Source organism: Talpa occidentalis, unplaced genomic scaffold (assembly GCF_014898055.3).
Source record: "Talpa occidentalis isolate TD23 unplaced genomic scaffold, MPIMG_talOcc4v2.1 talOcc4.2, whole genome shotgun sequence".
Taxonomy (NCBI): Eukaryota; Metazoa; Chordata; class Mammalia; order Eulipotyphla; family Talpidae; genus Talpa; species Talpa occidentalis.
Genome location: NW_023602073.1, coordinates 109692613 through 109951602, shown reverse-complemented (window position 1 = coordinate 109951602; position 258990 = coordinate 109692613). Strand labels below are relative to the sequence as shown.

Below are 258990 nucleotides of genomic sequence, written 5' to 3'. Positions count from 1 at the left end.
GGATTCCAAAAGGCGCCATTCCGCGCCACTGATCTGGCTACAGCCCGCGTCCTGGAATGAGGCTTTGCTGAGGACCCCGGGCGGAGGCCCCCTGAGTGAGCAGGACCAAGCGCCCAGGCAGGGGAGCGGGATTCAAAAGGCGCCATTCCCGCGCCACTGATCTGGGCTACAGCCCGCGTCCTGGAACTGAGGGCTTTGGAACTGAGACCCGGGGCACGAAATTGGGCGTGGGTTCCCCACGACGGTGGGGCACAAGGCAGACACAGCACCCCAAAGCCGTTGAGGTGTACCCTACCATCCCGCTCTGCTCCTGTCCCACGGGGTGGAAAATCAGCTCCCCAAGGGCTCTAGGAGAGATCTCTGGTGCCACCTAGCGACTTGACCCCAGCACAGGCTACTGAAGGAGCTAGTGGCCAGCTGGGGAGTTAGCCACACGGGCCCCTTCCGAACAAGTAGTCTGAGCCCACAGGGAGAGCGAGCACCCACAGCCGGGGCAGACCAGGCGCGCAGAATAGTGTGCCTGAGACCAGACGCGCAGGGAGTGTGTCCCACATCACCATTTTAGAACAGGGACATTTCTTCAGTAAAGACTACCTGCAGAAGGCTTCCTCAGGAGCCAGAGGTGAGCGGGGGAAGTTCGCCCACGCCAGACCCCTCTGGCCTGCAGTCCAAGCCCAGGGGGAGCAGGAACCCACCGCCGGGGCAGACCAGGCGCACAGGGGAGTGTGTCCCCACATCGGCATTTTAGAACAGGGACCTTTCTCCAGTAAAGGCTGCTTGAAACTGACAGATGACTCCTGGAAGAACCAGAGGGGAACAGAGAAGCCCACCCAAGATGCCGGCCAGTCCCAACAACACAGTGTCCAACGCATACGGCAAATTAGAAAACAGACAGTAGGGAGGAGAAGAACCACACGCAACCTAGCAACTCTCCAGAGAAAAAGCACACCACAAAAAGAAAGCCAGCCCCCAGATTGCAACGACAATAACTTGGAAGAATTCTGAGCCTTCCAGAAAGAGAATTTAAAATTGCCGTGATAAAAAACTGACAGAAGTCATAAAGGAAAACAATGATAAGGGAAAAATAATCAACGATCAGAAGAATGCAATTGAGTCCCTAGAGAGGGAAAACATGGTCAGAAGAAAGAAATTGAGTCCCTAAAGAGGGAAGTAAAAGAAATGCAGGAGATCAAAAATTAATGGAAGAACTAAAGAATTCTGGGAAAAGCAATGAAAGCAGAATAGATGAAATGGAAGAACGAATAAGTATCTTGAAGACACAGAAATAAAAAGAACCAAAACAGAAAGGAAAGAGAAGTACGAAGGAAAAAAGAATAAGAAAGACTTCGGGAAACTATCTGACTCCATGAGGAAAGGAAATATAAGAGTTATAGGAATACCAGAAGGAGAGGAGAGAGATGTAGGAACAGAGAAAATATTCAAAGAGATAATGAAGAGAACTTCCCAAATGTGAAGAAGGAGCTGAAAATTGATATACAAGAAGCAAGAAGAACACCAAACTTCCACGACGAAAGAAAAATACAGCAAGACACATAATAGTAAAGCTCCCAAGAATCCAGGACAAGGAAAAAATAATGAAGCTGGCAAGAGGGAAGAAACAGATAACATTCAAAGGAAAACCAATCAGGCTGACATCAGACTTCTCCGAAGAAACACTACGGGCAAGGAGAGAGTGGAGGGACATAGTCAACAGACTCCAAGAAAAACAGATGCCAACCAAGAATACTCTATCCCGCAAAGCTCTCCTTCCTCTTTGAAGAAAGAATATGGACCTTCCCAGACAAACAGAAACTCCGGAATTTCATTGCAACTAAACCCCCACTCCAAAAAATACTACAAGGAGTCCTAAAGCCAGAACCTCAGAGGGACGAATAACAATGAAAGAAGCCAAAAAAAAAAAAAAAGTTATTAAAAGAATAAATAAATAAAATCAAAGGAAAGACAAACACAATGGCAAATACAGATGTTAACATATCAATATTAACTCTAAAATGTAAATGGACTAAACTCTTCAATAAAAAGACACAGAGTTGCAGCCTGGATTAAGAAACAAAACCCAACCTTTTGCTGTCTCCAGGAAACACATTTAGCTACAAAAGATAAAAATAGGCTCAAAGTTAAAGGATGGAAAACAATCCTACAAGCAAATGGACCAAAAAAGAAAGCAGGAACAGCTATACTTATATCAGATAAAACAGATTTCAAACTCAAAAGATAAAAAGAGACCCCAATGGTCACTACATTATGATCAAGGGACAATACTTCAAGAAGAAATAACACTCATTAACATATACTCACCAAACGAAGGAGCACCAAAATATATCAGACAACTGTTGTCCTCTCTGAAACAGACATCAGAGAAAACACATACGTAGTGGGAGACTTCACACACCACTATCAACAATGGATAGATCAACAAGACAAAAAATAAGTAAAGAAACCAAAGCTCTAAATAAGACCTAGAGCAATTGGGCTTAACAGACATCTATAGAACACTAAACCCCAAAAAACGGAGTACACATTTTTCTCAAGCGCACACGGATCATTCTCCAGGATCGATCACATACTGGGGCACAAGACAAACATCAACAGATACACCAAGATTGAAATCATATCAACCATCTTTTCTGACCATGAAGGCATCAAACTAGAAATAAACCATAAAAAGAAGGCAAGGAACTTTCCTACCTCATGGAGATTAAAAACCACACTACTGGAAGACCATTGGACTAATGAGGAGATCAAAGAAGAAATTAAAAATTTTTTGAATTGAACGACAAGGAGGACACCAATATCCTAAATGTATGGGATGCAGCAAAAGCAGTAATAAGAGGAAAATATATAGCAATAGAAGCTCACATCAAGAAACAAGAAAGACGCAAAGAAACAACCTAATCTCGAAGCTCAAAGATCTAGAAAAAGAACAACAAAAAAACCCAAAACCAGTAGAAGAAAAGAAATAATAAAAACCAAAGCAGAAATAAATGAAATTGAAACTAAAAAACAATCCAAAAGATCAATGAAACCAAGAGCTGGTTCTTTGAAAAAATCAATAAAATAGACAAACCCCTAGCCAGGCTCACAAAGGAAAAAAGGAGAAAGCACAATAAACAGGATCATCAATGAAAGAGGAGAAATCACAACGGACACAGCAGAAATCAAAAGAATAATCAGTAACTACTATGAACAGTTATATGGAAACAAGTTAACAATCTAGAGGAGATGGACAAATTCCTACAACTCTACAATCACCCAAAGCTAGAAAGAAGAAATAGAACACCTAAACAGACCAATTACAATAGCGAAATTGAAATGGTAATCAAAACCTCCCCAAAAACAAAAGCCCAGGACCTGATGGATTTACAAATGAATTCTACCAAACATTCAGAGACGAATTAGTGCCTATCCTTCACAAACTCTTCCAAAAATTGAGAAGGAAGGGACAATACCAAACACGTTCTATGAAGCCAACATTACACTAATACCAAAACCGAACAAGGACAACACAAAAAAGGAAAACTACAGGCCAATCTCCCTAATGAACACTGATGCAAAAATCCTCAATAAAATTTTAGCTATCAGAATCCAACAATGTATCCATAAGATAATTCACCACGACCAAGTTGGATTCATTCCAGGGGCACAAGGATGGTTTAACATCCGAAAATCAATCAACGTTATCCAACACATCAACAAAAAAGAATAAAAACCATATGATAATATCAATAGATGCTGAGAAAGCTTTCGACAAAGTGCAACACCCATTCATGATAAAAGCCCTTGAAATTCTTGGGATACAAGGAACATACCTCAACATCATAAAGGCCATCTATGACAAGCCAACAGCCAGTATCATTCTCAATGGTGAAAAGCTGAAAGCAATTCCATTAAGATCTGGAACAAGACAAGGATGTCCACTCTCACCATTGCTTTTCAATATAATACTGGAAGTCCTAGCCAGGGCAATAAGACAAGAGAAAGACATCCAAGGAATCCAAATAGGAAAAGAAGAAGTCAAACTATCACTATTTGCAGACGATATGATAATACATAGAGAACCCAAAAAACTCCACAGAAAAGCTAATTCAACTCATCAATCAGTTCAGTAAAGTGGCAGGATACAAAATCAACACGCAAAAGTCAGTAGCCTTCCTATACACAAACAATAAATCTGAAGAAGAAGAAATCAAAAAGACCATCCCTTTTGTTATTGAAACAAAAAAAATCAAATATTTGGGAATAAATCTAACAAAAGAGGTAAAGGACCTATACAAAGAAAACTATAAAACACTGTTAAAAGAAATAGAAGAAGACACAAAGAAATGGAGAGACATCCCCTGCTCATGGATTGGAAGAATAAACATTATTAAAATGGCCATCCTTCCAAAAGCAATATACAGATTCAATGCTATTCCAATCAAAATTCAATGTCATTCTTCAAAGAAATAGAACAATTATTGATGAAATTCATATGGAATCACAAAAAACCCGAATAGCCAAAGCTCTCCTGAAAAAAAAAGAAGGGAATGGAGGCATCAGACTCCCAGACTTCAAACTATACTACAAAGCCATAATCATCAAAACTGCATGGTATTGGAACAAGAACAGACATACAGACCAATGGAATCGAATAGAAAATCCAGAAATAAACCCACAGATTTATGGTCAACTAATCTTTGACAAAGGAGCAAAGACTATGCATTGGAGCAAAGAAAGTTTGTTCAATAAATGGTGCTGGGAAAACTGGGTCGCTACATGCAAAAGAATGAAGCTTGACCACCACCTCACACCATACACAAAATCAACTCAAAATGGATTAAAGAACTAGACATAAACCTGAAACCATAAAATATATAGAAGGAAATATAGGCGAAACACTACGTGATTTGCACATCAAAGACATCTTTACAGACACATCACCCAAAGCAGTGATAGTGAAGGCAAAGAAAACAGCTGGGACTATATCAAATTAAGAGCTTTGCACAGCAAAAGAGACAATAACAAAAACAAAGAGAAACCCCACAACGGGAGAACATTTTTGCACCCAACACTAATGATAAAGGACTGATCACAAAATCTGCAAAGAGCTGATGAGACTCAACAACAACAAAGAAAATAATCCAGTCAAAAAATGGGCAGAAGAGCTTAAAGAAACTTCTCTGAAGAGGAAATGCAAATGGCCACAGGCATATGAAAAAATGTTCAACATCACTTGTCATCAGGGAAATGCAAATCAAAACTACCATGAGATACCATCTTACACCAGTGAGAATGGCACATATTAAAAAAACTAGCAACAACAAATGTTGGCGAGGGTGTGGAGAAAAAGGAACTCTTCTGCACTGTTGGTGGGAGTGCAAACTGGTCCAACCACTGTGGAAGCTGTGTGGAGATTTCTGGACCTACTAAACATAGAGCTTCCATATGACCCAGCAATTCCACTCCTAGGTATTTACCCAAAGGACACAGAAACATCAATTCCAAAGAACACCTGCACCCCTATGTTTATAGCAGCACTGTTTACAATAGCTAAGCTTGGAAACAACCCAATGCCCAAAAATAGATGACTGGATCAAGAAGATGTGGTAGACATAATATACCATGGCATATTACTCAGATCAAAAAAAACATGCAATTTGCTGCAACATGGATGGCGCTGAAGGGATCATGCTCAGCGAAATAAGCCAAAAAGAAAAAAGAAAATACCGGATGGTCTCACTCATAGCAGGAATCTAGAAAACTAAATAAGGGACCAGGAAAATGAATAACTATAAGAAAGTGAAAATCAAAATCAACAAAAAACTATGAACCAGAGACACTTTAGGGGGCGGGCGGGGAGGGATTGGTCAGAATGGGGGCTGCAATTGTATGGGAATATAACAATAAAATTTTAAAAAAAAAAATAAATAAAAAAAATTACAGATCTATACTGTGTATCAATATACATAGGTATTCAAATACAAAAATATATTTTGAAGATTACAATAAAAGTAAAATTATAGGTGTTTTATTATTTTTTTCATTAGCAGGGTTCAAACCTTTTTGCTATCAAGATTATGATTAGAAAGGCCTCATTCTCTTCTTAAAATTTAGTTTAATACTTTTTAACTCAGGGTTCTAGTTTTCAGTATATTTCCATACTTTGTTTTAATGACTGCTATACAGAATAAGATACTGATATGGAGATTCAAATTAAGAAAATTGAATAAATGGGAACTCATGGTACTAGTTTTCAGTTTTTAGCCATCACTTATACAAAGTTTTTTCTTCCATTCTCTTGACACCAAGAGGTATTTTGTCTTGTGTGTGTATTTTTTTTTTTTTTTTTAAGAAATGAGCCCTTAAGTTAGAAGACTTAAAAACTCTAAGTGTACAGATGTGGGAGTTTTTATAAATGACACAACATCATTTTTGGCCACAAATCACATCATGGTGTAATATTCCCAGACATGTTCAAAGTGTTCTCTTTATAGCAACAATTACAGCTGTCATATGGCTGCTTCTTTCTCATTCTTGTTAAAAACCTCACCCATCTCTTGAAGATACTGATTTTCAAAACTACCCATTACTGTTTTAGTAACATATAACTGGACCATTTATCACAGGAAAAATCAACAAATTTAGAACAATTAAGGTTTTTTCTTTTAGGTGCTTATCAAAAATAAGCACATAATTTACTTTGAAGTCCCATAATTCCTTAAAGCACTTTACCCAAGCAATCCAAACACGTCTATGGGGTAACAAACATTTTCATGGCCACCTCTGTCCTCCACTGTATCATTTCTAAAACATCATAAAGAGCCTATTATTAAAAATCTTGTCTTTATAAAAGTAGCCGTGTTGGTGACCTCCTCTAACACCTAAACTGTATTGTGAGGTGACTCATTGCTGGCTAATGGGCAAACGAGGGTGATTTCCTCCGATCCCAGCTCTGTGGTTGCCATTATTCCCCAGGTGGTGTCACCTGACCGTGGCTATCTGATCAGGGCCCTAGAGAGGGGCCAAGGGCAAGTCAGATAGTGAAAATGAGTAATACAGTTTTTATTTCTAAAATTTTAAAAAGCAATACAAAAAAACCCAGAATTTCTTGGATTTCCTTTCTGCATCCCAGTGCTCACCAAGTGCACCTGCAGTGAACAAACCCTCCACACCATTTTAGAGACTACCACCATATTCTGGTACTTTCCGTATGCTGGTCCCACCCTGTTGCATTTTAAGTTTCTTAGGAACAAGAGCTGTGCCTTGTCCTTCCAGTCTCTCCCAAGAGCCTACTACAGGGAGAACAAAGCTTAGCTGCTCCAACACTGGGACTGACTGAGTTCTGCCAACAATGACGCTTGTGACGTGCAAGTGCCCATGCAGACCTGGCTGTGGTGGGACTCAGAGATAAATAAAACTCAGTCCCTATTTGTAAGTCTTCCTAAGGTACTGGAGTGAGGATGTATAAATGAGGAACAGCATACAATCCGGGGCAGAAGGAAGTAGGAGCAACTGGAGAAATGCAAGGAAAAGCCACGGAAGAATGTCACAAAAGACACTTCATTCTCTGAAGCTTGACTACTACCTAACACCATGCTCAAAAACCAACTCAAAATGGATTAAAGAACTAGACATAAGACCTGAAACCATAAAATATATAGAAGGAAATATAGGCGAAACACTACATGACATGCACCTCAAAGACATCTTTATAGACGCATCACCCAAAGCAGTGATAGTGAAGGCAAAGATAAACATCTGGGACTACATCAAATTTAAGAGCTTCTGCACAGCAAAAGAGACAATAACCAAAACAAAGAGAAACCCCACCGACTGGGAGAACATTTTTGCACCCAACACTAACGATAAAGGATTAATCACAAAAATCTACAAAGAGCTGATGAGACTCAACAAAAACAAGAAAATAATCCAGTCAAAAAATGGGCAGAAGAACTAAAAAGAAACTTCTCTGAAGAGGAAATGCAAATGGCCAACAAGCATATGAAAGAATGTTCAACATCACTTGCAATCAGGGAAACGCAAATCAAAATTACAATGAAATACCATCTTATACCAGTGAGAATGGCACATATTAAAAAAACAAGCAACAACAAATGTTGGCGAGGATGTGGAGAGAAAGGAACTCTCCTGCACTGCTGGTGGGAGTGCAAACTGGTCCAACCACTATGGAGAGCTGTGCGGAGATTTCTTGACCTACTAAACATATAGCTTCCATATGATCCAGCAATTCCACTCCTAGGTATTTGCCCAAAGGACACAGAAACATCAATTCCAAAGAGCACCTGCACCCCTATGTTTATAGCAGCACTGTTTACAATAGCTAAGCTTTGGAAACAGCCCAAATGCCCAAAAATAGATGACTGGATCAAGAAGATGTGGTACATATACACCATGGAATATTACTCAGCATTCAAAAAAGATAAACACATGCAATTTGCAGCAACATGGATGGCGCTGGAAGGGATCATGCTCAGTGAAATAAGCCAGAAAGAAAAAGAAAAATACCGGATGGTCTCACTCATAGCAGAAATCTAGAAAACCTAAATAAGGGACCAGGAAAAAGAATAACTATAAGAAAGAAAAAAATCAAAATCAACAGAAAACTATGAACCAGAGACACACTTTGGGGGGGGGGCGGGGAAAGGAGGGATTGGGGTCAAAATCAGGGGGTTGCAATTGTATGGGGAATATAAAAATAAAAAGAAATTAAAAAAAAAGAGAGACACTTCATTCTCATTCATTCTCCCTAGAAGGATTGAGAAAGGCTTCCTGGAAGAGGAGGCATTCTATTTAGTGGCACAAGTTATTGTATCATTCCAACAAACAGAAAGGATATGAAAAGATGAGGAAGTGGCCTCTAAGAGATGGTATCAAGGAGACGGACCCATTAGGGTAAAGGCACCAGGCTCATCAGGCTTCCATTTGATGGCAATTTCATGTATGGTTTACTTTTTGACAGTCTAGCTGGGTCACAATGGTACCCATTCTTCCTCATTTTTCAGGCTGACATTTCAGTTCCATCTGAAGGATGAGGAGAGAAGAATCCCAGCCACCTGCTCCAGGTGATGGCTGGCTGTGGCTCTGTACTCCTGCTCCCACACTCTGACCTGGGCAGCTTCTGTCTTCCTGCCCTTTGGGTTTGCATGTGGGCTTTTAGCTCCAGCAGCACAAATGGCGCCTCCTAGAGGGCAGACTTTAAGTCCTCCCCTTTGGGGCAGGGCTGCCAAGGAGCAAGGCCGAGGGGCTCTATGGTGCTGTGCAAGATAGCCTCATCCCCACACAGAAGCTGAAACTTTTCAGTTGTGGGCTTCATCAAGAAACTGAGGCTGAATGATCAGAAACCTCTTCTGAAAGTAATGGGAACATGGCCAAGTTTGCACCCAGATCCTCTGAGGCCTTCTCATGAATTCTGGATTTCCTGAGTTATGCTCACTCCACTTGTGCACACAGCAGCCGCTCCCATTAAAGGAGCAGGCTCAGCATGCTTGCCTCCTTTCTGCACAGTAACAAATTCAGGGTGTTGTTGGCCCAGGCTGAAAGCTTGGGTTTTTTTTATTTTACTTTATTTATTTAATATATTTTTTTACATTATTCTTTGTTTTTGTACAATGCATGCTTTCTCCTCTTAGGTGTTCCTGATGAGCCTGGTGCTAGTCCCCAAAACAGCCCATAAGGTAGGTATGCTCCTCCCATTTTACAAATGGAGAAATGCTGACCAAGGAGCTTAGGTAACATACCATTTAGCCCCAGTTGCCTGTCTCTAAAGAGCAAGTGAGAAAACCAAGTTCTGTGGGAACTGGGCTGTGCTGGGTCATAACCTGCATCTCTCAGTTCTGGTCCGGCCTGCTCTATCACCCGAGGAGCTTAGAAAACGGACAGGTGAATGATAAGAGAAAATGGAAGCTATGCGCACCATGGGATTTAATACAGATGGTGAGGAATGGGACATATATGAGGCAGCCCCACCCCCACCCCCCAACCCTGAAGCCAATTTCTGGCTTTGAGGCAGAGCTGGAGGAGGCTGAAACTTGGTGGAGCACTCTGGGTCAGCCCAGAGCCTTCCTGAGTGAAGGGTGAAGCAGGCTCAGAGGCAGGCACGTGTGCAAATCCTGTTCAGCCCGAATAAGGCCTGACCTGGGCCTCTCCAGAAGCTGGTCATGCTGGTTCCAGCAGGATGAAGGACTTGCTTTCAGGCTGGCATCAGACACCAGCCAGGATATGCTAACTGGTGCTGTGACAACAGTTTTGGGTGTCAACATCTGCCCCTCTCCTGCATGCCCTGAAGAGTCCTCTCCAAACCAAGACAAAATATGGGCTGCATCTTGGGGGTCCTAACACAGGGGCCAAAATGCAGAGTTCTATTTTGTCCCAAACTTAATGTTACCTTGTCATGGCTGAGGATTATTTTTGTGCTATAAAATCTCATTCTGTCAGTTCCACAAATATACAAGCAATTATTTTTAATTCTACAGACTATGTTACTCTAATCAACAGAAATCAGCTGACATCTTTTTAGCTATTGCATTTAATATTCTGCATGTTACAGTATTTGGTTAAAAATATCGGTAGGTTATTAGTGCAAAATAAGGGACACATTTTGATGAAGGCAGCAATTTTTACTTGGGACACCCTAACTTTGGGGTTTCAAAGATGAATTAAGTCTGGGATGATTAAATTGTCTCCCACCTCTCTCTAAATATTGGGAAGAAAAATATCCAAGTCATTACATACTCTTTTTCTGAATTTTCAGACCACTAAGTCATTTCTTGTTGTATTTATTTTGGTTGTTTCTTCTTTTTAGCTAGTATGAAATATACTGTCTATGAATATTCATTTACAGATTTGGGGGGACATATATTTTCAGTTCTCTTGGATATATACCTACGAGTAGAACTTTATGCTTAATATTTTGTGGTACTGCTCAAATGTTTTCCAAAGCTGCACATTTTACCTTTTCAACATCAGTGTATGAGGGTTCTGATTTCTCCACATTCTCGTCTCAGTCTCTGATTTCAGCCATTCTAGTAGTGGGAAGTGACAGCTCATTGTGACTTTGATTTGCATTTCCTTAATGAGCTATGATATTGAGACGTTTTCTTCTTATTGGCTACTTAAATCCACTTTTTCTTCTTACTGGCTACTAATCAAATTGGGTGATGTCAGAGTTTCACAGAAAATCTTCATAAATGAATCCCAAAGTTTAATGTTAAGCAACTTGCCCAAGATTTTATAAACTAACGTTCTGTGTGATTAGGTTATAAGTGCTTAGTACAGGGTTGTAAATCCTCTCCTGACTCTGAACCAGGACTCTGTTCTTGCCTACCTGGCTTCTCTGCACTTTGTTCTGGATCCCTACCCCACTGGGTGAGTGAAATGACAGCAGTCCTTCTGAGTTAGGATAAGCATGTGCTCTAATGCTGCTTGATTTTATGCCCTATCTTTGCCTGTTTGGTTGGAATGGACACATCTCTGAAAATGGTTTCCTCTGGCCACAGACTTTATACTTAAGCAGATGGTTTTTAAAACTTATATCTACTTAAAGTTTTAAAAGCTGGTGGCTGAACTCTATGCACTAAATGACTTGAAGTAGCTTACTTGGCCACCTGAGTGTTAGCAAGGATGGATTTAAAGTCACAGAATAAATTTAAACCTGCTCACCTAATATTTTCACTGTGACCAAGGACACAAAAAGGAAGTAAGAAAGTATTTGAAGCTAAGGAGTGCATTGGGGCTGGTGGGGACTGTTATAGCAGATTTTGTAAGATTGCTGGGCTCTGAAAGGATGTAGAGATAATTTGATATTGCTTACTCTTCCTGTGGACACACAGCATGAATCTGGAGATAAAGCTAAAGAAAGGAACCAGTTTTTACAGTCAATTCTCAGGAAAGGGTCAGGTGCTCAGACAAGAAACACAAAGGAGAAGGGCTGGCGTGGTGATTGAGTAAGTACACAATCAAGATAGACTAGAATTTACTACAGTAATAAACACCACCAACATCCATGACTTACCAGAATGTGATTTTACTTTTTCTTCATGTAACATTCCCTGTGAGGTACCATGTGGCAGCTTACCATTGTGGTGTAGATCTGTCTTGACATGTTTTTTCCAGGTTTTCCATGGCAAGAGAAGAAATATGTAGAAGATCTCAAACCAGCTACTAAGAGCTTTACTTGGAAATGACTCATGTGACATCTCTTCTACTAATAATCAATTGTTCATAACTACTAAGGGGCTAGAAACTGATCCTCCTGTATGCTTAAAAGGAGCACAGTGAATACAGTCAAGCTCTGATAATGTCTATAGCAGATGGAGGTGTGGGGGTCTTTTTTTGGTCCTTGCTTTTCCCAGGGAAGCTCTTGAAACTATTGTTGAGTCTATGAGAATATCCCCTTTGTAGCAGGGAATAGAGAAGGTGTCTGGGATCTGGGAATGGAGCTGAAACAAAGAGGAGATACATGCTGAAGTTGATCAAATTCAATGTTCTTAGCCAGATCATCTTGATTCCAAGTGTTTTGCAAGTTTATTGTCTGTATCCTCCAAATGTTAATGAAGTCTGTCTTAGCTAACATAGGAGATGGGGAGGAACACAACAACTATGGCTTTTTCTTGCCTGAGCCAGTCAGTGAAGAAGATAAAATTAGGGGCAGGGAAGGGCCAAAATTCCAGAGAAGGTAGTTGCTTTCAGTCAGGAGAATCTCATTCTTATACCAGTCTTAGAAATTCTAGTTTTTATGTTGATTTAAATTGGTTAACTTTCCCTAAGGAACTATATAATCAACATATAGATTTTCCTATCAAAACAACAACTATCTTTTAAATATTTCATCACTATATCCCACGTAGCATCTTGTAGAGTTCATTACCATAAGAAACACATTAACAATGTTTACTCAATAAATTAGAGTGAACACAATGAATGAGACCTATCAACTATCTACACTCTCGCCAAGGCAAACCTCATCTTGGAAGGCTCCGGAGTCTCTCCTCAGCCACCCAGCATGTTCTGTCCTGCACTAATACTTACTGGAGCCATTCCTCAACCATGCATCAACAGATTCTAATGTCTGCCTAATGTCACTTTTCTCACTAAATTGTTTTTGTTTTGGAAAAAAATCATTATATAATGCTACATATATAGTATGGAATGGCTTATTATTATTTTTAAATGAATTAAATATTTTATTTCTCAATTTCAATTTCTAATATGATTAAATGCATACATACATCACTTTTTAGAATCTGAATAAGCTTAAGAGTGGAAAGTGGTCCTGAAACATTTGATAACATCTGTCAAGTTCCTTACCTTCTTCAATCCCTAACTCCCCTTCTCTGCCCATATGGTGGGCTTGGGTTAATTCCCCCTTCCTATCCCCGTTCACCACCCCAGCTCTTCTGCAGTGCTCTGACATCCCAACCTTTTACCAAGATCCTGGTTTCCCACCCCTGCATAGACTTTCTATAAAACCCATTGCCAACCCCCCAAATGTCTTATCTTTACACCTCCCTGGGGCCCCAGCATGCTGGGCTTTAGTTTAGGGCTGCTTCAACCATTCATTGTGGAACCACTTCAAGCACATCAATTTCCTTCAAAAGTTTTTCTGAAATATTTTCCAATCTTCTATATATTTAGGGACTTTTGGTGCACCAAATTGTGTTCATGATACTCCTTAGTATATGACACATTGATGCCATTTGTCCATGAAGGCCACCCTTTAAGTTTTCCTCTCTTGTTCACCATACCCAATCTCATGTATCCCCTCCCAGAAGTATCCACTCTAGAGTATATTGTTTTCCTCCAATATTTGGCATAAATATATTTAGACTTTGTGTGCCCTAGAAAAAGTGTTATTTTACATGTTTCCAAACCTATATAATGACATTGAATCCAACTTTCCCTCAACATGGTGCTTAATCTTGCCATGATGCCATCTACAAATCTAGTTCATTGCTTCTGACTACTGCAGAGAATTCCCTCGCAGTCAGAGTCCACCTTCCTTAGCCATTTCCCTAATGGTAGATTCTCAGGTGGCTTCCAGTTAGTCCAGGCCTTTGGTACTTGGTTTTCTCACTAAATAAAATTCTCTCTCTCTCTCTCTTTTACAGAATTATTTGATGACTGGTTCTTCAAAGTTTTGCCAACTACCATGATTCCAGTTTTGGGCCATCGCATATGGTCCTGTGAGGAACAACTCCTTGTACATGCTCCTACACCCACCCAGCCTTCAAGGTCCACAATGGCTTAATAAATGGGAGCTATTATTACAAATACTAATACTACCACTGCAGCAGGGGAGGCTACAGAGCACACGATCAGGGTCTCGAAGACACATTTCCCAGCTACGTTACCTTGGGGCTCTGCTTATAGGGCATAGGGATAACCACACATCTCCCAGAGAATTGCTGTGGGTGCAAATGATAGGGTAGGAGCAAGTGCTTTGGTAAAGTAAGACGTGTTGCTGGGTTACCTAATCTGTGGAGGTGGAGAAGAAAGGCAGGGGGAGAAAGAAGGAGGAAAGGCAGAGAAACAGGCACTAGGATGCACGAGGGAGACACTTGAGATACCCTGGGCTCCCAGACTCTTGAATAACAGCATTTATTCCCTAAAAGTGCTGGGAAATTTTGAGCCCAATTCTGTATGTTTACTGGCTGAGTGGTCATGGACAACAACTCTACCTGATTAGTGGTTATTAACCTGGCTACACATTAGAATTCCACAGGGAGTGTTAACAGGTATGGATCTGGGGCCCCACATCTAACCAATTATACCAGACTCTCAGGGGGCTGTGGCCTAGCCCTGAAACAAGCAGCTTTGAGAACCACTGTTCTTCGACCCTATGTGAATCTAGTTTTTTCCTGCCAGTTCATTCCACTGGCCACAAGATGGTGCCCTCTTTCTAGGAAATCTTTGATGTTCACCAAACAGGCAACAATTCATTTTTTTTTCCTATTAATCCTGAAAGAATGGGTTTTAATTTAACAATCTTCACAGTGTCTCATTAAGCATGAATTCTTAATGAATTGGTGTCTAGCTACTTAATGTGTATCCGCTCCCCTCTGCTAGAAACTGTATTGGGCTGGGATGTGTTGTCTACTATTTTGCATCCTTCAAGGGGTTATAAACAAAGTAGGAATTTATTGCTTTATGATCATAATTACTAGTGTCAATAACAACTAATACTCATTCAATCCTTTATCATTTGCAAAATGTTTTTTACCAACTATCCTCAGAATAACTATGAAGTGGGTATGATTATTCTCACCTATAGATGAGGAAACTGAAGCTCAAGCACTGGATCAAGGTCACAAAGCAAAAGTTGGCAGAAGCAGATTCTGCCCCTTCCCATTATGCTCTGATGAGAAGATCAGACACATCATACAGAGCAGCAGTCAATAGCTGGGGACTGGAAAAACAGTCCCAGGTGAGGATGCTTCTCAGAACAACATTTGGAAGATTTCCAAAGCAAGCAAGAGACACAAATATTTTTGAGTTTCATGCCATCAGAGTCAATAGGTCAGTAGACACTGGGCTGAGTGGCCAGCCAAGGTAGCAGGTGTGAGGTTCCTAGAGTCAAGTTGGACAGTCAGCACTTACAAGAAGATAGATTTCAATATTTTTCAATATCTGTTCCAGAAAAATAAATTGTTATAACAATGGGGAAAACTTATCTTCATTCTGCCTTTAGAAAAAGTTGTAAACTCATCTTCAAAGAAAATCTTTTTCTACTAGGAAGTGATGTCTTGTGAAGTTAATGGATATGATGATCATTTAGGAGAACACAAAACACAAGATAGATTTGCAGCCAGAGAGATCACTGCCAAAATTGGTCAGGAATGAAAATTTCAGGGCCTCAGGACCCCAACCACTCTCTGGGTGCTTTTATCACAGATGAAGAGGCGTTAAATGTAGACTCAAGTTACTTAGAGTAGAAAACTATTTTAAGGGCAGTTAAATGGAATTTAACAAACTAGTATTTTGATAATTTCACTGACCCTAATATACATCTTAGCAATTCAGTAAATTGTTTCAGTTATTTTCTATGCCTCAACTTCCCTGCCTGCAAAATGGAGGAACAGTACCAAACTTATGGGATTGTTATAAAGGTCAAACAACTTATTTATAAAGCACTTAGAATCATGCCCAACACACAGTAAGGCACAATGTTAAAAAAACAAATGAATATGAACATATTCTTTTATGTATTTTACAAGCAAAGTTTTTTTTTTTTTTTTCAAAATTCCAAGTAATTTTAAAATGAGGTTATTTGCCCACTTACAGGTAGAAAAATACATTTCAGGAGGACTAAAGTTTTGCCCTTCAGTTGAAATCCGACTGAAAATGCATATAGTTGGTTAAATGCTACTATAGTCGTTTTGGCCTTATGGACATCAGAAGTAGGTTAAACATTCTTTAAGTCTACCAAGTTTGTCTTTTCATTAAGTAAGCCTATCCACTGTCAAAAGAAATACCAGAACAATGCAGTGATTGGATTTTCTCTCTCCTTTTTCAAGAAAAGTTTCCTTTTCTCTCCACTGATTGCTCTTCTATCGACCAAGCTGTCCATCTGTCTGTCTATCCATCCATTCACATTAATATTTATTAAGGGATAGCATAATTGCCCAAAATATATGAAAAGCAAAAAGCTAAGGTTAAAAAAATAAACACTTTATATTTATTGAATTCACCGCAGTGATTCTGTTGTAAGTTCATTTTCACTGAGTTAAAAAAAAAAGAATCAATATTAAAATGATCTTTTTATGAAAGTGTATAAGACACACATGAGTCTTGTATTTGTAAACTGAAATTCAGGTCAAGCTACTTAATTTTTCTAAGCCTCAGTTTTCTTATGTATAAATAAGGATGATTGTATTAACTCTCTGGGATTAACCTTTTATCTGAGATCATGTAAATAACTAGTACTCTAACACAAAATGTTATTTCCTATCCTTTTCTCCCTGACACATAACCTCTTTTTGAATTCACTGTTTCACTGCAATAAAAATATTTTTAAACTACATTTAATTTCCAGAAACCTTGATTTAAACTTTTCTCTATATTCAGGTACCTTATCTGTTAGCTACTTGACTTAAATAGGTTAATATTTTAAATAGACCATGAATAAATTATTAATAAATTAAGCAGATTCAAAGAGTCTACTTATGCTGAAAACTGTACTCATTTATTTGAGCTAACTCACCTGTGCCCACCCTCCAAAAATGCTTGATTTTTCACAAAACTGTGTATTTCATTTTTTCCCTTATTATTACTTTTTTTTGAAAGATGATTTAGGCTCTTGTCACAGCCTCAACCAAGTTCCCATCTGTGATAAAAGTTAGCAAAGTCAGGTTGTACTTGAATGAATCAGGGGATGACCTCAACGCAAAACAAATTGGATTTTATTTAAGTAGGCTGGTCAAGTATTCTTTCCATTGTACTCTTAGGTTCACCTCAGCACAGAGGCAGTGGCAAGGGTGTGGAGTGGCATTATACACCCAGAGCAAATGCGTCTGGCAGAGCCTCTTTACCCTGGCCTCAGATGACAGGAGTCTACTCTGCTGCTTGGTGTGTCCAGGACTTGACTCCCTCCCTATACACTCTCACCAGGGCATTCCTTTTATCTGTCTTCCTACTGGCATCACACTTGGGGATCTGCATGTCAGTTGGAAGTTAACACCCTTGCTCCATATTCTATGATGTCATGATCCTTGATTTTTTTTTTTTTTTCAGGCAACATTGTGTCACTGGAGATCAGGTCCGCCTGCCAAACTTGATCTCAGGGTAAAAAATATATTCAGTGTCAGGGGAAAACCTGAAGGCCTGGGAGATTTATTATAATTTATCACCAAAAAAATTACATGTAAAAGTTGATCTTCTCATTATTCCTTTTAAGTTCATAATAAAATCAGAAAGCAATCTTTGCTTTGAATTGAAATGGAGGGCTTTTTCTCCTTCTCATAGAAGATGTGTTTCTCTCATGCAACTATTCTGTAGCTGAAGCTCAGAGATTTCCAGACACTCTGTGTGTGGGGAATGAGGGGGTATGGAGGAAGTGGTCAAGGTTCATTTGCGTTGCTTATATGAAGCTAAAATGTCTGATTCCATATTAATCTTTGGGAGTGCTGATTTTAATTTTGTGATGCACAAATAAGGCCAAATAAATAGGGAAAAGTAGACCTATAAAAAATGGCTTTAACTTACTAATCCACTACATCTCTGACAGCAATTTTAGATAAAAATGGTCCAGAGGACAAAGTGCATAATTAATGATGAGAAAATGATTCCTTCAAGTTCCATAATAAAGAGTTCTCCCGGCACTAGTCATTTATCCAGAGTTATATTCATGCCAAAGTGATGGTTACTTCTTGCTTCTGTCCCCTTCATCCCAGTACTGTTCAGTCTGCATTTCTGTGAGACGGGAAATGGTACGCTGAAATGCAAAGATTTCCTCTTCTCCAGTAAACATGGAGAGTCCTTCTGCTGAGCTCTGTTACCAAAAACACAAAGAAACAAACAGAAAGCCCAGCATCAGTGAAAACCACCACAAATGAAAATTTATAGAAATAAGTACAGATTTAAAACAATTTTTTAGGCATTCCTGTTTACATGAGAAAATTTCTATACTTTTCTTCATATATAATCTCTTAAGTTAGACTAGAAATCAATTTGTAGTATATACAAAAAACAAACAAGTGTGTCACCTAAATAAAACAAAAAAAATGACAAAAAAAAAATCAAGATAAAGAAAGCATATAATGCCAAATTGGTAAAATGAACAATGAAAAAATTAAATACATGTGTGTTTCTGTGAGTGTATGACTAGGTGAAAGAGGATGTGAAAGAAGGGAATAAATGCCAGAATCCCATAAACCCATGTATATTCATATGGAAAGAATTATTAAGTGAAAAGAATAAGTTGCATAACAAGAGGTATCATTTGCTTACATTTGCATTTAAAAACATATGTCTATATGTACATATCTAAAAATACATAGAATATGTCATAAAAGACACCAAAATCTTATTTTGGTAAGACCTTTTTTCCTTAAGAAAAAGATAAAATGGGGCCTCCCCGGTAGTGCAAGAGGTTAAGTCTCAGCACTATGAAGCTATTGACAGCCACTGCAGCAAGAGTTTGATCCCTGGCCAGGGAGCAACCCACATGGTGCAGCAGACCTCTTCTGCCTTGCCCGCTGCTCCCCTCAGCAGTGTATTTCAGTCAGTCTGCCTGTTTCTGCTCCCCACTCCATCGCTAGTGAATCTGCTCATCCACACCCCACACCTCTGGGCTGTGCCCCAGGCTCTCGTATGCATAAATAAATAAAATAAATCATCAAAAAAAAAGCAAAAGATAAAATGGAACTACAAGCAGATAAAATTGAGGTATTACAATTTAAACCAACTATCAACTATGCAACAGTGTGTTTTGTTTTGTACAATGAAAATCTATAAGCAAATTTATGTTACTTACAGTAGGTGTTTAATATATAATTTTTAAAGAAGTTTTAAATGTAGTGCTTTTTTCTTACTTTGTTATTATTTTTTGGACAATATTTGATTTCTCCACTTGAGGTGGTCATGTAGTTCTCCCACCACCAAAGACCCCATAGTCCATCACCATAGTTCCTCAAAGACACCAAAATATTAATGACAGGTAACTTCTAGGGAGAAGAGTCTATGGAGGAGGGGGGAAAGGGTGATGAATTAAGTTTACTCTTCATTTCATATAGTTTCAAAATGTTTCTTTTTTTCCTTTCAAAATGATGGTAGGTTGCATTTACAATAAATTTTAAAATAAAAATTAAAAAATAATAAGCAGAACAAATCTGAAACAACATTCAAAATCCAAATACTAAATGTTTCCTTAGATGAAAGTTCTCTGCAAAATCTGAATTCTAGATAAAAAAAGGTATTCTTTCTCCAAAAGTTCACACCTGAAGTAACAGCAAAAATTCAGCAGTTCTGGAAAATTAGGAAGAGACTTGGCCCTCCTCCGAAGCTTCAGAAACAGGACCACTCTATCCCAGGACCAGCCTCTCAAGAGCCTTTTCCAAAGTGGATGACTGAGAGGTACCCTGTGGGGCCTAGACATTGTGATTGTGACCTTACTTTGGTCTTAAATTGCTGGGACACTTGATCCTCCCATTCAGGGTTAAGTTGGGGAGACCTCTGTGGGGCCCTGAACAGCTTGGGACTGGTGATTATAACATGAGTTTGCAGCTACTAAGTGGGCGCTGAGTTTTTGCCTCTTTCCTTAGGGGGTTGCTATTATACTCTTTCAGAAAAGAGTTCTGGACTCCTAAGTCCCTGCTCCCCACTGACCCACTGTAAGACTGCATGGCCCTACAGGCCCATGTCCTGATTGCTTCGTGTATTATTAGTGCCACGTGCTAAACTTTTCCCCTATATCTGAACCATGATCCTGGGGGGAGGGGAGAGCTGAAGAGCAATGATTTAAAGGACTTTAGAAACTGACATAATGTAGCTCCTCAAGTATATTCTTTCAAATTGTCAAAGAAAGTATATAAATGTATGTATTGCTTTCAGAGAACCATCATTTCAAAAGATGCCACCATGTGGGTTTATTTCTACACATAGGCTTAAGTAATCATATTTTGAAAGTTCACTTTTTGAAGAATTTTTTTGTTTCATTCTCCCAAACTCCTGAGAATACAAAATTTCTACTCAAAAAGGAATTGTTTATTCATTCCAAATGGCCTTACCTCTGGGGTTGGAAGAAAGGAGCACCCCTCATTTAAGGGATGAGTGTTTAGATAGTTCTAAAATTTTGACGATTTCAATTGTCTGTAGTTGAGAAATATACTCTGCAATGTTCAAACAGAAGAAGGAAATGCACAGTCACTTCTGCTTGTCCTGGGGTGAATGATCACACCCCAATATCAGAAAAATTGGGTCAGGGTTCACTGTGTTCCCTACAGTGTTCCCAGAGCAGCCCCATAAATATATGCTAAGTAGAGGTTGGGAGATAAATCGTGGATTTCTTTTTAAGTCAAAGGACTTGCTAGGCATACCATGGTAATGGAGTAGCCAGCCCACATGCTTAGCCATACCCTTGACAGATCCAGCAGACATGAAGAGCAATTTCCAGCTAGGGCAGAATGAACCTGGAAACAGATACAGGGGCTCTTGCCTCCAGTTCTGACCTGCCTTGTGTCAGTAGTGGGATTAAGGGGCCCATTAGTCCATTTTTTCTGGATTTTATTTATATCATAATACAAAAATGATCATTAAGGTCCCTTCCAGTCTAAGACTGTAATTTCCTATATTTAGTGATATTGAGACTACATCTGCTATACTGGCTTTAAGAGAAAGCAGCAAATCAACAGTTAAATATATACTGCATTCCTTCTTCAAAATGTTGCCATGTATCAAACCAAAAACAATTAAGCTGTTTTATAATAAAAAGAGATTATGTTAATATCGCCTACCTGGCTCAGCCCCAAATCATCCATCAGTATTCTGCTTTGCTCCAACTCACTGTCATGATGTTGAATCAAAAATAAGCTTGATATAGGAGTCGATGCAGAGCAAATTATGCGCACCTGAAATAGAGGAAAATGAGTAAATGGTGTTATTCTTTCTATTTCACAAGTTGACGGTAAGAACAAAACTCTCAAAAAATAGAAATCTGTCATAACAAGGAGCTTGGATTTTTGCTTTTACAATGTTCATGTTTTGTTTTTGGTTTTTTTTTTTTTTCCTAATAATGTGTCTCTTGAGAGTGGTATTTTAAAACTACATAGTACTTTTCAAAATATTTCCACACCGCTTACAACATTCTGCAGAGTAGGAAGAGAAACTTCAGGCCTGGAGAGGTCTCTACTCGTGATGCCAACCCAGATCTTCCAGGTCTGAGCCATCCCATCCTGAAGTTGATGTTCATACCTGGCTGTTGGGAGTCAGCCCTGAGTGCATCCAAGAGGCCCCCCGGATGCACCATGAAGAGGCCTCCACTTTGCTCCATAGGTGACTGCTAAGTTGAGTGATCATTACTCCATTTACTCCTGAGTTTCCAGAATCTACATTTATACCAGCATTCTGCCAAGACATTGTTCAAAAAGACTCTCTCTGTTAACATTTCTTGATTACATAAGTGTGCTTATGTGATCCTATTGATATATTGGGCTAAGTTCTTTTATCTTTATAAACTTTATGTCCACTAGTTTAAGTACAAAATCTATCCTTCTTGATTTTCGGGATTCATAGCAATCCTTTAAAAATCATTATTTAAACAAATATGGCAGTACTTTAAAATAAAGTACTGCCATTTGGGACTAGATTTTCCATATTCAAATGGATGCCTGCCTCCTCATAAACTCTAATTACAAATGACACTTTTTTTTAAAAAAGATTTATTTATTTATACAAGCACTGGGATACAGGCCAGAGGCACAGGAGGGTAAGAGAATTCACCAGAGACAGAGCAGGGAGCAGAACAGGCAGAAGGACTGAAGTATACTGCTGAGGGGAGCAGTGGGTGAGACAGGAGAGGTCTGCCTCGCCATGTGGGACTCTCCCTGGCCGGCCGGGAATCGAACCAGCACTGCAGAGGCTGAGGAAAGTTTCACAGCGCTGCGCTCAACCTGCTGCGCCACTGGGGAGGTCCACAAATGACACTTTTTAAAAATTATTATTTCAATGGGAATGTCTCTATTTCAGTAATTCCCATGAATACATTCTAGAAGAACGTCTGCTTAATGTTCCCAATTTCTGAAATAAAATAGTTTTGACTGCTTAATTTAAATTTTTTAAAAAAGAATATGAGCTCTAAATATGTGATTTAGTGAAAGTAAATGTGAGGAGAATTGTTCTGGTATACCACCATATTGCCAGATAAATAAATCTTTTTTTCTTTAATTACAAAGGGAAAAAGTGCAGGCAAGGTAGAATTAAGAGCTGGGACTGAGAGATAGGAGCCATAAGCTTTCTTTAAGGTATTCTTAGCTGAAAAATCAGCCAGTAAGTTTCAATCCACCACTGTAAGAACCACTGACTAACCCTCTACCACTTTCTTCCTGAAGCATTAGCCATCCATAAGCAGAGTGCCACCTCCAGGCTCACTCCCTTCACTCCAGTGCCCACATGGTTATTTCAGAGCAGAGTCTGATGACCCAGAAGCAGACCACTGATGAGTGATGGGACTTGAGCTCTGGAGTTCTCAGTTCCCAGCCTCTCTTCACTCCCTGACCACATGCATGTCAGCCCCATGAGAATCTGCGGTAGGTTTGATGTCACCCACTAAGGCAGTGATATTTGTAGATGCACCATGACCATGGGGGCTGACCTGTCTGTTCATCACAGAGTCTGGGCCACAAATTCCCCTTTCAACCTGCACTGGAGTTCAGCCATCACTTCTCAGTGTTTATAAGAAGCACTTGAGGAGCTTAGGAATAGACAGGTTCCAGGCCCCATCCCTGATGCTCATTTGCAGAGGTGGAGGTTTGTGGGTTCTAGAATCCAGATCTTAAGCAGATGGTTCTAGAGCAGGTGGTCTTTGGCAGGACATCTCCATGTCCATCCCGACCCCCTCCCTGAAAAGGTCAGTCTACTCTCCCTCTGGACTCCCATTGCAGCAAACTCCCGTTTCCAAGAGATCATCCATCCCATAGTGGTGACTTTGTACTTGTTTCTGTGGACATTAGATGAATGAGTCTCTAATACTAGACTTTAAGCTCCGTGAAATCAGGCACCACATCTTGCTTCATCATTGTGTTTGGTGTGATAATGGTTGTTGAATGACAGATTGAATAAATGAAACATTAAAATCTTACCTCTCCCTCTCAGCAAATACTGGTACTTTCCTACTCCCCTCAAAGTCCCTTCAATTTTTTTAGAACCACTGCTCTATTTCTATACAAGGAATAGGGAGAAGAAATATATCTAACAGTAAAATGAACTAATTTGAAGTTTTACTTATTACTTTTGCTACAAATACATGTTTACAGATATATATTATTCATAGTGACTAGCCTGCACTGAAAATTTCCTATATACCATGTTATGTTCTAAGTACTATTTAATCTACACAAGTGCATGAGATAAGTACTGTTATTACTCCCTTCCCTACAGAAGATAACAGAATCTCAAGAGTCTGTTCCCAGAGTCTACTCCTTAACCACTTGGCCTACTGCCTCCAGTGGATGGACAATGGCTGTGTAATTCATGCCACAACACATGAATAAAAGGACAAACAAGGGCCTCCCCTGGTGGTGCAGGCGGTTGAGCGCAGTGCTGTGAAGCTGTCCGCAGCCTCTGCAATGCCAGTTTGATCCTGGCCGGCCAGCAAGGGTCCCACACGGCCAGGCAGACCTCTCCTGTCGTGCCCACTGCTCCCCTCAGCAGTGTATTTCATCGGTCTGCCTGTTCTGTTCCCCACTCTCTCTCTGGTGAATCCTCTCACCCTCCTGCACATCTGGCCTGTACCCTGGTTCTTGTATAAATAAATAAATCTTTAAAAAAAAAAAACAGGACAAACAAGATGGTAGCATGCTAGTTATTGGGGTTTCTGGGCCCTAAGAAAAGAAAGTTCCATACTGAGAAGGGTCCTTGGTCAATTGTTCTTTTGTTTATGCCCTATTTTTATCAGTCCAATAATTTATTTATGAAACCAAATTCATTGAACACTCAATCTAGGTAAGGCACTGTGTTGTACAACATCACAGACAGAGCACATGATGTGTCTGGCTGAATGATGGCGTCACATAGCAGTGTCCCATTGTGGGCATCTCACGCTGCCATGACGGCTACTGCTGCTCCTTACCAGCACTCAGCTTGTGCCATGTGTTTTAAATGCTCTACATGGATTAGCTTATTCCTCACAAGAATTCTCTGATGTAAATACTATTATTATTCCTGACTTGCAAATGAGGAAAATGAGTCACAGAGAAGTCAAGTAAGCAGTAGATGAGGATTCCAGGCCAGGGAATCTGGCTCCACAGCCCCAAAGGTAGAGCTTTGAGAAAATGGACAGCATCCTTACCTTGAAATCATAGAAGTTATCAATGAGAGTAATGAATCTTCGAGCTTGAGTCCTTTTTGCCAATGAAAATTGTGGAATGTTTCGTAAAATCACTGTATCGAAATTCTTTGATAGTTCCAAGTAATCACTGGCTCCAAGTGGCTGTAATTAAAATGAAATAAAAATAGAAAATGAAAAAGCAGCCAATCCTGCTCGCCCTTGGACTAGTTTAATTTGAAAACACCCCTTTTTCCTGTCTGGTATAATCTAGCTGGTAACTTTGGGGTCACTGGACCAAATCACGCTGTGTTCAGAGTAGGCTATGGTTGGAGTAGACTTAATTGTATTAATGATGTAAAAAGGGAGCCGAGACAGAAGATATATGGGAGTGAGACTCTCGTCACCTCAACTGGTACCTTAGAAGTCCCATCCTAAATCCAGTCTTCAGGGCCTCCCCGGTGGCGCAGCGGTTGAGCGCTGGGTTGCAAAGCTGCCCGCAGCCTCTGCAGCACCGGTTCGATCCCCGGCTGCTCCCCGGCCACCGGAGGAGGGTCTCACATGGCGCGCAGACCTCTCCTGCCGCCCACTGCTCCCCTCAGCAGTGTACTTCGGTCCTTCTGCCTGCTCTGCTCCCCGCTCTGGCTCTGGTGAATTCTCTCACCCTCCCACGCTTCTGACTGTACCCAGTGCTTGTATAAATAAATAAATAAATAAATCTTAAAAAAAAAAAAATCCAGTCTTCAATCTTTTTTATTTAAATCACATAATTTTAACTACATCCTAACACATTCTTTCCATAAGTCTGCAAAGTCTCACAAATGTTACATGGAGCTCTCTTATCATGGCATTTGAGCATTATGTCAGCATCTTGAAATAAAGGCGATGCTTCAGTATGAATTTTTCATTGGATGTGAGGTACCCTCACTCAGGTGCAGTATTGCTACCTCTACAGGAAACACTAGAGGGCTTCTGTGTCCAGAAGGAAGCTGAGGTCTCCATTTGGTGCAGCATGCAGCCTCTGATATGAGGTGTGCATAGCCTTGAGGGTCATGATATCGTTCCCAAAGATGCCACGTGCAGAGCTAAACACCTGCTCCTAAAACACGAATTTAACTTATGAAAATTATGAAAGCTATCTGCAAACACATTCCCTGTGTTTTGCAGGAGGAATTACTTCTCAGTTTAAGTGTGGGTGACTATATCATGGGTGCAGGGGTCAGGAAAATGTTTCTGGTCCTGCTAGACTGTGGAGACCAGAAATAGTGGGCCAGGTGCCTCTGCCAGCCCCTGCATCTTTATAATCAACCCTGGGAGTGGAGCCGCCTCAATTTCTGACATCATCCATCAACACTACTCTTTGACCAGAAATGTCTTGCTCACTTGGGGGGTTGTTTGCATTAAAACTTCTTTCAGAAATGGAGACATGGCTTTGTTCCTGGGAGAATCAGGAATAGTGAGGAGAGCATGCTCATCTTCAGATCCATTCACTTAAGTCTACCTTTTCCTTAACTAGCTGAAATTCAACTCAGGAAGGAAAGACCACCTCTCGTGGAGTTACGAGAGAGAAGAGTTACTTAGAGAAGTCATTCCCTCAAGAGAGAGCAGTACTAAGAAGGATGCAACAATTATAAGACGTAAGATGGGGGGCAAAAGCCAGAGAACACAGGAATGACCTGAAGCCTTTGGGAAACTGCTTAGAGATGTCTCCTCCCACTGAGATGCCCAGGGTGACTGAAATTCATCTCCCAGCTTCTCTCACCAATAAGGCTGATGATAAATGGGGCCAGAAGGAGATACTTTGTCTTTCCCTATCCCTTCCCCTGCTGCAGTACCTTGACCTCTGCACCCAGGGCCTAACTCCAACTCCTCTGCTCACCTCACCCATGTACAGGCTTGAGTAGGTGCACACAGACATATAGAGATATACATATAGCTGTTTTATTTTGTGTCTAGCCTTGACTCTCTTACAAGGAAACCCTGTTGTCAAGTTTGATACAGGCCAGGAGCATGTGTTAAAATAGAGTAGCCACAACAAGGCCATAAATGTCTGGGTTTGAATCCTCACTGTTACTTATTAACTGTGAGCCTTTGGCAAGGTATTTAGTATTTCTGTTCCTTAGTTCTGCCATCTCTAAAATGGGAACTTGATTCTATCTCACAGGATTGTGAGAATTAAATGAAATAGGTTAAGCATTCAGCACGGTGACTACAGCATACATTAGCACGCCAACCATTTTGAATGCTTTTTATTTTTGTTTATTTTGAGCTCAAATGATTGGGCTCAGTATAATGAGGGGGTAAAGAAATGTGATTCTCAATAGGATCAGTTAGTTTTGCTCCATGACTAACCATATCCCAAACCCTAAATCTGCCTTTGTGTGTATCCTCAGTGTCACAGAGGGACCAGATGAGACAGTAGAAATCTCATGTAGTGAAAACAAGTCCATAAGGGGGAGAGGGAAGGCAAGATAGTGTGTCTTCATGTAAAAAGAATAATTCAGACAATAACACGTTTGTGCTCTGAAAGTGACACACACTACTTTTTTGAGCTCAGTTAGTACTTAGTGTCTCATCTTTTGCAAATCAGAAAGTATGGTGTAAAAAAATGTATAATCGCATCTTTGGTATGTAGTTATGTGTAATTAAGCTCACTGTTTATGCATGGATGTGATTCCTATCAGTATAACCACATGCCCAAGGAAAATCATTATTAGAAGTGCACTGAAGTGTCTAGGGCAACTGAAAATCAGAATTTTGCCCACTCAGCTATTTTTACAAATTATATACCTTTGTCAGTAGGTTCTAAACTTGCCATTATATTAGCAAATATCCCTTTCCTTTGTATCCCTAAAACAATTATGTGCTCACTCACATAAAGATAACTAAGCTTAATAGCTCTCTCTCGAAAAACAATAGGCATGGAGGGTGGTGAGGAGTTACTGTATAATGGATACAGTTTTGGTTTAGAATGATAAAAAAGTTCTATAAATGGAGGATAGGGATGGTTACACAACAATGTGAAAACAGGCTACTAAACCATACACTTAAAAAATTATTAAAATGGTAAGTTTTGTGTTATATATTATTTTGCCACAATAAACAGTTAAAATAAGGAAAGGTTATTATTTGCCAAAGAAATCCCAATTTAGGCCATGGAGAGAGAGTAATATACCTATAGTCACTTTTTTTTTTAAAAACTTAAGAAAGTAGAAGGGGGGACTAAAAATAAATAAATAAATAAATAATAAAAAATAAAATCTTGAGAAAGTAGAATGAAATGAATTAGCTGAAGAAGAAAGTCTTTTCCCAATAGAAATCAGTTCCAATAAGATTAAGATTAATTTAAAATATGAAGGCTTTTTTTCCAGTAGATACTTGAAGAGCGTGTTTCTCATACTGGCTTCAAAGTTGAAGTGACACTCAAACACACTTTCAAGATTAAATTTGGTGAGAGATGGGGGGGTTCTTATTCATCAGAAAAGCTATTTTTCATAATTAAATGAGTTCAACAGTTTTGAACAAAAATACTGCAGAAGCTTTGGAACCACTGGTCTGTCACTTCCTGTTCTGTGACCTTGAGCAAGACTCTCTGAACTACCTTTACCTCATCCACCAAAGCAGGGTCAGAACAGAACCTGTCTTATAGGTCTGTCTGGAGGATTCCAGTTGTTGACTATATGTAAAATCAAATAAAATATTTAAAATATCTATAGATAACCTGTAAAATTTTATCACAGTGGCCATCACACAGTAAGTGCTGAATAAATGTTAATTTATGGAGAGCATGTGAGATATGTCATTTGGTAATACTAATAGCACCACATGTGGGGGGTGTGGGGAAAGACCCAGGTCCACATAAGAAAAGCCCTTAACCCAGTACATGGCACACATGAAGTGCTTAAAATTTCTTGAATTAGTGAGTGATTGCATGGATAAAACACAACATAACCTGGGGACAATTCTATTCCTTTTTCAAATGCTTTTTTCTCTCTTTTTCCTAGTTGGCCTAAATTCCCTACCTTCACACTCACTTTACTGTATAGTCTAGTATATATGTAGGAAAGAGTCTAGAAAAATGAGAACACAATGTTAGCAGTGATTATTGGGTAGTGGAAAACAAGGTGAATTTTGCATCTTTGTTTTACTTTTTAAATTCCCCCTCCCCCGTCTCCAGTGAATTTGTATTACTTTTTTTTTTTTTAAAGATTTATTTATTTATGCATACAAGAGCTGGGTACAGGCCAGAGGTGTGGGGGGTGAGAGGATTCACCAGAGACAGAGTGGGGAACAGAACAGGCAGACTGACTGAAATACACTGCTGAGGGGAGCAGTGGGCGAGACAGGAGAGGTCTGCTGTGCCATGTGGGTTGCTCCCCGCCCCCCACACTGCGGGCTGGGGATTGAACTAGTGAGGCAGTGGCTTCGGACAGCTTCATAGTGCGGTGCTTAACCCCTTGCACCACCAGGGAGGCCCCTGTATTACTTTCATGCAACAAAACAATAATGCTTTCTTTGGAAGCCATTTTTATAATGCACATATTAATATTTACGTCTCACCAGTGTGAGATCATAACATCAGTTTTGACATGGATATTTCTTTTTTTCCTGTTTTCTTAAATCTGTATTAGTAGAATCTTTTTTTGTGTGTGTGGGACCCTCGCCAGTGGCCGGGGATCCAACTGGCGCTGCAGAGGCTGCGGGCAGCCTCGCAACCCAGCGCTCAACCGCTGCGCCACCAGGGGAGGCCCTTGTAGAATCTTTTTCAGGAAAATTTCAAAAGAAAAGAAAATATGAGCTACACATTTATTTTCTCTTTAAAAGTTTGACAAAAGGATAAAAAATTTGATATTTGGGATGAAATCTGACTTTAGTTATATGTTCACATTCAATTAATGATTTTTCACAGGTGGGCAGCAGGAAAGAGGGAGGGATGTGGTAGAAAGATGGGATTCCTAAAAATCCCACAGTTAGCCCTCACAGCTTAGCACCATAGTACCTCAGACCAAAGAGGTAGTATAGGTGTCCCCTGCTATCTGAAAGCAGAACATTCCTATTTGGTATGACTTAGTAAGTTGTTTTTATCGGGCCTGGAAATGCTGATACCATTAATTTACATGAAGAAATTTTTGAGCATTCTCAGACCCAAAAAATAACACCATATTTTACCAAATGAGAGTGGGAGAAACGAGTAATATCAAAATCCACACACAGCTAGGTTGATATGCTTCCATTTATATGATGTTTTAATTTCACCAATTTTTCTCCATGTAAGTTTGATGATCAGCATGTTGTTAATGCTCATTTTCTCCTAAAATGCCACACAGTATCCAGTCTCAATTCCTCAACTTCCACTCTAAATGGCGGTTTAATTTCATATTCTCCACTTCTTTTATTCTTTCATTTGTATCTTCTTTTTTTACATCTTCACAATTCATTCTGGAAGTTTCCTCTGACCGACATACTAGTCACTATGCTTCACCTTAGCTGTGTTTTATCTGCTCGAAATCTCATGCAGAGTTCTTAATTTTGATCAATGTATTTCACAGTTCTAGAATTTTTATTTGTTCTTTTTCAAAACTGATATATGTCTCTTTAATACTCTCTAGATCCCTATGTTATAATTTCCAGGTCTAGTTTCTTTTTAAAAATCTCTTTGAATATATAAGCCTAGTTATTTAAAATATGGCCCCATAACCCTAATATCTGGAGTTCCTACTTTATTTATTGTTTTGTCTTCTTCTCACTCACAATGTTGTGTCTCTGAATTTGTTTGATTATCTTTGTGTACTGAATTTTATCTTTGGAAAAAAGAACTTGTGGGAAAAAGTCCAAGTTCAAAGGGTGAAGTATGCTGAACTACAAGGCTCACACAAAATTTGGCTGAAGTGCATGAGATAGCTTTTCTACTTCTGGTTCACACATTCCTAGAGAGCAGTCCCTCAGGTCTCTATCCAAAGTGGGTGACAATTTTCTAGTTGCCCATCCTTCATTAGCCCTAGTCTCTGATTTTTGTTCACTAATCTGGTTATGGTATCAAAGGGAGCTCAGTTCAGCTCAGCTCATTTTTCAAAGAAGAATGCTAATGTTCCCCAACATTCCATGTTTTTCTCTTATTCCTGAGCACCCAGACATTTCAGCCTAGTCTGGTCTTCTGGAAGAAGAGAGAATATAAGGAGAACTAACTATCTAAGTTGAGAAAGTATCCTAGGCCATCCTAAAGCTGGCTGGTCCCCCAAAAGGATGAGAGAAACGAATCTAGATCAACAAAGCTGTTACAAAATGTGTAGTGAGCCCAAAAGAGAACAGAACTTCCCAACTGACCTGTAGATGAGAGAGCAATAATGAATTTTTTCCCATTGATTTGTGAATCATTTATGTAAGCATATAACATTGGGAGTACAACTTTACATGCTTCACTCCAGTGTCAAGACCCCATCACCTTCCTTTCCTCACCCCCTTGCTCCCCGCACCCACCTGGTCTCTCTGAAAACCAATACATTTTCACAGAGTCTAAGAATTATTTTTATTGTGTTTTGCCAGTTCATTTTCTTTGGTTATTTATATTACGTAAATGAGTGAAACAACTCTCTTCCTTTTCTGACTTATTTCATTCACTTAACATAATCACCTCAAGATCCATCCATTTTGTCCCCCAGAAGCACTATTTTATCTTTTTATTTTTTTTAAACGTATTTATGTGATTTTTTTTTTAAGATTTATTTATTTATTTATACAAGCACTGGGTACAGTCAGAAGCACGGGAGGGTGAGAGAATTCACCAGAGCCAGAGTGGGGAACAGAACAGGCAGAGTGATGAACTACACTGCTGAGGGGAGCAGCGGGCACGGCAGGAGAGGTCTGTCATGCCATGTGGGACCCTCGCGGGTGGCCGGGGATCGAACTGGCGCTGCAGAGGCTGTGGGCAGCTTCGCAGCCCAGCGCTCAACTGCTGCGCCACCAGGGGAGGCCCACTATTTTATCTTTTTAAACAGCTGAATGAATAGTATTTCATTGGGTATATACACCACAATTTCTTTATCCAGTTTCCTTTTGATGGGCATTAAGGTTGGTTGCATTAAATACTTATTTTGCAAGTCACTGTATTTGGGGTGATCTATTACGCAGCAATAGCTAATTGAAATATTTGCTACAGAGATTTGCTAAGAAAAATCCATTCTTGAGAAGGCATGAGCAAATCCAGCAATGTAGAAAAATATTATTTAACTTTTATAGCAAAAGATAGCTTTAGATAGTTGATAAATACATATAAGCACATATACTGTCACTAATTTTATGTTAACTTATAAAAAATTAATTTTGAAATTTTTATGATATAGTATAAAATGTATTTCTAAAAATAAAACTTATGATTTACTGTATAAAAGAACTAGAAGGAAAAAAGGCAGAAAAATACGTGACAGCCTTATAGCATGTTAGAAAATACAGACCAAATGGAATAAAACGGAAAGCTATAGAGAAATTGCTGGTTAACATGTAAAAGGAATTGGGTGGAGACAAGGATTGACTGCAATAAAACTAGAACTTTAAAACACTTCAACAGAAAAATGGATAAAGAATTTTCGAATAAAAACCAGAATATATAAGTGAAAAATACAGTGAAGCTCAGTACTAGCCAAGAAAAGATAAAATAAGAATGACATACCATTCTCCATGTAGCAATTTTGCAAAATTGCTACAAATAAATTGAAAAATAAATCATACTACTCAACATTGGCATGCAGGAGATGAGACAACCATAGAAACTGGAAGAGTAAATTAGTTTGGATGTTACAGAAAAAAAAAGTTTTTGGATTAAGAGCCCTAAAAGAAGCCATAAACTTGACCCTGTCATTCTGCTTCTAGAAATCAATCTCTAGAAAAAGACCAGAACATCAACCAAAGGTCATGCATAAGGATTACTTATAACTATGTGAAACAAAAATAACTTTAAGGTACAACAAAGGAACAGCTCAACAAACTACCCTACGGTGATCTAATGGAATAATATTGCCAACAAATACTAGTGTTTATGAAAAGGAAACGTGCTTACGATAAAGAGCTAAGTGAAAAAAGCATTACTTAAAATCACAATTGTATTAAGATACTGTTTTCCTTAAAATATATAAGTAGGGAAAAGGTAAAGTAAATATATTTAAATACTAACAACTGTTATCTCTAAGTGGTCTGAGTAATAGACTTAGGAGTACTTTTATGATCATCCTTATTTTTTAGATTTTTCTGCACTTCCCAAAGGGTAGAGAAACAAAATATATTATGACAAGAAAGAGTTAAAATGAAATGATGATTTAGTGAAGCAATTTGAAGATCTTCACCGATTCCAAACAAAGTGCCCTCTTTGTTTTTGTTTTAGTACTACAGTCCCCCCCTTTTCCCCTATTAATAATGAGGAATGAATTTGTAACAGGTTCAACATAAATGCATATCATATAATAAAGGAGTGAGGAGTCACAAAGCTATTTAATTTGCAGTTGCCATCCTCATTTACTCCATGTACAAGGAGTAGGAGTCCCAGAAGTCAATACCTCAGTGTCCCTAGCACCTAGCACAGACCAGAGGAGAACACTGCATAATTCAAAATTGGTGAATAAATGAATACACTAGCACCAAGTCTTCTTTAAAAGCAATTACAAGCACTGAATGCTTATTAAATACAAGCCATTGTACTAAATCCTGTCAGAACTTTGCAAAACAGAGAGGACACATTTTCACTCTCTGACCTCACGAACATACAACTAAATTGCATCCACATAAAATCTATGGCAGTTGCAAATATTTATACTTTTGCTTTGTATTAGTTGATCCTCCTATGTAAGTAAACCATAGCATAAGACACTTTCTGAAACCATAATTAGTATTGTAAATTCATGCATTGTGTCCTATGAATAATTAAAGCGTATGATTATTTTTGAGTACTAAATGGCACTTCAGTTCGTAGCCTCCTTGAGTATGTTATTCTAGCTCAAAATTCAAGTAGCATTATCTAATGCAGATTCTTCTTATGATAGATAATGATGACATTCTCCATCTTTCTACCTGAGCAATTAAAAAGTGTAATAGTCTTTGATGTGGCTGGTTATCTGAATAATTTTCTAAACAGGAACAATTAAAATCCACTTATTCGATGGTTTGTGCATTCTCGATTATTGTTTCAAACTCTTTGTTTCTGTGGAAACCTGATGAAAACTTAAAGAACTTTAAATCTATAATGAGTTTGCAAAGAGCATTTGTTTTCCTTAATTACCAAGAGTATACAGCTGGATTATATGTAACACAGTTTCTCTAACAAACTTTCAGGAATAAAGAGCTTGCCTACTGTCTTCTTTCTCCTGTATGAGACATGGCACAGCTGTCTGGAGCCAGGAGTGGGGATATTCTCAAAGCCATACCAATGTGAAATGCACACACATTAGCACCAGGCTGCCTTCTGGCCTGCAATGAGTGGGTGATCCACTTCAGCATACAGGAATGAGCTGTCAGCTTGAGTTTCTTTTTTTCTCTGCCTGGTTAATGCTTGTTCTGCCATTATTTCAGCTCAAGTAGGACGATTATTATTTCAAGCACTGTCTAGATTATACTATCCTAAGGGCTACTCTTTATCTATATAGACTGCTTTTTACATATTCCTTATAGTGATAACCTGATAGCTTCTCATTAAACAAGAATGCGTGGCATCTTCCTTTGTTTACAAAGAAATGACAATACAAACTATCATAAAGAGAAGTAGTTTTTAACAGAAAAAAATGCTTGAATGAAATTAGGTTGAATATGTCCTTTTCAAAACAAACTAAAAATATCACATGAATTGATGTTAAAACAACTTAGTTGCACCAACTAGTAAAGAAAATAATTAGAAAAACAGAGCACTGAAATGTATTTGTATAGTGAATAATTTCCCAAGATTGATCACATGGCACCTTAATACAATAAATCTCATTAATATGAAATCCATAGTATCTAGCTGCGAAGTATATTGCCATTCCAGAAAACACTACTAACTCATAAACATTCTAATTCAGAAGATGTTCTTTGGATTACTGAGTTTTACAACTTGACTTATATAGTCTCAGTGGCAGGTGACTATGCATAAGTCTCATAAACTCTCTCTGCCCTCTATGGCCAAATAATAATGGCTAATATAAGTATTCTTTTGGCGGGTATTTATTTTAACAGTTTGCAGAAACAATGATTCAACAACAACAAAAAAATCAACGTGGCAAACCGGAGGTAATTGTAACCTTTCCTACCTTGGCTCGACTAGCTTTATGTACATAATCAATCTACAAATTCTGGAGATATTTAATTCTGGAGGTTCTGGACAACTTTAAAACATAAACCATAACATAAAACATAAACATAACATAAAACATAAACATAAACTTTAAAACATAAACCACATGAAATCAGCTCTAATGAGTGCCTACCATGTAAAAATCAATGTACCGGGTTTATTCTTAGGAATATTCACAATTCCTTTGGGAAGCAGAAAAGCCCAACTATGGGCATAAAAATGATACTGGAATTACAGGTTTTCAGGCCTAGTTTCCCAGCCAGGAACGGATCCCAGGCTGCAGGGGCAGCGCTTAGTCCCAGCCACTAGACCACCATGGGTTGGTGTCTAACGAAGCCCCAGCAGAACTTCATAGATGCTTGGGCAAGCAAACGAGAAGAGGCAGATTTGTTTAGAGAAAGAAAAAGCTTACTGAGGAGAAAAGGAACAGAATTAAAGTGGGATTCCCAGGCCATGGAACCAGGCCAGGGAGGGGCAAGGAAGCCGAAGTAGAGTCGTGTCTCAGGAAACATGTACCTTTTCCCCTAATTATTCTAAAGCTCCACCAGTCTCTCTGTGATTGGTCAGTTCTTGGTGGTCTCACTCATTGCCTAAATGTCTCTGTGCCCAGAACTAAGTCTCTGTGTCCCAGCCCTTATCTTTTTTCTTCATTGTCCTCTATTTGGACTGTCTTGTTGACCCTAAGGTCACAAAGTAAGTCCCTAATGTCATAAGTCCTGGGGTGTTTGATTAGTCCCCTTTGGAATTTGTTGCCCTTATCACCTACTTATCCTTAACTTGCCCTAGGATTCAAAAACATTCGACTTTGTAGCATGTAGCATAGAAAACCAATGTTTTTGGTACAATATTTTGGTACATTTAATACAAATTAAAAATGTATAGACAGGTTAAAAACACAAAATCAGAAGAATAGGAAGTGGGAAGTCATTATCATTATCATCACCATTATTAATAAGTGTCTCTGAGTATAAGTAGCAATACAACTCTAAGGCAGTACAAAAAACTGCAAAGTAATTTCCATGAGATGGTATAAATTAGTGGGACAGATTACTAAGCATGTGGGATGAGTAAACCAGACTAATTTGTTAAGCAATTACCTAGCATCTGACTAGGATGGAGTGTCGAATTGCGTAACAGACATCTAAAATTTTAGGGGTGTCAAGAGTTGCCCCTTTTAGAAATGGGATAATCAGGGTTCAACCACATCAGTGAAATGAACAACAGTGAATGAGTTAAGAGTAGCTCAGAGCCCACCAATCAGAAAGACCCCAAATACTTCTAAAATCAGAAAGTTCTGCTTAGGGACTTCATTCAGTTGAAGTTCACAATTTAACTACCGTGTGAGGCATAGTCAGACAGCAATCTAGAGTAGATGAAACATGACTGCTTCTTTGGGTTGGAAGGCTGAGGGAAATGGATATTCACAACCTTACTCATAGACCTTGGTTAACCATGTCCTAGAATTTACCCTCACCACAAGATTATCCAACCTGGCTAGACTCTCTTACTAGTTCGCACAATATCTAACATTTTTGAATTGTGGTAATGGAAGGTTTAAGCTTTATATTTTAAAAAGTGTGGCCACTTGGATTACTAGTCTTCTTGCTAGAAGTTATTTATTTTCAAGATAATTCTACGCAAAACAGGTTCTAGAAAAAGAGGAACAAGGGACTGAAGTGTGCATTGTCAAGCATTCAACCAATAAGAGAATCCATATTCATCAAATCCATATTTCAAAAACACTCCATCTACTGTGTGTGTTTCATTGGTTAGTTACTCAGGAGTTTCTGGTTGAAAGGTATTTAATTTAACATGATTCTCTACTGTCAATTAATTATGTATAATTAACTCTTTAAAATTATAAAGAATATGGGCCTCCCCGGTGGTGCAGCGGGTTGAGCGCAGTGCTGTGAAGCTATCCACAGCCTCTGCGGTGCTGGTTCGATTCCAGCCAGGGAGATTCCCAGATGGCACGGCAGACCGCTCTGTCTCGCCCGCTATTCCCCTCAGCAGTGCTTTCAGTCCTTCTCCCTATTCTGCTCCCTGTTCTGTCTCTGGTGGACTCTCCCACCCTCCCATGCCTCTGGTCTGTGCCCCAGTACTTGTATAAATAAATAAATCTTTAAAAAAATAAAATCATAAAGAATAACTAATGACTAATCTAGATATTAGCAATCAAGCAGACACTGAAAAAAATATTGGCCGGGGTGAGAAAAAAAACCCCAACTGTTGCTAGAATAATTTCACAAACTCTTTTGATATTAAAATAGTGCTATAACTATCACCCTTCTAATTTATCACTGGAAAAGGGATTTTTATTAGCTAGTTAAACACAAATGAAAATTTAAACATAATTATTAATGCCTTAGGCATTAGGGTATCTGATTGTACAGACTACAGAATAAATGTATGTGGCTGAGGCTGAAATATATTTTCAATTTTTGAATATAATGACTTTAATGAGAATGTATAAGACAGTGATGGATTAACACCATCATTCTACCAAAATCACTGAAATCAGTACCTACTATTTGATTATTAACATCATTGAGTAATCTTGAGCATCCCCTCAGTAGAGGGCAGTATTTGCTACATCTCCATGGGAGGAAAGACAGTTCTAAATTTGTCTGACTCTCAGATCCATCCAGAAGAAATTTGAAAGATTAACCACATGGCGCAAGATCAGGTATTCCATCCTTTGATACTGGTTCTACGTGTGCATTTAAAATGAATGATCAGTCATGCTATTTTCTTTAGAAATTAAAATTTCTTTAAAAACAAATCTTTCATTTGTTTTTAACTAGCTAAGAGGCATGAAAAGTGGTAGGACATTTAAAAAGGCAAGCGAGAAAAGACTTTAGAATAGCCAATAACTTACTTTTAAATTGGGAGTAGAGAAATGCACAAAGGACTATGGTGATGGGTCATGGGTGTTAATGGTGGTGGGAGAACTGCGGAGACTATGCCTGACAGGAGAATTCAAGTAATGTAAAAAAATGAACAGTATAAGAAAATAAATGAATGAATTTAAAAACTGAAGAAAAAATAGAGAATAACTTCTGAACATGCTAATTCTTTTTTTTTTTTTTAAGATATATTTATTTATTTATACAAGCACTGGGTAGTCAGAAGCAGGAGGGTGAGAGAATTCACCAGGGCCAGAGCAGGGAGCAGAACAGGCAGACTGACGAAATACACTGCTGAGGGGAGCAGCGGGCAGCAGGAAAGGTCTGCGAGCCATGTGGGGCCCTCGCTGGTGACCGGGGATCAAACCAGCGCTGCAGAGGCTGCGGGCAGCTTCTCAGCCCAGGGCTCAACCTCTGCGCCACCAGTGGAGACCCTGAACATGCTAATTCTTACACATATAGAGATTTTTTTTGCATGTGTTACATTTCCTTGTGACAATTTATTGGGAAGACACTGTATCCCTTAGACTTGGATATTTGAAAAACCTAATTAGAACTGGAAAAGAAGTGGCTATCAAAGAGTTGTTATTCTTCCATCCATTCTTCTGCTTTTCAAATTATGGAAATACTCGGTGAAAAAAATACAAATTCATGTTCTAAAGATATTAAAAAATGAACCAGAGCAAGGTTGAATGTCTCTCGGTGATGCTAGATAAGCAAAGAGCCAAACTCTTCAAACTGAGTAAGACCAACAGAATTCTTCACTTCATCTTCTTGCCAAAAAGGCAACCTTCACTTATTTGTTGTCACCATTTTATTAAAAGATAACAACATTCATGTAAGGCTTGAATATAAGTTTACCCAGTCTTTAATCAGTCTCTGGATCAAGCTACATAAGTACTTGTAAAGAACTTTTTTAATCTCTAAAGCACTAGTTTCATCAAACTGTATTTTGTCATTGCCCCCAGCTTGTATATAAGAATCTTTACAATACAAACTTGTACTGGTACCAGGGATAGTGCTGAGGAAACTGCCCACTAGCATCTTTCAGAAATCTTCATTACTTCTGAGCAACTGATTTGCTTCTACTTTCTAATTAATGGAGTATCTTTTCCCCTTTGGCTGAGAGGATGCTGTGAATTGATTTAATCCTTTAATTTTCAGAACTTTATGGAAGTTTATGACATGGCTTTATGTATATTAATTAACCTGTTCTGTCTTTCAATTTAACTATTGTATATTTTCCCTGATTTAAAAAATATATATTTCATTCTATTTGTGTGAACATACCTATGTGTATAAACAAATACATGCTAAATGTATTTGATTCAACTGGACTGGGTCCATGGCTCTGGTTCTGTGACTCCACAATAAGCTTATTGTTAGTTTTTAGTTAAATAGAAAGCAAAAGAGAATCAGGGAAATAAAATGTCAGTAAGAATTTCAGATAATAAACAGCAGTGCCTTTTTAAATTTTGTAAAATAACAAATGTGTACTAAGCATCCATCAGTTGCATAGTATTAAATGTATTCTGAGAGATGGTGGGTTTTCAACAGAGAGAATTTGCTCAATGTAGGGAAGCAGAAATCTATTTCATTAACATGGGATAGGATTTGGTGTGAATGGAATTTGATTTTTAAGCAAAGCACCATCGACTTAAATCAGTGAAAGGGGAAATTAGGAAATGTGTTGCAAAGGCTGCAGCAGTCCAGAATAATGTAAATATTTAATAACTTGGGTTTGTATTAAGACATGACAGGGAAATGCAGAATGTTCAGGAAAGAAGTTGACATGCTCAGAAGTTCTACAAGGTAATTTGTATATCTCCATGTAAATACACATAATAAATTACAGTTTCTAGAGTTTTCCCATGTTAAGACTAAAAAAGCAGTAAGAGTAGGTTATTAAGATCAGTAGCTTGTTCTACAAAGTAACATCCAAATCACAAGATACTAGAAATATAGTAAATTATTTTCATCTTAAAACTCCTTTAATAAAATGATGGGAATCATTTCTGTTGTGCCTTTGATTCAACTGGACTGGGTCTGTGGCTCTGGGTTCGTGACTCCCATGATAAACTTTCTAACCCCAGTCATGGCCTCCTTTCTTCTTTATACTATGTCAGATCAGGTGATTTCATTGAGTCCTTTAGACTCCAAACTAACACACTGCTATAAATGACTTCCGGATCTATATCTTCACTTCTAGATATCCAATTGTTTGTAAGCCCCTCTTTTCTCCTGCCTCTGGTATTTCTATTAAAGGTTCTGAATTCCTTTGGTCATTCATACTGAAAATGGCAGAGCCCTCAGAGGCTTGAACTTGGCCTTGAGACCTTTGCATATCCAATCAAATAGACTTCTCTCACATTCAGCTTGTCCTCTGCAATCTATCACATGTATCTGGTTTATATCCTTGGTTGGAGAAGGCGACTAGGAACTGAAATCCAACCCATACTCTATTTGCCAAGCCACATACCCAGAAGAGTGAGAACATCAATCTAGAGGAAGGGGCATTCTTTTTTCCGGCTAAAGGCATGATTTTTCCCTCCCTAACTTCATGCCCATCTTGAGGGGCAGCTTTATCTAATGCACACAGAGGGTCTACATGTGGGGGCAGCAGTACCAATTGCATACATCTTTCCTAGATTGCCAATATAGATCTGTTAAAAAATGCCTAGTTTTCTGCTGAGGAAGGTTCTAATTCAAACCAAACTCTACTATGTGATATGCAAGTCCCTTTACTCTGACTTATACCCATCTATCCTGCCTGAGTGTGCACCACTCTTCTACATATGATCAAAGTTCCATCTATGACTCTTTTTTTTTTTTTAATTTTTTTTTTTTATTTATACACGCACTGGGTACAGTCAGAAGCGCGGGAGAGTGAGAGAATTCACCAGAGCCAGAGCGGAGAGCAGAGCAGGCAGGGGGACCGAAGTACACTGCTGAGGGGAGCAGCGGGCGGCAGGAGAGGTCTGTGCGCCATGTGGGACCCTCACCTGGCGGCCGGCCGGGGATCGAACTGACGCTGCGGAGGCTGCAGGCAGCTTCGCAGCCCAGCGCTCAACCGCTGCACCACCAGGGAGGCCCCCATCTATGACTCTTAAATTCTCTGGACAGAGAATTCTAGATCATGAGGTTTTTCCTTCCAGCACTTCAAATGTGTGACACTATTTCCAGGTCTCCATTGCTTCGGATGAGAAGTCAGTCCTTATACTGACTGTTTCCTGGCTGCTGTGAAATATTTTTTATCTTTGGTTTACAGCAATTTGAATATCTTGTGCATATGAGTGATTTTCTTTGTATCTTCTAGGAATTTGTTGAGTTTCTGGAATCTGTAACATAAATTTCTATCTAAATTTAGAAAAACTTTGGTCATTATTTCTTCAAAATAATTTTTCTGCCCCACTCATTCTCCCCTTTCTTCTGGGACTCCAGTGACAAATGAGTTAAACCTTTTGATATAGTTTCCTATGTCAAGAGGATTTGTTCATTTTTTTCCACAATCTTCTCTGTTTTTCAGATTGCGTAATTCACATTGAACTCTCAAGGTCACTGACTCTCCTGTATCTGCAATCTGGCATTATGTATATATATATATATACAGTTAAGTTTAAATATTATAGGTCTAGAATTTCTGAATTTCAGTTCTAAAATTTTCATTGGTTCTTTTTTATAGTTTCTCTACTGAGATTTACTATTGTTAATTCATTATCATATATTTCCCTTTATATCCTTGAGGAGAGAAGTAAAATCTACTTGAAAATTCTTACCTCTAATTCCACTATTAGGATTATCGCAGGGTCAATTTCTGTTGATTATCTTTTCTCTTTTAAAATGGGTCAGATTTTCTGTGTCTATACATAACAAGCAATTTGGGACTGTATTCTGGGTATTGTGAATGATGTGTTATGGGTACTAGGGATTCTTTTATATTCCACCAAAATATATTAATTTTGTTGCTGTTGTTATTGTAGCAGGTAATTAACTCAGCCAGTCTTAAACTTCAAACGCAATCTCCCGGATGGAGATTGCAAGTGCAATTTCCATCAGTAGTAAAGCTTCCAGGATTCTTTTTTTCTTTTTTTCTCCCTCTCTTTCATTGTCTCTCCTCTCCACTCATTTTATTGAAGTAACATCGGTTTATAACACCGTGTATGATTGAGAGGTATAGGATCACACCTGCTCAGTTGTTTGTTACCAAACCATACCCACTACCACCAAGGCACCCAAAGTCCTCTGCCATATTAAACAAGTAATTTGAAGTATTTTATAGTCATATTAATGGCTTGATTTAGATTTTTCTGAACACTTTACCAATCATTTTGTCACACGGGTCTTCTAATATGAGAACTGTTCCCAATAATTATTTAGGGTTGTGATATATTTATTATTAAAAACCAAATGAGATTATTTACTTTCAAATTAATAACAGGGCCTGTTTGTGTGTGGTGGCATAAGCAGTTAAGTCTCACTACTATCAAGCTATTGCCAGCCTCTGAAGCACAAGTCTGATCCCTGGCCAGGGAGCTAACCCACACGGCCCAGCAGACCTCTCCTGTCTCTCCCGCTGCTCCCCTCAGCAGTGTACTTCAGTAGATTTGCCTGTTCTGCCACCCACTCTGTCTCTGGTGAATCCTCTCACACAGCCTACATTTCTGGCTTACACCCAGTTCTTTTATGCATAAATAAATAAAAATCTTTTAAAAATTTAAAAACAAATTCCAATTATTTTTTAAAGATTTATTTATTTATACAAGCACTGAGGTACAGGCCAGAGGCACGGGAGGGTGAGAGAATTCACCAGAGACAGAGCAGGGAGCAGAACAGGCAGACAACCGAAATACACTGCTGAGGGGAGCAGTGGGTGAGACAGGAGAGGTCTGCCTCGCTATATGGGAATCTCCCTGGCCGGCTGGGAATCAAACTGGCGCCCAGAGGCTGTGGACAGCTTCACAGTACTGTGCTCAACCCACTGCGCCACCAGGGAGGCCCCAAATTCCAATTTTAAAAGTTAATGACCACTTCAATTTTTAACATTGTAATTCACATTTCTTAATCATATCCTTGTTTATATCCTTGTTTCTATTTATTATAGACATGTAGGTTCCCCTGGCCCTTCAGGCATTGTTGCTAGTGCACCTACCACCAAAGAGCCCATAGTCCACAACCACAGGCCCTTAGGCCCCTCCCTTCTTTGTTTTTGTCCCTTCTCATCTTCCTCCCCTACCCCAACAGAGAACATATTGAAGTTATCCCGTTATTAGCACACTCACTCTTGCCTGAGACCCTCTGGGAATTCCTAGGCATGTTCTCTAAATTACAGGGGCCAAACACGTTTTCCAACCATTTCAGTGAGCAGCACAACCTCAATATATTCATAGAAAATAAAAGCAAGTTTTCTCCCTCAGAGAAGCTTCAGGCAGCTGAGTCTGAGAAGTCCATCATTTGTGGAATTTAAAAATCTGTATACAACATCTGACACACAGCATCGGCCAAGGAGCTGCCCTTGCCCTACCTGGGAAACAGAAGCTGAGCAAGACTGTCTGGGCTTACAATGCGCACTGTAACAGAAAACTGCCCTTGTGAAGAAGGCCAGAGGGTGCTCTCTTCCCCCAAGGTTTTCTTCCTTTCTTCTGATTCTTCTTCACAGCCCCCTTCCTTTTCATCATGGAAATGACCACAACTATCCTAAGTGGCTACAGTTATTAAATTTCTAATCCAGCTCCTCTTTATTTCTTTAAATATTTATTTATTTATGCATACAAGAGCTGGGGTACAGGCCAGAGGAGTGGGGGGTGAGGGGATTCACCAGAGATAGAGCAGGGAACAGAACAGGCAGATTGACCAAAATACACTGCTGCGGGAAGCAGCAGGTGAGACAGGAGAGGGCTGCTGCGCCATGTGGCTCCCAGGTAGTCAGGGGAGCGAACCCACACTGCAGAGGCTGTGGACAGCTTCATGGGTTGTGTCTTAACCCCTTGTGCCACCAGGGAGGCCCCCTTCAACCCCTCTTTAAGGGCATTTCTCCAAATGTCTTTTTTCATTTTTTTCCTTAAAATAATAAAACACAAAACTTATAACTACTACTATTAACTCAATATATGGTTATTTCCTGAGAAGATACAAATCATCATTAACAATTACAAAAACTGATCTTTCAGTCAATCCTCCAATCTTTACTTACAAAATTTCAGAATAATTAAATAAATTCAGGTTATGAGTTACCTGTTTAAATTTTACATTTAAAATTAAACTACAGTATAGACTAATTGTGAAGATTTTATTTCAAAATTATAGTTCCGAGGGTTCATATGAAACAGGCCATGTCCAGGTATGTGTGCTGAAATTTTACATCTTACTGCATATATTCCACATTCCTCCTCACGCATTTAACTGTACCCTCATATTGGCATTGCAAGGTAAGTGGAGGACCAGGACACTGTAGGAAGGAGTCAGGATTGGTTGAATGGTTAGATGACTTTCAAGGTGCCTTTAGACATCAGTACTATGATTCTTTAGCTTAAGGGTTTACTAGAGATATGGACAGGAAAAGACAGAAAAAAAGATTTGGAGCTCATTTTTTGACATTGGATTCACTTTATTTCCTACTAGAATCAGATCCATTTTCTACTTCTTTGCCATCTCACTTCTGCCCTGACTGTCCCCTATGCTTTAGTTAGACTGGCCTCTTGCTTTATTTGGACATGTATTGCCAAAGGTCAGTATAGTTGGGAAGTGAACACCATACCTCAGCAGAGCTACAAGAATGATTTTGTTGCTGGGCAGGGAAAGAGTCAAGGAGATTCCTGGGCTGCCTCAGCTCTGGTGATTAATGCCCTTATTCCCTGATGCTAATCACCACTGTTGGCATCCAAACGCGAGCAGCTTTGACTCTTGGCCAAACAGTATAGATAAAAGCCATCCATCCTTTAGTATTTACCAAGAGTGTGCCAAACACAGGACACAAACCAGAAGGAGCTCCCAGACAGTGGCTTCATTTGCAACAGACCAGATGACAAAAAGCATAAAACAGAAGGAAAAGAGAAATGTCTCAACATTTGCCCAAGAGATAACGCTCAGTATAGCTGTAAGTCTAATGATACATAAACTGATATAATCAAGATTAATAGATAAATGAAGGCCAAAACGCATATCTGATGGCCTCCGTTCCTTGAATGTACTAAGACCAAAGAAGAAAGCTAGGGAACAATGTGTACCCCCATGCATATGCATCAACTGATATATTTTCTGCTTAGACTTTTTACAAACACACCTGGCCACCTGTCATTATTTTTAAGACACAAATAACAAACTACTCTTGCAAATAGTTACTTGTAAGCACAGTTATCAGTTGAGGAAACAATTTTCTGCAGGTGTAAAAATTATATTTCTCAATAAGGAAAATTTAGGTATAGTCAGTTTACTCATTAAGGCTTTAGAATTCAGTTTTGGCTTGCTTTTTTTGAATAGGATTCTTTCAGTATTGGTCCATAGAATTTTAACCCTAAAGCAAGTGGTTCCCTAACATTTTGGTTTTTGGACTCCTTTACACTCTTAAAAATAACTGAGAAGTCCAAAGACCTTTCACTTGTGTAGGTTATCACTTCCAATATTTACTATTTAGAAATAATTAAAATATAAAAGTTTAACACATTTATAAATTTCTTTAAAATAACAATGGCGAACGATTCAACCCATCAAATTAACATAGACAACATTTTGAAAAAAATTATGTATAATGAAAATAATTTAGTTAAGAAGTATGGCGTGTTTATTTATTTATTTATTTATGCAAATCTATTTAATGTCTGACTTAATAGAAGACAATAGAAGTCTCACATCTGCCTCTACATTCAATCTATTGTGATATGTTATTTGGGTTGAAGTAGAGCCTAAGAATTTCTGGTTTCACATAGATATATGTTGTGGAAAGGGGGAAAGTATTCTAATAGTCTCATCTGATAACTGCAGATAGTCTCCTTTGATGCTTCAAGAAAATTCAACCACAACTTCCTTCCAAGAAGCACATGAAGGGTCTCCCTGGTGGCCTAGGGTGTAAGTCTCAGCACTTAGCTGTTACCGCTAAGGCCAAAGTTAGATCCCAGCTAAAGAACTAGCCCACATATAGCACAGCAGACCTCTCCTATGTTGCCCATGGCTCCCCTCAGCAGTGTATTTCAATGGGCCCACCTATTCAGCTCCCCACTCTCTGGTGAATTCTGTCACGGTTTGCACCTTTGGCCCAGTTCTTCTATGCAAAAAAAATTTTTTTAGAAAGAATAAAAAAGCACATGAAAAAGGGTTACAGTTTATCTTGGAGAAAGCTGACAAACACTACTTTAGACAAGTGTGATCAAGGTCAATATCAACAGTGGTAAGTCATGTTGATAGTATGTACCTTTGCTATGACAGGATGATAATGGTACTTGACCTCTGTGGTCTTCCCAATGCTATAATTTCATGTAATCATGAGAAAAAAATCAGACAAATCCCAATTGATGGGCATTCTATAAAATGCCAGACAGTACTCCTCAATACTGTCAAGGTGATAAAAAGGAAATAAAAAAGGAGAGTAAGAAACTGTTATAGCCAGGAGGGGCCTACGGAGATTTAACAACTAGAGATAATCTTGGATGACATCTTGGATGGGACCCTAGAACAGAAAAAGGACATTGGATAAAAACAAAGAAAAATCTGAACAAAATATGGACTTTGGTTAATAATAATATATCAATATTAGTTCAATCTATCAATATGTTAACAATAGAGGAAACTGGATTTGGAAGCACATGGAAATTCTCTGAACTATTTTCTCAATTTTCCTGAAAACATCAAACTCATGTGAAAAATACAGTCTATTTAAAAATTTTTTAAACTTAACTAGAAGTAGTTTTTAAAATGTGGGTGGCAATGTAGAATCTAAAACAGTATTTATTTTTTGTATTTGGTTACACTTTGTACTCTGAACATTTTTAAAATTCTGATAATTTAAAATACATTAATTTTTCTTGTGCTTTTCAAATGGCTCTTTTGCCATTTGTGGTTTTGCAAAATACATTGGCTATTGAAAAATACTGGTTCAATGAGTTACAGTAGGTCTTTCAAGTGTTGACACATTTAAGTATACAATATCAAAACACTGTATTTGTGAATATTACCAGCTATTCTATCAGAAAAAAATGTTTAAGAATTATGAAACTGTCAAGGCCATGATAACAGGAACAAATTTCCAAAGCTCTAATTTTTATTTGTTTGCTCAAATTTTGTCACTAGCAACAAGTACTGTTAGTTGTTTTCCTAGAAGTGACAGTTGTACTCATTCATTTTCAAGAAAATGTCAAACATTATAAGAAAATGTCTGTCCTGCCTGAATAACCATAGTTACATGAGTCTGTCACTCATTTTTTCAAGAAAAAATAGTGTTACATGAAAAAATGTCTGGCTCAGCAAGCAGCTCAAACAAATATACAAGTGCTTTCCTCCAGAAAACCATCATATTTGACACCTAGCATAATGCTTTATGTGTACTTCAGCCATCACAAAGAATAATAAAAGCTGTGTTACCAAGGGTTGAGATTTAACAAAGTTAATCATGTTTATTGCTTCTTGAGGGATATTCTTACGTGGAACTGGGGTTTTACATTTTTATTTGCACATGAAATGTAAAGAATGTGCTATGGTTTGGTGCTGCTGCTTTGATCCATGCTAAAGGTCCCAGCATTTTACCCATATTACTTTTGTGCCATTACTGCAAATGTCACCACAGTGAAAAAGGAAATAGTGTCCTGGTATTAGTACAAAGAATTTTGACATGAAAGACTTCTGACAGGGTCTTGGGGATCCCTACAGTCTGAGACCTGCACATTAAGAAACACTGACTTATGTAAACATATTTCTGACTTCACTACCCTTCCATTAAGTCAAGTGACTGTGTCAAGGTAAGATAAGAAACCTGAAAAGTTCATGCCATGTCCACAAAGAAGACTTTGTTTTACTTTCCCTTACCACAGCTCTGATAGGCAGTTAGTGACAAGAAACAAAGACCACCAAATATATTCTCTTTTACCCTCCTACAGTGCTCTCGAACAGGCCTTCCCAACATTTTTCACATCATGGCAAGCAGAGAAAATGATATTTTTATTTAGTAGAGAAGGAATAGGCTGCCTGAGGCTGGAGGTCCCTAGCCTGGAGGGAGAGGTCCCATACACCCTTCAGTAGGTGGAAGGGTCAGTACATGTGCCCCTGGGAGTGGGCATGCCAAGGCACATGAACTGGACAATTCAGAAGTGAGTTTTTCCACATGGAGGAGGCCCTCAGACTGGAGACTATCTGTTCCCCAGCTAACATCATGCTCCATACAAGGCTCAAAACTGAGCTCAGATGTAGAGATTTACAAAGTATCTGAGTGTATTTCAAGACAAACTAGAATTATATTAAGGATTTGATGTAATGGGTACAATTTGATGTAACTTGTCTAGGACATTATCAGATATAGAGTAGTGATATAAAAGCACAGAATATTCCCACACCACTAAGGAGTTTAAGCCCTGGTGCTGCCACTTACTAGTTTTATGATCTTGGAAAAGTAACTTTAACTATTGGTTGCCTCAGTTTCTCAATTTATCCACCTATAACAGGGATACTAATGGTGCCCACCACTGTAAAGATTAAATGAGTTAATACATATAAAGTGACTATAATGATGCCTACCACATGGTAATGTTGGTAATTATTTCTATGCAGGTGTTATAAGCTCTCCCAGTTGAGACTGCTTCTCTGTGTATGAAGTTATTAAATTAGAGATTTGCAAAGAAAGAAAATTCCAGAGACAGCAAGAGGCTAGATGTTAACCTGTATGATTTCAGACCTGACAAAATGTGCTTAGAGCATGGGCGGGGAGAGGTGACTAGGGAGGGAAGAAAAGAGGGAAATGCCCCAGCCATTTTAGCTTTACACTATGACATAAGTCAAAGGGCTACAGCCAAGTTTCTACCATATATATGGTATATAATTTTTCCTTGGAAGGGACCACAGCTCAAAAACAATCATTATAGACTGTCAACCCTTCCACTCCTTTGCAAAAGTCTTTTTCAAGATGGTGTCAGAAATGATAGTTGGGTCAATCTCAAGCTTCAAGGGTCTCAGAAAACTAGAAAAGGTGATCCACACCTGATGTCTGCTTCTCCACCTTGGGTGGGGAATTTTGTTTTTTCTTTAGTGAATGGTTTTAGGCAACTATTGAGCCTACCTCATAAGTTTGCTGTAGCTAACTAAGAGTTTTAGGCTATATCTGAAGCTAAATAATTTCAAGAATCCTCTTCATGGAAAGTATTCAATACCTAAATTGTCACATTTATAAGATTGGAAAAAAAAGTAAAATCATCATACTAAGAAAATAGTCATAAATGAACTGACCACTTGAAAATATAGCCCTTCCTCAAACTCCCTCACAGCTTAATAGCGGTACTTCACCTAACCAATCACGTGAGCGTATTTTGTCATTCAGTGATTCTCTGATATTGTAAACATTGTAGTTATAATTCAGATACAATACAGATATTAAAACTATAACATAAATTAAAAAAAAACCTATCCATCAAAAACCACTTAGTGTGAAGATAAAGCCAACTTCAAGAAGAAAAAAAAATCAACAAGGATAAAGGATAATAACATAAAAACTTTAAAATAAATTGGAATATTCATGAATTGGGAAAAAACTGATAATATTCTTAAATATTGTTATAAAAACTATTTTCTGTGCAACTGAGCAACCAAATCATAAAGTGCTGGATGTACTATTTTACCATCCTAAGATTTCTGTCAAGAAAGTTATGGCAAAATTAAAATGTAATTGGTCCACTGCTTATTCTAAGAATTGGGTTCATAGTTGCTATTATCCATAGTTTTGTTAGTTAAGATAAAAAATTACTTATTTATTAGTTATTGTCATTTTTTAAAACAAAGATCCAGTTCATCTCTTCCCCACTAACCCCATACAGTAGACTATGAAGATTCTGGCCCCTGATTAGCAGTCTTTTCCAGGTGTTACATCTCCTGAAATAATGAACACATACAAAATATAAATATACAGTATGTGCTCCAAGAGGCCACCTTTGTCTTACTATCCTGAGATATAACAAGGCTGTCTTTTCCCTTTCCTTACAAAGCCCCCCTCTGTGGATGGAGGAGGAACTTCATCTCCTAGATATGTAAGACTTTTCTGAAGGTTATTTCTCTGGCAAAGTAAGTAAAACTTAAATGGAGCTTTATCAGAACTTCGCGTGGAGATACTAGTTTATTAGGACTTGGATGAATTGACCTAGTAAGGGTGTGGAGACTTTCACTGATAGAGACAAATATTCTCATCCTGTCAGAGGATCAGAATTCACTCTAAACCTTACTGGTTTTGAAATATTTTATTTGTGTAATAATAATTGTAGATTAGATTCATCTCTCTGGTCTAAAAAGTTACAAATTTATATTGGTTAGAAGTAATTAAGTTATTAGCTTGTAAGAAAAGTACTCATAAAATGGCTAGGAGGTATAAAGAAAGACCTTCTCGTGCCCTTTACTGAAAAATTCTGTCATTACCTAAAAGTCAAGATAAATCAGAGGCCAGCTAGAAATATGAATGACTGAAAACTGCATGGCAATTGAGGAATTATGCTTAAAGTTTTGTGTAATTTGGATTTTTTCTCAAGATTTGCAGTTAGTAAATACACTGACTATTCACTGAGAATTCCATAGCTTTTAAAAGATAGAATTCATATCCAAAATGAGCCTGTAATCAAGATCTTCCTCATCTATACGAATATGTATGTATACATATCTTTTCTCGGTTTGATATCATCTATAATATAAAATGATATTATGAAATATATTTATTGTAAAAATTCACTTTCTTTGACCATGGCCCAAGCTAGCCAGATATTAGGGCAATGACACAGGGGCAATAGGAATGGAAATTTCTCTTACATCCTACTTCCTTGTATCGTGGTATATTATTTTAACTTCCTTTCCTCGCATACTAAAACCTCAACCCAATTTTTTAATTCTCTTTATATCTGAGTTTTATAAAATATCCCTAAAATTGATTTTAGTTTTGCTTCTAGAAACAGTTGACAGTTCTCTCTGTATTTCTAATTTTGCTTTAGAGTCCTCCTAAGTGCAAATTTTGTGCCAACATCTATAAAAAAGCACATGGCACATACAGATGAGTATTTCTCTTAATGAGACTTTTAAATCAGTTCTGACTCTGTGAATAGTATTTTAAAATCTGAAACCGGCAGACGGAAAATATGAAGTATTTTAACATGTGAAAAGGCCAATGAGTCTGGACGTGTCTGGATACTTACTCTCTCACACAGCTCTTCAAATGTGCAGTCGGCAACGGTTCCACAGGCTTTATTCAACCGCAGCTCTCTGCCTTGCACTTTTAGAATCCTTGGTCTAGTTACTATGGGAACATGAACAAAGACTCAATCTTGTCTGGATAATTACTATAAAATTCATCTCTTACAGATAGGAAATGCATAGCTTGATGAATAATAGCACATGATTCAACACATAAATTAGACAAAATGCTGATACAATGACTGCCACTTGAGCGTGGCATCAACCCATATACAGCAATGGAACTTATTAATTGGTCAGTGGAGATTGGGCATTGTGTTCTAAATGTATTCTCTTTCAAGAGAAATTAACTTACGTACAATCATTTTGTTTCTGAGCCAGCTCATCAAACAACTTATCCATGACAGCCTCCACATCAGCTTCACTTGTGCTACAGTGAAAAGAATAATAGAATATGAAATTAATAACACTTGAAGCCAACATCAAACAGCTGCCTGAGCCTGCTTAGCTTTTTGCCCATAAAAAAAAAGAGAACAGGATGTTATGCTCTAAATACAAACATTAGATTTAGAATACACTTAAAAGCAGAGAATATTAACTCTCAGGTAGATGATTCTGCCTTATTTGCATACACTGAAAGACTTCTGTGCTTCTGGCTGTTTCCAGTAATGAGACGATACAGGCAGAGTAAATCCATTAATACTATGTGTACACAATGAGAAGAAAGGCTTCTGGCTCTCTCTTGCATGCAAAACAAGAGCAAATAGACAAGGCAGTCAAGCATCCAGAAAAGTATCCTTTGAAATCTCTACTGAGAGGGTACATGTGAAATTAAATATTGAAGCTGCATTTTAAAAAAAATCAAGTCAAGCCACTGACTGAGAAGATCAAACATCCAGAATTAAATTACTAACTTCAAAATACCAACTTGATCTGCACATCAATAACTTTATCAGACTTTTACTATAAGGACAATTACAGACCACACTTCTCTCAAAAATATCCTTGTTGGAAATTCAAGAAAACTCTCCTTTTTTGATGCCCACCATTGCAGCTATTATGAAGTTAGTTTCATCAAGGAATCCTTTGTATTCTAATTAGAAATCACCATATGGTTTGGGGAACCCACATAAATAAATGTGATAATACTATGACCTTTTTCCTCTCACTTTTTTTAAAGGGGGTGGTTGATAAATTAACAGTCAATAAAATAAAAGAACTGGCAGAAGAAATAAATGCTATTAAAAAAAAAAACTTCAAGTGAAAATGTAAGTTTACTTCCACTCTACATACAAACTTATCCAGGATGACCTGCCAATATGCTTAATTCTGACACACAAATCACTCTTATCTAGGTGTGGAAGCAATTAAACTCAATTCTGGACATCCATCTTAATAAAGACTTATTGAAAACTAATATGGCAAATTCCTCTTTCTTTAGATTAAGCTTAAACTAAACCAAACTAATTTTTCCCTTGAGATCATTATCAGGTGGCAGGCATTTAATACACAAGCATCTAATTCTTCAACTGTTATACAGAAAATGCCTTTAAAACACAACAAAGCACGGAGTCATTATGAAGGGCTTAGAATTCCAAGTAATCACTTTAACTCAAAGAATCTTAAAAACATCATTTGCAATGGTTAACTTTGCAGAGGAAATGTCATTTGACTTACATAATAAAGCCTCTTATGATATTTGAATAGAGCCATATTAAAATAATAAAATGACACTACAGAAGAGAAATTATACAGGAAAACATTTTTTAAGGTATAATTATCACACAAGCTAATGTAAATCTCGATGCCCAAACAAGCACATGTATGTTTAGATAGCTTTGCTCCCATCTTTGTTGGCGATTCACCTAGATAATCCCCGCCTTGCAGTGGTGGTGTGCCAACGTAACTGTTGGAGAAGGGAGCTACTTTCTAAAGACTGCAGGAAGGACAGAGGAATACCAGCCACCCCGGAGGTCTGTTGACGTTCAGAAACTTAATCTCTCCCTAGGTATAGACATGTTACCCAATAAAGGTGGGGAGAACTGAATTCTGAAATATAACCAAGACAGTAGACCGTTATGTTTCTAAAAACATATTTGGTAAATAAACAATTGCACCCAAACTTCCTCAGTGGTGATTCCTTTTTTACTGTGTGCTCTAATATACTATATTCTTAAAATGTGGTTCACTAGACTTTAGACGGACCACCTCTTCCACATCATCCATGAAATTACTATGTGTGATTTCACTTACAGTGAGATTATATGTAAAATTTTAAAATTATTTTTATTACAATAGTTCCTTATAAGAATCTGTTATAAAAATGATTCAAAAGTTACAATGTGCAAAGTAAAAGATTTTATTGGTGTTAAGTGACCTAAAAATAACTATTCATAAGAGCAATTTGTGTAACCTAACAATTTAGCAGACTTATCCACCTAAAATCACCATGTACTTGACTGTAGAGAGCAAGTACTACTGAGCTGAGGACAGGAACTTCATCCTCATGTGGTCTTAAAAGCAGCAGAGGCTAGTGTGTGTTTTAATCTTAATAGATATATCTATATTGACATAAAATAAATAACAATGTTATTAATGAATGTAGTCATAATTCCTTAACAAAGATCTTACCAGACAAAAGTCTTCTCACTAAGACTTTATATTTCCTACTTAAGAGGATACATCAATCAATCCTTAAATATCTTTAAGGATGAAAACTAGAAAAGCATAAAGAGCAATTAAAATCTTTCTGCCTATATTAGACTAAAAGACTAAAAGAGTCCATGTTCTATTTATTATCTAGGTTCATGTATAGTCTAAACATCTTTGAGTATGTTTTTCAATTCTAGTAAAATTTTAGATGATTCTGAAATATTTCAATGTGTCACAAAGGGAATAGCAAAACTAAAGTTGAGTAACTACTGTGTAGCAGTTACTTTATCTATAATATTTCCAGCTTACCCTGTATTATGTGTTATTACCCCATTTTCATAAGAGAAAACTAAGAGTCCAATTGCTGAATACATAAAAATTGAAATTTTCTGTATAACAGGAAGTATTAACAAATAGATATATCAAACCAGGAAAAAGAGTGGCAACATGAATTGCACATGATTAATATTATCAATGTATAAAAAACTCCCAACAGATAAAAATTTAAAGCCCCAATGGAAAAAAAAAACAAAACCTGTCCGAGGACCTGAACAGGCAAAATGACTGAAGGATTAGCTTACCGGGCAACAAGTATATGTAAAATTGTTCTTTCTAAGTAGTAATAACAAATACATAATAAAATGATGATATGTCATTCTTTTATTCAAAAAGAAGAGATATGGAAAAAGAAAATATCTAGAGCAAGCCTAGGTGTGGGGAGAAAGGCCCCTCTTGTGTACTGCTGAGATGAGTTTAAAAGTGGTTCCAGATTTCAGGGCCACTGGATATATACAAAGGAAGCATTAAAAACATGTATATCACCCAACTATTCCACTCATAGAAATTTCATCTATGAAAATCATAATAGTTAATGACTACAACGATGGTCATTGTGATACTGCTCTAACTTCAAAAAAGTGAAAAAGAGCCTAAATGTCCAAGGATGAGAAATTTAGTTAAGTACTTTTAGACACCCATACAAAGGAACATTATGCAGTTTTTGAGTACAACTTTTCCCTCTTGTCCTGGAATTGCAATTAAAGCAATTAAGGCAAAGTTGGTGGCTAGAAATGCTAAGTACCCCCAAGTTTTGAAAGAGGACTGCCAAAAATGAGCCACCAATAAGTGCTTCCAGACTCTTGCCCTCATGTTTAAATAAGGAGGAAAACTAAGCCTATTCCAAGTGCCAGTCCTCCTCTTCCCCACACCACAGTGTCTTGAAGGATGGGAAAGGAGATCAGCAGTCACTGACCTTTGTGTCTAGTCTTTATCCTCCTTTCACCCTTTACCCTGCGTCTTCACCCTCCCATCCTCTTAGTAATGAAGAGAGTGATTTGCCCTCCTCAAAGAGAGTGGTAGTTGATGGGGGAGGTTCCCTAAAAAAATCACTTGGAAAGATTAGGGAAGCCAAAAGAAGAAAAGAGTGGCATTGTTTTCCTTCCATGAGCAAAACCTTTATAGAAGGTGGGAGGTAGGTTGCTGAGCTTAAAAGAAGTCAGTCAGTTCTCACCCAAAACCTTCCAAAGGTTTAACACCACTAGATATACTAGAAGGTACAGGCGAGAGTTGGGCTGGAAATAAGGGCAAATGTTTGAAAATTAGATAAAGGCAGTTCCTTGGATTCCCTCCCTTTTACCTGGACAGCTGGATTCCTGTACCACCTACTCTCCAGCTGAAAGGGGTAAGGTTATCATCTGGGACATTTGAACGATGAAGAGAGGGAAACACCATTCTGAAATCCTACATATAAATAGTGAAACCAGCCATCCCTCCCTCTTCAGCATTGAAAACCTTGCCAGCCCAACAAGTTTACATCCCAGGAAGTAGACAGAAAGATTGGAAGAAACTGAATAATGAAAAGACTTGTAGATAAAGACATATGGGGGTTTTCTTTTTTTTTTTTTTTTATTTATTTGCTTGTTTGTTTTGTTTATACATGCACTGGGTACAGTCAGAAGCGCGGGAGGGTGAGAGAATTCACCAGAGCCAGAGCGGGGAGCAGAGCAGGCAGAAGGACCGAAGTACACTGCTGAGGGGAGCAGCGGGCGGCAGGAGAGGTCTGCGCGCCGTGTGGGACCCTCCTCTGGTGGCCGGGGAGCAGCCGGGGATCGAACCGGCGCCGCAGAGGCCGCGGGCAGCTTCGCAACCCAGCGCTCAACCGCTGCGCCACCGGGGAGGTCCCATATGGGGGTTTTCAATGGAAAACTTGACCTGAAACCTTACCACCCTCACCAATCAATAAAACACTATCTATGTACACATAACTTCTAATCACTTTCTTTTTTAAAAAAAGATTTATTTTATTTATTTATACAAGCACCGGGTACAGTCAGAAGAGTATGAGGATGAGAGAATTCACCAGAGCCAGAGTGGGAAACAGAACAGGCAGACTGACGATACACTGCTGAGGGGAGCAGCGAGTGAGGCAGGCGAGATCTGCGCACCATGTGGGACCCTCTCCCGGTGGCTGGGGATCGAACTGGTGCTGCAGAGGCTGCAGGCAGCTTCACAGCCCAGCGCTCAACCGCTGAGCCACCGGGAGGCCCATCTAATCACTTTCTTAGTCTCTCATTCTATAAACTCTAGACAAAATACAAGAACAGGTAACCTAAAGGCATTGGAAAGTGAGCAAAAATAAAGATTCTGGAGAGAGCTGACACTTGGAAGAAGGGAAAATTGGGTGAGTTGCCCATTTTGATAGCAGATTGAAGACAGAAGAGTCAGTACTGATCAGGGAAACTAAAACGTCAAAGAAAACCTTCCAGTCCTTCTGGCATGAAGGGCCAGAGGGCAAGGGTAGAGGGGGTTGTTTAACCACGCACCTAGAAAATCAGGGAAATCCCAGGAAAAATGTCTCCAATACATATCAATCTTGAAAAATCCTGAAATGCTGTCTTTATCACAATTATTTTATTTATGTGTTTTCAAATAATGAGTGCCCATAATAATAAACAGTGAACACTTTTCTATCACAGAGGGCTGTACTAAAAGTTAAAGCAATTTTCTGTAAAAGAATGACCTAACAACAAAATCATGGCCTATCGTACTATAAACCAATCTACTATGACAGGAAACATAAGCTCCTACAGTTGAGTTGGGATAAAGAATGTAAGTGATTTTCTTTAATTCTGGATAATTGCCCCATTGGTGAGGCAATTGTATGGCAGGTAAGATGCAAAATGGAAAATCTGCCCGCAGATAATGAAAGGTTGACCACAGTAAGAGAATTAAAGTCATTTCTGAAGAAGCAGAGACTATTTTCAAATGCTTTTTGTTGGGGGACGGGATGTGTGGGGCTCCAGCAGAGCACAGATTCTTTTTCCTTTGTGCTATAACACCATGGTAAAATCCACCCATTTCATTGCTTTTGTCACCTTTTGTTAAGCTCAGAAACTGCAGTGAAGGGGCAGGTTTCTATTTTCTGTTTAGTACCACTGTGTCTTTAAGTCAGATGAGCTCCGGAAAAGCTATGCTTCATTGCCAGGAAATTTGGCACCGACTCCTACAGTACCCTGGATTAAAAGCCTGATTGCTACGAAGTATAAGAATCATGATTTATTTTTCTATATTAAATTAGTAAACAGAGAAGAAAGTAATCAGTCATTTCAAATTTTGAGAAAATTTCTATAGCTGAAATCAGGCATTCAACATAAAACTTAGACTCAAGAAATAGAACCTGTCAAAAGCGACCTTATTATTGCTGGATCATTTGAAATTCTCAACAAAAATTCCAAAACAAGTGGAGGTTTCTAGAAGAGGGTCACACATGAATTTAAATGGAAATTAATGTCTTCAAGAACCTCCTACTTCATTAGGATTGACTCAGAGGAACAGAATGCTAACCACACTTTGCCCCTTTATCCCCTTTTTAAAATCAACAGCTTGTTAAGGTATCAACAAGTAGAATAGGGTTGGCTTTCCTTGGTCTCTCTCTTTCCATGTTCTCTATTCCAAAGAGCCAAAGTTGATTCAACCAGGGAGAAATTTCCCCTTCCTTTTAAGCTTCTTGTGCCAAACTTCTCTGGCAGCGAGCCTTCTCATTCTACTGATTCCTTGTGCATTCATGCTGTACAGCTCTTTGTGCTCATACCAAACACAATCTGGGGCTGGAGGCAGGTCTAAGATTAAGTTGGTTTATACTTGCTTTAATATAAATCAGACTTGGTTGCATTTCAAATCCTGTAGGTTTGTTTTACATAACGGAATCAGTTGTTAGAACGAATTTTGTCCTCGTATTTATCTTCTTCTCAATCATTCAAAGGCTTAATTGACTGTTCAGAGATCCATTTCAGTCTCCAAATTTCCCACCCGTCTCAATTACCTGCAGAGTAACTTACCTAATTCCATTAATCTTAACCTGAGTCTAATGCAGAAAGTGGGATCTAGCACCATTAGCTCTCAAATTCCAGACCTTCACTCCCTCTGTTCAGACCCAAATTCCATATAAAATTTCTACCAAACTTATAGACTGCATTCACCCACTCCCCAAATAAACCAGTGGTATAATATATAAAACTGTATAACTCAGTGATCAAAGAATATTTCTTTTTCATAAAATTTAAGAAAGGCTAAGATGATTAAACATTTTTTAAATCAATCAATTAATTAATTAAAAAATGAAGAAGTTGGAAAATAAGAACCTCAAATTCCTCTATAGGAGAAGACATCCATGTGAAAAAAAAGAGGCCCATGAGTATTCATTGCTAAAAAAGGTACTTGATAACAACTAAAGATGTAGGTCTTCTGAAAAATCAGATTTTCTTTTGTTGAAGACTGACCTTTAGTTAACAATGTGAACTATTTGAAGATGAAACAACAAGAAGATAAGAATTCTAATGAAGTCTAAAGTTTTTCTTTTGCACATATTATCTACTCATGTACATACTGTGTACACAACTTATTTATATTTCATTAGATGAATACAATCACAAGACTGAATATTTTGTCAATATGTTTAGATAAAAATAGTGGGTCAGTTCTATTCTGTCCTGTCTGGCCTGCTGGAAAACAAACACTGTGATATGCTATTGTCAAATTACAGCTCAATAAGGGACAAAAAGACAAAAAGTATGCTCAGCTGACTAATAAATCTAATATTGAAATCTATACAAAATGAACTTCTTTTGCTGCTGTATTACTTTGTAGGTAGTATTTCAATAGTTTTAAATCCTTGAAATTTATTTTTAATACTTGAGTTAATAAAAAATTATTTAATAAATATTTTGATAATTAAATGGTTAAGAATGGTAATGAACTTGTACCCTGTAGTCATCTGTGTAAAAGGGCTTGATGGTGGGAAAATATAGTTGGTTTTCAAAAGTAGATAACAGTACCTTTTGCAGAAGAATTCCCATTGATATGTTTTTTGAATAAGTGAGGCTCTACGATATTACACATTTATAGCTGTACATTAGTCAAAAAACAACTTTCTGCTTTATATCCTGTGAACTATAGCCAACTAGACTGTTAATTATGTCTGTTAAAATCACAAAATTATCCTATTTGGCATAATTTGGAGGCACATTCAAATATTTATTGGTTAACAACAAAACCAAAAGTTGGTTCCTTGAAAAGGTGAAAAAAAATTAACAAGCCGTTACTGAGATGAACCAAGGAAAGAAAAAAAAGGAAAATTACCAAAAGAGGAGTGGAAGAAAGGACACTCTCTACTAAAAACCTTGTAGAACTAAAAAGGATTATAAGGAATACTATTAACAACTGTATAACAACAAATTGGAAAACATAAATGAAATGGACAAATTCCTAGAAAGATACAAACTACTTAAGTTTCACCCAAGAACAAAGAGACAATCTAGAAATAGATAAATACCAATTTGATAGTGGTGAAGGGTATTAGAGCTTTGGTGGTGGGTATATTCCTGAAACTTATATAATATTGTAAACCAAAGTGAAAACCTAAGTAAAATAGGAGGTAATACTTCCCAACTCATTCTATCAGACCCTCATAGCAAAACCAAACAAAGATATCACAAGAAAACTACTGGCCAATATCTCTTAAGAAAATAATCATTAACATTCTCACAAAGTGCTAGCAAACTGTATCTGCAACATACTGCCATACTTGGTCATGCCATGACCAAGTGGGATGTATCTGAAAAATACAAGATTAATTTAAAATTCAAAAGTCCTCTAGTGAATTACAGAATACCAACAGAGTAATGGACAAAGCCACATAATCATCTAAATAGACACAGAAAGTGCATTAAACCAAATCCAACATACTCTATAATAAAAATACTCAACAATTAAGAATAGAAAGGAATATCCTCATGCTAATAAAGAGCATTTATGAAAAATCCAAAACTAGCATCATAGTTAATGGTGAGAGACTGGAGATTTCTCCTTAAGGTCAGATACAAGAAAGGGCTGTCTGCTCGCTATTAGAATATTCTACTTCTATTCAGCATTGCACAGGACGTTTGAAGCAGGAAAATAAGACAAGAATAATAAATAAAGGCATCCTGACTGAAAAGAACTAAACTATCTCTGCAGATGACATGACTTTGAATTTAGAAAATCTTAAGGAGTCTATTAAGAAACTATTAGAACAAATAGTTAGACTTGCATTTCCCTAATAATGAGTGATGCTGAGCATTTATTTATGTGCCTGTAGTCCATCTAAGTATCTTTATAGAATTGTCTAAGTGTTTTACCCATTTTTTGACTGGGTTGTTTGTTTTGTTGTTAAGTTGTATGAGTTCTTTGTGTATTCAGGAATTTAATCCCTGGTAAGACGGAGGATGTGCAAATATCTTATCCCAGCTATATGTTGACTTTTTGTTTTTGTGGTGGCTTTTTTTTTTTTTTTTTTTGAGGCACAAAATTTTTTTAGTTTGATGTAATCCAATTTGTTAATATTTGCTTTTGTTTCCCTGGCTATTGGAGTTGAGTTCCCAAACACATCTCTCAAATTTATGTCCAGGAGTATATCACCTATGTTTTCTTTTATGTGTCTTATGGTTTCAGGTCTTCCATCCAAGTCTTCAGTCCATTTTGAATTAATTTTTGTGTATGGAGTTAAAATTACTATCTACTTTCATATTTTTGCATTGTTGTTTCCCACCACCATTTGCTGAAGAAACTTCTTTCTCTGATGAGTGGACATGGCTCCTCTGTCAAAGATTAACTGACCATATTTGTATGGGTTTATTGCTGTGCTCTCTATTCTATTCCACTGGTGTGTGTTCCTGCTTTTGTTCCATTATCACACTGTTTTGAGTACCATGGCTTTGTGGTGAGGGAGTATAATTAGGTCCAATTCTCCTCTTTTCTTTCAGGATTGCTTTGGTTATTCAGGACCTTTGGTGTCTCTAGCAACTCTTATAACTGTTTATTTTCTTGAAATATATTGCTGGGTTACTTTAGATTATTTTAGATTACAATTAGTTTAGGTAATTGACCATTTTAACAATGTCTATTCTTCTAATCCATGAACATAAAATATCTTTCCACTTCTCTGTGTTTTATTACTTTTGACCATGTCTTACAGTTTTTCAGTGTAACAGTCCTTTACCTTCTTTGCTAAATTTATTCCCAGGCATTTCATCCTTTTTGATGTGAACATATATGTGATTTTTTTCTTAATTTTTCTTTCCACTAATTCATTATTTTCATATACAAATACAATAAATTTTTATGTATTGACTTTGTGTTCTACCACTTCACTAGATTAATTTATTACTTCCAGTAATTTTTGGTAGGCTCGTGGATTTCCTATATATATTATATCACCTATGAATAGTGGTAGGTTTCAGTTCTTTTCCAATTTGGATTATTTTTATGAACTTTTCTTGCCTGATTGCTCTGGCCAGGACTTCTAATACTGTGTTGAACAGTAATGATGAGAGTGGACATTCTTGTCTTCTTCCTGATCTTAGGGGAAATGTTTTTAGGTTTTTACCACTGAGTATGATGTTAGCTGTGGGTATGTCATACATGACCTTTATTATGTAGAGATATGTTCCTTTTGTTCAAAATTTATTGAGTTTTTTGAATCATAAATGGGTGCTGAGTAGAGGCTTTTTCAGCATCTACTGAAATGAGCATATGATCTTTTCATTGATGTGCCGACTGACATTGACTGATTTGCTTATGTTGAACCAACATTACATACCTGGAGTAAATCCCAATGATCATGATGAATGTTTCTATCAATATATCATTGGATTTGATTTATCAAGATTTTGTTGAGAATCTTTGCATCTATATTCACTGGAGATATCAGTCTATAGATTTTTTTTTGTGTTAGTTTGTTTGGTTTGGAATCAAGGTATTCTTGACTTCATAAAATACGTCTGAGAAGTCTCAATACATTTAAAAGATTCAAACTACACAGCATAGATTCTGTAATGAATTAAATTTGGGATCAGTAACTGAAAGATGTATAGAGAAATCACCAAATGTTCAGAAGATGAGCAACACACTTCAAAAAAACTTGGTTGTAGATGATGAGATATTGTTCCAATGAGGTGTGCACAATGAATAAATCACAAGGGAAAACAGGACATATTAAAATGTATGAGATGCAGTTTAGTTAGAAGAAAAACTTAAAAGTATTTAAATGCTTATATAAGAAGCCTAGAAAGGTTTAAAGTGAAGGATATAAGTTTCTTTAAAAGCTGGCAAAATAAAAACAAATTAAATCTAAACTAAGTAGAACATAAGTAATAAAGAGAAGTACAGACATCAGTGAAATACAAAACATAAAGCATAGAGAAAATCGTAAGAGCTGTTTCTTCAAAAAGATCAATAAAATTAATAAAATTTTCAGTAGCATGATTAGAAGGAAAAATAGAGATTTTTAATATACATGCACATATAGAAAGAATATACATGCACATATAGAAAGAATAATATAATAAAGCTCACAGGAATAGTCACTCCAGTCAATTCACGGCCAGTCTTTTTTCACCTCTACCTAACCTTATTCTCTGCTTTTCTCCCTGCCCCATGTTATCTTGAAGTAAATCCCATACTTTATATTAGTTCTTCAGTAAATGTTTCTATTTATGAACGTATTTTAAGTAGGAAAACATGTATGTTCTGCAACATGATGCTTATAATAAGAATAAAATTTAAAGTGTAAACGTGAAAAATACCACCAACCAACTTCCTCCCTTTCTCAGACTGAAGGATTGGTCAGACCAAGAATTTGATCCACAAAAGTTATCAGTTTTACTAATTGGCAGAGACAGAAATTCTGTCTCTTGCTCTCTGAGGAACAGGCTCCAGAAAGGTCTAGTGTCTAGTTTGATGGAGCATAGAAATCTGACCTGTGACTCACACTGGTTAACAGTGAGCAGTCAGGAATGTCCTAGGATTTGCACTTGGTAATTGTACCTGCAGGCACACAGACAGTGTCCCCTCAATAGTTAGGAATTACTTGGAGCATGTAAATCTCCCCTCTCACCTATCCACCCACTCAAGAACGACAAAAGTCACCTAATGGGATCCTCATCCTGATCAAATGCTACCTTTAACAGCTAATGGACCTTCTCAAGTGCCAGTAAATTTCACAACTTAAAATGAGAATATGCTGTTTTCTGTTTTGTGCAACTAGATCTCCATATGGGTATTTCTGTATCTTTTGCTGCTAATAGATTTTATGTTCTTTAATTGTGTTTTTTTTCCCCCTTTAATACTACCATCATTGTTCCATTGTGACATCATGCAAACTAGTAGTAGAAGCAGGAATGATAGGAAAGTAAAGACTCTAAAACTTATGTGAAGGAATTCAGGGAACTAAAGGGAAAGGAGTACAGCTGACCCACATCTGGCATAAGCTCATAAAAACCTTGTTGCAGATGATGAGATATGATGTGGCAATGAGGTATGTGCATGGCCTGCTGTGGGGCCTCTAAATGGTCTAGTACATAGTTCTGAAACAAATTGCAGGCTAAAAGGAAAGGAGTCAAACTTCACAATTTTCAAGTTGCTTCTATTGGCTGACTTTTCAAAGGTTCTTCAGTGGGAACTGAAAAAGGAAGTGACTGAGCTGACAGTATAATTGGTAAGAAAAACTAAAACTGAAACTGTAGATTCCTGTGTCTGGACAGAAACACCCGGAATGGTAATGATGGGGAGTGGGGAAAAGGTCCCAAGATATCTTAGAGACTGCTGAATCAGAAGGTGGCAAATTTCCAGGCAGAAGACAGGTAACCTTCTGCCAAAGTTTTTGGTGTGAGACCATGGGACAATTAAGCTAAGAAATGTAAATGTTCATTGAAGGTAGTCTCAGTTGGGAGCATGGGAGTGTGAGTAGGCAGTATTACAAGAAACAAGGTTTTGATTGTGGGGGGAATATGTTTTAACCAACATGTATGAGTTCCAGTCATTGTTTTCAGACCTTTCTTCTAAAACAGAGCAATAACCCTGATTTGCTAGCAAATTCCCTTTTTAATGGTGTTCAGAGATATATTCTCAGAAATGATTTTCTATTTGGAATAAAATGTTTCCTAAGTGGAAAATTAAAGAGTATTGAAGATATGAAACTTTAATTAGGAAAGGTATTTTAAAAGAAACTTCTTTTTGAAATCTGTTAAAAGACAGATGAGCACATATACCATATTAAACAGGTAAAATATGTGAATATTTGAACTGTGTCTGAAAAGCTGTAACTTATATTTTTTCATCATGTTCAGTAAGCTCCATAGTCCCTGTGTATATGGACTTGAAGTGCTTTTACTTCAATTTAATTGAAATAATAAAATGTGTTCAGATGTAATTTTATATCTGAAGTGGTAGGTGACTTCAGGGGATAGCAGCCCAATAAAATAAAGGGAGAAAGCTTAGCTTCTTTGGAGGTAAAAATACAGTAAAAGTCCCCTGTTAGGAGAGATAGCTTTCCATGGCTCTCTCCTTCTCCTATACATCTTGTTGCTTATGCCAAGAATGCAAGGTCCTAACCATTATCAAGTTTGTGTTTGCAGTTGAGGGATGAAGCAATATTTCCCTGGAAACAAACAGGTTTGCCTACCTCTGGCTATAAAAATGGTAGATTTTCCAAATTCAGAGTTCCTCTCTTAGACTCAATTCACTGCCTCTGCAGACATTCATCTGGGCTCTGCAAAATTCCCCCTCCCATGAGATGAGGAGACAAAGAAGGAACTGATACAACATGCCCTCTGTGCCAAGAGAAATAAAATCCTTATCTCCACCCCAGGGCTCATGTGTCTTCTGCCAGTATCCATGAAACAGTAACAGGTAAACTTATTAGCTCATAAGCAGGGTAAATCAAATCCCAGGCCCAACACCTCTCCTCAAACCTTTTGTTTCAGTTTAAAATTTTCCATTGAGGTCAGTTTCTGTGCTGAGTGTGGGGTGTAGGTATGTGAGTATGAAGGAAATATGGCTTTGAATAGGAACCTTCTCCTCGCCCTCTGCACTCAGTTCCTTCAACAGATTTATTAGAAAAAAAGAACCTGTACTACTCAGTTCCTGAATAAAAAAGGAAAAGAGATAGAGAACTAAGGTGAATCCAAAATAACTTGACCGCTTCCCATGAAATCATACCCTTCATTGATGTGACAATAAAATGACCTAGGGCAGAATCACAAGGACCCCTGGCAGTACCACTTCCTGTCTGAAAAGAGATCCTCATTGCATACCAAAAAAATGCTGACTTTTATTGTCACCAGCCCCCTAGCAGAAAGTGATCTACAGCAATTGAATTCTCTGGAAGACAAGAGAGGAAGTTACTCTTGGCAAACATTGACCAGTCAAAATAAATGACTGGTCCCCCTGTCTGGATGTTGGCAAAACAGATTCCACATGCAGGATCCTGCTGAGCCCAGATTACCAAACAATGAGGAAGAAAATAACTTTGAGCACATATCTGGGGAGATCATGCAGTTAGAACAAACTTGGGGTATTTTAATCAATGCAGAAGATTGGCTATTTACACTCAAGCTCTCAGTGGCTTATACAACTTGCTAAATCTAAGTTCTCTGAGTTAATTTTACATGAGATTAAAAACTTTTTGGGATGGGTCTCAACTACCAGAAACCCATTTATAAAGCCACTCTATGATATCCAAATTTAATGTGATATAAAACTATAAACTGACATAGACTACATATAAAATATTTTATATTGATTAATTCTTATGTAACCCAGACAATACTATGAACCACAGAAACTGTTTCATGTCAACTTTTTGACTACCTTTTAAAATCTATAGTAATACAGTTTATTTTTTATTATTGTGTTTCAGGACATTTTAAGGAAATGTTTAGACTAGTTAGGAAAGTTAGAGGAATAAAATACCTAGCTAATGAATATTTCTATTTAGTTTAAAGATTATATAGGGGATTCCATTTGTATGAAATTATGAAACCGTGCTTGGTGTTCCTCTGAACAGACTCTAGAATGATGTTTTTTCTGGAAGAAGAGGTACCAGTGAAACTTATGAGGAGGTATGTCTACACTTGCATACTCAGGAAACAATATCAGATGTTTAGGGAAGGGGTAATAAAGAGAAACACAAGCTTGAGGAGGGCAAAATAAAGCACGGCTAATTAAAATTTGTTACGGGAGAAAATGAATAAATTTTCCTAGAAGAAGAAGAAGATAAAAAGAAACTTAAGTAAATCAGAAACATTTATATGACCCAGGAAATTTTCTTTTACCCTATAATAAAGAAGTTCTACCCAAGAGCTCATATGAAGCAACACAAATTATATCATTGGTACCCTAATATTATTCTCTTGCTTTTGAGATGATTTTAATTCTCAATTCTCAGGAATATTCACCTACCTTCCCTTGAGGTATATTGTAGGTTCTCTCCTCTTGGCTATCAGGCCATGGTAAAACACTTTTGATGTTAAATTCATTAACAAACCTACCTTTCTGTGAAGATTAAATGAATTTATGTATTTTTAGGAAAGCTGTTCCAGAGTATCCTTGTTCAAGGTATCCTTGGTAGATTCTAGTTTCTTGCTCTCAGGAACCTTGTTAGATTCTGTTCCTCCTCCAGTGAATGTTTTAAGTACAACCCTGAATGTTATTGTGTGATAACTGTATTACTTTCATCAGAAAGAGGAAGAGCCAATACCAGGTAGGTCAGAGAGAAAATGGCCAAGCTCCAAGCAAAAGCAGCCCTCCTGCTTCCTAAATTCCACAGAGCCCTCTCTAGCACTATGAAACAATTGCGTGACATAGTCTCAGAGTGCCCTTTAAGATACATCCAGTTAGAAAGATGTTTCCTTTCTTCCACATAAGGATATATTTGTGAGGAAACAGAAAACAAGGAGTATCTTCTTTAAAAAAGGATAAAGAGAATAATAAATTAACTTCTAAGTACCATACATCTGGAACATCCAGAAGTAGAAAAGAATCAAGGAAAGGTAGACAATATCAGAAAAATAAAAAGACCAGAATACACAAACATAAAAGGAACTAGGGGAGAAAATCCTAGTGAAAGCATAAAAAAGTGCTCTAAGAATTTTTTAAAATTATAAAGTACTTTAAAGACAAAGCACTTAAGGGCAGATGAAGAACCTCCTATAATAATCATCAGAATCTGAATAATAAACTTAAATAGTCCCCTTGGTACACTGTAAAGTATGCAATTTTAATTATGTGATTTTTCAGCTAATTTCTGCTTCAAAAACAGCAAAGTACTTCTGCTTACAAGGTGGCAGAGACAAGAACTTTTCTGAACCTCTCATATGCACGTTGTCATCAAAATTTAAATTAGCAGAAACATGCCTTTGAGTTAAATCACAATTAGCCCTTAGATCTATTTACTGAGAACCCACTATGTGCCAAACACTGGTGGCATACACTAAACAACAGTGCATTTGTAAAGCACTTTTCCCTTTGCAGGTTCTCACAACTGACATTTTAAAACAAACTGTATTTGTTTTTCAGTGTTAACTGCATGTGCTGCAATACATCTATTATTATAAATTGCTCCTACTCAGGAGAGTCTTAGCTTTTCAGCGACAAAACACATCCAGTTTTGCTTGTGTATATATACATTTTGCATAGTTATGAATGAAAGTCAATCAACAATGGTAAATACAAACAGGTTGTCTGACAAAATAAAACAACAGTTTGGAGGAGCAGAAATTGCACATTTGTCAGAAGATGTCCACAAATAATTAATTACTTTAACACAATAATGATATTTTCTTAATACTAGATTCTCTTATAAGAGGATACTCATTACTTTCTAACCATCTGTCATCACTCCTCCCCAAAAAACTAATTAGGGTTTCATCCAATCACACATTATAAATCATGCAAATGTAGATGGCCAAAAACACAATTTAAAGAAATTAACATTATAACATTTTGTATTTTAAAAATCACAGGCTTCAGAACTAGTCTTTCAAATTCCAGTAATTACCCTGCTTATTTTTCTCATCTTTTTCTGGTTAATTATTAGACATTAAACTTAGAAAATTGAAATTAAAAATAACTTACAGGTAGTAGAGTTTTCCTGCAGCAGGAAGTTCCCTTTTCCGGTAATCTATCCCAGAATCTAGTTGGATCGTATTACAGTATTTCTATAATCCAAACACATAAAATATTTTTTTAAAATAAGTGGGGGCCTAGAATTATATTTTTTTTGCTATAGTTTATTTAATTTTTGAATTTTTTCTCAGTGAAATAATGTAATGAGCTTAGAATAAAACAAAGAACTCACAGAAGAATCATATAAGTGGCAAAATTAAACATATATCAAACCAGATCAGTTTTAAAAAACTAAAATTGGTAGCATACCTTCCTGAAATTTTGCTAAAATAATCCTGTCAGCAAATTCCCCAAATTACTGCATTGGAGTTTTTTTTAAATCCCAATTTCCATAACTCTGAAGTCAGAAGCAGGAGTTCTCAGAAAGGATAATTCATAGGTCTTTAAGCATCATGTTGGGAGAGAGACAGCAGAAGCGAGCTGGACCAGAACATTATTATCCACTTTTGAAGTCAAGTGATCATACTAAAGTGATGCTATATGTTTATCTGTTCTTCGCTTCTAAATGACTGACATGGCCCTTGTTCTTACTTTCCTTTGTAGCCATCAGAGTTTAGAGTTCTTCCCTCCTGTAGACAAGTCCCTTCAACTTGAGTTGTCCGGTGCCTGTGATGTCCTTCCAATTTCTTTCTTTTTCATCCTCCCAAGGTGCATATGTGCATGGAAACAGCACTCACACCTCTTGAGAAGCAACTGAACTTTGTCTATACCAACTTGGTCAACTTCAGAGGGTTGTTTTGAGAGAGGAGGAAATACATACTTATTTTTTTCATTCCAGCAGAACAATGGCAAACAAGGGTTTTCAGTACAATTCAAGAGACATTTACAAAATGACTTTTTTGTTTTCATTCAAATGAAAACTGCTTTATGAAAATTCATGAGGAAAAATTATATTTTAACAACTTCACTAGTTTAATTAATGAAAAACTGCATTTTGGGGCTAAGGTAACTGTGGTAGATTGTATTTTCAAAAGATGGTTACAATCATCACCAACACCCACAACACCAACACCAACATTCCAACCACCAAGAAGGGCCTCTCATTACGCCACCTCCCCCTTGAATCCTGTGGCTGTGGGGAAAATCACACTATACATCAACATCCAATATGACATGCAAGTCAGTAACTTCCTTGTTGGCCAGAACATTCACTCTGGAACCCCGAACTACCAAGTTAGCATAGAACATGGCAACCACGCCATGAGAGAGATTGAAGCAATACACACAGAAATGACCAGGAGAGTTCCTACGATGACATGAAGACAAAGGTGTCTGATCAACCCATTGTTCCAGTTGTAGCTGCTGTCTTATTAAGGGAGTCAGAATTGCTAAGCAAGCCTTTCTCAAATTCCTGAACTACAAAATCTAGGGAAAATAATAATGTTTTAAGTCTCAAAATAGTCAGCTATGCAGCAACAGATTATCAGGATAGTAATATTTGGGCACACCTGAGATGTAGCAAGATTCTTCCTCCCTGAAATTGCATCCTGGGTTCTCCTGCTATGCAAGGGCTGAGGGACCGTTTACCTGTGCTGTAAGGACTAGGCTGTACACAGCAGCAGTGATAACACATTTTCCCTTCTGTGCTGCAGCTATTTAGAGCTCAGGCAAATAAAACAGTCCCCTGGGACTGAGAGGTTTTCCCTAAGACTGAGGGGTTTTTCTGGATACAGAACTTTCAGTGCTAAGACCAGGACAGCCCTGGGCAAACTGGGCCTATAGGTCACCCTAGGAGTAAAGACCCAGAATCCTAGGCAGCAAGGCTGGAATACATATAGCCTTTTGAGTGATACATTAGCAAACATGAATTTAATACTTTCCAAATAAGAAGCTGGTCCTCTGAGGAAAGCTGAATTTTTGAGCTACACATTTAAAAAAAAAAAAACAATCCCTGAACCTAAGAATCATGCCACTCAAGAAGGCTTCACCTGAGCTGCCAGTTGGCCTCCTCATACACCCCTAGCTCATCATTCTAAGTTGCTCAAACTCAGTGCACAGACCTCACTCTTACTCCTAGGTCCTGGAATCCATCTCAACAGAAAGGAAAACAGCATTGCCCAAATATATGCTCTCCGCTCCCCTCTTGATTGAGATGACCTGTCTTTAAAAAGCATAGCAGCATTGCTTTCTTCTTCTCAACTTTGAGGAATGAAGTAAACTTGAGAAAGGAGATACTTCCTCCCCCTTGCTCCTGATAGCCTTCCAGCACAAAAATGGAGATGCATTTGTCTAAGTAGCATTTCTTACTCTCTTTTCAGAGGAAGTCTATCCTGGTAAGGTAAAAACCAGGTATTCATAAGCTACCTGTACTATAGACAATATACTAAATAGTAGAGCAATATGTTCATATAAGTGCATTGCTCCAGGTTCTCTATTTCTCTTAAACTACAGTTTATTTTATATGACTCATATTCCTAATTTAGTCAAAAAATTTTTTTTTTTTTTTTTTTGCTATTACAAAAATAAGGCTAATGGAAGTTATACAAGCTTCAATTTCTCTTTCTGGGTAACTAACTTCTCTCTTATGAGTGATTAAGCCCTACTAAAATGATTGCATTTGTACATTCACTAATCACCACAGAGGAATACCTAATCAGCAGCAAACGAACTATAACCAAAGCCCTTAGATGTTAGCTCCTAATTGTCTGAAAAATACTAACACTCAGTTTATATTTTTAAAGAAAAATAAAGCTCATATTTTCAAATTTTATTCACTTAAGCCAGATCCTTCAAAACATTTTGCAGATGGCAAAAGCTAAGATATTTCCAAGTTGACAGTGAGTCCAGTCAAAAGGGTATGACCTCTAAGTAACTTCCTAATTTCCAGGGATAATTTCCATGACTTCTTACCGCCACCTGATTCAGATGCATAAAACCTATTAGCTGCCAAATAAAATTATTTTAAAATAGTTTGTGCATTTATGTATACAGAGAACAAATACAATTATACAATCTAAAATGCAATCTGGAAATTTGGGGAGGAAGGATAACACATCCTTGAGAGCATACTCATGAGTCAACAGTCTTTGAGTTTGGAAAGAAAAATTTACTGCTCAAAGAATTAAATTTCATTGGTTTGCATTTTCCTCAAAAGCTATTGTGTACATTTTTAGCAATTCTGAATAATACCATTAGGAAAATAGCCTTCTTACAGAATACCTATATACAGTTTCTATTTTGTTTTTTCTCTTCCCAATTGGAACAAAAAAAAAAACAAAAAACCCAAAATATTCTTTAAGACCATAACAGAGGAGTCCAGCAAAATGGTAGCACAGTGCATATGCTGGGTTCACCCTCTCCATATATTCACAACTAAATTTCAACAAAACAAAGTCAATAATCCTTGAAAGATAAGCAGATGACTAGAGCAAGCATCAAGGGCAATGGTTAGCAGAAAGGGGTAGGAAAATCTTTAATTGAACTGTTTGCAGTGATACTGGAAGTACCAGTTTATATTCTCAATCAATTTACATTACCAACAGTACACAAGAGTTTACTCTTCTCCATATCCTTGCAAACACTTGTTAACTCTTCTTCTTGATAATAGCCATTCTAACAGCTATGAAGTAATATGTTGTTATGTTTTTTAAAATTTTTTATTTTTTTAAAAAAAGATTTATTTATTTATGCATATAAAAACTGGGGTGTAAACTGGAGGTGCAGCGGGTGAAAGGATTCATCAGAGAAAGTAGGGAGCAGAACAGGCAGATGTACTCAAATACACTGCTGAGGGAAGCAGCGGGCAAGACAGGAGAGGTCTGCTGTGCCATGTGGGTTAGCTCCCTGGCCGGCCGGCAGCAGCTTGATTGCACTGTCTTTAACCCCTGTGCCACCAGGGAGGCCACTCTAAGGGTTTTGATTTACAGTTCCCTGGTGATTACTGATGTTCCACATCTTTTCACAGATCTATTGACCATCTGTATATCTTCTCTAGAAAAACGTCTATTCAGTCTTTCTATTTTTAATTGAATTGTTTGGCTTTTCTTCTTCTGAGTTATATATAAGTTTCTTATATGTTTTGGATATTAATCCTTATTAGATATGTAATTTGCAAATATTTTCTTCCATTTGGTATACTGTCTTTTCATTTTGTTGGCTTTCTTTTGCTGTGCAGAAGCTTTTCAGTTTGACGTAGTCTGCTTATTTTTGCTTTTATTTTTTGTGCCTTTGCTCTCTTATCCAAGCAATTTTTGCAAAGACCCAAGTCAAGGGAGTTTTGTCCCTATATTTGCCTCTATGAGTATTGCGGCTTCAGGTCTTACGCAAAATCTTTAATACATTTTGAGTTAATTTCTGTGAGTGGTGTAAGATAGGAGTCCAATTTCATTCTTCTGCATGTGATCATCCAGTTTTTCTAAGACTATTTATTAATGAGACCATCTTTTCCACATTGATGTTCCAAATATTAGTTGACAGTATATTTCTGGGTTCTCTATTTTGCTCCATTGGCCTGTTTTATTTTTATGCCATTACCACACTGTTTTGATTGGTATAGCTTGGTAATATAGTTTGAAATCAGCAAGTGTAATACCTCCAGCTTTGTTCTTTCTCAGGATTGCTTTGGCTGTGGTTCAATACTAGTTTTAGGATTGTTCTTTCAATTTCTGTGAACAATGCCTTCAGAATTTTGATAGAGCTTGCACTGACTCACTTCAGGTAGTATGGACATTTTAACAATATTAATTTGTCTGATCCATGAACACAATATATCTTCCCATGTATGTCTTCAATTTCTTTCATTAGTCTTATAGTTTTCAGTATATAGATACTTACATTTGTTTCCAATTATCTTATTGACCTTAATGCTATTGTAAACATTATTTCTTTCTTGGATATTTCATTGGGTCAAAGAAGGATTCAAAAGGGAAATTAAAAAAAAATCTTCAACAAAAATGGATATCAACATACTTAAACCTATGGGATGCAGCAAAAATAGTTCTAAGTGGAAAGTTGATAGTGATAGATTCCTGCATGAATCAACATGACCTCAAATAATGACACACATTACACCTCAAGAAACTAGAAAGAGAACAAACTAAGCTAAAGTTATCAGTAGATGGAAATAACAAAGATAAGAACACAAAGAAACAAGGTATCAGAAAAAATATAGAAAATATGAATGAAACTAAGAACTGTTTGTTTAGATAAAAATTGGCAAACATCGAAATAGACGAGGCAAAAAAAGTAAAAGACTCAGATAAATAAAATGAGAAATGAAAGAGACACTACAGGGGCCTCCCCTGGTGGCGCAGTGGTTGAGTGCTGGGCTGTGAAGCTGCCTGCAGCCTTTGCAACACCGGTTTGATCCCCGGCCTCTGGCGAGGGTCCCACATGGCGTGCAGACCTCTCCTGCCGTGCCCACTGCTCCCCTCAGCAGTGTATTTCATCAGTCTGCCTGTCCTGTTCCCTGCTCTGGATCTGGTGGATTCTCTCACCCTCCTGTGCTTCTGACTGTACCCAGTGCTTATATAAATAAATAAACAAATAAATAAATAAATAAATAAAATCTTTAAAAAAAAAAAAAAAAAAAAGAGACACTACAACTGATACCAGAGAAATACAAAGGATCATAAGAGATAACTACGAATGAGTTTTTGCCAAGAAATTTAATAACCCAGAAGAAATGAATATATTCTTAGAAACATGTCACCAACCAAGACTGAATCATGAGTAAATAGAAAATCTGAACAGTCCTATAGTGAGTGAGGAGACTGAATCTGGAATGAAAAATCTGTCAATGAAAAGTCCAAAACTAGATGGTTTTCCTGGTGAAGTCTACCAAACATTTAAAGAAGAATTAAGGCCAGTCCTTCTCAAACCCTTCTGAAAAAAAATTTTTTTAAAGGTTTATTTATTTATTACAAGCACTGGGTACAGTCAGAAGTGCGGGAGGGTGAGAGAATTCACCAGAGCCAGAGCCAGGAGCAGAACAGGCAGACTGACGAAGTACCCTGATGAGGGAAGCAGCAGGCACAGCAGGAGAGGTCTTTGCGCCATGTGGGACCCTCACCCGGAGCCTGGGGATCGAACCGGTGCTTCAGAGGCTACGAGAAGCTTCGCAGCCCAGCGCCCAACTGCTGTGCCACTGGGGAGGCCTCCTTCTGAAAAATTTAAGAGGGATCATTCTCAACTTTGTTTTACAAGGCCAGTATCTACTACTGTCAGGTAAGTAAGATAAGAACAATATTGAAAAAGAAAACTACAGGCCAATATCACTAGTGAATATTAGTGCAAAAATTTTCAACCAGATATTAGCAAACCAAATATTAGCAAACCAAATATTAGCAAACCACGGTAAAAGGAGCATGTGCACGATTAAGTAGGATTTACCCAAGGGATGCAAAGATGGCTCAACATACACAAATCAGTAAACATGATAGACCATATTAGTAGAATGAAAGAGAAAAATCATGCTTATATCAACAGATGCATAAATAGCACTTGACAAAATACAGCATTCTTTCATAATAAAAACTCAACAAATTTGGTATAGAAAGAACATACCTAAATATAATAAAGACTATGTATGATAAGCACACAATCTAATATCAGACACAATAATGAAAGGTTGAAAACGTTTCCTTGTTTCTCAGAAACAACACAAAGTTGCCCACTCTCACTACTCCTATGTAACCTAGTACTGGAAGTCCTAGCCAGAGCAATTAGGAAAGAAAAAAATTAAAGTTAGCCAAGTTGGAAAGGAAGAAGTAAAACTCTATTTCCAGATGATATAGTATATCAATATATGGAAACCAAGAAAAGACTCCATCAAAAACCTCTTAGACCTAATAATTAAATTCAGGATTCAGGATACAAAGTAGCACATAGAAATTAGTTGTGTTTCTATATATGCCACGTGAGACCCTCGCCCGGCAGCTTCGCAGCCCAGCGCTCAATCGCTGCCCCACCAGGGGAGGCCCATGGTAATGACTTATTAATGCCAATCTTATTCATTGTTTTCTTGCTGTTTTATAGTTCCCTTGTTTCTATTCTCCTCTCTCCGTTACTGCCTTCTTTGTGAATAGATGATTTCACATAGATTTTCCTAAAATTTTGTGAATCTACTGTAGATCCTTGCTTATGGATACTGTGAGGCTTAGATAAAATATCTTATAGATATAACCACCAATTTTACCTGAGTAGGACAGTCAGCAAGTATTCAGACTGGACCCTACAAGACAGCTCACACCATTCCCCACTGGGTTCAATTCATCTTTAAGGCTAATTAACAAGCCCGAGACACCTACAAGGACATCTTCTCCTGGCTCTGCCTCACACATCCCACTTAGCCAGGATCTAGCATCCATTGTAGACAACCTGCTACAGCACTTTGCACAGCAGAAAGCAGTGGACTCCTAGGAACAGCCTGGACTGAGACTTTGGGAAGTTGCATGGAGGTACCCACACAGAAAAGGACTCTGGTGTTCTAGGAAACCAGTCCCAGATCAAAAGTGGCTTACCATTCCAGAAACCATGGAAGAAAGGTATAGTGCCATGGCCAGGTTGGCACAAAACATACCCCCACTGCCCTTAGGAGAATGCCAGAGATTTGCTGATACTGTTTTCTATTGAGCCTCTGCTTATTTCAATTTAACTAATATCATCAGAAAAAAATCTGGTATAAAAAACTACCTGGACCTCATTGAAGCGGTCACTGCAGATCATGCTAAGATTATAGCAGAATGTATGGCAGCATTCTTTCCATAATAGCAACATAGTCTGAATGGGAATTTTATTAGCCAGAGAAGCATAGACTTCACAAATGAAAATAATTCAGCCACCTACACAGCCCTCTTTTTATAGTAAAGAGTAACACTTCTCATAAATTTGAGCAAAAATACAACAGTCATTTTCTTCACAAAATACACAAAGGGGACCATTCAGTTTCTTTTAAACAAAGACACGTGAAACTGATTCATTCCTTGAACAGGGTTTTTTTTTTTAAGTACAGAATTTGCCGTAAGTTCAATAACAACTTAAATTCTGACTTTTTAACTACCTCCCTTTTGGTCACAATTTATCTATTTTTATATTGTGAATTCATTAACAAGCAATTGTAGCTGTTACTTTTAATATACTTGTCCTTTTACCTTTACATTATAGTTTCATGGTTAAGATACCACCATATTACAGTATTATAGTACTCTGAAGTTGACTATATACTTACTGTTACTGGCATGTAATACACTTTCATGTTCTTATAAATTACTGTTCTTTCATTTCACCTTGAAGAACTCCTTTCATCATGTAAGGCAGGGCTAGTGGTGATGAACTCAGTTTTTGGTTGTCTGAGAAAGTCTTTATCATGCCTTCATTTCTGGAGGACAACTTTGCTGGATAGAGTATTCTTGTTTGGCAGGTTTTGTTTCTTTTTCTATCAGCAAGTTGTATATTTCATCTCACTCTCCTGGTCAATAAGGTTTCTGGTGAGAAATATGCTGATAGCCTTGTGGGGCTAAACTTATAAGTTGTGAAATTTCTTTTCTCTTGCTGCTTTTAATATTCTTTCCTGGTCTTTGATTTTTGATAGTTTAATGCAACTTGGAGAGGATCTCTCTAAGTGGAATTTTTTTAATAAACTATTAGCTTCATGAACTTGGATTTTCAAATCTGTCCCCAGATTTGGAAAATTCTTTAAAATTATTTCTTTAATATTTTTGCCTCATTTCTCTCTTTTCCTTCTGGAAATTCATTAATTCAGGGTATTACTTTTAATGGTATTCCACAGATCATGTAGGCCTTTTTCACTCTCCATTTTATTCTTTTTTCTTTCTTCTTCTTTGATTAGATAAAGTTTAAGCTCCTGTCTTTTAACTCAGAAATTCTTCCTTCTGCTTATCTTTTCTGATATTGATATCTCAACTGCACTTTTCATTTCATTCACTGTATTATTCAGCTTCAGAATTTTTTGGTTTGATTCTAGTTTATTATTTCTAACTCTCTGTTAAACTTTGGATTTTGTTCATGTATTTTATTGAATTATGTTTTCTTGTTGTCACTGAGTTTCCTTAAGACAACTATTTTGAATTCTTTAGGGATAAACCCAGAGCTCCAGACCTTTTGGGATCAGTTATTGGGAGATTATTTTGATCCTTTATCACTATCATGTCTTCTTGAATTTTCATGCTCTTTAAGTTTTGCAATGCTGCCTTTACATGCAAAGTAGCAGTCACCTCCTCCAGTCTTTACTAACTTGTTTCAAGGGAGATCTATCTTCCATCAGCTCTCCTAGAACTTCCATAGACAAGACCTGCTTTATGACACACCTTCTTGCTCCCTCTTGTGGGAGAATTCTGAAGCTCGTGTGCCTTCTCCAGATCCTACAACACATGAAGCTAAGCACTGACAGCCTCCCTTTTGTGTTCCCAAAGGTAGCCTTAAGCTCAAGTTTATAATCTATCCCTTGTCTGCAGATTTGGTCTGACTTTCTGAAGACGTATACTGGCCATCTGCCAAGGCTCTATCTCATCATCACCATCAGGAGCATGTACAGCAGTCCAGTCACAGGGTGGGTTTATATGCAAATGAGGTGTCCAGAGCACCGGCAATGTCCTTGGACTAGATAAGAAATTCTTGTGTGAGATGTTCTCTGCAGCCCTTGGATGGGCTTCCTGATGATGTCTGTGAAGCAGGTAGTAGAATTTGTGTACTTTTAATAACCTGCAAGAGTCCTATCTGTTGCTTTCCCAGCCTCTAACTGCCCTCCAGTTATACATTCTCATGATTCAGTACTCTGGATGAGGAAGAGAGAAAGGAGACATGGCAGCATCTGCATACTTGGGGGGAACTGGATTCTCACTCATATGCTTTCTTTTTTCCCTGGAGGAGAATTCACAGGCCAACAAGATCTCCCTTGGTCCTAAGCCATGCTACCATGGGGAAGGGGTGATATGGGTAAAAACTATTTTTCTTTCTCATTGCATCCAAACATACATTTTTTCCCTCCAATGGTATTCTGGAACTTAACAGGGAACCTGGACATAAATAAAGGCTCTCTCATCCTTGGATCATTATTTAGAAAATGTTTTCAAGGATTCCCATACTGTGGCCAAAAGGACCAGAGCTATTTCATGAGATGCTGCAGGGTCCACAGCTGGGACTAAAGTGTAGATGCCTATTACCTGATGTACAGGTGGCAAGACTCCTCCCAGGACCTTTAGCTGGATCCAATAACTCCCACAAAGGCACTTTTGTCTGTGGATGGACAAATTGTTGCTGTTGAAGGAGGCACATAAATGAGAAATGTTTTATTCAGCCATCATGTTGATATTACTCCTTCACATTAAATTTTTAACAGTGGCTACTTGAAGAGAAAAGTAGGAATGAGATTGAAGTAGAGGATAGAAGAAAATAGGGGTAGAGAGAAATGAAAGGAGAGTTTTAATGTTTAGTATATATACACGTATGTGACAGTTGGACTTGTTAGCACAGCATATATTCATTTATCTCTCATGAAATTTTACAAAAGGAAAGATCTTAGAGAGTTCCATGCATTGTCCCCAAATAGTAGTGCTCAGAAAAAGTTGATAGCTGTCTTATTGAAATCATAGCCATTACACATTTCTAACTCTGTTATAACAAGCAGAATTTTAATTAATACTCCATTCTTCTCCCACTGTTTACTTTATCCAAGAAAATCAGAGTATTTATTCCTGAGGTTAAAAAAAAAAATAATAATGACATATAACAGACTGGAAAGAAGTTAATGCAAGTACCTTTTGAGAATCCTTATTAAAAACCATGCTACCAAGCTTAACTGAAGCTCCCATAAGCTTTCATTTTTTTCCTCATAGAAAGGAGTTGCGCAATACTTTTCTAAGCTAATAGGAATTCCCACTATATGTGTAGTTTTAAAAGTATTTTTTCAAAATCCAGCAAATTTGGGCCTCCCTGATGGCTCAAGAGGTTAAGACTAATCACTATAAAGCTATCTGCAGCCACTGCAGCAAGAGTTTGAGCCCCAGCCTGGGAGCTACTCCACAAGGTGCAGCAGGCCTCTTTTGTCTCACCCAAAGCTCCCCTCAGCAGTGTATTTCAGTTAATTCACCTGTTTTACTCCCCACTGTGTCTGGTGAAGCCTCTTACTCCCCACATCTCTGGCCTACACCCCAGCTCTTGTATGTATAAATAAATCTTTTTTTTTTAAATCCAGCAAATTTACACATAAGATTTTTCCTTGTTCTATACAAATAATCAAAAGTAAATGATAAATTATGTTTTTAAAAAATATAGCCATACTATAAATACTCTAAGTCCATGATGCAAATGATTCATTTACAGTACAACCACAACTTCGGCAATAATAAGGAAAATTTAAATTCAATAAAATATCGAGCTTAAAATACAACCCCGTCCATTTTCAGAGGCTTCATTATGAAGAGTTTTAGTATCTAGGATAAAATAAATATTCTAAATTCTGGTTCTGCTCTTTCCTCATTAGCACTTTTGAGGATGAAAAGAGGAAGAGAAAGAATATGAATTCAGTCAATTGCAACTTATTCCTATCGCTGATAAAAAATTTGAAGAGTAAACTCAGGTATTAGCTAAAACAAGATATGGATTCACTATGTTTAACTTATCATTATGTATGACTAGAGGTAGACTATATTTTAAAAAAGAAAGAATTCCTTACTGATAAAAGCAACTGAGAATATAATTACTTTTACCTAAAAATAACAAAGTCATAATACACAAATATGCTAATCCATATTCATTCACACACATATACTTTTATTTACAGGCAAAAATGATACTCACTAGCACACACCAGTGTGGTATGACTGACAATTCACAGTCCCATTATCTGTTCTGATTGGTCTGTCAGTGCTGTACCACTAAAGAGTGTGATTGATCGGGCCTCCCCTGGTGGCGCAGGTGGTTGAGCACAGTGGTGTAGGCTGTCCGCAGCCTCTGCAGCACTGGTTCGATCCCAGCCAGCCAGCAAGGGTCCCACAAGGCACGGCAGACCTTTCCTATCTCACCCGCTGAATCCCTCAGCAGTGTATTTCAGTCAGTCTGCCTGTTCTGCTCCCCACTCTGTCTCTGGTGAATCCTGTCACCCTCCCATGAATCTGGCCTGTACCCCGGTTCTTGTATAAATAAATAAATATTTTTTTTTAAAGTATGATTGATCACCCTTATTTACAGGCACTACAAAATTATAAAATGCTTAACATGGATAATCCTCTGTTTTCATTCTGTCTTCCACATACACAAAGACTCTTCCAAATTGGCTCTCTTAACCTCTGGCTACACCTTAGAGTGTAGTCCCTTTCTTACTACCTTGATATTTTTCTCCTCAAAAAGACTTTCTAGGGCCTCCTGGTGGTGCAGGCAGTTGAATGCAGCGCTGTGAAGCTGTCCACAGCCTCTGAAGTGCCGGTTCTATCCCTGCTGGCAGTGGAGATACTCACACGGTGAGCAGACCTCTTCTGTCTCACCTGCTGCTCTCCTTAGCAATGTATTTCTGTCAGTCTGCCTGTTCTATTCCCTACTCTGTCTCTGGTGGATCCTCTCACCCTCCCACACATCTGGCCTACACCTTAGTTCTTGTATAAATAAATAAATTTTTTAAAAAAAGGACTTTCTATACATTCCTTGCCTTTATATTTCAGCTTTCACTATTCATTTGTTTAATTCCATGTGAGGTGCTTCTCTCACATATATTGAAACTATTTTTAGCTTTCTTCCTCTCCCCTCCTATCCTCCCTTCTAAGCCTTGTCAGATCTTCTCAGGGAAATCTCCACTCTATTCCAATTGGAACAAAAACAAAATCAATAAGCATGACTATTAAACCAAAAGTGATGGGAGTGACACATCCAAATAAGGTGACAGCATACAAAAGTTCTAGTCATCAACTCCTGAACATCAACTTTTGAATTGACAAAGAAGTCAATTCAGAATTCACATAAATTTCCATTTCATTCAGTGATCCTTCATAACAGCTAGCATTACAGAAGGTAGAAAATTTATTAAAAATTTATGGGTTTTATTTCACTTAATACATTGCTCTTTTATACAGTTTTTAGCCTTGTAATCCCCAACATACAGTCATTCCTTAGTCTATATTGTAGTATATTTTTTTCCTATAATTATTTGTTGGTATCTCTATTTCCTCTACTAGAACACACTGATTTCCTTGATGGCTACATTCATTTCAGGACAATATTCATCATTGTAACCCCAGTGGCTAAGCACTTAATAAATGAATGTTGAAATATGAATATTGCTTTCTTCTATGCTATCTTACAAAGATATAATATTTGAGCTACCGGGGCAAATGAGCTTTCATAGACTAGCTAGTCTAGGACCTTAACACCATATTTAGAACACTGTCAGCGGTGGGGGCAGAAATCTATCATAATTCACAAGAAATAATTTATTTTAAACTTCTAAAACTGAATTTATAGCAAAATAAAGGCCCCGTAAATTTTTTAGTCCAATCCCATCATTTATAGATTTTTATTTATTTTTTATTTAATATTTTTAAAGATTTATTTTATTTATTTATACAAGCACTGGGTACAGTCAGAAGTGTGGGAGGGTGAGAGAATTCACCAGAGTCAAAGGGGAGAGCAGAGCAGGTAGACTGATGAAGTACACTGCTGAGGGGAGCAGTGGGCAGCAGGGGAGGTCTGTGAGCCATGTGGGACCCTCGCCCAGTGGCCGGGGATCGAACCGGCGCTGCAGAGGCTGCAGGCAGCTTCGCAACCCAGTGCTCAACCGCTGCACCACTGGGGAGACCCCATTTATAGATTTTTAAAAAGTATACTAAAGCAAAATCAAGAGACTTGCCCAAAGTCAGCAAAAGAGCCAGGCTCACAAATAGTTGCCTTCTTAATTCATTGATTTTTCTGCTATATCATGGAAACCACATAAATATCTATGATATGACTATGTGGTTTCTTCTACTTTAAGAATTTTAAAGATTTAAGTTAATTTCAACATTATATCAGGGTTTATTTAATTAATCAACTCTATCTTTATAATATTTGAATTCTAGCCGTCATTATTCATTATTGCCTGGACAATATATGAAAAAGACTTCCATGTCTTTAGAGATAACTTACAAATTCACATTTTATAAAAACCAAAACAAGTTGGACACTGACTACTGATAGTAAGGGTAACTTCTGATTAAATATTAAGAACTTCCTATAGATTCTACATTACATTCTTATTAAATTTATATGTTTGTGTATATGTATTCAGAGCACAATGTATTCAGACAATGTCTCAGTGATCTATGCATACTTTTTAACATCAACTTAAAATGGGAAGTGTAGATACGGTCAGTAGTAAATGAGTACACAAAGTATTTCGTAGCACATAACCCTAATATACTATAGCTTCCAGAAAGAGAAGAACTAAATTCATTATAGCAGAAAAAGATTTTTGGATACCTGGAAGCCTCAAAAACTTGGCCAAACTATTGTTCACTGTGCACACAGTTTGTGTCTTCATGCTCAGATGTTGTTGAAACAGCAGACTTAAAAGAAATAATGTCAATGAATCCTACCAAGCACTATACATGACCTCTGGGGTAATTAGCAATCATTCAAAAGCAACAAGACTAAAATGTTCTATTCTTTATTACTGTCAGCTCTTATCTTGATCAGCATTTTAATAAAGATGGTTCGTTTCTAAGACAGTTTCATGAATCAGTCATAATTACATTCTGACATGCAGTGAATAGTAAAGCAAAACTAAATATCACTTCATCAACCTTTCTAACCTTTATGCAAGTATTAACTGTAAATAATTTTTACACAATCCTACAACAGAAAATCTGCATATTTCTTAGCTTTGTACATACTTTACCCCAAATGAATTTCCTGTGACCTATACCTGAAAAACACAATCAGCCATAATTATCCAGTTTTGTGAGATGTTCAGGTGTTGCCTTTCAGAGTTCAAATCAACTTCAAGTATAAAAGGCTACTTTATTCTACAAATGGCACAATATGCAAAATGGGTTAAGTAGCCAAAAGCATCTTAGAGCATTGTGGCTTGAAAGAAGTCTATCCAGAATCAAAACGTCAGAACAAAAATACACTAAAGTAAAGTGACACTTACAAAAATAGATTCATAGATTACACATTAAGGAATGGATCACTGATGACTACTGCAGTAAGTCTTATAATTAAAATATTTTAAAAGAAGAATATTAATTAGAAGAAAATCTGCACACATACGTATCTAAAGGAAAGGTTTTTTTTTTTTATGTAATTCCAAAATAGCTGATGGAAGAGGTTGAACATTTATCAGAATATAAAACTTACCTAGAGATACTATTCTGATGTTGAGGATAATGTGTAAACTGTTTCAACTTCCCCTCAAAATACATGATTTATTTATAGTTCTGAAATAAATAATTTCTTTTTGCCAAGAGTTAATTAAAAAAAACTTTGATAGTCAAAATGAACATAATTCAACTACCAGAATAAAGTGACTCTGCATTTAGATGATTTATTATTTCAGGTCTCAGAATATGTCAAAATAAATGCAATGCTTTGTCAAGAATAATTTGTCTTCCCAGTGATGGATATAGAATATCCAGATAGCTAGGTTCCCAAACCTATAGTTCCACCAGGTTTCTCAAATGAGGAAGTTTGCAGTAAATCTACTGAATAATACATTTTTACCCAATTTTTAAAGTAAACTTATTCCATTCTTTAAATGAAACAGGAATATACTTATTTTACTTAGTGTAATTTCAATTTGAAAAATAAATTCTTTCAAAAAACAATCTAAAATCTTCCCCTATATGTTTATACATTTTATTATAAAACAAACTTCCTAGAATCATACTTACCTAAGGCAAAAAGGAATATAGCAAGCATCTTTTTGGGGGTTAAAAACACAAAAATATATGTTTTTCATGTGATCATTTTTGTTTAATTCTTCTACTTAGTTTTCTGGATCATTATTCCCCTTTCTTTTTGAGGTGCAAGCAATGAAGGGAAAAGAAATATTAATTTAAGAAAACAGATTTCCCAAAAAGAAAAAAAAATGTGATTAAGATTTAAACAAAAGCTAAAGATGGCTTCCTCTGAGCCCTGATGAGGTCCACTACCTCATTACTAACAACTGAAAACTTGTGATGCATTTTGTTTCAAGAGAATCCAAAAGTCCTTGCTATGAAGCAGACAGGGGGTGCAGAGTCCATTCACTCTTTCTGTATCACGACTATTATGTAAGAAGTATAAAACACTGCCTTTATGCTGCCAAGCCACAATGACTCTTCCTACATCAAAGGATTTTCACCACTAGGGTTTTTTCTTCAAAATTTATTCAAGCTAAGGGCAGAGAGACAACAATTCATACACGCTAATTACGTCTAATTATCTATTCCCTTTTCTGACCAGCTTCGGCCAGTGTTATTTGCTATCTGGGTTTCTCACAACCTCCCTTTGCCCTGTCCACCCAGCCCAACAGTGAAGGCTTTGAAGAAAACAGTTGTGGCTTTTAGAGTTTTTTCAAAATAGAGTTCAAGCAAATTAAATAATTATTCTGTTAGTTTTGACACATTTATGCGTTAAATATGAGGACCTCTTGGTTAATTTGGCAAATTCCTCACATCTCTTCATGGTTGGAATCATAGTAACACCCTCTCTTACAGGAGCTTCTCCTCATGTTTTCTTTTCATGATCTAAATGAAATGTTTATTGGATTAAAGTTCTTCTCTGCAGACCTCCATGGTGGCCTATGACAAAGAGCTTAAAAGTTCTATTAATTGGCTTGAGTTTGCAGGGAGGGGAAAGAGAGAATTTTATTTCACATTACATCACTAGCCAAGAAAATTGCCACATGTAATTAAACTAATTTATCTCATGAGTCAAAGAAGCAACTAATTCATATTTAAGACACACTTCCTTTAAACCATTTTTGTCAAAGAATTGATTTCCTATAATTTAATAAAAAATAACTATTATTCTAAAAGGAGAGAATTCAAGACCTAAAAGTACATACTTCACATATAAGCAGTAGTTTGCTGTGTGATATTAGATACAAATATATAATTTACATATTTCATGGGAAATCTTTATTTTCATTTTATATAAGACAATTACAGAAAATATTATTTTAAAAGGCTTACACCCCAAATTATTTTTCTATTTGTAGGCCTCAATGAATGCAAGGTATATATGCTGGTGTAAGAATGAACAAAAATTACATTTTCAATTCATATCGCAACAATTTTTATTCTAGATATTTATTAATTTCAAGGACACAGCACAAATAAAGTTTAATACCTGTTACTATAACAGATTTTCTTAAATGTATTTTCTCAAACATATGTGTAATAGGTTAGTTTATAAAAATATCTGAGATAGATTTCCTTAATTTATTTAACCTAAAACTTGATAATTACAGAAATATTTTATAAGTCAAATAACAATTTTCGTATCTTAAAATATAAAATACTAAAATTCAAATGAATCCTTTTTGTGTGGTTTGTGGAGGAAAGCCACAACTCTTTTCAATTCAGGAGTCCAGTTTACTACTTTTGTTCTATCTTTTGTTTTTTTTCACTCTTAAGCATTAAAAAGCCAACTCATAAGTAAAGACATTATCACACTAACAAAGGGTTAATCCCTGCTAGGCTGACTCAGGTGACAACACAGTGGCGATCAGGGGGGTTGACACTATCCTCAAAGGCTGATTTTGATTATTTAGTCCTGTGAAAGCTCTAGTATTGAAAGTTTCAATGAACAAACTGACAAATCAATTTCACCAGTGAATTGAAAATTGTGGCAGGAAAAAATGTTAAATATACATTTAGCAAGTTTATAAATCCTAATACAGCTGGCTGGACAAAGTCAGAATGTTGAATCATTTTATCTAAGAGTTATAAACAATTTTTCTGAAGTTAATGATAGAGATCACATCATCAGAAGAGTTCTCAAAGAGTTCATTATAGGTATGAAATTCCTTGGAAAAATTCATCAGAAAACAAAAACACAAAGGCTAATACATAGCTTTATTTTTTTTTAAGTTTTAGGTAAAGGATGTAGACCAATTGAGAACCACTAACCACCAAGGAGAAGACCATGTCATTACCTGAACATCAAAAAAATACTATAAAAATAGTAATAATAATAACAGCAAAACTATTAGCACCTTAGATTATAAAGTATTTTTATGGGCTGCATATTTAAGCCCAACAAATGTTTAACCAAATCAGGTTAGGATATTTCCAAATGGACAACTCTTTCTCAAGAAAAGAAAATTCATATTTATAAGCATTAATGCTAGTAACTTATTTTTCTCTAATTTTATCAGAGGACATTCATCAAAGAGAAAATTATATTGTAGAATGCCTTAGTTATTTTTAACCAGACTTCAGTAATTTACTAATGACCTAACACATTTAATCTTAAACAGATATTTTTAAAACTGAAAAAGATAATTTGGTAAAATGTCATTGTGAATGAGTGTTAAAGTGTTATAATACTGATAACAGAATCTATCACTCTGTAGCCAAACACTACCTACAATATTTCACAGGAACATTTCCCATGAGGGGGGTGGGGGAAGTATTTTAGATTTGTCCACACTGTTAAACTGATTAAGAAATATCATAAAAGGAAAGTTAACATAATTCACACAAATTTTTTATATCTCTAAAAGTTATTAAGAGCACTTATTTATTTCAGGACTCATTATGTAACGAATCAAAGAAGTTTATGAAAGTGTAAGTGAAGAAGTATATATTTTATGCAAATATAAAACACCTCATCTCTGCCCCAGCCTCGACTTTACAATCATGCATTGTTGGAACTTGATCAGATGAGAAAGCAATTTATCAAGAAGCAAATAATAGTAGTTCAGTTGAAAGAAATAAGTCAGACAGAAAAACCAATACTGCATGATCTCAAATACATGTGGGCTCTAAAGAATCCAAACTCATAGATATAGAGACTAAATTGGTGGTTGCCAAAGGCAGAGAAGATATGGGGTGGGTGAAATGGGTCAAGGTGGTCAAAAGGTACAAACCTGAAGTTAAAAAATAAATAATGACATGCATAACCAACGCTCATATTTGTCATTATTGAATTATTTGAAAATGATACTGGTCCACACTTGAGTCTATTGATTCATCAAGCTTTCTCCCTTTTATCAATCATTTATGCAGCAAGTTCTTAAAATGCTACTTTCTCCAATATCTACAAGTGAATCTGTGCTGACACATGATTGCCAACACAGAAAACAAGTAATAGTTTATAGGGAAAAAGCGCTATTTACACATATTCTTAAACAGTTGTCTGTCTCTCTGTCCTTTGTAAGTCAAATAAATCAGGGGTCAGGAAACGTTCTGTAAAGAACCAGATTGTAAATAAAGTCTCTGCTGCAGTTACTCAATTCTGCCACTGTGGTATGAAAATAGCTGTGGACAATAAAGAAACAAATGAACATGAAGTTTTTCACTATAATTTTATTTACAAAAACAGAAGGCAGGCCTGATTTGGCTATGGCTATGGTTTATAAACACTTGGTATAGATATCACAGTCTATTTTAAAATACTGCAGAAAAGAGATGAAGAAATATATTTAATTTTATAGAATGGTGCTATGTAGGTACCAATAAATACTTTCACAATTATGTGTATTCATATACATTAGAAGAATTACCTAAGTTTTATTAAAATCCCAAAAAGAGTCTTCAAGAATAAATCAGTAAAATCATAACATTGTCATATGGTTAGCAAGAAGTTTCAAATTTGAAGCAGGCACAATAATCAGAATGAATCATCTTTTTTTATATAAATAAGGGAATGTTGATTATCAAAATGATTTTTTAATGATATACAATACAAAACATATGCTACTTTTATTTGGAATAGGGTCAGGAAGAAGATCTGAGTTTCAAACAAACCCCAACTAAACTGAAGAATAGCAGCAGTTAATATTTTGTGAAATCTCAATGACGATTAATAATGAAATTTTCAATCTAAAATTCTGATGTTGGGCCTCCCTGGTGGCGCAAGGGTTAAGACGCAACCTATGAAGCAATCCACAGCCATTACAGCATGAGTTCGATTTCCGGCCAGCCAGGGAGCAAGCCACATGGAGAAGCAGACTTCTCCTGACTCACCCACTGCTCCCCTCAACAACATATTTCAGTCAGCCTGCCTGTTCTGCTCCCCACTCTGTCTCTGGTGAATCCTCTCACTCCCCGCATCTCTGAGCTGTATCCTAGCTCTTGTATGCATAAATAAATAAATCTTTAAAAAAAATAAAATTCTGATGTTTCCATGTCTTTCCCCTGAGTTTTTCCCCTCCATGATAAATGTCCTTTCCCACTTTGTCCACTAAGTCTTAATTTCAGCATCATCTTTGGAAACACTCCTGACACAGGCCATCTCACTTTCAAGTTGTTATGTGTACTGGGGCCACTTCTCACAGGCTAGTATTCTTCAGTCACTGAATTATAGACATTCTCACATGATTTGAAAAAAAGGTGCATTCCTTAACTGATAGGCCAGGATAAGACAATATTTAATCAGATACAAAGACTACCATCAATGGTGTCATACTGTCATATCGCCAATGTAAACAATAAAAACTGGTGGAGGGAATATCTCTGGGTTATCAACTTACCAAAAGAAAATCCCATTTTCTTCTTTCTAATTTTGACTGATGGTATAAAATCTTACAATTTTTTCAGGAAGCTTCATGAGGGCTTGAATTCCTATAACATCCAAAAATGTTTATCTGCGGACTTAGATGTTCATAACAGCTAGCTGATTAAAGGGCATTACCCTTTTTTAAGAAACTATACTAGGGCTTCAGCGCCGGTTTCATCCCCGGCCGCAGGCGAGGATCTCACATGGCGCTCAGACCTCTCCTGCCGTGTCCACTGCTCCCCTCAGCAGTGTACTTCGTCGCTCTGCCTGTTCTGTTCCCTGCTCTGGCTCTGGTGAATTCTCTCACCCTCCCGAGCTTCTGACTGTACCCAGTGCTTGTATAAATAAATAAATAAATAAATAAATAAATAAATAAATAAATAAATAAATAAATCTTTTTTAAAAAAAGAAAGAAACTATACTATACCTCTCATGTGACTGTATCATCATTTAACTAAATGTGGGAGGAAAAGATATGCCTATCAGTGGTTTTTTACAGTTATCCTATTTATATTTCTGCATCTAATGAAAAATACATCTCTGAGTTACCAAATCACACACACAAAAAAATTCCTATTTTCTCTTCTTCTTTCTAATTTTGACTGATGGTGTAAAATCTTATAATTTGTTCAGAAACTTTCATGAGGTCTTTTAATTCCTACAATATTCAAAAATACTTATCTGTGGACTTAAATGTTCATAACAGCTAGCTGATAAAAGGGCATTATCTTTTTTTAAAAAAATTTTAATACAGTAAAATCTAGTCTTTTCTAATATCTACCTAATACAAACAAGTCTCAGTCCAGATTGATATTTTTCCCATTGAATTTTCTTCTATGTAAACTGTAGGATTCTTTTTGTCCTTGAATTTCAGTTATGTACCATGATATTCTTCTATTTTATCTTTATGGTCTCTTTTTTTAGAAAGAGGAATGACTTGAATATTCAATCTCTGCTGTCTGATTTCCATACCTAGCACCTTTTCTGTAACAGTTTTTCTCTCTCACTATTCTAGCTTCATTTTGTGTGATATTTTTCATAGTCTAGTCCCTTTACCATTGATGTTATATTCAGAAGTGTTGATTCTTTAACTTGTTTTTTTCTAAGATGCTCTTCACATTTTTAATGGGTCTACTGGAGGTCTGTTTTCTTAGCTCTATCTGCTCACTTTTTATCTAACCTTCTGGCTATTTCTTCTCTGATCTCTTATTTCATCTGTACAATAACTTCTTTTATTTCTCTTAAGATATAGAAAAGCTTTATCAAAAAAATCTCCAGTAATTCTTCTTCCCAAATATATCCTTCATGTGCTTTTATTTGTTAGTTCAGGTCTCTCTCTCGCTCTCTCATCTAATCCTGCTGCTTCCTGCCTATCATTCCATTTCTTTTAATAAACGCTTCTAAGTAGAATCCATGTTCAATCCATTTTGCTTTTTGTAAACATTTCAGTTTTTAATACAGGCAATGCTATTCAGGTCTGCTGTTTTCCTAAGAAGAGGCAAAGAAATGGCTTTTACTATAAGAATAATTGTCCCAGAAATTTTATAACAGCCTAAAACAGGAGGTTTTAATCATCAATAATCTTACTATTCAAAAATAAGTTCTATTTACATTCTGGGATACTTACTTCCAGTTTTTTTCTAAGCGTGTGTATTATTTCTGCAATTGAGAGAATAATATACTCTTACATTACAGTTTTTTCACTCACATTGTCAGTGAGCATAACTTTTCCTATCACTTTTTGAAAGTATGTACCAAATAGCTATACTGTACCCCTCATGTGACTGTACTATCGTCTGTTTAACTAAATGTGTGAGGAAAAGATATGCCCATCAGTGGTTTTTAACAGTTATCCTATTTATATTTCTGCATCTAAAGAAAAATTTATATCTGAGTTAACAAATTACAAAAAAATAAAAACAATAACTTATTTCCTTCTTCTTTATAATTAAAATGATGTGCTTGGCCAAGGCAAAGTAGCTAGAACTCAATTTTGCTTTCCTACCATAAATCACTATAAAACACTGGATTAAATATATGAAGCATCTGATATCTGACATAACACAATGAATAGCAAAGGATAACAATCCCTGAGATGCAGGAAATAAATCAGGCAAGCAAACACTACAATTTTCCCTGACTTTCGATCTAGAGGCAATTTCTAGATTGCATCATTGAAGAGAGTCTTGAAGAGAATGACCAGAGTTTTAGAAAACTGAGGAAATTGGAACTTGCATGGCAGAGTTCAGCATATGAGGCAGGCAGTAATGCAAAGAAACGGTCCCAGATATCTGTAAGAGAATGTCTTTAATCTTTGGATGAGAATTAAATTGCTCAAGCATAGAGTGAAACTCCATAAGACTGGGCCAAAAATAATTCACACAAAGCTGGGAGATATAAGTATTCTAAACAGCCAGAATAGAAAGACTTCAATGAACATAAAGGGAATTCAGTAGCAAGTGTAGAAGGGTCACACCAAGCAGGGCCAAAAAAGTAAAGGCTATTCCAGAAACCCTCACAAAACATGAAAATGCCTCAAAAGAATCAAGATGACCTGCAAGAAATGTAATCACTTGCCAAATAAAATTCAACAACCTTAAAAGAAGTCAGAGATTAACTTAAGGTAATAAGTACAATGTCTAGTTTCCAATCACAATCCAATCACAAATTACTAGCTTGCAAAGAAGCAGGAAAACAGGAAGCACAAAGGGTGGGGAAGAAGGTGAGGGGAAGGAATCTGACTATAGAATTAAAACCATAAGTAACAAAGATGATGGAATTAGCAGACAAAGACTTATAATAAACTTGATTTATAATAAACTGGGAAGAGAGCATAGACCTAACTGTTCCCTATCTTTTCCCTATTCTTCCTGCTACATACAATTGAGAATCCTGGAAATTATATGTAAAACAAATCTAAGAAGACACTGAAGAGTGGGGAAAAGAAGAACAGCTAGGGATTTGAGGGACAACAGAATGGTAAATTCTCTGCTTTTCTTTTTGACTCACATTTTCCAGACTTGGAGCTGGAAAAATCAGCAAGCCAGAAATACCGATGTACATAGACGAATGGAGGCCTCCCTACTTTAAAAATAGTGGAAAATATATGTAAGGAAATGGGGGTTGGGAGGCTTTGTTTAGTTTTACTTTGCTTTGTCTCAAGGGATATACTCTAGGAAGGCTTTCTAGAGGAAATGTACCTGAATATTTTTATTTCCTTTCTAGTCCTGTGACTTTTCTTCTTTCATATTTTAAAAATTATAGTAATCATAAAATTTTATCATTTAAACCATTTTAAGTGTACAATTCAATGACATTAATTACATCATGATGTTATGCAACCCATTACCACTATTTCCAAAACTTTTTTTGTCATCCGAAACAGAGACTCTAAAACCATATAACTGGCCACTTCATCCAGCCCCAGGTAACCTCTATTTTACTGTTTCTATGAATTTGCCTTTTCTAGGTACCTCATATAAGTGAAATAATATAATTTTTGTCCTTTTGTGTCTGTTTATCTCACTGAGCTTATTTTCAAGGTCCATTCGAAATGGAGCATATGCAAGAATTTCATTCCATTTTATAGCAGAACAATATTTCATTGTATGAACATGCCACATTTTTGTTTTTTAACAGCTTAATAGTCCTCATCATTCCTACTACCTTGTAAAATTATTTACAAAGAACTTAGGTACCTAAGTTTTTGCTATCTTGCAATATTCCAAGCAACGAATCATAAGTTATTGTAGTGAATTACAAACTTATTATCAGTTGGCTTATAGAAAAGAACACAAAGGAAAAAATGGATTTTAAACTGTACTTCACCCCTAAATAAATTTCTCTGTTTATTAAACTAAGATTCTCCATTTGTTTTAAGATTGACTTGTGCTTAGTTGGACCAAAGTGAAATAGTAATTCTCACTAGTATACATGGATAAGCAAGTGTTGTTTTTTTGTTGTTATTTTACTGTATTAATTTTTCTTATTGAGGGCCTCCTTGCTGGCACAGGCAGTTGAGCACCGCACTGTGAAGCTGTCCACAGCCTCTGTAGTGTGGGTTCGATCCCGGCGGATGGATGAGATTCCCACATGGCGCTGCAGGCCTCTCCTGTCTGGCCCACTGCTCCCCTCAACAGTGCATTTCGTCAGTCTGCCTGTTTTGTTCTCCACTCTGTCTCTGGTGAATCCTCTCACCCTCCCGCACATCTGGCCTGTGCCCCGGTTCTTGTATAAATAAATCTTTTAAAAAAAATTTTTTTTCTTATTGAGATAACATTGTTTTACATCACTGTGTATGTTCAGAGGTGTAGGATCACACCCCCTCAGAGTGTGTTACCACAACACACCCACCATCTAGGGACTCACAGTCCTCCACCATGGTCCACTGGGCCCTTTTAAGTTAATATGAAACATTTCCTTACAAGAGAAACTCATGGCCCCCAACAAAGCTCCTCAGAAACCAGCTCTATTGATTATTTCATTGTCTGATGCTTTGTTATATACGAAAAGTCATTTTGAATAAATGAGACATTTTAGATCTTTTCTCATCCAATCTGGCATTTAGTTGCCCTGGCACTTTAGAGGTCATATTCAATTTTAAATTATGCTATTATTTATCTCAGTTCTTGTTCGATTTCAAACAGATTATTCATCTTTTCTGGGTGTCCTTCCTCTTCAAATACATTAAGGATGGGGAAGGGAACTAAAATCAGTCTGGCCAATTTAGTTCTTCATTAATAATGCTATTATGTATTAAAATATGAAAAATTAGTGGCCAAGAAATAAGGTTTGGGTTTTTAAGTACAACTACAAAGTTCCCCACAAACCTTTTAGTTAGTTTCATTTTGTGAGCCTTCTCTCTTTATATTTTGTATATATTATACTATATGAAGATACTATTTTTAGTACCTATTTTTCTTAGCTTCCCTGTTTATATTTGGGGGTCTATATACACCATATTACTTTAGAGTGGAGAAAACACTGCAAATTTACTTTCTTCCTAATGCAAAACATGAATATAAAGGGGAAAAAAGTACTAACAGCATAAGTCTTGAAGAAGTACTTTTCCCTACATCTATAAATATCTCAGAGAAATTAAAATCCTCTGGGAACCTAAAATTGGTCAAGAAAACAGATGTTTGAATTATCCTAAGTATAGCACAGGAAATAAAGTTTGGCACCAACAACAATTCCAACTAAACTATATTTCAAAATGATTGTCTGACTATGTCTTTAGATATTTGAAGATAAAACGTTTTTACTTCTAGATAAGAATTAAGGTTTAAGGTTTGTTTTATTTAAATTCAGCTATGTTGTTAAGGACTGGGAAAAATTATGTACTGATGAATAATGGAAATTATGTTTGGGCACATAATTATACTTCTTTTTGATAATTATTAGATTTTGCTTTATGTTATAGGTATTAGTTCACATATTGTATGACTGATAAATGATTTACAAGCAAGAAACTTGGCCTATTTCATGATTATTTTATTTAATATGCCTAATGTAGCACTTCTCACATCGTAGGTTCTCAATAAATATTAGTACAATGTAAAATTACTGAATAATTATGTAAAAATTACTTAAAATTAACATGGAAAAAGGAGACAATTTTATTCTTTTTTTTTTTAAGTGTTTTATTTATTTATTTTTTAAGATTTATTTATTTATTTATTTATACAAGCACTGGATACAGTCAGAAGCGCAGGAGGGTGAGAGAATTCACCAGAGCCACAGCGGAGAGCAGAACAGGCAGACAGACGAAGTACACTGCTGAGGGGAGCAGCGGGTGACAGGAGAGGTCTGCCACGCCATGCAGGACCCTTGCCCGGCGGCCGGGGATCCAACCGGCGCTGCAAAGGCTGTGGGCAGCTTCGCAATCCAGCACTCAACCGCTGAGCCACCGGGGAGGCCTGACAATTTTATTCTTAATCATATTGTAATGAAGACTATTTTAAACTCTATGCAGTGATAATACACACAAATATTTAAACTATTTATGTGCCTCAACTTGACATAATTTCATGATAACTTGATGGCAATCACATTTAAATATATTAGAATATTTTTGTAATAATGCTACTCTAGAATAGCAACTTTAATAGCTGGGAAAACATATTAATGGCCATTAACCTGAAGGAAACAGGGAACATTAAACATTTTTTCAGAAATCAATGTATAAGTTTAAACATCTCTATAATATTTATGAGCAAATCTCAAATTAAAATTTATAAAATGCAAACTACCAAATGTTTGTTAGATAATAATTTAGACTATATTTTGTATTTTTTTCTGTGTACACATTAATGATACCATATAAAAAATTCTATTCTCCATTAGTGTTTTTGACTATCAAAACAAATTCTGCTTGAATGTAAGACATGGCAATCTCTAAGTCTCTGATTATCAATCAATATATTAGTCATTGAATATAAGTAAGTGATTTTCTTTACCTTCAGAACAGCTATGAATGGTACAAAGTTTGCTCTTTGGAGTCCATTTTTATAGAGATCTGAAAAAAAAATGGTATTTGTTTTTTATTTAGTTTATATCATAATGCTAGCTTATATTTTGCCCTGGAAAATAATGCTTCCTCTAATAAAAGAGCTAAAGGATCAAAAGAGAAGAAAAGTAACCAAAATTGAATTCTATTCAAGTTACACAAAAGTCACTATATTCTTATTAAGAAAAAACATATTAATAATCACAGAAAGAAAATCAAAAGCCATTAAATCTAATTAACTTTAACCCATAATAAAAATAATAAAAAGTGGAGATAACATAAATGATCAATAACCCTGCATAATAAGATACATTTTTAAAGTATATAATATTTAGATATGTAGTATTCTACTGGGAAAAAACCCCTATTCTCCCTTTCTCAATCTATAATAAAAGTTGTCAGAAAAGAATAAAGAGTATATAATAAAATAAGGCTCTTAAAACACATCAGTAGACAGAACTGTGCATGTATTTCTATCCCAGTTAAATATTTGACATTACGGCCACTTTACTTTAAAAGAAATTACCTAAAAATTAAAACTCCACTTTTAATAGACTATAAGTTTCAAGCAATTACATACCATAAATAGGTAATATTTATTATCTTAGAGTGGTGACATAAATACTTATAGATAGATGTATGTCTCACACTACACATCTATGCACGCACACTCACACACACACACACACACTGTCAAGAGCAAAAGTGGAAAGGGGCAAGACATTTTAAGCTTTGTATATTTTTCTTTAAAAGTAGAAACTTAGGGTCTCCCTGGTGGTGCAAGGGGTTAAGCACCACATTATGAAACAATCCACAGCCTCTGCAGCACGAGTTCGATCCCTGCCCGGCCAGGGAGCTACACACATGGCGTAGCAGACCTCTCCTGCCTCATGCGCTGCTCCCCTCAGCAGTGTATTTCAGTCAGTCTGTCTGTTCTGGTCCCTGCTCTGTCTCTGGTGAATCCTCTCAACACCCCCCCCCCGCATCTCTGGCCTGCACCCCAGCTCTTGTATGAATAAATAAATCTTAAAAAAAAAAAAAGTGGAAACTTAGAAAGGAATATTTTTTCAAGAAACTTTGTTGAACATAAAACATTCTTTTTAAAAGTCAACTATATAAGAAATGAGATTTTAAAAGTAAAAAGTTATAAAAATAGAGCACTAAAAATTTTTCATAGCAATAATAATTATAAATCAGATTCTGTATCTCAATTTTGTAAAGTATTGTATGAAGGGATCCTATCTCTAATTCCTTCTTTACAGAAAATTTGACAACTTCAACTGCCATATTTACTTATAGAAATAAAATATCATTAAGAAACATATTCTCTTTAGAAAAATATTCATCATAACATTATTATAGTGAAGAAAGATATGTAGATATGTTAATTAAGGTGTAGAGACTTCAATTACATTTAAAATTTTTACCTGGGGATATTATAAAGGTAACAATGCTGGTCAGGCTGTTAGGATTTCAAAATTCATAATGAAATCTTTTCTTCTCTACCGTCAAAACTTCAAATGAATAAAATGGGTAAAATGAAGATAATGACTATAAGGTGAGATAGTTTAATAGTCTTCCCTAATTACCAAGTTGCTGGGAAAGGTGGAAAAATTTTAAGAGTTAATAATTTCCAGTTAGTGGTAAAAATCAGAAATCAAATAACTTTTAAAACAATGTTTATAGTAGTTTACAGTAGTAATGTTTATAGTGGTTTTATTCATAACAGCTAAAAATTGAAGCTTTGGTTGTAATAGTCAAAAACTGAAAGCAATATAAATGTCCATTATTAGGTGAAAGATAAACTGTGGCTTATCTCTAGAAAGAAATATTACTCAGCAATAAAAGGGATAAACTGCTATACAAATAACAAAGTATGTGAATCTTAAAATAATTACACAGAGAAAAAAGATAAGACCAAAAAATAATAAGTAAAGGTACATATGGTAATGATTTAATTTATATAAAACTAGAAAAAGACAACTAATACAAAATAACAGGGTATAAAACAGTGGTTGCCTAGGGAAGGGGAAAAGGAAGGTAGCAAGAAATGTAAAAGGAAGAGTCATGGAAAAGTTTTGGATGTGATGGAAATGTTCATTGTATTAATTGTGGTGATGATGAGATATATATATATATATATATATGATGTCAATTTTTGAAATTGTACCCTTTAAATATGTACCACTTATGTATATCAATTATGCCTCAATATATTTTTAAAATTTATTGGGGAAAAAACATGCATTAATGAATATCAAAGAACATAATTATAGAATTGTAGGTTAATAGCAATGAGAAATGTAAAGATCCACTTGTAATAGTCTTGATTAAAAGATTTCCACTCATCAGCAAAGTTAAAGTATAGTAACAATGCCTTTAAGTCTTCAATATATAATTTTTAAAGGATTAACTTTTAAAAAAATAAGGCTTTACAAGGCTCTATAATTCAAACTTCATACTCTGGGAAGTATTTTCTAAACAAAATTCTAAACAGAATTTGTTTGGCTTGAAAACCTTTAAGGTTTTTATAAGACACTTAAGTGAAAAAGGACTGTACTCATTATATTGAGGAGTTTTTTTGCAATTCAAATATTATGCTAATTATCAAAGCAATAGATCCATTTCCTGAAATGTTATTCAGCTACCAAAATTCTTAATCTTAGTTAATATTATTTTTTTAGACATACAGATTTTATAGTACATTTATGTCAACATTTGTCACTATTTACTAAATACTATTTAAAAATTCATCAGAAGTTCTTGCCTACAATTTTTTAATGATTTCTAAACAGAGCTAAATGAGCACTTGGTCAGATAAGATAGAGTACTGGAATTATGGGACATTCATTTTTTGAGCATGGTATTAAGGACCTCTACATTCTCCACAGTGAATAACTATAATAATACTTACAAATGAAATACATGCAAAGAGGATTTTTAAAGTAATTACAAAGATCTACATAAATACTTTGGAACTTCTCGTGGCTATGCAGATCTTTTCCTTAAAAATCCAAGTGTCAAAACTAACAGAATGAATAATGCTTATTTATATTAGTATGCATCAGTTTAGAAAAAGAAAAACTTTTAAGACAGGTCATTAAAAGTAGTTTTCCTATAAACTAACACAAAATAATTATATGAATTATATGGCTTTATGGAAGTAACCTGATTTACCATTCCAGGAGAGTCTTACTTTAGTATTTTTTTAAAAAGAAAATGGTACCCTTAGACCATTTAAGCAGCAACAGCTACTTAGCTTCTTTTTAAAAACCTAATTGGAGTTCAAAGAGTATTTTACTAAATGTATGGATAATTCACCTAGTTAAATGTTCCCATTTGATATACTGTAGTTTATATTCAATTTAATATACATTCACAAATTCCTACTACATGGCTACACTGAAGTAAGTGCTGAAGACAAATGACAAACAAAAGGAACTGAAAGATATGTAATACTGACTAGAAATCAGGCAACTTCTTAAATACTATACATAGTCATTACAATACTACAAAGCAGATATTTCCACCTTCATTTAAAAGATAAAGAAACTTGATATTCAGTGTTTTTTAAAGAATTTTCTGCATTCCCAGTTAGTAATTGACATACACCTAGGATTAGAGTCAAAGTCTTTAAGACTGCTAAACACTTAGGGGACTTTAACACCCCTTTTTCACCAATGGACAGATCAACTGGACTGAAAACAAATAAGGACACAACAGCTTTAAACAAAGAATCAAACCACATGGGCTTCATAGGCATTCTTGGCACATTGCACAGCTAAAAAGCTGAATACACATCATTCTTAAGTGCACATGGAACATTCTCCAGGATAGACCAAATACTGGGTCACAAAACAGTTATCAATAAATTCATGAAGACTGAAACCATATCAAGTATCTTTTCTGATCACAATGCTATCAAACTAGAAATCAAAAAGAAAGCAGGAAAAATTTCTAGTATATGGAGATTGAATGACCCACAACTAGAATGACTTGGATTAATGAGGAAATCAAAAAAGAACTGATAGGGCACAGCAAAAATGGTACTAAGAGGGAAGTATATAGCAATACAGTTCCATATCAATAAAGAATGAAGAGGGCCTCCCCGGTGGTGCAGCGGTTGAGCGCTGGGTTGCGAAGCTGCCCGCGGCCTCTGTGGTGCCGGTTCGATCCCCGGCTGCTCCCCGGCCACCGGAGGAGGGTCCCACATGGCACGCAGACCTCTCCTGCCGCCCGCTGCTCCCCTCAGCAGTGTACTTCGGTCCTTCTGCTTGCTCTGCTCCCTGCTCTGGATCTGGTGAATTCTCTCACCCTCCCGTGCTTCTGACTGTACCCAGTGCATGTATAAACAAAACAAACAAATAAATAAATAAAAACATGCCTCTAGAAAAATTTAAAAAAAAAAGAAGAAAGAACTTAAATAATCTTATGTCTCACTTTTATGAACTAGAAAAAGATGAAGAAACGAAACCAAAAGCAAGTAGAAGGAATAAAGCAATAAAAATTGGAGCAGAATTAAATGAAATAGAAATCTAAAAGGCTGTCCAAAAGATTAATGAAACCAAAAGCTGGATCACTGAAAAAAAATTAACAAAATAGATAAACCTCTAACTAGGTTCACAAGGGAAAACTGGGAGAAACAGAGGTGAATGAGAACATCTCAGAAATTCAGAGGATCATAAGAGATTACTATGAACATTTGAATACTGGTAAGTTGAATAACCTAGAAGAAATGGACAAGTATTTAGAAATATAAAACAATCCAAGGTTGAATTAGGAAGAAACAGTAAACCTGAACATATCAATTAGAAGCAAGGAAACTGAAACTAATCAAAAGTGTCTCAACAAAAATCCAGGAACCAGATGGTTTCACTAGCAAGTTCGACCAAACTTTTAGAGATGAACTAATACCTATCCTTCTTAAACTCTTCCAAAAAACTCTGAGAGGGAATACTTTCAAACACATTGTATGTGGCCAATATTAACTGATATAAAACCCAGACAAAGACAACAGAAAAAAAGAAAACTACGATCAATTCCCTGATGCAAAAATCCTCAACAAAATCTTATCAAAATGAATTCAACAGTGCATTAAAAAGATTATACACCATAACCAGGTAGTCAATCAACATAATGCCCCACATAAACAAAAGGTAATATAAAAATCATATGATCATATTAATAGATGCTGAGAAAGCATTTGATAAGATTCAACACCCACTTATGACCGAAACCCTCAAAAAATGGGGACAGATGGAACATACTTCGATATAATTAAGGCTATATAAGACAAACCTGCAGCTGACATCATTCTCAATGGTGAAAAACTGAAAGGTTTTCTGCTAAGATCTGATACAAGACTAGACTACACACTTTTACCACCACTATTTAACATAATTTTGGAAGTCCTAACGAGAGCAATTAGGCAAGAGAAAGATATAAAATGAACCCAAATTGGGAAAGATTAAGTAAAACTATCACTCTTTGCAAATGACGGGAAGCTACATATAGAAAACCCTAAAGACCCACTAAAAATTTAATTGAAACAATAAATCTGTATAGCAAAACGACAGATTACAAAATCAATTTACAAAACATCAGTTGCCTTCCTCTATGAAAGCATCAAGCTAGAAGAGGAAGAAAAAGAAAGCAACCCGTTTACCATCACCTCAAAAAGAATTAAATATCTAGGAGTAAACTTAGCAAAAGGGGTGAAGACATTGTTAAAAGAAATAGAAGAAAACACAAAGAAATGGAGATACTGTCTGCTCATGGACTGGAAGAATTTATGTTGTTAAAAGGACTATCTTACTCAAAGCAATATACAAGTCAATGCAAAGTTTCAATGGCATTTTCAAAAAAAACAGAAGAAACATTACTGAAATTCATATGCAACCACAAAAAAAACCCAAAACCAAAGCAATTCTGACAAAAATGAGGAAGAACGGTGGTATCACACTTCCAGACTTCAAATTACACTACAAAGTTCTATTAGTTAAAACTCTGGTATTGGAACAAAAATATACACACAGACCAATGCAACAGAATTGAGAGTCCTGAAATAAATCCACACTTTATGGACAGTTAATCTAAGACATCGGAGCTAAAAGAATACATTGGGGCCTCCCCGGTGGCACAGCGGTTGAGCGCTGGGTTGCAAAGCTGCCCGCGGCCTCTGCAGCGCCGGTTCGATCCCTGGCTGCTCCCCGGCCACCAGAGGAGGGTCCCGCATGGCGCGCAGACCTCTCCTGCCGCCCACTGCTCCCCTCAGCAGTGTACTTCGGTCCTTCTGCCTGCTCTGGATCTGGTGAATTCGCTCACCCTCCCGCGCTTCTGACTGTACCCAGTGCTTGTATGTATGTATGTATGTATGAAGAAAAAAAGAAAGAAAAGAAAGAAAAAAAAGAAAGAAAGAATACATTGGAGAAAACAAAGTCTCTTCAATAAATGGTGCCGGGAAAATGGAACACCTATATGCAAAAGAATGAAACTAGACCACTATCTCACATCATATACAAAAATTAACCATAAAATTCATAAAAGAAAACATAAGCAAAACACTCTAAGACATAGGCTTCAATAATACCTTTGTGCATTTGTCTTTAACTGCAAGAGAAACAAAAGAGAATATAAACAATTTTGAGGCTTACTTTACTCTGATGCCAAACCATCACAAAAAAGAAAGTTACGTATCTCTGATGAACATAAAATTACAAATATCTCAGCAAAATATTACCAAATAGTTCACTCCTATAAAGCAATGAGTTCCAAAATGTTCCATCACATCTCCCTGTTTGCCATACTGTAGTACCCAGAGCAGCCAACTGCAATTATTTTCTCAGCATTCTTTGCTAGAAGGGGATTCTAAACTTGTTCTGATATCTTGCTAAACAAACATAGGCTTATTGCTGAATAGCTAAAGGTAATCTTGATGACGCTGTTAAGTCAACAAGTTAACTAGCTAGAGTCAAACCTCACTTCCACCTAGATAGATAATCTAATATAAAAAGTTCATGCCTTGGCTCACAGGGTTGCTACACTAGAAAAATCACAAGAATGCTATATATAACATTATATGGGCTTTAGTAAGCACATTTAAAAAATAATTCATAATTATTTCCTAATGTAGCAGATTAGACATAACTATTGTTTGAATTACTGGACCCAAAAGCATTGACTAATTAACTGATGGTTCCTTAAAATAAGTAGTCTAAACTCAGTTCTATCCTATTTATGCATTTTAATTAATGAATAGCTGAAGATAACAGAAAAGCATGATTACCAAGCTTATAAATGTTAAAGCAGTCATAGCTAAATATAATTTACATTAGAATCATATTTCAAAAGATAACAATAAAAATCAGTAAAATAAAACAAATTAGTAAATTAAAATGTAACAGGAAGAAAAGAAACCAAATATACATGTACATAATGAAAGAGCCCTAGTTTGACAGCAGCTCATATAGTAAGATCTGGGTATATTCCCAGATTACAAATTCAATTATATCATCAATGTGACATCGTTTATTTTAAACATAAATTCACATTATTATGATGCTCTTGTCAGGTTTACTAGTGAACTCCATGTTACCAATTCCAATGGTCAATTCTCAACCTCATTTTCATCTCGTAGTAGCATTAAAAAGGCAACCATTCTCTCCTCACTTGATATTCTCTTGGTTTTCTTTCTACCTCACTAACTGCTTCTTTCAGCTTCCTTTAAGAATGATGACTCTGAAATTTATATATCCAGTACAAATTTTTCTATTGAAACCCAAATTCTTACATGCATCTACCTTATATATCATAGATTATTTATATATATACTTTTATATATTTATTTATATACTATATGTGTGTGCATGTGTGTGTGTATATATATACTTATATATATACATATATATATGCATATATATACACACACACATGCACACACATATATCCATATATATACTTCCATCTCCCTACCCAATGTGTTTCTCTCGTAGTCCTCCATGTAGTGGGGAGAAACATCGGGGTGAGGTCAAAGGTATGGGCATGAAAGAGACAGAGTGGAGAACAGAAAAGGCAGATTTGCTAAGAGAAGCAGAGAGTGAGGGGGAAAAAGTCTGTGCCCAAAGGAGGATTTGAGGCTCTCTTTTATATTCTGTTTTCAAGGGCTTTCTAACTTGGGGCACCAGTATGCACCAGTTATCTGCTGGGGTATCTAGTCTCTGGCTCTGGCCTTTGACACAAAAATATGTCCTGGCCTCTGTTTCTGCATTCCTGGAGCTGGGCTGGTTTTTCTGGTCATGGTGGTCAGTTTTATGGCCTCCTCCCTAAGATAGCCTTATTAATTCCCTTATCTATTCAGGTCTTCCAAATCTACCTGCAAGGAGTAGGGGCTTACTTTTTACGTTATTAAGACACTTCACATCTTGGTAACTACATTCTTCCAAATGCTCAGGCCAAAACCTTTGAGTCATTCTTGAGCCCATTCTCTGTTTTCATACCCTACACATTCGCTCCATCAGTAAATCTTTTTGGCTCTATCTGTAAAATACAGCCAGAATAAATCCAGGCCACTCTCACCAGCTCAGGATTGTTGGAATGGCCTCCTAAATTATCTCCTTACTTCCAACTTCAAAACCTCACTCCCACAGTCTATTCTCAGTATTGTAGCCAGAAAGATTCTTTTAAAATATGCACTCAGGGCCTCCCTGGTGGCGCAGCGGGTTAAGAGCTGCACTGTGAAGCTGTCCACAGCCTCTGCAGAGCGGGTTTGATTCCCAGCCGGCCAGGGAGATACCCACATGGCATGGCAGACCTCTCCTGCCTCGCCCGCTGCTCCCCTCAGAAGTGTCTTCAGTCCATCTGCCTGTTCTACTCCATGCTCTCTCTGGTGAATTCTCTCACCCTCCCGCGCCTCTGACCTGACCCCAGTTCTTGTATAAATAAATAAATCTTTAAAAATAAAATATGCACTCATTCAACATTTATTCTAAAACTAATTTTCTAAGACTAACATTATTCCATGACTAAGATACATCTATGTGCAAAGCATTGTTCTAGGTGCTTAGAAAGCATTCATGAACAGAAAAGTCTCTGGTCTCATGAAACTATACAGACAATACAGACAGACAATAATACATAAATATAATAAATTAGTAAATTACATAATGGGTCCACAAGTGCTACAAGAAAAAAACAGAGCTGGTAGAGAGAAGAAGCAGGTTGATGTAAAGGGACGGGTTGTAGATTCAAGTAGGGAAATAAATCTAGGTTTCACCTTTGAAGGCAAAGTACCTTTGAAGGAAAGACTGGAAGGAGTTAAACACTGAGTCAGATATCTGGGGGAAGGAAAATGCCAACATTAAGCATGCATAAGGTATTATTTTTGGTTATTAAATCCTTCAATTGACCACATTAAGGACTGAAAAATACATGATTTTAAACTTCTTGTTTTTATCTAAACATTACTTGTATTTTAACTCTTAAACCATTTCCTAATAAGCTACAAATATTATTGTAGAAATGATCAATTAAATAGAAACTGCTTATGGAAGCAAGCTTTAAGACTTTTTCTAAAATATAATTAGAAGTTTTGCCTTTCATTTTATTGAGTTTCTTTTATGGACTCCAAAAAACAGCTAGAAAGACTTGCATTTTTTTGATATGCACATATGACTAATAGCAAGTGCATCAGGCACAGGTCAGCTGGATTTAGCTATCTAAGAATGTAACTTTTTGAAATACAAACATTAACTGATTTTTCAGATTGTTATAAAACTAATAATAAGAAAAGTTTTCAGGTTTATTAACACAATAAAAAGAATACAAAATTATGAATTTCTAAAAGCTTGTTAGTTTCCACCTAATTGGGTAAGACTAGTGCAGTGTTTGTTTTTACCTTCCGGCGGCCTGTTGGATGTTGCCACAACGACGACCCCGTTTTTGAACAGATTTTCAAAAAGCTGTTTCAGAATCATGGCATCAGCAATGTCAGTGACCTATGGACAACAACACATTTGTTTTATTTTAATTTCATTTCTGTTCTAACAAATTTGCTAATGGCTCATCTTTTTTTTTTTTAAGATGTAAGTGCATTCCAAGAGAAAAATTCTAATTATCATGAAGAAAAGAGCATAGATAATTAAAAGCATGAAAGACTGTATAATAGTCTTTTAAACTTGACTCTTCTTTTTGCAAGCTTATCATTTCTATGCAAATTATCAAATGGTTCTGTGTTAACTTCTTTTATAGAACTACAGGTGGAAAGCACACATAATTGTTCTAAACATTTAGGAAGTCCAATTAATTAGGACTAACATGACAAATTCCCTCCTCCAATTCCTATCATAGCCACCCTACCTCCACCCCAACCCCCACCAAAAGAGAGAGAGAGAGAAGAAAAATACATAGACTATTTGAGATTTCTAATACCTTTCTGGCAAAGGTCTCTAAAAAGGTGACTTTAAATGGTCATGGGACTTTAGAAATAAGGACAAGTAGCCAGTGAGACATAATCAGCTGCTGTTGAAAATAGAATGATATGACATAGATACTATTGTGCAATTGTTGCACAAAACAATTCAACAGATGGCCCATCACAAAAATAAGCAATTTCATTGTTCTTTTTAAGTGCCTTCTATTACTGTCCATGAATAATCAAAAGGCACTGCAGTCACTTCCAGCACAGCCAGCCTCTGCTAACCTTCGCAAACACAAATATTCCTTCTACCAAAAAAATTTCAAAAATAAAAACTTACAAGAATAATTAACACTGTGCTTTAAAAAAATAACTTCTCACAAACCAGAAATGCATGATGCAGATAAACCTATGTCATCTAAGTTGTCATAACTATTGATCTTCTCTAAAATTATTTTTCTAATCCACAATTAATAAGCTTAATTATAACATTTTAAAAGGTTTTAAAAAATCACAAAGAAATACAGAAATGAAGGAAGGAAGCTGACTTCAAAAATAAATATAGTGAAGACTGATATTAACATTGCAATTTCTATGTATTTATACAAATATAATGAACATAATAACATGGGTTTTAGATATTTCCAATGTAAAACCACCTTGACCTTTATTTAATAGTACATTTCAGATTATCATAATAAAACTTGCTTTATATTCACAATATATATTTTTAAGCTATGTTACAATATATAGAAACTAGCAGAAGTCTTTCAAATTAGATCAAAATATAAACTAGATGATTATAACAATTCACAACAACCTGGGTTGCACATGTCTAAATCAGTTTTCTCTCTACAGCTGAAACTGTACTCAAAAGTTTATTTCCTTCCCTCCACCTGTACAAAATAAAATGTAACCAGAAAGTAGGGATATGAAGGTCTTTTTTTGTATTTTTGCTGTTTGAGGTTATAACTTTAAACCATCAGCTAAAAACGACTAATGATTCCTTACATTAAAAAGACTTCAGAAACATGCAAAATGGTGATTAAAATGTAAAGGAAAGTGGTACTGATATTATTCTAATTCAGAGTTTAGAATCACTGTCAAATTTTGCTTCTGCAAAAACACAGAGAATGTCCTTTTCAAATGTTTACGCACCAGTGGCATTTCTGATGAGAGGACAAAATAAGCTTGTAAATTTTAGAAGCAACTGCACTTTTAAACTGGATTCTCAATACACTGACTTGTACCCAATTTTAGAGACTAAGAAATAGTCATTTGACTATATCATTGATGTTTTTGAAAAAAATTAAAAATAGCTTTTGTGCCCTACAGTACAGGAAAGTAAAAGGACATAGCTTAGAATGACGTGCAAAGGTTTAAAACCGAAAATTGAGGATAGCAAACAACAAAGACTTGTGGTTGAATTATAATTTGCTGTTTTTGTGTTACGGAATGTTTTTGCTCTATCAGAGTAAATTAACTTGAAGAAGCTATGGCTAATTAATAAAGCAGGAGTCACCTGGTATAGCTGAGTGCCAGTGTACACTCTTTTGATCTTGTCCCGGCACTTGTTCAGCTTCACTGGGGAACAGTAATTTTACAGTATAAGTGAACAGAAGACAATTGGCCACACATTCTTGGAGAGCGGGCTTTTTCAGCACCCAGCCTTTCATTACCACCAGGAACAAAAGAGGAGGCCACAGATTACCAATAAGGGTAGTGTGCTAATACAGAGAGTGGAGACATTTCATTAGCATTAAAGAGAAAAGATTTTTTATGACCTAGAGTTGCTTTCCATTATGACTCAAGTAAAAAAGAAAAAAATCTAATGGCTAATTTACATGTGTAAGTGCTTGAGTCTCAGTCATCCACTGATTGGTACAGTGCCATGTAATGAGTGACAAACATAAGCATGCATTATCAGTAATTAGTATTAGCACAAAAATAAGCACCTATTTTTTATTAGCAGTTTTTAATAGCTTTGCTGTTTTATAAAAACGGTCAAAACTATTTTTTAAATGATATTGATAGCATATAGAGGAGAATTTTGCATGATATTCTGCTAATGAGAATTCTTTTCTTGGGGGGAGGAGGGGGTTTGACCATATTAGTAAACATCTGTCCAGTGTCCCTGAAAAGAGAGAGAAGAAATAACCTTTTTTAAAAATCGGTTTCCTTCAGCATTGTGATATCTTTAGAATTACAAACCATTTAACAGAAACACAATTATTCAAGGAGGACATAATGAAAACCCAAAAGAAAACTTTGAGGAAAAGCTATTCTTTTATTTCAGTAACTAAAACTTATAAAAACAATCTTCCTAGACACATTTCTCAAATAGTAATTGTGTATCTGATACCACAAGTGAAACTGCAATGCTCGCTTAAAAATGACCAAGCTAATGAAAAATACACTCCACAAGTGCAAAAGCTGAATGCTACCAAAACAGAATCTTAAAAATCCCCTCAATTCAAGAGTATACGCTTGTTCTTAAGCAGCAATAATTCCCATTTATCTCCCTAGTAAAATAATACATTAACACCACCAAAAGGCCAATAACTACTTAAAAATTAAGACAACTAATAAGACTCAATTTTAAAAGTAGTGACTGTAGACATGTTGTCATTAAAATAAAGTGCCTAAACAATTATTTTCTAGTAAATCTGTAATGTATTATATAGTAGGTTTAATAGACTTAAGGATAATTTTTTGGTTCTATCATTAAAACATCCACTAAAATCCCATCCAACTCTGGATCTGTATATTTAAACACATAATAGGATTCATCATATGCCAAGGAGAACATCTGACAAAGCTGTTAATACTAGTGACTAAAAGCACTGATAATGGATTTAAACTGAGTACCAGCTGTGTGACCTTGGAGAAGTTACTTAACCTCTCTGACACTGAATTTCTTCGTCAATATAATGATGTCAGTAATAACATCTACCTTGTAAATTTGTTGTGATGCCTATAGTAAGTCCTCAAAAATATTAACTATGGGGCCTCCCTGGTGGCAAGGGGTTAAGTCTCAGCACTATGAAGTTATCTGCAGCCACTGCACATGAGTTTGATCCCCTGCCAGGGAGCTAACCCACATGGTGCAGCAAACCTCTCCTGTCTTGCCCACTGCTCCCCTCAGCAGTGTATTTCAGTCAATGTGCCTGTTCTGCTCCCCACTCTGTCTCTAGCGAATCCTCTCATGCCTCCCCACAACTGTGGCCTATACCCCAGTTCTTATATGCATAAATAAATAAATCTTTTAAAAAAATGTTAACTGATCATTACCTAAATATGTTAGGATAATTCCATATTATTTATATTACTGTATAGAATTTTGTCTGTAGATGGAATGATACACAGCAAAACACAGTAGCTAAGAACACAGGCACACAGAAAGGACTCAAACAGTAGGTAATATTATTATAGAATATATATAATAGATGGAATGTAAGCATTCCAATAAACAAATGGATACTGCCTCAAAGAGAGTTAAAAAAAAATAGACTTTTACTAGTAAATAAGCAAACATGGGAAAAATTCAACCATAGTATTAATTAAAAGAATACTAATTAAAACAATGAGATACCATTTTTCATCTATTAATTAGACACAAATGTTAAGATAATTCAGTATGTTGACAGGAAAAAAATGTGTGTTACTATGTATAAGGGAAGTAGGACTTAGGGGACTACTTCAGTAGTTATCATATTTTGTAATAGGAGTTAATCATTTCTTATCTTTACCCATTACTGAGTCTTAGGCACTATTCTAGATATTCCAGACACATCAATTAGTAAAACAAAGAGTTGTGCCTTTTAAGTTTACCTCCCTGAGGAGAACTATCTATAAAAAACAGCAAACATAATAAGTAAGAAAATTTACTTTTAAGGTAATATATGTTATGAAAGAAAAGGCAGGCAAGGGGTATTAGAAATGCTAGGGTCAATGATAAATCGCAATTTTATTTTATTTATTTATTTTTAATTTTTTTTAAAGATTTATTTATTTATTTATTTAATTTATTTATACAAGCACTGGGTACAGTCAGAAGCGCAGGAGGGTGAGAGAATTCATCAGAGTCAGAGCAGGGAGCAGAGCAGGCAGAAGGACCGACCGAGGTACACTGCTGAGGGGAGCAGCGGGCGGCAGGAGAGGTCTGTGCGCCATGTGGGACCCTCCTCCGGTGGCTGGGGAGCAGCCGGGGATCGAACCAGCACTGCAGAGGCTGCAGGCAGCTTCGCAACCCAGTGCTCAACCGCTGCGCCATCAGGGAGGCCCCAAATCGCAATTTTAAATAGGGTGTAGGGATAGGCCTGGTCAAGGAGATAACTGAACAAAAGATCTGAAGAAGTGAGAGACTCATGAGTATCTACAAGAGACTGGTTCCATGCAGAAAGAATACCAGTGCAGAGGGTCTGCTTATTTATTCTAAAGTGTGTGTATGTGAGGAATCAGAGTGCTGGATAGTGCTATTTTGGGACATTCTTTTGCCCTCTTGGACTTTAGGAATGGGGAGCAAGCAGAGATTTGGACTTGCAATACCCCAGTCTTGGTGTGCTAGAGAAGTTCCTTGAAGACTAGCAGAGACAGTTCATAGACTGAAACTAGGAAATCCATGCTCTGCCCAGTGACCACGTCTGCCCTCAGGGGACACATGCTTGACCTACTCTCACTTTCTCTAGCTCTTCTCAGGATTGGGTATATGCAGACATTCACCTTCTCTTGTATCCAGTGGTAAACTCCAAGATTCAAGTTTAGAATCATAGAGGAAATAAACGAGCAAGACTACTAACATTTTTCTTTTCTTTTTTTTTAAGATTTATTTTATTTATGTAAGAACCAGGGTACAGGCCAGATGCGCGGAAGGCTGAGAGGATTCACCAGAGACAGAGCAGGGAAAAGAACAGGCAGACTGACGAAATACACTGCTGAGGGGAGCAGTAGGCAAGACAGGAGAGGTCTGCTTGCCATGTGGGTTGCTCTAAGGCTGGCGGGAATGGAACTGGCACTGCAGAGGCTGCGGACAGCTTCCGCAGCCTCAGCCGCCTGCACCACCAGGGAGGCCCCAACTAACATTTTTCATTCTAGGACATTCATGCCAACTTTGCTCATAGGAGGAAGGTCTCCCACATTGCCAACTTTGACATAATAGAATGCTACCCTGAAATTTGGGCTCAACTAAGAGCAATCAGTGTGGTATTCAGTCAGATTTTGTCATCTCTGCACTTGTTTTCCTCAGAGCCCTGGTGGGAAAGAAGCATCAGTATAACATCTAACTATTAATTAGGGTTCCCCAATCTAGGAAGCAAAAAGGATAGGAAATAGTAGGGAGCAATGATGAAGGCTGAAAGTATAGGAGACACGGTCAGAAAGGAAGCAAGAAGTTTTGAGCAGGGTAATGACACTACTTAATATAACAATACCTCACTCCCCTGAGAGTTTAAGTCCTTTTAAATTGGGTTTTCCATTACTTGCAGCCAGAAGCATTCTAGGGAACAACTAATCTCCTTATTCTTGGGTTTTAATTTATTGGGTAATTCTCCTTCCATTGGAGTAACAGATTTTCTATTAAGAATGGTGATATTTGCTTGGGCCTCCCCGGTGGTGCAGCGGTTGAGCGCTGGGTTGCGAAGCTGCCCGCAGCCTCTTTAGCACTGGTTTGATCCCCGGCTGTTCCCCGCCCACCGGAGGAGGGTCCCACATGGCGCGCAGACCTCTCCTGCCGCCCGCTGCTCCCCTCAGCAGTGTACTTCGGTCCTTCTGCCTGCTCTGTTCCCCGCTCTGGTTCTGGTGAATTCTCACCCTCCCGTGCTTCTGACTGTACCCAGTGCTTGTATAAATAAATAAATCAATCTTTAAAAAAAAAAAAAAAAGAATGGTGATATTTCCTCACAGTACTTCTATTTATGCTATCTTTCACAAGCATAGGAAAATGACAGGAGCAAATCATGAGTAGAATAACTGCATTCTCAGTAAGATCGAGGGAAAACAGGCACAGGAGATTCAACTAAAGAAGAGAGGTTTATTTGAGACTCCAGGATGGGAGTAACACTGATAGTACCTCCAGGGAACTAAGGTGAAGACTGACCTGGGATTAGAAGTAGCTCTATAGAGTTTAGCAGCTGTCTAGGCAACAGCCTAGTACAGCAGCTCCTCGTTTTTCATTCAATGTTACAACGTTCACAAGGATAAAAGTTTTCTTTCTCAGCTTGGGCCACTGTGTGGTGTTAGCACATTTTCCTCATGTCTGCATGGATTTACTCCAGTTTCCCCCCACACCCCAAAGATGCGCGTGTTAGGTTCAATCATCCAGTGTCTGTGTGAGAGGGAGTGGGGGTTGGGGGGATGGGGTGCCTGAGATGGAAGGGCATCCTCTCCAGAGTTTACTCTCATCTTGCTTCCATGGCTGCCAGCATAAGCTATGGCCACCCATGACCCTGAACTGGAATAAGCGGATTTGGAAAATTAACAAATGAATTCAAAATGCCTAATATTAGAGTGTTTTGGATCTTTATTTAGAAGTTCAGGGTTGTGTTTGTGACCAGAAATATGCTCCAGGTATTTAACATTTGTTTTTATCACTTAGCCCATGGCAAAACTGGCTAAAGTAGCAGTTTCCAGCAACCTAACCATGATGTTAAGTGAGGACTTACTGTACTCCTTCCCCTAATATAATTCAGTCACATCCTATGACTCATGTTCCTGTCCCACTACAAAGAGAAAACTTCCCTTGGTGCCTCTTCATTCAAATACATGAAATAAAGGATATGACTTGCCCAACCCCTAGGTCACACAATACAAGTCGAAGGTGTTGACAAGCTTATGAACTAGCTCCTTATAGACTGGACATCCAGGTAAGGTCCATTTAACACGGGACAGCAAGGGTCTCATGGTATAGGAAGAAGCCTCTCTTAAGGCTATGGGGATGGGTGAGTAAACAAACATGAAGGCAACTATGAATGGGACAGATGACAGAAGAAACTTTAAAATCCAACTAGGACATTTCCTTCACTTCATCACAAATAGGTTGCAAGGCTGAAATGAGATGTGCATAGCCAAGCCATCCAGAGAGGAGGCACACAGCCAATGCCAGTTTTCTGTTAAAGTTCCCTGAAATTGATCTCAGGTAATCGGACACAGAAGTTTCTGAACTTAGCTCCAGAGATATTTTTCAAAGCTTTGGGCATGAAGTCCTATTTTTATTTATTTTTTGTTCTGAAAATAGCTTTAATTTTTTTAAAGATGTTTATTTTTTCACAATACAGTGAAGTCTTATTTTTAAGTTTATGTTTAATACTTGTAGATTTTTCTAGTTTCATTCCAATAATCAATTGGTCTTATAATAAGCATTATAGAAATTGCAACTATTATATTTCAGAACTACTAAAGAAAGCAGTCAAATGAAGAGGAAGTAATTGTTAATCTAGAGTACTATTGGTGGTGGTAGTAGTGGTACACTGGCCACAAGCCAGGATACAGAAAAGCCAAAAGACATGGTGTTGGTCTACATGACATATTTACTCTCATAAGAAATAAAAATTGGGAAATAACTTACTACCAATTCAAATATACAGTTTCAAAGAATCCCAAAGCTAGAAGAAACTTTAAAAGTTCAAACAGGGCCACTCCACCTGTTGTTCAGGTTTAAATGAGATAGGTGAAATCACTTGTTTTTCACAGAACAATTAAAAATAATCTAAAATACATAATTTTGTAATCATTCATTACCTCTGTGGTGTAGAGAAAATATAAATACATTGACTAGATTTTTGATGTGGGCAAACACACCTTTTTAAAACACCGACACTGCAATAAATATTTTAGGCTTTGCAAACTACATATGGTCTCTGTCGGTTTGTTTTTTTGTTTTTCATTTTTTAAGACCCTTTAGAAATGTGAAAATCATTCCTTTCTCACTGGCCATACAAAAAATAGATGCACCAGGGCCTCCCCTGGTGGCGCAGCGATTGAGCGCTGGGCTGCGAAGCTGCCTGCAGCCTCTGCAGTGCCGGTTCGATCCTCAGCTGCCGGCGAGGGTCCCACATGGTGTGCAGAACTCTCCTGCCACGCCCGCTGCTCCCCTCAGCAATGTATTTTGTCAGTCTACCTGTTCTGTTCCCCGCTCTGGCTCTGGTGAATTCTCTCACCCTCCTGTGCTTCTGACTATACCCAGTGCTTGTATAAATAATTAATCTTAAAAAAAAAAAACAAAAAAAAACAGATGCACCAGTCCTGACCTATGAAAACCATCAATTGTTGATCCCTGAGCAAGATAATGAAATTAAAGTCATAAGACACAATATGCTAAATCAATTAATAAAACAATGATAAAATCAGGAACAAAATTGCAATCTTCATACTTCATTCCACATATCATTCTACATCTATGGAAAAATCTCTATCTTACCTGAAATTCATCAAAACATAAGAGACTTGCTTCATCGCTGATTTCTTCAGCTACAGGAGCTATTGGATCATATGATTTAGCCATGAATCCTGCTTTCCTTTTTGGCAAACTCTGTTTAAGGCGGTGTATTCCTTAAATAGATTAAATCATATCAAATATTGCATTACTAGTAGACTGCTGATAACTATACCACTTTTAAATCTAATGAAACTTTAATGTGAGCAGAAATATCAAGTTTAAATTCCACATACAATCAAGTTTGATTACTGAAATTGGTTGTATTTTCTCTACCTCAAAATAAGTTGTTCTCATATGATTATATCCCATGATTGTAAGGTCACTTAGAGGTCATCCCACCTCAACTCTTCAATCACTTCAAAGATGATGGAGTGATAGAAGCTGACTCGGTGGAGACCAGAAGGATGCATAGATGGATCTTAGTCCTGAGGATTTCAGGGATCAGGTAGCATATATGACCTGTTCTATATGGAACCTAATCAAGAACCTTGTCGTGAGGCTAATACACAAAAGCTAGTTCCACTTCATTCATTACAAATGTTCTAAATGCTAGACCTAGTAGAAGAAAAATACAGTAGTCCTAGGGGGGAGGTTACAGTAGAGCTAGTAGACAAATAATGCAAAAATGAAATACATAAGAACACTATCAGAGCCATAAATGAACATATACATGCACATATAAATCAAATGCCTATATGCTATGGTGACTCAGAGGAAAGAACCTGATCAAGGATAACTTCCTGAAACAGCTGATGTTTTAACCCTTCTTATTAATCCTTGGTAGAAATACAAAGTGCCTGACCTTTATTTAGTAACCTTAGTTTTTTTAATTGGAAGTACTACATTTCTCTTTAGGACAAACTTGGGACACATTATTGTTTCAATGAGCATAGAACATATGAAACCAAATAAAATTTTACTTTAAGCAAAAATCTAATATTTTTATTTTTTTTTTTAAATATTAAATTTTATTTTTATATTCCCCCATACAATTGCAAATGCCCCATTCTGACCCCAATCCTTCCCCTCCCGCCCCCCACCCCCCAAAAAGTGTCTCTGGTTCATAGTTTTTTGTTGATTTTGATTTTCACTTTCTTATATTCATTTTCCTGGTCCCTTATTTAAGTTTTCTAGATTCCTGCTATGAGTGAGACCATCCGGTATTTTTCTTTTTCTTTTTGGCTTATTTCGCTGAGCATGATCCCTTCCAGCGCCATCCATGTTGCTGCAAATTGCATGTGTTTATCTTTTTTGAATGCTGAGTAATATTCCATGGTATATATGTACCACATCTTCTTGATCCAGTCATCTATTTTTGGGCATTTGGGTTGTTTCCAAAGCTTAGCTATTGTAAACAGTGCTGCTATAAACATAGGAGTGCAGGTGCTCTTTGGAATTGATGTTTCTGTGTCCTTTGGGTAAATACCTAGGAGTGGAATTGCTGGATCATATGGAAGCTCTATGTTTAGTAGGTCCAGAAATCTCCACACAGCTCTCCATAGTGGTTGGACCACTTTGCACTCCCACCAACAGTGCACAAGAGTTCCTTTTTCTCCACATCCTCGCCAACATTTGTTGTTGCTAGTTTTTTTAATATGTGCCATTCTCACTGGTGTGAGATGGTATCTCATGGTAGTTTTGATTTGCATTTCCCTGATTTATGGTCAACTAATCTTTGACAAAGGAGCAAAGACTATGCATTGGAGCAAAGAAAGTTTGTTCAATAAATGGTGCTGGGAAAACTGGGTCGCTACATGCAAAAGAATGAAGCTTGACCACTACCTCACACCATACACAAAAATCAACTCAAAATGGATTAAAGAACTAGACATAAGACCTGAAACCATAAAATACATAGAAGGAAATATAGGCGAAACACTACGGGATTTGCACATCAAAGACATCTTTACAGACACATCACCCAAAGCAGTGATAGTGAAGACAAAGATAAACAGCTGGGACTACATCAAATTAAAGAGCTTCTGCACAGCAAAAGAGACAATAACAAAAACAAAGAGAAACCCCACCAACTGGAAAAATCTAATATTTTTAAAGATTAAGAATTTTAAAAGAGAGGAAAACTATTTTTTAGGGTTTGCCTGCTTAGAAATCACATTTTTTCAGATTATTAACTTACTTTTGTGCACATCTAGCATGAAACCATGAAAATGAACCCGTTTTTTCTTCTTCATTTCCACATAAGAATAAAACATGTCCATCACCATTGTTTTCCCCGTACCTTAAAAAAAAAAAAAAGAATACTACTAAACAGTATGTACTGATTACTCTAATGATTGTTCATTAGCTTTGGGATAATGAAACTACTTTCTTCTACTGGAAAGCTTAAGACTATATTACTTTTTTAGAAAGGAGTGTTTATTTTTTATGTTAAACCAGCTAAAAATAAAATGTTATTATTACTCTTTTCTGGAAATACAACATTTAGTTAACATCACAGGGGCTGTTTCCCTCAGAGAACTATGTTCATAAACTGGTAAGAATAACAGAGTATTTATTCTTCAATTTCCATATGAAAAGACAACAGTATAAATAACAATTAAGTATTTATTGGGACATTACTAAGCTTGAGGAACTGACTTAGGCACAATGGGAAAATTCAAAAATGAAAAATAATAAAGATGAAGGTCTAACACAAATACTGAAAAAATAACAAATACTGAAAATAAATAATAGATATAGAGCTCAAGTACTGTCACTTTTCTTTTAAAGCTGAGAATATAGGCCTTTCAAATGAGCCCTATTGATGAGATTCTGATAGAGTCAAACTTTAAAATTAAAATATTTAATTTTTATCGCTGAAACATTTAATCACTACAATTGTATTAGTAATCGAAGAATCAACAGTCTGAGCATTTAACAGGACATGCACAAATAGCTTTCCCTTACAGCACGCCCAGCTTTAGGGCATTCCTCAGTAGGCCAGGCCAGGGCTTGCTGGTCCTATCTCTTAGAGATATCCCTCCTGCTTCCTCCTCTACCACCACATCACAGTCACCATGCTGTCCTCACAGGAGCTCAGCTAAATTCAAAGGCTGCTCAAGGCAGTAAGGTCAAATCTAATTTGGGGGTCTTCCTCCATTCTGTAAGGTGACTTTACATGCCATCTGAATGACCTGAAAACTTTTTGTATATGAAATACAATTCACCAAACAGGCCTTTAATGAAGAGCCCATTTGAGATTGAAAAGTTATTTTTTGCAAGAATATTCATACTCTTGATAGAGTAATAGCAAAGTGTAATCATTAAATTTACCCAAAATATTAATAGTTTAAAATTCTGCTGCATGAAGCATAGTGTACTTGCAGATTCAGAAAGAAGTCATGAGTTATCTAATTAAAAATATGAATAATGTATATTTCAATAATGTATATTTCAATGTAATCTCTGTACTAACTCTAAAAAAACTAGCTTGACATACAATAAGAACATCATTACTAAAAGTCTCTGGAGATAAAAACAAAAGGAAGAAATCATAAAGGAAAAGATTGATAGATTATGCTAAAAAATTCAACTTTCTGGTATCAAAATTACCATACATAAAATTACTATCTTCATTCATTTAGTCAATATATTTTTACTGAATGCCTACCATATGCAAGACACTATGCTAGGTGCTTAGAATGTGGTAGTGAACTTGAAAGTTTACTTTATATATCTTAAACATTAAAAAAATTTCTAGACACAAATGTTCAGACATATGCAAAAAAGAAAACCGATTCCCTACCTCACATATCCCACCAAAACTAATTCCAAATGAAGTTAAGGTGCTAAGAAATATTAAAGACCCTGGGCCTCCCCGGTGGCGCAGCGGTTGAACGCTGGGTTGCGAAGCTGCCCGCTGCCTCTGCAGCGCCGGTTCGATCCCCGGCTGCTCCCCGGCCACCGGAGGAGGGTCCCACATGGCGCGCAGACCTCTCCTGCCGCCCGCTGCTCCCCTCAGCAGTGTACTTCGGTCCTTCTGCCTGCTCTGCTCCCGGCTCTGGCTCTGGTGAATTCTCTCACCCTCCCGTGCTTCTGACTGTACCCAGTGCTTGTATGAATAAATAAAATAAATCTTAAAAAAAAAAAAGAAATATTAAAGACCCAGATGATAACACATATGAATATTTGTAAAACGCTGGAGTAAGAAAGACTTAGAAATACATATGGGGAAATGAAATTTATTGAGAAACCATGTGAGAGTAAATTTTCAGAGACTGGACTTGCCATCCAAACAGACAACTAGACAACTTGGTGAAATACATGAAACTAATGTTTTTAGACACTGGAAAAGAAGAAACACAAAATCCTTTTAAAACATAAAATTCTTTTAATTTGGCTATAAGAGGCACCTTTAGATTTAGTATTTTGGGCAAGAGCTTCTGTTTAACTAGTAGAGAAGAAAGCTGCATCCCAGGAAAGGCCTAGCATGAAAATCTCTGATACCCAAAGGCATAAAACAGCAGGAACAAACCATAGCACATAAAAATGTGGTCATGGATACTAGAAATATTAGATCAGTGTTTTTCAAAGTACCACTACAACCAAAACTATTTTTTCATAGAATAGAACAGAGCAGACTAAATCAAAATGCACCTTTTTCGCACAAATGTCTCATTTAAATATTTTTCAGGTGTGTGATGTATCACGCATGCACACATATACTGAGTCAGGGAGTAAAATATCAATATATTTCTTACTATGGGTCATATTCAGAAATGTTTCAAAGCTACTGCACCAGTTTATAAGCTTTTGGTGAACAAAGATTGTGTTTGCTTATATTCACCATTACATTTCCAGAAACAACACACTTTCTGGCACAAAGCAGATGCTCAATAAATACTGTCAAGGGAATGGAAGAATAAAAACAAGAGCTGTTGGGGAAAGGTAGAGAAGAAATCAATACTAAATTTTACTGACTTTCACAACTTCGCTTTGGTCTCTATAGAATTCTAAATAAAACCTTATATTTTTCTCAAGAGACGATTCTTACTAAGGAGTAACTTGTAAAACCTAAAACTCTTTTTATGTTCTAATGTTCAAGTCTACATTAATTAGGAAGCCAAAAATAACCACTTGAAAGTGCCTCCCACCTCCACCATTGGTGTCCTTTTCACAGTAGACCCCCTGCAGAAGAAACTGGAAACACTGTCCTCCACCACTGCCTCCAAGGCCAGGAGAATAATGTTCCCCCGCTCCTAACCTTAACACTAGCATGCTTGTCAACTGGTAGAACTAGAGCCCATTATCAATGTGAAATAGGTGGGGGTAAAGCAGGAGGCAGCAGAAAAGGGGCTTATAAAAAACATACTTTGTCTTCTACTGTATGGGAGAAATCACTCTGCCATCACCACTGCAGTCTGATGGCCAAGAGCTGAAATGCTAGAAGAAAGCCAGCAGTAAGGTAAGGATGAAGCCACAAAACACTATCACCATGGCTTTTGGCTTCTGCATGAAATGTGCTAAACATTTTATTAATGAAAATATTTTAAAATTGAACCATGGCGATGATCCTTACAACTTAATATTCACTCTGTTGGGGTTCTTTGGGCTAAGTGTCCATGTGAGTCAATCATTTTAACATGTTTATACGAAGAAAGAGCAGAGTGAAGTGGGCATGACAGAACCCATCCAAGCACAGGTCAACTGAGTGGAAGGGGGAGCTCTATTTCCTCTTTCCCATTGAATCTCCTTAAAGCTAAAAACCAACAGGTTCTCAAGTCTGAAAAAGAAAAATAGTAAAGAATAGGAAAATATGGAGGCATTCTGAGACTGTTCTCCTAACCAGAGACTCCCCAAAATAAGTTTCTAAATTGATGACAGCCACCAAAATGTTCATCTCATTTCCTGTTTCAAATACTTTCGCTCGTGCCCTCACTACGCTCCTAACTGAGGCTTGCCTCTCACCCAGCCTATGTGAAATCCCATGTTATCACATCTTTTCTACTCTTACAAGCATTCAGATGTTTATTGTACTTGCCTAAAATTTTTGGGAAATATGGCTGTATTTTCAAACTAAAATTCACCATCTTTCATAAGTTTAGGTGGTTTTTTTTAAGTCCTTTTGCAGAAGTGGAAGCAACTGCACATTACAACTTTCTCCATTTATGGATAAGTGGTTAAGGTAACAAGAGAAACAAAGATGTTGATTTTAGCAATGACTAAACATGAAAGTGGAGGTATAGGAAGTATGTGTTCTCTGAAGAGGCAAATAATGAAATGATGACAACAGGATGAGACCTTAGTAGTATCCTCAGGTTCAGACACATAAAATTGATAGAGTACCTGGAATAAATTGCTTTCTAAATAAGAAGTTAAGTATACATTGGTCTCAAAAATATTAATTAGCAAATGAACTAAGGAAAAGTATTGTTTTGAGCTTCTTTCACATTTTTTTTTAAATCTGTAAGTTTCAAGAACCTGAAGAATCTTACGAGACAATCTATCATTCATTTTTGTGAACTAAACAATTCTCTTTATCAGATTCACTAAATCTGCACATGTAAAACAGGTTATTCAGAGGCATCAGCAAACAAATCAGAAAAAGAGGGAGGGTCCAGAAAAGAAGTTTGATCTCTAAGGCACTGTAACTACTTATTCAACTTTCATCTTTTTTATTGTCCTAAAAATCATACTAATAAACTCTGACACCACTCCCTCATAACACAAATTTGTTATAGCTGCTATAGGGGAGCTTGGAGCTTGTTTATTAGTATAGGACCAAAAGTGAGCTCTTACATGTAAATGTGAGTTTTGAGGATGCTAAAATAAGAAATGGTTGACAAGCAATAAGGTCAGGAAAAGCAAAAACCACCTTCATGCCATCAGGGAATGTACATTACCAGAGGGAAGTTTAGGCCTAGGATAAAAGAATTTGTTTGAAGGAAGTAGAAACCAAAATACAAACAATTTCACCAAGAATGAAGTTAGAGAAGAAGCAAGACATGAAATAACTAGGAAAATATAGAAAGAAAGTCACAACTCAAAAAGTTTCCAAGAAAATGTCTTTGGGTCTAATGTATACAAATGAGAGACCAAGGAAATGTAACCACACATGCATTGAGAATATCCTCTAGTAACTAAATTAAAGATAATCACAAGTAAGTTGAAGACAAGGGTTTAGACCATGAGTAGAAATATTAGTGGAAATTAAAAATGAAAAGAATGGCCTTCCTTTTTAAAAATATTACTCTGAGCCAGATAGCACTGTGCAAAAAAGATTCTGATTTATCTTATAACCTATCTGTAGATGATTTCCTTGCCTGAAAACTATTCATATTATACATTAAGTAATGTTTGCACCCTGACATACTAACTAATCCCGTCTCAGATATACTAAGTAAAAGTAAAAGTGAAAACTAAGATAAATGCCTACTTCTCTCACTCCCCCTTTTTTACTTCGCCCCATTCTATTCCCTTGTTGACAGTAGATTGAGGGATGGAAATACAATTTATTTCTGAGTGAAAATTGGAAAACTTTTTGTTTCAATCACCCAAAATTTATTTTAACCAACTTACCAACATCTCCATAAACATACAGGCCCTTTGGAGGTTTGCTCCTTGAAAAAAGCTGCAAATTAAGAACAAATTATAAATCTCCAACATGGAAATAATTATTAAATAGCATCATATACATGGTGTTCCTAACTGTTATATACAGGACTAAGAGGGGTTATTGAACACAATAAGCATGAAAAACTTGATGTAAAAGCCTGTGAATCCCCACTTAGGTTTTAGAAGTAAAGACAAAAAGCAGGGTGGTACAGAGCAAGGGCTCTGAAGTTTTATGACTTGAGTTTACATCCATCCCTTTTACGATACAATCTCCTCACTCCCTATCTACCCCCTACAACTACAATTTCCAAATGGATTCCCCTAACAATAGCAGCCTACTCATTCCCAGCAAGCAAGATATCAGAAGGATTTTTCTGGAGAAATGTAAAGTTCTTTAGGAAAAAAAAGACACTAAGTGTGGGGTCTTCCCAAAGAAAAAGCTGGGTCTCTATCTCTATCTAATCATCTTAGAGTAAAGCACACTAGTCAACACACTTCTTAAGATGGAGCTGTCAATCAGCTTGTTAGTATCTGAAAAGACACTAAAATGAATTGAAAATCAAGAATCAGTAGAAATTAGAAGGAAAAAAAACACTTGCAAGATAAAAGTTAGAGAACAGAACAAACGTCAGGGAAGGAGAGGGAGTCAAGAAGAAACTGGTTCCATAAACAGCAAAAGGTACCATTAAAACCACAAGAACAAAATGCAATTTTTGAAAAAGGAACATTAAAAGGAAAATAAAGCACTTTGAAACTTAAAATATGGTGACAGAGATACAATTTCAAAAAGAAGGATTAGAAGGAAATGTTAAGGAAATGTTCCAGAAAATACAACAAATAAACAGCAACAATAAACAATAAAAAAATAGAAAATTTCAAAAAGAAGGATTAGAAGATAAGCCAATGTTAAGGAAATATTCCAGAAAGTATAACAAATAAACAGCAACAAGAAACAATAAAAAAAAATAAGAAAATTATAGGATTAATTCAGGAGGTTCAATGTCTGAAAAAAAAATAGAGGAAAAGGAGAGGACATCCACTAAGAAATAATGCAATGGTTTTTCTCAAAGCTAAAGGACAAGATTTCTAGATTGGGAGGCTAGAATAAATGCCCAACACAGTGAGGAAGATAAGACCCATACCAAATCACAATCCTGAAATTTCAGGCCACTAAAGACATAAAGATGATCCTGCAAACACCGGCAGTGCCTAAGGGAGGTGGAGGAGGCCAAGAAAACAGTTTACAAACAGTGGTAAAGGCATTTCAAATTTGAGGGACAATACTATCTAGTTTAATCCTTTCAATCTGTCCATCAAATGCAAAAATGGAAAATTGACATTCTATACACACAGGGCCACAAAAAATCTTCCAAAAATAGAAAGAAGAAAATCTAGACTCCACAAAATACGAAGATTCCTGGCCAGGTAGCCCTGGGATGATAGAGGGTCCACATGTTAAGAAATCAATCAATCCAGGCCCAAACAGGAGGGAAGGCTTTAGCAAAGAAACAAAAGCAAATAACCATGCTAAGTTGTGTTACACTTAGATGAGTAACCTTCAAACTGCAACTGTTCCTAAACACCAGTGTAAAAACCAAGGTATACCTGAGCAGAGAATCACAGAGGGTAAAAGCAGAAATAAGCAAAGGTTAAGCCACTGAGCACCAACCGCAGCAGTCAAAATTTTGGCAGGGAACATTCTTAAATGCTAGATTTTAGGATCTAGTCCTAATACTTTTATTTTTAAATCTATGGATTACCTCCAGCCCGTCTCAGAAAGCTCTCTCACTAACCTGTCCCTCTTAGCTTTCACTACCAAAGCTCACTCCCCGCATCCAGAATGCCCTTTCTAGACATCACCGTGATTTAGGCAAAAGGAACTTCTTGGGCTCAATTCTGCCAGCTAATGCTTTCAACACAATGTTCCACACATCAACTCTCCATCTATGCTTAAATTTCAACTGAAGAAGGTCCCGCTCCTGCCAAAACCTTTCATTTGTCTTACTTTAAAGACTTATGGAACCATTCTTGTATACTGGTTATCCTATTTCCAACTTGCCAGAAAGAAGCATTATGCTTTTAATTTTAGAACAGATTCAAACTGGTAAATTTACATACAACCTAATAATCTCTGTGTTGGAAACCTTTTGAAAGCCACATTCTGTATGAGGTAACTGAGAGTGTCATGGCAATTCACTTTGCAGGAATATTGGGGGCCTACTCTAGTGCTGTTCACATGATACATAAGCTGAACAGTGAAGATCAAGGCAAAAAAATAATAATAATACAGGTGGAGAAAAGAAGATGGCAGCATGGAGGAAACTCAGTGCTGACTAAAAGGAAAAATTATCCCTCGGTCCTATCTTCTGTCTCATCCACTCAAACTCAACATATTTTTGAAAGACCACTTTTGCAGGTAAAAAACTATACCTATAATTTATATTATATTGTACTGTATCTTACAGTAATACTAGAAGATGAAGACAGTTGTAAAGTGCCAAAGAATTCCCCAAACAGCTGAACTCACAGCTAGCATAACATACAGTTTAAGATGCAGATCTTATTCTATATAAATTGATAAAACAAATACTCCTATAACCATAAATGTTACATATCATCTGTCGAATGATACTATATTCTCCAAGTATTTTTCACTTAAAAAGGCAAGTTAATTTTCCCCTAATAAAAATATCTTTCAAAAATACTGAAATTATTTCAAAAGATTTAAAAATCTGTATTTTCAGGGGAAAACAGAGAATAAATGGAGAACAGTAATACTATTTAGAAGGCCGTAAAATGGATCTTAATGAAGTTTTAAAATTCTTTATTCACAGCAGTGAGTTCAAGGAGAATTAGGTTCACACAATTTTCCCTTAAAATGACTAACTTACACAGGAACCCACATCATTTACATGATCCCCATTTACAATTTCTCACAATTTACCCTATTTTTCAGTTATATTAAATTTCCTTCTTAATGTTTTGATTTCTTATAATATGTTCTCAAGTCTCAAAGGATCTCACCCTAGAGTAGTTTCTCAGTGCCAATATTCTCCAGTGCTTCCCTCCCCCAGAGGTTTCCTCAGTCCTGTTCTGCGCTGCAAGGTTTAACTTTGCAGGCTGGCTGTTGCTGGTTGGGTCCCTAGGAGACACTACTTGCAGGCGTGGGAGGGAGAAGGTGGACAGAAGTTGGGGTCATTCTCTGCTATTCCCTCCCTGCTTGGGTGCAGTGTCTGGCCAGGCTGCATCCCTCTGGAAAACGAGATCCTCCCTGCAGCTCCAGCTTACTCCCAGCTCTTCTTTTTTTTTTTTTAAAGAAAAAGATTTATTTATAAAAGAACCGGGGTACAGGCCAAAGGTGCAGGGGGTGAGAGGACTCATCAGAGACAGAGCAGGAAACAGAACAGGCAGACCGACCGAAATACACTGCTGAGGGGAGCAGTGGGCAAGACAGGAGAGGTCTGCCACACCATGTGAGTATCTCCATCGCTGGTGGGAATCGAACCCACATTGCAGAGGCTGCATACAGCTTCACAGCACTGCACTCAACCTGCTGCACCATATGGGAGGCCCTCGCAGCTCCTCTTCACTTCTCCCAACCTGGTGTGTTGCCTTAGGCCTGCCTGGCCCAGGCCTCTATAAGTCTGTCTCTTGGTTCTGTCTTTATTGGAAACATCTGCTGTGAACTATTTCCTGCCAGGATGATTATATGTATCCAATCCCCACTTAACACTAGACAAAGACGTGAAAATCTGAACATGAATAAAGTTCCTTTCACAACCACTTGAAAGATTTATCATGTTACTTGTATCTTAGGGAATTTATAAAGTAGGATGATGATACCTTCTCTAATGAGTTTTTGATGATGATCCAGGGACGCTGTATTGTGTAGATGGTAAGCTTAAGGATAAGGGAAGGTGGGGTAACTTACCACCTACTTCCACTAAACATAGAAGATATGGCAGGAGAGTACAGGTGTTAAACCCAAAAGGTCTGGATATAAACTATGGTTCTGCTACTTAGAGCCCTGTGGCTCCTGGTAAGTCACATCACTACACACCCCATTTCCTTATCTGCTGTGTACCAGGCAGAACACCAGGGGAGTTCCTGCTAACTGCACCTAATCAGGCCCACTCACTCCCGCTGAAGACTGCAAACTTCATGTGCTGACTGATATTGCGTCTGACCAAAGCTGTGGACTATGAAAAAAGAAACATCACACCCTTTGACATACCTCTCTCAAAGATCTGAACAACACTAATGTACACTCAAGCTAATTCACATCTATGTGAACACTATACCAAATAAATCAAGAACACATTCAAAAAGATGGAGTACAATTTCAAATATGGTACCTCCACTAAGCCATAAAGGAAACCTCAGTAAATTTATTAAGAATCAACATACTCTGACCATAAGGTGATACAATTAGAAACAAATATAAGGATAGCTAAAAATTGAGAAACTTCCTATTAAGATATCTACCTTCCCAACACATTCCCTCAGACTTCTGAAGAGTCCTGGGAAAAGCTGGAGAGGCCTGCAGAGTGGACCCTCTCACCAGTCCCTCCAGACAGTCAATAATTCTGTGTTCCAGGTCAGTTCCCTCTGTCTCTGCAATGATTGGAAACTTCTCATCTGCCTTCGAGCTCAACCATACTTCCCCCATCACTTTTTGCAGCTGTGACTCCTACTTCTTCATACACAGAAAACAGAAGGCATTAGCTTGGAACCCCTTAAACTTCCTCTATGAAACTGCAATCCCACCTTGTCTGCACCTAGCCTTTCCACTCTCCCTCCTGTGACAAAGAACGATGGTCCTTTTCCTATACAGCCTAACAATTTCTGGATCTCAGCCACCCCCACCTTCTCAGGAAACATGGCCCACAAATTAAATGCTTCACCTCTCTCATAATCCTTCTCATCAACATCTTTATAAATGACTTCTTGTGAATTTTTTTTTTCTTTTTTTTAAAGATCCATTTATTTATCCATACCAGCACTGGGCACAGTCAGAAGCGCGGGAGGGCGAGAGAATTCACCAGGGCCAGAGCAGGGAACAGAACAGGCAGACTGAGGAAACACACTGCTGAGGGGAGCAGCGGGCAAGACAGGAGAGGTCCGCTGCGCCACGCGGGACCCTCACCCGGCGGCGGGGGATCGAACCGGTGCTGCAGAGGCCGCGGGCAGCCCCTCAGCCCAGCACCCAACCGCCATGCCACCGGGGAAGGCCCTCTTGTGAATTTATTTTTACAATCTTGAAGTATAATATCTCACAAGCCAGAAAGCAAAAACCATAAGGGAATATACAGATACATTAAAATCAGTGTTATTAAATATTTCGGCGTGGGGGGAGCTAAGAAGGGTAAAAAGGGCAAATAATAAAGTGCAAAATAAAAACTTGCAATGCTTATTACAAATAAGGATGTCTTCTTTAACAAAGAGCCCTGTATTCCCTTCTCCCACCCCTCCCCTCTGGCAGCCTCAGTTCTGCAGTCTGATTTCTAGGGTTTGTTTTGGTTTAGTTCACAAAACTTAAAATCTCATGGACTAATATCTCCACTCTTAGGAATGGGGTATCATGCCCATGTATTAGGTAGCAAAACTAAGACTATATTTTCAGAGTCAAAATGAACATACATTTCAAACCTAACTTTAAAGTCCAAAGTGTTTTCATTACACCATCTCCCTGAGGATCTATCACTTTAGTGAAAGCCCTGAGTTTTATGTAACACACTCAGGCACAAACCCTGAAAAGAACATAATATTTAGCCTTAGAATTTTTAAAAATTAATTTCAATATACTCTATTACTATACAAAACATATATGTTCATGCATGCCCAGTATAGATTTTTACTTAAATGAAAAACAGAGCTTCAACTCAGAATTATTATTTGTGAACTAATTCCTATAGTACTTTAACTTTTTAACTAAATTTAAAATCATTCAAAAGTATCTGCATATTTGCATGTTAGACAATTCTATTCAACACTGTTACCAAACTTAGTCCTTTAACTCTTTTCTCATTGTTACTACAAAGAAAACATTCATCATCTACCATTCCAAACATTTTGATTTAATCATTCTAAATTTAGTCTTTGTTCCTTATGATATTAACATTCTAGCATTAAAAAATAAGTTGGGGTGATTCTCATCAAAGTTTTAAATTAAAATAGCATGTCCACTATCTTTGTGAGTTACTACCAACCTGCTACTCCAACCTATTTCCATTAGGACAATTAGATAATAAGGGTGGTGCATTTAAAATTAAAAGTACTGTTTTCAATTTGTTTAAAATGCAGGAATATTACTTTTTCTGTTTCTCCCTATTCCCCTCACCATTCCATTATTATCTTCCAAAATGATAGAAACAGAGACAATGATACAGCTGGAATTCTGAGCGTAATTACATCTTTTTAAAACTAGCATTATATCATTCTCAGCATAAACCAGCTTTTGGTAAAAGTAGATCACTTCAGGTTTCTAAGAAGATCTTTTAAAACTGAAAAACTGTACATGTTAACACCCATAAATTCTTTCTAAATGAAAATCTTTTTTAAATGCCTTCAGCTGATTTGCAAAAAAAACCTTTGTAACCTAAAGTACACCAATTTGTTCAGTTTACTAGTATAATTAAGCCTATTTAAGTAACTAAATAACTGGCAAATGCGGGGAGTAGGATAATCTTAAAATTCTGAAAAACTAGCATAAGAAATGGCTCAATTTCTTTTGGGGTAATATATTTTATCCGTTTTTTCTATTCAGGTACAATTGACATATAATATTAGTTTCAAGCGCATAACATAATGAGTCAATATTTGTATACAGTGAATAATGATAACCACAATAAATCTAGTTAACGTCCATCACCATACATAGTTACAAAGAGTATTTTTTCTTTTGATGAAAATTTTTAAGGTCTACTCACATAGCAACTTTCTAATATGCAATACAGTATTATTAAACATAGACCATTCTGTATATTACAGCCTAACAATTTATTTATTTTATATATAAATGGAAGTTGTACATTTGACTCCTTTCACCCAATCCCACACCCGCCTCTGGAAACCACCACTCTGTTCTCTGTATCTATGAGCTTGATTTGTAAATTTTATTATTTAGATTTCACATGTAAGTAGGATTATATGTTATTTGTCTTTCTCTGACTTATTTAGCATAATACCCTGGAGTCTATGTTGTTGTTGCCATCATTTTTTATGGCTCAATAATATTTCATTACAGTCATGCATCACTTAACAATGGGATATAGTCTGAAAAATGCATCATTAGGTGATTTTGTCCATGCATGAACCCCATAGATGATAATTACACAGAACTAATAGGCTACCACTACGCACCTAGATTACATAGTACATCCTATTAGGAATACTGTTACATGTGCAGTCCATTATTCATCAAAATGTCATTAAGTGACATGACTACAACTGTATACATACCACACTTTCTTTATCCATAGACAAGTTAGATAGTTTCCATGTCTTGGTTATTGTAAATAATGCTACAATGAACATGGAGTGCAGACAACTTTTCGATTTACTGTTTTTGTATTCTTCAGATAAACCCCCAGAAGTGGAAATGCTAGATTGTATGATGCTCTATTTTTAACAATTTGAGGAACTTCCACACTGTTTTCCTAGAGGCTGTATCAAGTTATATTCCCACCAAGAGTGCACAAGTGTTTCCTTTTCTCCACATCCTTGCCAACACTTGTTATTTCTTGTCTTTTTGATACTAGCCATTCTAACAGGTGAGATAATAACTCATCATGGTTTTGATTTACCTTTTCCTGATGACTACTGATGTTGGGCACCTTTTTATGTATTTACTGACATTTGTGTTTCCTTTTTGAAAGAAATATGTATTCAGATCTGCTGTCTATTTTTTAATTGGATTGAGTGTTTTTTTGCTATTGAGTTGTATGTATTCTTTATATATTTTGAATATTAACCCTTTATCAGACATATGATTTGCAAATATGTTCTCCCATTCCATAGGTTATGTTGTTATGAATGTGCAGCCTTTTAGTAAATTATGTATAACTTTTTAGTAATGATGTAATCCCATTCATCTATTTTTACTTTCTTACCTTCACTTTTGGTATCAAATTCAAAAAGTCATTATCATTGTTAAAAAAAAAAGTCATTGCCAAGACCAATGTCAAAAAGCCTGCTACTTAAGTTTAGTACACTTAAAGATATTTTTATTGTGAAATATTATAAAAAGACTAAAGTGGAGAAAATATTGAATACCTGGGTTCCTACCACCCAGTTTCACCAAATCTTTCTCCTTTTACATATTTAGCCCAAAATTTAAGTAATGAAAACACTGGTCCCCCTTTGTCCTTCCTGATGTTAACAACCCTGATGTTAGTTTATGCAACATTTTATTTTAGAAATATACTCTGAATTATTTATCTGGATATTTTTGTGATACCTGCTAGTTATTCCCTCAAAACTGAATCTTCTTAGTTTTTCTTTTTCTTTTTTTTTAAAGATTTATTTATTTATGCATATATACAGGCCAGAGATGTGGGGGGTGAGAGGATTCACCAAAGACAGAGTGGGGAACAGAACAGGCAGATTGACTGAAATATGCTACTGAGGGGAGTAGTGGGGGAGTCAGGAGAGGTCTGCTACGCCATGTGGGTAGCTCCCTAGCCAGGGATTGAACTCATGCTGCATAATCGCTGCGAATCGCTTCATAGGTTGCGTCTTAACCCCTTGTGTCACCAGAGAGGCCCCTCTTTATTTTTTTAATGAACTGCTAGGAGCTTTTTTGTTTTTGGTAGTTCTTGTTCCAGATAACAATCCATAGTCAATTATCGTTGATGCAAATATGTTCTACTAGTCTGTGGTACGCTTTTCACATTTTTTTTAAAAGATTTATTTATTCATGCATACGAGAACTGGGGCACAGGCCAGAGGTGTGGGGGGAGCGGTGAGAGGATTCATCAGAGACAGAAAGGGGAACAGAACAGGCGGGCTGACTGAAATATACTCACTGCTAAGGCGAACAGCAGACAAGACAGGAGAGGTCTGATGTGCCATGTGGATTAGCTCCCTGGCCCGGGATCAAACTTGTGCTTCAGTGGCTGCAGATAACTTCATAGTTCTGAGGCTTAACACCTTGTGCCACCAGGGAGGCACACTTTTCACTTTTTCTTTTTTTTTTTTTTTTTTAGAGGCATGTTTTTTATTTTATTATTTATTTGTTTGTTTGTTCGTTCGTTTTGTTTATACATGCACTGGGTACAGTCAGAAGCGCGGGAGGGTGAGAGAATTCACCAGAGCCAGAGCGGGGAGCAGAGCAGGCAGAAAGACCGAAGTACACTGCTGAGGGGAGCAGCGGGCGGCAGGAGAGGTCTGCGCGCCATGTGGGACCCTCCTTCGGTGGCCGAGGAGCAGCCGGGGATCGAACCGGCGCCGCAGAGGTCGCCGGCAGCTTTGCAACCCAGCGCTCAACCGCTGCGCCACCGGGGAGGCCCACTTTTCACTTTTTCTATGGTGCTTTTTGTTGACTACTAGTTTCAAATTTTATTAAAATCAGATCTATACATTTTTACCTTTATAATTTAGACTTACATGACTTATATAAGAAATTCTTCCTTTTCCCAAGTTCATAAAGATATTCCAAGTTTCACTTTAAATTCAGGACATTAATTCTATGGAATTAGTTTTTTTATGTTTAGAGAAGTAGGTACCTAATCTCATTTTACTTTTCATATAATCAATTATCTCACTTCAGTATATTGAATAAACTTTAAAAATCTTTTTCCCACTGATTTTCAGTACCAACTCGATAGTATATCAAGTTTCCATAAATGTTCTGGACTTTCTCCTTTTGTTCCTTTGTCCGTCTACCTAATGGAATAGTGAGTAAAAGCAGGTATAAGTAAGGAAGTAAGTAATGGGAAATTAGATTGGAAAGATTCTAGTCAACTTAAAATACAATTAATGGTCTCCTACCAGCCCTCAAATCTAGCCAGGTAGCAGTTAACTAGAGGTTTATGCCTGTAGGCCAAGTCCTGCCAAATGCCTGTCTTTATAAATATTTATTTGAATACAGTTACTGACGTATTGTTAGTCGTTGTTTTGCTACGATGGCAGAACTTAACAGAGATCATACAGCCCCTATAGCCTAAAAGATTTCATGTGAAAATATTTGCTGACTACTGGTCTAGAGACATGACTCTAATTGCAGCACAGATTCCATGGTACTGATGCCTCTTTATAGTCTACATAATTCTGTTGTACAGGTTTGTTTGATAATGATAGATAAAATTCCAACCCTAAACATAGTAAAAAAAAATGGGCTACACCCCCTTTCTTTAAATTCATTTTAGAAGTTTCTTAAGGACATTGTCATGTATGATGACAGTATAATTTCACCTGTTGAACCATGACAAAACTTTAAGTTTTAACTAAATATATTAAGTACTTTGGAGTATAAAGCAGGCCCACTACATTCTGTTTCCCAAATTTCAGATTTTAAATGAGTCTTTGGCATGTCCTCAAAGAGCAATGTTTGCCCCACAATCTTACTTCCTTCTAGATAACCATGTTAGGATGTAATGCTTTTGCTTCAGCTTCCATAAAATTTTGATAAAAGAAACATTCATTTTTTTAAAAATTCTGTTCTTTAATACAATTATAGCTGTATAGTTATTGTTTATTTTGTATTCAATGTTGGTTATGATTCTCTAAAAGATAAAGTTCCAGGGAGCAGAGAAGCTTTCCCTAAATCACACCACTCAACCTACTTTATAGGATATGCCAGAACTAAGAGGAATGAAGAGAATTAATGTTTACCCTTAGCTGGAAGAAAAAGGGAAGAACTGAGAAAAAACTGACAAACTGCTAGAAATATCTCTGAAGATTCTATGATAAACTAACTGAAGGTCCCAGACAAGGGGCTTCCCATATCTCCCAAGAGAAAAATCCATAGCCAAAAATCCCAGGTATCCTGGTCTCAGGGCTGAGACACCAGAAGCCAGAACACAGGAAGTATCAAGACCTCAGAATAAGACCTTAGATTAAGGCGGGATAGTTCTTTTCTAAAACCTACTAAATGCATTGTTCATGGGAGAGAAGAAGGTATCCAAATAAGACAGTAGGATGGTAGAGGAAGATGGAAATAATCATTTCTCACTAGGGAAAACTTGAAAATTATTTGATGGAGAGCAGAAGAAAAAGAAAAGTAATGTTAAGTGCTTCCTGACACCCCTCCCCACCCCAATTCCCAGGTCTCTTGGGCTATGATCTCCTGCTATGAGATGAAAAACCTAGTTGCCTGTATACCTCTGATTAATGGAAACAGCGATTTTCAGAGTAGCTCCACACTCTATTTAATTCTCTCCCTCCCTGACTCTAGAAATGCTTGATTTGGCTGTGTAAAAGTAATTCTAATTATAGTGATTTACATGAACTACTTACCATTTATGCCTAATTACCTCACAGCACAATAACAATTATGCATATATTAAATGTGTCAGATTAACCTGGTTGTAAGTTTTATTTGATAACAAAAGTGAAGTGTTCATAAATGCTCATTTTTTTATAGTTTGTTGCTCATATAGCATGGTCATTTGTTCTTAACTGTTACACATTTTTATTACGGAAACATTGTTATAGGGGTAGGTGAAAGAGCCTAATAGTCTAATCAATTTTTTTCTCATTAATTAATAATCCTGGCATCTTATGAAGGTATATTTTATTTTAATATTATAGCTTAGCCTTTCAGAAAATTTCCTAGGAGTACAATGAAAAAAAGAAGTAGACGATAATGAATATTTAAACATCTCCATTAAAAACAAAATCAAACACTCATATAGCATAAGTGAAATAACTCAGAGAAAGACAAATACCGTGGGTTCTCACTTATATGCAGAATTCTAAAAAAGTCCAATTTCACAATGGATTATGGTGGACGGCCGAGGGTGCCTCGGTGATGGGTGTGGTGTGGTGACATGCATCTGAGGAGGTGTGATCCTATGCTTCTGAATCACAGAGAGTGTTGTAAACCAGTGTTACCATATTGTAAACCAATGTTACAATATGTAAATAAATAAGGAAGCAAGCTGAACTCATAAAAAAAGAGAGGATGGTGGTTGTCAGGGGCTGGGGGGAAAAGGCAAGATGTTGGTCAAAGGGTACAAACTCCCAGCTATGAGATAAATAAGTTCTGGAGCTCTCATGTACAGGATGGTGACTATAATTAACAATACTGAGTTATATACTTAATGCTATCACCACAAAAAAAGAAAAATGGTAATTATGTGAGAAGCTGTAGGTGTTGACTAATCTCATTGTGGCAATCATTTTGCAATATGAGAATCAAGTCATTATATTTTACACCTTAAACTTATTTATGTTATTTATCAATAATATCTCAATGAAGCTGGGAGGTAGAAATCAAAAGCCCATAAGATCATAAATCCTATTTTCCAAAGCTAAGAACTCTGTAAGTTGTTCTATCAGTGGAAAATCTAATAGCCCAAATTTTCCTTCTCTGATAATCAGCATATCAGTATTGTTTTTAAAAAGAGGTTTCTGGTTTCTTCATAATCTTCAAAACTAAAGCTTTTATATATGCTTTACTCAAATTACATTAGATGTTTGGGTATTTTTCAATGTTAAAGATTTGGCAGGCATAAGAAACTAAAAGACAAATACTACAACAAAGAGATGTTGATCAAGCTTCTTAACACTTATTCATATATACTTTAGAATATGACAAATATAAGCTTTCATTAGACACATTTGAAACTACCTGAATGTCAGATCTCCTGCTTACATAAGATTACAATTACATAATAAAACCAGGGTTATTCACTAGGCAGACCCATCATAAGCAATTAAGAAATAAAGTGTGGGAGAATACTCCAAAGATAAGCCAAACAATAATTTTCAGAAAAGAAACCATTGTAGTCGAATTGACAGTCAGATAAGTTAATGATTAAAAGATACTTTTAATTGGATGTTAGTTCACCAACCATTATAAGATGAGCCTTAAGGAACATACATACTGGAGAAGTAGAAAAAAAAGGACTGTATTTCCAAAATGGAGAGGACTAGAAAGGGAACAAGATGCCAAATTCATGAAAGCAATTTAACTCTCAGATAACAAAAAATCCACTTAAGTAAAACACTTGTTTCCTGGCTCTGACACATAACCAGTTTATTTTATTTGGAAGACCATCTGTCCTGCAAACTATAATTAAGTATACAGTACACAAGCAGTCTCTATTTTCCAAACTTTTTATTTCTTTACTCATCCATAAATTTGGGGAACTATGGAAAAAAGAGGGACATTTGGTGATCAATAGGGATAACTCATCAGGCTTTCCTGGAACCACTGTGCTAAGAGAACAGCCATGCTCACAGGAGCCCAACTGGCACCTTATGCAGAGACCCAATCGTCTGAGGGCAAAACCTGTTGTGAAAGCTTTGCCCCTATAGGGAGGAAATGACTGGTTATCCTATTAGAGTCTTACTGAGGAATTTAACCCACCGATGACATAGGGGGAACGTTTAGAAATTGGTAAAACAAACAGAAACGGAAACAGATGTGGGGGAAAAGCAACAACATAGTAAGAGGATTACATGATTGGCAGAGCACTGGAGTGAGAATCAAGGAGAGCCTGTGCTGCCACCTGCCAAGCTGTCAAAGTTTTCAGAGCCACTGGCGCTGTGGAAAACTGGCTCAGCCTCTATGAGGCTGGGCTGTGTAATGGAGACACACTTCACTGCTATTTGCTCATGCAGCCTTAGTCTAAAGCTCCATTTCATTCTGTATTCTAAATAACACTATTCCCTTTAACCAAAAATTGTTAGCGCAGTCTTGTTCTTTATATAAAAATGAAACTACCTAATTATATTCTCAATTGCCTTTTAAAAAGCAAAATTACTTCCATTAGAGTTTTTAAATAAAGTACTACTAACATGTTATAAAGAACCTTTCCTCTAAAGAACTTATAAAAATAATACTTGTTGGGGAGGAGACAAAGGAGAGGTGATTTGGTCAGTCAATTAAAAGAAAACTAGTTTCTCAGATTGAACCATATTCTAAATTTTATTACTATTTATGTCTGAAGATGACACCACAATGACACTGGCTTCTACAATAAGATAAGGAACTGGAGTTTTTCTGCTGTTTCAGAATGTCAGCAAAACTCAAAAGCTAAGGACAAGGAAAGACAAGTTCCCTACACTCTAAGAGGAGTCATTAGTCACATCCATGCAGGAATTACTTAAAAGGGAAAAAAAAGAAAGACAAAATCCTAAAACCATAAAGGACTGAAGAAAGTGATCAAGGTAGAAAGTTGTTAGCTGGGTAAGGAATTCTGTGGCTATTCTCCCAGATAAACCTCACGCCAAGTGCAGTAGTTCCTAAAAGAAGCACCCAAAGACATGAGGATTGAGTGGAAGACAATGCATGCATTTCCCTCCCCAGCTGGATGCTTGCTCAGCTTAGGAAGTCTATGGTGGGTACCAAAGCAGGGTGCAGAAGAGTTCATGGAAGAACTTGATGTGTGTCCCCTGGAGCAAGGGGGTGTAGAGGACAAAGACAGAGACTGGTGCCTGCCTCTTATCTGGAGAAAGCTGAAAGCAAGAGGCTAAGCAAAGTTACCCTTGCAGTAGTGGTGGGAGAAAGATGTTGTGCTACCTGGACACCATAAAAGGTGACCTGGCCAGAGCTGTCCCAAAAGGACTCCACTTGTAACGGCAAGGGCAAGGGAGCCCCAACAGAATGCAGTGGTGTGAGGTATACCCCTGAATCCTAAGAGGACAAAGAGTGGAGCAGCGGGGAGTCTTGAAGAAGTCTTGCACCCCTCAACCATGAGCTAGCATGTCAGCACCTATCACACAAAAGGCCCTTAATGTACTTCAAACAGCTGTTCTACTATAATCATTCATCCTTCTCATTCTGACCTGAGATGCCAAACAAGCAGAGAAAAGAGGGAAAGAGGAAGAATAAATCACTCCCCTTTCTATACTGCTGATCTTGGACAGGTCTGAGATAGACGGAGGGGAAAACTGAATTGTGCAGTTTTCATTTAGACTGGACTGCATCAATGATTACCTAAATAGGAAGCAACCTGAATGCCCCAGAGGGTGGAAGACAATATGAAGGTCGGGAATGGGGATGCAACAGATTATGTTTAAAAAATTTTGTAGGAATTTTCCAAGCTGTTTTATGATCAGGTCCTACTGTATTTGATCAATTTTATAATATGTTTGTACCTTTAACTGTTCAGTCTTTAATATCACATAAAACTCACCTTTGAAAGAAGACCTTCTGCCTCTATACTATATCCTTTAAGGTCCTCATGTAATTTCTGCAAACACTGAATGACTCTTCTTTGATGTTCATCATCTTTTAGCTCATGAGTTTTGATCAGAAAGTCATAGTGGTCCAGCGGTCCATGGCAAACAGCCAAAGCTTTTGAATAAGCCTCTGTAGCTGCAGTTGGGGAAACATTCTCGGGTGTCTGGACTGTATAGGCTATAAACAAAAATATATGATGCAATGTTAGCCTCTCTTAAATGAACATATTTCAAAGAACTCTCTTTTCATGCTTTTTTTTTAAAGATTTTTTTTTTAAGATTTGTTTATTTATACAAGCACTGGGTACAGTCAGAAGCGCGGGAGGGTGAGAGAATTCACCAGAGCCAGAGCAGGGAACAAAACAGGCAGACTGACAAAATACACTGTTGAGGGGAGCAGTGGGCGTGGCAGGAGAGGTTTGCGGGCCATGTGGGACCCTTGCTGGTGGCCGGGGATCGAACCGGCACTGCAGAGGCTGTGGGCAGCTTCACAGCCCAGTGCTCAACCGCTACGCCACCAGGGAAGGCCCTTTTTTAAAAAATTTTTTATGCATACAAGAACTGGGATACAGGCCAGAGGCGTGGGGCGGGTGAGAGGATTCACCAGAGACAGAGTGGGGAGCAGAACAGGCAGATCTACTGAAAAACACTGCTGAGGGGAGCAGCGGGCGAGCCAGGAGAGGTCTGCTGTGCCATGTGGGTCAGTTTCCTGGCCAGGAACAAACTGTGGCTGCAGTGGCTGGCATTAGCTTGCTAGCCCTGAGACTTAACCCCTGCACCACCAGGGAGGACCCCTGATGGCAGGGATTTTTTGTCTGTTTTGTTCAATGCCATATTCGCCAGTAAACAGTACCTGCTACATACTCTGTATGATATTATAATAGTAATTACATGTCATTATGCACCTGTCCACTCCCATAGAATGTGCTACCACAAGAGTGAACCTTAATGTAAACTATGGACTTCGAGTGATTGTGATATGTCTACAGAGGTTCATCAATTATAATAAAGTACATCTCTTATGAGAGATGCTGATAATGGGGGAACCTCCATGGGGGTGGCAGGGGCATATGGGAAAGTCCTATACATTCCACTCAATTTTGCTGTGAACCTAAAGCTGCTCTAGGAAAAAAAAAAAAAAAGATTCTTTTTTAAAACAAGAGAGAATCAGTCAAGCAAGACACTCAAGACTGAGAGATTGGCCAGCTTAGGCCTGAATAGCAGCTGTATAAATTGAAACACAAAAGACTTCTCAAAAGCTGCACTAAATTAAATCTGTTACTACATCAGTGTACACAAATTATGTGATGCTGCTGCCATATTATTTTGATTTATATTAATTTATCTTATTGTACTCCAAATGGACAGTAAGAAAATGCCATTCTAAAGATCCACACACTAATCTACAAATAAAAATGGAATATTTTACAGTCCTGAAAGTCTGCACTGTTCTCTCAAATACCTTAATTTTGTATGTTATTTGACAACATTCTCCTAAAGTAAATTTTGGAAAAATCCCACTATGTTCCACATCCTACTGGCTGTGGTGTCCTAGCATCTGAATAATCTATTATAATTTCCTAGGTAGTATTTTAATAATTACTTCTATTTTTCCCCAAGAAAAAAAAATGAGCCCCTCACCCCAGACTTTGAGCATATTTGTGATTACTTAGACTTCCCCCTCCAACCCCACCATTTTTTTTTTTTTTTAGGTCAACACAGATAGCATTGTCTTCATAATAAAACAAAAGATGAAGCGTAGAATTAAGTCATTTGCCCTTTTCAAAATGCCTGTTATGTCTTGACCAGCATTCTCTACGTGTGCAACTGGGCTCAGTACATTTGAGCCTCAGCACGATCTCCTTTGTAGTTTTAGCCTTTTTCTGGAAATTGGTGTAGTCTGTCCACCACAGGCTCTCTGCTCCCTGTCGTGAGGCCACGTTCCCTGGGTATACAGAGAATTCTTGCCCTTCTTATGTTGTGGCACTTTGTAGGTTTAGTGCCTTCATACTTCTTACAGAAGGTGTAGTAGAGTTCAGGAATGTTCAACAGGTTTGCAGGAGCCCTTTCAACAGGGAAAGAGGCAATCTTCCCCAATTCTTAAGTTTTCTTCATAAGACAGAAGTTTAAAACAACAAAATTCTTCTGTAGTTTTGCTGTCTTGCAGTCTATGCTAATATGCTGCACTTAACTGACTTCACTAATAAATATAATAAAACCACAATTACGCTCTTATTAAGGGCACATGGTAGCTTGTAATACAGAAAAAAAGAGGTAACTCATACCACAATTTCAAAAGAAATTAGAAAAAAGCAAATTGTCAGTAATAGTCCTAATAAGAAGTGTTATATAAACACAGGTTTCTTGAACAAAGCCTTAACATGAGAAGCTTGTTTTGAGTGGAGTATGGGGAACTAGGGATATCCGGAAGATTTCTAAAATTAAAAGGAAATTATATGTGAATTTGTGGGGGGTTTTCTGAAGCAAGATCACTAAAAATACAATCTTCCTCAAATTTTCAAACAAGTTTGAGGACAAAAGCTGATTATGAACCATTTTTTAAAAAAGATTATTAAAACTAAGGAGTTTTAGAACAAAAGTCTATTAACAGCAGTGCACATTTACTGAGTACCAGGGACAGTAATTTCACAGAATTATTTTTATTAATCCTCACAATACTACTATCATACAAATAACTGAAATGCCATAGGTAAATTTGCTTAGTCATTCATTCATTCATGGCTGCTGAAAACCAAATAGATCTTGATACCAGTGATAAAACACTAGAAAAACAATTTCCTTTGCTTGTGGCAACTTCATTCCAGTGCAAAGAGTGATAGTAGGAAAAAATTAAATAAAGAAGCAAGAAAGGATCAGAAAGTACATGATGAAATTAATTGAGCATGATATTCAAGGGCCTCCGGTCAACAACATGGGCATCCCAAAGAGCTTAATAGAAATTATAAGGACTAGCCTTTCAGTGGATGTACTATTTATGTTGAAGGTCTCAAGGAGTCATCTCTGAGGAAGATTTGGGAGAGGAAAAACCTGAGCAGAGAAAGAGATGGGGCAAAAATCCTAAAGTGAAAATGGAAATAAGTTTCACAGTTCAAGGACGAGAAAGTTAGGTTATATGATTGATTTAAATGAAGGAGGTAGAATGTACTACAAGATGAAGTTGGAGAGGAGAGTAAGAAACAAATCACAAAGGGTCTTACAAGGTGGATTTTATAAATAGGATTAAGAACAAATAGAAGGTTTTGACCAGGAGTGTGACATGATTTATTTTTTAAAAGATTACTCTATGAAAAATAAGATGGTAGTAATGCATAGTGCAAGCAGAAATAGGTCAATTGTGTGGAAGTGAATTATATGTCAATAAAGATGTATAGTGTAAGCAGGGAGACCAGTTATAAAACTTTGACAATTCAGAAATGTCTGTGATTTGGACCAGTTGCATTGCAAGTTAAGTAAATTGACCAAGATCACCTAACTAATAACAGCAGCAACAATTGCTAAGAGTTACTGAGCACTTACTAAGTGCCAGGTACTTTTCCAAGTATGTTACATACATTGACTCATGCAATCTTTACAACCACCTTAAATGAGGTAACTATCATACCTACTTTAAAGATAAAGAAACTGAGGCACAGAGAGGCTAAATAAGGAATCTGTCCATGTTACCACTGCCAGAGTGGCAGAGTACCTATACCCACAGATACAACAGGGAAGTAATTTGTTATAGTGGAAGCAGTATGGGCTCTGGAGACGCACCCTCTGGATTGTCTCCTGACTCCACCATTTCCACTCTCAACCAAGGTAATGTCTCTCCTCATGGGAGATTGGCATGTGATCACCATCCTGCCAATGATGCCTGAGGGAAAGTCAACTTCTCTCCAAGTTTCCCCTAATTGTCTTCACAAGGCGTCTAGGACAAAAACTCATTCATTCCTGCCCTAGCACTTTTACCTGTAAAATGGGGATACCTGGAATGCTGCAACATCTTAACATATATGAGGAAATGTTGACATATGAGCACAGGGAAAGGTATGGAGAAAAAGTTTGCAGCCCCCACACCCTCTCCAGGTATGCCATTGTCCGCCAAATCTCCACATATTCACCAACCTGGAAGCTTTCTAAAGCCTCCTCCATTTGGGTTTTGTTTTTGTTTTTTTTTTAATTTAATTTTATTTTACATATTTTTTACATCATTTTTCACTTTTGTGCAATGTATGCATTTTCATCTTGGTTATAATCCCCATATACTTCCCACCCTCCTTGTTTTGATCCTACTCCCTTCTTCCCCCACCCCAGTAGTGTGTATCTGGTTTACAGTTGCTTGTTGATTTTGATTTTTACTTTATTATAATTAGTCTTTGCAATTTGCAGCAACATGGATGGAGCTGGAAGTGATCATGCTCAGTGAAATAAGCCAGAAAGAAAAAGAAAAATACCGGATGGTCTCACTCATAGCAGGAATTTTAAAAAGCTAAATAAAGGACCAGGAAAAAGACTAATTATAATAAAATAAAAATCCATTTGGGTTTTAATGGAGGCTTCCTTACTTAGGCATTCCTTACTTATGTCCTTGCTGATCGATCACTTATTGGTCTTTGGCAACTGAATTCCACTTCTAGGTCCCTTTCCCCTCCCAGAAAACCAGGGGTCTCCATCTTCAGACGCATTCCAAAAAGTTACTTCATTAACCTAACAAGAGACAGCTTTATCATTCTTAAGGGTGCTGTGAGCAGAAACTGTGAATGAAGACTAACTATGTATGAGAAATATACTTTGGTCACCTGAATGACCAATATATGTATTTCTTATAAATCACAGTATCACACTAACACTAATAAGTGCCTACTATTCATTCAACATACCAACAGCACTCTCTCTCTCTCTCTCTCTCTCTCTCTATATATATATATATATATACACACACACACACATATATACACATATATATATATATACACACACACACACAATCTTACTTTTTCAAGAAGGTCTGAGGTAGATAAATGAAGAAACTAAAATACCTTAAAAGTTAGTAAATAAGAGCCTACCTGGTGGCGCAAGGAGTTAAGAGGCAACCCAAGAAGTTGTCCGCAGCCTCTGCAGCAGCCTCTACAGCACGAGTTCGATCCCTGGCCGGCCAGGAAGCAACCCACATGGCACAGCAGAACTCTCCTGACTAGCTGCTCCCCTCAGCAGTGTATTTCATTCAGTCTGCCTGTTCTGTTCCCCACTCAGTCTCTGGTGAATCCTCTCAACTACCTCCCCACCCCGTATCCCGCACCTCTGGCCTGTACCCCAGCTCTTGTATGCATAAATAAATAATTCTTAAAAAAAAAAGTTAGTAAATAGAATGAAAGAACAAACTAGATTCCAAAACCACCAGGATGTCACTCGCCTTCATTAAAACTACCATAATGGGAGCAAGTGAAAGCTTGCTCCCATTTATGAATGCCAGGCAACAGAATATTAAAACGTAAACCTTTCTCAGGCCCTCTCCTTTGAAGTACTGGAGCCTCCTGGAGCTCCTCCTGTGGGTTCTTCCTCCTTAGACCCTGCTAGGGCCCTGCCCTGCCTGCGCTGTAGGGTCAACCAGCCTCTGCTAATAAGCACACTCTCCAAACTCCACCTACAGCAGTAGCTTTTTCTATGAAAAGTCCAAAGTTCAAATGTTAGACGGAGAAAATCCCTTTCCACATAAATTTAAAAGCCCTGGGGCCTCCCTGGTGGTGCAGGTAGTTGAGCGCCACACTGTGAAGCTGTCCACAGTCTCTGCAGCGTGGGTTCAATCCCAGCCGGCAAGAATTCCACATGGCGAAGCAGACCTCTCCTGTCTCGCCCACTGTTCCCCTCAGCAGTGTATTTTTTTAGTCTGCCTGTTCTGTTCCCCGCTCTGTCTCTGGTGAATCCTCTCACCCTCTCATGCATTTGGCCTGTACCCCCATTCTTGTATAAAAATAAATAAATCTTTTAAATAAATAAATTTAAAAGCCCTTGTATCTCACATAGTTTACTTAAGAATGTCGACAAACTAGATTCATGTATATCTTTCTGAACTTTTAAAATGAAACATTAATACATTTGGCACTAAATGAAGATATAATGACCATAATGTGCTCAAATATGAAGATACAAAATTGGGAGACAATGTTGAATGATGATTCAAGATGATACTGATGTGCTACAAAAACTGGCTGATACTACCAACATTCAAAAACTTACTCATACTGAAAAGAATCAATTGAAAATCTGTCAAATAAAAGAATTCAGTCAGAAACAAATAATTCAACAGTTATAAAACCTTATAGAGTGCACAAAGCTCTGTGCTGAAAACTTTGAAAACAATCAGTAGTGAGCTCAACAGATAGTGTAACTGTAACTGCACCCAAAATACTGGCAGTACCCTGGGAAAGATGCTGTCAGAGCACAGAACATTTCCCCATGTCAGGTTGGATAAACAAACAAATTAACATCAGACAGAGCAGTGGGAGACTTAATTATATATGTATGGTGAATTTACATGGCTGTAAGTTCTAAAAAATGGGACAGACTAAGGGTTTATATTCTGAGGTGAGAAATGGGCTAAGGGCCTGGGGATTCTAGACAAGAAGTGATGACTTCAGAAGACAAAAACTAATTTCTAGATGTTTACCCTGCTTTAAGACAGGTTTCTCTGATTTAAAAAAAAAAAAAAGTTATTTCTACAGATATCACAAAATCTAGGCAATCTATATTTTCTACATTGTGATGATAGTTTTTTCCAAGCCCCCAAGGGCCTCAATTCACCTTAGATCACATACCAAGGTGACACATATTGGAAAAAACCTACTCTGGACACCTTGGAGGAAAAGCCTGTCTAAACATTTGGGGGGTAAGGATGCAATCCCATAATACAAACAAGTGGTTAAAAACAGGCAAAATAAATGAATAGTATAAATCAGGATTTGATTACCTTTGTTAGTAATGCAAGAGGGTGCACAACAGGAGCCTCTGGACACCATAAATGTCTTCATTTAGGTGTACTTACACATATCTACTCTCTTCATGATTATTGAGTGGGCTTTACACTTAAATGTGTGCTTTTCTAAATGAATACAACCCTTCAACAGATAAACTTTAAAAATTGAACAGTTAACAATTGTCATTTCTATATTTTCTATTATGTGCACATAGTATTTTATAATTAAAAGTGATTTATTTTTAAAATAGAAAAAGTAACGACTCGAATACAAACTGGAGAGATCTGTCTTAACAACCCTAAAGAATATCAAAGTGAGACATGAAAGCAACAGTACATAGAAAATGTAACCTATTACACTGTTCCAGACATATCTGAAGGGCTATATTGAGATATGGGAGCCACATTTTTAGAGTGAGTAGCTAAAGGAATGTAGTTCTAAGGATCTAGAAAACATGCCATAAGACTAACAGGATAAGGGACAGTTGATATTAAGAATCATAGTAACCACCTCCCACCCAGCACCCTATATCTAGCATATAATGGCACCAAGAAAATTGGGAAATGAATAGAAAAACAAAGTCAGTCTTTAATATTTTAAAGATTGTCAAGTGAAATTGGGACAAGGAGGCACCCAATAATTTGATAAATGAATCAGTAAACAAATAAACAAGATATTATGGGTCTTGATATACTTGGAGAACTGTCATATGTGCAATCAGGACTAGAATTATGTCATGTTGTTCCTGAGGAAAGAGTCAGATGAATGCGGAAAAGTTACAGCAAGGCTCAAATTTCAGCCTCCTTAAAGAATTTAAAAAAAAAAAAAAATCAGAATTGTCCAAAGAGGAATAGGATACCTAAAAAAGAAAGTTAAGGCAAAAATTATGTATTTGTACATTCGTGTTTGAATACATGACCCAGAGGTCCTCTTCAGTTCCAATATTCTGATTCTACAAAATGTTATCTTCAGGCCTTGCTGTACAGCAAATAACTTACAACTATGTAAGTTTCTTTTTGAAAACAGTATACATTTCTTACTAAATGAAGATATTTTACCATATAGTGATTTTCCTGCATAAGTCAAATTTCAACAACTTACTTTGAATGTCATGAAGGCAGTAATTCATAATTTCTAAGAACCTCTAGGTATTCAGTGTATCCAGAGAAAAGATATTTAAGTCCAGAAGATTAAAAACAAAGAATCCATGGTTATTTACGGAAGCCCTTTCCACAATCTTAGAAAACTCAAAACTGCACTTTCTAGAATTCAAAGCACTGAAACAGATAGGGCTTTTTGCCTTTGTAAATATAAGTGAATCCTCTCCAAAGTAAAAGTGTTTTTATTAATTTGTATGGAATTGAGTTTATACCATTTCTGCTCACTTCTTTTCAGTATTTCAGTATTAGTATTTCATTTACTCCAAGCATATCCCATATAACACTTTTCAAGGGACTTTCTCATGTAATAATTTACTTGAGCCTCACAAATGATTGGTGATGAAGACAGTTAGGATAATGAATATCATTCTACAGATGAGAAAATGTAAATATCATTAATGGAAATTAAATGAGTGATCCAGTACTAAAGGATGACCAAAATCACAACCTAGTCTTTCAGATTGCATTTTATTGTTCCTCTGCTATCCCATATATTCATCGGTGCTAAGATAGAACTGATCAAAATTCTTCAAAGTAACAGTTATGGGATAAAAGGAGCTTCACTTCTTCACAAAGAGAAGGAAGATTGTTGCCAAAAAAGAACACATGCTTAGTTAAATGAAATCAAAACTATATAAGGAATTTAGATTTCCAGTTTAAAATGTTTACCCAACTGCTGTGAGAAAAATGCACAATCAGGAAAAACACATTTAATATTTCTAAAGGGCTGGATTAAAATTTCAGCTGTAAACTTCATTACTGTAATTAGATTTTTAATGCATATTTATTAAACATCCATTCAAATACTGTGTTCACAATTATTCATGAGTTATTTGTACATTTGTGTTGATTTTCACAAACTGTAAGCAGTGGCCACTGACCAGAAATGTTCTCTAAGAATTACAGAACCCCATGCTAAGGTCACAGGCAGCCCAGCCCATCCATGCTCTATTATGTTCTAATCACACCTAAAAGATAAATATTCAGTTGCTTTTTTAAAAACTGCAATGGTCATCAATGATCCAAAAAGTCAGATTTACCAGTGACATTAAAGACCTGTATTTGATTCAGTGATGAATAAACAAAGTGCAGAATAGAAGAAAATCAAATCTTAATTAAACTCTTTCTTTAGAAAAACAACATAAGCCATCATCAAGGAATGCATCACAAGATGATTTACTTTATTTATAAAAGGCTGATTTAGGGCCTTTAAAAGGGTGCTTTTGATTTAAATAGAAAAATTATGAAAATTAAAACTAAATGCTTGCTGGTTATCATTCTTTTCCTTTAGAAGCTAGTTAATCTTAAATGTGCCAATGTGTATAACTTTACAAAAGGAAAAAAAAAGTACTTTAAATTTCATGATAACAAATCAGTAAAATACTGCCTAAAAATCTGAATAAAGCTATTCTGAAGTAATTATAGGCATGGCCTAGCATACTGAGTAACTCCTTAATATTCACCCTGTTCATACACTATTTAATAATGAGATCTAAGAGATCCATTTTCTTTAAAAAGATAAAGAAAAAATACCATCTATTCATTGTTTATTTTACATTTCATATGTCTGAACATATATATGAGAATTTTAAAACTGAATCTATTTATATTATTTAAAATATAAATTGCATTATGAAGTGATGAAAGAACTACTCTAAAAATTACATTTTGAGGCTTTAAAAATTATTGAAAACTGCAACCTGGTCAAGAATGTAAGTAGATAATGTGTTGAAAAAATAACTTCTAGAGTGAGCTTAATGGAGAGAAAAAATGAAAAGAGAACACATGCTTAGTTAGAGGTCCTTAGACAAGGAAGGCAAAACACAGCAGGAAGAACAGACATATCCAAAAGGCTTTTAAGAGAGAAATTAGAAAACAGAGCTTAGTCACGGATCTGAGTGACCTAGGAAAATAATTATCAGATATATCCAAGCCAAGACTTGATGATCTTTCATCAGAGAATTTATAGGGCACATTGCTGCACTGGGCCAAGGCCAGACCACCAGTTTCTAGACTCTTGGCATCTATTATTGATACTTGTGAAAAGACAAATTCAAAATGGCTATACCCCAGTTAAACAGTCATCATTCACATAAAGAAAGAGAATGGGAGCTCTTGATGTATAAAGTAGTGCTAATCTACAGTCTTTCTGTAGATTCTGAATGTTGAGGCTCCTTTCTATTAGTTCTAATCTTGTACCTCCTACCCCTCCCCCATTTTATCTGCCACTTTTTCCACCCCAGAACTACATCTAGGGCATTGGCTATGCTTATGAAATAAGTTGAACTATGATTTAAAAAATAACAATTGAAAGAAATCATTATCACTAAGTTAACCCTTCTCAGTAGGCATGAAAAGTCTTTTCTAATATAATAATATATAAATGTTAATGGAAATCCATGAAACATAAAATTTCACACAAGGTTATTCATCTAATTTGGTTAAAAAAAAAAGTCCAAAGTCCATTTCCTTAACCACTAATCTGCACTACCAATAAATTATACCAATTCATAGGCTGAGGTTAGTTGTACTCATGTTAATACCTAATCAACATCTCCTGTGTACATGTACTAATGAAGAGATTGTGGAGCTAAAGGTAAATAAATGAGTCATCATTTAATAGACAACCTAAAAATAGAACAATGAGCTAGATGCAGGATACCAGAATAATACAAAATCACAAGACATGACATTCCTATTATCTTGCCTCTATGAAATGATTGCTAAAGCTAGACAGAATTTCAGATACATTTTTAGTTTTAGAAAACTTAGATACATTCTCTTTGTTGGTTTCTCTCCTAATTCTCCTATCATCTTTGCAACTGCCCTCCAGTGAGGTCACTTTCTCTTGATCATAAAAGTCAGTTTTCCTCAAGGACTCTTTAGTTTTTTCTCCTTTTAACTCTACAAATATTCCCAGACTACATTCTTTCATTTTCATGGCTCTTAACACTTCCCATTTCCTTTTTCAGTCTCAGATCCCCGTATTTCCTACAACTAATCAGAATTTACTTGGAACTGTCAAAAATACCTCAAATTTAGCAAGTCTAAAATGGAATCTCCTCTTAAAATGCCTTAAATTTTTTTTGTTTGGTTGCTCTTAAATTATACAAAGTAGGAAACTAAATTGATCTTAACTCTTCCCTTTCCTTGTCTCTCTGAAAGCCTGTCAATTCTACCAAAGAAATGTCTCTGAATTCCCTCCCTCCATATCTGCCTGTTCTCCATCTTCACCAAAGCAGTAATTCAGGTCCTAAACTGCTATCCAAAAAAAAAAAAAAAAAACCGCTATCCCCTGAAATTCTACAGTTTCCTTCGAAACAATCACACAGCTTCCAGTATTCCCCCATCCAGGGGTTTCTGATCTCTTTTCAGGTGGCCAGAAGAATAATCATGCCAAAATGGATCTGATGAACTTGTTTTTTGGTTTTTTTAAAGATTTATTTATTTATTTATACAAGCACTGGGTACAGTCAGAAGCGCGGGAGGGTGAGAGAATTCACCAGAGCCAGAGCGGGGAACAGAACAGGCAGACTGACGAAGTACACTGCTGAGGGGAGCAGTAGGTGAGGCAGGAGAGGTCTGCACGCCATGTAGAACCCTCAGCCGGCGGCCAGGGATTGAACCGGCGCTGCAGAGGCTGTGGGCAGCTTCGCAGCCCAGCGCTCAACCGCTGCGCCACCGGGGAGGCCCCAACTTGTTTTCTTAACAAAGCTCCAACAGTGTCCCACTGAGCCTAGACATCTTCACACACTATACAAGACTCTTTTAACCACAATTCCGACCCACCTTCCAGCCTCCTCTCTAGTTAGCATCCCTCAGAAACCATGTACTAAGTAAGGGCCATGTACAGTTCACTTCTACACTTTCCCTGAAAAAGCGATCCCCTCTTCCAACAAAGTTGTTTTCTCCTCTATAGCCCTATAGCACTTCAGATGGGCCTAGCTCATGTGTTTCTGATGTTCATTGTTATGTTAAGGAGCTTGTAGAACATAGTTAAGTTTGTGGTTCAGAAGCAAATATATCTAGGTTCAAATCCCAGCTGGGTGGCCAGGCCTGTTCATTCATCTATAAAACAGACATAATAATTTTATAGGGTTTTATGAAGATGAATTATGAGACAGAAAGAAACTGCTAGCAGACTGCCTGGAACATAGAAAGGGCTCAATAAATATTAGCCATTATAATTTCATCTTCTAAGACTTAGCTATTCAACAGCAGAGACTCAATTTAATTCACTTCCCCCCTCCATCACATTTAATAGAATGCTTCAACTGACTTAGCAATTTTCCACCACACCATGGCCAATCTGATTTCTAATAAATGCCTTCCTAGAACTGTCTGTAGGTTAAGTAAATGTTACATTAAATGAAGACACACTTAGACTAAAAGAAAACAGGCAGTGAAATCAAAATTGAACATAAGCATTTCAATTAGAGAAGATACCAAATTTCACTTTCAATTGTTTAAAAATCTTATTGATAGAAATACACATATCCCAAAAATGCTGCCTCATGAAGTTGTATATCCTAAGGAGTTTAAAGTCAGGCAATCAGGTAGGTGATTTGGGTGAACAGCATTTTAAGACCCCTAAAGTTTTCAAAGTTCCAGTTTCTAAATTGTCCTGGAGCCAGAGCTGAAATTAATACTTAAATAACGCATAAAAACAAAGTTAAGAACATATTTTGCTTTCCCCTCCTTCCTTTCCTTTATCTATTTTCCTTCTTTTAACATTATGCCAATGCTACCCACACATTTTGACTTAAATTTTTCCTTTCATTTTTATTTATAGAGGGGTAGGAAGGATCTTTAGATGCAATTAAATCAATCTTTAGCCTAACTGCATTTTTCTCAAATCTCCATACCAAAACTAGCTAAATTTTGAATTTAGGAGGTAGCATGAGTACAAGATAAAATCCATACAAGAAGAGCCTTTCCTTGAACCCACTAGTTCAGCCACTTAACTAACTATATAACTCCTGCAACCTTGGATTCGTTATCTCCAAAATGAGGATCATGAGAATTAAATGAGATAATGTATGTAGAAAGCACTTAGCATATTGCATGACTAGAATAAACATTCAGTAAATCTTATGTTATGATAATAATGTTTCTTAAATCTTAATATTCATAAATTATGGTACACTCATAGACTGGAATTCTATTTTAACCATTTAAAATACTAGTTAGTTCTACAAATACGGATATGGAATGATCACCAAGATAAATGAAAACAAAAACAAAACAAAACATTGTTAGTATGCTATCACTTCTACATTTTTAAATGCAGATAGCTATATACATATACATTAGTACATACACAGAATGTCTCTGAAAGAATACATAAGAAACTAGTATTAGACGTTGCCTCTGGGAAGGAAACCTAAGTGGCTAAGGGATAGAAGTGGAAGAAAGTCTTACATTTTAAGGTATTACTTTTTATACACTTTAAATTTTGTTATCATTTGCTTCTATTGCCTATTTCAGAAATAAAAATAAAGCTTATATTATGAACTTATGCAACCAAAATATTTCATTATATATTGAGTTACACCGAAATTTTAAGAGAACCCTATGGTGATTTAAACATAATTCTAGCACTAATCAACTCTATTGCAGATCACAGTCAAAGGCTGATACAATTTTAGCTAAATAAGCCAATGAGAATTTATTAAGATATATTAAGAGGGGATGCTTGGAGAAAAAGGAAAAACCTAAGTACGTGGATGGGGGAGACAATAACGCAGTCCGGTTACTCAAAATAGAGATTCATTCTTGAATGCAAAATAAACGAAAGAAGGAAAAAAGGCCCTTGACAAAATGCACCCCCACTGAAGCCTCTAAAATAGATCTTTCAATCTAAGAAGGCTTGAGTTGAGTTCCCAGAATTCAGAGAGCCAGAGGGACCTGCGGGGTTCTGGGGCGTGGGTTTTCCTTACAGTGCCAGGTCCCCAGCCCCAGGAGCTTGGGATGACGATGGGTGGGACGTTCGCCGGCACGAACCCCACACTCTCATCCCGGGAAGCCAGACACTCCCACACCTGGGCGCACCAGATCGAACACCGGGAGGGTACCAACTCTGGGTCGACCTCTGACCCTCGAAATTAAAGTCACTCTGGACCATCTGCCTCAGTGCTCAAGGCATCTTCGTGGACTGGAACTAATAGGGCAAGAGCGGCTGAAACTCCTCTCGAGCGCACCCTAACTCCTAAAACCGTGAAGCCAGGAGACCAATTAGGTGAGACCGAGGAGGGAAGGTGACTGACCCGAGACCTCTCTGGTCATATGCAGACGGCTCGGCCTACTCATGGCACGGTCACTGACCTTTCCAAAGGGGGTTTCCAGGGGCGGTGGCCGGAGGGGTGAGAGCAGCGGCCCAGGCCCTGCACCCAAAACATCTCCCTCTCAGCCGGCTCTGCACTAAGCGCAGGGTAACCAAGGGCGACCAGGAGGCCGCCATCTTGAGCTCCGTACACGGGAAGAGGAAAACTTTATTGAAACCCAGAAGAGAGGAAGGGTGGCACAGACAAATCCAGTGGTGATCGCGGGAGGCTCCGCCCGAGACACAGGCGCAGCCGAGGAACGTGATCTCTAGTAGCAAGGGGCGGGCTGGACTCCCGTGCCCTTGGGTCCTTCCGGGCGCTGACAGCCAGGACTACGGCTCCCGGCAAGCAGTGCGGCAGCGGCGTGGGCGGGGCGGGCCAGTCAGGCGCGAGAGGAGGGGCAGCTACGTGGCCCGGGCGCCCTGCCGTAGAGCCCCAAGTGTTTTCAAGGAATTTGAACATGGTTATGACGTCCAGTCGGGTAACCCTTGAGCCCTGGCTATTAGCTTACCTGACCGAGATTCTGAAACCTAAATAAATGTGAGTTACCCAGGGGGCCCTTCCAAGGTAACGAAATATGTTAAACATCCTCAAACCTCCCCAAGCAGTAGCTCCCATTATTTCTTGGCCTCCAGTATCATGCTCATCATTGGCAAAGCACCTGAAATGTGCTACTGCTTCTTTGCTTTCTGTATTTGATTAGCATAAAATCATTTTCAATATGGCATACATTCAACTGTTTTGAAAAATTTTGTGATATGGGAAACCCACATGTCTATACTTACCTATGTATTTTCTGATTTTATGTTCCTTACCCAAATTTTTTGTAGGAGAAATAGAAAATTACCTTATATAATTTTCTACATGTCCTCGCTGACATTTTTTTAATAATAGCAACAACACCTAACCAACTCCCTAACCTCCCCCAACTCCAGGTTGTAATCTCAGAGTCACCTTCAATTAATTTCCTTATCACTCACATCCAATCTTTTGCCAGATATGATTGAATCTATATGGTTTTAATGTGGTGGAAATCCATCGCCATCTTTGGGTCTTACTCCATTTGAGGCTAATGCAATCATCTGCTAACTGGTGCTCTCTCTCCATCCTGCTCTCAGTTTGTTTCCAAAGATATGACCTATCTGACCACATCCCTTCACAGATTTTAAACTTGTAAAAAATGAAGAACAAAATGAAGTACTATTCTGTCTACAAAATGAAGTACAATTTTTTTATTATGGAGCTTAAGAAAATGGAATTTGGCTTCTACCTACCTTATCATCTCATATTAATCAAATGACTTAGGGCCAGAAAACGTTGAGTGACTTATCAAATATCTCATTTGTTTTCATGACCCTCCATATATACTATCTTGGAAAAACTGGAAAACTGATCCCATTCCCAGTTCTCACCCCTCCTTTCCTAAGTTCTGATTTTTTTATTAGAAAAATTCATATTAATCAAAATAATTACAAAAACCAGTAATTGAATTTCACTATTTCCAGGAAAACTACAAGGATATTCCAGGTTTAATACTGCAGATATACTTGGTACTCATTATTATGGGGGGGGGGACTTCATTTAGAACAATATCCAGATGTAATGAGAAAAATTATTTTAGATCCTCACGGAACCATAAAGATCCAATTTTAATCCAGACATTTCACATATTAAGATTCAATGACCCTGGGCCTCCCTGGCGGCGCAGCGGTTGAGCGCTGGGTTGTGAAGCTCCCTGCGGCCTCTGCGTCGCAGGTTCGATCCCCGGCCACCAGAGGAGGGTCCCACATGGCGCGCAGACCTCTCCTGCCGCCTGCTGCTCCCCTCAGCAGTGTACTTCGGTCCTTCTGCCTGCTCTGCTCCCCACTCTGGCCCGGTTCTGACTGTACCCAGTGCATGTATAAACAAACAAACAAACAAATAAATAAACAAACAAATAAATAAAAATACATGCCTCTTTAAAAAAAAAATTAAAAAAAAAAAAGATTCAATGACCCTGAGAAAAAAAATGACTTGCCCAAGATAACACAGATACTACTCCTTCTTAAAATTAAATGGCGTGGGGCCTCTGTGGTGAAGCAAGGGTTAAGCATCAGCACTATGAAGCTATCTGCAACCATTGCAGCGTAAGTTTGATTCCTGGGCAGGGAGGTGACCCACATGGCGCAGCAGACCTCTTCTGACTAGCCCACTGCTCCCCTCAGCAGTGTATTTCAGTAGATCTGCCTGTTCTGTTCCCTACTCTGTCTCTGATGAATCCTCTCACCCCCCACACCTCTGGCCTATACCCAGCTCTTGTATGCATAAATAAATAAATCTTTTTAAAAAATTAAATGGTGTGTCTATTTAATGAGCTAGTTCTTCAAATAGTCCTTACATCAGCTCTCTCTATATATATACAAAAAACAGACCTTGCCACATATACTTTTGATTTCTACTCATTGATGGTCATAACCAATTTAGTTTTGCTATATGATTAGTTGGATTTTATATAATGCATCCAGACAATCAAATAGACTGAATGTTTTTCAGTTCTGTAGACTGCTTATTCAGAGGAATTAAAGTAGAACTATAATGTAGCCAATCTTTAAAACTTAAAGATGCAATGATAAAACTCTATGAACTCATTTGCTCTTAAATATTAGTTATACCAGCTGACAACACTCAGAACTAGCTATGATTGGCCTACACTTCAAAGGAGTTTTGTTTTCAAATAGACATATTGGGGAGATTACTTGGCTAAGTTTAAATCAAGATGTGTTTTATTTAGCCAACTTTACTGATAATAAAGGAGCTATCAGTCTAGGCTCTCAAGAGGATAAAACCTGAATACCTTGTAGTCATGGGACTTACCTAATCCAAGAAGTGTTCATTCCAAAGTTGAGTGTTCTCTGCCGAAACCAAGACTGGAGAAAACTAAGGGATCAAATAAAGAAAGCACTGTGAGACCTCTAATGTCTATACACAACAGTTGTCAAGGCCCAATTTTCACAGCATATATCTCACTTAGACTGAGCAAGTCTCATCAACTTCAAAGGGAGAGATGTGTGACCACAGATCCAAGTTTCCATAACCAGGGCTTACTTAGCAGGAATACACACAATAATTTATGGTACAGACTTCATTTCTTTAATCCAAATCAACTCAGCTGGATTTTGAAGCTTTAGTTCTTGGAACTAATCAACTGTCCCTTAAAATAACAAATCCACTCAGCTTTATATCACGTATCAATCCTGTAGATTACCTGGCATAAGCCATGGTTTAGATTTCTAGATTGCTATTTAAGAAATGTTAATATATAGCTGTATACTATTCTACTATGTAGAATATTATCAAATTACCAATATTTACTCTGGAGGAAATTTTATGCATTGCAAAAAGAGAAACAGGAGATATAATTTCCCACATTTGCTGTTCAACAATTTTTTAAATCTAACATTGTTTACATGTACTATTTTCAGCTTTAATTTGATACTTTACTACCAGGTAAATCATTCTTTAATGTAATTACTCTTATATTATAATTATGATCTTTAAGGTCTACAAAGTAATTAGAGGGCATTTTCCAAGAAATAAATTTCTGGATTTTTATATTATGCAATTTTTCTGCTTATAGTTTGGTGTTATATTTAATTAATTATTATTAAATACTTATAAAATGACAAGTATAGAGATAGACCTTTACAAATACCCAAGTCTTTTTGGTCCAAAATGTTTTTAATCACATTTCAAAAGTTAACACAAGTATATCCCCTTTTTTTTTTCAGCGTTTATTAGTTTTGACTCACTCTAGCATGTTATACACATCAGCACCTGTGCCCATTTAGCAAAGAATTTCAGTACAAATCATTCTGAATTGAATAGACATCTCTAAGAAGCATTACAATTGTTGCAATATTTTTAGAAACTGAAACAAGGAAATAAACAACTTCAGTAAAAGTGATTTAAATAACAAATAACGTATCTTTATAAACAGCTTATCTCCTTGAGAACAAAGAATAAACAAGGAGACAAGGTTTTTTTTTTCCCTTCCACTATTAAAGCAGATCACAATATGAATGGGTGAAATGTCATGAATAATTGGAGAAAATCACAGAGTAATCTTCGACAAAAACATCTGATTTATTTAAATTGTCGCTGTTTGTCTTATTAGAACCTTTATTTAACCTTGTTATCCACAATGCAGTATTCAAGCTGGCTTATCAAAAATATACTTTGGAACTAACCATATTCTGAAATTTTTGACTTCTTTAAATGCAAACTATGTAAACCTATAGCATTTGTTTCTTTCCCTTGAGACCTATTTGATTGACATTGCATTAGACTGAAATGCCTATGAAAACCTATGTTTTTAATCTAAAACAGTAGTAAATAAATCAGGCTTTGAATCATTCAATTACTAGATTTAAGCAAAGATTTCTGGTCAAGAGGGCCACCAGGCTTTCCACTACTAGATTCATCTAGATACAACATTCATTGTCATATCCTCCACTCACAAACTTAGCCAAGCCCCATGATTCACTCATCATAGTATTTAAGGCCTCATTTTATGATTTTCGAACCATTTGATAGGCTCATTTCCTAATTGACTCCTACTTAAATCCAGATATTATAGCGCTTACCATTGTGTATAGACTTTTCTAAATAATTTACAGATATTAACTCTTTCAGTGTTCACAGCCATTCTCTGAAGTAGGTACTATTATTATCTCCATTTTATTTATTTATTTTTAAAGATTTATTTATTTACACATATAAGAACTGGGGTGTAGGCCAGAGGTGCGGGGGGGTGGGGGGGTTGGTGGTGAGAGGATTTACCAGAGACAGAGTGGGGAGCAGAAGAGGCGAATCTATTGAAAAACACTGCTGAGGGGAACAGCGGGCAAGACAGAAGAAGAGGTCTGCTGCGCCATGTGGATCAGCACCATGTGCTGGCCAAGGATCATACTCATGCCACAGTGGCTGGCAATAGTTTGATAGTGCTGTGCCTTAACCCCTGTACCACTAGGGAGACCCTATTATCTCCATTTTATACATGAAGAAATAGAAGCACCAACAGGCAAAGTAACTTTTTTAGGGTTATACAGCTGCTATGGATTTTGCCCATATCCTCTACCAAGCCCCAGTTAAATAGAATTTATTTGCTCATAGTGTTGTCTTCAAGTCACACACACTATTAAATATAAAATTTTAGTTGATGGCTCATTTATAATAAAAAAACAATGTCAATATATGACCCATGCAGATATTCCACATAATGGATAAGAGAGGTTAGAGAAAGAAAGGCAGTATGGAGATCTCTGCCATCTGATATTAACCAAAACTAAGATACAGCAGAAGAGTAAAGTGTAAATGAAAAGAGAAAAAAGATGACTCTAGTCATAAGACTGGGTGATGTGAAAAATGGTAATATTTGTAGTAAACAGGATACTGGCAGTCAAGGCAAATGGGATATGACTGATTTTAGGCACTAGAGTTTGATTCAGTCAGTAAACCAAACAAACAGAAGTTGCACGCAGGGCCTGAATGTGTGGTGTGAAGGGTGACAAACATTGTAGTGTTGTGCCCATACACCAGGTTGAAGTAGTTATGGATTTGGGAGCACTGGACACCTCAGTGGAACAAGCCTTGGTCCAGGAGGCCTGCTCAAGCTCTCTATTAAACCTAATATGTGCTGGTAAATACATCTCCTATGAGAATGTATTTTCCCAGGTGAATAGTTGGACAAGTTAGCTTCCTTTGCAAATATAACTAGGAGTCAAACCTGGCATGCCTAAGGCCTTGCACTGGAATGTTGACACCATTTCACACAGACTTGCCAGGCCCTCCACCTCCTAAGAGTCCTTGTGCTCCTTGCATCCTGACACCCTCCTCCAACTGGCATCTCACATAGTTCCAGTCTGAGCAATCCTTAGTTGCTTAGAGCAGTGCCTTCTTTGAGTCAAACCAGAGAATCAGACAAATATTTCTCAAATCCATTCACTTTACATTCCTACTGCTTTTGATTTCTGCCAGTGATACTTCTAGACTAAAAATCAAATGCTTTTCAATGTCTTTAGATAATATCCAGAACCATAAACATGGACTGTAATGCCCTTCCTTGGCCTTGCCCTCTGACCCAAGTCCTTGTCACAGTTCCCATTCATTCCAGCAGTACTGAACTAGCTGTAATCCCCTAGCGGTGCCATGTTCCTCCTTTCCTCTGGGCCTCTGCCTGCCTCATCTTTAGCAATGGATGCATCTCCTACACACAGGCACACACCACATCACGCAAATGCCGGGCATTTGCCAGCAAATGATTCAGTTTTGGTGTTAATAGAAATTCTTTCATTACAACCTTCGGGATTGGACTATGTGGCTCTCATCACACTCTTATGTGGTTTGAACATGGTTTGTTCATGATTATGACTAAAAGATACTGGAGTCAAAAACTGTATCTTGTTTCCCACCTTCTCTTTTCTCCATGCCCTCTATTCTGGACCACCCCCAAACGTAGCGCAGTGCTTGACAAACGTGCTCTGTACATATTTGTCACATAAATGGCCAGAAAGATTTGAAAACCCAGCTAGAGAGACCCACTTGATGCTGTTTGTTCTGGAAAGGGACCTCTCTCCATTCTACCAGTTAACCAATATGCCTGGCATCCTTGAGATTCTCTAGGTCTTTGCTAATCAGAATGGTCTGGGGACCGACAGCATAAGCATTACTTGGAACTTGTTAGAAATGCAAAATCACAGGCCTCCCCATAGAATTCCTGAACTAGAATCTGATTTTTACAAGGGTCTCTTGGTGATTTGTATGCATTTTAATGTTTGAAAAACAATGCTCTAGATACTAATGGTTATTTATTCAGAAATTTGGTAATACATCTTTTTGAGTGAAGGAATACAAATACCTGGTTCTTAGAAGGTGTTATTTGGGCCCTGATCCAGGTTTATACTAATCTTGCCTTGCCTTAGATGGTTGAAATCACTCATTCTGCATGATATTGGGAGTTTTTCTATCTCAGAATGAATCCTATTTTGTTTTTATTTTTTCCAGAAGTCAGTCACCTGATTATGGACAGGGACTGTTCATTGTCATGGCTGCCTTTACCCTTGCAGACATTGGAGCCAATGTCATCTATCAGAGGAGAGTCTCCCCTCTCCCAAGAATGGGCCTGCCTTAGTATCTCTGATGTCTCAGTAGTCCTTACTCATTGACTGGGAGCACCCCATGAAAATGTGGCCACAAAAAAATGCAATAATGAATTTGAAAGCACAGCAACTGAGGCCATAGGTTAATTATGTTTCCTGTGGTTGGAGATCTGAGATGCCTACTCTCATGGATACCAGGGAGAGAAAGGAAAAGTTATAGGGAAAACGGCATCATTGGTGAAAACTTTGAAAAAAACAAGAGGGTGGTTTGATTTTGATACAAATAGCTAGTCAGTGCCTGATTTACCAATATAGAGGAGGTGCTAAATCTAAAAAATATAACAAATGTGTCTATTTTGGAAGAGATGCTTTGTAAAGGATCTCAGGGTGGGGAGTAAGACCCTCAAAAGGCAAGCCTAAAACATTTAACAGGTAGTTTTAACCTGCCTCTTGAGAGTGAGGATCAAGTTACCAGCAGGTTGCTTTTGCTGAGTGGAGCTCGCAGGCAGGGTCTGGTTAAGTCTCCAGCAACATTTACCTTCTTTGAAAAATAAAACTGAACAAATACACAAAGAACATTAGTATGCTCCTCTAAATTATTACTCTACCAGAAACTCCAAAGTCATAAGACTGTCAAAGAACAACCCAGCTGCTGACTTCTCCCTAACTGGAAGTAAATAAGCTTGCCTCTGAGAGGAGAGAAACTATTTGATATGCCACCAGGATGGATCAAGATGAGAAGGCCTTTGGGGAAAGAGAGGTTGAGGAGGCAGGGAGCTTCCTTGGAGGACCCTTGGATCCAATCCTAAAGAACCTCAAAGAACATTATCATCTTCAAAGTCTGATTCTCCAAACACTAACTGGTTGTCCACTAATTCAATTCTGACACTATCTCTTGGAGTTAGCACAGATCCCAAATGTTAAGGACTCAGTTTCACAAAAAGCCCCTACATCAGACACACAGCTATAAATGGGATCCTTAAGCTATCCACTTCTTGCCAGCTGATTAGAGATGTGGGGGTTCTGATTACAGAGGGGGGTTCTCCTGATACCCCCCTCAAGTTTGATAATGTGAAGTCAGAAAAATGCTTCACTTGTAACTACTGGTTTATTATAACGGATACAACTCTAGAACAAATACATATAAGAGTTTAGGGCAAAGGGGAAGGGGTGTACTGACCTTTCATTCCCTCTCCTGCCTGCCACCATCCCGGACTTCAGGGGTGAGGCTAAAAGGTTTCACAACTTTTTCCATATTTGGGTTTTCTAGTAACCAGACCCCACCCTGAAGCTACTTAGGGACCTGCCCCTGTACTGAGTCACCTCATTCATTAGTATAAACCAGGCGTGGTCAAAGGAGTTTGTTAGAAATAAGGCAAGACACTTGAGTTAGAAAATTTCAAGGTTTTTAAGAGCTCTGTGCTAGGATCCAGGGACAAAGACCAATATTTTTTTTATTATACTACATGTCACAGAGATATGCAGGGATGAATGAGAAATACAGTTCTCATTCAACTTCAAGTATAATACAACCATCTCAAACTAAAAAGTAGAAAATAGATTGTTTAATAAATGGAATTGGAACACGTAGATAATCCAGTGAGGGAACAATTTAGATCTATACTTCTCTTATGCCAAAATAAATTCCAGATGGATCAAATATTTAAATAAAAGAAGAAACTATAAATATCTAGAATTTTGGAATTAACAGGAAAATGGAATTTTACACTGTAACAGAAGGAACATCTATCTAAGCATGCTTCAAAAGTCAGAAGCCATAAAAGAAGATTGACAAACTCAGCTGTATAAATTACAAAATACATAGTGAAAACCATCATTGGCAAAGTCAAAAGCTAAGTTGCAATTTATATCACACAAAAGACTTATCCTTTAATATTTAATTAGCTCCACATGCCCAGAAAGAGAACATCAGTCAAAAGAAAAATTAGTGAAGAATTTTAACAAGTAGATCACAAAAAAAGGAAATAGAATGTGTTGTAAGCATATAAAAATGTTCAGTTGCACTCATAAGGAAAATTAAAATAAGGACACCATTTAGACTACTAAAGATCAAAAAGTTTGATAACACTCGGTGTTGGTGAAACTGTGGACAAACAGGCACTTCCACACATTGCTGAACCAGGTATAAACTGGCAAAACCTGTTCAGAAGGAATCCTTGAGATAGCTCTATTGCACAGCTCCTCTACAGAAAAGATTCCTGCAAATATAATCCCACATGTGTAATGTTAAAAGCCAAAGTTAAACTGAGTAAATTTTAAAGATCTTACTGATTTTGTTCAGTAATTCAGGTAGCATTCCATTTATTAAGTTGCTTCACAATTCAATGGGCAAAAGGGAGAAGGATCAAGGAAATTACACTAGCAAAAAACTGGATTGGTTATGGCACGGTCACTTTCCTTTAGGGGTCAGTAAGTGGCTTACAGTCAGATTACTTCAATAGTGCTGATTAGGTGATACTTGAATGACTTGTTTAAAATTCCTCTTCTGGGAGAGGCCAAAACTATTATTAAGTCTTGGTTTGTTGATGCCAGTAAGTGATTCCATTTTGGGCCTATTGGCTTGTTTTTAACAGTAATGACTGGTACATTCTAGGTTATTCATTGCTACATTTTAATAGTAAAATATTTGCTCATCATATATATATATATGAGTAGGAGACAAGTTAAATCATGACATATGAAATGAAATGCTTAGCTGCTGTACAGATATGGAACCATTCTCAAGATCTTTTTTACTTATTAAGTAAAATAAAAGGCAAAAATGTGTGTATCCTATGATATTCTTTCTGTTAGTATGTATGTACACACATGCATATGTTTGACAGGCTAGAATATTCCTGGAAGGATACAAAGATGCACAAGCAGCTGGTAATAGTGACTGTGAAATAGGAACTGGAACTGGGGATTAGGACTGAAGGTAAAATTTTTTAATGTATATTTTATTTTGACTTGTCAATCATGTAGTGCTTTATTTAAAAGTCAACAAATCAGTGTTTATAATGCCCTCAATACCAAAAATAAAAACTCAGATTCTCAAAAGTTGAACATGGACCTGATTCACATTGGAAGTAGTCTTTCAGTGGGAATGAAGGAGCTACTGAGCTTTGTGCCGCACAAAGTGAGGTCACCTATTGAGAGTAAGGAAGAGGATAAAATAAGGGATTGCTGAGCATGTGGTGGGATGAACTAAAGTTTGAAATCGTAAATTTGCAAAGGTATCAGTCAGTCTGAGATTTTCTTCAGAACTATTAAACAGTCTGGGAGCAGGGGTTTAGGAGGAAAGTCAAAATATGAGACCTGGAATGCTCTGAATTGGAAACTTGGTATCAAAGAGGACAGGCTAGCCCTTAAGAAGTTTACAGGACTGCATTATTTTTGCCCCTAATCCAAAGTCTTACACTTTGGAGGTATAACTCTTGGTTTCGTCATGTCCCTGAGGTGATCAGGCTTGGGGAGAGAGATATGAAACCCATGAAACTGTGTGAAGAACTCTCCATAGGAAGTTACTATCAACCGACTGCTCATTGATTTTTTAATAAAGAGGAATAGATAATGTTAATGACCAGAACCATCAAGCTGTGATAACCTAATATACAACTCAAGAGACATGTTGAAAATATGAAAAAACAGGTCCAAAATAGTCTGCATGCTGGACCCTATCCACTCTTAAAAGTGTGATCCTAAGTCACCTAAGTCAATCAATCTGGAGTTGCCAGATCAGCATCAATATGGAGCAAGGACGGAATTACTTGAAGTCATCTCTCTTTATTTCTTTCCTTTTTTTTCCCTAGCTAATAATCTTGTACCATTCTTTCTCTCTATAAATTCTCTCTCTATACCATTCTTTCTCTCAACCCTCCATTTTGGGGGCCTCCCTGGTGGCCTAGGGGTTAAGTCTCAGCGCTACCACTGAGACAGCCTGAGTTCCACCCCAGGTGAGGGAGCCAACCCACATGGCACAGCAGACTGCTCCTGTCTCGCCCACTGCTCCCCTTAACTGTGTTTTTCAACGGATCCATCTGTTCTGCTCTCCACTCTGTCTCTGGTGAATCCTCTCACACACCCACCCTGGCCTACACCCCAGTTCTTCTGCGCAAAAATAAATAAAACTTTTAAAAATAAATACCCTCCATTTTGTGAAACCCTTGCAGTATCTAGATGGGATGCTGCCTGATTCATGAATCCTTTAAAAATGCCAATAGATCTCTGAATTTATGGATTTTGTTTTTGACACACACAACTCACAAAGTGCCTAGGGTAATACAGACACACTGACTAGAAAAATTATTTTTCTAGAATCTGGCCATTAGGAAAACATAAGATTGATTGCAATTTTCTAATATCTTAGTTCATCCTTAGAATATTTTCATGCCTTCCAATACCTACCCCCCACTTCCATTGTCGTCCTTTCTTAAATTACCATTGTTAACAGCTTAGTGTGTATCTTTCCATGCAAAACATGCACATATGAAAGTATATTCATACCCCAAGTGGGTCTTGTTTGGGCATCATAGGAGGCAGGCTATTCTGTGATCCTCACCAATATATCAATGGGTATTCCTCTACTAATTCTAATAGCTAAAAACAGACATTCTAATATTACAAGAAACAAAAACAGACCTATTTCTTTCATTCTAATTACATAATTTCCCACAGAATTAACATATTATAATTCAAGCATTTTCTTATTGATAGACCTTCAGACAAGTTCCAGGCTTTTTGTTTTTCTTTTTCCATAGACAAACTGCAGTGTGGCCAGAGGTGCGGGGAGTGAGAGGATTCAGAGATAGAGTGGGGAATAGAAAAATCAGATTGACTGAAACACACTAACTGGGTGAGACAGGAGAGGTTTGCTGTGCCATATGTGGGTTAGCTCCCTGGCAGGGATCAAACTCAGGCCATTGCGGTGATAATACTGAGACTTAACCCCTAGGTCACCAGGGAGGTCCCAAGTTCCAGTTTTGTCACTGCAAGCAAATCTGCAGTAAACATCTCTGCACTAACATACCTTGGTCTCTTGTAGCAAGTTGGATTTTGATCAATATCAAAGTGTCCTGAAGTGGGCCTCTCTGGCGGCACAAGGGGTTAAGCACCGCACTATGAAGCAAGGAGAAACCCACGTGGCAAAGATCGCTCCTGTCTCCTCCCGCTGCTCCCCTCAGCAGTGTCTTTCAGTCGGGCTGCCTGTTCTGTTCCCCACTCTGTCTCTGGTGAATCCTCTTACCCACCCCACCCCCATCTCTGGCCTATCTATATTCTTCCTAATATATGTATGTCCTTTTTGATATTTGTCAATATATTAAATAGAAAACAGGAGTTCATGTTTGCTTTAATGTATTTTTTTTTTTTATTTAGTGAGGTTGAGCATGTTTTTAGCTTCCTGTCTAGTTGAATTTCTTTCCCTAAGAAGTGGCATGAAATAGTGGTTAAGTATATAAATTCTGGAGCTAGTTCTTGCCATTTTATACTGAGTGATCCTTAAGTTATTTGCCTCTGTGCCTTAGATTCCTCGTTTGTGAAATGGGGACAGAAATGGTACCCATCATAAGGTTTTAAATGTTCATTATCTGAAAAGCACATAGAAAAGTATTTATTCATATTCTATGCCTATTTTTCTGTAGGATTGTGTTTTAACTTGTTAATTTATGGGAGTTTTTATATTTGGAATATTCATCTTTTACTATCCTATGTGTTTTTTATATATACTTCCCTCAATTTTTTTTTATTATAATGCCTTTTGCTATGTAATTTATTTTTTAAAAGTATGAACTTAAATTACTGCTTTTTCTTGTTTTGCTTGTTTCCCTTGTTGCTTGAGAAGTACTTCCTTACTAAAGGTCATACAATTTTTCTCCTAAATTTTGTATCTAAATATACGCTTTAGTTCTTACATTTAAATCAATCTAAAACATTTTGTGTATGGTAGAATATAGGACTAGCTCTTTAGTTCTCCTATTCCCTAGATATCCAACTGTGCCAGTATATGGGATAGAAAAAAAATTTCCCCCTACCCCTTGGGATTCTTCCCCTACCACTCTCTTTCCACTGGGCCCCTGTAGATAGAGATCCAGTAAGCTGCTGGGGTTAAATTTCCTTTTCTTTTGCTGGCTATTGTCAGGAGTTCCAGGATTATCTCAGCCATGAAGTTATTGCCAAACTGTAGAGACAGAGAAGAAATTTCCTTCTATCCCTCTGGATTCTTTTTAGACTGGTAGAGCAATCAAATTGTCATCAGAAAGATTAGTAGAATTAAAGTAAAAGTTTAATTACATACACATGGAAAAATTACATAAATGCAGACTCTAAAATAGATGGGAGAAAATGAGGGTATTTATGCTGAGATAAGGAATGGTACAGGAGTCTGGGTCTTCAAGGAAAGAGGAAGGGGACTTACATGAGGAGGAGGAGGTGACTCATATGACAAAGATCTGATACTCCAAAATTACATGTTTGTCCTGACATACACATACTTCTCTTCAATAGAAAAGTTAGTTCTAATAAAAATCCTAATTTTGGATAATATCCCCAATTATCAAAACCATACTTGTATTTATAGTGACTTCATAGTAAGTTTTAACATTTGGTAAAGGAAATCCCACCTAAAAAATATCTTTTTCTATTCATCACTCATTAGGAAAATGCTTATCAAAACCACAATGAGGTACCATCTCACACCTGTGAGAATGGCCCATATAAAAAAATAACACAAACAAGTGCTGGCAAGGATGTGGAGAAAAAGGAACACTTTTTTTGGTTGTTTATTTATTTTTTACATCATTGTTCATTTTTGTACAATGTTTGATTGTCCCCTCAGGTTTAATCCCCATAAAATTCCCACATCACCTAAGCACCATCACCATAGTCTCTTGTGCTCTTCCCTCCCCTGTTCTAATCCCTCTCCCTCCTCTTCCCCTGCTGTATGTCTTGGATTTATAGTTTGCCTGCTAGTTTTATTTATTCATTTTTTTGACCACTTGTGTGGTTTCCCTATATTCCTCCTATAAGTGAAACCATCCAATTTTTTTCCTTAGAAAAAAGGAACACTGTTGGTGGGAATGTAGATTGGTCCATCCCATATGGAAAGAAGTGTGATTTCTCAAAAGACTGAAAATGGATCTACTATATGACCCAGAAATTCCATTAAGTATCTACCCAAAGAACACAAAAACACTAATTCAAAAGGAAACCTGCTCTCCTGTGTTTTAGCAGCACTATTTACAAAAGCCAAGATATGGAAACAACTTAAATGCCCCAGAGCAGATCCAGGAGATGTGATATATATACACAATGGAGCACTACTCAGCGGTCAAAAAAGATAAACTCATGCCACTTACAGGAACATAAACAGAACTGGGATTATCCTAAGTGAAGTGAGCCAGAATGAGAAAGATAAATACTGGATGCTTTTACTTATATGTGGAATATAGAGAAACTAAAAAAAGGATCTGACAAAGACAAAGTTTAAAACCAACCCTTGAAGGCAGACCATAGACTTGAGGAGGTGGGGAGGAGATACAAGGAGGCAGGGGGAAGAGTACAGTGGGCTCTGATGGACTCTGGGTGCTTTGGTGGTGGGAAAACTATGGTGACCATACATGAGGGGAGAAATCCTATATTGTGGTAAAACAGAAAAGGATGTAAAATAATCATACCTTTTTTTTATTTTTATAATCTTCTTGGAGATTACTCCAAATATGATTTTATCATCATCTTGGAGATTACTCCAAATATGAACCTTAAAATAATATTGTCCACTACTAACCACCCACTCAAGGCTGGAGGAAGGTAAAAACCAACCACATCAGGACTCTAATTGCATTAAATTATTAATTTAGGATGAAATGACATTTTTCTGATAAAGTCCTCCTATAGGGCCTCGCTGGTGGCGCAAGGGGTTAAGACGCAACCTATGAAGCTATCCACAGTCACTGCAGCAGGAGTGGCAGAATCCCCCCTGGCTGGGTATTGAACACTGCTGCTCCCCTCAGCAGTGTATTTCAGCCATTCTGTTCCCCATTCTGTCTCTGGTGAATCCTCTCACCCCCCAAACCTCTGGCCTGTACTCCAGTTCTTGTATGCACAAATAAATCTTTCAAAAAAAAGTCCTCCCATAGAGGAACATTAACTTTTTATTTAGGTTTTAATTTATGTCTTTTTAATAAAGTTTCATAATTTTGTACTTACAAATCCCATGCCTGCCTTCCTAGGGTTTTTTTTTTTTTTTTTTTCAATTTTTTTTGTTATTTCTTCCATCTCCATTTTGCCTAGAGGAGGAAAACTATAAATTAGGTTCCTTAATTTCATTCAGCCACTACATTATCTTGTTAATTCTAGTAGCTTATTCTTTTTGGATTTCCTAGGAATACAGTATCTCTTAAAAACCTAAATTTTTACTTTTTGTTTATATGGGGAAGTTCTTCTTTGGCTCAGTCAATATGCTATGTTGTTATGCTATCCTCTGTAGCTTTTTCCTGACAGCAGGCACCTGTTGCTGCTGCCCTAGAATGCTTTAAGTGGCATCCAAGGAAAGAGACAGAAGCTTTCCTTGAGAATATTCCATGATTGCTTTGTTCAGGTGTCACAGATGACAACACAATACAGTGGTTCCTGGTTACTTAGCTTTTCTATGCCACAATTTAAAAGAGTCATTTATGCTCATTTCTTGAGCTTACTTGCTGTAATCATACCAGTTAAGTTCCCACTTGGTCTCTTCCACCAGCAGATAGGCCCAGTAGAGAGTCCCATCTAGGCATACTTATTCTGATATTACCCCTACTCTTTGAAAGACAGCCATATGCAGAGAGGATTTCCCTGCCCTCCCTCTCTTATGAACTAATCTCAGTCACTATTTTGTTTGTTTAAAGCACCAATCATATTGGCAGGTATATTATTATTGATTTTTAAAAATTATTTATTATGCCTCCCCAAGATAGACCACACCTGTTAAAAAGAAACAACAGTCACAAATGGAGACACTTGTACTAAGATTCACCAAGACTTTTTAAAAAAAGATTTATTTTTATATTTTTATGCATTACAAGAGCCGGGGTGTAGGCCAGAGATACAGGGGGAGAGAGAGGAGTCACCAGAGACTGAATGAGGAGCAGAACAGGCCGACTGACTGAAATACACTGCTGAGGGGAGCAGCGGGCAAGACAGGAGAGGTCTGCTGCACTATGTGGGTCAGCTCCCTGGCTGGGGAGCCAACTGTGCTGAGACTTAACCCCTTGCACCAATATGGAGGGCCTCCAAAATCCACCAAGACGTTAATACCTAGCCTACATGTGGTTTCAACTTTTCCCGAGAACACAGTCTTAACTGGTCAATGTGGAATTTTCTAGTCAGCACCAATGTGGTAATCTTTTCCATTACCCAAAGAAAGATGAGATCATCTGCCATAACATCTTTCTCCATCCTCCCCCTCCCCCAGGTAGGATGCCTAAATCTGAAATAATTCCCTTTTCCCTTGCCTTCTTTCTGCCTATAGAAACCTTTCATTTTGTGGATTAAAGAACTAGACATAAGACCTGAAACCATAAATTGCATAGAAGGAAATATAGGCGAAACACTACATGATATGCACATCAAAGACATCACCCAAAGCAGTAATAGTGAAGGCAAAGATAAACAGCTGGGACTACATCAAATTAAAGAGCTTCTGGGGCCTCCCCGGTGGCGCAGCAGTTGAGCGCTGGGTTGCGAAACTGTGCGCGGCCTCTGCGGCGCCGGTTCGATCCCCGGCTGCTCCCCGGCCACCGGAGGAGGGTCCCGCATGGCGCGCAGACCTCTCCTGCCGCCCGCTGCTCCCCTCAGCAGTGTACTTCGGTCCTTCTGCCTGCTCTGCTCCCTGCTCTGGCTCTGGTGAATTCTCTCACCCTCCCTCCTGCGCTTCTGACTGTACCCAGTGCATGTATAAACAAAACAAACAAACAAACCAGCAAACAAATAAATAAAGCATGCCTCTATAAAAAAAAAAAAATAAAGAGCTTCTGCACAGCAAAAGAGATAATAACAAAAACAAAGAGAAACCCCACCGACTGGGAGAACATTTTTGCTCATAACACTAATGATAAAGGACTGATCACAAAAATCTACAAAGAGCTGATGAGACTCAACAAAAACAAAGAAAATAATCCAGTCAAAAAATGGGCAGAAGAACTAAAAAGAAGCTTCTCTGAAGAGGAAATGCAAATGGCCAACAGGCATATGAAAAAATGTTCAACATCACTTGTAATCAGGGAAATGCAAATCAAAACTACCATGAGATACCATCTTACACCAGTGAGAATGGCACATATTAAAAAAAGTAGCAACAACAAATGTTGGTGAGGGTGTGGAGAAAAAGGAACTCTCTTGCACTGTTGGTGGAAGTGCAAACTGGTCCAACCACTATGGAGAGCTGTGCAGAGGTTCCTCACACTACTAAAAATGGAGCTTCCATATGATCCAGCAGTTCCACTCCTAGGTATTTACCCAAAGGACACAAAAACATCAATTCCAAAGAGCACCTGCACCCCTATGTTTATAGCAGCACTATTTACAATAGCTAAGCTTTGGAAACAACCCAAATGCCCAAAAATAGATGACTGGATCAAGAAGATGTGGTACATATACACCATGGACTATTACTCAGCAGTCAAAAAAGATAAACACATGCAATTTGCAGCAACATGGATGGAGCTGGAAGGGATCATGCTCAGTGAAATAAGCCAGAAAGAAAAAGAAAAATACCGGATGGTCTCACTCATAGCAGGAATCTAGAAAACTTAAATAAGGGACCAGGAAAAAGAATAACTACAAGAAAGAAAATATCAAAATCAACAAACAACTATGAACCAGAGACACTCTATGGGGGGGGGGGCGGGGAAAGGAGGGATTGGAGTCAAAATAAGGGGGTTGTAATTGTATGGGGAATATAAAAATAAAATTAAAAAAAAAAGCCTTTCATTTTGTAGTTTTTCAGAGCACTTTTCTACCTGCTAAATGGAATGTTACCCAATTCATGATTCATTTAATAAAGTCAATTAAATCTTTATACTTAATTGTATTTTTGGTGAAAGCTGGAACAACTTGAATTTTATGTGTTTATTTTTTATATTAATTTTTTTATTTTTTTACATCATTGTTCATTTTTAAACAATATTTGCTTCCTCCCACCCCCTCAGGTGTAGTCCCCAGAGTTAACTTGAAGTTTTTTAATGGCAGAAAAAACAAATGATACCACCTTTATGAAACGAAATTTGACAATAAGCAGGATTATGTGTGTTTTAATCCTTTTTTCAGCAATAATAGCATATCTAAGTACTATTTCCAGTATATTGATATTGTTAAAGATTATGTCACAAGTCTATTTGTTACAACTTTTATAGGTAATACCAAGAATTGAAATAACAAACTGTCCATCAGTAAAAGATTAGTTGACTAAATGTATGTTCACACAGTGATGTACCCCGTATCTGTTGAAAGGAGAATGATCTCAGGGATACTTTTTTTTAGCTTTATTGAGGCATAATTTGTATGCAAAAAGTGGTAATATACATCCATATTACCATCTCCACAATCAAGGTGAACATATACATCACCTTCAAAAGTTTAAAAAAACTCTCTGGCATCAGAGAATTTCACATGACTTATTTATCATATTACTGTAGAATTTACTAGGTGAAACACCTAGTTAATTCTTCAATAACTATTTGTTGGCTTAATGAATGTTAAATTTTCTTAAAAATAATCAACATGTATAAGTACTTCTTTATTCCAACTGTTACTAGGAATAGTAACTACTATTAATAGTAATAGTAACTACTGTTACTATAATAATATAATAGTAACTACTGTTATTAGTAACCTTGACAATTTTTCAACTAACATTAAAAAAGATCAGATTATCTAAAGTGAATGGGATTTCTGAAACGCAACATATTAAAAAAAAAAAAACAACAAACACAAAACCTGCAGAGACAATCGTGGAACTTTAACATCAAGGGAGAAGCCAAACAGGGTTTCTGTCGCAAATGTTCAAAATCTGCATTTGCTAGTGATGAGCTGTGATTTATTGTTTGGCCTTAAAAAATTGGTTATAAAGGCCAAAGTTTCATTTCAAATGCTTGAGAAATATTTTTACCACTTTCATTTTCTTTAGACTTACCGGGACGTTGCTACACAGGAACGGGGAAAGCTGTAGGTCGCCCAAACACAGGACATTTAGGCAAGTTTCAGTCTACCTACTTTGAGGGTCGACCAGTCTCCAAAAACGGTTTGACCTCAGTGGTATAATCTCACAAGGTTTTTGTTTTTTATTTCGCTTTCCTACTTTACCGCCTTCAGTTTATCAGTTGAGAAACATGTCGGTGAAACTCTCAAGCTGATGTCAAAATCACTATTTGAGTGATTACTTATAAAGGTCACTCTAGACAGGCATTTTCAGTGCTTCACGGTTACGCCATATATAAATTGGCAGTTAGCGGAGGCAATTTTTTAAAAATATTTTTTAAATATTTAAAATATTTAAATTTTTCTTTATATTTGTTTATGGATAAAAGAACTGGGGTACAGGCCAGAGGCCTGGGGTGTGAGAGGATTCACCAGAGACAGAGTGGGGAGCAGAACAGGCAGACTGACTGGAATACACTGCTGAGGGGAGCAGCGGGTGAGACAGGAGAGGTCTGCTGCGCCACGTGGGTAGCTCCCCGGGCCAGGGATCGAACTTGTGCTGCAGAGGTTGCGGACCGCTTCACAGGTTGTGTCTTAACCCCTTGAGCCACCAGGAAGGCCCAGCGGAGGCAGTTATGTTCGACAAAACACCGACTAATTTCTCACAAATCGGTGTTTACCTGTGCCCTACGTACCCAAGCCTCGAAGACTTCCCGGAATACTTCCCGCAGCTTGGGACCCCAGCGGCCGCAGAAAGACAGGAAGCGCACGCCCCGGTCCCTCGGCGGCGCGCTCGCTGGTGCATTGTGGGTGCTGTAGTCCGGCTGGAACCTGCGCGCGACTACAAGTCCCGTGACCTTGCCACTCCTTCGCAGCCTAGCCCGTAGTCCCCCTCCGCGGCCTCGGCTGGGCCTCCCGGGCCCCGGGTGAAGCGTTCCGGCTAGTCAGCTGTTTCTCCCCTGGGCACTCGAGGCGGAAGCCCGAGGGGCGCGGGGAGGAGCTTCGCGCTCTGGGTGAACGCCCGTCTGACGCGCTCGTTGGCCTCGCGACCGCTGCGCGCGAGCCGGGTGTCCCCGCGGCGGGCGGCGGCGGTGGTACGCGGAGGGGGCGGAGGGAGCCCGCGCAGGCGGCGGCGGCTGCGGCACTGAAATGGCGGAGACTGTGGCGGACACCCGGCGGCTCATCACCAAGCCGCAGAATCTGAACGACGCCTACGGGCCGCCCAGCAACTTCCTCGAGATCGATGTGAGCAACCCGCAGACGGTGGGGGTCGGCCGGGGCCGCTTTACCACCTACGAGATCAGGGTCAAGGTGAGGCTGACTTTCCCCTCTCGAAAGACCCCTCTCGCCGGCCCAGGTCGCCCCCAACCGACCAGGAGCGGATCCTTGCCGGCTGCCGCGGCCGCCCGGGCTGGGAGCCCCCGACTGCCGCGGTGGGAAAGTCCTGTCCACGGCGGGGTCGCGGCCGGGGCCCCCCTCCGTGGAGGGTTTCCTTGGGGGCGTCTAGAGTGAGCCCGCGGTGGCACTTGGAGAAGGTGCTGGAAGACGAGGGCGTGGGTTGGGCGCCGCTGGCCCCTCCGGCAGCCGATCTGGGAATGACATTTGAGCTGGAAAGGGGTAGATCTTTCCAGAACACATCCTTTCACCGGGAGGGGAGGTAGATGTGGCTGAGAGACGGGGTTTGCGCATAGTTGAAGCTGCCCGGTTTTCTTTTGCTGGAGACTTTCCCCGGAGATGGTCCAAACACGGGGGTTGCTCCAGGCCTTTCCCGAGCTACCAAGCCTAGGTTGTACACTCGTGTGGACAGAACCTAAAGGGAGTTCACAGAAGCCTGACGAATTGGGTAGGGCTGAGCCAGGCCAGTAGCGTGATTGGAAATGAGTGACCATAGCGCTGTGGGCTACCTTTGTGCTAAAGGGTAAGGTGTGGGGATTGTCGCCTACCTCATAATCCAAAACTACAAATGCTTTAAGAAAAGCCTAATCAAGTAGGGATTTTGCACTCTTAATTTGGAGATTTGCACTTCACTGAATGAAGGAATCAGTTGAAGTAGAAACACACTTATAATTTCATAACTAGTATTTGTTGGCAATAAGTAATTCACATGATTTGAAAGATTAGTAATTGAGAATAGTGCTTCACTTTCATTCTAGTTCAGGATTAAAGAACTTGTTCATGTATGGAAGTATGTTTTTAATTAATTGCACAAAACGAATCTAGCTGTTAAAGACAACAAATTATTAAAATTTAAGCATAAGAATTTAGCCTTAGAGTAATCAAAATTTACATAGCGAGTTACTATTAATATTTAAGTGGAGTGCTCATTGACTTATGTGCTTTTTTGTGTAGTTAAAAAAACAACATAAACCTTACCATCTTAACCATTTTTAAGTATACACTTCAGTACTGTTAAGTATAGTTACATTGTTGTGAAATGTAAGCTATTTTTGAAAAGTTATTTACTTAGGTAATGTTGAAAAATTTATTAATCAGCAGGCTTTAAGATATGAAAATGTTTAATATTACAACTCACCCTGTCTCCCTAGGGATGTGTAAAGTGTGAGCCATAAATAGTGTTGGAGCAAAACCGCAAAATCCAGGCTCCTGTATGGCTTGTGAAGTACATCAGCATGTAAATCTAGTAAAAAAGAGAGGCTTTCTTTCCAGCTTTAGGAATGATTTTGGGTTCCCTTAAATATAAGGCAGGTGTTTCAATCAAAAGAACTTCCTCTTTTACCTTTATTGGCCAGCATGCTTTCCTTTATTTCTTGAGCTAAAACAGAACTTGGTATTCCTGTTTCTGAACTTCCATAGCTAGTACTTCCTGTCATACAACTGAAGCAGAATCTCCTGCCTACACTTCCTCTATTTAATTACTTTGTCTGTTTATTTTGCTAAGTGCATTATATTAAATGGGGTCTGGTACAATAATTCATTGTTTTAAAAATACATCTTATACCTCAGTACCAAATAGCTACTGTGACACTTAAAAATAGTCTCTGGCATTATTTGCATTTAAGAGAACAATCCATTTTAAGAGTGATTGATGAATTACTGAATTAACAAAGTATAAGTCTGCACTGGTTTGTATTTTTATATAAACCAGTTTGTTGAGTGCTGATGACTGTTACAGTTCCAAATGCAGGTGCCCTCTAAGAAAATGTAATCAAGTTTCTAATGCTTATGAAATGCCAGTGGGGTTAATTTTTTGTATGTAATGTGTGTAACAAGAAACTCAAGACACCATATAATAAAATATTGGATAATATTTAAGTAGAATGAGTTTTGAGAGTAATTAGTCTTGTATTAAGATAGAATGACCAATGAAATGGCTAGGTAAATCATTTTGTAATTTTACTACTATTTTTCTAAACTGTTGGTACTCTCCTAGCATGCACTATTTTGATGTTGAATTTGCCATTTGGCAAACAATTTAATATACCAGCATTTGGACTCCCAAACTGTCTTATAGTTGCTCTCTAATTCTGGTCTTGACAAAAACGTTCAATTTTATAGGATCTGATTGAAATTACTCTAAATCACAGAGTAATTTTATCTGGATGGTGGCACTTTAGAATGCAAGTTTCCTAATCTCCATTTATCTTTTGGTTTGAGGACAGTGTTTAAGACTATTAGGATCACTTGATTGATATCTCTGAGCTTTTTGAAAATAATTGGTACAGTGTTAATGTTTTTTAAATTGTTCTAATGGGTAGGTATATCAGAAAGCACTATAGTAATGAAAGGTTTAGGAAAGCTCAGGGTCTAGAATTATTTTGGCATATTAAAGGGAAGACTAAAGGGGAAATTCATTCATCGTTTATGAATTTTGTGCTATACTGTAGCTCAATTTTCAGGAGAGTTTAAATTAAGATCTATTATACCTAGAGACAGTGGTTTTGAATAGGAATGAAGTTAAGAATCTTTATTGAGCTCTAGGAGAGCTCTGAATTCAAATAGATTTATCTTTTTTTTTTTTTTTTAAAGATTTATTTATTTATTTATACAAGCACTGGGTATAGTCAGAAGCGCGGGAGGGTGAGAGAATTCACCAGAGCCAGAGTGGGGAACAGAACAGGCAGAATGACGAAGTACACTGCTGAGGGGAGCAGCGGGCGGCAGGAAAGGTCTGCGTACCATGTGGGACCCTTGCTCGGTGGCCGGGGATTGAACCGGTGCTGCAGAGGCTGTGGGCAGCTTCACAGCCCAGCACTCAACCGCTGCGCCACTGGGGAGGCCCAGATTTATCATTTTTTAGCAGAGTAAGGTACAAAACCTAAGTTCTGTTTTCCTCTGTCAAATAGGTATGATAAGAATACCTACCTCATAGGACTAACGGAGATAATGCTCATAAAATCTTTAGCACAGTGGCTAGTATATAATAAGCACTCAAAGTTTAACCTCTTTCTAAATGCAGATATCTTCTAATTTAAAAGTTAGTGATCAACTGTATTTTCTGTGTTAACACTCAGCTGATTTACTAAAATTGTAGGATTTCCTCACCAAGAAACCTACTTGGCATGAAAGTATATTTTCATTGAGGTACGTCCGGTATATAAAAGAATACTGTTTAGTATTTAACAAAATAGACTTAAAATGTTTTGAATTTTTACACATTTTGTGTGACTGGAAAATTGATTCATTGAGACCACACTAAATTTCACATTTTAAACCAAGAATTAATGGAATGCTCAATGTTTTAAGTTAGTATGTTTCCTTTGCTTGTGTTAGTATTTTCCCCAGTTTTATTGAGCTATAATTGACCTGTAATATTGTGTTAGTTGAAAGTGAAAATGATTTGATATAAGTATATATGAAGACATGATACTGCAGTAAGTCAGTTAACATCCCTCACCTCATACAGTTACAAGAGTAACCATTTGAAGTGAGGCAAATTAAAACAGAACTAATTGGTAAAGTTTACTGAAAAACATTTTGATAAGGGTGGTCAGTAAAAGTAGTGTCTAAGCTGTATTGGCATTTTTTTCTGGCCAGTTTTTCTCTGGGTGAGTCCTTGTATCTTAAATTGGGAGTCATTAATATCCAAGTCAGACCGAAAGCTAAGAAATAAATTCTAAGACTTGTCTTCAGGTTTTTTTTTTTTTTTTAAGATTTATTTATTTATGCATAAAAGAGCTGGGGTGCAGGCCAGATATGGCAGGGGTGGGTGGGGAGGGAGAGGATTCACGAAAGACAGAGTGGGGAGCAGAACAGGCAGATTGACTGAAATACACTGCTGAGGGGAGCAGTGGGCGAGACAGGAGAGGTCTGCTGCACCATGTGGGTAGCTCCCTGGCTGGGGATCAAACTTGTGCTACTGTGGCTGCTGATAGCTTCATAGTGCTCAGACTTAACCCCTTGCACCAACAGGGAGGCCCTGTCTTTAGGTTTTATATAAGCATATATTATTAGCCAAAAAATATATTTTAAAAATCAAGGACATATGAAGAATCTTTGTATCTTTATTGATTTGCCATAAGATGTCTGATGTATAACTTTGCCTCCAGCTACAGCTGATTGGCAGGATTTCCATCAAGGAAAGGTATTTAACTGGCCTTGAAGATTCTGTTCTTACCTAACCATCCCTTAGGATGGGTGAGAGGGAAGAGGTAGCAATTTAAAGGTTGCCCTGTTATATTGGCTTATTAGGGACTCTGTTCTGTATTATGCATTTTACCAGATAAAAGAATCAAGACACAGAGGTTGTCTCTCATCCAAAGTAAATTGTCTAATTAGTTAGATTTGAAGTATTCTGGTCCTGGTTCAGAACTGCTTTACAACTGCATTTCATTTAATTCAAAATAGCACATTAGGGCCTCCCCGGTGGCACAGCCGTTGAGCGCTGGGTTGCGAAGCTGCCCGCGGCCTCTGCAGCACCAGTTCTATCCCTAGCTGCTCCCCGGCCACCGGAGGAGGGTCCCACATGGCGCGCAGACCTCTCCTGCCACCCGCTGCTCCCCTCAGCAGTGTACTTCGGTCCTTCTGCCTGCTCTGCTCCCCGCTCTGGCTCGGTGAATTCTCTCACCCTCCCGTGCTTCTGACTGTACCCAGTGCTTGTATAAATAAATATTAAAAAAAAATAGCACATTAAACCTTTGTTATCTACAACCTAGTGTTGGGGTACCCTCAAGTGTCTAGCCCTTTGAAGGAAATTCCAGTGTTAGCATCCTTGAGAGCTGGGAGTTGACTTTCCAGTAATCCATAGTAGGTAAGATGCACCCAGGAGAAATAAAAACTAAAAAGAATTTACTGTTCTATTCTGTGATGAGATGGCCTGAAGAAAAAGTTTGGTAGATAGGCTAGTGATGCTTATTTTAAAATAGTGAGTTTTTTTCCTACCTGAAAAGTGAAGGTATATATTACTTAAGTAACAATGATGTTCAAGGCATTGTGCTATAATTTAATCTTTGAGGTAACCAAATAGTAGATAATGACCCTGTTTTGCAGATGTAGCAGCTGAGCTCACTGTTGATCCTCATCTCTTATCTCTTCCTCATTTTTACTGTATGCTCTTGTCCTACTAAATGGCCAGTATCTCCCAATTTAGTGAGTTCTTTTGTGTCCTGGCCATACTTCCTCTTATGTTAAAGAAACAATCTTTTTCTAGTAATCTCATCTGACTACCACTGCGTGTCTGCAGGACTCAGCCTTAATATCACCTTTTTAGAGATTTTGCTGATTCCTCGAATCTGAATTGGATTTCCTTCCTCTGTGCCCATTTTGCTGTATTAGTATTGAGCTGTTTGCTTGACTTTGACTTCTTTTAGTTCCTATATTTCCTACTCTTAGCTCCTCGAGGACAGGAACTGTCACAGTCATTCTTACTCAATGCTTGGCACCTGTGGACACGTAAGAATAAATGAAATTTAGAGAAGTTAAATGCAATAAATCCTCACTCAGTGTTATTGGTACCTTCTTGGAAACTGTGACTTTAAGCAAAACAGCCTATAATGAAACCAATTTACCATAACCTGATTGCTATAAAAAAGGGTAAAGTTTGTATAGCATATTTCTAGTCACAGAAACCTCACCAAATGTGTAAATAATGATCCAAATACTTCTAATATTAAACAATAATTTGTATTCCCTCATTCACTTTTCAGCACACATATTCCAATTCAGGGTTGTGAGCCTTGTGGCCAGACCTGTCCTGCAGCTCAGGGAACAAAATGGAACAAACTTTGGACAGGATACCCTTCCATAGTTGGGTGCACACACCTCCACACAAGACCAGGACCATTTAGACATTCCAGTGAATATAATGTGCATGTCTTTGGAAGGTGGGAGGAAACCAGAGGGAGTACCCAGAGAAAATCCAAGCAGACATGGGAACACCATGCTGACTCCACACAGATGGTGTCCCCAACAGGGAATTAATTTTTTTCTCGTCATTGTTACAAAAAAAATGTTATTTGAGGGCCTACTGTAGCTTGTTGCAGCTACTAAATGGCAAGACTGTGATTTGAATGTAGATTTTCTGACCCTCAGAGCCCATACCTTTTCACCCACTCTCCCCTGAGGAGCTTTTGAAATTGCCATGATCTTTTATAATTGAGTTGGGGGTAGCATTTGGGAAGTGGTAATTTAAAAAGCTCCCCAACAAGGTCACTTTACTAATATGTAGCAGAGATTATTTCTAGTTGCACCATATTCTCTGTGTCTGACAGGCAGCAGAGAAGTTTGAGAAAAATTTATGGAGCCACACTGATAGCCTTGATAGGATTTTATAAAAGGATGCCTGAGAAAAGAAAACAGCAGATCCTGACAGTGGAGAGGAAAATCAGTGATGTTTGCCAAAGATAGAACACTGTTTTTGGAGAGGAGGAAATTTAGATACCAGCGAAAGCTTACCAGTCTATATACAGCTTAGTTTGGGGGAAGAAGAGGCATGGGACTATATTCAGCCAAACCAGTTTTTATGTCCTGTCTTGGAACACCCATGTCTGTGTCCCTTATAATAATTGTGGAAGTAAGCCAGAAGTTAAGAGAATATAAAATAGACACTGGGTTGTTAGAAAAGTCATGACACATTTTTGCAACAGAAAACAGAGAAAAAATACATCATGACTTTTCTGACAACCAAATATCTATTGATATATACTTGATATTTTATAAATACTACCACTCTACATCTTGAACATATAAAAGTGCTTAACTTAACTTATAATTATCTTAGTAATTTCATATAGTAGAAATTTTCCTCTCCTTACCTTTACAGTCATGCTACACCCACCCTAAAACAAAAGGGCTGTTAATTTTAGATATTTGATATGTACCATATTACACTGCTTCCATGTAAGCAGAGCCAGTAATTTTTTTTTAAGATTTATTTATTTATGCATACAAGAACTGCGGTATAGGCCAGAAGTGTCTGGGGGGGTAAGAGGATTCACCAGAGACAGAATGGGGAACAGAACAGACAGATTGACTGAAATACACTGCTGAGGGGAGCAGCGGGCGAGTCAGGAGAGGTCTGCTGCGCTATGTGGGTTGCTCCCTGGCTGGGGTTCGAACTCATGCTGCAGTGGCTATGGATGGCTACATAGGATGCGCCATTAGGGAGGCCCGCCAGTAATTTTTTTGAACATCAAATAAGAAAAATGATGTCTAAAAAAAATAATCTTAGTGTTGCTATTTACTGAGTCCTTAGTTAAATGACTTAAAACTTTCAACTAAAGTTCTACTTTAAAGAAATATATTACTTAGGACCTTAGAATTTTTACATGATAGTAAAATATGACATTTGCTGTAGCTTTCCAGATGGTTGCATTAATTAAGATACTTCAAAAATAGATGTTTGTGGGGCCTCCTCAGTGGCGCAGCGGTTGAGCGCTGGGTTGTAAAGCTGCCTGCAACCTCTGCAGCGCCGGTTCAATCCCCAGCCTCCAGCGAGGGTCCCACATGGCGCGCAGACCTCTCCTGCTGCCCGCCGCTCCCCTCAGCTGTGTACTTCGTCAGTCTGCCTGTTCTGTTCTCCGCTCTGGCTCTGGTGAATTCTCTCTCCCTCCCGTGCTTCTAACTGTACCCAGTGCTTGTATAAATAAATAAATCTTAAAAAAAAAAAAATTTGTAATGCTGGAAAGGCAAAACTTTAAAACAAAAAAAAAATAGATGTTTGTTGTTTTGGGTTGTTTGTATTTTTTTCCCCCACATGAAGTGGTTTCAGAGGGCCCAAGACTTCTATTCTGTCATGACTCAGCTCCCAATATCACATCCATTTACTAGCTAAAGGAAAGACATTCCTACCTCATTGTCACATGCAAGGAAACTGGGAAATTTAGTCTAGCTGGCCAGCTATAGGAAAAAAAGGAAGAACACTGATCTTTGCTACAGTAGCAAGCAAGTGATAGGGGTTAACCCTTCTAGGGTGTGACTTTAACAACACTCTAGTCATCTCTTATTTCATTCCCTTTTTTGCTGATGCCTGAAATTTCAATGTTTAGAGAAAGCACTGTAAGACATAAGATTGAGTTCTGGTTACTTTTGATGATTTCAAATGTCAATATGAGTTTTGATCTCTTTCTGAGAATTAATTATGATAAGTAGAAAAATATTGTAAGAATGAAGATATGACATCTGATGGGGTTTGCTTTTGGGATTGGGGTTGGGTTAGAGGTACTGAAAATATATGACTAACATTTTTTGCTTTTGATAAATGTTGAAAACAATGTAGGCAGTTACTTAGGATCAGCATTTTAGTTGATGACATTAATGATGGAGTATATAATTTGAGATATCAAAATAAGTGAGATCCATGTCTTTCAATTTTTACAAAATTACTTTGTGTCTAACTATTGAAATATCACTGTCTAATTCTTTGCTCTCTTAACTTTGATTTTATCGCTGATATGTCATCTGTGTTTGCTTGGTTTTCCTAAAATTATTTCCACATCTACCACCTACAACTAATTTGTGCTCTGTGTGTATATGTTTTTCCTAATCCCAAGGATGAGTGTCTCTGCTCTGTAGTAAATTTGGGGATTCTAATCTATATAGAGGAATAAGGGAGTCTTAATATTCCCCTCCTTGTATTTAGTTTTCAGTATCTTTCCTTTTTCTTGCTTTGACATTAGTTATCTTCAGGTGGAAATAGAAGTAGATAAAAATTTTTGTTGGCCGGTCACATCCCTGTTCCACCATGCATGGTCAATCTATCACCAGGTCTTTATTTAAATTTATATCCAGGGCTTCCCTGGTGGCACAGGGGGTTAAGACACAACCTAGGAAGCTATCTGCAGCCACTGCAGCACAAGTTTGATCCCTGGCAGGGGAGCTACCCACATGGCACAGCAGACCTCTCCTGACTCGCCCGCTGCTCCCCTCAGCAGTGTAATTCAGTCGATCTGCCTGTTCTCTTCTCCACTCTGTCTCTGGTGAATCCTCTCACCACCCCCCCCCAAACACACACACCTCTGGCCTGTACATTATGCTCTTGTATGCATAAATAAATAATCTTTTAAAAAAAATAAATTTATATCCAAAGATTCCCCATACTATGTAATTGGGGACATTTTTAAAACACAAATGAATCTACAGCAGAGGTCACCAAGCTGTGGGTTTCCCTATTTTGTAAATAAAGTTTTATTGGAACACATTACCTGTTTGTTTTCATTATTATTTATGACCATTGTTGCACCTAAAGGGCAGCATTGGGCCTCCCCGCTGGCACAGCGGTTGAGTGCTGGGTTGCGAAGCTGCCCCCAGCCTCTGCAGCACCAGTTTGATCCCTAGCGCCAGGCAAGGGTCCCGCATGGCGCGACAGACCTCTCCTGCCGCCCACTACTCCCCTCACAGTGTACTTCAGTCTGTCTGCTCCGCTCCCCGTTCTGGCTCTGGTGAATTTTCTCACCCTCCCGTGCTTCTGACTGTATACAATGCTTGTATAAATAAATATTTTTTTTTTTTAAAAAAGGGCAGCATTGAATACTGGGGTCAACCTAAAATATTTTTCGTCTTAGCCTTTTTCTTAACAGTTTGCCGATCCCTAGTCTAAAGTTTATTATGTAGCATTGAAGGGGAAATCAAAAGCACTTGGAAAAATCTTAATTTCAATACAGAGGACTGTGAAAAAAATGTTCAATTTAGGATGCCAATAGTAAATGATTGAGGAAAATAATAGTTAAGTATAGCATTGTTAGTTAGTTTTTCTTTCCTTATGTATTCATCAAATACCATTCGGATCTTAAAACACAGCCCTTTGCTAGGTGCTGAATGAAATGTTAGATACAATTTTTTCCTTCTAGAGAGCAGTTTTTGTAAACATAAAAACTAACTTTGTGAACTACTAGATTTCATCTACTGTTCATATTATGGCCAACCACAGTGATTTTTCAGTTTATAAAGCTTATTTTCACACTCAAAATTTTTTTTTTTAATGGCAAAATAAACATCTTTTATTTGTACTTATATAGTCTAAACCAACTAAGCCAAGGGGTACTGTTATCAGGATGCATCAACACAAAACAACTTTCTAAAATATGCACAAACAAATTAGGGGGTATAATAACACAGAACCAAGTGGACAGAGGTAATCAATGAAGCACATCATAACTTAACCCTTCACCTTGACAACTGAGGTTTTTAACTAGTCTCCCAATCCCAGAAAAGAATCCTTCATATTACATAGCTTTGTGTTTTAGCTTCCTATTTTTGAGGTTAGATACTAGATCCCAAAGATATTCAGACAAGTATCATATCTAGATATCTATAGTAGAGACAACTTTTATGATGCCCTGCAGTCGAGCCCTCAGAAACCTCTGAAACTTCGGATTCAGTATTCAAATGTGCAGCCCCCACCTCACCCCACCCTACCCACTCACACTCGTTGGCACACTAGGCATGTTGAGAACCAGGCTATAAAGGCAGAAATACAGAACTCTTAAAAGAAAAATCCTAGGAGAAGTAACAGCCACTGCCCAAATTGAGGATATATAAATATACCCATTTTCACACATCTTCAGACTGTGCATTCATGGAATAATTCGGGAATAAATCCATGATTTGCTGGGTACTAAAATACTTAGTGGGTGGCTGTATAATGTTATGGTTTTCCCCACAAATTTCCAAGGTGGCCTCCAAATCACTGAGAGAGAATTTTTTTTTTTTTTTAATTTTTTTTTTTTTATAGAGGCATGTTTTTATTTATTTATTTGTTTGTTTGTTTGTTCGTTCGTTTTTGTTTATACATGCACTGGGTACAGTCAGAAGCGCGGGAGGGTGAGAGAATTCACCAGAGCCAGAGCAGGGAGCAGAGCAGGCAGAAGGACTGAAGTACACTGCTGAGGGGAGCAGCGGGCGGCAGGAGAGGTCTGCACGCCATGTGGGACCCTCCTCCGGTGGCCGGGGAGCAGCCGGGGATCGAACCGGCGCCGCAGAGGTCGCCGGCAGCTTCGCAACCCAGCGCTCAACCGCTGCGCCACCGGGGAGGCCCTGAGAGAGAAATTTTGTTGGAGCTGGAGCAAGGGTGGCAGGGGGTCCTCCCCAGAGCTGAGGAATGAACTGTTCCAGGTCTGATGGTTCCAGCTCTGGTTGTTCCAAGGCTGAGCACACCAGGGCTGGTGGCTCCAGGGCTGGCTGCCCCAAGGTGGGTTACTCCAGGTCTGGTTGCTCCATATTGGAAGGCTTTCAGGAGCGTTCATCAGGCAACCCTGGTGATAGGAATAGAGACTGGTGTAGTCTGTAGGTGCCGAGAGCTGAGTCACACCGCTCTTTGGCCAGCTGCTCCTCTGCCACCTCTTACATTTCATTCTCTGATTTTGGAACCAGGTCTTTACCTGTTTGTAACTGAGGTTCAGGAGACTGGAAAGTTCTTGCATCTGCTGAAGGCTGAGGTATTTCTGTCTTTGAAATCTGTCATTGAGCACACACAGCTGGGTCTGTGAGAACACAGTTCTGCTCTTCTGTTTCTTGACCGGGACCCTATCTTCCCTCTTCCCTGTGTTGTTCTCTCCAGAAGTGGAGAGGAGTTTGACTCTGGGACTGGTGGCAGAATCAGGGCTGTCCTGAATAAGCAGATCCATGGAGGAAGGAAGAGGAGAGACATTCTCCATGTGGGGCATCTCAGCGGAGGGCTGAAGCAAGGATGGATAATTTTCTTCAGATTCATAAACCTCAGGCATTGGCGAAGACTCTCCAGAATTGGATGTTTCTGGGCAAGGCAGGCTTTGGGGACTAACTGGATCCATGCTCATGTTGTAGAGTTGAAGGAGAGGGGAAAAAACCAAAGAGCTAGATTGTCTGAAAGACCCAGGTTTAAGTGTCTAGGAGGAAGAGCTTAAGAGAAATATCACAACTTCTATAGGTGTAAAAACATTCAAAAAAGAGGGGGTGAAGTGAGCCCACACAGCAGTAAGAGGAGCCAAGAAACCTAATGTAGCCTCACACTCAAAATTTTTAACAAACTGCTTTGAATAATCATTTAAAGAAAGTTGGTACTGAAAAAATTAATAAGCAGCTAATTCATAGTGGTTTAGGGTCATCCCTTAAGCCAGTGGCAAAATTGAAGGTGATGTGTGACTAAACAAACTGTAGTCTAGACAGGGTAATGGCTTAGATTATTTTTAGCCCGGAATAAATTTCTTATACCATGTCAGCATTTAAGGTTTTGTGTTACATGTTTACATTTAATGTTTTGTCTTAACATGTTAATCATTTACATATTAAGGCAGGATGCTGCTACTAAATGACTTCCTGTTTAAAATTCTACTAGTTGAACTATTGACATGGGTAAGTTTAATGACTGAGTTGCAGAAGGAGATTAAGTTAAAAATTAAGAAATTGAGAGCCTTGGCCTCCCCGGTGGCGCAGCGGTTGAGCGCTGGGTTGCGAAGCTGCCCGCAGCCTCTGCAGCGCTGGTTCGATCCCCAGCTGCTCCCCAGCCACCGGAGGAGGGTCCCACATGGCGCGCAGACCTCTCCTGCCGCCCGCTGCTCCCCTCAGCAGTGTCTTCGGTCCTTCTGCCTGCTCTCCTCCCCACTCTGGTTCTGGTGAATTCTCTCACCCTCCCGCGCTTCTGACTGTATCCAGTGCTTATATGTATAAATAAATAAATCTTTAAAAAAAAAAAAAAGAAAGAAATTGAGGGCCTCCCTGGTGGCGCAAGGGGTGAAGACGCAACTTATGAAGCTGTCCACAGTCTCTGCAGCACCAGTTCCATCCCCAGGCCTGCCAGGGAGCAGCCCACATGGTGCAGCAGACCTCTCCTGTCTCACCCGCTGCCCTCAGCAGTGTACTTCGGTCAGTCTGCCTGTTCTGTTCCCCACTCTGTCTCTGGTGAATCCTCTCACCACCCCCCCACACCTCTGGCCTGTACCCCAGCTCTTGTATGCATAAATAAATCTTTTTCAAAATTAAGAAATTGATATTAGCTCTTAAAATGTCTCAGACATCTTTCACTCATTAATCTACAGGTATTTCTCAAGAAATGGCTGTGTTCCAGCCAGTATTGTAGGTAATTTCTCCTGTATTTTCTTTGATACATTTTTAGTTATCTGTCTTTTTTTATTTCCATTTAGAACAGATCATAGATATAGATGATTTGATTAACAAGAGTCATTTTTTTAACCTGATTATATTTTGTGATATAGCCAGCAGAGTTTACCTGCTGTTCTCCTCCCAGACTTAACCTTATGACCTTCCTTTATTCCTCTTGATAAAAATATGTGTACATAGTATATAGGTTGACCTTCATGTTAAACCAGTATTGTATGTTAGCTATGCGTAACACCACATCTAAACTTAATGACTTAAAACAGTGATTTATTTCCCATCATTTTGTGGGTTGGCTGGTCTACTTTTCTGCTTGTGTCCTGTGCTCATTTATCTAGCAGTTTTCCACTGGAGAATTTGCATGTCTGATGTCTGGCATTAAATGCCAGGCTATTCCTTGGGATGCCTTTACAATAGCTTCTCATTCTCCAGTAGGCTAGCTGACTTCCTCATATAACAGTCTTAGAATAGCATTCCAAAAAGATGAAGATGGAAGTTGTAGGATTTCTTGAGTTTTTGGTTCTGAAGCTTATTTGCCACTTCTACCTCATGCTGTTGGTCAAAGCGAGACATGATGCTAGTCCAGATTCAAGGAGTGGGGACTTCCACTCCATTTTTGATGGGAGGATTTTCAAAGATTTTATGGCAACATTTTTCTACCATACATTATTCATTAGTTAGGAATCTTCAAATGCCATAGCTAGTGGTTTAGCTGTGACTTGGCTGACTGTAATAAGCAGAATAGTGACTCCCCAGAAATATTGACTTCCTAATAACCGGAACCAGTGAGTTTGTTACATGGCAAAAATGATTTCACTGGTATGATTAAGTTAAGGATCTTGTGATATGAAGATTGACCTGGATTACCTGGGTGCAACAAATGTAATCACAAGACTCCTTTTAAATGAAACAGGCAGGGGAGTCAGTAATAAGAGATGTGACAAAGCAGAGGTCTTAGTGATACAGTTATAACTTTGAAAATGGGGGAAAAGACAATGAACTAAAAAATGCAGGCGATCTCTTTGAAGCTAGAAACGGCAAGGGAGTGAGTTCTCCCCTAGATACCTCAGAATGACTGAAGACTGATGACAACTTGATTTAGCCCAATAAGACCAAATTTCAGACTTAAGACCTCCAAAATTGTAAGATAGTGAATCCATGTTATTATTTTTACTATATGACTTACTACTTTTTCCCCTTTTGATTTGTTTTTTTTTACCAGCACCATCCCTTAATACTCTTTTGATCATTTCTCTGTCCCCTTTACTCTTATTCTCAGAAACCTAACTTTATTAGTGTCCCCTAGGTTTTTTTTTCCTTTTTTAAAATGTATATATATTTTACATCACTGTTCATTTTAAACAATGCTTGCTTCCCCTCCCCCTCTCAGGTGTAGTCCCCATAGAATTTCCTTCACCAATTCACCAAGTATAAACCAGAAACATCCTGTAGGGGAGGAGAGAGAGGGATTTGAGGGAGTTAGGGAGGAGCAATGGGGACTGTGGTGATAGTGTCCCCTAGTTTTTAATAGGTATTTTGTGTTGTTAAATTAGTTGCCTTGTGAAAGTTTAATACTTGTTTTTGTCATTCTGACTTGCTTTACTACCCATAATTCCCTTGAATTCCTTGCATTTCACTTCAGACATTCACCATTCAGTAGAATGTCTTTTTAATATTCTTATGTTTTCTTTGCCTTGTAAAAGCTTTAAATTTAAGGTAATCCCAAATATTTTTGTTTTTATTTTCCTTGTCATTGGGGTTGAGTCTCCAAAAAGAGTTTTTTCATTAATGTCATGAAACATATTGCTAATGTTTCCTTTTATGTATCTTATTATTGTGGGCCTTACATCTGAGTCTTTAATACATTCATTTATTTTTTTTTCAAGTTAAATGTTTATTATTGAACTGTTTCTTATTTTCCTGTCAGGCTGTTGCTTCACCTTACAGAAACAGCAAATGCAATATATTGTAAAATTAAGATAGTAGTGTTCATCTGACACTGTAAAACTTTTCTCTGCTGCTAGTTAAAGATCTTTCCAGTGAAAGATCATTAAGTACTTTGACCCAAAGCCAGGCATAAATATAAGCAAGTTGCAAAGTTATATAAGGCTTAAGATAACAGTGTTATCCTTGAATTACATAATTTTTATGACTGGTTTTTGCCAGATAACTTCAGATTTCTGAATATTATAATTGGAGCCTAGCCTAAAAATAATAGGGTGTTGTGGAAAAGATGCATATTGTGTTTATCTGTAATAATTAGAAAGTTAAGGAATATTTTCTTCCAGTCACATTGTTATATATTTCCTTTTTTCTATTAGTATTGCTACAAGTTGGGACTTTTCTTGCTTCTTAACGTGAGCCTATATTGCAGTTATCTTCCATTTTAAGATCCTTCTGGCAGTATCCCATGGATCGGTATAGCTTGTATCATTTTCATTAGTCTTGAGGGTTTTTTTATTTCTACTTTAATTCCATTGCTATTAAGCAATATATTGTTTAGTCTTCATATAATTATGGGGTTTTTTTCCTGTTTTTTTTTGTTGTTGTTGTTGTTGCTTTTTTTTTTTTTTTTTTTTTTTAATTTGGAGTGTTATAACCTTGTGCATATGTACACATGTTCTACTCACCCCGCACCAGTGGGTTTTGTTTTTTAAGTAGATTTCTAGCTTTATGACATTATGATCAGAAAAACAACTCTTATGAATCCAGTCTTCCTAATTTATTGATGATTGACTTGTGTCCCAACAGATAGTCTATACTTCAAAATGTTCCATATGAAAAATGTATATACAGCGGTTTTGGGGTTGAGTATTTGTTAAACCTATTTGTTCTAGCTTCTTATTTAAAGCTGTTGTTTTCTTATTTTTTTCTCTGTCTCCCTTCATCAGAATTCAGCACCACTGACTTCTCACTACCCCTCTCCTTCTAGTCCACAAAGATGTTTACCACGGGTGTAGAAAAATAATTTTCATGGAAGACATGGAGTGTTTATCTTACTTTGAGTTAATAAACTGTAAAGGATTTTTTTTTCCCAAATTAATTTTTGGGTTGTTTATCCTTGTTACTATCTAATATCTTTCCATTTTGAGAAAAGGCTAACTCCTCAGGCTCGACAGGTATAAAGGTTTTTTTTTATTGTTTTTTTTAAAGATTTATTTATTTATGCATACAAGAGCTGACGTACAGGCCAGAGATGCAGGGGCTGAGAGGATTCACCAGAGACAGAGTGGGGAACAGAACAGGCAGACTTATCGAAATACATTGTTGAGGGGAGCAGTGGGCGAGACAGGAGAGTTCAGCTTGGCCATGTAGGTTGCTCTCTAGATGGCCTGGGATGAAACTCATGCTGCAGAGGCTGCAGATTGCTTCATAGTGAGGTGCTTACCTTCATAGTGAGGTGCTCCCTTGCGCCACCAGGGAGGCCCTCGACAGCTATAAAGTTATGAGAGCTAGGTGATGAATACTTTAGAGTCTATTGGCTTGTGATTAAAATTTAGCCTACAAAGAGTTTCATACTTTATTGTCAGACCTTTGACCCCCATAATCCCCAGCAAGGGTTTGGAAGCAATAATATCATCCATTTATCACGCATATTAACAATAGTTTGATTTTCACAACTTGTGATTCTGGGTGTCAAAGTCTAAAATATATTTTAAGTATTTTAATAATAAATGTGTAATGGCACAATTTCTTCTGATGTCACAAGATTCTTTCTGTTTTGAGAAGAAATCTTCACCTTCAGGTGATCCTTTCAAATGAGCAAATGCAATCTGTTGGGTTTTTTTAAGATTTATTTATTTTTATACAAGAGCTGGGGTACAGGCCAGAGGTACGGGAGGGTGAGAGGATTCACCAGAGACAGAGCAGAGAGCAGAACAGGCAGACAACCGAAATACACTGCTGAGGGCAGCAGCTGGCGCAACAGGAGAGGTCTGCCACGCGATGTGGGAATCTCCCTGGCCAGCTGGGAATCAATCCCATGCTGTAGAGGCTGTGGACAGCTTTACAGCACTGCGCTCAACCCACTGCACCACCGGGGAGGCCCATCAAATGAGTAAATGCAGTCTTTATAAAACGCCCAAATCAGTTATGACAGGATGGATTTTTAAACCTAATTTAAAAGATTATGTAAGAAATTTGTGTCAGATATGTAAAGCACCCAGCGCTTCCTAATGAAAAACATTGAAGAATGTCAAAACCAAAGAAGCATTGTAGATAATACGGAATCTGATAACACATTTACAGAATTAAGAAAAACTTCATAGGTCTAAGAACTCCATGAGTTCAATGGATTATTTTAAAAGAATGTTCTTTGATCTCCCTTTCTTAGAGCTTTTGATTTGCATTTGAATAAAACTATAATACAGTAGCCATATGTTTTTAAAAGTCTCTTAAGCAATAAGAGTATATAGTACTTGTTGAAATATTCATAAAATGCTTGAAATTTTTAAATCATGACACCTGCTTTGGGTCACGTACTGCAACTATAGTGTGCCTTAGGAGCAGAAACTTTGAACTTGAACTTGGGTAAGAACCTCACTCTACCCGTATTGGACTTATGACCCTGAGCAAGTTACATAGCTCCTCTATTTGAGTTTCTTCACTCATAAAATGAACCTCAGAGGTTCAATATGATACAGTATTTGCCCTACATTAAGTATCCAATAAGTGATAATGTATACAAAATAATAATAGTTCTTGTATAATTATCTTCATTTTAAAGATAATGCTTCTAAGATTTAGAGACGGAAACTAACTTGACATGGTCATACTATAAATGATTCCAGAAGAGGTCTTGAACCCAGGTCTGCTTGAATAGTTTATCTGTTCTCTGTTTCTTCCCGCTTCAGAAATGGTGTCACAAATTTGCGATTAGCTTCTATTATGCTAAGCCTGTAATCCTACAAAGCAAACTTTGAAAAAATAGATATGATGATGATATATTTTTGTTTGCACCATCCCCTGCCCCCAAAAAGCCTCTCAGAAACTTCTACTAAAAGTAATAACAATTGTGTGAACCTTACATATGTCCCTAAGATATTACCTTAATGCCTCTAACTTTGAATATCTTAAGTGAATGGAAAAAACAGATTTTAAACCCTTAATCCACAAAAAATTAAATATCTTAACTTTGAAAACTTTGGATACATAATAGTGTCCGCAGTCATAAAAGTAGACTAAGAAAATTTCTATTACCTTTAAAGTCTCTTAAACCTAAAAGATGATATACACGTCTTTATCATAATAATATACTCCCCATATTGCATATTATCTTATAGAAACTTCCCCTAAGATATCTAGCACCCTAATGTCTCTCTCCTTACCCTGACCTATCCTTGTCTGTATAAAGTCTGATAAGGCAGGTCCTGTGTCCATGTTCATTGTAGTGTTAGTGTTCATGGTAGATTCTTAATTAATACCTTTTATGCTGTATACTTATTAGCATTCTAAGCAACATCAGTTTAATGATTTCTGTGTGAGACTTCATAATTAATATTTACATATGTCATGCCTTAAAATATCTTATTTACTACACTATTACAGTGTGGTCAGGGAGTTAAAGGTTAAGTATCTGGAATAATTCCTTTTCTTACAAACTTCATAACTCAGGGGAGAAGGCACGGAAGGGAAATTATGAGGAGAAAAAAGACTAGCCACAGTACTCAGAAATTAAATTGTGAGGAAAAGAACCAAAGTACCCTGCTCTCCAGCCCTGCCTCAAACATTGATTATACCTAATGTTTAAAGAAGTTATGTTGACCAGAAAAAATTTTTTAATTTTGCTGACCTAATTATTTTATTGAAACCTTTAACAGTGGGATGCATCGTCTCTTGTGACCTGCGTTCTTAGGCATGACTTATTAAAAGAATTCTTAGAGAGCTACTGTTTCTAATACAAATAAATTGTGTTAACGATATATGTACTTAGAGGTTTTTAGAACAATACCCTGGTATTTTGTGAAAAGAATAAAGTATTGTAATGGCAAGTGCTATTATAAACATTTCAAATTTAAATATAAAACATTTAAAATATACATAGGCATAGGCCCTCCCTGGTGGAGCAAGGGGTTAAGCACCGTACTATGAAGCAATCCTCAGCCTCTGCAGCACGAGTTCGATCCCCAGCCAGCCAGGGAGCAACCCACATGGCGCAGCAGACCTCTCCTGTCTCACCCGCTGCTCCCCTCATCAGTGCATTTCAGTAGATCTGCCCGTTCTGTTCCCCACTCTGTCTCTGGTGAATCACCCCTGCATCTCTGGCCTGTACCCCAGTTCTTGTATGCATAAATAAATAAATCTTTAAAAAATAAAATAAAATATACATGCATATATAGTATTTAATATTGTTAACTAATATTTAATAAATAGTATTTAATATTGTTTGTTACAATTATAGCTGATCACTCTGACTAGAATAGGAAGGAATCAACGTAGGTATCACTTATGACTTACGAGAAGTAAAACTCATTAAATACCTTTTTTCCTGTTACAGTTTTTCAGATAATATTTCATTCTTTGAAAAAACACCCAGCATCGTTGTTTCATAATATAGATGACAAACTATTTCATGTTACCACTTAGAAGTTTATCAAGTTATTTTAGAGAAAGCAACTCATTCTTAAGTTACAAGTTTTGTTTTAGAACCTTGTCTGTTTACAGTAAAAAAAATATCAGCTCATTTTAATCAGCTTCTTAAATTATGTAGAAATTAACTATTTTGGATTTTCTGAGAACCTCAGCTACTCAGAGCATAGTCAAGAGCTAATAAGGAAGGGCCTCTCCGGTGGCGCAGCGGTTGAGTGCAGGGCTGAGAAGCTGTCTGCAACCTCTGCAGCGCCGGTTCAATCCCTGGCCACCGGCGAGGGTCCCACATGGCGCGCAGACCTCTCCTGCTGCCCACTGCTCCCCTCAGCTGTGTATTTCGTCAGTCTGTCTGTTCTGCTCCCTACTCTGGCTCTGGTGAATTCTTTCGCCCTCCCGCGCTTCTGACTGTACCCAGTGCTTGTATAAATAAATAAATAAATCTTTAAAAAAAAACAAACCAAAAAAGCTAATAAGGAAGCAAAGAAGTAAAAAGTTAAAACACATGTTAGAGCTGTACTTTTTAGGTACCACATTTTTGTATATAAAATACTGCCCTCCAGTATGCTTCTTTCTTGTTTAGCATCTGAAGTCAAGCTACTGATTCAGTTTCAATTGCTGTGTGACTCAAAAGCCACTCAAAAGTTGGTGGCTTAAAACAATTAACACTCATGGGCCTCCCCTGGTGGCACAGCAGTTGAGCGCTGGACTGCGAAGCGGCCCACATGGTGCAACAGACCTCTCCTGCCGCCCACTGCTCCCCTCAGCAGTGTATTTCGTCAGTCTGCCTGTTCTGTTCCCTGCTCTAGCTCTGGTGAATTCTCTCACCCTCCTGCGCTTCTGACTGTATCCAGTGCTTGTATAAATAAATAAATAAATAAATAAATCTTAAGGAAAAAAAAAAAACTACACTCATTTTATCACACTTCAGCTGTTTGGTCAGGTCTTAGAAAGAACAGCTTATCTCTATTCCACTTGATACCTGCTGGGGCAGCTTTACTGTGGCTGGAGAATTTAGTTCTAAGATGACTCATTCATATGATTGACTAGCAAATTGGTGCTGGCTACCACCTGGGGAACTCAGCTAGGAATGTTGATCAGGTCCCGAGTTTCCTTCAGGGGGGTAGTTGGACTTCTAACAGAATAATGGTGGCTGGGTTTTAAGAGATGCTGTCTTTTGAACAGATGTTCCAAGAGGATAAGCCCCAGTGCACAAGTTATTTGCTAAGATACTGTCAATTAGAGGTGGTCATATGCCCAAGCCCACATGGGAGAGAATATAGAAAGATACTGAGAAGCATGGTTTATTGAAGGCCATCAAAGTAATTAACAACTACAGTTATGTACCTCCCCAGTCTATAGCAAAGTACTGATAATCAGATTCCACTTCAGACTAATTTGACTGAAATTCTCTAGATCATGGCTTGGGGGGTTTTGTGTGAGTGTGTGTGTTTAAAACTCCTGAGATGATTCTTAAAATTAGGCATGTTGGGAAGATACAAATAGTTTTCCACTTTTAAATTTATTCAGAACAGGTCTTAAGCTATTAGGCATTTTTCTTTACATAATTTATAGGATTATGTAAATGTTCATGAACTGTTATGAAAGGATTTTTTTTATATACTAGGATTGTTACTGCAAAATTCCATTAAAAGACTGCTCACTGAAAACTTTTCATGAGCTTGCAAATAAAACTTGTTGCCAATTCACAAAGAATATGGGTAAAAAAGAAAAGTACATGGAATTACTTGGGTTTTGCATTAAACCAGGATTGAGCATTTCTTCTCTACTATTTTGGGAATTACACCATAAAGGATACTTCTTTTGAAAGGGAAATTGTATCACTGGAAGACCATGTCCTTATTAAAAAAAAAAAAAAAACAGTAAAAAGAAAAACTAAACTAAATACCTTGGCTTAGTGACAATCTACATTTCAAAGGTTCTCCCGACTAAAAGCTTATTCTTCACTAAATGACTTCTCCCTAGCCATATTTAGAGTTCATCTAGGTTATAAACCATATCTCTGGTTATTCATGCAATTCCAGATTGGGTAAAACAAGTATCAAAAGTACTGAAGGGTGAGTTAATAACTTAAGCACTTCTCAGCTTATCCTTCATCTCTAGATGTAGATACTTGAAGAAATACAACCATTTAGTGAGAACTGTAGTGGGGCATCCATTTACATCTCTTAGGATTGGTTGAGTAGAGTATGGTATATTGAGTATACTTTTGATGTCGTTGCCAGTCTCTTTTTTCAAATGTGCACGTGACACTATCTGAAGAAATAGTAGAAACACCTAGTAAACATTTTTCTAATATCTATTGTTAAGCTATATTCAGGTAACCACATTTTCAGGCTTGGTTTTCTGCTTGACTATCAGTGATAATCAAGTTACATACAGGGTATCTGTGAGCTGCTGACTTTGATAGGTCAGCCTGTGTAATTAAGTGTGTAAGACCCAGCTTTTTGGAAACCAGTAATGTGGTAGTTTCCTCTGTTTAGACTTGAAGGGAGTACTTGTTTTAGAGCCCTATATCATGGTTTCAAAAATCTGTTCTTTAGTATATAATTCTTTAGTTTGAATTTCTGATATTTTACCCTATGTAATTAGTAATGCGTGTAGGCAATGGCTGGTTTCACTTTTATATAAATAAGAGTCTCTTATCAGGCATACAGACATCTCTTAAAGATTACATCCCTTTGGAGTTTTATTTCTGGCATATTATTAGAACAAATAACAACAAAATATTTAATAGTTCTCTGAAGAGATTTTTATTCTTATTCTTTAATAGTTTTCTGAATACTCCAGGTATTGTATAGTTTCAGTTCATTGCCTTTCTGTGAACCAAGTAAAATACATTCTCCTCTTGTAAATGAGAGTTAAGAGGCATAAAAGCTTGAGAATTACTCTGAATTTTTCCTCAAACATGGCTGCATTATAACTGGATAGATCTTAAATCTTCTGTTTAATATTTTTTTTTAAATTAACAAATCATGAGCATTTAGTACTTATATATCTGTGTGTTCACACTGTATTTGGCAGAGAATAAGACTTTTCTGCTATAAGCTGGTGTCTCTCCTAATAGTTAAAATCAGGCAAATAACTTCACCTTAAAATATGACTTTTCCGGGCCTCCCCTGGTGGTGCAGCGGTTGAGCACTGGGCTGCAAAGCTGCCTGCAGCCTCTGCAGCGCTGTTTCGATCCCCTGCCACTGGCGAGGGTCCCACATGGCGCGACAGACCTTTCCTGCCACGCCCGCTGCTCCCCTCAGCAGTGTATTTCGTCAGTCTGCCTGTTCTGTTCCCCACTCTGGCCCCACTCTTGTATGCATAAATAAATAAATCTTTTTTTTTTTAAATTTATTTATTTATGCATACAAGAGCTGGGGTACAGGCCAGAGATGCAGGGGGTGAGAGGATTCACCAGAGCCAGAGTGGGGAACACAACGGGCACATTGACTGAAGTACTCTGCTGAGGGGAGCAGTAGGCGAGTCAGGAGAGGTCTGCTGCACCTTGTGGGTTGCTCCCTGGCTGGCTGGGAATTGAACTCATGCTGCAGAGGCTGCGGATTGCTTCATTGTGCGGTCCTTAACCCCTTGCGCCACCAGGAAGGCCCTGTATTTCTTTTTTTTTTTTTTAATGGAGACATTTAGAGCTATAAATTTCCCTCCAGTCATTGCTTTAGCTGCTAGCTGATCTTTAGAACCAGTCAGATGAGGTGTGACAATAGTTTCTAAATTTGTGGAACTTTATTTTATTTTTTTTTTAAGATTTATTTATTTATGCATATAAGAACTGGGGTATAGGCCAGAGGCATGGGGGGTGAGAGGATTTACCAGAGACAGAGTGGGGAACAGAACAGGCAGAGCTGAAATACACTGCTGAGGGGAGCAGTGGGCGAGACAGGAGAGGTCTGCTGCGCCATGTGGGTTGCTTCCTGGCCAGGAATTGAACTTGTGTTGCAGTGGCTGCGGATCACTTCATAGGTTGCGTCTTAACCCCTTGTGCCACCAGGGAGGCCCCTGTGGAACTTTATTTTAAAGGACCTGTTTCCCTAGAAACTGACACAGTTGTTCTGAGTTGGGCCTTAGAACTGTTTCTTTTTTTGAAGACTTCCTAGATTATTTCCATTTGAAAACTTAATGGGCTGTACCCTCATTGTACTCATGCACCTTTCCATAATTATGTTGTGCTCCCATTTAAGAAATTGTCTCCAGCAACCCAGGTATTTCTGAACCATAACCAGGTCTTTGTTTTCATGGTAGGCTAAGATAAGGAGTAGAGAGTTTGAAGTTTCTTCGCTCTGACTTTTTAACATTGCTGTGATTTTAAAAACTCCTTTCAGTGCCACATGTGAACTACTACTATTTTGTCTTCTGCCTCTTTTGTTATAAAAAAGGTCATCTATTTTCTTTAAAAAAATGCTATTAGACATTATGGTCAAGGATTGTGGTTGCTTTGGTAGTTGGCATGGTGTGGTAACATACCTCTGAAGAGGTGAGATCCAAATTTATATTTAATTTCTGTATTTGGAATATTACAGCAATGATATATCATTGTTTTAGTAAGTATACATTATTTTCTAATCATCCTAATAAAATTCATATTTAATTTCTGGTAAAAAAAATGCTATTAGGTAGTGATAGCAAATTAGTACATAGTGATTAACAAAGGCATATTTTGAATGTGAAATAGAATTGTTTTTATAGAATTTATGCATTCCAGGCAACAAGTTCAACGTTTTTAGGGGCTTTTTGTTAGTCATAGCCTTCACCTAATGTTAAATTATTTTTATCATCTTCATCTGTGTCCTACAGTATAGTTGACTCCATGTTTTAAAAGAATGCGGGCCAAATTAATGGTCAGTTCCTTTATGCTTTTTTAACTATGCAAACAGCAGCATACTGTTCTGAAACTCTTCAGTTGTTTTTTCTTAATTTGTTTTTATTTATGCATACAAGAACTGGGGTGCAGGCCAGAGGTGCAGGGGAGTGAGTGGATTCATCAGAGACTGATTGGGGAGCAGAACAGGTGGATCTTTTGAAATACACTGCTGAGGAGAGCAGGGTGAGGCTGGAAAGGTCTTTTGCGCCATATGGGTCAGCTCCCTGGCCAGGGATTGGGGATGGGAGGTGGGGGTCGAACTCATGCTGCAGTGACTGGCAATAGCTTGATAGTGCTGAGTCTTTAATCCCTGTGCCACCAAGGAGGCCCACTTTTTTTTAGATTTTAAGTTATTCTCTCATAGAAAATTTGCACAATCACCACAAATAAAAGTCACTATAGAATCTTTAGTGGTTTTTACCATTGCCAGCATTGGCCTTTGCAATACCGCTGACTGTTCATCCTGTTTTTGCATTCCTATTGCTGTTTTCTTGAGGTCTTTTTCTTCTCATACAGGCCATCTCTTGCAAGTCTGTGTTGGATTGCGTGCATGTATGTATGCGTGCCTGTGTCCATGCCTGTGTTTCCCTTTGTAATACAAGAAATCAAAAATCATGCCAAAGTCAGTTGTCTTGCTACCACCAAAATGGATTTTGAATTCAAATGCAATAATGATATCTGGGATGGTCTTGTACATTTTAGCTAGCTTTCCATGAATTTCTGTTGCAGGCACTGTCGCCTTCCCAGAGTGAAGGATGACGACAACCATTTGTTTCCTCTTCGGTAGTAAGTTGGTCATGAGCTTCCTGGTGTCATTCATGATGATTGTAGTGCTTCAGGCAGCCAGAGAGGGGGAAAAAGCTGTTCCGAACCTTTTTATAATTAACACACCTAAGACAGGTTTCCTGATCAGTCTATGACAAAATTATGTTTTGTAAATACTGTGTAATTTGTGTTTGTTACAACTTTATTAGGTACTTAGTTTTCTGAGCTTTTTATTTTGAGGTTTTTCTTGCTGTTCCATAAACGGTGCTCTAAAGTAAGCTTCTGTACACTGATATCTTTTTGTATGTGTGGAAGTATTTGTGGGATTAATTCCTAGTGGAATTATTGGCTCCAAAGAGGCATAGATATCACCAAAATGCCCTCATTAAAAGTTGTACCAGTTTTCACTACCATCAGCAGTTTTTCAGATGCCTCTCTCTTTATTCTTTTTTTTTTTTTTTTTTTTTTTATAGAGGCATGTTATTTATTTATTTGTTTGTTTGTTTGTTCTGTTTATACATGCACTGGGTACAGTCAGAAGCGCGGGAGGGTGAGAGAATTCACCAGAGCCAGAGCGGGGAGCAGAGCAGGCAGAAGGACCGAAGTACACTGCTGAGGGGAGCAGCGGGCGGCAGGAGAGGTCTGCGCGCCATGTGGGACCCTCCTCCGGTGGCTGGGGAGCAGCCGGGGATCGAACCGGCGCCACAGAGGCCGCGGGCAGCTTCTCAACCCAGCGCTCAACCACTGCGCCACCAGGGAGGCCCCTCTCTCTCTATTCTTAATATGGCTGGGCATTACAATTTAATACCTGCCTGTCTGAAAAATGAAAATGGGATCTTATTATTTTACTTAGCATTTCTTGGGTAAGTGAAGTTGTTGAACATTATTGGCCCCTAGTTTTTCTGTGTTCTGCCAGTTTCATCAGATTGTTCATTATCTTTTATTGGTTTCTAAACTCTTTACATTTTAATGAAATTATACCTTTGTTTTATGTTGCAAATACTTGTCTACAATTTGCTATTGTATTTATGGTTGTTTTGCTTACAGTATATGGTATTTTTAGCTATGAATTTAACTTTCAATGTACTTGCAGCCTCCCGAATGTAAGCTTCATAAGGGCTAGACTGCATCATACTCATCATTCATGGATGCTCCCAAATTGACTAAGAGTTGAATCCTCCCAAAACTGTATGAAAAGGGCAGTTATCCTTAGATAACAAAATACAACGTTTAGACTTCTCTTTAGACAACCAAAATACAACGTTTTATAAGGATTAAGTAAATTGAAAGTGACCAGTCCGTGAGAGTTTATAATCAATGGTGATAGTTCACTGGCTTTCACCAAAAAACTCAACATTTTCTGTTTGTTTGTTTTGACCAAGTTGAATATCTTTGTGATGCTTAGGAAGAAGCAAGTAGACAATCTTGCTATAAATGTAAAAAGAAAATGTATAAATGCTTGCTATAAATGTAAAAAGAAAATAATATTAAGAATTAGGCCTCTGTGGTGGTGCAAGGGGTTAAGTCTCAGTGCTAGCAAGCTATTGCCAGCCAGGGAGCTAACCCACATGGCCCTGCAGACCTCTCCTGTCTTGCCCGGTGCTCCCCTCAACAGTGTATTTCAGTAGATCCGCCTGTTCTCTGCTCCGCACTCTGTCTCTGGTGAATCTTCGCCCCCCTCCCCCTGCGCCTCTGGCCCACACCCCAGCTCTTGTATGTATAAATAAATAAAATAAATCTTTTTTAAAAAAGAATTATTTAACATAATTTATCAACTCTAAAGTAGTCCTCATATAAAGAGAAATCAGCCATCTGAGAAACCTAAGAGAATTTTGTTAAATAACCATGATCCTTTTTTATATATGACCTATCAAACAATCTTAGAAAGAAATGGACTTCTCCCTCCCACTCCTCTTCTGTTAAAGTGAGTGAGATATAATCATGATTGTGTCAAAAGTTCAAAAGGGAAAATTGAAGGTAAAATGAGCTGAATTGGCACTCTTCCCTCAACATTGTACCTGTAAGCTTGATATGTTGTTTCAGAGATTAACTTTATAGACTTCCGTACCCAGAAGTATGAAAATTCTTAGGGAACTCTTTTCACAAGCTTGATCTTAACATATTGAATAAAGAGAGCAGCTAATCCCTTTTGTAAAGTAATTTGAGAGGAGGGAATTCAAAATGTAAAATCTCACCTGCAGAAAACACTCAATTCTGTAAAGGCCTTTCTATCTTTAGACACTTACAAAGACTTAATATTTTAATGCGGAAGGGTGAACTTGGTTAAAAAGCCAATGGGTGAAATTAGAGAGAAATAATCCAGTGCTTTCTTTCTGGGAATTATCATCCTGCTCTCCAGGGGACCTAATTTTATTCCCCGTAGGGAATGAGAATACCCCTCTGTACTGCAAGCCAGCATCTCTAAATATAAGCTTGACTTTTAGTATAATAAGAGTCTTGTTAGGTGCAATTTTGCTCTTAGTCATTAATACAATGAACAAATGTTGTGGTTACCTGGGAAAGAAAATTCAAGTGCTTTTAAACCTCTTGTGAGATTTGGTTTCATGACTGAAACCTATACAGTGTTGTGCCCAATAGCATCTGTAGAAGATTTCAAGCTATAAGGTATACAACATAGAGAAGTTAATACACTTTGGAAAAATGGAGACTACTACAAAATGGATTTAAGATCCTGAATAAAAAGCTTTTTCTTTTACTGAATGACAATTACTTACCAGTGGCATTAAATTTAACAAATGATTGAGATTTTCTTAGGAATGAATTTTATGATGAAGCCCCTGTATACAAAGTAGAAAGCCTTTTTAACCTTTTTCCAGCTGTAAAACAATTAGTAGTTCTGCAAATGCAAATACTGAATTAAGGAAAGAATATAAGGATAAATAGTATTAAGTGTCATTTTCAGTGTGGTATAGCTTTACTGATGACAGATAATTTCTCTTCATTGTAATCTTTGTGATATGTGCATTTTAAAGTATATTCTTGATAAAGTCGTGGTAGTATATAGCTTTGTGAATAGTCCATAATCACCGGCCATTTTAAATTGGATTTGGTGTAAATTTTCTTTTTGATAGTGAACAGCAAAACATAATAGAAATCTCAGTATTTTTAAAAGTTGACAGTAGTCTTCATAAACTTTTGAAGGGCACTATCTGAAAATTTTCTTCCATTTTTATGTAACCTTAAGGTCCTGGGCATTACATTCTTTTCTTTTTTTTTTTTTTTTTTTTTTAAGGGATTGCCTGCTAATTTTAGGATTTACCAGTGCTGGAATATTTTATTTGTTTTTTTTTTTAAAGATTTATTTATTTATGCATACAAGAACTGGGGTACAGGCCAGAGGTATGGGGGGTGAGAGGATTCACCAGAAACATAGTGGGGACCAGAACAGGCAGATTGACCGAAATACATTGCTGAGGGGAGCAGTAGGCAAGTCAGGAAGAGGTCTGCTGTGCCATGTGGGTTGCTCCCTGGCTGGCCAGGGGATCGAACTGGTGCTGCAGAGGCTGCGGACAACTTCATAGGTTGTGTCATAACCCCTTGGGCCACCAGGAAGACCCACATTCATCTCTTAAATTTGCACTTAGTCTGTGAAGCTTTGGATCTGTGAATCTAATCTAATGGTATTGCTCCTAGTTTCTGGCTGGTGGAAGAGTTGTAGGCATTGTACTCTTTCTCCACTGCTTAGTGAGTTTTTAAGACAACAATGAAAAATAGTTCTTTATTCATTACTTTCATTATGTATTATGTAATCTAGTCCTAATAAAATATTTTGTATATCATTTCAAAGTAGTTAAGGTCTTCTTCACCTGTGAACATTGTACACTAATGTACTATTTAAACTGGCTGGTAATCAGAGCTAGACTTACCTCACCCTATTCAGTGACATTTTTATAACTTGTTGAAATAGGAAAAATGACCTTTATTTATGTAACTAACCTCAGACAAAATGACATTAAAAAGCATATTGCAAACATTCATTTTAAAAGTTGTAATCTAGTATAAATAACATACTTTTAAACAGCCAAGTTTTGTTTCCTTAAAGGTAAAATATCATCTTAATAACATTATGCTTTTCTTAAAGTTCCTGAGATTGCCTTGTTATTAATTTGACAAACAGGTTCCCCTCCCCCTTTTTAGAAGTCCCTGTAACATGCTTCAGCTTGGAGTGACATTTTTGTTTTGTTGTTGTTCTTTTTTTTTTTTTTCAGACAAATCTACCTATTTTCAAGCTGAAGGAATCTACTGTTAGAAGAAGATACAGTGATTTTGAATGGCTGAGGAGTGAGTTAGAAAGAGAGAGCAAGGTAAGAATTATTTGTAATGCGATTTCTTTTTTCAAGATTTATTTATTTTTATATAAGAGCTGGGGTACAGGCCAGAGGTGCGGGAGGGTGAGAGGATTCACCAGAGACAGAGCAGGGAGCAGAACAGGCAGATGACCGAAATACACTGCTGAGGGAAGCAGCTGGTGCGACAGGAGAGGTCTGCCACGCCATGTGGGAATCTCCCCAGCTGGCCGGGAATCGAACCTGGGCTGCAGAGGCTATGGACAGCTTCATAACTCTGTGCTCAACCGGCTGTGCCACCAGGGAGGCTCTATAATGTGATTTTTAAAGCAAAACATTATGAATTTTAATTTTTTCCCCAGAATAGTTCAGTTTTACCTTACTTAGTGGGAGAGTTCCCTTAGAACTCTGTTCTTTCTCTTGTCTACTTCAGTGAGCTAATTGAGACCTTTGCTGACTCACTAGGGTAATACTTCTTAGAACTTTCTTGCTAATATTCTCTTACCTTCCCTCATCTTCCACCATCCTCCCTCTAGAGCCTTTGCCAAGTGTCTCTCCCTCAGTATATCTCATGTCAGTATATTTCCAGGTTATTTTTTTAAACAGACTTATAATAAATACATTTTTTCTTTTAAAGATTTATTTTAGGGGCTTCTCTGTGGCACAAGGGGTTAAACGTCAGCACTATGAAGCTGTCCACAGCTACTACAGCACGAGTTCTGTCCCCAGCTAGGGAGGTGACCCACATGGTGCAGCATACCTCTCCTGTCGTGCGCACTGCTCACCTCAGCAGTATATTTCAGTCAGTCCACCTGTTCTGCTCCCCACCCTGTCTCTGGTGAATCCTCTCACCCCCAGCACCTCTAGCCTGTACCCCAGTTATTGCATGCATAAACAAATCTTTAAAAAAAATTTATTTTATTTATACATACAAGAGCTGGGGTTGTAGGCCAGAGGTGTAGGGGGAGTGAGAGGATTCACCAGAGAGAGATTGGGGAGCAGAACAGGCGGACTGACTGAAATACACTGCTGAGGGGAGCAGCGGGTAAGACAGGAGATGTCTTCTGGGCCATGTGGGTCAGCTCCCTGGTTGAAGTGGCTGCTGATAGCTTCATAGTGCTGAAACTTAACCTCTTGTGCCACCAGGGAGGCCCAAATACATTTTTCATTATCATACATGCACATATGACAAGTTTCATAAGCCAGTACTTACCTTACTCTGTGTGAATGAGCTAATGTAATACTCTTCAGATTAGCTTTTTAATTGATAATCTTGATGTTACAATAGGTTGCTGCCTGCTCTTTGACAACACTATTATATGCCTTCATAAGAATTGTCTTCTTTTAGAAGAAAATTTGGTGACTTTGGTTGTAAAAAAAACTAGAGCAAGGTGCCATTCTAATGTTTCTCATTTCATGAGAAATGCTGAGAATGATGACATTATGGCTACAGTGTGCTAGGAAAGAGGTAGGAATGGTAGGCGCCCTGAAGTAGGTTAAGGCTTTCTAATGCTCATTTCTGCAGCATAAAATCTGAAAGGAAACTTCCTTAACCAGATTAATGTGTCTGTATATTAGAGGAATATACATACATCATAACATCCCATGAAAATGTAAAGGAAAAAAATTCACTCAAAAGAATATCAAGGGGCCTCCCCGGTGGCGCAGCGGTTGAGCGCTGGGTTGCGAAGCTGCCCGCAGCCTCTGCAGCGCTGGTTCGATCCCCGGCTGCTCCCCGGCCACCGGAGGAGGGTCCCACATGGCGCGCAGACCTCTCCTGCCGCCTGCTGCTCCCCTCAGCAGTGTATTTCGGTCCTTCTGCCTGCTCTGCTCCCCGCTCTGGCTCTGGTGAATTCTCTCACCCTCCCGCGCTTCTGACTGTACCCAGTGCTTGTATGTATAAATCAATCAATCAATCAATCAATAAAAAAATAAATCTTTAAAAAAAAAATAATAATTTAAAAGAATATCAAAGTATAAGATGTTTATGATTAAAAACTAAAAATACAAGACCCCTGTAAAGAAAGCTTAAAGCTGCACTGAAAGACAAAAGAAAACCTTAATAAACAGAAATAATACAATATTTTCAGTTTAGAATATTCACTTTCTGTTTTGTTTTGCAGGATCACTATTTTTATTTATTTATTTTTTATGTATCTTTTACATCATTCTTCCTTTTGGTACAATGTATGCTTTCTCCTCTCAGGTGTAATCCTGTGAAATTCCACCACCAATTCACCCGTGCACCATCACCATCATCCTTTGTGCCCTTCCCTCCCCTGTTTTGATCCCACTTCCTCCCCCTCCCCTGCAGAATGTCTCTGATTTATAGTTACCTGTTAATTTTTGTTTTTTATTAATTTTTTCCTGACACCTTATTTGGTTCCCCTAGATTCCTCCTGTAAGTGAAACCATCCGATATTTCTTTTCGTTCTGGCTTATTTCACTGAGGATAATCCCTGCCAGCTCCATCCATGTTGCTGCAAATGGCATGAATTTATCTTTTTTGATTGCTCAATAGTATTCCATTGTGTATATGTACCACATCTTCTTGATCCACTCATCTATTTTTGGACATTTGGGTTGTTTCCAAAGCTTAGCTATTGTAAATAGTGCTGTAGTAGACATAGGGGTGCAGGTGTCCTTTTGAATTAATGTTTTTGTGTCCTTTGGGTAGATCCCTAGTGGAATTTCTGGGTCATATGGAAGCTCCATTTTTAGTAGTGTGAGGAATCTCCACACAGCTTTCCATAATGGTTGGACCAGTTTGCACTCCCACCAGCAATGTAGGAGAGTTCCTTTTTCTCCACATCCACACCAACATTTGTTGTTCCTGTTTTTTTAATATGTGCCATTTTCACTGGTGTAAGGTGGCATCTCATCATGGTTTTGATTTGCATTTCCCTGATTACAAGTGATGTTGAACATTTTTTCATGTATCCATTGGCCATTTGCATTTCCTCTTTGGAGAAGTGTTTTTTTTTTTAGCTTTTCTGCCCATTTTTTGACTGGATTGTTTACTTTGTTTTTGTTGAGTCATGTCAGCTTGGTAGGTCTTTGTGATCAGTCCCTTATCAGTTGTATTGTGTGCAAAATTTTTCTCCCAATTAGGGTGTCTCTTTGTTTTGGTTAATGTCTCTTTTGCTGTACAGAAGCTTTTTAGTTTGATACAATCCCAGCTGTTCATCTTTTCCTTCACTTTCTTTGTTTTGGGGAATGTGTCTTTAATGATGTTACTGAGATGCATTTCATATAGTGTTTTGCCTATATTTTCCTCTCTGTAGTTTATGGTTTCAGGTCTTCAGTTCTTTTATCCGTTTCGAGTTGGTTTTTGTGCGTGGTTTGAGGTAGTAGTCTAGCTTCATTCTTTTGCATGTAGCAGTCCAGTTTCTCAGCACCATTTATTGAACAAACTGTCCTTGTTCCGTTGCATATTTTTTGCTCCTTTGTAAAGATTAGTTGTCCATACATACGTGGGTTTATATCTGGGTTTTTGATAGAATCTTTTTAAAAGATTCACGTACCCTATAAATATTTGAGAGCTCATTCTGTGTGTTTCTGTGAGTTACAGATAAAACTGTGAATAAATTATGGTTTCCAATTTTATGGTGCTTACATTCTACTTGGTAAGCTAAGGTGGTGGTAAAAGGGAAGGCAGGGGGAAAAAAGGTATTATGTCAGTGATGATATGCTCTGAAAAATAAACAAACAAAAAACAAAAATTAAGGGAAATAGGGAGTGCCAGGAGAGCTACTCTAATTTAATAGTGTGGTATTCAAGGAAAGACCTCACATGGAGGTAACATTTAGCAGTAGACCTGACAGAAATAAGGCAGTAGCTCCTAACTTACATAAATTCATAAAATTCAAATATAATCTTAGTGGGATCTTTATAAAACTTATGGATTTATATATGAGCTTTAGAATCAGATAGCTCAAGAATAACCAGAAGTTTTTATCAACATATTGAGCACCTGCAGATGTTGTAACATATCTTAAGGCCATAGTGATTAAAAACAATGTGGTATTGCTTTAGGAATGTTCAAATAAATAAGTGAAATATAATAGAATTTGGAAGCTTTGTATTTATTGACCATTTAATTCACAACAAAAAAAAGGTCAGTCAGGCAAAGGAATTACATTTAGTAAGTGGGGTTGAAACATTTGACCATTTGAGAGTAAAGATTTTTAACTCACTGTAAATGAATTATAGATGGCTTGAAGATCTAAGTAAGTTAGGAGAGTCTTAGTAATGAAGAAAATTTTTATGATCTTAGTGGAGAGTTAGTGTATATTTTTTTCTTTGCAGCTTTATTGAGATATAGTTGATAAATGTTTACACTATGCCACATGATTTTATATATAAAATGATTACTACTATAAGGCTACTTAATGTATATATTAACTCACATAGTTCCCTGGGTTGTGTTGTGTTGTGTTTTGTTTAGTTTTATTTTGTTGAGAACATTTAAGACTTTCTTGGGGCTTCCCCGGTGGCGCAGTGGTTGAGCGCTGGGTTGCGAAGCTGCCAGCAGCCTCTGCAGTGCCAGTTCGATCCCCGGCTGCTCCCCGGCCACCGGAGGAGGGTCCCGCATGGCGCGCAGACCTCTCCTGCCGCCCACTGCTCCCCTCAGCAGGGTACTTCGGTCCTTCTGCCTGCTCTGCTCCCCGCTCTGGCTCTGGTGAATTCTCTCACCCTCCCGCGCTTCTGACTGTACCCAGTGCTTGTATAAACAAACAAACAAATAAATAAATCAATCTTTGTCTAAATAAATAAATCAATCTTTAAAAAAAAAAAAAAGACTTTCTTATTCCAACTTTTAAGTATACAATTCAGTATTGTTAACCATAGTTAAACCATGCAGGAATTAAAGACCAGAATATATCACTATTGAAACTATAATTAAGCACAAGGGAGTGCTTAATAAACATTTGGTGAATGTATATATCACTTTTAAAAAAAAGTAACAGAGGGCCTCCCTGGTGGCACAGGAGTTAGAGACAGCATTATCAAGCTATCCACAGCTACTGCAGCATGAGTTCGATCCCTGGCCAGGGAGCAACCCACATGGCGAGACAGACCTCTCCTGCCTCGCCCGCAGCTCTCCTCAGCAGTGTATTTCAGTCAGTTTGCCTGTTCTGCTCCCCACTCTGTCCCTGGTGAATCCTTTCACCCCTCTTCTCACACCTCTGGCCAGCACCCAGTTCTTGTATACATAAATAAAAAATAAATCTTAAAAAATATTTAAAATAGGGCCTCCCCGGTGGCGCAGCGGTTGAGTGCTGGGTTGCGAAGCTGCCTGCAGCCTCTGCAGCACTGGTTCGATCCCCGGCTGCTCCCCGGCCACCGGAGGAGGGTCCCACATGGCGCGCAGACCTCCCCTGCCGCCCTCTGTCCCCTCAGCAGTGTACTTCGGTCCTTCTGCCTGCCCTGCTCCCCGCTCTGGCTCTGGTGAATTCTCTCACCCTCCCGCGCTTCTGACTGTACCCAGTGCTTGTATAAATAAATAAATAAATCTTTAAAAAAATATATTTAAAATAACAGCTTTCTTGACATGTAATTCACATGCCATACATTTCACCCATTTAAAGTATACAGTTCAATGGTTCTTAGTACCCAAGTTGTGAAACCATCACTACAGTCAATTTTGGAATATTTCAATCACTCCATGAAAAGCAAACCATACCCATTAGTAGTTCTAACAATTTCTTTATGGATTTGCATAATCTGAACATATCATGTAAGTAGAATCATAGGCCATGTAGTCTTTTGTGCCTAATTTCTTCACTAAGCATGTTTTCAGGTTTCATCCTACTTTAACATTAATTGGTACTTCATTTCTTTTTATTGACAAATAATATTCTGTTATATGGATGTATCATTTCATTTCTCCATTAGAGATAAATCTTTAGATGTCTCATCACTAGTCATGTGGGGAGAGTAGATCTAGGAAGGTGTTACAAAGTTTATGTTGGGCGTTTGATTTGGTAATTTTTTTTCTGCTTTTTTGCTGATCTGTATGAAGTGTTGATCTTGTCCTTCTTCCATCCTTTTAATTATTTCAGAATAAACTCCCAGTTATAGAAACTGCTTCAAGGATTTAAAGTTTTGTCTCTTTTAGAATATGTATGATTTGTATTCCTGGCGTTTACTATTTCTATTTCTCCTTAAGTTGTTCACTTACATATTTTCTCAGTTTTGGTGTAAACTAGGGATCTACCTATGTGGTTAGTTATTTAACAGATATTTGAAATTCTTTTGTATGCCTAGTTTTTCTTAAAATGACCATAAGAAACCTAAGCCAGGCCCTTGTTTTGAAGACATTAATAAGATAGATTATTGGTTCTCCATGAGGACAATTTTGTCCTCCAGGAAAGATTTGCCAGTGTTTGGAGACATTTTTTATTGTCACAACTAGAGGGTGCTACTGGTGGCTTCTAGTTGGATAGAAGCCTAGATTGCTCTTAAATATTCAATAATGCACAAGAAACACACGTACAAGTAATTATTTGGTTCAAAATGTTAATGATACCTTGGTTGAAGAAGCCCTAGGGTATAGAAACAAAACAAGCCTGGGAAATAAATAAATATGTGCTATAGAATTCAAACAAATATTTGAGCTCCAGGTAATAAGAGAGACAGATCAATATAAGTTGACCCTAAAAGGATAGTTAGGCTTTAAAAGGGGAAGTTTGGAAAGTTCTAAGAACATGGACAGGAGGAAATGTCATATCTTTTGGGGAGATGGCATAGGGGAGTTAAGAGAAAGTTTGCATCTTTCTTAGCCTAGAAAATGAATAGTGGCAACAAGTATCATCACCTCAGGGCCTCCCTGGTGGCGCACGGGGTTAAACACCACACTGTGAAGCAGTCCGAAGCCTCTGCAGCACTAGTTCGATCCCCAGCCAGCCAGGGAGCAACCCACATGGCGCAGCAGACCTCTCCTGTCTCGCCCGCTGCTCCCCTCAGCAGTGTATTTCAGTAGATCTGCCTGTTCTGTTCCCCACTCTGTCGCTGGTGAATCCTCTCACCCCCTGCATTTCTGGCCTATACCCCAGCTCTTGTATGCATAAATAAATAAATCTTTTTTTTTTAAAAAAGTATCATCACCTCAGACACATACAGGAAAGACTATATGCAGGTGGTATGAAGTTGGAGAAGCTAACCACAGAATTCTTTCGAGCCTGTGCCAGAGAAAACGTTGTTAATATTTTATTTCTTCATGTAATTGAGAGTTGATTTTGAGCTCTGCAGTTTCCTTTGAAATAAAGCATTGTCTTTCCCAAGTGGCATCAAAACTGTCTGAGAGGGCATATTTCAGTGTTGCCTGAATGTTCTTTTTGTATAACTCTGCTTTGATAAGTCCAGGAAAAATGATAATTAAGCTCTCAGCCCTGCCATTGTGGAGCTTTGGTCTGATGAACTGTTCTACATTTGGTTATCTTGCCTCAAAATATTGAATCTTTTTTTCAATGTGTTTTTTCACTGATTCTCTTTTATATTTAAATTAACGGGGGAGAGGGAGGGAGCTCCTTGGTGTCTCAGGGGTTAAGCTCAGCACTATTACCACCATGGCCTGAGTTCCATCCCCTGCCAGGGAGCTGACCCACATGGCACAGCAGACCTCGCCCACTGCTCCCCTTTCAGCAGTGTATTTCAGTAGATCCACCTGTTCTGCTCCTGACTCTGTCTTGGTGAATCCTCTCACCTCCCCCCACCTCTGGCCTACACCCTAGTTCTTATATGCATAAATAAATGAAACTAAATCTTTTTTAAAGATAATTTAAAAAATAAATTAGCAGGGGGAATACTCTTACAGTGAGGATATACTTTGATTTCATGTTGCCCTCTACAGATTTTCACAACATACAAGAACTTTCTTTCCTTGTATTATTCTAGGTCGTAGTTCCCCCGCTTCCTGGGAAAGCATTTTTGCGTCAGCTTCCTTTTAGGGGAGATGATGGAATATTTGATGACAATTTTATTGAAGAAAGGAAGCAAGGACTGGAGCAGTTCATAAACAAGTAAGTGCTTTCAGTTCCTCAAGGTGTGAGAATGAACATGTTTTGAGATGACTTAGATGACTAGTAGTAATGTAGGTACAAGTTAAAAATGTGGTAGCACTTTCCTGTTTGGCCATTTCCTAACTAATTTTTTGTATCAGTTTAACAAAATAAAAGTATATAACAATTAAATATCATGTGATAAATATTAACACACTTGAGTGATTGAAAATGATTATCTTCAAGTTGACCTGAGATTCATATTTGTGTTTTTTGGTTAATTTATGCAAATTACATTTAAAATTGCACCATTTAAAAATACAGTATTACTACCGTTCTTTCTGATTTAAGGTATGTTCTAGTGTGAACAATAAAGCTTACAATATACTTGGCAATCATTTATTTACAGATGGAGGTATTATCAGCATGTCTTATGTAAAGGCACACTTTAAAAATTTTCATGGCAAAATGTATTCTTTCAAAAGTGTAAAGCTTGAAATTGTTAATTTTTTACTTTATAAACTCTTTAAGTGCAACCAAAAATTTCCAACTTTTAATTTTATTCCCATTTGAAATATAGCCATTTCTTAAAAGCCAAATAATAGGAAAAGTTGTACCAGGAAAGGACTTGTTATAATTGTACATTGGCCTTAAGTTTGCCCAAATAAAGTCATATCCTAGAAAATACATTTGTTTGAGTTTACTTACTGGCAGCATTTTAATTTTAATACAGTGATTTAAGATCTGTGAGTCATAAACAGAAAGGAAAGTTATACAAAAGCCTTTTAGTTATCAAAAAAAAAAAAAAAAAAGCCTTTTAGTTATCTCCTGAAGCATACAACCTTCTCCTTTTGGAGACGACAGTACTAGCTTCAATATTTTTTAATTCTGAAAAGTCTAGTTGCCCAGTCTGTTCTTGTGTGGCAAGCAAAAACCAAAAAGACTGAAAAATTATAACCACACAAAAAAGAAAAAAAGCCATGGGCATTTATGCCTATTTCTTAGTATTTGGGGTTTTCATTGAACTTTGAAGTTTTTCTTAACTCTAATCCTATTTTTCCCTTCTTTAAAATCTATTCTTACTTATCAGTGACATTTCACTTTTGACATTAAAATTCTTTTAGGTTCCTTATGACTATACCAACTAATATATAAGGAAGTTAATTGGGTACTTATGCCAGAAGCAGTACAAAACTAGATATTACATGTCTTATAAATTATCCTTGTGAACCAAAGGAAAGAAAATATACCATTAGTTGATAGAGCATCCCTTTATGAGCAGACCTGAATCACTCTTATTACTAAATGTTATGTGCTCCTTAACCTTAAAATATGTGTTGAGTCCCTCCATAAAGTATTGAACTTAATTTGTATTTTTATTCCTAGGGTCGCTGGTCATCCTCTGGCACAGAATGAACGCTGTCTTCACATGTTTTTACAGGATGAAATTATAGATAAAAGTTATACACCATCTAAGATAAGACATGCCTGAAGTTAAGCAAGAAGGGGCAGAAAACTTTTCTGTGACTATTAATGATTCACATGCACCGGTGAAGAAGTTCTAACTAACTTTAGCATGCTGCACAGAAACTGGTATAACATGCCTTCAGTATACTAACACTCATGCTCAATTTTGTTTTGTTTTGTTTTGGCAGTTGACAAGAAGTTAATTTGCTTTAGTGAAAATCCTGCATTCCAGCCTTTCTGTATAAATAGCTCTTCCTTGCTGTCTTAATGTGGTGCACACTATAGCCTCACCAACCTGTTACTCCAGTACATTCTGCAGTGTCTTAACTAAAGTTACTGACTTGGTCTTATATGCACAGTTTTTTGTGTCATGTTTGCTTCTTGAATCTGATTAACTAGAATATTTCTCTTTTCCCCTTTTTAATACGTGATGCCACTTGACCTAAGTTATGTGTAGGAGCACTACACCACTGGTTTCCAGTTCCACGGACGCAAGTTACACACTTGTGTGCAGAAAATATCTCCCTTCAGGCTTGTAATATCCTTTACATGGAAGATCAGTGAGGGAAGTCTTTATATTCAGTATAAAAACAAAATCAAATTTATATACTAAAATCATTTGTCTAAAAATTTGTTTTCAAATAAAAATAAAAACGCATTTCTGATATGCACTGATTGTGTTGCCTCTGGCTTTTCTTTTCTCCCTCTGTAGCTTTACTACTTAACTCACTTGTTGAGAGGGATTATTTACTAATTATATACTTCTCATTCCTGTAACCCCATTCCTCTTTAAACTGGGGTGATATCAAATATGCCACCACCCTTTGAATGGGGTATTTTCTTTTAAACAACACAAAAAGTGATGTACTGAAAAAAGCATTCCTTAAGGCTTATTGAATCGTTATGAATCACTTTGTGTATTTGAAAAACGCTTTATAATCTTAAGTCATTCTTTTTAAAAGGCCTGTTAAGATAAGTCAATACCATACCTTCTGTTTTTCAGAAGAATTTTTTTCCTACTTCAGCTGAGTGACCTGTTTAAACAAACTTAGCACGGGTTTAATAAGCCTTAGTCAGCAGATTCATGCTTTCTCTTTAATTTGCCTCGGGAAAGTGGCACCTTTCATCCTCTTTGAGGGAGAAGGGCACTGTGTTCCAGCCTGACTTATACAAATGATAAGAAACTAGAAAGTGTGCAACTCTTTGCTGCCAAGGTTCATTTTGACCAGAATGAACAGCCAGAATGTGGTCTCTAACTTGAATCTGCACATCTGGTGGTTTGGAACCCACTGTGACCTAGACTTGGCCCCCACAGTGAGGAATGTTTGTCCTCCTACTCAAGAGGTGTCTCCTCCAGAGGTGAGCCAGTCTATTTAAGAAGAAACCAACTTAGGTCTTAGCCACAGTAGGGTGTATATAAAGTAGACTGGAAATCATAGGAAGAAGTCAGAGCTACCCTATGAGGCTCAAGTAACATTTCACAGTCCCGTAATACTGAACATTTACTATAAGGCACAAAGCTAAGCAACATGTGGCATTTCAATGAGCTAGAAAAGTAAACAAATGCTGTTAATTTTGGGTATGCAGAACAAAGCCAAAACGGTGGCTTTGCTTAACTGATTAATTTCTCTAAAGCATTGGTTCTCAACTGGCATGATTTTGCTGCTCTCTCTCTCCCACACTCCCAAGACATTTGCCAGTGTCTTGGTTGTCAAAATTGGGGAATGCAGGAGTCTAGTAGGCAGAAGTTAGAGATGCTACTAAGTCTACAACACACACAAGACAGCCTCCCAAAACAGAAAAACTATCAACAGTGTCAGGGGTTCCACTCACTGGAGTTCTTTTGATTTTGATCATTTATTGACAAATAATTTGGTTTGTTATAGGATGGGTTGTTATAGCCTGCGTACTTCTAACCTCCCCACAATTCCCTAAGGACAGGCATTCTCTCAAAAAGCTGAAGGTTTTCAGCTAGGCAAAAAGTTGGGTATTCCAACTGTCTTTGCCTAATGCAGGAAGGTACTTTTCAATGCCATCGCTTATAGTATTGAAACCATGATCTATGTAAAACTATATATACCTTTAACCCTGGGAAGTAAAAATGCAAGCACTGTTAATCTAACCACATAAAAAGTCCTGAATGCTAGTAAGCCTCTTCCTAAAAGAATGGAAGTTAATTTGGCAGTGAAAGTCTCAGACTCTGAGCCCTCTCCTTAAGTGCCTTGTCTCAACCCCTGCCAGTTGTGAAGGGTCAACACCAATGGTATCTTCAGTAACTTACAGTGGTGAAAGACTAAATGTAAAATCCACAGAACAGCACAGTCTGGGACTGGCTTAGTAATAGTTATCTGATGACAGTGGTAATCAGATGTAGTAATAGTAGCAGCAAATAGTACCCTAAACCCACGGCAGTTCCTGGATAGGTTTATCTGGTATTTGCTTTCCTGCTCAGAGGTTCAGCCATCATGACCCTCAGGAGTGACATGACCTCTGAGGAAAGCGGGGTGGGAGGGGTGACTGGGCAGCACCCCATCCTTCCATCCTGTGATTTTTCTATTCACCCCTCTTGATTTGGGCCACTCTAGTTTCAAAGCCCTTGTCTTGTTGCAGTTTGCTTGCTTTTGCTGTTCTAGTTAGGGGGATAAGGATGAACATAGCCAATGAAAGGAGGAGACTACTGCCCACTCTGTCTTTACAGATAAATTTGTTTGAGGTATGGATGGACAGAGTTCAGCACACCGCCTGGCATATATAGTGTGCTCAGTGGATGCCAGCTGTAATTATTACAATATGCAAGTGTTTGGAGGAGGAAATGGGAGACATTTTAGGAGGGTAGAGTATAGAAGTTTTCCTCAGCAGTTCCTTTGCCATCTCATCACAATTTCCCTGTGAAGTAAGTGATGTTTTCCTTTCAGTGAAAAATACTGATGTTCTGCAAGGTAATCCAGGATATGAGGACTCTGGATTTAGACTCTAAAGGCACATCTGCCTTCTTGTGGATAGGGACCTGTGGCTTGGTACCCAGCCTTTACTTGGTGCTGAATAAATTATTGAATGCAAGGACGGATAGATTTTCAGTAACATTTCCTTTGTCCTCTAAGTTGAAAAAAGTAAATGGATAGATAAGGTTTTTTTTTTAGTACAATTTTAAGTGAATGCAGAAAACACTTCTGGATATTAAAAGCTTGCTGATGCAAAGTATCTTATTTTCCTAAACTTAGCTGCATATCACAGTTACTTTCTGACTGACCACAGGATTTTTGTTTTTAAAAGCTTTGCAGATAATTCTGATACTGCCAGGTTTGGGCACTTAGCTTAGAACCTTTGATATCCTGGAATTTGGTCAGATTTGATCTTAACATTTCTACTTAAGTCATTACAAAAAGAAATCAAGAAAAAAGTCAGGACTTATCAGATCTTGACTACTTTTGTAAATCTTGATCTACAATAAGTGAAGTGTGCCTTGTTCTAACCTTGCTAAGAAAATAAGACCTTGATTTGGAGACCAGGAAAGTTAATTCAAAAGCACAGAAGAAAATTTAGAGGATTCTGGCTAACACCTTTAGCACAAATGCTTTTATTCTCCAAACGAGTGCCATAAATACAAGTGAGCAAATAAAATCAACCAGCAACACTAAGCGTTTTATCTGTGCAAAATCTTACAGACAAAAAAGATCAAACTCAGATCCTTAAGAATCTCAGTCTTGGCATCTTTACAGACACATCACCCAAAGCAGTGATAGTGAAGGCAAAGATAAACAGCTGGGACTACATCAAATTAAAGAGCTTCTGCACAGCAAAAGAGACAATAACAAAAACAAAGAGAAACCCCACCAACTGGGAGAACATTTTTGCACCCAACACTAATGATAAAGGACTGATCACAAAAATCTGCAAAGAGCTGATGAGACTCAACAACAACAAAGAAAATAATCCAGTCAAAAAATGGGCAGAAGAGCTAAAAAGAAACTTCTCTGAAGAGGAAATGCAAATGGCCAACAGGCATATGATAAAATGTTCAACATCACTTGCCATCAGGGAAATGCAAATCAAAACTACCATGAGATACCATCTCACACCAGTGAGAATGGCACATATTAAAAAAACTAGCAACAACAAATGCTGGCGAGGGTGTGGAGAAAAAGGAACTCTTCTGCACTGTTGGTGGGAGTGCAAACTGGTCCAACCACTGTGGAAAGCTGTGTGGAGATTTCTGGACCTACTAAACATAGAGCTTCCATATGATCCAGCAATTCCACTCCTAGGTATTTACCCAAAGGACACAGAAACATCAATTCCAAAGAACACCTGCACCCCTATGTTTATAGCAGCACTGTTTACAATAGCTAAGCTTTGGAAACAACCCAAATGCCCAAAAATAGATGACTGGATCAAGAAGATGTGGTACATATATACCATGGAATATTACTCAGCATTCAAAAAAGATAAACACATGCAATTTGCAGCAACATGGATGGCGCTGGAAGGGATCATGCTCAGCGAAATAAGCCAAAAAGAAAAAGAAAAATACCGGATGGTCTCACTCATAGCAGGAATCTAGAAAACTTAAATAAGGGACCAGGAAAATGAATAACTATAAGAAAGTGAAAATCAAAATCAACAAAAAACTATGAACCAGAGACACTTTTTTGGGGGGCGGGGGCGGGAGGGGAGGGATTGGGGTCAGAATGGGGGGGCTGCAATTGTATGGGGAATATAACAATAAAATTTAAAAAAAAAAAAAAAAAAGAATCTCAGTCTTGGACTACCTGGTGGCACAGGGGTTAAAGTCGCAGCACTGTGAAGCTATTGCCAGCCACTGCAGCATGAGTTCTACCCCTGGCCGGGGAGCTAACCCACAAGGCGCAGCAGACCTCTCCTGACTCGCCTGCTGCTCCCCTCAAGAGTGTATTTCATTCAGTCTGCCTGTTCTGTTCCCCGCTCTGTCTCTGGTGAATCCTCTCACCCCTCACACCTCTGGCCTTACACCACAGTTCTTGTATGCATAAATAAATAAAATTTTTTTTAAAAAAAGTATCTCAGTCTTATTAGGACACTATCATCAAAAGACCCCCTGATGGCACTGCCAGACAGGAAACATGGCAAATTTGAAGACAAAGGAACATGTGGATTCTGATGGAGGCTACGGGTGGTCATTCAAAGTAAAAAGAAAATATCTGGTTTTCCCTTCAACTCCTGAGGAGCTTCAAAGTTGGCACCATTGTCCTTACAACAAAAAAATGGACGATTGAAAATCAGTGGGCCTCCCCGGTGGCGCAGCGGTTGAGCGCTGGGTTGCGAAGCTGCCCGCAGCCTCTGCGACGCTGGTTCGATCCCCGGCTGCTCCCCGGCCACCAGAGGAGGGTCCCACATGGCGCGCAGACCTCTCCTGCCGCCCGCTGATCCCCTCAGCAGTGTACGTCGGTCCTTCTGCCTGCTCTGCTCCCCGCTCTGGCTCTGGTGAATTCTCTCACCCTCCTGTGCTTCTGACTATACCCAGTGCATGTATGAACAAAACAAACAAACAAATAAATAAATAAATAAACATGCCTCTATAAAAAAAAAAAAAAAAAAAAAAAAAAAGAAAATCAGACCCAATCAAAGAATTGAGGTTGCGGAACAAACCACCACTCCAAAGCCCAGAGACAGCCAAAATCTTAGGGCAGACGCTGCTGGGGTCATACACTGGTACAATGCTTGCTTGGTAACAGTGAATAGCTGCAGGTGCGATATGGACTAACTGGAGGGGGAGACACCTGGGACCAAGATCTTAAAGGGGCCCTCACTTTGCTGGACTTTACCTACAGGAACCTCACCAGATTCTGTCGTGTAGATCAAGAATTACCCTTCTATGGCTGTGGTAGGGAGAGATGAGATATTGTGAAATACACCCAAAATCTTAGACCTGCTCTCCAGGGTAAAAGGCTGCCAGAACATTATCCCAGCTAGGGGAAGGGCATTGTTCCCATGACAGCTTCCTCTGGCCTTCCTGTCTCACCTAAGGAGGGGGGCAGTGGGGGGAATACCTCTACCTCACAGTCAGGAGTCTAGGGGACTCCCTGGTGGCACAAGGGGTTAAGCATCAACACTATGAAGCAATCCACAGCTACTGCAGCACAAGTTCAATCCCGGTCAGGGAGGTGACACACATGGCCCGCAGACCTCTCCTGTCTCGCCCACTGCTCCCCTCAGCAGTGCACTTCAGTCAATCTGTCTGTTCTGCTCCCCACTTTGTCTCTGGTGAATCCTGTCACCCCCTGCACCTCTGGCCTACAACCCAGTTCTTGTGTGCATAAATAAATCTTTAAAAAAAAAAAAAGAAGAAGAAGAAGAAGAAGAGGAGGAGTCCAGACAAGGAAATAAACTGGAAATGTTGCAGCCGAAGAAGAGAGGAAGGGGGAATCTGCACCATTGGGGGAACTTCACTTGTGAGGGTCACAGACCCACGTAAACATTGAGATTTAATCTGGAGATTATAGAATGTCCCCACCCTGCCCTCCCTGCCACCGCCCCCCTACCGCCATTCCAAGAGGACTCCAGGAAAATCACAGCGGATTACAACTGCAAGCTGCAAGACAGACTGAGGAAAGGTAACTGGGGAAAGGAAACCCAAAGTGAAAAAGAGTGACAAAAGCAAAGACACTAGAGGAATTTGAAGCCTTCGGTATCTATAACTACAGCAAACATGAAACAGTCCACTCCCTAGTCAGGTTACCATAAATCTTTACTTCTAAGTCCTGTTTACCTCAGTTCCTATTATCTGGTGCAACATGTCTGACATTCAATTAAAAAATGACAAGGCGAGAAAAGTATGAAGACACGCAACACTCAGAAGCAGAAAAAAATATGATACAGATGTTGAGAACGTCAGAGGGAATTTTGGAACCTCTGATGTAAAAGCATTCCGGACCCTCCTGCCCGAAACAAGTGTGACTGGGGTGCGCCTTGTATCTGCACGACACAGGGCACGGTGGCTTGGTGTGCTGGTTGTGGGTACGTGTGCTTTAGAAAAGAGCAGGAAGAGATGGGAAAAGAACTAGTGTACTGTCTGTGAGTGCCCAGCTTCAGCCCAGGCGCCACACGTGCATTATCTCATTTAATTTTCATAACAGCTTTATTGGGTGGTTGCTATGCTCATTTTTTTTGAGCAGGTGTTTGTTGTGGTTGGTTTAATATATATTTTACACCGCCCTCCCTGGTGGCTCAAGGGGTTACGTCTCAGCACTATAAAGCTATCTGCAGCCACTGCAGCACAAGTTCGATCCCCAGCCAGGGAGGTGACCCACATGGCGCAGCAGACCTCTCCTGTCTTGCCTGCTGCTCCCCTCAGCAGTGTATTTCAGTCAGTCTACCTGTTCTATTCCCCACTCTGTCTCTGGTGAATCCTCTCCCCACCCCCGCACACCTCTGGCCTGTACCCCAGTTCTTGTATGCATAAATAAATACATCTTTGTCCATTTTTGTACAATGTTTGCTTTCTCCTCTCAGGTGTAGTCCCCATAAAATTCCCACCACCAATTCACCAGTGCACCATCACCATTGTCTCTTGTGCTCTTCCCTCCCCTTTTTTGATCTCTCTCCCTCCCCCTGCCCTGCAGAATGTCTCTGATTTATTGTTGCCTGTTAATTTTGGTTTTTTGTTTATTATTATTTTTTCCTGATACTTTATTTGGTTCCCCTATATTCCTCCTGTAAGTGGAACCATCCAATGTTTTTCTTTTTCCTTTTTGATTATTTCAATGAGCATAATCCCTTCCAGCTCTATCCACATTTTGCCAAGAACTGGGAGAGTTTAATTTGTCCAAGGCCACACAGCCAGCAAAATGTGAAATTGGGATGCAAACCCAGGTCTTTATGATCCTGAAGCCTATGCCATGCTGGAGTGTTGGCCCACGCCGCAGTGTTGACCTAAACAGTCAGTATCTGCAGACTCTGGGGTACCGGGTCCTCCAGCCCCCAGGGCATCTGTGCCCCTATTGCTTGCACAGTTGCCTTGATACCAGTGTTGTTATCAAAGGAAAGTTAAACATTTTAAAGAATTTGGTTATAAAACTGGAATAGCCATCCCTGCTTGGCACATGTAAACACTGCAGCTTTGTCATTACTTAGCTTTCTCGGTACATTTCCTTTCCTTTCTAGCTAGATTATACCTTAATCCAGTTGTTTTCATGTTCAGTAAATCCAAACCATGTTTAACCGGTTTATTCATCAGAGAGTCTCTGAGGTGAAGAAAGTTGTCCTTTCAACTGCACTGGGGATTTGCTGTCTTCTTTCTGCAAAGGGATTTTCCTGGACCTGTAATCTGAACACTTTGACCTGTGGAGTTATTTTCCCCCACTATGAGCAAATTTGTGAGGCTTGACCCTTTGTGTGCTGTGGTGCAGAGACAATGCAGTTTTGAGAAAGTCCTTTCCTGACAACAGTAGTGACTGATGTTGGGATGTTGATCATTTGACTATCACTTCTTCAGTCTTACTGCTCCTGGCCACTGCAGCTGCCCTCTGCTCGCCTCAGCTGCATGCTTCTGGAAGGACCCTAGAGTGGTCTGTTGAGGAGCATTTTGAGAGTTGACAGTGTGACTTAAACTGAAGTGAAATGATCTCTCAGACAACAGTCTGTTGGTGAAATGACAAGATTCTCATGCACGTTGTCAGGAGGGAGGATAAGTTGGCACAGTTTCTTCTACCAAAGGCAATTGGGCAGTAACGATCAAAATTATGAGCCCTGAAATTCCACTTCTAGGAATTTATCTTATTTTCTGTTTTGAGAAATGACACTTATAGAATATACATATATATATATGTGTGTGTGTGTGTGTGTGTGTGTGTGTGTGTGTGTGTGTATCCTAACGATTAACTGGTATGTCTGACTATGTCTAAACGATTATCTAAGAAACAGGTAACATGGGTTGTCGGGATGGGGGAGCGAGTGGTCCAAGAACAGTGACAAGAGGAAAACATTTCCCACTATACTTTTTTTTAATTATAAATTTTAAATTTTTTTTACATCATTGTTCATTTTTAAACAATATTTGCTTCCCCACCACCCCCTCAGGTGTAGTCCCCATAGTTTCCTTCACCAATGCACCCGGTGCACCATCACCTCAGTCCCCTGTGCTCCTCCCTCCCTCCCTCTGATCCCTCTCCCTCCTCCTCCCCCCTCACAAGACTCAACAAAAACAAAGTAAACAATCCAATCAAGAAATGGGCAGAAGAACTTAAAAGACATTTCTCACTCTATACTCTTAAAAGAAAAAAAAATCTTTTACTTTTGGAATCATCTAGATTTACAGAAAAATTGTAAGGGCAACGCAGTTCTTATACACTGCTTCACCCAGTTTCTCTTCACGTTAACATCTTACATGACCATTTTATGTGGTATTTACGTCAAAAATAAGAAACCAACTTTAATACAATATTATTAATGAAATGCCAAACATTGACTTTCACCTGTTTCTGTATGAATGCCCTTTTTCTTTTCAGGGTCCAGTGCAGGAGACCACACTGCACAAGTCTCTTTTTAGTCTCCTTTGGAACTTTTGCATTTTGTATTATGTTTGAATTAATTATTCAAAAATAAGTAAATTTTAAAATGAAAGAGACAAGTAGAGACACAGGAGGTTATGACTCTAAGGACTTAGGAGCAATCAAATCCTAGCCTCTCCTTTTCTTGACATGGGAAGGGACTTGTCCAAGAGTGTCCCCCGAAAGCAGACCCAGAGGCTCACCCAGGGGTGGGACTGGGCAGCTTGGGGCCCCTAGAGACCAGAAAAGGCATAAGCTGGCAACTCACCCAGGCTTGGATTCAAATATTCCTTCTGGGTCCATTGGCCTTTAGGTATTTTTTTTTTTTTAAATCTGGATACTTTTGCTCAACATAATGTTTTAAGAGTCAGCCATGTTGCAGCGTGTATCATTGTGGGTAATGTGCTTGAAAGACCAAACACATGAAAATTCTTTGAGGAAGGAGTTATGATTTCTAAGAATTTATTGAGAAAAGAAAGTGGGTTTTTTCATCCTTGATCTCTACTTCTGTGTATAAATATGTCACCACTCACCAACTCTTCCCTTCCTGGGAACACGCAAGCATGAAGGGCCCCTGGGCCCAGCTCTGCACAGGGGAGCTGTGGGAGGAGCATAGCAAGATGAAGCCCACAGAGATGCCATCACTCCTCGAGAGAAGGAAAAGGGAGCTCCTGTTATGGACACTAGGTGGATACTTTCAGATGAAGAACCAGGGTGCTGATCTTTTTTATGGACAGCAAAATTCAGTTGTAAAAGCCAAGGGAAGGGCCTGAACTCTGGTTCAGAGCAGCTGTGTGACCTGGGAGATGACACTTGCCTGCCGGAGCCTCTAATGTAAAATGATGGCAAGGACAGCCCACATCTAAAGCCTCACCTGTTTCATCATTTCTCTTTACCATTCATGCTCACACCCCTCATCGATGCATCTTCTTCAACTTCAATGCTCTTGATTTTCCGCGAGGCATCCCTGAGACACTATGGGTAGGGAGAGTGTTCCTGAACTTGCACAGGAATTGCCAAGAAAGCAGGCCCATCCTTAATATCTTCCATATTGCCAGTGTCTCCACAGACCCCCCCCGTAGCACCTATTAATTTCCTGCCTACAAGATTAAATCAGTTGAAGTTCCAACGTTGGAAATTTTAAATAAATTTGATAATTACAACAATAAATAGACAATGAAAACCTAATATAAATATAAATGCAATAAACATGTCAAGCTTTTAAAAATAACAAAACCACCTTAGAGATTCTTTGAAAAATAGCTGAAAATATAACTCTCCCATAATCCCACCATTTTTTTCCTTATGCAGCTGTTCATGTGATAATACTGCCATAATACACTTAAAGCTAGAACAATAAATGTGGAGGGTATAGGAAATGTGCCTGTGCTATATTCTATTGGAGATTTTCATCATTTCCAACTTCAAAATACAGACAGCACTGTGTCAAACACTTCCACACAATAAAGCCCCTACTATGTTTTAGGTTTTCCTTTGAGCCAGAAGTACATCAAATGATTGGTTGAATACCTTTGGCTGGTAATACCAGCTGCTAAATTGTTTTCCACAGGAGTTGTATACCAACTTACTGCCGTGAGCACCTTGTAAAAATGCCTAATTTGCCGTGGCACCTTTTAATTTGGGAAAGATGCCTGCACTGGAGGTGTGCTCTTTCGGCTGGGAGGTAAAGTTGGCATTCTAATCCCTCTGCTGGCTTACTTGTTGGAAGAGAGATACTATTTCCAGATCTTAGCCAACTATTTGGGCAATATAGCTTGCGACCTTATCCCCTCTGGTATTTACTGCTCACGTTTCTAGACTCTCATGGAGACAGGGTTATACAAGGGACTGCTACCATTTTCTTTTCTTGGCAGTGTCTGAGTTTCATTTGCAGGTGAGAGGAATTGCTTCAAACCACGGGTAAAGAGCTCTGGGACCATGTAGGATAAAAGGGGATCCATGAACAGATGTTGATATAGACACCCTTAGAGTTTTGTGGAAGCAGTCTCAGAGAACTGTGGATGACAAGAATCCAGAGAGTTCTAGAACTGAAACCTCTTTCTTTCTAGAGCTGATCCTCACGTCTCCATGATTCTCTCCCATATCACATCAAAGGCCTGGAATCGGGGACACAAACCTCAGCCTGACTCACACTACTTCATTCATATTTTTTTTGTTGTTAAGATTTATTTATTTATGCATACAAGAGCTGGGATACAGGCCAGAGGTGTGGAAGGTGAGAGGATTCACCAGAGACAGAGTGGGGAACAGAACAGGCAGACTGACTGAAACACACTGCTAAGGGGAGCAGTGGGCAAGACAGGAGAAGTCTCCTGTGCCATGTGGGTCAGCAACCTGGCCAGAAAAAAATATATAAACAGATGTGCAAGAACTAGAAAAAAACAGGCAAAAATAAAATGAGTTGTGTTGGGAAGGTGAAATGATAGATTATCTTTCCCTCCCTATTTTCTTACAGTCTCTAAAATAAAACACACATTACTTTTAATGTTTGTAGGGTAAGGAAAAATGTCAGGCTTTTCTGCCCTCCCACCATCAGGATAGATGATGGATCCTTGCGGTCCTGAATGCATGCCTGATGGTGGGCACCGGGGTGTGGGCATAGGTAGATGGGATTCACCTGGGCTGAGACTGGGCTTTTAAGGGTGGCGTCACAGGGACGCCAGGAGAAGCCGAGAGAGAAGCAGAGATCACCAGAGAGCCCAGATAGAGTGAAGACTTGCTGGGGGCTGGGAGGCCTGCCAGCCTCCTGGCCCCCCCGGCACCATTGCCTGCCATGTACCGGGTAAACCCCAATAAATGCCTGCAAAAAGCCACTGAGGACTCTGACTCCTCCTTTACCTGGTCTGCTGGATCATAGAAAACCTGCTCCGTGTCCATCCTGACCCTACAATGTTATACTCTGGGCTGAAGAAGTGGGTACAGAGGGCTTTCTCCTGGTTCAACCACACTTTATAGAACTCCAAGACACCTCTAAGGAAGAGGGCCAGGGAGGGATGTGTCTATCCCTTGGGCCTGACAGACTCAACTCTACTTTTAAAATTCACAGAATCTGGACCCACAGCCCCTCCCCCACCAGGCTTGAGTTGCCCAGTGTATAAAGAATCCACTGATTGTCCCTATTTCAGGCTTCTGAAGATGCCTTCCTTTCCATTGCAGGGAGATTGAGGTGAAGAAGGAGTAACCTCAAGTGCTATTGACAAGAACTGGCTTTTGACTTTCAGGGCAGATGTAGACGGGACCTTACTGGCCCCTACAGGGAGCAGGTCACAAAGAACTTGGGGTCTCAGTCAGGGGGCACTGCTCCTCCCTGCACACCAGGCACTCTTCCCCTTCAGCCTCCCACAGTCCTTGGATGCTCTGCACTGAATCTCAGGCTGCTGCCAATTACAAAAGGACTCTTAACTCTGTTTCGCAGCCCCTTGATTGATAGCACTGGTGAGTGAAATTATAAGCCTTAATGATCACGTTAATTCCTGGGGAAAGGGAGGCGGTCAGAAGAGGCTCTCAATCATAAGCTCCACAATCAACTGGGTGAGTTCAATGACAGCCCAGGGCAGGGAAGAGGGAAAGAATTAACTTTTTTAAAGGTCACCAGCAAGTAGAGTGAGAGTAGCCAGGCCTGAGGGGTGAGGGGCACAGAGATCCTGGAACCTGAACACTGATCCCATCCTGTTCCTGACATGAGCCTGGAGTCAGTGTTCCTTACCCTTAACAGCACACTGGAGTCATCGGGAGCTTCCTAACACTGACACCTGGACTTCTCCCTGAGATGGGGAAATTGCTCTGGGCTATGCTCACACGTGATTCTGTGTGCAACCAAGACTAAGAGAGACTTGTCTGAAGGAAAGAATTGGGAAGGGCGGATAGCCAAGGTTGAGCACTTAATCTGATTAATTCTAGCCACCCAGGAGAATTTCTTCTGATGGTCCCCCTAGCCCACTTAAAGGTAATGATGATGAAAATAGAAGGAGGGAAATTAGCATCGCTGAGTCAGGTGCTCCTTTGCACAGATGAGAACAGGGAAGCACAGAGAGGTTCATTGACTTGGCAGAGATCACGCTGGTTGGTACTAGAAGCCCCCTCTCTTCACCCTGGCCTAGGCTCAAAACTGGGCCAAGATGAAGAAGATGCCCTCCTTGGCATGGGAGCTGCAGATGTTCTCAGCTTTCTGGTCCAGGAGCCCAGGCCTCCAATGACTCTTGTTCTGTGTCCCAGGACTTAGCCATTAACACATATTAAAAATACCAGGGCCACACATTGAAGAAGGTTATCTCCTCCCCTTGAAGATGAAATCTGTGACCTTGGCCTCCTCAAGCCATTGACCCTACTCACGGTTTCCCAGCAGAGCTTTGCAACATTCTGGCACATCAGAAAGATGCCCAGGCTCTGTGGCAATACCCAGTTTCTCAATGGAGAGATTGCCCTCTGCTCACGGCCAATAGGCCCAGCTCACAAACTCTGAGGACTGTCTCTAAAGATCTGTGTTCAGGTCAGCAATATTGAGAAAAAGTTACTTCATAGTCCAAAGTGAGTTTCAAAAATATAAACACATTGTTTAAAATACCAACAAGAAAAAGAAAAAAAGAAAGCATTTGTCATTTGTGGCCAAGGTAGCAGAGTTATTCAATTAGAGAGTTATTGCTCTATTTCCTTAAGTGATTATTTCAAATGCTATTGTGAAATGAGTGGCTTGAGATTCTCAGAGCAGCATAGTAGTTGCAGAAGGAGTCTGGCAAGCCGCTTCTACATTTCTGTTTATCCACTTCTTCTCAGTCTTCATGGTGGCGTGGGTTTTCCCCAAAATTCACAGAAGTGGGATGGCCTGGACTGAAAAACTTGAGGAGACGAGCTGCACCCATAGGTTCAGGGTGAAACCTACTCAGCCAGTTCAATAAGCATGTGACAGGGTAATAGTCCTAACAGAAACATATGCACCCTCTGTATTTTTCTAACAGCTTCTGAAGTGTTCATCAAGCCTGTGTCTGATTAAGCACTTTTAAATTCTAAGCAATGAAATGGACCCTCTCGTACCCTCTTGGCAGGAGTGCAAATTGATACAACCCTTTTGGAGAACCATTTGGCGGTATGTCTCAAAATTAGAAATGCATCTAATCTTTGACCCAGAAATGCCACTTCTAAGAATTATTGTACAGAAATGTCCCTACAAGTCCACGGAAATATACGAAGGATTGTTTTTTGCACTTTAACTTATTATAGTGAAAAAACTACAAGCAACCCAAGGCAATCAATAAGGAATTAGTTGGATAAGTTGTAGTCCATTCATAAAATGGAAACTTAGACAGATATTAAAAAGAATGAGCTAGAGACATAAGAACCACACACAAAAATAACATACTTACAGAAAAGGAGGTTTCTATTTTCATAAAAAATAATTAAGGATGGCATCCACAGTGTAGGTTTTGGGCCAAAGAGTTCAGTTCTTTGGTTCCTCGATTGTGTTATAAACCTTGAACTGTAAGTGGGGTAATTTGGGAGTCTCGATTCAATTCCTGAACTCATCCCCATTCTTTCTTTTCCCTAATCAAAAAGCAACTAAAAGTCATTCAAACACAAATGTGAGACTCCTAATTGTCATAGTACATAACTACACTTGCAAAGTGACCTTTCCCGGATTTAGAAAGCCAGTTGTCAAACAAACACTGAAGGCTGGGTTTTGACTGCAGTGGTCACTGGGCTGGCTTCACCTTCTCTTGTTGGTATATTCAAGTTGCATGTATTGGAATTATATATCTCGAATGCGTATATTCAAAGACGACTGTGGTACCTCCCCTACAACACCAGCCTTCAAATCCATGCAGGCAGTGAAGTTGTTAAATTACCTAGGCTTTACTTAGATACTTAGGTTAAAGTACCCCGCCCCCTCTCCCCTCCCCGTTCCCCCGCCCCACGGAGATCCCAGAACCCCGGAAGAGACCACCACTGGGTTTTTAAAAAAGCTATTTTTTTTAAATGTTTCCTTTCTTTTTTTTTTTTTTTAAGATTTATTTATTTATTTATACAAGCACTGGGTACAGTCAGAAGCGCAGGAGGGTGAGAGAATTCACCAGAGCCAGAGCGGGGAGCAGAACAGGCAGAAGGACAGAGGTACACTGCTGAGGGGAGCAGCGGGTGGCAGGAGAGGTCTGCGTGCCATGTGGCACACTCACTTGTGGCTGGGATCGAACCGGCACTGCAGTGGCTGCGGGCAGCTTCGCAGCCCAGCTCTCAACCGCTGCGCCACCAGGGGAGGCCCGCCACTGGATTTTTAATTTTAGGCCTTTTCAAATGTTGAAAGCCAGGTTTGGTTCTTGTTTGGAATGGCAGATACCCCCCGCCTTTTAATTTTACTAAGAATATTTTAAATAGCTTTTAATATATTATAATTTTGCTGAATTTTCTTACAGATCAGAGGACAACCTCTCATCCTCCATTCTCCATGAGAGGAGTACATTTCCCTGGCCCCTCAAAGATGGGTTTGGCCATGTGTCTGGCTTTCGTGATCAAATCTGGCCTGAGCAGCGGTTTTAAAAAGGTTTGCATGGTTTCACTCAGCTTCTTGCACTTCACATGCTGCCATGCAAAGAATTCTGAATCGGAAAATAATGGAGCACATTATTTCCTTTTTTGAACCCAAACTGCAGCCTGGGGCTAGGCCCAGATGAGTCTTTGGTGAGCGGCAGTTTCATGAACAGAAAAACAAGTATATGGCGAGCTGGAGGGTTATTTGTTATTTAGCATCACTGGAGCCAAACTTGACTAATACAAGATGAACAGCCTTGTGCTGGGCTCTACCACAGCTTGTCATCACCCTCATCTTTGTTTCTGATTCCTTTTTTTTTTTAAAGATTTATTTATTTATGCATACAAAAACTGGGGTATAGGCCAGAGGTGCAGGGATTGAGAGGATTCACCAGAAACAGCGTGGGGAACAGAACAGGCAGATCTACTGAAATACACTGCTGTAGGAGCAGCGGGCAAGACAGGAGAGGTCTGCTGCGCCATGTGGGTAGCTCCCTGGCTGGGGATCGAACTTGTACTGCAGAGGCTGAGGATAGCTTCATAGTGCTGCGATTAACCCCTTGAGCCGCCAGGGAGACCCCTGATTCCTTTTTGCTGTATGAAATAAACCATTTCAGAAACATTTGAGGGTCCTCCTGGTACCCTGCCATCACCCCACCCTGAAAGGTAACCACTCCCATGCAGATATTATCTCTCATTCTTGTGTTTCTTTTAAACATTAGCTATACAGTTACATGCCTGTAAACATAATCTAGTATTGTTCTGTAGGTTGTAAATCTTGATATAAAAACCACAAATATCCTCTGTGAATCACTTGCTACTCATGCCCTATATGATGTTTCAGACTTAATCATTCACTTTACCTATTGTCACACTGACACTCCAGGACGTGCCTTTCCTCTTTTAGGGGACATTTTAGTTGTTAAACACAAGCAGTGTTGCAAAGAACTTTCTTGCACCATCTCTGAGTACCTGGCTTTTCTCTAAGACCAACTTCCCCTTGTTGTGGAATCAGGAGACAAGGAGTGTGTGGCTGATTGAAACACCCCACCTGCAATCTGCAAGGTCAGCCATGAGGGCTACCAAGTCCCTGCTCCGGACTCTTGTGGGAGCTCCATCCAGGAGGAGCCTGCAGAGCTGTGGCCTCTGCCTCTGCAATTTTTACCACAGACTGGAGATGGGGTCAGTCCGGAGATTTGGTGGGGACGTCTGAACATACTTTCTTCTGCACCTTCCACAACTTATTCCCCAATATATTTCTTCACACTTCATCCTTTTTGATCATTACGTGATTTCACGTTCCTGGTCAGGACTGAAATGTTGTCAAGAGGGTTAGAGACAGAGTGAGTGAATGAAGACTCTGTTAATCGGCCTCTTTCTTCCTCACACAGCAATTTTTCTAACAGATGCAATTACATTTGAGAGCTGCAGAGAACGGAATCTTATGTTTTATTTCTTTATTCATCATTTTACAAATGGGATTCACTGTAAAAAGGAAATTGCCTTTGTAGTTCAGTTCTTCAGACTGGAGTACTCAGAGCTTCAGTTTTCACACCAGCTGCTGTGGCCACCTTGTGTCTGGTGGGAGAGAACCAGCTAGGGAGGGAGGCTAAGAAATCAGGCAGAGTTCATTTAAATCCAATATATTTTTATTCTTTGTAAATACAATGAGTACAACCTTTTAACTTCACAAATCAGTTAATTCACTTTGTACAAGAAAAGTTTTACTCATCCTATGATAGTCCAAGTGCTGAATATTTTTCCTCAGTGCTAGTACCTAATAAATCAAAATGTGAAAAGTACAGCAGCTATTTTAAAATGTTTGTTTCTACATTTCCATAAGTATAGATTCATACCAAAGGAGCAGCTTATAGTGTAGGATGACGTGTGTGTGTGTGTGTGTGTGTGTGTGTGTACGTGCGTGTGCATTCAAGGCTTTACTAGAAACCAGTTTTCTGAAAGGCATTGAAGAGTCTCAGGCTGTTAGCAATGGATCAATCGAGAAACCTCTTAGCGTTCATCTCCTTTCATCCCGTCTGTGTTCATTTACCATCTGGTGTGACTCGCTGAAACACGAGCGTGGACCGCCATTGCCTTTGGTTTCAGCACTATGTTAATGGGACAGAAATCTGCCTCACTCAATCATTCATCTCCACTTTATTTGGTTTTGCTGTTTTTATTTATCCTCCCTTGACTTGTGTTCTTTTAGTAAAGCTCTTCTATTTTTGAGATGTTATCCAACCGGAAGTCCTGGTGAGAACATCATTTTCATCCACCAATTCCTTTGACAAGGTTGCCTGGCCTATGGTATTAATAAAAGAAGAACGAAAGAGAGGAGAGAAAAAATATAGAGAAAAAGCAAATCTCAAATTTCACAGCATAAGCTACCTTTCACTTGTTATCTCACTTCTGAAGGCCACTTCATGATGTATTACAAGAGAAGGGGAACTTTGATAAAACTTTTGAATGGAAACCTAACCGCTGTTTTTTAAAGGAATTCTCCAACATGGGATAGTTCTGAGGACTGCTGTAAGATGTTATACACAGAGCTACGCTTGTTTATCCAACTTTATATGCTAAACAGGAAAAGAAAGTTCTACTTGTGTTTCAGTTTCTGAGAGTTCAGCCTGATCTTCCGGGTGAGAGGCAGGATGGCCGGGCCTGGGGCAGCTCCCTCCCAGGAGAGCTTGCAGCAGTGAGTTCTCTCTGCTCAGGAGATTCTGTTATGTCCCCTTTACTTCTAGGCTGCCCTATCCTGGTTGAGGCAGCAGGTCACAGCTACTGGAACTGTTTTGTGTCAGTTGATATCTTTTTCCTGAAGGCTACACATTCCCAGGCTTATGCTTCCTGAAGGGTTTGTTAGTTGAGGCTTGTTCTCCATGGGTAGAAGTTTATCAGATACTGTCCCATCCTGAAAAGTGGGTATTCAAGGGCTTAGATATCGCTGGATTTGTACATGTCTGAAAGCAGTCTTGTAATTGGCACGTTGCCTATGGTTTTCTTGAAAAACACTTCTTCAATAGTTGATGGGCTAATAGAACGTAAAGCTGGCAAAAGCAAGAGGAGTTTTCCAAAGCGACAGGGCTGAGTGGGATATCTGGAATATGAGGAGTGAGAGCAAGATCAGATTCATTACTAATGGGCATCAATATCTCATCTTGAACACATACCATTTCCAGCAGGATTTCCTCACTGGGTCTCTAGTAACATGCTACCCAGCAACACAGACCCAGATAGGCCTACTGTCCCTGTGTGCAGGTGAGATCATTGAAGAATGGAGAACACAAGTCATTTTGCCAAAATCCCATGGTGTCTGTCTTTACATTAGCAAAGGGGTTGCATTTTGTTTGGAGAAAAAACAGTTTTAAGAAACATGGAATTAAGTTTAGGTCAAATAATAAACTCAACAGTTCCCAGGGTAGAAAAGAACCATGATTTTATGATTTTATGATTTTATGATTCATCAGGAAACCATACAATAGCACCCACTCTTTCTGAATCTTAAGTCTCCTTAGCAAGGCTATTTCCCTCAAATAAAATGAATTCATTTTTAAAGCAATTCTACAAATTACTATTCAGGCATTATACTTAGTCACTCTGAGGAATAATTCTATCCTTATTATACTGCAAATTAAAGACTAAGTTCTGTTGGGTGGCAGTGCCACCCAACTTTCATGTCAATGAAATTGGCATATAATTAAAGATGTGAGAAATTGCTTAACAATTTTCTCTCTTGATGTCCAACATATATCTGTGTTCAGATGTGTGAGTTTAATTTTCTGCTGCTTTTAGATGCTTTAAGCCACCTCCTTATTGTGGCCCGGATGCTTCTTCAGTCAACAGCTTAGAACCAGGTATCAACACACTTCACAGGGAGGGTTCACTCCACGGAAACAAACCACATAAAACACTAAGCTTCAGGGACACATATCGGTGACTGAGCAAGGCTCAGCCCATGGACACCAAGTAGCAGACACGGACAGATATCAAATTCCTTCATAGGAGTCAGGTCGTTGAAGACTGAGTTGAACTGTTTGATGATGTTATTTGTTCATCATGCACCCAGAGTCCAGGTAAGCAACTTCCATGCTTGTCTCTTAGCTTTTAGCATACAGAGATACTTTTCTTCCACCTGACTCTAAGCTGATAATTCATTCTGGACACCTTAAGATATCATTTGGCTCTTTCATTGCCTGGCTTCATGACCACCCATGGACAAAGACCACCCCATTTACTAATGTAATATGAACATGGTGAAATTTATCTATACTAAAAAATAATACCTAAGTTCTACTACTTGCTCTCCTTGCTGAAAAAAATTCCTATATTTCCTGGAAAGTAACCCTAAGGCCTGTATCACCTTGGCCATCTACTCTATTCAACAGCTATTTCTCTTCCCAGGATGAGCAGAGTGGATGGTCCTGCTGTGGGTATAGACACATGCTGTCTGGACAAGCCTCCATCATGTCTGAGCATCCACCCAATAGTTGAAGTTTCCCACGGTGAGAAACCACTGTGGGAAAATACTTCTTTCAGAAAAAGTGGATATTTGGAGAATTCACAGGCAATTAACTCTTGATTTTCTGTGAATAGATTATCCACTCACCTACTCACCCACTTGTTTTATTCTGTAGACAGAAAGGGGCTGGTTAGTCAATCAACAAGAATTGTCTATTATATGTGGAGTACTGTACGACCTGGAAACAATAACAAGATGGCAAGGGGGGCTTGTGCGTGTGTGCGTGTGTGGGTGTGTGTGCGTATGTGTGTGTGAGAGAGAGAGAGAAAGAGAGCGAGAGAGTGAGAGAGAGAGACTTAGCTCAAAATGATTTTTTAAGGAGATCTATGCCATTCACTTGATCCATTGACAGAAATAACCGTAAGTTTTCTTCTCAGGTGTTTTGGGTCTGTCACAGATTCATGTATTTGATCTTCAGTTATTGTTATAATATAATTTGTGTGCTACATCAATTCCTAGCTTTCTCCTTATGTCCTAGATAGAGAAATAGCTTACAGCGCTAACAATCAGCTCCGTTTGCAATGTGAACAATTAATGTACAATTAGCTCAGTTTGCAATGTTAACTTCTCATTTCAATTTCAGATTTTATTTTTCTAGACAGGAAAGTGCTAGAGGAGAATGTTCACTGATTTGAAGGAGCTAAGAAATAAGGCATAGTCAGTTTTGTCACATGCATGACTCTAGATATTAATATTAAATTATAGCTGTAGCTAGTATCATGATAAAGAATTCCTTGTCAAAGCAGATGTCTCCCTTCCACGAATAATTTCCTTGTTTTGGGGGAGGGGTGAATTAGTATACTTGCATTTCTCTAAAATAGACTTTTCTTAATTTGGGGTTTAATTCTCCCTATTAGCTCCTCCTGGCATGGCAGGTCTTCCCTAAGTCTCCTTACTCACCTCTCTGGCAGTTATTCCACATCAACCCCTCCCTTACTGCTGTGCGCTACTGCCCCTCTCCCTTGCCAAAATCCTGCCATTCAAGGGCCAGCCCACATTTTGTCTCCTCCACCTATCAGCCTTTCCTGATTTTCCCTCACCCCTTCCAACTAAAGTCCTCTTTGCTTCTCCCCATCTTGTTTCTCTCTTCTTTAGACTGAACTGGAGTCTCACTTCTGCCTACATACTGTAAAGATAAGGGAAGTGTCTTGTCCTTCTGGTGTCCCACAATGTCAACAGGAGCCCTGCACACAGTCAGTACTCAGCGAAGGCTTGACTGAGTCAGTAACTGGATATGTTCTTTATGCCTTAATGGCTCTAAATGTTGAGAGTCAGTTACCAGACACAAGTCGGTTTTTAGTGGGGGAAATGTGTCCAAATGATGTGCTGTTTTGTTTTATAATCTTATCCTTTTGAACAAACATTAAGCATCTACCATATACTTTCCAAAAGTCAACATGGATTTTACACTTAAAAACCATGGCACCTTAGTTTGGAAAAGCATAAATACACATGCTAAACGCAATACAGTTTTGATGCTAGTCCATGGGCAGGAGACAAGTTTACTCATTTGTATTCAAAGGAAGGTTTATAATAAAAACAAGGAGATTCTAGCAGAAGTGGTACCATCCCAAGTGGACATTGTCGACTTGGGTTTCCCTGACCCCTCAAGGAGGAAGGCCTTAACGCATTTGATTTAGTTACTTCCAACACTATCTGTGGGTGATGTTGAGACCAAAGAGACAAGCTTTCATGGGTTTCCCTTCAAGGTCAATCTAGAGAGCAAAAAAGAACAGCAACACTATTCTATCCTCAGATCTACCACAGCCCTAACTTAAGAAGTTAGTTAGGTTCTACAGCTCTTTACTACTAGCCTTGCTTTTTTTTTTTTACCTAGAAATGAAATCAGAGGGCCTCCCTGGTGGCGCAAGGGGTTAAGCACTGCACTACAAAGCAATCCGCATCCTCTGCAGCACAAGTTTGATCCCCTGCCGGCCAGGGAGCAACCCACATGGCGAGGCAGACCTCTCCTGTCTCACCTGCTGCTCCCTTCAGCAGTGTATTTTGGTCAATCTGCCTGTTCTGTGCCCCACTCTGTCTTTGGTGAATCCTCTCACCCCCTGCATCTCTGGCCTGTGCTCCAGCTCTTGTATGCATAAATAAATAAATCTTTTAAAAAAAAAAGAAAGAAAGAAATGGAATCAGAAAGTCTATGCCTGTGGGTGGATTTTCCATTTGGTGGAACCGGGGACAGTATTTCTGGCACTCCAGTAGCTGAGTATTTCTACATATACACAAGAGCAGCTTCTGCCAGTGGCCCTGTGTGGCCAGAAGTAACCTGGTAGATGTTGTGAGTCAAAATGAGCCCAACAGACACCAATCGCCAAAGTCAAACAGCAGTGATGCAAGGGCTCAACATGACCTCTCTAGAAAGTTCTCTGGTCCTTCCATTTGGGAAAAGCATCCAGAGAAAAGCACTTGCCTTTTTTAAAGGATGGCATGACTACTTGCTACTATACCAACCATAACATTTTAGCCTTCATTTTTTGACCTTTCCCATGTCTGGGTCCAGTCCCACAAATACATTCGATTATTTTTGACAGATCAACTTGTTCAGCCTGGACAGCTGTCATGATCCTGGCAACCCTTTCACTTTGATAATCTAATTTGATTTGTTCCTCTCACCCATCCTGAGAGATAGGTGAGGACATCAATTTGAACTAAATTAACTGGCTGGCAACAGGATAATTAGTCATATTGTTAGAACTGGCTTCTTACTGCCTGCTCACACGTTCACAATGAAAGCAATTTTCTTAAGTACAAGTTCAAGACAAACAAGAGTCACCTGGTATGGATGTAGCTGTTGAGAGTGAGCTGCGCCTCATCTTGAAGAGCTGCGATGGCAGCAGCATTCCGGAAACTTCTCAGTTCAGAGCCACTGTGTGTAGGAACTACAAATGAAGACCAGGAAAAGGTGATAGGCAGCACCGGGGATGCATAGATGGGGAAAGTGCCTCCTGGACACAGATGGCCAGCAGGAGAACATGGAGGTCCCCAATGCTATCAAAATTGGGGCCAGACTAAGTATTAGCACCCTTGAAAACCATCAGCTTTTTTTGCAAGGGTCAGTCTGAATTTTGAGGTGGTCGAATGAGTGAGGAGGCAAAACTGGAGGAGATGAGATCAGGGTTGATGTCTGCTTACCAGCTTTGAAAGTGACGATGCATTTTAGACAGGCAAATTCAGTAGCATCTAACCGGAGTTGTCTAAACCGAGCCACCACCTCTTGTAAAGCCTGTATTTCAGAAATGATCTTGTTCAGCTTCTGGGAATCTGTGTTGTCACCATTCATGCCTAGAATAAAAATATGGTATAAATGTTCTAATATGAAGGCATTTTCACAATTTTATATTGATTTTTGACAAAATCCTGATATCAATATCTATTCAATTGTCACTCTAAGATATTTGATTCCATGTAAACTGGCTATATTGTATGAAAGTTAATATAAAATCTTCTCTTGGATGATAACAAACACAGTAATTTACATTTAAATAACAATGCAAGCAGTCATGAATACAACAAAACAACATTATTTGCATTTAAATATAGATTTATAAATGACAGGTATACTCTATTGTTCAGCAGGAATTTGTTATTCTTTACATGTTGTTCTTTTTTCAGTAATGTATTTTTATGGTAATTTCTACAACAAAGTCATTAAATTGTGCAATTCTTACCAGATACAGCCAGTAGAGTGTTAGCATCAACCGGAATGGCCCATTGTGCTATTCCTAGAACAAACAGTTCTCTCCAAGCATCTTCCAAAAGCATCAGCTGTCATACAATAGATGTATAATATAATATAGTGTGTAATTTATAAATTTATAAACAATTTCAATATGTAAATTTCCATTATTTTAAAAAGTGTTTTAAATGCCTAGCTTGGTCATTTTTCCTCTGAATATTTTAGCTTTCCCTTTTCCCCCCTTATTTTCCTTTTTGAAAAGGTGCCTATAGATAAGCACATGCAGTTGAGAGTCAGTCATTCCAATTTCCCAAACTTTGCTTCGTTAGGAAAGGGTTTATTCTTATTGTCCTTGCATTTGTTCCTGACCACCTAAAAACTTCTCCCCAGACCCAGGCTCAATGCAATGCCACCAGCAGCTCAGCAGACACATTCCCCTCATATACAATGCTAATATTATCAGGGTTGAGGATCCAGGCTAAGCTTGCAGATCTGGGCTTCCATCTCCCTGGAGGGTTGAGGGGGCTGGGAGAGAGAGAGAGAGAGATCACTAATTCCCAAGAGGCATGCAGGGAAATCAGGGTGTAATTATGTTAATCGGGGTTTGCTGAGTTTACCTCATCTCACTGCCTGATTTTTCTGAGACACATAAGTGGACAGCATCAAGGTGCTTGTCATTTTCATTCTAATAAAATGTGTTACTGAATATTTAAAATGAAGATCTGGCTCCTTTTCCAAATTAATATACTGGATTCCACTTCACTGCAGTTTGCTTGTTGTTGAAGGGTTTCCACCGAAGGGCTAAGTGGCAGACAGTAAGTAAATTTTGTTTGGATTAAAGAGTCTATAAATACTTGTTTCGAGAAAAAAAAATAGCCAATTCACACATACATACATACACACACACAAAGTAAATGGTTAGAGCCAACCATTAAAACTGATCAAGTCTAACCATCTTCAAAAATGTATTTTTGAAAAAAAAATCTCTCAAAAACCAGTCAGTTCTGGATGGTTTCTGTGAAAGAATTTCCTTTGGGGAGCTAAAAGGTGAATTATGAAGGTTTATGACCAAAATTACAATTGGACCAAAAGGTTTACTTTTCAAAATGATTTATTTTTAGTTTTATTTCACTAAGCACAGAAACTTTAAAAATACAAGGTAAACAGTATCTAATTTTGGTCATGTCTGAAAGGTCGGGCCATGAAAAAAGAACATCCCATGCTAGAAGATTAAATGTTTTGAGCACATTGCCAGGCCTCTCTGTAGGAAACACACTTCATATTAAGGGGCACTATTACGTTTTAATTAGATAGAGCATGAATCAAGGAAACAAATCTTTTGCTTTTGGAACTACTTATTAGCCTTTTGGGAAATCTGTTGTTCATTTCCATGCACGCACTGGTGACAGTCACTGGTTATAGAGACTAATTTTTCTTTCCCTTCAGGTTAGACAAATTCTGTCAGAGGCCATTTCTGATATTCCTAACAACAAAACTTCTGGATTTGGGTAGGATGCAATTTTTAAAAAAGATTTATTTATTTATGAATGCAAGAACTGGTATAGGCCAGAAGTGTGGGGGGGGTGAGAGGATTCACCAGGGACAGAACAGGCAGATCTAGTGAAATGCACTGCTGAGGGGAGCAGCAGGAGAGACAAAAGAGGTCTGCTGTGCCATGTGGGTTAGTCCCCTGGCTGGGGGATCGAACTCATGCTGCAGTGGCTGGCACTAGCTTGATAGCACTGACTTTAACTCCTGCACCACCAGGGAGGCCCAGGATGCAATTTTTATTGACACTTTTCTTCCTTGCAAATGTCATTTACAACCACAGAATTATGCACAATGCCTATTTGTTTACAAAATCTCTAAAAGCACTTACAGAGTCAAGAGAGAGCCTGGCCTGCAGGAGGTGTACAATGCACCCTTTAATCCTACATGCTGATAAATAAGTGGCCCAAACTGTGAATTTCACAATGACAATAAAAAGCTGTGGATATAAAAGAAGGAGACTAGTTCCAGAAATCTATGGGAGAATATTCTCATCACCTGTTATTTTCCCTCAGTTTCAGTGTTCTTAAGAAAACAATGTTTATTAAAATTTTCAAAAATCATTAAGATTTTTAAATTTGTGATTAAATTTGATATTTCAATTAAACTGAACAGGAAAGGTAATGTTCTTGTATGTTTTTCATAGAACAGATCCAACTTTTATACAATACAATTTTTTACGTTTTTTAGGATCCCATAGCTAGATACTTGAGAAGGCAGCTAGAAGCTACTAAAAATAGTTTTCTCATTGCTGTTAAGACTGGATCCCTGGCATTGGTAATTTAGCATAAAGCTGACTACAGTTACTTCTTTCCCAAGTCTTTTCTCCCAACACCTGAGTGCCCTCATGGTCATACCTGGTCTTGCAAAGACAGCGTGGAGAAAGCGGGAACACTCTTAGCCCACTTGATGCTCATAAACAGAAGCCTGGCAGCTGATTCACACACCGACTCTGTTGCGACCTCATACAGATACATTGGGGTCCCATTCACTTCATGGGGGTACTGGGCAAGGAAGAAAGACAAACATCAGGGAGTAAGGAAGCCACAGCTTGCAAGAAGGCCCAACCTTCCATTTTTTGTTTTTGTTTTTCATTAGAACAGGGCGAGAAGTAAGCTTTTGGATGTTCTGCTTAAACATACAGTTGCCGTAGGTGGACAAAAAGAAACATCAATATCTACAGATTCTAGGAAATAATAATTGTGGTGAGAAGTCCACTTCTACTCTTTGGGGGCCTGTTCTTCTCAGAAGGGCATCTGGCTTTTCAATCCTCTGCAGCAAATTTTCCTCAGGCTGAGCCAAGTGCCAGGCCTGTCTCCCAATTTAGACAAGAGCTGCTTGCGTTTGTGTAAATAAAAATAGATGTGAAAAAAGTATAAATTAATAGGCATCCCAAACACAAATATGCATATGAGTATTTTTAGAAAGGATTAGTATATTATGGAAATATTTCAATTAGACATCTTAATCATTCACAGAGCATCCCCATTCATAACTGACAACATATTCATAACACTACTTTCCCAAGCTTATTATACCCATCAAGGGTAAGAAAGCAATATTAAATATTGTGCATATGTGCCCAGGTGTTTGGCTCCCCTGTAGCGTGGGACTGCAGCTGGCCCTTCTCTCAGGGAGATCCCAAGCCCCTCTGGGCCTGGAGTGGGGGCTTTGGGTAGGTACCAGCTGGAAACCAGGAGGGCAGTTCCAAGGGGGTAGGAAGGGGTTCCCCAGGGGCCCTGCGGAATAAAAGCTCCATCCTGGTGTAAATCCTTGAGGCTCAGGAGTGAGTGAGGGAGAGCAGAGAAAATGAAGCCAGGTTCCTCAAGCTGTTCTAGTAGGGTCAGCTCCACTTTTTCTCTGTTGCATGACTTTGCTCAAGAGATTAGTAGCCTGAGACCTGCAACACAGGGCTTCTTCTGCCAGCCACAGACAAGTCCTTTCTTCTAAAAGCAAACCTTTGCTCTCTGGTCTCCAGGAACACCTAGGCTGCCCTCTCAGTTTAAATAGGCTCCACATCAGGGCATTTTCTAAAGATACAGGTTCCTGGGCCTCACTTCAAACTTGTTGAGAGGGACTATAGGAGTGGGCCACATTTGTAGCCAGCTCAGAGAGTCACTTAAGTACACACCCAAACTTGAGCAATCCCTGGCTGAACCGAGACGAACAAGTGGCCCAGAGCTCCTTGCAGAGCCAGGCTCACTACCTTGTGGGGTCTGTATTTGGCTGACTCCACCCCAGTTCAGATGGAACTGGTGTGCTCCTTCCCACCCTCTGCTCAGTACAAGTGTCCTTGGGCCCAGCAAGGCTACTGACCTTGGGTGTAGGTTGAGCTAGGCTCACGAGGGTCTGCCGCTCTGGGGTAGCCGACACTGCGGCCAGCTCCAGGCTGTGCGGCTCTAGTTGCGTGACTGCAGTGAAGAAGGCCGGCGCAGGCAGCGCGGCCGAGGGGAAGTGTGCTGCCGCCCCACTCTCCTCCTTGTGTCCACGAAAGTAGAGAGCCACCTGCTTGCGGATGGTGGACGTCCGAGGCCCCCGTTCATGCTGCACAGCTGTAGAAAAAGGCAGAAGGATGCAAGCCCAGGATGAGGGACTCAGTGATACTTAGTCCCTGAGGCACTCCAGTGCCAAACACCACATCTTAGCAGGCAAGATAACCCAAGAGGTCAAGAGAAGAGGAAGAAGAAATGGGAACACCAAGGGTGCTCTGAACTCCATCTAACTCCTACAAAGTGTACATTACAAAGCTGAGGCCTCCTCCTTGGCCCAAAGTGTCATGATAATGGCCAACCCTGAAGCAAGACTTGGTAGTGTCTCTTTGCCATTCAGGGCTCCTTCCCATCCAAAGAAGATAGCAGAGAAACCAGGCAGGAGTAGTGAGTATCCTTGTCAGCAGCATAGAGGAGAGGGTGCATTGCACAAAGACACGATGTCTCTGTATAGACTTTGCCCTCTCCCCCCCCAATACTACTGCCTCTTTCCTACTTCCCCACCCATCCCTATGGGAAGACTCTTTGGCCTGGAGGAACCCCAGGGGGGATGTTGGGGGATGGGATGGAGTGGGGGAGGGGAGCCCATCTCTGAGTGTGCTGGAGGAAGGCATGGGAAATGTGACAATTACCATCAACAGTTTAAACAAACAAATTAATTCAGGGCAATCTTCAGCTTGTTGAGCTTGACAACTTGTCAATACATAAGTTCAACAGTTTGGACTCTCCCTTCTGCTCTGTGCCTGGGAGGAAGGAACTCTCTCAGTGAGTGCTGTGGCTGAGGGAGCTGCCACCTGGCCGCCAAGTTACCTGGTCCTGAGACTTCATTTCTCCTTCCCAGCCACATCCCCAGCCCTGCCAGCCTGGGGCACCTTGGCACCAAGCCAAGACCCCCCTCCCAGCTCATCCTGGACTACCCTTTGGGCCCAAGAAACTTCTGAGGTGTTAGTTGCTGGGTGTTGGAAAGCCCTCTGGAGCTGGGTGTCGAAAGCTCCTGCAGGTGTGGCCCTGCCGACTTAATTTTGTAGAACCAAAGGCCGTGGAAAAGCCTAAATGACCACAGTGGCTTGACTGCTTTCCAAATCCCATTGAACTTGCAAGCAGGGGCTCAGAAGTCCATGTCGGAATGTCATGTCTTCGTGTCTGACCCCCCTCTCCCAGCACACATCCCCTAGTCCCCACTAATTCCTCCCCAGAGACTATTCCAGACTGTGACATCCTGCAGGAGGCTGGCAGGTTTACAGTTTACCACCCAGCGTTGTAAAGCAGGCAAGAAGGGTTAAGACACAGGCAGAAAAAAAAAAGCAGTGAAACCCCCAACAGAGCGGGGGTCCCTGAGAACGCTGACTTCCAGGGGGTGGCTTGGGGCGCAAGCTTCATGTATGGGCATGGATCTTGTGCTAGGGAGTTCAGTGAGCTCAAGAAGAGGCTTATGCAGAGAGATAGGAAGGATATGACTGAAAGCCCGAGGCCAATTCCCAGCATCTGGAAAGAAGTTCTGGGGAGATGATTTACATGCATAGGAGCGCCGCGCATTTTCTGTACATATAATTTACTTACTACTCAATCAACATTAGAAGAATAAAAGGATGTACTGATTACCATCTTTGTTCATGTTGACTTCCAAACACTTCTTCAGCCGGCACGCCCTGCACTGGTTTCTGTGCGTCTTGTCGACGGGGCAGCCTCCCTAGAACAGAGCGCAGGCGGTCAGCGGCCCTTCGGGTTTTTAAACTGGAGACGAGACGACAGTGCTGGGCGGAGAAAACGGTGTGGAGGCAGGAGCGACCCTGCCGCCCAGCGAGGGAGCTGCTAACCTGGATCCACGAAATGCACGGGTCTTGGTACAGCAGGACCAGGTAGAAAAGGGCTGGGATTCCCGGGACTACTTTAGCGGACTAGCCCCTGACGCTATGAAAACGGACCAGGAGGAAAAGTCTTTCTGCAAGATGATGAAGCGCCAGAAGCGCCGGATTTGCGCAACTCGCGAGCTAAACTTTCGCTAGTCATGGAGTTGGAAGAGCAAGGGCGAGACTTTTCAGGACCGAAGACAGCGACATGGCCTCAGAGATGGCCTCAGAGGTCTGCGGGGAGCTGGCGTCCCAGCCCGAGTCCTTGCCACGCCCCTTGTCCGCCACCTGTTCTTTCTGGTTTCAGATCTTGAGTTTACCTTATTTTGTCATTTTCTGGGTGAGCCCATTTTATCTCTCAGAAAAAATGCCTCCCATTTATTTCTACTCTCCTCTTTCCTCTTTCTTGTCTTTGTTCTTGAAGCCAGCATGTTGAGAGTTGTTTTAAAAACTAGCCTCAGTTCAGATTCATGGGAACAGTGCCATTCCCTGAAGGTCATCCTTGCAGGACTGGTTGGGAGGGCAAGGCCTATAAGTGGGGGAAGAGACCAAGGCTGCCAAAAGTCTAGACATGCCCATCATGTTAAATATGACCAGAAAGACAATGTGATAGATAGCGGACAAAATGATAACATGGACTGAGAATGTAAGCACAATTAACTGATTAAGGAAAAAATGTAATTGCTGCCTTAGAAATTTATCTGAGCTGCATGAGAAAATAAGTGTTTTACCTAATGCAACTTTCTAGGAAAATACTGTCCATTAAGAGAGGAAATTTACAGAGAAAATTTCTTATGGAATTAATTTGGTGTTGCTATATGTTGGAACATATGCATAGATACATAAAGAGTGATATCTACACGTGCATTTTATATGCAGAAAATACATGAGAAGTCTGTACTCTCCTGTGTTTATAAAATTTGCTGTTGTTACATATACAGTGGGAAGAAAGAACAAACTGAATGTATTTTTTGGCATCATAATCTCATAAATTCCTATATTCTGAAGTTGGAATAAATTTTTTAAAAAGGCCCTTAGGGGAAAATTACATGTTAGAAACATAGTTTCAAGAGATTACACCCCTCTAGATTTGTCTAAGATAAATGTAGGATAGCGATTCATAGTAACTTCTAACAATTCTGTCACTAATAAATTGGAATATCACTTATCTAGTCTTAGAATAAAATAAAGAATTCTTGGTTCCTAAGTAAGTTTTTCAGGGCACCTTTGCTGGCCAGTGTTTATAGTTTCAGGTAAAAAGTTTTAAGAAATTTTTACTAAATGTAATCATACGTCTATCCTCAAATGTTTTCCTTCTAGAATGCAAAATGGAAGACTTCATTAGTTTGTAAGAATATCTTCAAAGCAGGTGATATGTATATAAATATTTGGAGCCTGGGAGAAATATGAGCATCTCGGATCAATCCATTTATTCTCTTTGCAAGGAGAAGACCACCAAGCCTGATGAGTCTATTATCACTCCTTTACAAGTACTTGGACTGACATCAATATGTTTGAACTGATAGCCAACCCCACTGAAAATATCAATAATAACATCTGAGATTTTCACTCCCTGATTTGGTGGTGCAATGCATAAATGTAAAACATGATTTTAAGTAACACCTGTTTAAATACGATGACCCACAGTAATCCCATATTTCTATGGAGCTATTGGGATTAAGTCTTGAGAATATATAATGTGATGTCTCTATCGGTAAGGCTACAAATGGATGCCAAACTCTGTATCCACTTAAAGAGGTGACAGGGCTGGAGAGTTTAAAACAACCTATCCAGTGCAAATATTTTCTTGTTTTTTGTTATTATTTCAAATCTATCAGAAATTGATATGAGCAGACATGTTTTCAGAAAAAGAATTTGTTGGCTCCATACAATATATGTGTATGCACATGTATCGATACACTAATTGGTGGAAACATTTTACCATTTTGGTTACCAAAGGATGCCTTCTGACTAATTGCACTCTCCAGGATCTCCTTGAGAGTCAAATGGGGCCCTGTGCTAAAGGTCTGTGTGCCTGGCTAAAGACAAGGCAAAGTGTCAGGCCAGAAGGTTGATCTCTTAGGTAGAAATAAGACTGTCACTGAATTGGAAACTGAATCAAGGGCCTCTACTCAGGTGTTCTGGAAGATTTGACTCACACACAGCTGTGCCCTGACTCCCTATCTCTTTGAGACAAATCTGCCTATTTAAGACCAAAATACAACCAACCAGGCACATCTTCTAAGCAGATAAAGAGGAAATATGGAAATCTTAGAGAGGGTGCCAGTTACTCCATCCTTGGAAAGCTTCTCTTCTCATTTATGCTGCCCTTTTTCTAACAAGGCCATATGGGTACTGAAGGCCTGTGCCCACTTCCGGAGTAACCCTGCTCCCCCTAAATTGAAAGGGCAGAGCACTCCTCTCTGTTCCAAATGGCCAACACTCACTTTTGGTCTCAACCTTGATTGGAATATCCTGTGCCTTTTACTTCTGCCATCCTAGGCAGCGATGGGAGCACTGAACTTGGGTGCTAGGATGAGGGGGGCGGGGGACAAGGGCAAGCAACAGATTGTAATAGCCCTTTGCTATTTGTGGTTTAGATTCCAAAGTTCCTTAGGTCCCCTGGGCGGGCTTTATAGCCTCTGGGTGTGGGCCTTGCCCAGTGTCAAAATCTGTCAGAGGATTAAAGGGAGGTGGGGGGCGTAGGGAGGCAAAGGGATTTCAGACTTCCTCCTGCAAACTCCTCGGTCTTCCCTTACCTCCTCCCGCCCTTCCCAAGCTAAAGGGCCTCTGAGGAGGAAGAAGAGGAGAGGAATGGAGAGGTCAGGGCCTGGGCTCTCCTCTGCAGCTTGGAAAACTCAGAGGAGGCCTCGGCACAAACAAAGGAGGGGGGAGGCAGCAGAGGGAAGCCGAGCAGCGCAACCCTGACCGAGATACCTGGTTTCCAGACTTGCAGACATACGTCCTATTCCTTCGGATACTTCGTTTGAAAAAACCCGAGCAGCCGTCGCAGGCGTAGACCCCGTAGTGTTTCCCCGAGCTGCGGTCACCACACACTTTACAGGGGATATCTAAAATGCGGCCTGAAATCGCAGGGAAGACAGGGAAGGAGCCAGAAGAAGAGGGCGGAGAAGAGAGGACAGGGGAGAGAGAGAGAGAGAGAGAGATGCTAAGCAATCTGACCTCTGAAGGGATTAGCCCCGAAGCTGCGGTAAAAGCAAATAATGAAGTGATTTTATAGCCAAACTTTTTTTCCTTGAGCAAGTGTCAGTTTCCTACAATGAGCATTATTCATGCACCGCTACATGTATTTGGGTCTGCTCTAATCGCCGAGACCCATTTTGGAATAAAAGATTACAGCAGGCCGGGGCGGCAGCTCGGCCCGCCGCTGCCTTTCTGCTCCGCGGAAAGTTTGGCCGGGTCCCTCCCCCGCTCTCGCATTTAACAGAGAAAAGTTGTTAGTGAGCGCGCGAGGAGACAAACTTGAAATGTAAAAGGGGAAAGAAGAAAAACAAACACGGCTGGAACCAGGGATGGCAGCTGGAAGGCAATCGAGTTTTCCCCGAGCTGCCGGGTGGTGGTTATTATTAGGATTATTATTGTAATGCTAATACTAGGATTATTAATGATAATAAGGGTAGTGGTAATTACCCAACTTTCGCTTTACCTATTAAAAATAATGCTTGATAGATCGCTTTTGAGAAATTATTTCTTTTAGGAAAAAAAATATTTTCCCCCCAAAGGAACTAGCATCCGCCCCGGCGAGGGTACGGAGGGTGGGACCCGTGTCTCCCCTCCTGGGCAGGTTAGCAGGCAGCAGCCACCCCAGCTTGCCCCAGTCCCTGGATTCTTTCCTCCTGACAGGCCCGCTCGCTGCATGAGAGCCTGTGTGGAGCATTTCCACCCGGTATTTTTCCCGCCACTGTCTGAGGCTAAGTTTTTAAAGCACTTTGCCTGTTTGCCTCCACTCCCGCTCCTCAACAGTTGCCTGGCTGAAGACAACTTTCCCTGGAATTTTCTCAAGCCTGGGGCTCTGGAGGAGTGTTGAAGAGACGGTAATATTTGCAAATTCAAAAAGGAAGAGAACTATTTTTCTCTAAGACTCAGGAGTCCAACCAGGCTGGAGCAGTTTATAAGGACTTAGAAATCCTTCCTCCCGCAAACAAAGGGAGCGTTAAACAGAGCGTTATCTTAATTAACAACTTCATAATGATGGTGATGGTGAATAAAACGTGTTAATAACAATTCATTTCTTAACATTGCATTTCCCAACCGAGGGTTTCCAGTTGGGGCTGGGGCGGCCTCCGGCCTGCGGGAAACTCGACAGCTGCTGCCTGGAGCGCTGTTTGGGTGTCACCATCAGGCTGAGGTGCAGAGGGGCTGCGGCAAAAACAACTGGACAAGGGGTGCAGGGGAGGCACGGGCGCGGCGTCGGGAAGCCCTCCCCCCACCCGCCGCAGGCGGTGGAAGTGGATTCCGAGGCTCCCAGGTGGGCGCACACCCGGGGTCCCCGCTTTGGAAGGACCGCTGTTGGGGGGGGTGGGCGCCGTGCAGCGTGAAAGCGGGCGGTCGGGTTGCAGAGGGGGGCTCGGTAACCACCAGGCTCGGCCTGGGTAATTACAACCCCGCGGTAGCACCTGCCTATAGAGCCACCAGTGACCCGTCAAAAAGAGTAGCATGGGAATTCGGACGGCGACAAAGGCCAACTGGGGAGTCGCAGGGCGCGGCGACCACCGCCTCGGCGCCCCCTCTCCAGCAGAGTGGGAGGAGTAGTTGTGTTGGGGAGGGGGGGCGGGCTGGAGAGAACCAGACGAAGCCTCAGCAGGTCTCGTCCCTCACCCCCTGTGGCCTGTCGCTGCTCCCAAGGAAACTCACGGCCGCCCAGCAGCCAGGGATGCAAGTTGGACTGCGCTGCAGTCACTTTGAAATCAATTTGTTTCCCCTATTTTGCAGGCTTTCTCCCTGCATAACACATACCCTGTGACTGAGCTGGGGTCCATGTTTGGGGTCCAGCAATACTGTCGCGCTAGCTGTCCTCTTCCCCATAGCACCTTTGATGATGCCAAGAGCGTGCATGGAGGGAGCAGGAGCAATAACGGGGTTTCTTTCCCCCAGCTTCCCATCCAGACAGGGGGCCAGGGATACGTGTCTCTAGAGAACCCCAAAGGGGCTAGTGTGGGGCTGAGGACCAACTTGGGAATCTGGGAGGCGGGGCTCGGGGACCATCCCCTTCTCCCCACCCCTGCTCCCGCAGCCAGGACTGAGGTCGGCGGTGCTTCTGTGCAGACCTGGGAGCATCAACTCCTGGTGCGAGAGGGACACGGGAGGGAGGGACTCGAAAATTCCGGCATATAGCGGGTCTAGGTCTCAGACTCCGCCACTCAGCCACTTTAAGGTGACTTGGGGTCACCAGAAAAGCGAGTTGACCCGGTTGGAGAGCTCCTCTGGTTTAGTAAGCTAAGCGAGCTCGGACGTGAGGCGTGCGGGAGTTTCCTGGGGTTGGAAAATCGTTAACTTCCCTCGACAGGGGGTCCCCTCTAGGCTTTTTGTGTGTCATAATTGCCTAAAGATATATGGCAGCTTCGATTACTGTAATTACCATCAGAGACTGTTGAAAGAAGTTAGTTTAGGCTGCAGGGGTTACTGGCCTGACTCTTGTTACCACCCAGGAGGCCTCCCGGGTGACATCGCTGTTCTGCAGTCGTGCGAAACCGAGCGAGACGCGCGCTGCAGACCTTGCAGCCTGGCTCGTTCCTGACCTCGGCGGCTGCGCGCCGACCTCCTGGCCACCAGGACCGAGGACCGGCAGGTTTCGGGCCCCGGGGCCGCCGTCCATCAGGAGAGAGAGCCTGCTTGCCGCCGCGCCGCCCGCGGGTGTTGCTGTCCTGCGGGCCTGAGAAATCTCCGCAGCGGCGTCCGGACCTGCGCTGGGGCTCGAGCCTTCAGAGGCCAGGCTCAGACTCTTGGGAAGTTGGAAGGCGTCAAAGTTTCCCCAATGCGTCACTATGCCTTTCCCCCTAAAAGTTCGAGGGTTCGCTCGCCACCTGGTCCACAGCACGCGGGCGCGACCCCCAGCGAATCCAGCTTCGCGCCCGCCTCCAAGGCCCCCCTTTTCAAGCTACCCCACCCCACCCCGCCCTGGCGGCTCCGCACGCCAAGTGGGTGCAAGAGCCCGCGGCTTCTTACTTCCAGGGAAGAAGGCAAAGGCCTGTCATCGGACAAGCTAGTCAGGAGGCCTGCCCAGGCCCAGGGACTTCGGTTTTTGCGAGGGAAGCTAGGAATGCAACAGGAAAGGTTTATCTTCTGCACTTCCTGGGAAGGACCCTCACACGTGGGAACATGGGCCACAAAAAGCGAGGTCGCGTCGCTTCGCAGTGATTCCAACAGCAAGGACCAGCCTAGGCCCAAGGCTAACTGCAAACACCGGTTCTGCGCAAGGGTCGGCTTGGCATTCCGGCGGTGGTTAAGGGTTCCCTCTCTCCTTCCTCTGCTCTGGGTCTAAACGTGTTTCCTTGTCCCTTTTTGTTTTACTCTAATTTTTTTTTAAGGCACCACCCAAACCCAAGCAAACGGACAAAGGGAAAACAGCCCACTTTTGGGGGGAGGAGGTGGAACTGCTTCCCACTTAAGTGGGACTTCATTATCAGTCCTCAGAAGTATCTCCCAACTTTCAAAGACTCAGGACAATGAAGGCGAGGGAGAGGAGGAGGGCTGGAGGAAAGCACAGAGCAACAAAATACCAAAAGCAAGAAAACAAAACAAAACAACAACAAAAACAACAACAAAACAAGGGCAGCGGGAGAACTCCAGGATGTGGGGACTGTGGCAGGGACCATCCCCAGCCTTGGACCTTGGAAACCGTAACCCTGGGCCACCGGAAGGCGGGAACTGAAATGCCCCGGGGAGACCCTAACGCTGTGGCGGTGTTTGCCCAAAGCCGGCTCAGGCCTGCACGTTCTCGGGTTCCGCAGGCGCTTGTGCACGCAGTGCGTTCGCAATATATTGAGTCGGGCTTGCTGGCATCTAGGGGTGGTTAAAGGTCAGCCGTATCTTGGCCTTCTGAGGGAGAACCAGAAACTAAGCAAGTTTGAGGGAAGAGAGAAGCGCGTGAAGAGAACAGGCCGCACACTTCTGCCTCTGCCTAGCTCCCACTCGAAAAGTCCTTAGGATTAGGGAATCGGTGCTCTCTTTGCTAGAGCGGTTCCATACTTTAAATTCCCCAGTTATGACCTACGAGGATTTAGGATTAAGGAAAATGTGACTTTAAATTTTTTTCTGCTCTCCAGTTTGCAGGATTATTTGAAATAGCTAGAAACGAGGCGCAAAGCATTCCATTCAAATCCGCTTTGCGCAGAGTTGCTTTTGCGCGCTGGAGTCTGAGTTTTGAGCGAATGTATTATTGTGCTGCCCGGAGCTGCGGCCTAGTTCCCGCCCCCGTCGCTCCCCCCACCCTCCCGGCAACTGGCGGCTAAGTGGAGGCAACTCGCAGGTCTGGTGGGCTGCCTGGGTCGCAACCGCCCCACTAGAGAGAGGGGCAAATCAAGCAATCCAGAGGTAACGAAATGGTTCTTCCCTCGCCATGAAACGCTCCGACTCACGGTCTACAAGGAGCTGGGCCAAAGCACACCCGCCGCTGGAGTTCCTCTCCTGGGCTCCGAGCCTCAAATCTCTGAGCAGGACCACCCGAGCCTCGCGTCCCGCCCGCCCCCGGCTGCGCGCCTGATCCCCACGACGGCCCGAAAGGTACCCACTTGTTGATCCGGCCGGCTTGCTCATGCTGGCGGCCCCGGGGCGGAGCGGTTGGTGGGCGCTACCCGAGTCCCGAGCGGCAGCGCCCGCCTCGCCGCCCGGCGCCGCTGCTCTCCAGCCGCCCTCCAGCCTGCAAAGGCTCCGGGGCGGGACAGGTGGGTGTCGGTGACGCGCTGCGAGGCTCCCCGGGCGCTCAGAATTCGCTCCACAGTGGAAATTTAAGCATCCTTAAGTTTCTTCCCGGCTCTTGCAAAACCTCAGCTGCTGGGAAGGTTGCTTGGTATAGACACAAGCGTGGACAGACAAATGGAGAGACAGACAGGCTTGAGGGAGTGGGGAGAAGAGAGCAGCAAGAAAGAGGGACTGAAGGACAGAGATGGAGACACGAAAATGGTCTTCCTACGGAGCAAAAAGGGCAAAATCCCTCTCTTTCCCCATTCCTGTATCAGTCTTCAGTTTCTCCCTCTGCATTAGGCATGCAGAATGTGGACGGATCTCGGGAGACCGCTGGTCTTGGAAGGCGAGAAGGAAGACACCCCGCAGTCTCGGGCAGATGGGCTGGGCGCTGCGGAGCCCGGCGCGGTGTGGGGGAACTAGAGAGCTGCAAAACCTTCTGCAGAGACGGGCGGCCAGGTCCGGGGATCCCGGGAGAGCCGCGCACCCAGCGGCATAGGGTCCCAGAAGTTCATTACCCCGTGACTTTGTGCCTGTCGCTGCGGGCTGGGTCCCCTGTAATATCTCCAGAAGCGCTCTGACAGGCAGCCGCGGGGAGGGGAATAGGGCGTCCCTGGCCCACTTAGCTTTTCCCCCAACTCCTGGCGGGGTCTGACGTCAGCCATGTGCGGGGAGGGGATGGGAAGAGGGAGGGGGGTTAAATGCTAATGATATTAATGAACCTCCAAGCGGCTCCCAAGGAAAATGCAGGCGCTCTCAGAACTGACGAGTTAGAGCGTGAATCTGGGAGTGGGGTTCTGTGAGTGCGTGATGGTGAGGACCGCGCTGCTCTTGTAATAAAGATGAATTATTATATTTCATGGCGAGGGGGAGGGGGAGATGGAGCTTTCTCAAAACGCTTTCCTCCTTCTCTCCAGAGTGCCAGACAGATTCGTGGGAGAAACTGGGTGGCTGTGTGTTTGTGTGACTGTGCGCGCCGGATATGGCCATGTGAATTGGTTCATTCTTGGTCCCGTGCCCCGTCTGGTGGGTAAAACTTGGATCTGGCCCGAGGTGAGTAATTATTCATTTTGCAACTATCTGCGGAAAGTTAGAGCGGAGGAAGCTGTGTGCGGACTTGGGGCCTGGGATGGGATCCGACAGAGGCTCGGCGTTCCCGCGGCCTTCTTGCGGTCTGCTGGGGCACCAGCCGCAGGGAGGGTGATTCCCACAGCCGGCTTCCCAAAGCAAAGCCCCTTCGGAAAACTGGGAGAAGCGTCTGTGGCGACAATTATTTGCATCGGGACTGCGAGGCTGCGGGGATGGGGTGGGGGGGTTGCAGAGCTTTCCCCCCTGCAGGTCAACTCCAGCGGGCGTCTTCCCCAGGCAGAGGGATTCTGGAGAACACCCCCACCCCCAGGATCAGTCCCCCACCCCCAACCTCACTCCCTCCTTCCTGCGACTCGGCGCTTTCTCGCGTCCTGGTCCCTGCGCCGCGCTGCGAGAGCGCACGCCGAGCATGCAGTGATCCCGATCTCTAAGAGATTAATTCTTATTTAAGCTCTCCCAGCAGCTTGAACTTGTTGAACAAGAGCTGGTCAGAGTGTGGGCCCGGTCAGAGGTCAGGGGTCTGCACCTCCTGCTCTCCCGCCCTCCGCGGCGCTTCCCCGGGAGCCGAACCTAGACCGCGATTCCGCTCGCTGCCCACCGCCGGACCCACGCTCTCCCCAGACTTTGCGTCCACCCGCGCCTTGGTCAGGCCAAGTCTGTGCAAGTGTGTGCTCGCGTCCCCCGAGTCCTCGGAGAGCGCCGCAGCCCCCGGGCCTGGCGTCCCCGGGGCGCGGGCTGTGCGCTCCTGCCGCGGCCACGGCACGTGACCTCAACTTTCTGCCGCGGCTCTGGCCGGGTCTGGTGCCGGGGCCGCGCACAACCTCCCACCAGCACCCCTGTCCCCGCAGCCTGGGCGCTGGGAACACACGGCTGTCTCCCAAGTTTTACCTTTCCTCGTATTTTTCCAAGTTGGGACGAGAATTTTGCTGTGTGCGTGTGTTGTTGTTTTTAGAACACAGCACAAGAAATCGACATTTTAAACAGCCAGGTTGGGCAGACACCAGCGCGGCGATGTAAGGCAAACTTGAACTCCGTGCCCAGAAATAGAAGTGATTTCCCGGGGAGGGGTGGAGAGGCGAGGGGGAGTTGGGAAACTGTTATTACTGTGATGGGTTCCGTTTTGGAACCCGGGGTTCTGCTTCCCTCCAGAAAGCCACTTGCCGCGTCATCACCATCTCCACCACTGCAGCCAGCATGTGGACGCCAGGGGGGTGCCTGGGTAAGGACAAAGAACTGCAAGCGTCCAAGTAATTTATCTCCGGAGAAGATAAGGGTCAGCGTTCAAGGCTAGGCTAAGGCCCGTCTCCAGGGGGTAGTTTACGAGCCCATGGCGGGAAGAACCAGAAACTGCTTCATGTGTGCGGGGAGGTTGGGCTGGAAGGTAGGAGGACTAGGGTTTCCAGGGCTTCCTACCCCAGACGCTCTACCTTATCGTCCCTATCCCAGATGCACTTGCCCTGTTGACCCAAATGTAGGCATTAAAACTTCTAGAAATACTACTGAGACCCACCAAATTGCCTTAAATTCAAAATGAGAATGTTCCCTTTTACTCCTGTCATCAGTCCCTAATCAAGCAAGGTGTCAAGAAGTCTCCGGAAAGGAAACACACACACACACTGGCAAAGACACGACTTACACACACACCCGCAGCATGTTCTTTCTGAGTTATGAATGCTCAGCTGTAATTATTCATGAGCTTTGTATAAATCACAATGCAGTTCTGAAATCATCACGACTTTCTGGAGTGATTGGTTTGGTGGTAAAGAGTAGCCACAAGATGGAGATAGGTGGGAGGGGCTGGGGCCTGGCGGCCCACCAGGTCCAGGAGGAGCCTGGAGCTGGAGGCCCTCACTGGAGGCCCAGCCCCCAAAGCTTCTGCTTATGGAAGCTGCTGCATGCTTCAGGGATATTGGATCTAAGCTGGTAGAAACTCAGGGCAGAAAACTTCTGCAAGGAGTGACTGTTACTTTTCATCTTCCTTCCATGGGACTCCAGAGTTCTACCAAATTCATAGTGGGTGCATCAATATCCTGCAAATGAGTGAAGGAAAGTCACCTGCAAAATTTCCAGGAAGCCACTGGAGGTCCAGCAAGGCTAACCACTGGAAGCCAGGAGGTGAGGGTTCAGGCACTTTCCCAACAAGCTGAGCAACCTTAGGCATGTGACTAGACCTCTCTGGTCTCTAGGTGGTTAACTGGTAAGGACTACCACCCTATTCAACCTTAACTTCCCAAGATTATTTCTGTTTTCTTGAAGGGAAATGGTTGACAAGGACCAAATGCCACCTATTTCAGAATACCTTTTAACAGAGACAAAGTATTAAGTTCAAGAGGAGTTTATCATTTTGGCTTGAGGAGAAAATGGAATCACACCACAGAGGTCTACCACCTTTCTGACCTGCTTCAACTATAGCCCCTAGTATCCTGTGAAAATGAGTTCTCAAACAAAACCAAAGCCAAAAACACATGGAAGACATCTTTTATCAAAGGACGTTTATATTTTGGTCTAGGAGATAAGAAATAAGACCACAGAAGGACATGGGATCCAGGCGTTTCTCTGTCTGTGTGTTGATGGACCCTATTCATTAAATATGAAGAACTCAGTATGTGCCAGACAAGGAGAATATAGGACATTATTGGCATGCCCACCTTTTCAAGGAGACTACAGAGAAAACAGACACATAAAAGGCGAAAAGTGCTTTGAATTGGGGAATTCTGGAAAAATATACAAGGCACCTTTAAGCAGTGAGGTATGGGGTAGGCTGTCAGGGTATGCCCTGGAAAGTTGACCTTATGTAAACCTCTCTCCTGCTAAATGTCCTTCCCATCTGTTTATAAAGGGAAGTAGAGTCCTGCTCACCCCTCAAGCATCAGATTATCTGGGTCTCACCCTTACCTTTCCATTTTCTAAAAATGTGGTCATTTCCCCCAATAACTGTCCCACTATTCTCTTGGATTAAAACGGTAAAGGAGAAAGGAAAAGCTTACTTATGGGCTAGCAGAGCTGAAGTTGGTGTGGAACAGAACTGCCCTCTCCAACTGCCTTTTAGAGGCCATTTTACCTTGTGGGATTCATTCCTTTAAAACTCCCTTCATCTTACTGACAAGCAGAGTTAAGAAATACCCAGATTCAGAAAATGGCTAGAAAACCTACCAGTTGATCTTGGCTGAGGTTTGATACTCAGTCTTCAAAGACACTCAGACCCACATTTTATTTATTTGTTTACATGAAGGAGAAAGTTGATTTTCATTTGCTTCCAAGTCAGACTTCAACCTCTGGTTGATCGTTGCATCCCGAGTGGGTGGTGAGTGGGAAAGAAGGTGGGTCATAGAGAGAGAATCTAGCATGAAGCAGGTGCTCAGTGAGGGTTTGCTAAGTGGCAAAATGAAAGAAAGTCAAATTTGTTCATGATTCTGCCATGAGCTTCTCTACAAGTTGTTTTCTTTGCTCCCATATGACTGTACTCAGAAAAGACACTCTGAGAATACCCAGAAAAGAGACCCAGGTACTCTTGAATCCAATGGGTGCTGAGTTGGGGAATTTTTCCTTGACACTTTCCCAGGCTGTGCTGGCTAAGCATTATCTGTTACTCCACTGTTAACAACAGCAATGAGACAGTATGGTATGTAAGAGGTCCTCTCTTGTTTGTTTTTCTTAACAGATATGAAATCATCTCTCTGTATTTATTCACAACCTTCCTGGGAATCACATCAACAGTAAAAATTCAGGCCTAGGAGTGGGCTGAACACTGAGAGACTTTCAGAGTCTTACTGCATTTTAATGTATTTTTGCCCCCCAAATAATCACTCTTATATCTAATCTACTCTATAAACTATTTGATTTATTTACATCTTGCCTTCTTCCAGGAAGAATTTGTCATACCTTTCATGCAAAATGCTTTATTTTTTAATGATTTATTTATTTATGCATACAAGAACTGGGGTGTAAGCCAGAAGTGGGGAGGTATTGAGAGGATTCACCAGAGAGAGTGGGGAGCAAAACAGGCAGATGTACTGAAATACACTGCTGAGGGGAGCAGGGGGCAAGACAGGAGAGGTCTGCTGCACCATGTGGGTTAGCTCCCTGGCCAGCTGGGGGATCAACTCTTGCTATAGTTGCTGGCAGTAGTTTGATAGTGCTGTCTTTAACCCCTGCACCACCAGGAAGGCCCCCAAATGCTTTAATTTGTGACCTGGGCTTCTTCCCTATTGGGTGATTCACCTGAGATGTATTTAAAACAGAAACAACAGGAGAATTTACCAAGAACAAAGGAACAAGAAGATAATGTAGTCTCCTCTTCCCCCAGGAAGATAGGTCAGAAGAGACAAGATTGTCTGATTCTTATTTCCTTGATGGAAAGAGTTAAAGATTCAGAAAAGACTTAATGGACGCCCCACTCTCCAACAAGACAGAGACAGGGAGCTCCTTGAGGCCAGAGACTGGTTCATCTTTGGATTGTTGGCACCAGAACTTGACATTTAGTGGCGATTCATAAATGTGGAATGTCTGACTGATCCAGTCTGAGAATACTCACCATGAAAGCTCAGCTTGGAGGCTTGAGGTTGGGGGCATGTGTTTGCTCTGACCTAGCAACAGAGAAGGCAGGTAGTAGGGACAAATCCTTTAAGTTCTCCAAACCTGGAGAAGTAATGCAGGTCATTTTTAAAACAAAAGGAAAATAAGAAAGAGTGCATCCAGTGTGAGATTGGCAACCAAGTTCCCAAGTTCGTTTAGCCTCTTAATTTCCTTTGAATTACAATTTGACTTGGCTTCCTTGTAGCCGGGAATCACATTCAAGAGGGACCTTAGAGATCAGTACTCATCTAATTCCATCATTTTGCAGATGACAAAACTGAAACTTATAGACACAAAGCTGGCCTGAGACAGAGGTATCCCAGAACCCAGATCTCTTGATGCTGAGTCCAGTGCACTTTGAAATACTCATCCCACTGCATTCAGCTACCTCCCATTTTCCAGAAGGACTTCTAGAAGCTCAAATTAAGGCAATTTCACTCACTCACTAGTGAAGTAATCAAAATTAAGAAAGTGTTTTGTACATCTTAAAGCAATGACTCGAGAATTGGAAACTTCAGATTTCTTCATTTTACAGGTTTTCTCCAAATACCCTCTCTGCTAGTACTTAAAATTTCCTGGTCTCTTTCTGTTTTACAGAGGGTGTATGCTATATAAGAGGAACTGCTTAGAGACATTAATTGTAAATGCCAAAAAAATGTCAATGATTAGATTGAACAATTAATCACTGAATTTGATCAGCATGGATTGTCAGTTTGGGCCTTTCTATTTTAAAACAGCAATCTCTTCCCTTCAAAGCAGATTTAGAACCTCGTTTATCTAGATTACTGTTTCAACACTAGTAGAAACAATTGTTATGTAAAACAGGGTAGCCCAGTTTAAATGTGGCTAACATATTTGAGAACAAGCTACTATTCTTTATTTTGTGAATCAGTGTATCAGGACTACATGTTTGATCTCTCACAATACAATGAAAAGCATCATACATTCTAGTATGCTTTGTTTCCAAATGATCTAGTTCACACAGTACTCTGTTGTCCTCTTCTAGTAAGTAATTTCAGAATTCACATCACTTACAAAGATGCCGAGTGGCTATTTAGGGAAGTCTGCTTCAAAAAAAAAAAAAAAACCCTCCAAAACAAAACAAACCTCCCCCTCTCTTCTTCCTCCCCCAAACCCCACGTGCTTTGTGCAAGACGGAGTCAACCAGTGGGATTCACAGGAGGTCCCCAAGTCAAATGCTGCAGCTGCGTTTTAAAAAAGGGTTGGATAAACTACAGCCGTTAATAACATCTGTATCTATGCAAGCTAAGATGATGATAGGGGTAATCAGATCTCATGCTTCAGGGCATAAGATGATTGCCTGCTGGGAGGAGGAGGATTTGGCCTTTCAGGTATAGCAGTTCACAACTCAGGAGGTAGGTTTGCAGACATTTCTCCCAGTATCGAAAATTTCAGGTGTAACTGACATGATTTTGGGGTAGATAAAATAGTGATTTGAAATCTAACATTTCTATCAGATCAGGATATTGAATAATGGGATATTTAACATATGAGATATTTGAAATATACAATGTGTCTACAACTTTATTGTCAGGCTACAAAATTTAGATTCCTTTTTTGAAGATTAAGTTTCTTTGATATGTTTTGAACATCAAGTGGATGCTTAATAAATATTAAACAACAAAAACGGTATAGGTAATTCAACTTCAGCCCATACATTTGTGATTACCTGAAATAATGTGTAATTATCCAAGTATTCATAATTGTACATATTCAGATCCCTAAATACATCTACAGCTATATATATATATATATATATATATCATTAGCTAAATAATATTTGCATGTTTGGAGTGTACAAGGAATGCATTTGTTTTAATGTTCTTGTTCTGATCACTAAAGTAATTTCAAAAACTTAGTATTTGTCTAGAAGTGAGAAAGGATTTACGCAACATCGCCTAAACTTTTTTTTTTTTGATTTCTTTAATATTTTCAAACCCAAGGAGGGGCACACTTTAGAACAGTTGCACAATTTAATAAATTTCGAAAATACTTGGGCAAGTGTAAGTAGGGTTAAAGAGCTCCATTTATTTAGACATGTAAACCTATATTGAAGGACATATAGCATCAGACAGCTGTTCATATTTCAGCGAGATGTAGGATATTTTGAAGGAGTTTATTTCTAGCAGAGTGGTTAGAATCCTTTTGGCATGAAAGACATTCTTATTACTAAACCATTCATTTCTGTTCCACATAGAGGGACTGCGCTGAAGGATATGGATGTTAAATACAATTTTTAAAATGATGCAGATATACAGGTTTGGGGGTGTGTGTGTAATCCTGCAGCTGTTTTGGCTGCAGACAGGCATGGGAAATTACTCAAAAGCCCAAAGCATCATAGTTAATAATCATTATTCTGTTGTCTGGGATGTTTGTTTAAATACTATTGACATTGTGTATGTATTGTCATCTTCTCTAAATTGTAGCTCTTAACCACTGAAATCTTGTTAAAGACCACCTAGGGTTTCCTCTGTATGATGCTGAAGTGAGTATTCACCTGATGGGTAAACAGAAAACAGGTTTATTTTTGTTTCAGTTTTTTTTTTTTTTCTCTCTTGCAACTCGCAGGAAATTTTCTGGACTAAAGAAAGGGATTGCTTGAGTACAGTAGAAACAGACACTGTGGAGTCCCAACCTTTGTATTTCTCCTCTAGTGATAGAAAATGAACAAACCCATCAACTGATTAATACAATTCAGTTCTGCTTAAAATTCACAGATCTGTTTGGTGTAAGACTGTATTTTAAAAGACTCATACTTCCCATTAAGTGTGAAGAAATCAGTAACTATTCTTTTCATCAACAGCATGTTGGTCTCTCCCCACCCACCCCACCCCCCTTTTAATTTTGCTTATTAAGTGAGGTCATTTGGGAGAAGAGCCGCTCTGGTGGGTGGGGAAAAAAAAAAAAAAAAATCTAACAGTCTGACTCCCAAGTAGAGAGCTCCAGACCATGGGCCATTCAGCACGAAGCGTTTTATATCTTGACTTATGAGGGGACAATAGCCGGCCTTACAAAGGCACCACCTGTGATTTAACACGGTTGACATCTTTGTTAAGAGCGAGCTGGAGAGAAGAGAAACAGCACGTGCACAGTCCGGGACTTGCTACCGTGACCCACCTTCAAGGCTGTTCCAAGTCTTCACCGCGGCCTCGCCAGGTATTCTGCTTACAGTCTGTAGAAAAGCAGGTGGGGTTTGCACAGTTTGCAGAAAAGCAGGGAAAAGCAGTGCCCGTCGTCCACACTAAGTGACCCAAAGTTCTGAACTCACGGCTTGCACAGCGCGGGCTGTCCCATTTTACAGATGGGTACACGGAGGTCAGGTCCGCGGAGTTTCTGGCTCAGCAGGC

General features: G+C 38.9%; 4 protein-coding genes and 2 long non-coding RNA genes across 9 annotated transcripts; 2 read left to right on the top strand and 4 right to left on the bottom strand.

Moving 5' to 3' along the window:
- Window positions 1-16724: 16724 nt before the first annotated feature.
- AFG1L (AFG1 like ATPase) lies at window positions 16725-152389 on the bottom strand. 3 transcript variants are annotated; one of them, XR_008553311.1, is made up of 15 exons: window positions 152067-152389; window positions 137563-137786; window positions 122222-122273; window positions 116841-116942; window positions 114686-114816; window positions 105754-105853; window positions 95812-95870; window positions 68672-68754; window positions 51931-52001; window positions 51574-51674; window positions 25019-25159; window positions 21468-21581; window positions 20742-20843; window positions 19548-19693; window positions 18471-18505 (listed from the first exon to the last, which is right to left on the bottom strand). XR_008553311.1 is itself a non-coding variant. In XM_037520180.2 (13 exons), the coding sequence occupies exons 1-13, from the start codon at window positions 152200-152202 to the stop codon at window positions 18377-18379; spliced, it is 1443 nt and encodes a 480-aa protein (XP_037376077.1). In that variant the 5' UTR covers window positions 152203-152389; the 3' UTR covers window positions 16725-18376. The 3 variants fall into 3 exon arrangements, 1 of the variants encoding a protein (XP_037376077.1); XR_005126910.1 differs by lacking the exon at window positions 19548-19693 and having other exon boundaries at window positions 18469-18505; XM_037520180.2 differs by lacking the exons at window positions 19548-19693; window positions 20742-20843 and having other exon boundaries at window positions 16725-18505.
- LOC119252755 (uncharacterized) lies at window positions 63939-69616 on the top strand. 2 transcript variants are annotated; one of them, XR_005126912.2, is made up of 4 exons: window positions 63939-64253; window positions 65292-65446; window positions 66603-66657; window positions 69266-69616. It is a non-coding gene; the product is annotated as an uncharacterized LOC119252755 (long non-coding RNA). The 2 variants fall into 2 exon arrangements; XR_005126913.2 differs by lacking the exon at window positions 66603-66657.
- Window positions 152390-153571: 1182 nt separating the features above from the next.
- On the bottom strand, window positions 153572-172352 carry LOC119252756 (uncharacterized). Its single transcript, XR_005126914.2, has 3 exons — window positions 172071-172352; window positions 154919-154981; window positions 153572-153948 (listed from the first exon to the last, which is right to left on the bottom strand). It is a non-coding gene; the product is annotated as an uncharacterized LOC119252756 (long non-coding RNA).
- Window positions 172353-172412: 60 nt separating this feature from the next.
- Window positions 172413-212548, top strand: SNX3 (sorting nexin 3). The gene is made up of 4 exons (XM_037520182.2): window positions 172413-172686; window positions 202330-202425; window positions 210307-210431; window positions 211797-212548. Exons 1-4 carry the CDS (start codon window positions 172525-172527, stop codon window positions 211900-211902), a joined length of 489 nt encoding a protein of 162 aa, XP_037376079.1. The 5' UTR covers window positions 172413-172524; the 3' UTR covers window positions 211903-212548.
- On the bottom strand, window positions 183321-184745 carry LOC119252752 (homeobox protein NANOG-like). The gene is made up of 2 exons (XM_054699078.1): window positions 183790-184745; window positions 183321-183457 (listed from the first exon to the last, which is right to left on the bottom strand). Exons 1-2 carry the CDS (start codon window positions 184563-184565, stop codon window positions 183322-183324), a joined length of 912 nt encoding a protein of 303 aa, XP_054555053.1. The 5' UTR covers window positions 184566-184745; the 3' UTR covers window position 183321.
- A 17020-nt stretch (window positions 212549-229568) lies between the features above and the next one.
- Window positions 229569-250562, bottom strand: NR2E1 (nuclear receptor subfamily 2 group E member 1). The gene is made up of 9 exons (XM_037520946.1): window positions 249787-250562; window positions 244973-245118; window positions 241788-241875; window positions 240013-240248; window positions 238554-238700; window positions 236141-236237; window positions 235605-235754; window positions 235246-235351; window positions 229569-231038 (listed from the first exon to the last, which is right to left on the bottom strand). The coding sequence occupies exons 1-9, from the start codon at window positions 249809-249811 to the stop codon at window positions 230876-230878; spliced, it is 1158 nt and encodes a 385-aa protein (XP_037376843.1). The 5' UTR covers window positions 249812-250562; the 3' UTR covers window positions 229569-230875.
- Between the last annotated feature and the right edge of the window lie 8428 nt (window positions 250563-258990).

Bases quoted from the DNA above. Each gene is read 5' to 3' on its own strand.
- AFG1L (XM_037520180.2), bottom strand. From the start codon at position 152,202: ATGGCGGCCTCCTGGTCGCCCTTGGTTACCCTGCGCTTAGTGCAGAGC. The intron at 116,943-122,221 runs GTAAGTTGGTTA...TTTTTTTTTAAG, and splicing joins GTATGTTTATGGAGATGTTG to GTACGGGGAAAACAATGGTG. The intron at 21,582-25,018 runs GTAAGGATGCTG...CCTCTATTTCAG, and splicing joins ATAACTTCTATGATTTCAAG to GTGCGCATAATTTGCTCTGC.
- SNX3 (XM_037520182.2), top strand. From the start codon at position 172,525: ATGGCGGAGACTGTGGCGGACACCCGGCGGCTCATCACCAAGCCGCAG. The intron at 202,426-210,306 runs GTAAGAATTATT...GTATTATTCTAG, and splicing joins AGTTAGAAAGAGAGAGCAAG to GTCGTAGTTCCCCCGCTTCC. The intron at 210,432-211,796 runs GTAAGTGCTTTC...TTTTATTCCTAG, and splicing joins CTGGAGCAGTTCATAAACAA to GGTCGCTGGTCATCCTCTGG.
- LOC119252752 (XM_054699078.1), bottom strand. From the start codon at position 184,565: ATGAGCATGGATCCAGTTAGTCCCCAAAGCCTGCCTTGCCCAGAAACA. The intron at 183,458-183,789 runs GCAGCGGTTGAG...ATTCTCTCTCAG, and splicing joins CTCAGGGCCTCCCCGGTGGC to TGATTTGGAGGCCACCTTGG.
- NR2E1 (XM_037520946.1), bottom strand. From the start codon at position 249,811: ATGAGCAAGCCGGCCGGATCAACAA. The intron at 236,238-238,553 runs GTATGACCATGA...ATTGTATGACAG, and splicing joins CGCTGTCTTTGCAAGACCAG to CTGATGCTTTTGGAAGATGC. The intron at 231,039-235,245 runs GTGACTCTTGTT...CTCATATTCCAG, and splicing joins AACAGCTACATCCATACCAG to ATATCCCACTCAGCCCTGTC.